Here is a 286490-nt window from a genome sequence, read left to right as displayed (position 1 = left end):
TGAAAACTCAAAAACAAAACAAAACAAACATTTTTTTTGGACAAGCATTTCTTGTAGAACAGAATGTGGTGAATGTGTGTCAAGTTTGAACAGGAGCTCTGATGTTATTTTAAACTTTTATTTTAGTTTTATAAATATCTCAAATTACAGTTGCTTATTATGTAACACAAAGGACTTTGGCATGTTCATAGATACTGGATGTTACTTAACTGTTCTGAGAATGCATGAATATACATTTTTTCTGTGAAGGAAATACAACCACAACACAAAAACACAACTCAGTAGAAAATGAATTTCAAAACTGAAATATTGCATATAAGAGGGCACAGTGCAGAGCGGCGAACGGCTAAAAGTTAACAGAAAAATTATCCGATTATTATCACATGTACATAGTTGGATCATGTTTCACAATGCATTTCCACCTTTTGCAAAATAGACCTTATTTGAATGATTTAAAGGCGCACTGTGGATGTGTGTGTGTGTGTGGGTAAATGTACCTAGTTTGCATTAAAACTGCTAAAAAGTACAAAGAACTGTAGACATTGCTGTTAAAACACAGACACTGATTCAACCAGGCCAAGTTACAATAAGAATGCATGTATTCTACTGTTGTTTTTTAATGCTATAAAACATTGCTATGCTGTGGTAACCTTACACAGCAAAATGGATTCTCGTGATATTTGTAAGTTTACAAACTCACAAGAATCCAACCTATTGGTGCGATAGGGCTGACATGTGATTTTCAAGTACCAATACTCGTTCACTTGTGAATTAAACATTAATATAAGTTCCCAGTGAGTATATACTACCTTCAGCCCAAGTAAAAGAACAGAGATTAGGCTACAGGGTGAGATCAATGAATGAGCTGTGACCTGAACAAACCCGTATGAACTCTAATACTTTCCCCCAAGGGCCAGATTCAAATCCAGGCATGTGAGGGAGGGCTGAACCACATGATCATTGATCTAATAAATGCTCATATGCAAAAAAAGAATTCAGATTCACAGTCTGTGGCTGTGGTATAAATGCATTAAACATGCTGCTGTTTTAACACACTCACCTGCTCAGAGTCCACTTTGTGCATTAAAACTGTATAAAGCCTGGAGTCCACTGCACAATTTTCCAACTTATGAGATTGCTGGGTATCACACTACATGACATGAAGATTCTGAATGGTACAACAGCTCACAGGCATATAAAATCTTTATCTTACCTTTACCTACTCCTTACCCTTACTGGTCCTTCAGATATGACTTCATGTTTCTCATTTGTGTGTCTGTCCTTTGAAAATACCAGATACTGTGCATTATTTAATGTTTTGTCCTTCAAATTACATGAACTTCAACTTATAAATCAAATGTCACCAAATTTTTGGCTATTCTACCCACTTCTGCCTTACCTTACCTTGGTAAATGGTTACATTTTTATACAGTGCTTTTCTACCTTCAAGGCACTCAAAGCACTTCACATCAAGGAACCACTCACCCATTCACATACCAGTGTACGGAGACACTAGGGCGAGATGGGTTAAGCGTTTTGCCCAAGGACACAATGACAGCATTCATCTGTGGGAGCTGGAATTGCAATAGATCTGCCACTGAGCTACTGTTGGCCCTACCTTTACCTGTGTTTTTAATTGCAGGATGGGGTGGACTGCTCTGCTCCTGCTCCTCTGGGCCCTGCCTCTCTGTGACAGTGGTAAAATCCTGGTCTACCCCATAGACGGGAGCCACTGGCTGAACATGCGCATCATAGTGGAAGCTCTACATGCTCGGGGTCATGAGATCACAGTACTGCGTTCCTCAACCAGCTGGTATGTGTCCGAGACGTCCCCCCACTACTCCTCCATCACCATCCCACAGCCAAAGCCTCAGAACCTGGAGAGCGAAGACTTCATGAGTGGCTTCCTCCAGAGGTCCATCGAGATCAGGAAGAACCGCGGCTCACTCTGGGGCCTGATCGACTTCTACAAAAACCTGTTTCAGATGATTGGAGAAAACCAGGTGGTGGTGACTGAATTTGTGGTGACTATCTTTGAGAATAAAACTCTGATAAAGGAGTTGACAGACACGGGGTATGATGTGTTCCTCACTGATCCTGCGTTTCCAGGTGGAGTGCTCTTGGCTCATTACCTGAAGCTGCCCACTGTCTTTAATGTGCGCTGGACCTTTAATGGAGACGCACACTTCATGATCGCCCCCTCCCCTCTGTCCTTCGTGCCTCAGCTCTTCTCGCAGTACACAGACAAAATGGACTTCTTCCAGCGACTGTCCAACTTGTTTTACCATGGTATCTTGGTGTACATGTTACACTATGTGTCTAACCCGCCATACCAAGCTGTGTGTGATCGATACTTTGGACCAGGGGTGGATGTGGTGTCCATGATGCAGGGAGGAGACATCTGGCTCATGAGGACAGAGTTCACCTTTGATTTCCCCAGGCCCACCATGCCAAATATGGTGTACATGGGGGGCTTCCATGTGAGGCCCTCTAAACCTCTGCCCGATGATCTGGAGGAGTTCGTGCAGAGCTCTGGAGAACATGGGGTGATCATCATGACTATGGGCACGCTGCTCGGAGACTTGGGCCCTGAAAGGTCAGAGGTCATCGCTGCAGCGTTTGCCGCTCTGCCACAGAAGGTCATCTGGAGACACGTGGGACAGCGGCCCATTGCTCTCGGCAACAACACCAGACTGGTGCAGTGGATGCCTCAGAACGATCTCCTCGGACACCCCAAAACCCGACTGTTTGTGACACACGGAGGGACCAATGGCCTATACGAAGCCATGTACCACGCCGTGCCCGTACTGGGCATCCCACTTATCTTTGACCAGTTTGACAACATGGAGCGGATGAAAGCTCACAGAGCAGGGGAGTTTGTAGAAATCACAACATTAGACACAGACACTCTAGTGAAAACTATACAGAGATTATTAGACCCAAAGGAGCCATATAAAACCAAAATGCTGAAACTATCACGGCTGCTTCAGGACAAACCCATCAAACCCTTGGAAAGTGCAGTCTTCTGGACAGAGTACGTCATGAGACACAAGGGGGCAACACACATGCGTACAGAGTCGTACAAACTGCCCTGGTACGCATACCACTCTTTGGACGTCATAGCAACAATCTTAGCAGCAGTCCTCTTAACTCTCTACATAATCTATATGTTTTGTAGACTTCTTATTCAGTCTCTGCTGAGAGTTAAAAAGTCCAAGACTGAATAGGCATAAAATAGAATTGTACAACATTTAATCTTCATGGAAACTGTATTAAAATCTCAAAGTTCACCAAAAAGTCGAAGTGATGTTGAAATATGAGTAAATAAACTGTGAATGAAATTATAATATTTTGTACAAGCCTATGCAACATGCTAATTTATAAACTGTCTTAACATTTCATCAGTGAGTCTGATATGAGCACCACAATGGCATCTAAGAGAAATACTGTTTAGTAGTAGAGCATTCATCCGTCCACTGGGAGTCACTGTTGAGCAGAGCAGAAGTCTTTGTCTTTGTATATCCAGAGATTTGTGGAGACATATAGAGACTTCTTTATTTAGCCTGAGTTCTTAGCCCAGGAAAAGTAAAGGAAAAAAGGGACTGAAAAACATTGCAGGTGAGGTAAAAAATACAGAGATATCAGTTTGCATTTGACAGGCAAACAGACCCAAAACCGTGAGGTGGAGTTGTTCTTTCAAAACCAACAAAAGATATAGGAAATACTTAAAAATTACCTGAAATCGATTTTCATGACCTTTAAATGATGCTGTTATCTCCTTAGAAACATACCTGAAGTTGAGTTGTGATTCATGCATCTCTGAGTAGGTCTGTCTACATTTCCAAAGCTCAAAATACCCAGTTCCACCTTGTGTCTTGAAGTGGTAGTTTTGAAGTTAACAGCTACCCTTGACCTCTTGTTCAGTAGAGATGGGCAAGTCCAGTGTTGAAATCCTGATTCTAGTGAAGATGTATGTTAACTTCCTTTATTACCACATGGCATCATAAGAGTGTTTTCTGTTTAAGAGAGGAACTGTGAATGTAACGTGTGAATGAAACAAAACAGTGTGTGATGAGGATACGACATCAGAAAATTGTGCAATATGGGCCCTTTAAATAAAAGAATACATGTCCAATCAATGTATTTGAAAAATTACTGAATGAATGAAGGCTGCTCTTGTATCGCTAACTATAACTGTAGAGTGTGTGGGTCGTTGTGATTTTCATTTCTTGATTAAAACGTTTTTGTTTTTTTTCTGTCTTTACTGTGAACAGGAACCAACTGAACAACATATTTTTCCGACCAGATGAATGTCAGTCTTTTTCTGTTTTCAAATAAAATTCAATGAAATCGATGAAACTACTAAGAGCCATTTACAAGACATATACAACACATGAATGAAGCACTTTATTAGTAGTAGGCTCAAATTTAGAATAGAACAAATGGAGATGATATTGCTTTGCTTAGCGTGTTACGGATTAGTAACGCAGATTAGTTAGGTAGATTTTTAAATACAAACTTATTTTTCTTGCTTTGAAAAATACCTAGAGTTGTGTGTTTTTATACCTCTTCAGTGAAATTTGGATGATTTCAGCCCTGGATTTGCTGATCTCTACTGAACTAAAAGTAAAGGGTTATTAACTTGACTGTTTCAGGTGGAACAGAGCGTTTTGAACTTTGGAGATGTAGACAGCCTAATAATAAAGGATTACTCAAACATGTGTGAATGAAATAAAACACAACTCCAGGTACGTTTTTGATGAGATGACAACATTCTTGCGTATTTTTTTTTATTTAAAATGTCTCAAAAAATAGTTTCTATTCTTTCAAATGTCAAGATTTCCAAACTGTTACACCTGCTCCATGGTGTGTTCCGGTGTAGCGTGTTCCGTGTTCTGGTGTAGTGTGTTCTGGTGTAGTGTGTTCTGGTGTAGTGTGTTCTGGTGTAGTGTGTTCTGGTGTATTGTGTTCTGGTGTAACATGTTCTGGTGTAACATGTTCTGGTGTAGTGTGTTCTGGTGTAGTGTGTTCTGGTGTAGTGTGTTCTGGTGTAACATGTTCTGGTGTATTGTGTTCTGGTGTAACATGTTCTGGTGTAGTGTGTTCTGGTGTAGCGTGTTCTGGTGTATTGTGTTCTGGTGTAACATGTTCTGGTGTAGTGTGTTCTGGTGTAACATGTTCTGGTGTAGTGTGTTCTGGTGTAACATGTTCTGGTGTATTGTGTTCTGGTGTAACATGTTCTGGTGTATTGTGTTCTGGTGTAACATGTTCTGGTGTAGTGTGCTCAGGTGTAGCATGAGTCGATAGCACGAGCGTGGATGGAGCTTGTGCCAGTGAAGCGTGAGTGGATGGAGCGGGTGTGGGTGGAGCTTGTGCCAGTGAAGCGTGTCCAATGATGGAGGACATTTTGTAGCTGTCAAGGACGCGCCGAGTCCTGCCCATGAGCACCCGGAGCCCAGAGGAGAGCTCGTCACTCACATGGAGGTACACCAGAGGGTTCAGGGCGGGGTTCAGACACACCAGGCCGCGGCCCACCTGATGAGCCACGTAGACAGGGTCGAACCAGCTGTAGCACTGCCTCCTCTTGAGCAGCACTCTGGAGCACAGGTTGAGGTTCCTGAGGACGTGATAGGGGATGTAACACACTGAGAAGAGAAGGATCAGAACCAACAGCAGCCGCAGACTCTTCCTCTTCAGTAGACGGTCTGTGACAGAGGGAGGGAATCAGGTACAGTTTACTCCTGAGGTACATTTACTTCAACACAAAACATGCACATCAGGTAAAATCCTTCAGCAATGTAATCCTGCCCAAGACTAGCTCAAGATCTGGAAAAGGACAACCTTGCACAGGAAGATAGATTCTCATGATATGAGTTCACAAACTCACTCAAGAATCCAACCTGGCATGCACCCGATGTATTGGCAGGTGGACACATCACGTCATAGCATTGAGGTTTGTGCAGAAGCCAAAGGTGAAGCACCCAAATGAACCAAAACAAAAATGTGATGCAATGCAGACAGACATACAGCCAATTTTTGTGTCAATACAGACTATTTTGTGTGTGAAAAACATGCAGAAGGCAAGAGCTTTGTGCATTTGTGGACAGGAAATAGATAATGTGTAGAACTCAGTTCAGAGAGACACGTATCAGTCTGGTGTGAGCCAGGTTAATAGACGGATCCAAGCAAAGGGCAAATTACCAGTACAGGGACAATAGACAATAAGGTAAGTGAGGAATAACTTTGGACCAATGCGAATGGTTTAAAATTAACTAATTTTGTTTTTCACATTCTAAGACAGTAAAAATCATATACTGTCAATATTTTTCAGTACTCACCTGTATCTGTGAAGCTGGAGCCACACAGCTTCACCATCACATGAGTATAACATCCCACTGTGACTAGGAATGGCAAGCAGAACCCAGTTACTGTCCAACCCACACTGTATTTCAGATATTCCTCTACATAGGCTTTGGAGGTGGTGTCGTAGCACTTTCCTACACCTTTTCGGTAAGTTTTGATAAAGAACATGTCCGGAAGGCACTGAACGCTCACCAAAATCCAAACAAGCACTGAAACTACCACTGAATGAGACGCAGTCAGCCTCCCCATTACCCGAAACGGATGGACTATGGCCAGGTATCGAGACACGCTAATGCAGGTGAGAAAGCCAATACTCCCGTACAAGTTTATGTTGAAACAAAACCGAGTAATTTTGCAAAAAGTATCTCCGAAAATCCATTTACTCTTCTTCAAGTGGTAGACCACCAAGAAAGGCAAAGTTAGAAGGTAGAGAATATCCGCCAGTCCAAGATTTAAAACAAATACATTGATGATTTTGAGTTTCGTCCAGTTTTGTAGTAAGGTTTTGAGTCCGATCACGTTTGCAGTAAGGCCGATGATAAATACCAGAATGTAGACAGGTGGAAGGAATCTACCAGCAAAGTTCAAAGCTAACATGGGGACAGGAGGTTTTGTTCATGATGTGTCCTGGTTTGAAATCTCTTTAAATGTGACACTTTGAGTTTAGGAAATGCATTTTAGCTGACAACATTATTACTAGAACCACTTCCTCTTCTAGCCAAATATGGTTTTAAAGATGTGGCCTCAAGACACTAAATACTGATAAACGAACTATGTTACAGTTGGAGTATCTCCCATGTTTTATCTTGCATTCCTCTGTTGAAACTCAGTGACCAAGCATTGTCTAAGAAAAACAAAAAACAAAAACACAATTTTCTCACAGGGGAAGAGTAGCCAAAAATGTATTGTATACTCACTCATTCAAGCAAGTTTAATGTATGCTTCACCAGAAAAGTTACATAGTGCCCTTTAAGTAAAATTGTGGGGTTGTACTAAAGAAATTCTTGGTGGACTAAAAACATGTGCTGCTGATGGATTAGTAAAATAAAAAGGGGGCTTGGCTAAAGCTCTCAAAACGATTACGTATCTCTGTGTATTTGACCCAAACTGCACTCACAAGACTGATTAATTGACGAAGCGATTAATCGATTAAAGGCCCACAGCCCGACAATCCTACAAATGACTAAGTTAAAGAATGGTGGTTTTGTGATCAATGTTGATCTTACTGGAAAAAGTGAAAATAAAATACTGCAGAAATGATGTTAGGCTATTTCCCAAAATTCAGATTTGAAAGTGAAAATGTCTCAACATGGTGTCCCGGAAAAATGAGCTCATATATCATGAATAGAAAATGGCAAACACAGCAAAATATTTTATAATTAACTTTTATATGTCATTGCAATGCAAATTATTATTATTTTTTTGATAGTGACAGTGTCATTTTTGAAACCACATTAAAAAGTGTGCAGATTAAAAGCCCAGTAACTTTTTTTTTGCAGCAAATTTTTAGCAAATTTGGTGTTTGACTGCTCTTGAGGCCGACTGGCTGGCACACTGAGCGGTTTGCAAAATAAAAAATATATATATCTTAAATGTTTTAACTTAAATTTTTTGGAACCAGCTTGTGCAGTTCAGTAGATGGAGGTTAAGGACTTTTGGATTGTGTGATTTTTCCTGTATCTATGGCGACCCTGCAAGGAGTTAGCTATGCTAGCCAGCTTTTTACACTAGAGCAACAGACCTTTACTCCAAATATGGCAGATGACGTTCAAGAGGTAGGGGCCTATCTCATCCCCATACTTTTGTCTTGAGAGCTGTTAGTCTCATCACACTACCCTGACACTGGATCTGATGACTCTACCTGTTGAGCAGCACTGAGACTTTGTTTGAGCTTTTTAAAATTATTGTATTTTACTGCTCAAAGGTCTTAAACTGCCCCTGAAGACAAATAAGGTGACTGAAAAGACTGGTCTTGTCCCAGTGCATACTGTATAAGCAGCTCTTGAGATGAAAATAAGGCTGCTATAATAACTGCATCTAATTATAAAGTGAAAAAAAAAAAAAACATTGAATGAGAAGGTGTAGCCAAAATCCAGACTTCACTCATCATATATGTAACAGTCAAAAGTTGGGACACACCCTCCCATTATTTATTTTTTTCTATACGTTTACAACTTTGAAAATTTTTCTACATACAGAATCAAACACATCATATATATGAACCAACATGTCTGGAAGTATTTAGTGAAGAAAGAAGTGAAAATACTAATTATAATTGTGTACATTTTACTTCATACATTTGTTGTCTTCATAACTGTACAGAAATTTACAATGCAATCATCTGAAATCCAATAATATTTAAAGTCTTTCACAATTATTTCAGTAATATTTAAAGTCTTTAATAATTATTTCAGTGATATTTAAAGTCTTTCATAATTATTTCAGTAATATTTAAAGTCTTTCACAATTATTTCAGTAATATTTAAAGTCTTTAATAATTATTTCAGTGATATTTAAAGTCTTTCATAATTATTTCAGTAATATTTAAAGTCTTTAATTATTATTTCAGTAATATTTAAAGTCTTTAATAATTATTTCAGTAATATTTAAAGTCTTTCATAATTATTTCAGTAATATTTAAAGTCTTTCATAATTATTTCAGTGATATTTAAAGTCTTTCATAATTATATCAACATTGTGCCAATGGGAAAACTTTCACTTCTCTGTTCGAGCCTCTTGTGAAACAGTGACACATGTTTGCCACTTTTCAACTTTTCTTTTTTTTTTTCCACTGAAATACTCATTTGTTCCAACAACTGAATAATGAAAGATACCATGAAAAAGGTTCAGTGTGTAGAGTCAAAGTACAGGTGTGACCATGTCTTTGCTTAAAGTCAGCGGCAGTGAGGAGCTACTTAATAAATCAGTCCATGTCCATCAGTCAATCTCCATATGAACCTGTAAACTTGAAAGTAACATAAAATAATTCTTCATCAACTGTAGTGAGCACAATAGAACCTCTTAAATTTCATGTTATTGGTAAAATCCACTATGTTAAACCTTTGTTACAAACAGGAGTTCAGTTATTTGCTGATATATACTGTCATTACAGTACACTACAAAGGAAAAACACAGCAACTGTGTACTTTGTTAAAGCTCAGTTAAGGCCAAAAACACCTTCATATCTCCTGTTTGATCTGGTGGCTCAACTCTGTCTCATTTCTGAGAAATCTTGATGTGAAACTGTACCATAACTTCCATTTCCTCCATGATTCAAAGGAAAAGGGCACGGCACTGGTGAATTAAAACAGATACTGCACTGTTCTGAAGTTTTACTGGAGAGTAAATCTTCTGAAATGGAACAAAATACAGACTTAAAACTGTCACAATTTCTTATTAAATACATCAGCTAGAATAGGTAGGTAGGGTTTTGGTGATAAAAGGTCTTCCCAAATATGTTTTCTCAGACCACCTCATTTTCTGTTCTTTAGCTGCACATTCAGAGGTCAAAGGTCAAATCAGTTGTGATGATTGTGATTGATAAATACTAACTCATCATCCAAAAGTCTAATTAAATGTCTCCTTAAAGGTGCACTTTTCTGGTAGGGGGTCCAGCACAAGCTTGTTTCCATGAAAATAGTATTGCTTTGCTTGAAAGGTTCCACAGTACGGCACTGAACTCATTTATGTTGGATTTATTTAATTACAGGTCTTTTACTGCTCAAACATAGAAAAACAGACATTCTGACTGTGAGCGCGGTCGCCACTCCACAGATCTGACCTGCAACCTGGTTCGGCCTCCATGAGGATAGAAAGATTTAATGTCATTCTGTGAAACATTCCAGACAAAGCAATGACATCTTCATGAAGAAAAAGCTTTTGACTCACCCTTCACCAGAAAAGTGACACAGGGCACCTTTACCTGATGTAAAACTATGATTCATTTTAACCACAGGTACTAACCCACTAAATCAAGTCATAATTAGAAAAACGTTGATATTGTTGGAGTGCAACTTCAGTCTCTTAGCGTAGCATTGGTCTCCTCCTCCCTGACAGACGATGATCCACAGAGCGAATGGTACGTGGAGGTCTGGCTTTGGTCTGACTCCAGGTGAAGATGATCCATGCTCCTTCTAGTCCTCTGCTTTGCTCTGTCCAGAAGAACCACCACGCACTCCCCAGAGAACCATCACTGAACAGCCTATGGACTTTGGACTTTTTATAGAGAGACTGTTAGGCTTTGACAACTTTATAAGATAGGACAGAAGTTTAAATTCAAGCAATGCAGGATAGGCTCATAGGTTTTCATGCAGTCCAATGAGGTTAATTTGGTCTTCCGATAATTTATGTTATTAGGTTCTTTTTTCAGACTGTGAGTTTGTTTTCATACCTGACAGTTCTTACTTCTCAAGAGCGGTCTTCCTTCGAGTGGTGATGTGATGTGACGTGTCTGATTAGCTGATTTATACAGATTTAAAGGTGCACTATGTAACTTTTCTGGCAGAAGGTTTGCAGAATGTTCGATAGTTTGGCATTACACGCAATTCTTGGTTGGAGTTACTGTTAGGGAGTGATTGTATGTCTAGGGGGTATTAACTGCTGACACATAACATTTTTCGATCATCATTTTACATTTTATTGTTTTGAAAATGCTAAATTCGCCAATATATTAGCGTTAGGGATGTAACAATAACCAAAATATCATAATATCATATTGTCAAAAGTCTCACAAATATATCGTGGGCTGTCACAGTATATCGAATCACAAGTTTCTTTGCTTAAATGCATGATTTTATAGTAGCAACAGCTTATAAACATAGAGAACCACTAGGGATGTAACAATAATCGAAATATTGTGATATCGTATCATCAATGTTCTCACAATAATATCGTGGACCATCACAATATATCGAATTACAAGTCTCTTTGCTTAAATTAAGAGTTATGGTGCAGCAATAGCTAAAAAAAAAAAAAACTGAAAGAACTACATAGACCATGATTCTTTGCTCCATTTCAATGTAGACTACAAGAAGAAATAACAGCTCTAAGCACTTGTAAGTCTTTGTTCTTTGGATTAAGTCTTGTCAAGGCATTTTAAGAGGAAAAAGTAGCATATTAACAATTTTAGCTGTTTTGCCTCCGCAAAATATCACAATAAATATCATAGCGTGAGATGTATAATAAATATTGTACCAAGAGTTTTGGATATTGTTACATTCCTAATCGTGAGAACAGCCCATAACACAGAGAAGTGCTTTGCTCATGGTTCCACTTCAGAGCACTCTTACTGTGTGTGTGGCATTAGAATTCAATGAGGCATGACACAAAATCTCTCAAAGTTACTAGGTGGCATTATAACATTTGTAACCATCCATAGTTTAAAATTGTGCAGGAGGAGAGGTGAATTTCATTTCAATTTACTGTTAATAAAAAATGCAGATGTTTTCACCATGAGATTAGTATAGCAAATCAATGAAAACTTTCCAGCTAAAATAACATGTTTTCACTTTTTGGATTTGATGCTAGGATATTTCTTTCAAAAACATCTTCAGTTGCCTTATGGAGCTCCACAGTTTTGCTCAATTTGATATCCGTTCTGGTACTGGATATAAATTTTCCATTAGTTTTTCCTATAGATTTTTCAAAACATTCTAATATTAAGAGTTCAAAGAGGCCAACCAGCTACACAAAATTGACTCTTGTGAGAGTTCAGCCTTGTTATAATGTTGTTACCTCCTCAAAAACATACTTGGAGTTGTGTTTTGTTTCATTCACACGTTTGAATAACCCTTTATTATTAGTCTGTCTTAGCTTGATACATCAGCCGGTTGCACTTCATGGAAATCGTCTGACCTCGCAGGATTATGATTCGTTGGCTCGATGGTATACGGGTACTTGTTTTAATTTAACCAATCGCTGCTATTTGGTCGTAACATATGTAATGCGCAGCTGACTGGGCTAACTGGTATATTAAGCTTTTCCCAAATCCTGTAGGAAGAAGGGCAATAACGTCTTGCCCCTTGATAAAATTCACCCAACATTCTCTTTGTTCCGGCTTTAAATCCTCGATCTCTGGAACACAACACTACAGCCAACACAGAATGTATGGCTCTTCGCTGATTGGCTGGTGCCCGGACTTGCACTTCCGGTGTTTTTGCAAACCGTCTAGTGTATTCTGATTCCTGACCTAGTTGCTGGAGAGAAATGAAATTGAGCGGTTGGTGGCGCCAGCCTGTCTACGTCTGTCTATCTTCAACCCTCAAAATGTGCTTTTCCACCTTGAGGTGTCATGAAGTGGGGTGAAGTTAACGTATGAAATAATATAAAATAGTATAAAATACACACAATATATTTTATGTGCGACTGGACTCATTTGAGAGTTTACAAATATTTATTTTATGCGCAACTACAGCCAAATATGCACGGATTTACCAAATATGCACAGATTTCTATTCTATGCGCACAAATATTTTTGAAAGCTTTCTTACTCCATATTAACAGTTCCTTTTATCTTTAATTCAATAGAGACTGGTAATTACAGGACTGAAATGATCCAGTTAAGGCTCATGGAGTTTTAAAACACAGTGGAGCACTTTCTGTATGAACCACATGACATCACAAGTTGGAACAGTTTGAGAGAACTCAGCTTGATTAGCCCTGAACATTTTTTTTTTTTTTTTTTTTTTGAAAGTCTATGGGAAAAAATTTACGGGAAATTTTCGCGGGGGTGGGCAGTCATTGTTGAGGTTTCAGATGACATCACAGTATTTTATAGGGCCATATTATTTAATACAGACGGGGGACAGCTAGTAAGTAATATCGGTATAATGCTGTTTTTTGTTGCAATACAGTGAGTTTATTTGTTCTAGTCATTGTAAGAAATGATCAGGTTTAACATTTGGGAATTTACCTTTTGGACATTACATGGCACAAGTACACTGTCATCGAGAGGAAAAACTGAATCTTACCCCCTATCTGGGAGTATAACATCAGATTCTAGGCTCTGAAAACCACTAATAGGCCGACGTTGAAATTATTTCATAAAATTCAGAGAAACACATCTTTACCATGTGGGCTTTCAGTCTCGCAACAGAATGCTATAAACTGTCATGATGCAGTGATGTCATCTCAAACCACAAACGTAGTAAGGTATACAGATGCATCAAGCGTGACAGTGTGTACAGTACAGGAAGTCTGCTCACAAAGCTCCTCATTTCAGTGCTACGCCTTATACAAAATGGATTTTAACAAAACCAAGCCTTTTTGCTTTTTATCAGACATTACTTTCGCAGATAGATTCCTTCCCCCGGTCTACATTCTCGTCTTCATCATCGGCTTGTCTGCTAATATTTGGGGACTTAAATTTTTACTGCAAAACTGGAAGAAATTCGGACACATCAACATTTTTGTCTTTAACTTGGGACTTGCTGATATTTTGTATTTGTTAACTCTTCCGTTCCTGGTCGACTATCATTTCAGAGAGAGAAAGTGGATTTTTGGAGACACTTTTTGCAAAATTACACGGTTCTGTTTTAATATAAACCTTTATGGCAGCATTGGATTCCTCACCTGTATTAGTGTGTACAGGTACTTTTCAATAGTCCATCCTCTGAAGATTATGGGCAAGCTAAGTCCCTCTCGCTCTGCAGTCATCTCAGTTATGGTTTGGCTGTTTGTGGGAGTACAAACTCTTCCAGACATGTTTTTTACTAAGACAAAGGGAAAGAAACCAGGAAAATGTTATGACACAACTTCCAGTGATTTCCTAGAGGAATACCTGAAATACAGTCTAGGTTGGACAGTGACTGGGTTCTGCTTGCCGTTTCTAGTCATGGTGGGATGTTATACTCATGTGATAGTGAAGCTGTGCGGCTCCAGCTCCACAGATACAAGTGAGTACAGACAGATAAAATCAAATGTAAAAATCTGAAAAATGACTGAGGTACAAAAAATGTACCAAGCAAGTCTGATTAACACATATTACACAAAATGGACTTTTGAGCTTTTAACCATGTTGTATTGTTGTCCTCTCATCAAAAACATACCTGGTGTTGTAAAATGCTATGATCGTATTTTGCTCAGATTGTTGCTTGATCGGTAAAAATCCAAACAAGCCTGACTCTGTGGGTCTAATCGTGCTCATAATGACCACATGGCTCCATTAGCACAACATTCACAGGAGAAATTGTACTTGCAGCTGGGCATAACTACACAGACTAGTTCTGAAAATGTCAGTGTTTATCAGTGTTTGTGTGTTTGTGTTTCACAACTAATGATAACTTCAATTTTGAAACATACATTTTTTGAAACATTATATAGAGAAGAGTGCCATAGTGAGCGTCTGCACATAGCGACAATTTGAAAGCACCAGATTTGGGACCCAACCCTATGAAGTTTTACAACTGTGTGAATAACATAGCATGCAGTGTGTTCTGTGAATGTTGCAAAAAGTTCTAGTTAAAACATTTGAACAGGCACAATTATAGTAAAAGGACATCTACATATACAAACAATCCAGTCTACTTTAAATTTTGCTATGATATTTATAGTTTTAATCATTTATGTTTATCTTTATAAACACAGAAATGTCCTCCAATTAAGTATTTACAGTGTAAACATGTGATTATCCTTCTCTCACTGTTCATTCAACACTGCAAAGGCTGTCAGGAGCAGATGTGACCACTGTGGTTGTGACACCCATCTCTATATCTAGAGCAAGGCTTGATCAGGATTATAAAGCTGGAGGATTTACCTTTGTGCATGTTTAGTGTACCTGATGCCCTCCCTCTGTCACAGATCATGTGCTGAAGAGGAGGAGCCTGCGGCTGCTGTTGGTTCTGATCCTTCTCTTCTCAGTGTGTTACATCCCCTATCACGTCCTCAGGAACCTCAACCTGTGCTCCAGAGTGCTGATCAAGAGGAAGCAGTGCTACAGCTGGTTTGACCCTGTCTACATGGCTCAACAGGTGGGCCGAGGCCTGGCGTCCCTGAACCCCGCCCTGAACCCTCTGGTGTACCTCCATGTGAGTGACGAGCTCTCCTTTGGACTCCGGGCACTCCATAGACACATGAGTGTGTTCTGGAGCAGTCAGACTGTTTCTGCATCCCAGGCACAGTCAGTCATCCAGGCCCCCTAAAAAAATAATGCCCAGAGAGGCTTTGAGGAGAGGCACAGAGGTGCAGGAGGGACAGGGATAGCACTGGTGTCCAATTCAATAGAACACCAGCTCTCTCCATGCGGAGAAACTCTTGTCTGCCCCTAGACTCACTATAACCTGCTCAAAGCACCGTCTGTCCTCTCCACTCTGTGCCTCTTATTTCATAAGTAATCTGCGCTAACAAAAACCACATTTATAACACCACAAGAGTTGTGTTCAAGCCTTTTTAAGAGCCATGACGTGCGTGGTGTGTGATGGCCTTAAGTAATTTTTTTCACTTTTTTCAAGGAAACACACAAAACTGTACTGATTCAAAACTGTATTTGTATTTACAATGAAATGATTTACAGTTTAGTCAGTCAGCTGTGTGACTCAAAGCTATAAAATGACTTGACAATGATATGGACCATTTTGTGATCATCTTGTGATTTTAGCCATTTTAAACAGGACTTAGGTCATTATTTTAGGAGGGTTTGCTATTGTAACAAATGTGGACACTTCAGTAAAATGACTTAAGTCTATGTCCCCAGTCATGGAAAACCTTTGGTTCATTCCCTACTTGCTGCACTCTTCAGTTAATACGCAGCAATAATGTGTCCTACCACAGCTATGCAGACCTCAGTCAGATCTATGTCTCACTGGCAACAGGTGAATATGGACCTGTGGATTCACTGCCACTGCATCTAACAAATAACCAGCTAAACTCAGACAAGACTGAAGTCATAGTCTTTGGCCCTCAGAAACAAAGAGACAGTGTCAGCAGTCACGCCCAGTCTCTCTCTCTCTTTAAAACCTTCAAATCAGGCTAGAAATCTAGGGGTAATAATGGACTCAGACTTGAACTTTAACAGTCACATCAAATCAGTAATATCTGCAGCTTTTTAACATCTATAGACATAGCAAAACTCAAAGGTATACTGTCTAAAGCAGATTTAGAGAAACTTATCCATGCATACGTACAGTATATGTATCCATGAGCTCAACCAGGACTAAACATGAAGAGTCAGTTTTTCAGTTATATCTTATCCTGATGTGAGACAGGCCTCTGCTTCTGTTTAGCTGCATATGACTGAAAGGTTCTCATTCTTCTCTTTTAATGTTCATTTTATGTTTATTACCTCTGCCAAGGAGGTTATGTTTTTGCCGGTGTTTGTCTGTTTGTTTGTTTGTTTGACTTTTAGCAACATAACTCAAAAAGTTATGAACCGATTTTGATGAAATTTTCAGGATTTGTTGGAAATGTGAAAAGGAAGAACTGATTTCATTTTGGAGGTGATCCGGAAGAAATCCTGGATTCTGGATCACTTTGAAATTTTAGTTAACATTGTGGTAAATGGGGCCAAAAATGTTTGTTTCTCAATATCTCGGTTAATTATTGACCAAACCCCATGAAATTTGACTCAGGGATGGACAATGGGATCCTCTTTCATATTCCAAAGGCTGATCCGGATCTGATCCAGAAGACTGATTTTATCGCAATTTATATAAAAAATGGGGGTAGTCCTTGGCGGAGGTCTGCGCTCTCTGACTGCTTTTCTAGTTATTTATGTTCTGGTCTGTTTATATTGTGATTTTAATGTTTTGAATTACTTTGTGTATGTATTGTATTATACAAATAAATTAGAATTACAATTATTTAGGCCAATCCCTAATTTGAGTCAATATTTGATATGTGTATGCCTGCTACTCCTTTATTTCTTGTCATTTTGTCTGGAGGCAGGTCTTAGAGTTCCACGTCAATCAAAGTTAACTGCTGTGTGCTGTGTTTTCCCCAAGAGTTCATATCAGCAGATGTGATTACAGCAAATATAATGAAGGTTCAGAAACATGACAGTATTTCTGTGAAATGTTAAATAAAGTTAAGTAGTAGTTAAGTAGTTTATTTAAAAAAAAAAGTTGTCTAAAAAAATTATAGTTCAGTTTTGTCAAGACCTGGTTGGCAGACCTAACCAAAAACCCTAAACTTACTTGTTCCTAACCCTAACTCTAACCTCAACCCTAACCTTAAAACTTAACCATAACCTTAAACTTACCATACCAGAGGAAAAAAAATATGTATATGTATGTGTGTATGTTTATGTGTATATATATATATATATATATATATATATATATATATATATATATATATATATATATATATATATATATATATATATATATATATATATATATATATATATATATATATATATATATATATATATATATATATATATATATATATATATCACATACACAGAGGCACTGATCCTGGCTGCTCAGGAGCAGGCCCTGGGCACTCGAGCAATAGAGGCCCAGATCTACCACACCAGACAAGACCCACGGTGTAGACTGTGCAAAGAGGCTCCTGAGACAGTCCAGCACATAACTGCAGGGTGTAAGATGCTGGCAGGGAAAGCATACATGGAGCGACATAACCAAGTGGCAGGCATAGTGTACAGAAACATCTGTGCAGAGTACGGGCTGGAAACCCCAGGATCAAGGTGGGAAACACCTCCAAAGGTTGTGGAGAATGACCGAGCCAAGATCCTGTGGGACTTCCAGATACAGACTGACAGAATGGTGATGGTGATTGGTTCACAGACATAGTGGTGGTGGATAAGAAACAGAGCAGAGCCGTGGTGGTGGACATCGCAATACCAAGCGATGGTAATATCAGGAAAAAGGAACACGAGAAGCTAGAGAAATACCAGGGGCTCAAGGAAGAGCTGGAGAGAGCCTGGAAAGTGAAGGCATCAGTGGTGCCTGTGGTGATCGGACACTCGGGGCTGTAACCCCCAAACTGGAAGAGTGGCTTCAACAGATACTGGGGAAAAACAATGGACATCTCAGTCCAGAAAAGTGCAGTACTGGGAACAGCAAAGATACTGCGCAGAACTCTCAAGCTCCCAGGCCTCTGGTAGAGGACCCAAGCTGAATGAGGGTGAAAGAGACCTACCACCGTGGAAGGTGAGAAACACATTTTTTTTTATATATATATATATATATAGTATTGCATGAACAAAATCTACTTAGGTAAAAGTATTAAAGTATCCATTTAAAAATGTACTTAAAGAGCAAAAGTAAAAACATTTGCAGCATACAGCTTAAAATCTAGTGATTTTGATGAACAATTATGTTGAATTTTGTTCAGTAGAAACAATTGATTTGATGTTTGTTTTTTGTTTTTTTCTAGCTGTTTTATTTATATATTTTTGTTTGTTCAAACCCCTCAGCAGGCATCTCACACAATAATGAAAAATATTAATATATTTATTTTTCAGTCCAGTTAATCAAATGTAGTGAAGTAAAAGTTAAAAGTATTCTCTACAAAATGTATAAAAGTAAAGTACTGATACCTCAATTGTCTACGTAAGTACAGTACTTTACAACTTTTACTTTGCCAAATTTTGCCACTAACCTTAATCTTAATCTTAACCTGATGTGAAAGCATATCTTTACAAAAATCTACACTTGCAGCGAAACACTAACAGTCTGTTGTTTGGAGTAACTTTGTTTGGGGGAAAATGGTGCCTTTGATGATGAACAGAAAGTACAAGAAAAACTGAATATGTTTTTGATGTCATTTTTGGTCTAAATTTGCATTGCATGTCAAAAGTTTTTAGGCCAGGTGAAAGGAAACAAAAAAAGTGGGTTGCCATGGTTGCATTAGACTGTTTAGGCCCTGCCCCGGAAAGAAGGCTGAACTTTTAGAGAGAGCCAGTCCTTTCATTAATTGTCATCATCTCTATCCAAAATGACTTCTGATTTTTTTTCTCACCTGCTTGTATCATTGCTCTGCTAGAAATGTTCCACAGTATGACATTAAAGAGCTCCATTTATTCAATTACAGATGGTTTTAGCACAAATATACCTAGAAAAACAGGCATTCTGACTGTGAGCGGAGTTGCCTTTCCACAGATCTGACGTGTAACTTGGTCTGGTTTGGTCTCCATAAAGATAGAAAGGTTTAATGCCATACTTTGAAACACTCCAGACAAAGCAATAACATCTCCATGGAAAAAACTACATAAAGGTGTTAGTATTTTGTTTTATTTGTCAAAAGTTTGGCCCCTTGTTAACAAAATGCTAAATTTAAAATAACACAACTAAAAAAGACTATGCAACATTTTTAGTACAATGTTAAATCTAATGATGTCTCTGAAGCTGAGTTGTGTTCAGGGTCACGTGGTGTGGAGGTTGTGGTTTGTGCACATTCAACACATCAGCCCGTGCAGTAATACTGTTGGTGCTGAAGACCACTTCCTGTCACTGACACAAAGAAACATCAAACTACAGAGGAAACAATAAAACAATACATTACAAAGCAATGAGTTAGTTACAGAAAGTGTATTTTTATTTTGGCACCAACAGTGTACAAAAATCGAAACTGCAACTTCAGCAAAAACCATAGACTGTATATATAAATGGAAATAGGTAACCCACTAGCCACCACGTTTCATACAGAAAGTGAGCTTGAGCGCCCTTCTGGCTCTAAGTCACCTTCTGTTGAGAAAACATCACCCTTCTCTCTGTCATTTTGTTCGCTCCTATAACTGCAGGCCTCTGTGAGCTTCATTTGACTGGAGTCGAACGCTATGGATGACATCACACTATTTTAGTCCACTTCTTTATACAGTCTGTGGTAAAAACACAATGGGAAAATGCAACATGTAGCACACCTTATTAAAAATTCTTCATACAAAATATTATTACAAGTCAAATTCCATCAAATGATCTCTTAATACATAAATACAATAGTTATAAATTCTCTATAAAGCTATTTACAGAGGCATTGGAAGTGCAAAGTCACATGCTACATACAAAACTTTAAAGAGGGGATATTTTACTTCGTATTAACTGCTAACACATAACCATATTACCTTTTATTGTTTTGAAAATGCTATATTCCCCAAAACAGTGTATTAAAATGTTTTATAAGTTCCTCTCTCTTTCGTCCAGACGCAAGTTACTTTGCCACAGCGCAATCAGTGTGCAACCATCTAATGAAACCACTGCACATCACATCAGGTTTGTAGTTTGTGAAGTTGTTATGTACAGTTTTGTATCATGTTTTTGTATATTTATGAAGAATTGTCGTCGGAGAGCATGGGTGATGTAGGCTTGTGGGCGGAGTCTTGGACAGAATCTTACTGCTAACAGTAAGGATGGTTTGAATAAGCTTTGGGAGAGGTCACTAAATCACTCAAACATGCATGGATGACACTTAAAACCTCTATATGCATGTTTTTAATGAGGGAACATTTAACATGGAAGAAATCGTGCTCTTTTCTCCCGTGACCAATCGGAGCGAGAAGAGCCAGAGCGGAGCCACAGCGGAGCCACAGCGGAGCCAGAGCTAACGATTATAAAGTGTTTTTTAAGACAACTGGAGGGCTTTGAGTAAAGAAAAAGTTTATGATCTAAAAATAGGTAAAAATAGCCAACAAATCTGACAGTTGTGAAAGTTGTAGGTGCCCTGTCAGCCGAACACAAGCAGTTACATTGCACTCTATGAGAAAAATCCTCTCTCAGCCCATTGGATTTTTTCCTCTGAAGTTCCAGTGAGCAGCCACTACGTTAACTGGAGGCAGCTACAAGCAGCAACACCCTGTCCAGTTATTTTAATAGATTTATGGATCTACCTTACATTTATTCAATTACAGATGGTTTTCCTGGCCAAAAATACCTAGAAAAATAGACATTCTGACTGAGTGGGGTCGCCTCTACACAGATCGGACCAGTAACTTGACCTGGCATGGTCTTCATGAAGATATAAAAGGTTTAATCCCATACTGTGAAACATTTCAGACAAAGCAAAAATATCTTCATGGAGAAAAGCATTTGACAGACTCTCCGCCAGAAAAGTTACACAATGCACCTTTACACTGTTAAAAAATATCTGTACAAAAATTTACAATATTCAACATTTTACTTATATGAATGGATGGTTTAATCTCTGGCTGTGAATGTCATGGTGCATCAGTTATAATGTGATGGAAATATAGAAGAAAGTGCAGGGTTTTCCTGGTTTGGGTCAGAGATGTGTTGTAGCGGCTAATCTACCATAGGATCTGAAACTGCACACAAATCAGGCTGTGATACTGTGTGGGGATTTTACACTGACCTAAATTATTCTAATCTTGATTTATTGCCTACTAAAAGGCTCTATGCAGTACAAATCTATTGTATGAGCAGCTCTTGCAGTGCATTACCGTGACGGCAAAACTCAGCCTTTGAAACTTGTGAAAAGTGCTCATATAAACTCATGTCAGTAAATAATTAGGATACTCAAAATGCACAAGGTTAGTGAGGAATAACTTTGGACCACTGCAAACTGTTTCAAACGAACTAGTTCTGTTTTTCATGTTTTTCAGAAAGTCGAAATCAGGTAGTGCGCCTTCAAAGTGAGGCTACTACATAAATGTATCTTTGTATTTACACACAAAATAGTGCAGAGCAGATGTCCCACCACGCCTGTACAGTTGTTTGTGGTTCTTTAGGGTCTCGTCAGGGTCTGTACCCCCACAGCGCCGGGTTGGTGTGGGGTGCGTAGGGGCAGTGGTGGTGGCACACACACGAGTGGATGAGCATCACTGCTCTGTGCTGCAGTCTGCCTCCTGGACACATGAGGGTGACATGAGCTGTGGAGGTGTGGTGAGGCGTGCAACAGCGGGCGTCCGAGCAGAGACCACAGTATCGGAGCTGGAGGGTCCTAGTGCTGAAACAGCCCTCATGGTACAGTCGTACCCGCCCTGGAGGCAGGACAGTGGGCTGGCACACTCCTGCACCCCCCCTCTGCTGCAGCTGCTGTGAGAGAATCAAATACATGAATGGATCTTTGTTTTCATCTAGACTTGTCCTGGGAAACTGTAAACTGTTTATATGGCACAGTGGCTCTCAAACAATTCACACCAAGTACCACCAAAGAAAAGATTTGTCTTTCTGAGTACCACCAGATCTAAATCAGGTCTATAGCAGAACTATTGCAGGTCTAGTCTAGGACTAAACCAGGTCTGTAACAGGACTATTTCATGTCTAATCTAAGACTGAACCAGGTCCATAACAGGACTATTACAGGTCCAATCTAGGACTAAACAGGGTCTAAAAGTGGACTGCATCAAGAAAGGAAGACAAAAGGGGATACAATGAACTCTAAATGACACAAAACCACAAACTGAAGAGCTGTCAAAGTCTTACCTAAAGGAGCTTGCAGACCACAGTTTAAAAAACATTGGTATAGTGGTTTTCTACTTCCAGTTAAAGGTTGTCACAATAAAATTTCTAACTTGATTTTTATACTAAGGAATAAACTGAAAACTCAATCTGTGTGACGCAAGATCTTTCAGATGAGACTTGGACAGCTCAGCTTCAGTTGATCTGTCTCGTTTAGAGTTAATTTTATCCACCTTTTGTCCTCCTTTGGATCATTTTATGTTTAGAACTACAGTGAAAATGAGGTAGACCACTTTTAGACCTGATTTAGCCCTGGAATAGTCTTATTATAGAGCTGGTTTAGTCCTAAATTAGACCTGGAATAGTCCTGTTATAGACCTGGTTTAGTTCTAGATTAAACCTGGAAAAGTCCTGTTATAGACCTGTTTTTGATCTGGTGGTACTCAGAAAACCAAATCTTTTCTTCAGTGATATTTGGTGTAAATTGTTTGAGAGTCACTCATATACTAATTTTCATCACCAAAGTTCTTTATGTTACCATGTTGTCTTACACAGAATTCAAGGTCATTCTTCACAAAAGCTCCAATTCTATACTGTTGTACATAAGAGATACAGAGGTCTCTGCTCACCCCAGGTCCTGGAGGTGCGAGCTTGGGCAGGTAGGGGGCGCTGCAGGGCCTCACTTTGCACAGTCTGGTCTCCATCTGCAGGCGACAGCTCGGGTTCTGATTGGACACTCGAGTGGAGACCCCCGACCCACAGCTCCGAGAACAGGCGCTCCACTGGGTACTCTGCTCCACACAGCGAGGGGGTACAGGGGGCTGGTGAGGGGGGAGACGGGGCTGGTGAGGGGGAGACGGGGCTGGGGAGGGGGAGACGGGGCTGGTGATGAGGTCTGTGAGGAGGAAGATGGGGTTGGTGAGGGGGTCTGGGCCGGGGAGGGGGGCCAAGGCGAGGAGGGGGAGCGGGGGGGCCCAGTCTGTTCCGAGGAGGGGCTCTGGGTAAAGACGGCCACAATCCTCCAGACCCCTGAGCTGTAAAACAAACAGGAGATTAAAATGTGTAGAGATTAGAGGTGTGTCACAACAACATGTTCTGAAGATGATATACAGTACAGCTGAAGAAAACATACAAAATAAATGATCATATTGAAATACCACTGACACAAAAACCCTGAAGAAGAATTATCCACCTAAAAACACAATTCTATATGTACATAAGCTGCTGTAGGTAAATGAAACAATGAGTAATAGAAGTGATTTATTCAACCCTCTACAGCTCAAATCATACAAAAAATATACAAAAAAAATACTCTTGGCGATATATATCAATAAATCAGCCCACAATATCGATACTGTATCAGCAAATTAAGCGATACGATATATCAATATTTTGAGATTTTTGCACACCCCGAGTCCCTAGTCGTTTTTGGGCAGTTTTACTGCAAACTAGGCCAAACTCAAACTAGACCTTGCAGCATTAGGATTCGTTACTGGACGGTAGGTAGGTAGGTACTTTTTTATTTAATCAATCGCTGCTGTGTGGTCGTGACATATGTAACACTCCAAATCCCGTAGGAAAAAGGGCAATAACGTCTTTCCCCTTGATAAAATTCACCAAACATTCTCTTTGTTGCGGCTTTAAAGCCTCAATCTCAAGAATCATTGCCAACACAGAATGTATGTCTTTGTCTACATCCATTTCGACCGCTTCGTTTACACAAAAGGGACCCAGACAGGCTCTTGAGTTTGATGTCATGGCTTCACAGCTCTTAGCTGATTGGCCGGTGTGTGGTCAACAACTTCCGGGATTCTTGAAAATTGTCAAGTGTATTCTGATTCCTGATCCAGTTGCTGGAGAGAAATGAAATTGAGTGTAGGCACTAGGTGGCGCCAGCCTGGCTAAGACTTTGCAGCTTTCTGATCAAAAATGCCTAAATCTAAATCTGTGCTGCTTTCACAGACAGATGTTTCTGATTCACCTGGCTCCAGGGGTGGAGTTTGAAGTGTGAATACCTATTAGACCAACCACACTTTTTCTTATACCTCTAGACCCCGCGCTACCTCCCATCCTCACTATAGCCCTGTTTAACCTAACATTATGAGCCCTTAGAGAAGACTACTCATGACTCCAGATGTTTAAAGACCTTTTTCACATTCACTTTTAGAGTGAAATGACCAAACTCCACTTGAGCTGTGTGCCTGTGAGAGCCATTGTGACTGCATGAGGCATACCTGTGGTCTAATAAACCAGGGGAGCAGGAGCTGAAAATATGTTTTGATTTTTGGGGGATATATTTGGAATCAAACTGTGCCTTTTGGTCAGACACACCCAGTTTAACACAAGGAAAGGTCCATTAAAGGTCCAGACAACCGCGAGTGACACAGCCCAGCAGCACAGAAGGATTATGGGAAAGGAGAAATTCAATTCTGTCAACTGGAAAAAAGTTTTTAGTCAACCAATAATTGTATGTTGATTATAAGGCTTTAGAAGGGACAACAGCAGAGTGAGTGAATTGAAGGCTTTATATTTTTTGGGTGGATATTTATATGTAAAAAGCATAGACTCTATAAAGAAGTGGACTAAAGGACTGCGATGTCACCTGTAGTGTTTGGCTCCAGTCAAATGAAGCTCAGTGAGGCTTGCAGTTATAGAAGCAAATTCGAAACCAGTTCCATATTAGGAATAGGAATTGATTTAAGGAGAAAACAACAAAATAAAAACACCAGTATCACATAGAGTGGGTTAATATGAACATTTTAAGACAAAAATGACGAGGCTCACAGTCTTAGTTGCAGAAAGAGGGGTGACCTTTTTTTTAATTGAATTGGAGTCGATGGAGCCAGAACCGTGCCCATGCTCACCTCCTGTTTGGAATGCGACTAGCAGGTTATCTAAGTCCATTCCTATATTCCTATATAATGGTAAAAAGGCAGATTAAACTCATGATTCACAAGTTGAATCTGTCTTTAAATAAATACATTGTTTCCTAGCAAAACGTGCCTTGCCCAGTACAGATATATTGTATAAGCAGCTCTTGAGGTCATGTTATTAGGTTCTTTGTTGAGACCAAGAGTTTGTTTTCATACCTGACAGTTTGGACTGCTCACTAGCGTTCGTCCTCAGAATGGTCATGTGATGTTGCTGTGAAGTGTCCTGTCAAATGAGTTATACAGGTTTTGGTGCTGTCTTCCTACCAGAGGAGGCAGGACAACAGCGCCATCTGCAATCCGACTTCCTCAGGACAGTATCCCAGGTATGTGAGAGTAAAAAAGCCCCCCTTGTCCCGGTTTATAATCCTGTGAGCATGTTTCTGTATTTTGATTGCCTCTTTAATCCAGAGATGATGTTTGCTTTCCTTTGTCCCAATCATATTTGCTAGTTCTCTCTTTTATAGTGATCAGAGATGGCTGATTTGAGTTGATCCTGTTCTGCTTTGTGTTTTGCTACTCGTGTGTACGCCTTCGCTGTTTCCTTCTCGCATTCTGTCCTATGTTCCTTTTTTGTTTACTGAACACCATCCCTGTTTCCCCGATGTATGCTGTATTGCAGGACATGCAGGATAATTCGTATATGACATTACATTTATGCTCCAGTTCCATTTTGTCTTTTGGGTGGATAAGTAATTGCCTGAGTTTTCTGTATGGTTTCCCTGGTGTGTTCATATTGTTTTTTCTCATTGTCTTTTTTACTCTCACGCACCTGGGATACTGACCTGAGGAAATGGGACTGGATATGATGCTGTCATCCTGTCTTAACTGGTAGGAGTATAACCCTGTACCTGTATAAACTGTATAAATTAGCTGCCCTGTATAAAAACCTGTATAAATTAGCTGACCAGACACATCACAGCAACATCACATGACCAAACTGAGGAAGAGCGTTAGTGAGCAGTCGAAACTGTCAGGTATGAAAACAAACTCTTGGTCTGAAAAAAGAACCTAATAACATAAATTATCAGACCACCAAATGAACCTCATTGGACTATTAGCTCTTAAGGTCAAAATAAGTCAGCTGTGTACTGTCTGCATCTAATTATAAAGCATTATTGCTTAGAATCAGGAAGTACCATGATGGGAAAACTCCCTTTTTGCTTCTGAAAGCTGTGAAATGCTCTTAAAAACGCAGTGTAGTGATTAATTAGGATGCTCGGAATCCGTAAGTGAGGAATAACTTTGGACCAGCGCAAAACATTTTAAGGTGCTATGTTACACAGGATGGATTTATGTTATAATGTTGTTACCTCCTCAAAAACAGACCTGGAGTTGTGTTTTGTTTCATTCACACGTTTGAGTAATCCTGCATTATTAGTTTGTCTACATCTCCGAAGCTCAAAATACTCATATAGTGTCAAATATACCTTTAGTTCAATAGAGATTGGCACTTTCTTTATTACCACATGACATAACAAGGGGGAACAGAGTGTTTTCCTATTGACAGAACACAGCGTACTAGTAAATATCCAGGATTTGTGTGTTAGACATGGAAACGGAACAAAACACAACTCCAGGTATGTTTGTGTGAGGAAACAACATTATAACATAGCTTAGAAATGTGTAATATTGGCCCTTTAAAATGAGTTCTGTTTTACAAGGTACAAAAACAAATACAGCGCCTTTAATTTCACAGGAAAATATCTAAATGAGTTTTGTTGTTTTTGTGACTCCTGGGACTAAATAAATGAGTCAGCAGTTACAAAATGCCTGCTCATGTTTGTGGAAGACGGAGCTGAAATAGGCTGTGTACAAACTGTGCAGGAGCCTGTGTTGCTATAACAATTATGAACTTATTTCAGAAGACCTAAAAATACCAGGAGGTGGTTGGGACCTGGGACATTACTTTGAATAAGAGATTCATTTAAACATTAGATAACCTTGTTTATGCACACTACAAATGTACAGATACAATTCATGTCTAACCCCTCAGAATTTTCCATAGTACAGCATTAAAAAGGCGATATTACGCTATTTTCTGATCCTGTGGTAATACAGGAAGTGCCCCACTGCATTTTTAAACTCCATACACCTTCACCTAAATCATTTGGATGGATGATTTGTATTCCAGCCTCTTCTGAACAAAAGGTAAAAGGAGGTGTTAACTTGAAAACTACTGCTTCATGACATCACAAGGTGGAACAGAGCATTTTGAGCTTTGGAGATGTAGATAGACTAATAATGTAGGATTACTCAAACATGTGTGAATGCAACAAAACACAACTCTAGGTATGTTTTTGAGAAGGTAACAACATTATAACATGACTTACAACTCATAGAAATCTGTTTTGTGTAATATGGGCCACTGTCACCACTAGGCCAAGTTACAGGTCAGATCTATGGAGTAGCACGACTTCTTGTGCATGCATCAAGATATTTTAGTCTATACCCTGTAATTGAATAAATACAAGATATAAACAAACACATGGAAAAGAAGAAGAAAGCTACGTTAATGTTGTCTGTCATGTCACATTCAGATATTGATTTGGGATACTTAAAATAATTCAGACTTCAAGCTATAAGTACATTTACTTGAGTATAATTCCAGGCTTCTCTACCAGCACCAAAATCAGATCCGGGATGGTGTAAACAATGTTAAACCAAGAACCACAGAGTCCTTTCAGGTTTAAACCAACTGGATTTCAGCACTGAATCTGGCAACCCAAATGACAGGCTCATGTGAGGCGCATTCTGCTTTCTGACTGGATAAACATCTTGAACCAAAACACCAAATCATAACACAGCTTGTCCATCATGTTTTTGTAATTTACAGTAAATCAACATTACAACTGCAATTAGCAAAACTATTTGAAAACAGATAGTGATTGACTTGCCATTGTTACCAAAAAGGTGTACAGCAGTCAAGTAGAGATCTGAGGCACTCTATAGTGTGAACACTTGAAGAGTCCTTTATTACATCACACACATCTTTTTGGTAACACTGGCAAGTCAATCTATCTTTAAACACCTTTCAGCCACATCCTACAGAGCACCTATAAAGTGTGGCTGAAAGGTGCCACATTACCAGATTACGCTGTTGACCCAATGATGGACTCATTTGTTCTCTTTTTTCAAAAGCTATATAAGCTATATTTATAACATGTATCTGAGGACACCATTTGGTCATATTTTTGGAAACTGGTAAATTGTTAATGGCCACATTTTTATACAGCACTTCACCATCTTCAAGGTGCTCAAAGTGTTTTGATTCAAAATCTAAATTTTATATAAGTTACAAGTGTCATTGTTTATACCTGTGATGGCGTCTTGTATGACAGTGTTCTCCAGGTTTTCACAGACCCATTCAGGGCAGCACCTGCCAGGCAGGCGGATGTACTGAGGGGAGGGGCAGTCAGGGGAGGGCAGAGGGGTGGAGAGGGGACAGGTGTGGACACAGGTCACACCTCCACCTGAGCAGAGACACGAGGAGTCACAGGACGGACGAAATGTCTGGCCCTCAGCATACGAGACACCGTTGAACTCACAGCCCATCTCCTCCACACCTGAGACACAAACACAAAGTATATGTTAAGAAATGGGAATGTCTATGTGTGTTCTAATAACTTGGATTCAAAATGTGTAAAGGGGACTTATGTATGAACTTCTATGATCTTTTAGTAATAATGGTGCTCCCTCATTATTAGCTTACTCACAGTTCTATTTTGATTGATTCATGTTTGACTAATCCTGTATTGTTCTGCAATTGAGGCTTAAAGATGCACTGTGCAACTTTTCTTGCTTATCTCCATGGAAATGTTATTGCTTTGTCTAGAATGTTCTATAGTATAGATTAAACCTGTCTATCACATGAGAGACAAGCAGGTTACAGTACTATGCTACATTACAGGTCAGATCTGTGGAGAGTCGACCCTATTTACAGAAAGAATTATTGCATTTTTGAGCAATAGAAATACCTGTAATAAATAAATGTTTAATGGATATGTTTAAAGTCATACCATGGAACATTCTAGACAAAGCAATAACATCTCCATGGAGACAAGTAGCACCTTTAAAATGCATATGAAATGTTAGACTACTCATTTTACTAAAACATAATCCACTTAGATTTAAGTTTTTACTAAAACTTTCACAGAGTTTTTGCTATTTATTACTTTAGTGAAGTTTATAATTTGACTTCCTGCTTGGACACGGGTAGCAGCGATGACATATTGGAGGTATTTCCGTAAGAACCACAATGTTAACAAAGGCCTCATGACGGTGTCTCCTTCCTAAATTGTTCCTGGATTTTAGATGGAATTTTCTCGTGTTGATGACAGAAGTACAAGTATTCTGTTTTTGTACTTTCTGCAGAATTTCTCCCACAAACTGCCACTGAACTGAACAAAAGTATGATAAATATTCGCTACAGGTACTAGACCACCAGACCAAGCCAGAATTAAAAGCATGAATACTCTACTGACCCACACACTCTCCTGGCTCCCCGGGCAGACTGGCGCTGTGGTCACACTGAAGGCCTTTGCCACATGGGTTCAGCTCCGTGCACGGCTCTCCTCTGCCACGTGCACACACCTGACAGCAGCCACACCCATCCAACACCAGAGGAACCCCCGCTCGGCATTGTGGGATATCCCCCGGGCACTGGCAGGGCATCCGACATAGCTGGCACAGCGCCTGAAATTTAGAGGAGCGCAGATTAGCACAACCTTCTTGATTCTATCAACAGAATCATTTCCTGCACTCAGCCTTCAGTCAGTCTCCATTCAAATCTTTTTTTCAGTTTCAGAGGGACGAAATGTTTGGGCTGTTGCCATAGCTATTAACAATTCAAAAACAAATCCATGAACAGTGTGATCACTTCTGGGCTCAGTGTTGGAAAGTAACTCAATACATGTACTGATAAAACTGATAAAAGGGCCCAGGTTCATTATTTTCTGTTTTGTGATCGTGTTATTTCCTCATCAGAAACATATAAAACATAAAACAAAATGTACCTGGAGTTATGTTTTGCTTCATTCACACGTTTCACATACAAATCCTGCACATTTAGGCTGAGTTCTTCTCTCAAACAGAAAACACTCTCCTCCACCTTGTGATGTCATGTGGTTTTGTCATGTGTTTTTAAACTCCATACACCTTCACTAGAACTATTTGGATTATTTAAGTCTTGAAATTTCCCATCTCTTCTAAACAAAAGTTAGATGGTAGCTGTTAACTTGCTCACATGACAAGGTGGAAAAGAGCATTTTGACCTTTAGAGATGTAGACACTCTAATAACAAAGGGTTACTCAAACATATGTGAATGAAACAAAAAACAACTCCAGGTCTGTTTTTAATGCAGTAACAGCATTCTAACATGCCTCAAAGTTCACAAGTGTCAGTTTTGTGTAATTGTAACATTTTGAGATTTTGAGTAAGTGCATTTATTCAGGTGAAGTTTTTATAATATGATGTAAGCCATGTAACAGCATATGCTACACATACATTTTAATGCAGGTATTCTTATGTAACTGAATTCGGTTTCAAAGTATTCTTCACAACACTGAAAACCCTGATAAAGGTATAACTGACAGGTGGGTATTTCAAATTATAAATTGCATACCAAGTCCTTTACAACCTTTGTATTTCTACTTAAGTAAAATTATTTTGCATTAACATTACTCTTACTACTTCAATAACATTTTTGTCTACACTTTACCCACCTCTGAGTATTAAACTAAAGCTTTTTTCAGACATTAGAATAAATGGCCTCTTTGTTGGAGCAGGTGTCAGTATTCTTTTATCAATAATTTGTAATAATATCCATCCATAGGAAATACCCAAATGTCTACAAATTTTGATCTCATTCTTATATTCGTTACTATCACCGCTGCAGTGGTGAGTGAATACTTGTTACTTATTATACTGACAGAGGCAAAAGGTTACTCAGGTAAAAGGATTACTTGAAAAAATAGGTGAACTTGAGTTTAGTTAGGAAGCCTACTAGATAACCAGGACTGAAAGTAGTTTTATTTTTTTGCTAGTACAATTATATTTTGATTTATATATGATGATGATGATGATGATGATGATTGATTTATTAATTTTCTTAAGATTATTGTTTAAAAGTAAACTACTCTCATTAAATGTCAAATTAAGAGAAAATCAAATTGCTTTGGACCATTAGTGGCACTGAGGGCAATTGGTTGGGGACCCATTCAGGTTTGGGGGCCCTAGGCAGCTGCCTACTTGTGCCTAATGGTAGAACCGCCTCTGGTAGTAGTAGTAGTAGTAGAAAGTACAAATACCTGCTCTCAAATGCAGTAAAGTAAAAATATTCAATGTAAATTTACTTCAGTAAAGTGCAGATAGCTAAAAAATTCTACTTAAGTACAACACTTCACTGCTTGTACTTTACTACTTGTACTTGTATCATTATCAGTAACGCTGCATTTTGCCATGACCTATCCAAAAGGTAATTTCACAAATGTCACTGAATTACAACAACAATCTGAATTTGATCTATATTAACATTTTGGTGCCCTCATCTGTATTAAGTAATACTGGCCTATAAAATATTATGTCATCTGAAACTCAGCACTTGTTTCCTTCACCCAACACATTATCATCACCTCACTGACTGTGAAGTTAAATATTGTCAGATTTCTTTTTACATTGATTTTTAGTGTTTTGTATGTTTGATGTCTTAAAAAAAATACAAAAAAACATGAAGTAAAAAGAATAAATAGTGAGTAGAGGGACTCACCTGTGCAGAGATCCAGAGCAGGAGGACAGCTCTGTGAAGCCACGTTCTGTTCATCATCATTATCCCTGTGTCTGCTCCAGTGTCCACTCTGCTCTTATATAGTCCCCTGTTGGGTCCAGCTCCCTCCTGTCCACTCGTCTTCTGCTCTTTCTCTCTTCCTCACTCTCTCTTTTCTCTCTCCTCTCCTCTCTCGCGCTCGCACTTTCGTTCCCAGATTTTGAAAGTCTTCTCTGATGATGTCATGACTCGTGTAAACAGCAGCAGCAGCATCACACATGGTCCACATTCCTGTGACTGCACTTCCAGACAGAGGCACACCCACCTCTACTCACAACACTCTGCCCACGCTTCCTCCTCTGCCCCACCTCCTCCACCACCCACTGCACCTCCTCCGCCCACTGCGCCTCCTCCTCCACCCACGGCACCTCCTGCTCCACCCCCTGTAATGTCTCTTTCACCCACTGTACCTCCTCCACAGTCTCTTCCACCTACACCTCCTCCACCACTTTCACCTCCTCTACTGCACCTCCTCCTCCACCCACGGCACCTCCTGCTCCACCCCCTGTAATGTCTCTTTCACCCACTGTACCTCCTCCACAGTCTCCACCACCTGCACCTCCTCCACCACTTTCACCTCCTCTACTGCAACTCCTCCACCTACTGCAGCTTCACCTCCTCCCCCCACCACACCTCCTGCTCCACCCCCTGCAATGCCTCTTACACACATTGCTTCTCCTCTGTCCACTGCACATCCTCCTCCACCCACTGCACCTCCTCCTCTTCCACCTCCTCCACCACACCACTTCTACCTTCACCCACCGGCACCTCCTACTCACCCCCTGCAATGACTCTTTCACCCACTGCACTTTCTTCACCGTCTCACCACCACCTGCACCTCCTCCACCCCACACTGGGCATCCTCCCCTTCCATCCACTGTGCATACACTTCTCCACCCATTTTCACCTTCTCTACTACAAATCCTCTACCCACTGCACCTCCACCTCCTTCTTAATTGCACCCACTGCATCTCCTCCTTTCCACCTCCTTCTCCACCCACCTACTTTAACCCCTGCAATGCCTCTTTCACCCACCGCACTTCTTCCACCATTTCCACCACCTGCACCTCCTCCACCACACACTGCATCTCCTCCTCCACCCACTCCACCTTCTCCTCTTCCACCTCCTCCACCCACTGCACCTCCTCTTCTTCCACCCACTACACCACCTCCACCTCCATCTACCGCACTTTCTACTCCACTCCCCGCAATGGCTCTTTCACCGACTGCCCCTCCTCCAGTGTATCCACTCAATGCACCTCCTTCACCACCCACAGCACCTCCTACTCTTCCACCTCCTCCACCCACTACTCCAACTCCTCCACCTCCTCCTCTTACTCCTCTTCCACCTCCTCCACTCACTACTCACTCACACCTCCAAATGAGTTTGCTAATCTGCTCCATCGGCCTCTCCCACCACCACCCACACTCACACACACGCCGCATTCATACGAGGCGTGATAGGTGAAGTTTGTATTATAAAGCCACTGCAGCACCTGGTGTTCCCTGCGGCCTCCTGCCTACAGCCAGGATACTTAAGGATAAATGTTCACTCTTGTATTCAAGGTTTGTTATTACTGAATATAAGTCATGTTTAAAAGTCTTATACTACACAGGGTCCTATATTACACAAAATCTTTAAGCCATGTTATAACGTTGAAACAAAAACATCTCAGGAGTTGTGTTTTGTTTCATTCACACATGTTGAGAAATCCTTTGTTATTGGTCTGTCTCTATCTCCAAAGATCAAAATGCTCTGTTTCACCATGTTATGTCATGCAAGTTAACAGCTAGCAGCTTTAGTTTAGTAGTTTAGACCTTTAGTTCAGTAGAGATGGACAGGGCTGAAATCATCCAAATGATTCTAGTGGAGATGTATGGCAGGGGTCTCCAACCTTTTTCCTCTGGTGAGCTACTTTTACAAAAAATGCCAGAGATCTACCAGTTTTAGTGGTCGCAAGAAATTTTATTGATATACAAAAGAGGGTTGTCTTAAATGGAACACAGTTAGATACCTGTAAAACATTACCATTAACTATTTATTAGACTTAGACTTAGACAACCTTTTTTGATTCACAAGGGAAATTATTTGGACACAGGAGCTCACACATCACAATATAATATAATAACAAAGAATAAAAAATATAAATGGTAATAATAAATTCTAAATAAGTAGCAAAAAGGATAGCAAGAGACATGTGAAATAAGACATAATTATATAAACGTAAATTAACAAGTCAAAATAAAATAGAATTATTAGTGCACAAAGTTGAAAATTATACATTTCCAATGGCAACAGCTGAGCTACTTGGAAGGGGCTGAAGAGCTACTGGTACTGATGTATGGAGTTTAAAACACAGTGGAGCACGTGCAATCCCACATGACATCACAAATTGCAACAAAGTGTTTTCCATTTGAGAGAAACACTCCAGCCTCAAAAACTCCAAGCCTAAATATGCAGGTTTTGTGTGTTAAACATGTGTGAATGAAACAAAACACAACTCCAGGTTTGTTTGTGATGAGGAAGCAATATTATAACACAGGTCAGAAAATAAGGTAGTACGGGCTTTTTAAATGACAGGTCTTTATAAACTCTTCAGACTTAAATGGAGGTATGCACACCAGCTTGACACCATGATGGAACCAAACTGACTTCATCCAAACACTTTAGACATGTGCTCAGAGCCCAGGAGGCAAACCCGGTGGCCCCTCTCTGCAGGTGGGCACGAGACCCAGTTCCAAACACACCGATGAAGAGGAAAGTATGTTCTGTGGGCAGGTGGGCCAAAGGTGTACACCGCTGACAGGATCTGAGTCCAGAGTTTCCCCCAGAACTGGAAATATCTCCTCCAAGAATGACCAAGAGCGGAAAGACTCAAGTTTATGAAGAAGAAATGTTTGCAATGTTGTTGGCAATTGCTGGCATGCACGGTAAAGTCTGTGGTGATGTGGAGATCTTTGTGTTGAAGTTTTGGAGCCTATCTGACCCCAAGAACCAACTAACTACTGGAGTGATACGTGGACTAAACCCGGACTAAAGTAGGATTAAACCAGGGTTAAACCAGGGACTGAACCCAGACTAAGCCAGGACTAAATCAGGTCTACACTAGGATCAAACTGCCAGGACAAACCAAACTAAATCAGAACTAAACCAAGACGCGTAAACAAAAACTCAAAATAAGGAATCGACTTAACCTGGACTGGAGAAGGACTAGAGCAAGACTAAACAAGGACTCAACTAAAACAGGAAAGACTATATTAGGACTAAACCAGGACTAGACCAGAATCAGCCAAGACTAAATGAGGGCTGAACCAGGACTAAACCAGGCCTAAACCAGTAGTAAACAAATACTAAACCTGGACTAAACAAGGACTGAACAAGAACCAAACAAACCAAAACACTAAGACAGTGCCAAATCAGGACTGGACCAGGACTAAACCAGGATATGCCCATTAACAACTATAAAACCCACATGGACAACTGAGGGTTTACACAGATATAAGATCACATGGGAACAGAAAAAAGTAATATGAGTTTTCCTATTTTTCTATTTTTTTCTATTCCTCAATATCGAAATAGAGTTTGAAATTTAATTATCCTGACAACACTAGATTACACAGCAATTTGTTTTACCTTGAACAAGAACATTTTCACTTCAAACACCAGTTGCATAAACATGCTTTGGTCTTGCTATTTCAGTCGGTCATTCCTGAGCGCTAAAAGGGAAACAGCAAAGTCATAACATTACGACCTGCTCGCCAAAATCCATCAGTGCCGAGACCTGTGCCAATTCAAACCAATGAGAGCAAAAACATGGCCAAACTCACTTCCTCCGCTCAAAAGCAAAAATACCAGCTGCGTGTGCTTTTGAAGCTTCTAAAGAAGTAATTATCCTTTTATTTTTTTAATGTCATGTTTTTTCCCCATCATAAACATACCTGGAAGTGTGAGTAACTGCCTACTTCATATTTTCTTATTTACCCTCCTCATACCTTAAGACCTTTGGAGCTTTCTGCCATGTTATAATGTTTTTCCCTCATCAAAAACATGCCTGAAGAGGTTATAAGTGTCATCCATGCATGTTTGAGTAATCTAGCGATCTCTCCTGGTCTCTATTTGAAACCTCTTTTCAGTTAGGTGTGAGATTCCAGTGCTCACCCATGCTCACACATGACAATTCTCCATAAATCTACAAAAACAACATTGAAACAGTGACTGGTCAAACAGGTATCCACACTTCAAAGCTCGCCCCAGCACAGAAGTTTGCAATCAGAGACTCCTGGCTGTGATCAGGACAGTCCTGTGTGCTGTCACATAGCACTTTAAATTGCAAAGGCCATTGATTCGTTTTTTGGAGCCTGTCTGACCCCAAGAACCAACTAACTACTGGAGTGATACGTGGACTAAACAAGGACTAAAATAGGATTAAACCAGGGCTAAACCAGGGACTGAACCAAGACTAGGCCAGGATTAAATCGGTCTACACTAGGATCAAACTGCCAGGACAAACCAAACTAAATTAAGACAAAAATAGCCCTATAATCACAATAAACAAAAATTCTAAATAGACTTAACCAGGACTGGACAAGAACTAGAGCAAGACTAAACAAGGACTCAACCAAAAGAGGCAAGACTATACTACAAGGCAGTCATGTGTGATGCCACATAGTACATGAAATTGACCATTGATTTTTCTGTTTGTTTGTTTGTTTGTTTTTGTTTTTACCAGAAAGCTGTGAATTTAACTAGTATGTACTAAAGCTGCTAAAAAAGAAAGAAAGAAACTAAAAAATAATAGCCAATGATATTAAAACCACATACACCTTTAGTACCAAAACTGTCTATTGTCAATACAGTTTCACACAACAAACCAGTGTTCTGCTAGCAATAGACCATCAACAGAGACAAGGGGGCATTTATCTCATGTCACACATGGGACTCACTCTATTATTTAAATGACTGCAGTGCACCAGCAGATCCTGTGGCCTCTTCTGACACTAGTGAGACCTTTTCTTTCAAATCAAGCCAGAATTTCAGACTTCGTTTCCATACACATTTGCTTTTTCATAAAATGCTGAAATTGTCCATATGAAATGTAACAACGTACAAATCCATAAATGTGTTAAAAGTATCACCCTGGTGGCAGTGACCTCAGCAGACTCAGACTTCACTTTTGCCAGTTTGTGGTTTGAATATTTCCTTTTTGTCTGATTTGAAGATGACTCAGAATAAAGTGGATTTAACCTCCATCAGTGGTCCAAAGTACTGTACGTCCCAGAAGATTATTACACACACACAGGGTTAAGAAGGCTCTGATCTGCAGGTCTGGGTTGGTGCCGGGTGCCCTTGAAGTCTATGAGATATTGTTTCAGTGAATTAGCCCGGACAGCACAAAGATTCTTAGAATTACTCTGAAAGAACCACAAAAACTGCAGTGATGAACGTTACTGCAGTGTACCCACACTTGAATCATGTTTCCCAGCCTGAGGGACAGCTTCCATTAAGGGGGTGCCAGCGAGTTAAAGAAATAAATGCTTGAGGGGAAACATTTCTGTCATGATACATTAAAGAGGGCTATATTTTTGAACTGAAGGGGGTTTTACTCAGTATGCCGCAGGAGAAGTGAAAAAGTGATCTTCTAAACACCACAGAACTATGCAAAACTTTTATTTTGTCATGCAGAACATGTGAACATTTGTCCATTACAAAGATGTACTGAGTTAGACTGACTCATGGTTCCAATAACAAATGCGTAGACATCATGTAATACTTGAATCCACGACCTGCTCAAAACATCTCAGCTATTTTCTGCATCATCCTGCCTCAATGAGATTCACAGACGAAGTTTTAAAAGAACATTAAAGCAACATTCTGCTGGTCATTTGAGCCAGAGCCACAGAGCGTTGTTCAGACAGAGTGAGCGGTTGAGAGTGGAACATCTGAAGTGTTTGAACAAAGCTCTCTCAGGATTCACAGGTGTTTCCTTTGGGGAAAATACTGCTGCTGTGCTGGAGGTGATGTCATCGTCCAGTCATAGAGAGAGTCTGAAGAGAGGAGACAGGCCCACTGCTCCTCAGGCTGAGAACACATGGAGAGAAATCACCTACAGAACAGCTAAGCCCCTAAGCTCAGGACCTGGAGATGGGTCCCACTCCACTGGAACAATAAAGTGTAACTTACAGGAGTCTAGTCTAACTATTGCCCGGAATGAAATTAAAGCCTCACTGCAAAATTTTTCAAATTTAAAAAATAGACAAAAATAAATATGTTCTTACTGTGAGCAGGCTTGCATCTCCACAAACCTGACTTAATTTGTCTGGAGGATGGGCCTACTCCTGCCTGTTTTTATGGAAATGTTGTTCCTTCATGTGGTAATACAGGAAGTGCTCCACTGTGTTTTTAAATTCCACACACCTTTACTAAAATAATTTTGATGATTTCGGCCCTGCAATTGTCAGTCTCTACTGAACAAAACAATACAGTGTTATTCAAAATGTGTGAATAAGACAAAACACGACTTCAGGCAAGTTTGTGATGAGAAAACAACATGGTAACACAGATAAGCGAATGGAGTAATATGAGCCCCTAATATGTAGGGAGTGTTTTCACCTCTGGAGAGAGACAGAGCAAATGTTCAGGATCACTCAAACACATGTGAATGAAACAAAATAAAAACTCAGGCATATTTTTATGATTAGATCAGATTTATTAAAGATTAGTCTGGCAGAAGACAACATTACATGTTAATCCTAAGTTCCGTCAATGACAACATCAGGAAAATACAAAACATTCCCTTAAAAGCTTGCATGCTAAATAGATCCAGAATGGGTGAAAGCTTACTTGTATGGGATATTACGTGTTAACACATAACATATTTAGATCACCATATTACCTCTTATGATTTTAAAAATGTTATTTTATCAGTGCACTACCCCTTCAGTTGTATCAAAACACTATTAACCTGAATCCTTCTCATGAAACTATTGTACATCACATCAGTGTTTGACATTTTCAGTTCACAATCATGCTCTTTGGGCTACATAGGGCTCTGACAACATTTCAGCATTTGAAGAAAAAAGTCCTGGCCGTTTGTGAAGAGTACAGTGCAGCTTACCTCGATGAAGTTGTGATGTTCAGTCTCACATGGGGTATCCATCTGAATTACCTGTCCTTGAACCTGGGGAAGAGCCTCCATTTCTTTAAGATTCCTGCCACAATTGCAGAGAAACTTACAGCTAACCATAAGTAGGGTTTGAATAAGAGTCAGGAGAGATATCTAGATTACTCAAACATGCATGGATGATATCTAAAACCTCTTCAGGCATGTTTTTGATGAGGGAACAATGTTATGACATGGTAAAAAGCTATGAAAAGCTGATTTTGAATAACACTCCTCCTTTAAACTTGTGTGAATGAAACAAAATAACTCAGTCAACTCTGTTTTGGGTTGACTGAGTTGATGAGAGCTTGACAAAAAGTTGATCTTGCAATTTAGGATGCTGGATGCTGTGGAAAGTTCCCTGACGGTTGGTGTCTGAGTGTGAATTATTTGGTCACCTTGGCTGTACATTACCACAGTGGCAGGTACTTGGAGCTCTGTAGCTGCAGACGTGTTTTGCCTGGATGACAGTGAGATTCCTGAGATTCTGTCCTAAGGTGTGAAAATCCCACACGCACACGGAGAAGGGTCAAAGGGCGGCGGATGACGTACAGGTCCGGCCAATGTGGACAAGTTTACAGACGCTAAACAAACGTGTGATGAGGAAGAAAGAGACAGGTGACGCTGACAGGTGAGACAGGTGACAGGTGAGTAAATGTGGGTAGTACCATTAGTAACATTATCTTCAAATTAAAAATCATGTTCCATTCCATATTTGTAATATTGACCCAGGAAGAGCAGCTGATTGCAATCCTTTCAGTACGGTATTAAACTTCTTTAGTTACAGGTCAACTCTGTGGAGAGGAGAGCCTGCTCACAGTAAGAATGCATGTTTTGTTTTTAATAATAGAACACAATTGAATAAATGTATGATAAGTTTAATACGGAAGCCGGGAGGGCTCATTACAAACGCAAACGCTTCAACAAATACAAACACAACAGCACAAATGCAAACGCCACAACACAACAAAAAGTCACAACACACCAAAAAAAGCCACAACACAAGTGACCGCGGGACTCTATTTCTCAATGGACCAAGCGAGGATCAGGCAGTGACATCGATCCTGGCCACAAAACAATAAATTATTTTTAGTTACGTTTCCAACTTCGTTCACTTCTCCGTTCATTTACTTTTCACATTCTTGTTCTTCTTCAACTTTTCCCATTCACTTCCCGCTTGATCCTTTAACGCTTCGCTTGGTCTGTGGGAAAATAGAGTCCTGTGGTCACTTTCGTTGTAGCTTTTTAGTATGTTGTGGCTTTTTGTTGTGTTGTGGTGTTTGCATTTGTGTTGTGGCATTTGTATTTGTTGCGGGGTTTGCATTAAATTAGAGTCCCTTGGTCACTTCCGTTGTGGCTTTTTTTTGGTTTGCTGTGGCTTTTTGTTGTGTTGTCACAATAAAATCTCCATGGAGACCAGAAGAACACAGACCCCACTAATCATAACATTACATAATGCACCTTTAATACTTGTAATGATATACTAATAACACACCATAGTTTTTATTATTCCATTATTCATTCACTCCCCATACGAAGTTACTTCTGGCGACATCTGCCGTGGAGAAAACTGACAGAACAATGGCAGCCAATAAGTGCCTATACAGTACCACCCCTCTGACCACCACCACCCTCACTGCACTCACACAACACCTTCATACTATAGGCAAGGGGGGTGAAGTGTCTTGCTATAGGACAAAATAACAGTTTGCAAGAGTATGTAAGAGATTTGATCACAGTTTGGTCTGGTCCGCGCGCCCATCTGAGACTACAGGCTGCACAAACAGACGATTACATAAGAGCTCATTTGTGTTGGTGCATTCCTCACGAGTCCTGCTTCATTACTCATCATGTGTGAAAGCAACACAACAAAAACAGCTAAGAGATAGCTCACAGACAAGGTTTAGTTACACTGGTTAATTTAAAGGTGCATTGTGCAGCTTTTTTCATAGAAGGTCCATCACCTATTTGTTTTCATGGAGAAGTTATTACCTAGCCCTTTTTACAAAGAAAATTACTGTATTTTGAGCAATTTACACCCATAATGAATAAATGGTTGATGCGTTTAATGTCACACCATAGAATGTTTCATGCAAAGCAATAACATCTCCGTGGACACAAGCAAAGAATTAGGGTTGTCAAATATACTGAAACTAGATACACATTTGAGCGGGTATTAATACTAAAAAAAGTGGCATTCATAGGACTGAAATTAAGCTTTCCTGAGTAGATTTAGAATGATCTTTGAGTTGTATCAGAACAAGTATAAAAGCACATAGACTAGTATACACCCATGGATCACTGTGGAACCTACCTGGACCACTCAGGGAGTACACAGATATAAGAACACATGTGAATAGAAAAGTACTATGCTTTAATGTTGAAAATGACATTCTACTGTCTAAATAAATGTAAATAAATCAGAATCAGTATTGAGTATTGTGTTTATTACTTTGTATTAAAATCAGGTTTGAAATTTTAGTATCACTAACAACAAACGAACAACCGAATAAATGCATTTAGAAAAGTATTACTATTCTACACATACTATGGAACATTTCAGGCAAAGCGATAAAGTCATCCTATAGACAAGAAGGTGACAATTGGTAAACTACCGTACATAAGGAATATTTTAGGTTTCTGTGCTTCACTTAAGTACATGTGACAGTACTTTTTACTTTTACTTCACTACATCTGAGAGCAAGTATTTGTGCTTTCTACTCCACTGTGTTTTATAACTGGACTGAAAAGTAAAAAGTACTTCATGTTGCGACTGTTGACCAAAAATATCTATTTATACATTTAACACTTTAACAAATTAACAACACTAAAATACTTTAATTTTTTACTCTTTAAGTAGATTTTTAAAACAAGTACTTACATATTTTTACTTAAGAAGAGTTTTTCATACTATACTTTTACTAGTAACTTTTTGCTGTTCTGTGTCTGTACGTTAACTTAAGTAACAAAATGGAGTACTTCATCCATCCCTGCCCTAGACTAGAAAAGTTAAACGGTGCACCTTTATTAAACTTTAATAATGTACTATTGATATTTTGAAGCTGATGTCATCAACATTTCCTGGGAGTGTGAAACAAGGGTAATTTGCTTTAAAATTTTAAATTAAAACAGAAGTAAGATGTTTTTTTGTTTTTTTTAGTTACGCAGAGGGTGATATAAAATAAAATGTAAGATCAGGACAGACTGGATATTGCTTTTTCCTAAAATCCAACATTCAAATAGACTTAATTTTCAGTGATTGCCAATTTACTTATTTTTTATTTATTGGTTTATTGCCTATGCTTTCTTTTCTTCTTCTTGTATATTAGATCCATGTGTAATATCTAATGAACAATGACAGAGCTTCAGAACAGGAGAAACAGTGTGAGACTCTAGCTTCCTCTAGTGGTGCTCTTGTTTTAACACAACAAATGATACAAACACAATGTCTGGTAAATTTGCTGGTACTTCCTGGTGGGAGAATAACTTTAGCGTACAAAATAAAGTTATATTATTAACTATGACATTGACATATGACATAGCAGCAGTAGCCATAGTAGTAGTGGTAGTAGTAGAAGCAGTAGCTGTAGGAGGAGAAGTAGTAGAAGTAGTAGCAGTGGTAGAAAAATAGAACATCATGAAAAAGTTCGATATTGTTTGTCACTCATTTCAGAATGTCACACCCACGTTATATATGTTATAGAATGAAGCTTTCAGGTCCTTATTTCTTGACATTTTGATTGTTATGGCTTACAAATAATGAAAACCCAAATTTCTGTGTTATATAGTTTGAAAAGTATGAAAAAGCTGAATATGAGGATGTAATGGTGTCACAACTTAACCACCTAATTTAGTTCAAAATCACTTCAAAGCTGTTGCTTAGCCTTTAAATGGTCTCCCAATTTAGGTCAGTGGCAACACAGTCATGACGAAGATAGAAGACAGTCACTGACACCCTCCACAAGACTGCATATGTATGACACGATGAGTAGTAGTATTAGTAGTTGTAGAAATACTTTTGTCAGCAAGTATGAGATTGTTTTTGTTGAGGAAGTCCTATGTCAGACGCTGAATCTTGAATATTTGGTTTCTTTTTGCTGCATCAGGACGACTCCTGAGGTTCCTCTGACCACAGCCACATTTAAACTGTCAACTCGACACTTAAGAAACACATGCTTTATTTCATCACAAGCATAACTTCTATTTTCCTTACACAGCTGTCCAAAAGAGCAGAGGAAAATATTTGAATTGGCGTAAAGAGTGCCCAGACATTTGTTTCACATTTATTTTTAAAAACACAACAAAAATGAAGGGCTTAGTTAAGTCTTGGTTGTACTCTTATAGCTCCTGATTCTTTATGATTTTGAGTGGTTTATTCCCAGTTTAGTTCTAGTTGTTTATCTTTAGTTTAGTTTTTTTCTCTTTTAATCCATGCATAGTCCTGGTTTAGACCTAATTTAATCATGGTTCAGTCCTGGTTTAGTGTTAATGTCCCAATAATTAATCAAATGCATATATTAACAATGTCATTTAGTCTGCCCATCTCCCAATTATATATAGCCACAGCTGCCCTGGCACTGATTCATATTCATACTAGGCAGGTGGGTGAAGTGTCTTGCCCAAGAACACTACAAAAGGATATCAAGAGGTAATTTCTTTTTTTTTCTTTTCACAAACAATCGTAAAACTAAAATATGATATAGTCGATCCTTAGACACAATAAATATTATGCACTGGTCAGAGTTGTTTGTCCAATCCATACATCCATTTTCTTCTGTTTATCTGGGGCTGGGTCGCAGGGGCAGCAGTCTAAGCAGGGACTCTCAGACTTCCTTCACTCCAGACACGTCCTCCAGCTCCTCTGGGGAAACCCCAAGGCGTTCCCAGCGCAGCCGAGAGACATAGTCCCTCCAGTGTGTCCCGGGTCTTCTCCAGGGTCTCCTGTCCAATCAGATGTGTTTACTTCAGTAACTCATGTGAAACAAAGGAGCTCATTGGGCACATATAATTTACAAATAAAATCACATTTCCCTCACATCAGATTAAAGCGCCCATATTATACCATTTTCTGATCTTTGTTATAATGTTGTCTCCTCATCACAAACATATCTGGAGTTGTTTTCATTCACACATGTTTAATACACAAACCCTGCTGATTTAGGGTGAGTTCTTCTCTCAAACAGAAAATACTACATGACATCATAATGTGGAACAGTGTGTAATACAGAAAGTGCTCCACTGTGCTTTTAAAGTCCATACACTTTCACTAGAATAATTTGGATACTTCCAGCCCTGGAACTGCCAGTCTCTACTAAACTAAAGACAGACTTATAAACCAAAATTACTCAAACGTGTGAAAAAAACACAACTTCAGGTATGTTTTTGAAGCTATGTATAGATCACAGGCTCCTGAAAATGTGCTGTTAAAATTTTTGTATTGTATTTTGGGTTTTCAGACAGTGTAATTGCTAATGTGTCCGTTATGTCACCATGGTAACTGCAAAGTATCAATTCTTGTGCATGAAAACCATGCACTTTGTACTACCAGCGAGTTGCATTGTGGGTAAAAAAGCATGACACCTCAGGGAATCTATAGCCCAGAGCAGTGATCAGAGCTTGCGGCCAAAAGTTCACAATGTTGGATGGCTCTGCTTCCTTTTGGTCTGAGCTAATTCACCATTGACTTCCAGTGATTTCTCTTTTGCAATATGCTCCAATACATCACACTGACGGAGGAGATTACATGAAAACATCTGGACTGGGCTACTTCTGGCATTTTGCTGTTGCTAAATAAACAAGTTACTGCATATTTTCATTCTAGTTTAATGAACGCTTTGTTACTTGGGTTTTGTTTAAAGGGCCCAAAGTACAATTTTTCCTTATCAAAAACATACCTGGAGTTGTATTTTGCTTCATTACCTGTGCTAGTCACAGTTTGTCCAAAACAAACACAATGTTCAAGCATGTGGCAGTCAGTGCCAGTACCTGGAGTGGAGAGCCCCTGCATCAAATGGAGGAGTTCAAGTATCTCAAGGTCTTCTTCATGAGTGAGGGGAGCATGGAGTCAGTTGAGGTGGCTCGGGCATCTGTTATGGATGCCTCCTGACCTGGACGCCTCCCTGGACAGGCCAGAATTTCCCTCCTGCCAGACTATATTATATTTCAGTATTCATTGATTTGTTCGGCCAAATAACATTAAATGTTTACATTACTAGTTGCAAGTCTTTTCCTGTTTATTAGGACTTTTACTTAGCTACAGAACATTCTGAAACTTAATCTCTACTAGAAACATAATGCTCTGACTGCTACTACCCCTACTGACAGGTAAAGTGCACCTGGTTTTAGTGAATAATCTAGTCTTCAAATTATCACATTTTCAGTGCCTTTACTCAACTCCAATAACAACACTGAAGTGGTATGACTTGTTCTCTAGGTACATGTCAGTTTCTGTAGTATCCTGTAGATTGAAGGATGCTGGCTGAGCCACTGCATACTTTGACTGCACGTCCCACCGGGAAGAGGCCCCAGGGAAGAGCCATGACACGCTGCAAGGATTATGTCTCTGGGCTGGCCTCGGGGGCTGGAGGAAGTCTGTGGTCAAGGGTAAATTAAAGGGCTCTCTGCTCAGACTGCTGCCCCCGTTAGTTGGTCCTATACCCCGTTACGTTAACCTGATAAAGTAGAAGCAAATGGATGGACCCTGCATATTTATGCCACGTTCTGTCAATCAGAAAACACCTTGTGATGCCATGTGTTAATACAGGAAGTGCTCCACAGTGTTTTTAAACTCCGTACACCTTCACTAGAATTTGAACTTTGGAGATGTAGACCGACTAATAATAAAAGATTACTCAAACATGTGTAAAAGAAACAGATGAGAATTTTGTATAATGTAGGACCTTTAAGTTACTTTTATTTGACTACTTTGTAAGCTACTTCTGCTTGAATAATATAATTTTGACGTAACGTTGTTTGACTATTTTTGACAACTCTATCCACCTCTAGTGTTTACAAGACTATAGACTATTATAAATATGTTATTTACGTTATTCACTTTTTATGTTAATTACGTTCATTCTTGTTGCTTTCTTTCGTTGTCTTAACAGAGCCAATTAGCGCTAAAGCTCCTCACATGGGTTGATAATCCCGCCTCACAGGCAGGCAGGCGTATCAGTGTGCGCCCTAACGCCAGCGCGCACGGTGATAAGGCTAGCGATAGACTCGGTGCCGTTAACTGAGTCCGACAGACCTGCACTCCTCTCCACCCTCTCCAGTATGGCACAGCTCTCTCCCGACGAGATCGTCTTCAACAAGCCCAAGGTAAGGTTTATTTAGTACTTTTGAATGAACAGTTGTCGCGTTTTGGTAGCTAGTTTTACACGCACTTGTCGAGATGTTGGCATGATTACTACATTAAAAACGAAACCATGTATTTGACATAGGCTCACATGTTGTTAACATGAGCTCACATGTAGTTGTTGACTATGAAAAGGTCTTAAAGCGAGTATGTCTATCTCGCTTTTGGTGGAACTGCAGTTGTTCCTTGACAGTATCAGGAAATAACATTTTGCCTATTGCAACAATTTAGCTGAATGTTTATTAAAAGCATAACTGCTGCTTTAGGACGACATTATAACATTCTATAGACCAATAAAATGTATGTATAGATGAAATGAGTATTGTTAAATGCAGATTTGCATTGTAATCACGTTCAACATTGTGCATGTCCTTTTTCTATATTCAATGGCAAAGTAGAGCGTAATTAATCAATACGAAAGCAGCTTTTTTATATATATGTATTTAGTTAGAAATTTGCACAGTACATTTTTTTATTCACTTTATTGCATGCCTTGGGTCACAGAGGTAATCATATTTATAAATGTACTAAACCAGTGCAGTCAAATTCACTGACTCACAGGTTGGCTGGTGTGATTCCAGTTCTCACAGATAAATACTGTTGTTCTCACCTTGGGTAAGACACTTAACCCACCATGCCCTTAGTGTCTGCGCACACTGCTGTAGATACCAGTATGAGGGTGGAAAAGCGCTGTATAAAAATGTGACCATTGACCATTAAACTAAGACTAGGGTTAAAGGTCCTATATTACACAAAATAGCCTCTTGTGAACTTTAAGCCATGTTAGAATGCTGTTACTTCCTCAAAAACATACCTGGAATTGTGTTTTGTTTCATTTACACATCTTTGAGTAATTTTTTATTATTTGTCTGTCCAAATGCTCAAAATGCTTTGTTACACCCTGTGATATCATGAAGCTGTAGTTTTCAAGTTACCTTTTACCTTTAGAGATTGACACTTCCAAAATCATCCAAATCATCCAAATGGTTCTAGTGAAGGTGTATGGAGTTTAAAAACACGATAGAGCTCTTCAATAGGTGCAACAGATTGTTTTCCATTTGAAAGAAAAACTGCCTAAATATGCAGGGGTTTGTGTCTTAAATCTTGCCCCTTATTAAGGGAAATGTGTTTATCTGAAGGCACATTACTTTGGCTGAGGTTGTTCGATTGCCATAAATGAAACAGACATGTTTTTACAGGTTTTTAAACATTTGAATGTTTGTGTTGCATGTCAATCTTCTCACTGATTATCCACACTCATAAAACTATCAGTTATTATTGCATATCATTCAAATTTGCTGTAGGTGGCACTAGGCATAAAATGGCATCTAAATGGTTAATTAGCTATGGTAATGTATGGAATCAATATGTCAATGGAAAAAAAACATATATACATATATATGTAGCATATCTATGGTGTATGTCAGGAACAAGGGGGGAAGCTGGATAGGTGTAAGGGCTAGGGCCAGAACAACAGGACACAGCTCTCTGGGATGTGGGAGACCAGTAAAAACAAACTGGTTATTTATGACTGGTGGCGTATGCTGACAGTGCAAAATGTGAATAAGACAAATATAAGCAATATTTACAGTATGTACATCTGCAGATTATGATGATCAAGCTTGAGAATTTGGTTAATGGTTTTAACCTCAGAATAAGTCAATACAAGTCAATTCAAGTCAAGTTAATTCAAGTTCATTCAAATGCATAAATATGTACAGTATTAATTGGATTAAATCTTGACAAGGCATTTTAAGAGGAAAAAGTAGCATATTAACAGTTTTGTTATTCTCCACAAAATGTTGCAATAAATATCGTACCGTGAGTTTTATATCGTGAAAATGTCCTACCGACAGATTTGGATATTGTTACATTGTAAGCCTCCCATCCATATCATGAGCTTTCCCACAATATCATAATAAATATTGTACTGTGAGGTTCATACCGTGATGATATCGTATTGTGACACTTGGATATCGTTACACCCCTAATTTATATACATTTATTAAATTATAGCGTTTACAGCTGTATGGTGTGTGGTACAAATGACTTCCAGAGTCTGTCTATGGAGCAGGGCAGGGACAACAGCCTGTCCCCAAAGGTACGCCCCTGTTCGGTGATGATGCTATGCAGGGGGTGCTGGGGGTTATCCAGGATGGACAGGAACTTGTTTAGGACCCTCTTCTCAGCTACAAATGTGAGTGATAATTATGGTACTTCAAAAATTGCAGCCCTTGAGATGTCAAATAGTGATTTTGATTCAACTGTGATTAATTAAATATGCAGCAATATTTCTTATTTAATTGTAGATAGCTGTCAGGAGCTATGAAGAGTTATCTTGTAAAAATAAAGGCGTACTTGGATGACAGCTTTATAATGTCATCTGCTTGTGTTCTATGTCACACAATATCTAACTCATAATAAGGAACCCTAGGTTATAAATATTACTAGATTCATTACAGTTCATTTTCATCTTGGATCCACCCTTCATAACCTTCCACAGTATGGCATTAGTATAATTTTTTTCTATGCAAACACACCAAACCAAATGCCAAAGGATGCAGTTTTTGGAGCACTTTCATAAAATCTGCTAACCCTCTTGGCTGCACAAACAAGTTCTGAAATGTGATTCTTGTATTAGTTTGCCAATTCAGATTTCAGCCAATTCTTCTAGTTTCAAGTGTGAACTATGAACAGAACCTATTATTAAAACCATCAATCACAATGCTTTTGGGGAAAATTGTCACAAGAAATTTTTTTCCCAAACTGTGCATCTCTAGCCTGAATCATTCTTAATAAATGATTTGTTCATTATGAATTAAGCATTTGATAGCAATACAGAATAATGCATGCTTTACAGTAGAGAAGGAAGTGGCCCGATACGTTGTGTTAGTCTGCGGTCTCTTTATCCGTTGTGCACACTTTGCGGCTTGATGCCAGAGCAGATAATACAGAGGAAGTACGACTATTGCATTAAACAGACTGTAAATAAGAGAAATAAACCACTACTGAACTAGGACTAAACAAGTCCTAACCAGGATTGGACCAGGACTGAACCAGGGTTGAAACCAAGACTGAATGAGTGCTGAACCAAGTGTAGACAATATTTACTGTATGTACATGGTTTGAGATGAGGAGTCCAACCAACAGCTAACAGCAGTCTTGTTTGGAACTACAGTTCAAGGTGATGTGATCAATATGAATGTGACTCATTTATGGTAAGGTGTAGGATGTGTGGGGAGCAGACCACAGCACCCCCTACCACACTGCAGAAGGTAACAGTTTAGGTGTTCAGGCTCATGGGCAGCTCGCCATCGAGGAGGATCAGTGGATAAAGCCGATGGATGAACCGATGGATGATGATGGATGGATCAGAGAAAGGAACTCTGTCTGTATATGGGACAGGACCAATAATTGGTTTGAAGGCCCATCATTATTCTCAGTATGCTAATTCACTACATGTACTTGTTCAGCAATATTAAATCCCTCATCCTTCATCTCTCAATGTTCAAAAATGTGAGTACTCATAATTCACACTAATACTGCACCATCATTGAACAGAGTGTAAAAAGTGTGTGGGAACATCTGGTTTAGAAAGGAGAATTATTTTTATTTGGCAAAGGTCAGAGCAAAACAGTGTCCAGAAACCTTCAAATCTGGACTGAATCAGGAGTAAACCAGGACTAAACCAGGAATGAACCAGGACCAAACCAGGACTGAATCAGGACTTAACTAGACTTAATCTAGGATTAAACCAGGACTAAATTAAGATTCAACTAGGACGAGACCAGGTCTAAACCAGGACTAAAAAACATATTTTATTTGGCAGGATAAAAAACAATATCCAGTTTATTTAAAATTTTCTACTCTGACAACTCTTTAGAGTGAGAGGGACAAAAAATTAAAGGTACAGTGCAAACATTTCTGGTGGAAGGTCAGCCCATGGATCTATTAAAATAACTGGATACAGTATTGCTAGCTTGTAGCTGCCTCGAGTTGACGTAGTGGCCACTCAGTGGTACTACAGTCGAAAAAATCCCATGGGCCAAGAGAAGATTTTTCTCATAGAGCGCAATGTAATCACAACCTGCTCGTGTTCGGCTGACAGGGCACCTACAACTTTCAAAAATGTTGGATTTTGTGGCAATTTTTACCTATTTTTAGATCATAAACTTTTTTCGCTCAAAATCCTTCAGTTGTCTTAAAAAACGCTTTATATTCGTTAGCTCCGGCTCCGCTCTGCTCCGCTCTCGTTCCTCTCGCTCTGATTGGTCAAAGCGATCACGTGATACACGAGCCCGCGCTCCGTGCGTGTGGTCACGTGCATTCGCGTGTGCCCATGGGAGAAAAGAGCACTACTGCGTATGCTCGGTCGGCCCACAGCCACCAGAAGTACCTAGCCGGGCTAGGCTAATCTGGGATCATGCGCCATTGAGCTCAGCCCATTTTGGAACCTGGGGGCTTGGGTCAGCCATCCCACTTGCTTGTCTCTATGGAGATTTCAGCTTTACCTGTATTGTTCCACAGTATGGCGTTACACTTACCACCAAGTTACAGGTCACATCTGTGGAGAAATAAGAATGCATGTTTTTGAATATATTTTTGAAAAGTGGCACTAGACTACTATTGCTTCCATAGGGTATTTTAAAACAATCTCTGTTGTATAATTTACTTTATCAACCAGAAAATACATACCTTTCCTCATAGCTTCTCAGGAAGGAGATATGCATTCTGATACAGCTCAAGATCATTCTAAAGCTATTCAGCAAAGGTTCATTTCTGTCTTGTGAGTAGTTTCGATATTAGTTATTAGTATCAATTAGTATCTGATTTTCAATACTTTTGACAACCTACACAATACAGTGTTTCTTCCTTCTTGCCTGGAGTCAAACTCCTGACTCACATGAGATCTACAGCTGTACTCTGTTAGTATCAGCAAGTCTTTGACAGAGGAAGAAAACATGTCAGCATCACAGAGCCACATCTGCTGTTTGGTTTTAAAGGGCCTATGTTATGCAAAATTGTCTCTTGTGAGCTTTTAGTCATATTATAATGCTGTTACTAGGGTTTGGCGGTATCCAAATTTTGATACCCGTTAAACCTTCTCAGGATTATACTGGGGTACATGGTATTACCGTATTACCAAAATATTTTGGTATAACTTTGGTAAGATACAAAGCTGCAGTGCTGTACGGTTTATGCGTATGACCTGCAGACTTACAGTCTCTGAGAAGTTTCACATGAACCATCTCCAATGCGATACACGCACATAACAGACTCACCATCAGCAGTAGATCCTCTGTCACAGAGAGAACACGCATATTCCACAGAGTCGTGTCCTTTAGTCCGACAGAAGCTGAACCGCATCAGCGCACAAAGAGAGGGCTGTTTTTATCAGCGCTTTATAGTTCATGCAATTGAGCCATGTGGTTTAAAGTTTCGTTTCTGTAAAATGTAACCAAATGTGCGCCTGAAGCCAAAATGCTGACAAATTGCAGGAGTACTAGTATTTTAATTTTTTTTTTTTTTTTGGGACCAACTCACTTGCGGCCAAACTTGCCATCTTGTCTTGGTCTCCCTTATGAGCTGTCACATGACAATGGAACAAAACTAATCAATCGTCATTTCCCCAAGAAACATTATAGACACTATTAGTTTTAAATCGTGATAGCATTACATTGAAAATACAACCACACATTCTTTTTGCTGAGCAAACAAATTTGGGTATAAAAAAATTATAACATTATATTAGGTTCTTATGTGCTTCAGATTTTTTTTAATGACGGTAATGATAGTGATACTGTTGCTACTTTTTGATACTTCGAGATAACGTAATACTGTATTACCGCCAAACCCTAGCTGTTACCTCATCAAAAACATACCTGGAGAGTTGTGTTTAGTTTCATTCACACGTTTGAGTAATCCTTTACTTTTGGTCTGTCTAGGTCTACATTTCCAAAGCTCAAAATGCTCTGTTCCACCTTGTGATGTCATGTAGCGCTGCTAGTGTTCAAGTTAACAGCTCATTTTACCTTAAACTCAGTAGAGATTGGCAATTCCAGGGCTGAAATTATCGATATGATATGTCTGTTTTCTGTTTAAGAGAAGAACTAAATATGCAGGGTTTGTGTGTTAAACATGTGTGAATGAAACAAAAAACAACTTTAGGCATGTTTCTGGTGATGAAACAACAGAAACAGAAAATAGCCTAATATAGATCCATTAAAATGGCTGCTGAGAAAAAGACAACATGTGCTTACCACTGTATAGTATTGTGCAGTACACGTCTATAGGGAGTAGAGATGCGTGGATGGGCTATTTTTTCATCCGCAACCGTGACACAAAACTCATCATCCGCCTGCTGTCCATTTTGCTCCGAAGGTTTTCAAAACCGCACCCGCCTGCCATCTGCCTATTGATTTTAGATTTTAGAACAATCATACAGCAAACAAACTAAGGAGCCTCAATAAAAATGCAAACTCTGTAGCTCATTCATTCCAAAATTCGCTCAGCGTGTATGTTCACATTCTTAATTGTCCGTAACAACCCCAGACTTACCTGGTTTTCTTGCGCAGCTAATTAATTTACAACGTTTTCCGACTAGCCTATTTTTGAACCTTCTTGCCTTCGTGTTGGATGTTGTTACATTCTGAACATTCTGCCATTGCCCGATGTTATTTCAAAGTCATAGCCTCACTCCATCGGTCTTTCTTTAAGTTTTAAATACCCCGAGTGGCAATCTACGCCATAATGTCTGTGTGTTTTAAAATATAACTAATATCGAAACAAAATAGAGAGATCATCTCATCCAGATGAACCTTTATTGAAATCAGGCAATGCCCTCTTTATATTCCAATTGGAATAGGCAAGAAAAAATATGCATAACTAAATAAATACGGCCCTATAGCCACTTATGTGTTGGCAAACAGCTGAAATAAATTAGAAATAATAAAATAAACTGCATATAATATGTGCCTTGTAAACCTTAGACTATCAATAACCCGACACAACCTTAACCTTCAGAACATAAAAACGAGGTCAAATGGACTAATTAAGGACATGACGTACACTTCATACTACAAGCATAGACAATGAGACTCTTTCCAGATGTAGGTAACAATAATAACAATAACTTTTTTTTTTTTTTTTTTAGTAGTTAAACCGCCACCCGCCCAAATTTAATTAAAATATAATTTTTCGTCACGTCATCCGCCCGACCCGCGGATTAACCACGGATACCGCGGTTGTAACCGCAATCCGCGCATCTCTAATAGGGAGTGGTAAAAGTATTTGACCCATGCTGTTCCACCTGTGGGTTAAGCATCTGTTGGTTAAACCTGTCAGGAACAGTAGACCCATCTCCATAAGTATTCCATACTTCTTGGCGGTTTTCTGAAAGCTGATCCTAACATTAACCACAGTTATCCTAGTACTTGCCTATTCTTAACCTAACCCCTAAACTTTTAAACTTTTAAACCCAAAAACTAAACCTGGATTAGAACAGTTTGCAGTGGTTCAAAGGTATTCCTCATGTACCTTATGCATTAAGAGCACTATAATTATTCACCACGATGAGTTTATAAGCACTTTTCACAACTTCCAGAGACCTAAGAAGAGTTTTGCCATCACAGAAAAGCTAAGAACAACTAGTTTGCTAACTGTAGAGTTCATGATTATTGGGCAAAAAAAAAGTTGTTGATGAATTGGTTCATTTTTTTTTTTCTTGAACCCAGCGCTGAGAAGAGTTTCGTTAAGGAAATGTTGCATGTCTTACCCACATTTTTTGGCGTCTTCTTTCAGTACTTTTCCAAAGAAAAACCTGTTAAACTGTCAGATTTGACCTGGCAGAACTGATGACCTGGTTTATGGTTCATAACTCTGTAATAACTGAGTGTATCCACATCAAACAATGTTCAACACCTTCTCTGACATTATAAACAAAGTGAAATTAGTTTTTTACAACAACAGTGAAAGTGGTGCCATTAGTCAACCCCAAAGACCAGATGCTGTTGAAAGTTTCAGATGAAAGGACCATATTTTGAGGATCTATTTGATCTATCTATTTTAAGTAGGCCTACTATAAGTTCCTCCACAAACAAAATATTCTGACTTATATTAGTTCTATTTCAGTTTTTTTTGTAATTTCTGCAATAATATCGCTAATCGCGATATGTCCACAATTCATTCATAATCGTGATTCATGACCACCGCACAAGATGATAATCGCCTTTATGGCACCAGCCTGCAACATGTCTCCTCTATGCACTCTGACTATACTGTTTACATGTTGGATGTTAGATGCTATAGTGCTGGTGTTTGCCCCATACAACTATAATAGATCCATGGTTTGACCACAATGAGGCCCTCAATCATAGCAATAAAATCTGTTAGCTGCTGAGTCAGTGGTTCTTCATCGTCATCGTCATCGTCATGGCCAGTGGACAGGCAGTGGATCAGATGATTCCAGACATTTATAGCCTCATCTCAAGAAGTTGAAGTCTGATGTGTGGAAATATTATGGCTTTGAAAAACATAATCAACAAAACCATGAGCCTGATCAGTGTGCAGAAAGAGAACCGCCCTCCAAAGACAAACACAGCAACCTGCACATGACGAAAAATGTCCATTGTAAGTAACATACCATGTGAAATAAACTACTAAATGTAGTTTATGTCAGTTTAGATTTGTATGAATGAATAATGGTACGTGTTTGTGTTGAGTTTGCTATGGCTAAGTTTGCGCTAGCTAAATAGCATTTATTCATAAACATTACTAAAACAGTACATGTTTTGAATGTCAATTTAAATGAAGGGTTATGTCAGTTGTGTTTGTGTGTGTGTGTGTGTGCGAGTGTGCGTGTGTGTGTGTGTATGTGTGTGTGTGTGTGTACATATATATAAGGATCAAATGGAGCTGCAAACAACAGTAAGACAGCTTATGCTCAATAGAGCTGAATGAAGCAGTTTGCTAAAAAAGCATTTACACAATACCATGTAATGACCAGACAGTTTTTCTCCAGAACAGAGATCCCTAGAAAGTATTCCAATGTAAAGGCTGAAGTTTGTGAAAGGTTGGCACTGGATACCTGATTTGTTGCCACCAGAGACCCATGGACAAGCAGCAAAGGCAGAGAACTATACAGGTACATAGGTTTTTCCATTCATGTAGTGCTGAGTGGGAACTACAGTCAGACTGTTTGGAAACCTTACTCTTTCCTGAAGATCACACTGCAGATAACATTCAGGAAATGATGAGAATATACCACAAGATTAGGGGATAGCACAGACAACTTCATTTGTGTAAAAACTGATTATGCCTCAAACTTGCTATGGCTTGAGTACTTTGGTAATTAGAATTTGGCAAATTTCATAAATTCTAAATGTGAAATGTATTGAAACTGCAGTGCAGGTTTGTTGTCATCTTGTTCAGAGGTTCTCAAGATGCTGGAAAAAATACTTCAGGGCTAAGGCTAAAACAAACTAGCTAAACAAACGGGCCTGTAGACTCAGTCAAGTTCACGATGTAGTCATCTGGTGGGGTTCTATATTTCAGATGATAGAAGGATTTCTCAGCTGTTAGTGCAACATTAGCAGGGGAAAGGGGCGTGGCACCTCATTCCCAAAGAAACAGACAGTTCACTGATGCACTTGCCGCAGAGACCAACGTAACACTTTCTACCCTGAAACCTTTTTTTGGAGCACATTAAAACTGAGATCTTGATCCAAAGCAATGATGACCATCCACACAAATGAACAGAACAATGAGAGAAGACCTTGACTCTAGGAATTCGGAAAAAGTACTGAAAATGATGTTTCATGTTTTACTGACCCCCACTTCAAAGGAAATCTCTTAGAAAATCCTTATGACATTGTACATGACATCACTTTGCAAAAGGCCCTACAGCTGGTTCCTGTGAATGTGAGACAAGAACAGTCAGTTGAAGAGACTAGTAGAGCCATTCCCACCTCTACACCTGATAAAGCCAGCACCCGTGGACTGACTGGGTTACTGAAGATCACACCAACAAGGTAGCAGCAAAATGAAAAACAGCACGCTAGAAGAACAAGTTTGTTTTAAAATACACACTGTTAAATACCCTTAATTACTAATGAACATATTGGTTTGTATCTTTGACTATGTGCAGATGAAGGCAGAAGTAAAGATCTTCATGTGGCTTCTTTCCATCAAAGTAGAAGAGGGCCTACTGTTATGGTGGGGTGGTCATGCAGGAGAGCTGCCTCAACTTTCAAGGGTTACCTGAAGGTTTTTACCCATACCTGCAACAAGTGTGCCCTCAGAACAAATTTTTAGTGCAAATGCTAACACATGATCACTGAGCAAAACTTAACCCTGAAAAAGTAAACATGCTGGCCTTTTTGCACTTTAATCTACAATGAAGGACCAAATGAACTGAAGTTCTAAATACAGTTGTATTTAATGTTCATAGACCTCTTCTGGGGTCTTTCTCAGGTTGGTTCATGTGTTTTGCTGGAGTGGTATTGGATGTTATTGTGTATATTGAAATTGAAAAATAGATTACATATTGTTCCCATCGTACCAGTTCAGTGGATATTACATTTTGGACTATAAATTGGTGTAATAAGAAATGGCCAATGTCTGTTCCTTGCAATATTGAATTTTTTATTTTTATTTTTTCAAAACTGTTGTGTAGTTGCTTTAAATGATAAATAAGAGATGCAAAGCACATTTGGATAATTTTCTGTCACACTTTTGTGTTTAAAGGAAATTAATGCTGTTATCGGTCTCTCCACTGGTACTGGTTTGTAATGGGTGTCAGACAAAAATGCATCGGTGTATTTGTGGATTAGTTTGTATATTTCTTTGAAAAACAGTGAATCGCCCATATAGTCATATAGGTATATAGGCCCCGTGGAGGTCATCCATTTGACATTACAACATCATCAAATTCTAAAGCGTGATGGCAGCCTTTAAATTTATGACTGTTGTTAGTGAGAGGTGATAGCTCCAACACTTCTGTGATCTCTGTGACCTCTAGCTCCTCTGGCTCCTCTGTCTCCTCTGACTCCTCTGGCTCCTCTGGCCTTCACCACACCCTCACCACAAATGTGCTGTGTGGACTCTGCAGCCAAACACACTTCTAATCTATCACATTTTACTACTGTAACAACTGCTGCTACTGCTACCACTTCTACTTCTACTACTACTGTTACCACTATAATTGCTACTACTATTATTACTACTATTATTATTACTACTACTACTATTATTGCTACTACTGCTATTACTGGTACTTCTCCTATAACTATTGCTACAACTACACAACTACTGCTACCGCTATTAATACTACTACTACTACACTACCACTACTTAGTCTTGATGCTCCTACTATTATTTCTAACAGGCCTATTTACAGTGTACTACAGTGTACTACATTGTATAATTTACTGTGCTACTCATAGTCACAGTGTGGATAATGTTTTTGAATTCTTTGGATTAGTTTGAGGCCTGTCACGAATTTTGAAGTATGATCTATTGCTATAGAGATATACTGCAGTAACAAGGAAACTATTTTATGTTATGTACGTAAATACTACCAATAAACACATAGATAGTATCATTTAAAGGCCTAAGCTGCAACAAATAAATAGCAGAATGAAGCAATAATTAGCCAGAAGATACACATTTAACCCTCGACAGCTCAGAGGCCTTTACAGTATAAAGCTCATTTACGCACAAATCCTGGCGTAGGCGCACTTTACGCCAACTGCGGGATTTATGAAACTCCTCCTAAGTGCCACATTTTGCTTATTTCTACAGCAGCTCAGATCCTGCTGTAAGCTCTACACAAAATCTGGAGACACAGGGGAAAAGTGACAATCATAGAGAGGAACAGAAGTGAAGAGAGTTTGAGGAAGTGTTTGATCAGGAAATCATCAGAAAATCCATGGATATAAAAGACTTATATTCACATTTGTGCATTTAAGCAGAGGTCAGGCGCCTGATATGTAACTGATGTGTTACATGCCAAATCTGTGTTTACCTGCTGAAGCGCTCGTCCCCTGGCTGCTAATCCATGTGTCCCTCCCTCGCTCCTTTCGCTCTCCAGGGGAGGGCATCTGAATCTCTCACACACTTATAATTTAACCATTCAGATCATCACATGCATGTATCTACTGTGCATGTATAACAGCAAGAAAACAATTCAGCTGTATTTGCAAAGATGTGCTGCCTAAATACTATGAAATATTATTAAATTAATAGATGAATCGTTGTTGTCACTTTTACTTTTGTATTTAGTTGTAAAACCTTGTTTAAGCCTTTGACGTGACTGTGTGGTGCTGCGTGGGGCGTCCCCCTTCCTCTCTGTCCCTCGTGTCTCGGTCAAACCCACTGATTATTGACTCATGTTTAGGGAAATCTCATTCACGAGTCACTTTACATGCTCCTTTTATGGTGAAGTGAAGGTGTGGAGAGGGTGTGACGTAACGTGGGTTTACCTGCGCGTATTCTAGCTGCATGTGGGAGCTATAAAGCACAGATTGCATGGTTGAGTGCATGCAGAGGGTTTTCTGAATTTGGAGTTTGCGTGGCCCGCATCTCGTGGCCACTAGGAGTACGCACTAGCTAAGGACAACTCCTACGCAGTTCTTAAATCAGGCCCCCGATCTTGGTGTATACAACAAAAATAACAAAAATCTCCCAATTTGTAAGGAAAAATTACCCACGGTAAATACTGATCCTCAAAATATATTGTTCCAAGCTTTCATATATTGAATGATAAGTTCAGTTGTGACAGTCATATCCCATTGTAAGGGAAATTAATTCTCTGCATTTGACCCATCATTCAGTGAAACCTGTCAGTAGCAGGGACCCACATAATTATAACTGAATATTAATTATCATATTTGTTTTTCATTCTCAGGTTGAACTTCACGTACACCTCGATGGAGCCTTCAGAGTCCAGACCATTCTCGATGTTGCCAAGTCAGTCTTTTTTTTTTTTTTTTTTACACATATTTAAGATTTTCTAAATCTGTGTGTTTATTATTGTGTGGGACAAAGTTACCCTTATAGTGGTGTTGTCATGATACTAAAATAACTTACATAAAAATGTAAACTTTCTAAGGAATAGAATAGGAGGCTAAGGAATAGACCCAATACTCAGTACCAATTCCAATAAAATCATAGTTCTTTCTTTTCTCTTCTCATGTTCTTATGTTCTTATATCCTGTGGTTAATCCAAGTTTCCCCATTAAAATTCCATCGTTCTAATTATATAAACACCACTTTTGTTTGAACCTTTTGCAAATATTTAACTCATGTTTCTCTCTGTGTGTATTCCAGGAGGCGGGGCATCCTTCTGCCTGCAGACACAGTGGAGGAGATGACAAACAGAATTATCGTCCACAAACCCGGAAGTCTCACGGCATTTCTGGGACGATTCGGGGAGTACATGCACGTCATCGCGTACGTTTATAGGATTTGGTTGAATACATATAATCCTTTTGGGGTATTTAGTACTGTCTGGTGTTTAGTTTATAGTTTGTTCATTCTAAACCACAATATTGATTAATACACAAAATGATTACACAAACATGCATTAATCAATCAAAATACAACTCTGAGAGAACTCATGACGAGTGAGCACAGTTATAGCACCATTAAAAGCTCATAAAAGTTGTTTTACATAATATTTTAACTTTAATAGTTTTGCTCACGTGCTGCACAGGTGTCAGAAAGGGCAGGGTTTGCCTCAGCCTCGGAAGTGCTGCTCAAGTTCAAAGTTCAAAGTTCATCTGTGTGATTTTAAAGGAGCAGTTTATAGTTTATAGATAGTCTTATCTTTGTGAATGAGAGAGCACTGATGACTGAAGGCTGTGGATCACAAGATCATTCCATTCACAAACTATATATGACATTTTAGGACTTTTCACCATTCAAAAGGTATAATATTTAGTTTTAAATTGTTAATCTCTATGACAGCAGTCTTAATTATTCATCATTCTGAAACCCATGGATAAATGGGTAAATATGTTCAAAGCATGTTCAGCTTTTATTGATAACAATTGCTGGTTTATTCTAAATTATGAAAACTTTCGACATGATGGTCAAGTTGTTTGGCAGTTTCGTTTTCAAGATAATTAAGAATCAGAAATTTGGGTTGACATTTTGAATCCTGAATCCTCACTACCTAAACCCCAGCACTTGCAAAACATGAATCAGTGCTAGTGCAGCCTCTGCAGCTCGGTGAGGGAATTCATATACTGAGAATGAGAAAAACTTAGTTGTGTCCTCTATCTTCAGGTTGAGGCAGCCCAAGTTAACTCGTGATTGCAATAACTTTTTAAGCAGTAAGAGCACAGGCTACATACACTACCTTTAATTAGAACATTTATAAGAATGTTTAACAATTGAGTACTTCCTGGATCACCACCTAATGGCATCACGAGGTGGACTTACAGTTGTGACTTCTTGAAATAAAGCCAAATAAATGATTACTCATAAACATGAGAATGAAATAAAACACTTCAGAAATTCCAGGTATGTATTTTGATATGGAAACTAGATTATAACATGAATACAACAAGCACGACAAAGCTATTTTAGACTAATATGGGAGTTTACAGGGCTACTATAGACTAGTCCAGAGTAAAGGCTCCTGCGGATCCCTCCTTGTTTTACAACATGTATGTGTCAGCTTTAAACATGTGAAATGTTTCGAAAGGCTGCTCACATGTTCAGCTCTGAATGACTCAGATAGAAAAGCCAAACAAAGTGAGTGAATGGAGCTTGTGTACCTGGGCTTTAAAGGGAAGGTACCAGAGGAGGAGAACCAATGGAGGCCGGTGTGCACTGTACTGTGGACTATTCACTGTGAGAGCTAGATGCTTTCTGTGGTGTTGTGTTCCTCTGTTATTATTGCCCATGGATGTCAGAGTGATGAAAATTTGGGACCGTTGCTATGGCAATTAAAAATTCAAAGCTAGCTTGTGACTGTAATTTTATGTGTGAGACTTCTTTAACAGCACATATCATCTCACCTGTTGTATTTCTAACTAAACCAGGTCTTTCAGCTCAGATTGTGTTTAAAGAAAACTTGGGTTGAAGTCTAAAAAGGCTCAAATAGAGCAGTGTTTACAGTTAGCATCACACCCCCAGAGAATATTGATGACATCAGCTGCAAAGTGTCAATAAACTCATTGCAGTGAATAATTACGATATGTTAGAGAAGTTAGAAATACAATGAAGCCACAGTAACAGGGCAATAAAATTTTATGACATCTGTAACTTTATAGTTTTTAGATGAACAATGTGGGAACAATAGTGTGTGTCCCATGCGGTTGTTCCTCTGTTATGAAAACAATGATTAAACCCTTTAAATATTACTCTACAATTTTGAGTTCACTGAAGGTTTTGCAGTGTTGCTTTCTTCAGACCACACCCCAGAGACTTGGCGAGCGGAGTTTCCATTCATGAGTCATAGACCACAAGAACACTCTGCTGATGTCTCATAATGTAAGGATTAAATGAGGAGCAGTAAAATGCACTGGGTGCAGGATCACTTATATATTGATACTTTGAAGCTCCTGTCAACAACATTTCCTGGGGGTGTGATGCTAACTGTTGGCTCTGCTCTATCTGACTTTAATCTGTGCTTTATTTGAACACAGTTTGACCAGAAAGAACTGTCTTCACTGGAACTAATATGTGATCTGCTGTTAAAGCAAGTTTCTCACAGATAAAATTACAGTTACAAGCGAACTAGTCACCTTTATGTTGAAAATCAAACTCCTAAACAGGACCACATCACAGGGTCCTGAAAATGTTTTGTTAAAATCCATTTTGTGTTTTTTTCTTGCATTTTCAGACCATCTTAAAAGGTTTCTGTCAGTGTTTGCTATTGGGTGCATTGTATCACTAACTCCTAAACATTAAATCATTAGAGATACATGTAGACACTTCCAGTGTGAGGTCACTGCAAAGTATCTATAGCCTCCCCAAACTGCATTAAGCAGTAATCCCTGATGAAGCTGTTTAAAGTCATATTAGCCATAACTAATGCAAGAAAGATAAGATAATGAGAGCCAAAGTGCAGATGACCTGTGTTTGTGCTTCCAGAGGCGACCGAGAGGCCATTAGGAGGGTAGCCTATGAGTTCGTGGAAGATAAAGCCAGGGAGGGCGTGGTGTACGTGGAGGTCCGGTACAGTCCGCACTTCCTGGCCAATACTCAGGTCGACCCCATCCCCTGGAACCAGACAGAGTAAGACACAGGACACACATTTAAGCATACAACACAACACAGTACAAACATGCTCTTTATGTTGTTGGAGAATGTTCTACTAGAGCTAATATTACAATGTCAATATTACAGTATGGCCTTAATAAACTGTGTATATGATGTTTAAATAGCATTTTCTATTGTTCCTAGTCATTTTGTGGCAACTAGGTACATTTTCAGATTGTGTGCTGCCTTCTATGGCCTCTGCATTTTGGTAGTTGGTGACATCACGAAAAACTGCTGATTGCAACTACAGTAGGTGTTTCAGATTGCTAACACCTGACACCTGGAGTTTAGGTGTTTAGTCCCACTTTTTAGTTTAGTCAAGTTTTCTAAATGTTTTTTGCTAGTAAATGGCAAGTATGACTACCCCTCATCTGACCTCTTCATGCTCACCTGTGCTCACTATCAGACAACAGTAATGCAGACAAAATCTAGTGGTGTTAACCCTCTCCAGGCAGGCGTTGCAGATTTGCAACAGCTAAATTCCAAGTACCTACTTACTCCACATCCATATTATATGAGCTTTTTTTTACTCAGGAGCCTTTTCTCCCATCCATGCTGATAAACGTGGGCAATGCAGACTGTGCAAGAACGGCGACATGCAAACGGCCTGCCAGAAGTGCAAAATACTTTTTTTGTTCACAAAGGATAAAAAAGTCAGAATTGTATATTACTACCCCATATTATGATTTTCCCCAAATATCAGATTTTTCCTGATACTAAAAATTTATTTGAGCCTGAGAGGGTTAAGAGAATCAGGAGCAGGCCGGCCAGTCTAGCTACACAAAGTAGCTTTATACGTTTATACCATACTGTGAATATTCCAGGTAAAGCCACGAGACAAGAAAACATAGTTTTTTTACATAGTGCATCTGTAATATTTTATACTGAATTGAATCAGTGAAAAGAGTCCATTATTTCCTTGCAAATACAGCACAAAATCTGCAAATTCACAGAAGACATTTTACCTACCCCATTTTAAATAAACAGTATATGCACAGGTCTATATCTAATCTGCGTATCTGTTTTTAGAGGCGACCTGAGCCCGGAGGAGGTGGTGCGTCTGGTGAACCAGGGCCTGCGTGAAGGGGAGAGGGAATTCAAAACCAAAGCCAGGTCCATTCTATGCTGCATGCGCCACATGCCAAGTAATAACTGCACAAAGATCTGATCAAAGATACACAAACACACAAGATAACTAAACTACTCCGTAACACAACCATATGCCAAGTAATAACTGCTCAAGTACTATATAGAATCCTGATCAAAGATACATGAACACACTAAAGAACTGACTTAAACTGTTTCACTGCCACATGCCAAGTAATAACTGCTCAAGTACCATACAGAATCCTGATCAGAGATACATAAACACACTAAAGAACTGACTTAAACTGTTTCACAGCCACATGCCAAGTAATAACTGCTCAAAGGTCTGTCCAGTGGGTGGAGTGTGCAGTATTCCATTGTTTGGCCCTTTTGTGACCCCAGCCCTTTGGGACAGTGGATGGAAATGAGCATTTGGCTATAATCCAATATATTTATGCACAGTCCCAAATAAATAAATAATAATAATAATAATAAATATGATAAAGATACACAAACAGATAGGATAATTAACTGTAACACTGTAACACAGCCACATGCTAAGTAACTGTTCAAGTCCAACTAGAGCTTAGCCAGATTCAACAGCCAGTTTCACTTCGTGGAAACCGTGTAAATTCGCAGCATTAGGATTCATTCGCTCAACGGTAGGCAGGTACTTTTTTTATTTAACTAAACTTGGTCATGATGTATGTAATGCGCTACTAAGGGGGCTAGCTGATATATTAAGCTTTTCCCAAATCCGTAGGAAGAAGGGCAATAACGCCTTTCTGATAAAATTCACCAAACATTCACTTTGTTCCGGCTTTAAATCCTCGATCTTGTGAATCGTTGCCAACACAGAATGTATGGCTTCGTCTACATCCATCTCGACCACTTTGTTTAGAGCTAGCCCTGGAATTCAAACATGGTCGCCCGTTTAAGATAATGGGTCAAGCTCAGTGGTGCATGTCCCTAGATAAGCCTTTTGGGATTTAGGTATATCAGGTGGTTGTGCGGCCCTTGATCATACACAGTAGTGTTCTACTCCCACGAAGTGTACAGAAGGAGCGCGATCTCGCCTACCATGTGACCACTCTGACCAATCAGAGCGAGAGTAGCTAGAGTGGAGCAGAGCAAGTTGGAGCTTAAGCTCATTTTGGACTGAGAAAAAAAATTCTAAGTCAAACATAGGTAATATCCCAATCAAATCTGACCTTTGTAAAAGCTGCAGGTTCCTGTCAATCAAAAACGAGCAGTTTACATTGCATTCTCTGGGCTGGAGAGGATTTTTTTTTACTGTAATACCAACAGACTGGCCACTAGTCCAACTCATGACAGGTTTAAGCCAGCAATACCCCTTCCAGATTTTATAATAGATCCATGAACAAAAGTCATGACCAAAGAGCCACACAAGCAAGATGACTACATCCAGCCATCCCCAAATCTGGAGTCTTGCAGTCTCCATTGTCAGTCCAAAATATCCTATGAGGTGTCCAGTAATAATTCAGCTTCTATATTCTATCTTCAAATAATATACTGTGTTTTTTCTCCTAGATTTACATATAAACATACATTATACCCACAATAACAAACAATTAATTGTTTCAGTGTATAATTAGCCTATAGATTATTTTAACTCCTTATTCAACTGTCGGATCAGGAATGTTAAGAGAAAAAAGCAAGGCCTACTAAAATAACTACTTAATGACTAGTCAGTGGCTGAGTTTATTATTGAATGATATTATAATGTGATTTAAAGTCCTTGTGGAGGTCATTGCTCTTTGCAGTGAGTCTTTCCCTCTCTAACAGAAACCTGAGCAGTGCTGCCTCATCAGATCCTTCATTCAGCAGCTGTTTCCTGAAACTCAAATCCACCCATAGCTCAAACTCAGTCCAACTTTCACTGATCACTCTCACTGCTCAGAGATTCATGTGAGAAGAAAAACAAGACACAAAACTAAACCCAGTGATAGGCTACATAATGTTAATAACTACAACGCTTGTCTTTCCACTACACTTCATAGAGGAACTAGGCAGGGGTGATATTCCAAAAAAATTATAGACCTATTTTTGGACATTATTTTAATAGCAATAATATACAATATACTGAAAAAACTAAACCTGCTATTTGTTGTTGCCCATATACTGCACTGTACTTAACCAGTCATATATATATATATATATATATATATATATATATATATATATATATATATATATATATATATATATATATATATATATATATATATATACATAGTTTTCAGAGCATTTTTTTAAGGTTAATATTCTTTTCTTTTTTTTCTTAATCTTTGACTACATATTACAGTTCGTGTACTGTTCTTGTACTTTGAGTTATGTTTTAAAAGTGTAATTTCTTTGGTACAATAATGGTTCTCTTACTTTAAGATGTGTGAAATCCCTCAGTCATTTAGGTAGAATTCATGGCAAAAGGAGAAATTTATTTTCTCTACAGGACAAAAGTTTATTTGGTCGAATACAGTTCACAGCTCATCCAAGCTGCTTCTTCAGTTCTGGTCGGAATACTGGTGGACACTTCCTTATATCTGCCTGAAGGGAGGAGCTAACTACAATAAAACTACTCTGAAATTAACACATTTACTTGTTTACAGTTTCTGTTAGTTAGTTAGACCCCACACTCAGTGCAAGATCAATCGGCCTAGCTAACTAACAGAAACTGTAAACAAGTAGATGTGTTTCATTGTAGTTAGCTCCTCCCTTCAGGCAGATAAGGAAGTGTCCACCAGCATTTTGACCAGAATTGAAGAAGCAGCTTGGATGAGCTGTGAAACGTATTCAACCAAATAAATTTTTGTCCAGTTGACAAATTAATTTCTCCTTTTGCCTTCTCTTATTTTAACTAAAATATCATTATCATTTGAAAGCTTACACGGCTATGTTTTATATTAGTCAGAACCTGTTTTGTGGAACATTTTAGCTTTTGAAATATCTCAGAAATGATATGATGCATATATTTCAAATAGATGTAATATAGGTTTAGAGCAGATTATTGAAGTTATTTTGTTATTTCTGTCCTGTTTGTTGAGACATTATCTTTATCTAACCTCAGGCTGGTCCATGGACGTGGTGGAGCTGTGTAAGAAGTACCGTGATGATGGAGTGGTGGCCATTGACCTGGCAGGAGACGAATCGCTCAACTGTGAGGCCTATCCCGGACACAAGAACGCCTACGAGGTCAGTGTTAGCAGTAAGAACGCACACAAGTTTAGTGTTAGCAGTAAGAACATGCACGAGGTGAGCACTGGCAAGAAGAACATGCACAGGGAACAATCTTTTTTTGTACTAGTGGGGAACTTTTTGTTATTTTTCAATTCTTCTGTTACATTTAAGCTGTAGAGGTTTGAGTAAATAAATAGAGGCAAACTAGCAACTAAAGTGTTTCATTCTCCTATTTATTTATTTATTTATTTATTTATTTATTGCAGCACATTTTTTACGATACTATTTATTATATATTATTTTTACAATATTATACCTTTAGAATTGTTTTTGGTATAATCAGTTTCAGGAATATTGCTTATCATCTATGCTTTCGTCAGCAATATATTGCACTTCAAAATGTCCTTTCATGACAGGCCTACTGTTGGCTAACACCAAGACCGCGGACGAGGTCAGTGTTAGACATTGTTTGAGTTGGTTCAGATCTTAATTTAGTCTGTGCATGGCGAGCCAGTTCCTGTTACTTTCAGTTCAAATGCAGGGAGCTCTACTGTATGACCGGACCATACTGTGTCAAAGGTTAAGGTACACTTAATTGTCTCCATAGGGACATTTGTCCCCAGCATTTGACCCATCCTTCATTGTCTCTGGGATTCAATGTCATCTTTTTTATCTTGATATGAAGCTTGGTCAGGACCTTAGAGGGAGGATTTTATCTGTGGTACATGTTTTTGAGTTTGGGTCAAACAACCGTCCTGGGTGTGCCAAGCATAGACACTAATTTGTATGCTGGTGTCTCTCAAGTGCAGTAGACTTCCTCTCTGAATATTCTCGTATCATTCAGAACAAAATCTATGACCTCTTTTAGAGGACATTTACAGAGTAGTGCTGCAGAAAGTCTGAAATTGTATGGTTTAGTCCTGGTTTAGTTCTCATGTCCAGGTCCACACTTAGCTTTGGATCAATCATGGTTTAGTCCAGGTTTAGTGCTTATTTAGTCCTAGTTTCTGCCTTGGTTAAGTCTTGTTGTAGTTTCTGGTGTAGTTTTGCTCCCAGTCACACTAAGCCACACATCCATTGTTGGCTAACTTTGTTAGTGGCGAGGGGTATTGTTTTTGCTCGGTTTCTTATGCTCTATTATTATTATTATTTTTCCTTGCAAACGATCGCGATTTTGAGGGCCTGAACATCAACGAAAAGTCCCCAAACCGGGTATCAGATCGATCGGCCCGGTGAAAAATGTCATAAAATGGGCGGGCCTGAACATCGACGAAAAGTCCCCAAACCGGGTATCAGATCGATCGGCCCGGTGAAAAATTTCATAAAATGGGCATCGCGACTATGCCCAAAGCCCCCCCACTCAACAGCGCCCCCTAGAAAATGCACATTTTAAAATGAATGGGAGTCTGAGACACATATTTTGTCGTACGGTCACGAAATTCGGAACAGTGATAGAACTCAAGGAGACAAGCGAAAAAGTCAATCATTGTGCACCCCTATGACGAACAGGAAGTCGGCCATATTGGATCAAAAATTCGGCGCTGTTTTGACTTGGGGGTCCTCAAAAAGATTCAAGTCCCCGGGATTTGGTCCAGATGAGCTCAGATTTGACATGTCACATCTACAGACATGAACTCACAAAAATCATAAAATTTTTTTTAATACTCCTTACCCTGCCCGTAGCAGGCTGGCGAAAAACGCCTTCATTTCCTGTTTTTTCGGTGACCTGTCACGGCCACAGGCATTGTCCTAGAGAACTCAAATTCAAATCACAGTTGCGTGATCCAGGCCTGAATGTGATGAAATATGAAATCTAATAAAAGTGAACTCTATAGCGCCCCCTAGCATAGACATGAAACGTCAACATTATCGGATTTGTACCAAATTCGGGAATTAAATTCTGTGCATGATTACAAGCAAAAAACTCTATTATTGACATGGTGCATTTTCAACCATTGGCCAGCAGGGGCGCAAAGACTCCACTGAAAAATAGTTAAAAAATTATTACACCCACAGACTTAGTCCAATCATGCTGAAATTTGAATCACTAATGCCTGATCACGGCCTAAACATAATACACTATAAAGTATATGAAAAGTGAACTCCATAGCGCCCCCTAGAATAGACATGACATGTCTACATTATTGGATTTGTACCAAATTCAGGGAATAAGTTCTATGCATGATTATGAGCAAAAAAATAAATAACGGACATGGTGCATTTTCCGCTGTTGGCCAGCAGGGGCGCAATGACTCCTAAAAATATTTAAAGGTGCATTATGGAACGTGTCTAATCGACGAGCTGTCGGCCTGGGCGGATGTTGGGAAGAGAGGGTGGCGTGCCGGGGCGGTCGCGAGTCCCTGGAGGTCGCATGGGGGGGCGGTGCGCGCCGGGGCTAGGGCCACCATCGCCGTGTGCGGCTTTAATTATTATTATTATTGCTTATGATTACTGCTGTCAGGTGTGTCCGTGTTTGGATTCCATGCTCTTTCACCTGAACAATATTATTCACATTGTATTAATTAGCTTGTGTTCATAGAATCATAATAACCATGGACTAAAAAAAATGCCAAAGGGAGATACTCACCTCTGTATATGTAAGCCGTGGGAGATTTAAATCTGTGTTACTAATGTAAATGCATTTCTAGACTCTGACACAGTGTCTACTGTCAAATACCTAATATCAACATTTCTTTAAACACAAATGGTGTAGGACAAAAAACAATTATGACATGTGTAACTATTATTTATCCTTAAAGTAACTGCAGAGCAACTTTGCACAAATAGTTCAAATATTAGAGATGTTCAGGTCCAACAACAGACAGTGAAAAGTCTTATTACAGCAATTTATTAGTTTATTTAATGGCCTGTTACAGATCTTCAATTTAGCATTTTTCTTTGGATCGCTAGGAGCTGTGCATCTCTAATTAAAGATAATAGGCTAAAAAAATGTTGTTTAGAATCTATACAATTCTTAATTTTTGACTCAGGAAATCTGTAACTGAAAAGTTCAAATGGAATATAGGTAATCTTATGGAATTTAACTTATCTTCTTCTAATCTATTTAACTTGCATTTATTTTAATACAGATGTTGAAAAATATGAATTCCTACTGTGAGTGGGTGTCTCCCCTCCACAGATCTGACCTGTAACTTAGTCTTGGTTTAGTTCTTGCACAGATCCATCTTAGACGAGGTTCAGATTTAGTTTCAACTCGGTCCTGGTTTGGATTCAGTATCTAGGTCAGTATCTGTGAGTGTGATCTGACAAACCCGTTTGAAGGTGTCACTTGAGTCATTAATGTGATGACGGTTGGATCTGGTAAAGCACAAACAGCGCACAACACTTTTTAATCCCAAAAATGACTTCTGTTTGAACATCTTTGTTTGTACTGTCAGAACTGAGCAAATGATTGAAATTTGTTTTTTTGTTTTTCTTTCAAGTTTAATTGTCTACTAGTATAATTTTATTAAATTTATGTCTTTGTGTAAGAAAAACAAGATGTAAAATGTTGGCGTGATAATTGTTCAAATAAACCTAAAACTACTCTGACACTTTTGTTAATTGAAGTAGTATGATAATTCCTTTTCACAGTGAAACTACTGTGCATGTTATGATGAAGATAGTAAAATTCCCTGCAGGTGATAATAAAGGGTTAATATACAACTACAGGCTGTTAAAAGGGAGTGCCCATAAGTGAAGGAGGTCAGAAAGTTCAAACATGGTTCTAATATTCAGTATGTCTGTTTTCTATTACACAAACTCCTCATCTTTACTGTGTGTTTTTGCCCGTATTTGTTAATGCAATGTCATTGTGTGTTGTTGTTCATGGCCTTGTTCAGGTTTAGTCCTGATTTATCTGATTTAGTTAAGTCAGAGTTGAAAGAAATTTTCAACCTGATGTAATCCTGATGTGCACTGTGTTTACACTTGCACACACACCACAACTAAACTGGGGCTAAATCCGGAACTAAACCTAAATTAGACCTGGACTAAAACAGGACTAGAACAGAACCTAACCAAGTCTATATCAGGACTACATCAGGGTATATAATTATACCTATACCTGATTTAGTCCTGGTTTAGTCATAGACTTGGCCTTATATCGTAGTTTAGATCTGACTAGACCTAATTAAGTCCTAATTGTTTTCATGTAGTTGTCCTTCTTTACAAACGGAGTCTTCTATAGAGAGTATGATTATGTAATGGCACATGTGTTGTATGCATTGAATTCAATGATTAACCTGCAGTGAGCAGAGTACAGCTAATAATGAGGCTTATCTCTAATATTGTGTGTGTGTGTGTGTTTATGAGAGAGAGAGAGCGAGTGAGAGAGAGAAGAGAGAGAGAGATATTGTTTGGTCCCAAGGGAAGTTCAAGTTTAGCTGCAGAAACATAATGCGCTTCTCAGTGGCCTTTGTGTCTCAGTTAAAGGTCTCAGAGCAGTTTAACAGAAGGACTGGTCAGGGAGGGTCAGCAGATCCGTGTCAGGGCAGGTTGAATAGAGAAGAGCCGCATGACCAATGTGTCCCTCCTCTGTGTCTGTAGACAGGAAAGCCTCTTCTAAGCCCCGCTACCTCCTGTGGGGGCACTCTACAGCGTGTGACCCGGCAGTCTCTGGTCTCATGTGCAAATGCCCTCTGGTAGGCAATATATTACCCCACAGCAAAAAACGCCAAATCTTTTGTTCCTTCTGCCATAAGGCTTTTAAATGGAAAGTGAATTTGCTATTGTGTCCCTGATTCACTGAGGTTTGAATGCATTGCATCTGTTTTTCTTTTTCCATCCATCCATTTTCTTCTGCTTATCCGGGGCTGGGTCGCGGGGGCAGCAGTCTAAGCAGGGACTCCCAGACTCCCTGTTTTTCTTTTCCTTTTATTATTTATAGAACTGAATTGCCCTTTGGGATTAATAAAGTTGTTGATTGATTGATTGATTGATTGATTGATTACACCACATTCACACCAAGAGCGACAAAACTGTACTCCTGTTCTCAGTTTCTTCTCGTGTCTCCTGCTACTGCTACCAATTCTATGGGGAGTGTACCATGGGCAGGGGTAATTGGGAGCGAGTTTAGCACCTTAGCTATGCCTCACATGTGTCTGCCAAAAAGGTGTTTTCTGAGTGGCTGTTTTATTTGCATAAAGCTGACTTCGGTTCAACTGTGTTACACGCAGATCTCTCCACTTCCTGTATTGTGCCCTGCTGTATCTGCAGCAGAAGTGAATGGGGGCTGCTCTTGGTATGAGTGTGCTGTTGCTCTGTGGTTTCAGTCTTTAATGAAATGTTTTATTTCCTCAGAGTATTTCCACATTTGCTGGCACATCTGATGTAAACAGCCTGTAGTATCTCAGAGGTCTCCTTACCTATTATCTTGCATGGTCTCCATGGATACATTTAATTTCACACAACCAACATGCTGCACTTTTTTGGTTAAAATCCCATGATATGATGCTAAAAACTGAGCTCAAAAAACAAAAACTTTCAAAAACTGAGCAGAGTGTGAGCCAGGCAGCCACGAGGCAAGGCAAGTTTATTTGTATAGCACAATTCGTACACAAAGTAGACTTAATTCAAACCATCAGTCACCATAAAATTAGCATTGAAAGAGAATTGTGAAGAAAAAAACCTTCATATGCACAGCTCAACAGTCAGAGCAGAGGTCTGTTTCACATGTTCAGGAGGACTGTTACAGGTTTTAGCTGCATAAAACTGAAAAAAACTGACTCTCCATGTTTAGTCCTGCGTTAGTCCTGACTAACATCAACAGGAGGGTGGTCCCAGAGCTCCACAGAATGCAAATTGTTCATATGGCACTGACATGTCAGAGGTGTACTTTGGTGCATGGCCATGGAGAGACTTGTATACTAGCAGAGCCACTTTAAAGTCTCTGAGCCACAGGGGGCAGTGGAGAGATCTGAGCACAGGACACATGTGCTCGTACTTCCTTTTTCAAGTCAGGACCTGAGCAGCAGACTTCTGGATTTACTGCTGTTGTCTCACAGTGAGCAGGCCGTTACACACAGGTCAGGGCCATCAGGGGATCAGACACACAGTTTCCATCTTTAACAAAGTACTTCCTGTCTTCTAGATAGGACCAGAATGGGTTTAGTGCAGTACCAGAGATGCCCACTCAGTCCTCTAGTCTGTGTAAGAGGATCCCATGATCGACATTGTCAAAAGCAGCACTCAGATCTAACAGGACTGAGACTGAGACTTTGCCTACATCAGTGTTCAGGAAGATGTCATGTGTCACCTTGATAAGAGCAGTCTCAGTGCTGTGGAAATTATAAGGTTCAAAAAAGTAATTGTCTCTGTGCTGTGCTGTTTCAGGAAGCGGAGCGCAGTGGCATCCATCGGACTGTTCATGCTGGAGAGGTGGGCCCCCCCTCTGTGGTCCAGGAGGTAAAGCCACAACAGCTACAACAGCTGCATGCTACATGTCTGACACACATGAAAATACTCACTGTGGAACAAAGCAATTCAAGTGCATATAACAGGCTACAGTTTTTCCCACTTTAACATCATTTATATTTTACAAAAAAATCTTGCCTAGTCTTTTTAATTCTGATGAAGTTTGTAATTTTACTTTGTGGTTTGACACTAATCCGTAAAGGTAATTCCAGTTCTGTTACCTAGCAATTACAATATTAGGGCCAAAACTTGTATTCATTACACAATGGATTTCATGAGGCTCATAAAAATAAATGACAACACCTTTATTTTTAAAATCTTTGTCAGAAACATGCCTTCCGTCTATGTAAATTCTCTCTGCATTTTGGGTAGAACTTTTGGTGTTCATAATTTAGGTCGTTTATAGTAGTTTATATCTCACTCCTACTTTCTGTATTTTTGTAGCCAGGCTGGTGCCACCTAGTGCCTCCACTCAATTTAATTTCTCTCCAGCGACTAGGTCAGGAATCAGAATACACTAAACGGTTTGCAAGAACCCCGGAAGTGCGAGTCCAGGCACCAGCCAATCAGCGAAGAGCCATACATGCTGTGTTGGCAAAGATTCCTGAAATCGAGGATTTAAAGCCAGAACAAAGAGAATATTTAGTGAATCTTATCAAGGGGAAAGACGTTATTGTCCTTCTTCCTACGGGATTTGGGAAAAGCTTAATATACCAGTTATCCCCGTTAGTGGCGCATTACATACATCATGACCAAATAGCAGATATTGGTTAAATTTAAAAAAGTACCCACCTACGGTCAAGTGAATGAATTCTAATGATGCGAGGTCAGACGGTTTCCATGAGGTGAAACCGACTGATGAATCAGGCTAGTATTTTTGGTCTTTTCTTCTCAGCAAGTTTCACCACAACTAATACTGAAACTATAATATAGTACATACTTACCACACTTTGTCCCACCAAACCAAGTCAGAATTAGAAGAGTATGAAAAACATCATATGCACTTTAGAAAAGCAACATTACCATTACTGTCAATAGTACCAGGGTAAAATTTGAAGTACTAAGTGGTAGTGGTAGAAATGACACAAGTAAAAAAGTATTTGGGGAAATTACTACTCAAGCAAAATTAACTGTTTGCACATCTGATTTATAATTAAAAATGTTTGTGATTAGAAGGATAAAACAAATCATTATAATAATTATAATAATGCACAAACACAGATGTTTCACAAATAATTTCAGATTGTCACATAAAGCTTTTGTCACGACAGACTTACTCACAGTGGGAAAGGAAGCACAACCTTTACTCAAGTAACAGTACTGTTACTTTAAACAATCAATATATTACCCCAGTATAGTGAAAAGTACAGTGAAAATTTAGATTTTATTAAACACTTACTCAAGTAAATGTAACTTAGTAAATATTAGCTACCTCTTTGTGTAAAATTGTAAAATGGAAACAATTAAAGGTGCATTGTGTAACTTTTTGGTTGAGGGTTTGTCATCTGCAGTTTCTATGCATGGCGAGGAGAAAATTAAGTTTGTCGACTGGATGTTTCGCAGCTCATCCAAGCTGCTTCTTCAGTTCTGGTCAGAATGCTGGTGGACACTTCCTTATATCTGCAGGGAGGAGCTAACTAACTGAAACTAACACACCTACTTGTTTACAGTTTCTGTTTGTTAGTTCGGCCTGTTGACCTGTGCAGGGTCTGGGGTCTAATTAGCATAACAATTTATGGCCATAATGGAACTTCCACACCTCTGGACCTGACCTGGCTACACCTATTGTTCTCTTGTTTGTTTTGATTTAGGTTTGAGGAACCTAGCCCAACTGTGAAATATTCCAGACAAAACAATAAGATTTCTGTTGAGAAAAGCATTTGATGGAGCCTCCACTAGAAAAGTTACACAATGCATCTTTAATGAAATGGAGCAGAGGTGAAGACTCTGAGGGAAAGGCCTGATTACAAAGAGGAAATAAGACAATACCGCTCCACCATTAATCAATTCTAAATCATCATCTGAATGGTCGCAATCAGGAAGTCGGAAAAGCTATATTGTTCAGGTAATATAATGTAATTTACAGTGAACTAAATGTCCCTGTGTGTCAGATGCCCTTCCCACAGTTGTGACCTGTACAAACCTGGTCTGTATTTCATGGGATTCTCGCATTAGTTTGACTGTTCAGATCTCAAACTTCATCAAATGTGAATGCTCCTGAATATGAATGTGAATCATAATGCAAACAGTGGTGTAAGGTAAAGTAGTACAAAAGTAAATATACAATTTTTAGGTATCTGTACGGATCCTTTTTACTTTTCCTTCAGTACATTTGAGAACAGGTATCTGCACGTTCTACTCACACTAATATTTTTGGACTGAAAAGTAAAAAGTACTTTTCTTCATGGTTTGAGATCTGCTGAAATGGCTGAGATTTATTTTCAGCACATTTAATTATTAGCAAACCAAATACACAAAAACAGCTAGGAAAATTAAGTAATCAATTCAATCACTTAAAATCAGCTAAATTCAAAATCATTCATCAAATCAAAACATTTGGTGCGTTAATTGTTCCAAAAATCTCTGTAAAATACTTTTACCTTTTATCCTTTGAGTACATTTAGGTCCTTCAGTAGTTTTATTTAAGGATATTTTTTCATGTGATACTTTTACTTTTGCTTGAGTAATCTTTTGCCCCTGTATCTGCACTTTTATCTAAGTAGCATAATTGAGTACTGCATCCACCACTGATAACAACATAATGCACATGCATATCTGTCTGTCTGTATCTTTCAACAGTGATAATTCAGCTCCTCAATGGTAAATAGTCACATTTCCATAGAGCATCTTCAAGGCTCTCATCAAGGAACCACTCACCCATTCACACACGCCTTCATAGACCAATGTGCCCAGAGAGTAGAGATGTGGTGTCTTGCCCAAGGACACAATGGCAGCATTCATCAGTGAGAGTTAGAATCGCACCATCAGCAGTATAGCTGACGACTCTACCAAAGAGCCTATGGATCTGTGGACAAACACTCCACCTGCCAAATGAGCTACTGTGGCCCCAGTCCTCCTGCTTACTTTGTTAAAGATGCACTGTGTAACTTTTGTGGTGTATGTTTTGCCACCTGCTTCTCTGGACATCTTTGCTTAGCTATGTTCCACAGTAAAGCATTACAATTATGTATTTCAATAACAAGTGTATTTATGTTATTAGGTTCTTTTTTCAGACCAAGAGTTTGTTTTCATACCTGACAGTTTGGACTGCTCACTAGCGTTCTTCCTCAGAGTGGTCACATGATGTTGCTGTGACGTGTCTGGTCAGTTGATTTAAACAGGTTTTGGTGCTGTCTTCCTACCGGTGGAGGCAGGATGACAGCACCTGACTTCCTCAGGACAGAATCCCAGGTGTGAGAAAGTAAAAAGCCCCCTTGTCCTGGTTTATAGTTTATGGTATAGGAAGTATATGTATTAATCATTCACTTGGTGGTTAGATACATTTGTAGCCACAGTTGCCCTGGGACAGACTGACTGAAGCAATGCTGCCAATCTCCTCTATCAGCCCCATCCAGATAATAACCAGGATGGGCCTGCTTGTCTTCTAAGCTCTGGCTTTGAAGAGAAGGAACGTGTTCATTGAGACAAGCTGATTGTTTCCTCCAGAAACAATTGATTGATTGAAACAATTGATTGATTCCTCCAGAAACGTGATATATTGTATCACTGTGACCCTCTGAATAATAAAATGAAACCTATTTCCTGCTGTATGTTGCTGTAGGCTGTGGAGGTGCTGAAGGCTGAGAGGGTGGGGCATGGATACAGGACCCTGGAGGACCAGAGTCTGTACAAAAGACTACTGCACCAGAAGATGCACTTTGAGGTGAGCAGGCTCATGTTAAGCACTCAAAATGAGACCATCAATTATAAAGCGTTTTATTGTCCGGAACCAGGAAGTCATGAAAGTCAAAAGCATTTCTAAACTCATCACAGTATTTAGGGTGGTTGGAATGCATTACAGTTTAAAATATACTGGTTCAGTATCTTTATGACCCTTTATGTTATAAGTTTCAAAGTGTGAAATAAGATGCCAACAATTTGGTAAGTGTATGCAGTTATGACGGTCAAAAGAATAGAATTTGTCTAAATAGGGTGCTCCCATTTAGCCTTGTAGACATTATGTTATGTGGATATAAGGATGGAGAGTACATTGCACGTTTCTCTGATTTTCATTTTTCCCAGCTCTAAAGATGGTGCTTAGCTTGCAAAAATTGCTATTATTCTATTACTATTTAGTATTAAGTACTTTGTGCTACATTTCAAATGTATGAAAAGTGCTATACAAATAAAGTTTGATTGATAGTATTGCATTATTACATACGTTGTAATTGTGCTTAAAGTCCCATCTGTTGGTCTGCAGTCTGAGTATAGTGTCCTGCTGCCCTCTAGTGGAGCATAGGAGCACTACAGAATGTGATTCTTTCTCTGTTTCAGATGTGTCCTATCTCCAGTAAATTCACTGGTGCCTGCAGCTCAGACTTCACAAAGCACCCCATCATCACGTGAGTCACTTTTTAATTTTCAATGATGCTTGGTTAAAGAGCACTAAGTGAAAAAAATGAGTCTAAGAACATCTAGTCTCCTCAGAGATGTTGTGGTTTTGCCTGAAATATTCCACAATATGGCAAAAAATTTCCATGGACACAAGCAGAACACAGCCAAATCAAATATTTATGGCACTAAAAAAAGTTTTTGAAAAACTGAAAGACAAGGGTCTAAGTTTTTCTAATAAGCAGTGTAATTGCAATTTGATATTATGTGTCAATAATAGGACTTTGTTTGAAACACGTCCAGAAGAATTGTCAAAAAGACAGAAATCTGAACTGACAAACTAATGCAAGAATCACATTTCAGAACTCCAGGGTTAACAGTTTTTATGTAAAATAACACAAGAGAGTTGGTTTATGTTAGAAATGATGGTACTTCAAAAAATGCTTTTGGGATTTGGTCATTGTGTCCATTCAAATTGCAATTACAGTCTGACTGTAAATCATCTTGCAGCCCTAAAAATAAATATGTTTATACATACTATGGAACATTCCAGCAAGATGAGGCAAGCAAATGACCCCCCAGAGATGCTAAAAAAAAGTATTTAACACTTTAATATAGTATGTTAAATGTTGTTATAGTAAAATCTCCTCATTCCTGGTTTATTTTAACTTCCTAGTTTTAGGGAAGATAAGGCAAACTTCTCCCTGAACACAGATGACCCCCTGATCTTTAACACCAGTCTCCATGATGACTACAGGACCGCCATGCAGTACATGGGCTTCACCGAGCAGGAATTCCAACGCCTGGTGAGAGAAATATATGAGATCATTTAGACCAGATACTGTATATAGTTCAAAAAGTGATGCCATATTCAATGCAGATACAGTATACTTTTGGGGAGAAAAAATGCATGTTTTTCACAAACTAAATATAGTTTGTATTTTCACTAAAATAGTCTGAAGTTGTTCTGTCCAACTTTGAACCTAGAATCCATTTTGTTGTGCAAGGTTAATAGACTATATTATATGACCAGCTTTGTCAAACGTGTCCACATTTACTAATTAACCCTTTATTTCTCTGCATTTAAGTAATTTTGCATTCATAAAATAATAGATTATGTTAATTATTATTTAATCTATTTAAGAGATGGTTGCATTTGTACAGTGCTTTCTACCTCCATTTGGCACTCAAAACTCTTACAGGGCCCTGGGACTGTTGCCAACTATTGAGTGGGCGAACCATCTACAATTGACTTATTCAGATATAAAATCCTTGTGTATCCTACTATCATATCTATAGTCACTAAATTGACTCCATTGCTAAAAACATGTAATTTTCTGTATTGTTTTGTTTGGCAGAACATATGTGCAGCCCAGTCTTGCTTCCTGCCTATGGAGGAGAAGAAGGAGCTGGTCCAGTCTCTGTACAAAGCCTATGGGATGATCCAGAGCACTGCCTTTTAAAACCAAACCTTTGAAACATTATAAAAGGACAGGGACTTCAACCAAAGAAATAACACATATCTATCTCCTGTTTTATTCAGACAAAGCCTATAGAATAAAATACAGAGCCCTCCACTGATACATACCTGATAAAATCCAAAAACATGGGCTAAACCGGGACTCAACAAGGACTAGACCAGAACTAAACCAGGGCAAAACCAGGTCTAGTCTAAGGACTATGGGTTCGCACAGAAAATGGATGGATGGTAATATAATATACTCTGTTCATATTTTTGGTTTTAGTTGCCCAGTTTGAGTCTAAATGTAGACTTGGTTTAGTCCTGATGTAGATTTGGTTTAGTGTTGTCTAGTCCTGGTTTAGTCTTGGTTTAGTCCTCATTTTTAGTCCAGATTTGGTTCTGTTTTTAGTCATAATTAATTTCTAGTTTTGATGAGGTGATTGTGCAAGTGTGAACGCACCCTAGTCAGACCAGTTGGCAGTTGGGGGGGGCTACAGAATCTACCTGCATGAATGAGGGATTACACAGACATATTCTTTGTACTTTTTCCTTCTGGGGTCACATTAGTCTCATCTTAAGCAGAGGGCTCTGTATTCACTCTGTACAAATCAATTCTGGTCCCCACACATCTGTCAGAAGCAAGCCTTTATTGGCTTAGAGACCTTGGAGATTTCACTATTCACTAATCCAATCATTTAACAGTTACACTCCCAATGTTCTGAGTGAGACCATGAAGCAGGACTAAAGCAGGGCTAAAGTAGGGCTAAACCAGGACTAAACCAGGACTAAACCAGGACTAAACCAGAATTAAACCTAGACAGAATTAAACCAGGACTTAATGAATCAAAACATGTAGCTATAGGACTAGTAGGACTTCATCATGGACTAAACTCAGATTAAAACTGGGCTAAATCCTGGTCTCCTGCTGCAGGTGACGGTCTCATTTTTTCCTCAAATAATGTACAGCACAAGGGAATTTTGTTGTCAGTATTTTGTACTTTTGTATTAAGTTTACATTAATTTTAAAAGGCACGGCAACAGATGAAACAAGCAAGTTCAGTGTTCATTAAGTTCATTTTCAGATCCATCTTCAAACCTTATTCTTATTAGTGTTTACACCCAGGGGTCAGGGACAGTCACATATTTGACCCCAAACTGCAACACGAACAAAAAGATACATTTTTAAATAAGGTAAGTAAGTAAGGTGTGACCTAGTAGCATGAAATGGCAAACTTTGATTAGAATGATGACAAAAAAGTCATTTTGAATACGGTACACTTCTTGACCCACTGAAACTGTCCCACCTCATGCCCCTGCCTCTGGTGTAAACTGTGCATCAAACAGAGATGTATTCAGTGTTCCTAGTCTGGTGCTTAAGTCCTGTGTAGTAATATGAGTATATATGATCTATGGTAATACAGCTTTAACCAAACCTTCATTTTGCCACTAGGTGGCACTAGAGTCACCTGTACCACCACACTAGTGACTGTGAAATGCACAATACTTCATTACACATATTTATTACATGTATTTTGAGCACATGTATTGGTATAAAGACACCTTGAACAATAAAAGGCTACACTATAAGTGCGTGTGAGAGATGCAGATGCTTCATGTAACAAAATAAAGATGTTATTTATTTGTATTAGTCTAATCATGACTACTCTATATTATTGAACTATGGACTATTATTACAGTTACAGACTTCACCAATATAAAAAACTAGGCAACATGTACAGGAAAATCTAAAAGGTGCGCTATGTAAGTTTTCTGATGGTGCATTCACCACTTGTTTGACTCCATGGAGATGTTATTGCTTTGGCATTAATCTTATCCAATTCTCCCTGGAGAGTTACTAGTTACAGGTCAGATCTGTGAAGAAACAACCCCGCTCAGAGTACGAAATAGAATGCACATTTTTCAAAGTATTTTTTAGCCCAAACCTGCTCTGCTCCACTTTATGAAATCAGGTAGTTTTCAAGTTAACAGCTAACTTTTACGTTTAGTACAGTAGAGATGGACAGTTCCAGGAAATTACCCAAATGATTCTAGTGAAGGTGTGTGGAGTTCAAAAACACAGTGGAGCACTTCCTGTATTACCACATGACATCACAAGGTGGAACAGAGTGTTTTCTGTTTGCAAGAAGAACTGAGACTAAATATGCACACACACACACACAGGTCTCTAGGCTCCTGTGTCCTCTGAGGCCCTTATAAAGAGATGGACGAGCCGTGGACAGAGCCTGGGACAGAGCCAGGTGCAGATGTAAACACACACTTCCTGATTCTTTATAATGTACACACAAGAACAATAACATTTACAGCTCTGCTGCAGCAAGCACTGATTTAAGCCTAAACCAGCTCCTACCTGCTCCAACTGAACCAGGACTGAACTAGACCAGGACTAAACCAGGGTTTAAGTTAGGAGTAAGCCAGAGATAAAACATTGGAGTAACTATTTAATCCAGACTAAACCAATGTAATGCAATCCAAGTAGGATTATATCAGGGCTAAACAAGAATTATTTATAAAACCCAGTCCAACATTATATGACATTCTAAATGAATGTTGTGTGTATGTTTCAAGTAACAGCCGCTCTGAAACCAGAGACAAGATTCATACGTCTTTTATTACACAAAGAAAAATGCTATCACAAAGTTATCACCAAACATTTAGCAATAAATATGAAGTCCGTACACAACATTAAAATGGTAACTAAGATACAGAAAATAAAGTACAGGTATTGGACAGTGGACGGGTAGCACACAGCACGCACACGGACACGAAGAATGACAAAACCAATGATTAATGACGCTATCTCCAAATCTGAGCATGTTGAGAGTTCTTTGTTTAAGTCTCGAATCACTCAAATCTACTCGCTGTGATGGAAAATATATCTGCAACCGCCCCTTTTATACCACTCAGTTCCACTCTTTGACAGTCTAGTTGGATCTGCACATGAGGCAATCTTGAGCTGGCAGTGAGCGAGGTGGTCTGCTAGTCTGAGGACATCTGGAGTGTGTCCGTGTTCAAATGCCTGGGGTGGAAAGCCTCTCCATTCAAACCCAGGGCGCTTTAAGAGGGACCCCCGCCGTCCTGGGCGTCTGAGCCGGAGGAGCCCTCAGCTGCAGGGGCTGGAGAGGCGCCCGGGTCCTCTCCTGAAACAACAACAAAAGACAAAAAACAACAGTGATACAATGAGTAGAGAAATAAGAGCAACACATAGATTTAATGATGAATCACTTGCATTCATGTGACATCAGAACACTATAGATTCCCTGTAGATTAAAGGTCTTATATTAAGCAAAATATTGACTCTTCTAACCTTTAGACTATGTTAGAATGTTGTTACCTCCTCAAAAACATACCTGGAGTCATGTTTTGTTTCATTCACATGTGTTTGAATAATCCTTCATTATTAGTCTGTCTACATCTCCAAAGCTCAAAATGTTCTGATCCACCTTGTAATGTCATGAAGCGCTAGTTTTCAAGTTAACAGCTACCTTTTACTAGCCAGGCTGGCGCCACCTAGTGCCTCTGCTCAATTTCATTTCCCTCCAGTGACTAGGTCAGGAATCGGAATACACTAGACAGTTTGCAAGAAGTTGTAGGCCGTGCATCGGCCAATAAGCAAAGAGGCGTGAAGCCATGACTGGGTCCCTTTTGTGGTACAGCACAACACTAAAAAAGCGGTTGAGATGGATGTAGATGAAGCCATACATTCTGTGTTGGTAACAATTATCGAAATCGAGAATTTAAAGCCAGAACAAAGAGAATGCTTGGTGAAATTTATCAAGGGGAAAGACATTATTGCCCTTCTTCCCAAGGAGATTTGGTGCATTACACAAGTCATGACCAAATATCAGCGATTGTTTGAATAAAAATGTACCCACCTACCATCGAGCGAACGAATCCTAATACCTTTTACCATTTGTTTTGCAGAAATTAGCAATTCCAGGGCTCAAAATTCAAATGATTCTAGTGAAGGTGTATGAAGTTTAAAAAACAGTGGGGCACTTCCTGTATTACCACAAGACATCACAAGGTGAAACAGGTTTTCTGGTGAAACGGAGGTTTTTTTGTTTGAGAGAAGATTTAAGCCTAAACATGCAGGATTTGTGTTAAACATGAGTGAAAGAAACAAAACACAACTCCAGGTATATTTGTGATGAGGAAACAAGATTATAGCGCACAGATCATAAAATAGCATCATATGGGCACAGAGCTGGAGACAGGTCAAAAAGAAGGTGGAATTTGCTGTGTAACTGTCAGCTTGCAAATTTGTTGACCTGGTTTGTGGTTCATATCTCTGCAATTACTGGGCCTATCCACATGAAACAAAAACTGGCACAAAGTTCAATGTCAGTGTAAGTAAATAAAACTTGAAATTTTTTCACAATAGTTTGAGAAAGTGGTGGTGTTTGCCCATTCCTTTGAAGAAGGTAAAATAAGGACACTTAATAGAAGCGCATTGCCTTTGCACTCCTTTGACACTCATATGCTCCCTCAGTTTGGTCTGGACCTGGGCCTGGGAGGAGTTATGTGTCCCTGCCCTCTGTCCAAAATGATCAGCCATGGTGGTCCAGCTGTTTTAAGGTATTATAAGCTCTACAGGTTGCTTCTTGTTTAAATGCTGGATAAAGGAGGCCATTGATATGAAAAAGACATCATCAGCCAGGACAGTGGACCCTTCCTCTTCAACCCCACGCACACACAGTTCCACTCATACATGCAGCCCTACTCACACACGTAGCCCCATTCACACATGCAGCATGCCTCTGACCTTTGCTCTTGAGGTCCATGCCCTCCAGGTCCTGGCTGAGCTGGCTGGTGCTGGCCACGACCGCGCCCTCCCCGCCGATGTCGGGCACTGCGTTCCTCCGGCCCGTACGATCGCACGTAATGAACTCTGAGTAGGACGCCTCAACATCCATCATCTGCACACGGCCACAGACACCATTACACCTGAAAAAGAGACAGGGAGACAGACAGGTGAATACAGGGACCACAGACACCATTACACCTGTAAGAGTTTAGATAGATTACTGTATGACTTCTCTTCTCTATCTTCTCTCTCTTTCAACTATAGCAGGCACAAGCACAACATGCGTTCTTTAAGAGGGTCAAGAATCTTCAAGCAAAACAAATAACAGAATCAAAGAGTTAAAGTTCCCACGAGGAGTGACCGTCTTGGCCTCTGAACTATCCCACATACTTCACTCTTTTGTTGTGTGCCAAAAAGGAAGTGCCCTGGGACAGACGAAAGTGAGTCACTGCAACCACCACCACTCGATTAGAAACCACGATCATACAAAAGCAAAGTGGGGGAAAAGTGTTGCCCAAGGACACAGCAATAAATGTAGTTAATACGATTAACTGAGATTCAGGAGCAGGACCACGCCTCAGCCGCCCTCTCCTCTCACCAGCGAACCACAACTCACCTTGACCACGCCTCTAATTTCCCAGAAGCCTGTATGTAGCAGCCTTTCCCATCATCCTAGTTTGTCTTGGCTAACTCGACCCCACCCTCCCATCCCCTATTTTGTCTTTCAGTCATAAGACCCCTACAAGGGGGGTCCCGTTCTGGCTGGGCCAATTGTAGATTGAGACGGAGCCCCCACCCATAGTCTCAACCCAGCCATCTTTGCCTTGCTTCGTACATTATCAATAAACTTCTTCGCACTATGTCGTCGTTGGCGTGGTCCTAGCTAGTGAATTACATTTAAGTGTAGTCATTTTGAGACAGACAGTACCTGGGCTTTAAAGCTTTGAATGAAACAAAAACACAACTAAAATAAACAAAAATCACAAGGACATCACAAAAGTAACCACAATCGCAATACTGGTCAGAAAAATCCTATTTTTGTTAAATCTTTCAATAAATGACAACTATTTTGGGGGCTCAATATTTATCATACATAAGTAGACACACGTACACACACACATCCTACAAAGGTGCATTATTCTCTCAAAAAGAAAATTGTTGTTGTTACCTCATTAAAAACAGGAGTTGTGTTTTTTTTTCATTCACACATGTTTGAGTAACCCTTTATTATTAGTCTATCTGCATCTCCAAAGCTCAAAATTCTCTGTTCCACCTTGTGATGTCATATGGTAATACAGGAAGTGCTCCTCTATGTTTTCAAGCTCCATACACCTTCACTAAAATCATTTGGATAATTTCAGTCCTGGAACTGCCAATCTGTAGTGAACTAATGCTAAAAGGAGCTGTTAACTTGAAATTGACAACTTCATGACATCACAAGGTGGAACAGAGTGTTTTGATCTTTGGAGATGTAAACAGACTACCGTATTTTCCGGGCTATTGGGCGCGCTCTTAAGCCTCCAATCCCATCAAAAACCCGCAGCGCACGCAAACACGCACGGAGCAGACAGCGACCGCGCAGCAAAAAACACCCGCAGCCACACTCATCACTCCACGCGGATGAGGAATGGAATGGAGGAACGAACTGAAAAAGCGAGTGCAATGTGCCACTTCTAGCCACAACTGAACAACTGAGTCACTGCGAACACGCCGACAATCCAGCGGTCCCAGACAGCACCCTCCCTACACGCCACAACTGAACAAAGCCCAGAGTCACCGTGAACGCGACAAACAATTCCGACTGACCCATCCAATTGTTGTGTTTCGTTTAAAGTCCGGTGCGGTTTATTTGTGAAAAAAGTTTGAAAATAGGCCATTCTATGATGCCTTATAATCCAGAGTGCCTAATTGTGCGGAAAATATGGTAATAATAAAGGGTTACTCAAAAGACACATCTCCAGGTATGTTTTTAATGAGGTAACATTATAACATGACTGAAACTCACAAGTTCTTTTAGTGTTATATAGGGCCTTTAGAATATTTTTTTGTATAATCAGTTAATTTAAATATTGTCATTTATTGCCTATATTTCACTGTCTAAAGATGTTACTATGTAACATGTAATATGTCCATCACCTGCTTGTTTCTATGGATATGTCATTGCTCTGCCTGGAATGTTCCACAGTACGACATTAGACAGCTCTACTTTTTACATTTATTGCTCAAAAATACCTAGAAAAACAGGTATTCTGTGAGCGGGGTCGCCTCTCCACAGATCTGACCTGTCACTTGGTCTGGTTTGGACTCCATAAAGATAGAAAGGTTTAATACCATACTGTGAAATATTCCTGAGAAAGCAATAACATCTCCATGGAAAAAAAACATTTGCATCTTCAAAATTTGTTATCATGACAAGGCTAACTCCAGGTATACTTGTGATTTCAGAACATTACAGCCTAAGATTTAGTCAGCCTGAGGTAGAATCACCCTCATAAACTGCACAGCTCGTCTCAGTCCAAGGCCCGTCTTAATGAATGAAAACACAAGTACCTCCAGCGTTAGGAATAATACTGTTTCTATTTCAGCAGCGCGTTTAATGGCACTGTTCTGCTAATAGTTCTGCCCTAATTACAACTGAACAAAAGACCAGCGCGCCACCCGCCCACTACTGCCATCATCTGCATATACGTATACAGCAAGGATTCACATTCAAAACAGGAGTAAAGATACACAAACTTGTTCTGTAAAACTACTATTGAAACTCGATACTCACTTGAACAGTATCAATACTAAAAAAGTCACATTCACAGGACAGAACTGAACCTTTACTGAACAGGTTTAGAATGATCTTGAGTTGTATCAGAACAAGTATAAGAGCACATTGACTAGTATACACCCATGGACCACTATGGAACCTACCTGGACCACTGAGCGATTACACAGATATAAGACCGCATCCGAACAGAAAAGAAAGTACTATGAGTGTGTTTTTAATATCGTGGTAATTGTGGAATCAGTGTTGAGTATAAAGTCTGGATAGTCTTAGTATCGAAATGAAGTTTGTAATTTTAATATCAGCAGTGGTCCAAAATTATTCCTCACTTACCTTTTGCATTCTGAGCCATTGAATTATTTGTGACTGACTTTCTAAGTGCTTTTCACAACTGTCAAGAGGCAAGATTGAAGTTTTACTGTCACAGTAACAATAGCAACAAGCATGCTAACAGTGCACTTCCTGATTCTCGGAGGAACATTTCATAATTAGATGCAGACAGCAGACAGTGGATTCATTTCTACCTGAAGAGCTGATTATACAATATATATTTAGGTGGCACAGTAGCAAAGTGGTCAGGGTTCTCGCCTCACAGCAGGAAGGTCCTAGGTTGGATTCTGGGGCGGTGCAGGGTCTTTCTGTGTGGAGTTTGCATGTTCTCAATGTGCCTGTGTGCCCTTCAGGTCCTCCAGTTTCCCCTATCACTAAAAACATGTACAATAGAGTCAGTCCCCAGTGGGACCAGGACTCCCCTAAAAATGAGACTCTTAATCTCAGCGAGACTATCCTGGTTCAATAAAGGTCAATACAATCTGTACTGGGGTAAAATTGACTTTTTAGAGGTTTTAACCATGTTATGGATGTTTTCCCTTCTCATTTGCCCATTCCTGCATGTTTGAGTCATCACTGCTCTGATCAACCCTTGTTTTCAAAAACACTGGTAGACGCCCGCTGTGACATACTTGCTTCTTTCTCCAGTTTTACTTTCTTGATCGAAGATAAATGTAGGATTCAGCAGCATTGTGAAGTCATTTTGGTACAAATAAAAAATAAAAAATAAAAAGCTGCTGCTCGCTACCATGATGTGCAGCTATCCATAGGAGGGAGCATGTGGCACTTTGTTGTGATGACGTTTATGGCGACTTCAGCTCCCACCACAGTTTTCTAACAATGAACATGATTCTTTTCTGATGTCGTTTTAGATGAATATTGTGATTTAAAATGATAACATCATAATACACAGGTGTCAGAAACAATAACTATAGAGCAGATACAAGCACTATAGGTCTTCTTTAAATAGGGTCAAGTATCTTCAAGCAAAACAAATGACTCCAAGAGTTAAAGTTTCCAAGAGGGGTAAGTGTTTTGGCCTCTGAACTATCCCACATACTTCACCCTTTTGTTGTGTGCCAAAGAGGAAGGACCCTGGGGGATGTGACTCTTAAAATATTTATAGTACCACCAAAGAAAATATGTTATGTTTTGAAGTATTGTGGTATTAATTAAAGGGAAAGTTCATCGGTTAAATCAGCAATGAAGAGTCCAGAAATAACACAAAAATCAACCAGCACAAAAGGTTAAAGAAAGACTAAAGAAGGACTAACAGGGACAGAACCAGAACTAAACCAGGTCTAAAACTGGGACTCAACCAGGACTAATCAGGACTGAACCAGGTCTAAAAGTAGGACTAAACCAGGATTAAACCAGGACTAAAGCAGGACTAAACTAGGACTAAACTAGGACTACAACAGATTAAAAGAGGTCATGAGAGCTCCCCGGGCATAAGCAGAGGCAAAGGAGTGGGAAATGTCACTGAGGAATAAACTAGGACTGAACCAGGACTGAACCACGACTGAACCAGGACTGAACCATCACTGAACCAGGACTAAAACAGGACTGAACCAGGACTAAAACAAGACTGAACAAGGACTGAATCAACACTGAACCAGGACTGAACCAGGACTGAACCAGGGATGAACCAGGGATGAACCAGGACTGAACCACGACTGAACCAGGACTAAAACAGGACTGAACCAGGACTAAACAAGACTGAACAAGGACTGAATCAACACTGAACCAGGACTGAACCAGGACTGAACCAGGACTGAACCAGGACTGAACCAGGACTGAACCAGGACTAAACCAGGGCTCAACAGGAATTAAACTGGAGCTTGACCAGGACTGAACCAGGACTAATCTAGTACTAATTCAAAACATATAATAATGACCAGTAATAAACAGGTGTAAATTAAAAATAAACCAGGACTGAACTGGAACTGACCCAGTACTATATCAGGACTGAATCGGGACTAAACCAGGACTAAATTAGGATTGAAACAGATTTTGGTCAAAGATTGAGTCTAAAACAGCAATCAAGTCCGTCATAAAGTTGTCACTGAAAAGCAGTAAAGGTCAAGTAAAAGAAAATGAAAAATAAGTACACTGTTGGTAGCGCAGTGGTGCTGGTGCATTGTGGGAGCTGTTTGCTGTTTCTGCTCCAGTGGCCCAGTAGTTTTGAGGCTGATGGAGCTGGGGATAATTGCTTTTAGTTTTAATGAGTCGCTGCCTGCACATGTAGAGCTGTTATCATTACAGCGTTACCATGGAGGAGAGGAGAGGAGAGAGAGGATGAGAAGAGAGGAGGAGGAGGAGAGCAAAGGAGGAAGAGAGGGGAGGAGGAGTAAAGACGAGGAGAGAGGAGGCAGGCTGCTCTCCTCTGCTTTGAGCTGTGGGAAACGTTATATTCATGTTGTAAGATTCAAAAGACTACAAAGCCTGTCTTTTCTCTTGAGAATGATGTGAAAGATTGAAGGGCCCATATTAGACCATTTTCTGTGATCTCTGTTATAATGTTTCCTCATCACTAACATATCTGGAGTTGTGTTTTGTTTCATTCACGCATGTTTAAACACGCAAACCCTGCAGATTTAGGCTGAGTTTTTCTCTCAAACTGAAAACACCCTGTCCCACCTTGTGATGTGATGTAATGCGGTAATACAGGAAGTGCTCTACTGTGTTTTTAAACTCCATACACCTTCACTAGAATCATTTGGATAATTTCAGCTCTGGAGTTTCCAGTCTCTCCACAACTAAAGGTAAAAGGAGCTATTAACTGGAAAACTACCGCTTCATGATATCACAAGGAGGAACAGAGAATTTTGTTTGGAGATGTAAACAGATGAATAATAAAGGATTACTCAAACATGTGTGAATGAAACAAAACACAACTCCCGGTATGTTTTCGAGAAGGTAACAGCATTATAACATGACTTAAAGCTCACAAGAGTCCATTCTGGGTAATATAGGACCTTTACTCTTACTCCTACTACACCTACTACTCTTACTACTCTTACTACTCTTACTACTCCTACTACACCTACTACACCTACTACCCCTACTACACCTACTACACCTACTACACCTACTACACCTACTACGCTTACTACACCTACTACTCCGACTACTCCTACTACACTTTACACTTACTACACCTACTACACTTACTACACCTACTACTCCTACTACTCCTCCTACTACTGGATATGTAAGCCTGCTCGTGGTACGGACGCTCACAGGATGTTTTTCCTCAGTTTTTTCAGTACAATAAACACAACAGGCTTTTGTTGTAGCTGATTTTTTGGGCTAAAAATGGTCAGACTGGTTTTAAATGATACACAAAGCGTAGCGTAAGAATAAGGATAAGATGTGTAAGGACAGACACAAAATCGAAAAAATATAATAGCTGAAGAAAAACAAATGTTTTAATTTGATATTGTCATTTCATATTGTCACATAAAGCTTCTGTCACTTTAGACTTACTCACAGTGGGAAGAGGAACAAATACTTTTACTCAAGTAACAGTACTGTTCCACTGTACAATATATTACACAAGTAAGAGAGTAAGAGTACGGAGTACACTGTATAATATAATATTCAAATAAGAGTACTATTACACTGTACAATATAATAGTCAAGTAATAGTACTGTTACACTGTACAATATATTACTCAAGTAAGAGTACTGTTACACTGTACAAATTAATACTGAAGTACAAGTTCAAAAGCATGCTGTCTGAAAACTACTCTAACAAGTACTATTGTATTTAAAAGTTACTAAAGTAAATGTAACTACTGTAACTCTGCCTGTCTCTGTATAGGACCAATTAAAACATGTCTCACCCATTGTGTGTAATGGCCATCGCATTTGTAGAAGTTGTTAAACTCCCAAACCCCGTTTAGAAAGACACCTCCGGAGCTCTGACGCACGCACAGTTTACAGTCTGGTTTGTATAATGCAAATGAACAGGTAAATGCTCAACGTCATCTACAATAATATTCAAACACATGGAACTGACTGAACCAAACTAGGACTAAAGCATGACTGAACCAGAACTAAACTAAGACTGCACCAAGACTAAACTGTACTGTACCTAAAAGCAAGAACTAAACCAGGACTAAACTAAAACTGCACAAAGACTAAACTGTACTGTACCTGAAAACAAGAACTAAACCAGGAATGAATCAGGTCTGAACAAGAACGAACCACTAATAACCCAGAAATAAGAAGTAAAGCTGGAATGTACCAGAACTAAACCAGGACTAAAACAAGGTCTGAACCAAGACTGAATCAGGAGTAAACCAGGACTGAAAAAGGACTAACTCTAGACTAAACCAAAACTGAACTCGGACTATACAGGTCCAATACTTAACCAGGACTAACCAGAACTATATGAGGACACAGTCAGGATCAAGCCAAATGTGAACAAAAACTGAACCAAGACTAAACCAGTTCTGGACCCAGAAATCAGAATTAAATGTGGATTGAACCAAGTCTGGAACCAGAACTAAATCAGGACTAAACCAGGACTAAACCAGAATTAAACCAGGATTAAACCAGGGCTAAACCAGGGCTAAATCAGGATTGAACTGAGATGAAACCAAGTCTGAATCAGGTCAGCACCAGGACTGAACAAGGACTAAAACCAGGACTAAAATGGTCACCCACTAATCCAAAAGTAGGAGGCGTCAAACTTAAAGGTGCACTCTGTAACTTTTTTGTTGGGGTCTGTCACCTGCTTGTTTCTATGGATATGTCATTGCTCTGACTGGAATGTTCCTCAGTATGACATTAAACAGCTCTCCTTCACATTTATTCAACTACAGGTTACTTTAGAGCTCAAAAATACCTAGTAAAACAGGCATTCTGATTGTGAGTGTGGTCGCCTCTCCACAGATCTAACCTCTAACTTGGTTTAGTCTCCATGAAGATAGGAAGGTTTAATGCCATAGTGAGAAACATTCCAGACAAAGCAAAAACATCTCCATGGAGAGCATTTGAAGGAACCTCCACCAGAAAAGTTACACAATGTTTTTTTACAGTGTAGACGTCATACAGCTTCTTATTATGAAGTAGTGCGCCCCATAGTCCTCATCCTTCAGCTCTCAACTTAATTTCAGAACTTTTTATTATATAATTGTATCTCTGTCAGTGCGTGTGTGTTTTTCTATGTGAATAAATGTCCACCGTGTGTCTTTTAATTGGCCCCCGGGGACAGATACGGTGATGTGAATTCAATTGTCCAGCCACACACACACACACACAAGAGCACAGATGCCACAGGTGCAGTTTGACACAGAGAAAAAAAAAAAAGTCTCTCTGAAAACAACACCTCCGCACTTGTTTACCCCCCAAACCTGTGCTCCTCTTCCTCTTCCTACTTTAAAGCCACAGTATTAGGTCATTTCCAAAAAAACATTTCCTTTCTATTCAATTAAAGAAGCGCTTTTATGCCAAATCCACTTTTTTGAGCTGTTTTTGCTTTTTTACCATGTTATAACCAGTGGTGGAAGAAGTACTCTATTTTGTTACTTAAGTAAAAGTACCCGATACTGCAGCAAAAAATAATCAAGTAAAAGTATTATAGTGCCTGTTTAAAAATGTGATTCAAGAATAAAAAGCAAAGTATTTCATGTAAACTTTGTGATCTAGTATATTTGTATATTTGTGTTTGCTCAAACTATGAATGCATTAAAATAACCCCTCAGCCTTTTCAGCAGGTCTTAAACTATAATAAAAAATACTTTTACTTTTCAGTTCAGTTCAAAAATGTAGTGGTGTAAAAAGTACAGATACCTGCTCTCAAATGTGAAGTGAAGTAAAAGTAAAAACTATCCACTGTAAAATGTACTTACTTTGTTACATTCCATCATTACTTGTTTTGTTCCCTCATCAAAAACAGGCCTGAAGATGTCATCCATGCATGTCTGAGTAATTTAGTGATCTATCCAGCCTACATCACAACAATTCTCCATAAATATATAAAAACATGATACAAAGTTGTACACAGCATCATGACAAACCTGATGCCATGTGTAGTTTCATTTGCGGGATGTGTTGACATGGCTCTCTGTGACGGGAATACTAACAACAACTAGCATGATAACGCGCACTCTGTAAAATGGTTCACAATTAGATGCAGACAGCACACAGCAGACTTATTTTGACCTCAAGAGCGGTTTATACAATACATGCACGGGGGGAAATGAGATACAGGACCTTCATCAGTCTTCCAGAGATTTAAAAGGACCCATATTACACCATTTTCTGATTTCTCATTTGGTTAATTTAAGCCCTTGTATCTCTACAGAACTAAAGGTAAAAGTAGCTCTGTTAACCTTAAAACTACTACTTCATGACATCACAAGATGGGACAGAGCATTTTCAGCTTTCGACTTGACAGACTAATAATGCAGGATTACTCAAACATGTGTGAATCAAACAAAACACAACTCCAGGTCTGTCTGTAATGAGGTAACAACATCATAACATGGATAAAAACTCACAAGAATCAATTTAGCCTAATATAGGACCTGAAAAAAAAAAGCAAGTCAATACAGTTTTTGTGTACTCTTCCTGCCGTAAACACCACAAAGCGATGAGGTCACTTCCTGTTTGACCATAGCAGTACTTCCTGTCCCGTTCTCAAACACATATTAGGAGCCAAGTGTTTTACTGTCCTGACATTTCCACTGGAGTGTACAGTGCCCACACGACGCAGATCAGGCAGAGCCATTTTGAAGGATCTCCAAGGGAACGTGAGTCAGCACACTTACAGGGCTCCATTAGAGGGGCAGCGCGCTCGGTCCCGCCGGATCTGTGTACGCCTTGTGTGTGTGTGTGTGTGTGTGTGGAGTAAAACTATGTTACACAAGAAATAAACTGCGCTATTTAAAGTTGTTTTTTACATCTGTGGAGGAGATGTGGGTTCAGATGTTTTGTGCTCCACTGACAGACACAGAAATACTTACAAGGACCATTTTTAAAGGTGCATCATGGAATTTTTTCTGCTGGATGGTCCGTCAAATTCTTTTATTCACGGAGATGTTATTGCTTTGTAAGAAATGTTTCACATTATGGCATTAAATCATTCTATCTTCATGGAGACCAAACCAAATCAACTTACAAGTCAGATCTGTGGAGAGACTACCCCGCTCACAGTCAGAATGTCTGTTTTTATTAGGTATTTTTGAGTATAAAACCACCTTTAATTAAATAAATCTAAATAAGAGTTGTTTAATGTCATACTGTGGAACGTTCCAGGCAGAGCAATGACATATCCATAGAAATAAAAAAGCAGGTGATGGACCCCCAACCAAAAAGTTACATAGTGGAACTTTAAAATAAGGTACATTTTAAACTTCCATTTTATTCTTCTAGTTAGGGTTTTCAAAAGTATCCAAAATTAGACAGTACTGGTTAATAAAACTAGAATCAAAATTAGATATTCATTTGAGCAGGTATTGATACTAAAAAGTATAAGTATAAGTATAAGTCAGTCAGAATCAGTACTGAGTATCGTGTTTCTTTCTTAGTATAGAAATGCGGATTGAAAACACTAGACCAAACATTTTGTGCTCCATTAACAGACACAAACAAACTTTACAAGGCCCATGTTCCGCTACTGTGACTATTATGAGCTTTTATATGTTGTTAACTTTTAAACTTCCATTTCATAGTCCTAGTAGAACTTTTATCACAGCATATATGCATGATCTGTACTGTGTTTATAGTTTTTTTTATGTTTATTGGAGCTGTCGCAACTGCATAAATGTCCCTTGAACATCAGTGAATAACACTGTATACTTAACAGGGCAGTCTGTAACTTTTTTGTTGGAGAGTCTGTCACCTGCTTGTGAATGAAAATATTATTGCTTTGCCTCAAATGTTTTAAAAACTTTAAAACTTTAAACTTATTCATCTCCACTGAGACAAGCAATGCCACCAGGCCAAGGTACAAGTCAGATCTAAGGGCAAGTAACTCTCTTCAACACAAGAAAGTATGTTTTTATAGATTTTTTTTTAGCAGCAAAAACATATCTAACTGAATAAGATGGATAGGTTTAATGTCATGCTGTGGAACATTCCAAGTAAAGCAATAAGAATTCCTTGGAGACAGCAGCAGTCCTGTTTGTCTTTCAGAGTAACGCCACATCTAAACCAGATCTGTAATATGACTATTTCAGGTCTAAATTAGGGCTAAACTGGGTATAAAATAAAACTACAAAATTATTACAGTAGTTAAAACCCCAGTGATTTATCGGTTGGCCAATATTGTAGGCCAATATGAGATGTACTGGCTATTAGATCAAAATCGAACCGATATGAGCCAACAGAACCTTGATATAAAGCTTAGACTCTGTATTACAGTCATTTAATCAAATTTACAGACCAAATAAAACCAATAAATTCTACATAACTGGACATAAATGTGGATAAAATGTCCTCAATACTAAATTAGAACTACATATACATCAGTCTGACAAACACTGGGTTTCGTTTAAGGGACCACGATAGCCTTTTAGCTTGTCTGTTTCAATGTTTCCACAGTTGATTCTTTCGTGACCTTAATAATAAAGACTGGGTCTGTAGCTGAGTAAAGACTGTTCTGCTGATGGATTATTTGACTAAAAAGGGAGGCATGGCAAAAGCTAAAATTTCTAAAAACTCAACTCCAGTCAAATGAAGCTCATCAAGTCTTGCAGTTGTGGGACCAAATTTAGAGCTAGTTCCATATTAGGAATTGATTTATGGAACAGCAAAATAAAAACACCAGGATGATGTAAAGTGGGTTAATCCAAACATTTTAAGACCAAAATGAAAAACCTGACAGCAGCAGTTCCAGAAAGAGGGCTACAGTATTTCAATACAATCACAAGATTAATACAAGAAAAACGGAAGTCCTCCAGCCCTAATGAAGATCTCACCTGCCCTTATATCAGTCCAACTCTAAAGCCTATAGGAGCTTTTGACGTCATCTGAAACCACAGCATTCACACAGTGTTCACAAGCTGTTTACATCCCACACCTCGTCTGCCACCGGTCTCCATGCTCAGCCTTTTCCTCATACATAAATAAACCAGTGGATCTCTCTCCTGCCTCTCTCCTGCCCCCTGTGGGACACTGGCGGCGCTGGTGTGAAGGTCTGATTTCCCCCGGGCGGAGAGGGGATCCAGCTTTGGTCATTTACACGGATTCCCAGGAGGAACACGGAGCTAAAACACAAACGCGCTGTCACTCAAAATGCTTTCAACACCATAGCCTCAAAGATAAGGAGTCATTTTAGGTCCAGTGAAAATCTCCGGGACAGAGAATGAGACGATGCCGAGCAGGTCCTGAGGAGAAAAGGGCCAAAGATGTGCGAGTGTAAAACGTAATGTAAACAGGGTTAAAATCATTATCAAATTAAGTACTCCATTTAAAAAATATCTAGAAAAACAGATATTCTGACTATGAATCTTTCTCTCCACATATCTGACTTGTAACTTGGTCTGGTTTAGTCTCCATGAAGATGGAAAGATTTACTAATACAGGAAGTGCTCCAATGTGTTTTTTAAATCAATACACCTTCACTAGAATAATTTGGATCATTTGAGCCCTGGAATTGCCGATCTCTACTGAACTAAAAGGAAAAGAACTACCACTACATGACATCACAAGGTGGAACAGAGCATTTTGAGCTTTGGAGCTGTAGACGGACTAATAATAAAGAAAAACATGTGTGAATAAAACAAAACACAACTCCAGATATGTTTTTGAGGAGGTAACAACATTATAATACAAATAAAAGCTCACAAGAGTCAATTTTGAGTAATATATAACCTTTAAAATCCCAATATTATGCATTCTTTTTAATAAAAATAATACTAATTTACTCCACTTGTAGCCACAGAAACCCAAAGACAAACTGACAGAAGTAAGGCTGCCGCTGACTACTCACACACACACCACTTTCATACTAGACAAAGGAGGTGATTTGACTTGCCTAAAGACACAACCACAGAACTTAACCAGGAACATTTCACAACTGTCTGGCATTGTCACTGGCAGATCTTTCCACATAGTTCTCAACTGTCAACATCTGGGCTTGGATTAAATTTGCCGTTTCTGGCAGTTGCTTCCTTCTGGTTCTGATCCAGCTAAGACCATTTAGAAATACATCTGAAAATCATAGTTTTTTTCCCAAGCTGTCATCAACATTCCAGGGAAGTGTGATGCTAACTGTAGGCTCTGCTCTGTCTAAAGCTCTGTTATGCAAGTTAGACTTTAATCTGAGCTTTGTTTTAACACAATCTGGCTAGAAAAACTATTAGGTTGGAATTACAATGGGTGAGCTGATTTGTGCTGTTAAACAAGTCTCTCACACATAAAATTACAGTCACAAGCTCTTTTTGATGAAAATCAAACACCTAAACCAAATCATGAAAGCTCCTATTGATCACAGGCTCCTGAAAATGTGTTTTTAATCCAATTTGTATTTTTTTCTTCTATCTTAAAACTTTTGTGTCTGTGTTTGCTAATGTGTGCATTGTGTAACTTTGATAATTAACACTCGCCCAATAGAGATACATGTAGAACACCCCCAGCAAAATATCAATAGCTGTTTTTACAATAATGTATGTAACTATAAAGACATAAAAATCAGATACAGCACCTTCGTGTTCTGAATGCAAGTTAAGGCTGCCACACACTACAGGATTTTTCGGTCTTAAACGATTTTTAAACGTCTGACAAAAAGAGCACACCACAGACACAAGGAGAATCTTATGAGATTTAAAATCTCTAATCGCAAAGACTGCTGTGGGATCTGTCTGCAGATCACAGGTTATAAAGTCGTGAGCGTGATCAGTTGTTTCCTGTCTAAAACGAGTGTAAAACCACTTGCTTTCAGACTCTAAAGCATTCAAAAGATCAGAGCGCTGCACTTCTAGATTAGATACAAAACTGGGTTATTATTCGTTACATGTGGTGCAATACTTATTACATTATACATCATTTTTAAAGCATAGACTGCCAATAAAGTCCACAGGAAGTAGAGAGTCACTGTCGCTAATCTGCAGCTTCACCTTGATCCGTGCTGTGTGGACGTAAACAGACACACGGGAGGAACTACTCTGGCCTTTTTACTTTTAAAGAACTCCTCAAACTGGATTAATAGTGCAGTTTTGTGGACTGGATGCCGTTATTTGCAGAGGACAGTTTCTATGGATAATGTGGATGAGATGCTGCACTTAAAATGTACAGCTTTACGAGAGCTGAGTAATAAAGGCTTCTCATTATTTTCACTATTTCCCGAGTTTGTACTTTGCATCTCTGTGTACATCACCCCGCCTGCCATTGACACTCTGTTTTATTGGCTGTTTCCGTAGCGTTGCTGATGTTTAATGATCTGACAGAGCAGCTCAGAGTCACACTGACACACACACGAGGAGCACAGCGGCTTCAAAATCGCACACAAAGACTCAAAGGGGAAAAGCAAATCGTAGCCAAAACTTGGGCAAATTCTCCTGTAGTGTGTGGTGTCCTTTATTTTTATTTGGCTCACATTAAGAGGCAATAGCTTTTTTGCAGTGTAAGTAATGCACGATTCTATTGTGCAATTTCTCTGGAGAACAGACAATCAAGGCATCTTCACATAATCATAAAGGAGACACAGAGCTCTCGAACGCTCCAGGCCATTACCAATCAGGCAAGAGCAGAATACTGACCGCGAGCATAGCATTAGCATAGTATTAGTGCTAGCATCAGGGCTCTGGAGTGAAGTCATGAATTAAACAAAAGGCCTGCACAGAAAAACCAAGCTCGATCAAAAATCAATGAGCTCCATGGAGTAGCTCAGCGGGAGGAGAGAGGAGATTTCCCCAGAATGGATCGATCGCAAGAGCAATGAATGGCAAGAAAAAACATTGATAATAATTATACACAAACGTTTAGAAAGATGGACTGACAAAATAAATAACTGGGGCACTCCTGGTTTGGGTGGTTGATAATAATAAAATTGTGAAACGAATGCGTAATTAAGGAAAACTGTTCTGCACTCTGTCTATTCATGTCACATTTTCTTTGTTTTGGTCATTTTTAAGCAGCTTCTCTGTATTTTACCTCAACAAATGCCAATTTATGCCTCTCTGTACTGTTGGCAGGGATCAAATTGGTCATAAATAGGGACACCAGGGACATTTCTTGTATAAAAATGGGACAAATCACTGCTTTTGGATAAATCTGCTGGGACAGGCTACACAGGGCTCAAAACTAGGACTGCCCCAGGTATATAAGGACGTTTGGTCACCGTAGTAAATAGTCAACCAAGTCTCATCTCCATAAAGATGTTATTGTGTAGAATTTTCCACAGTATGGCATTAAAGTTCTTAGTCGGTCTTGCCATAGACTGTATAAAGAAGTGGACTAAGGGAGTGTGACGTCACCCATAGCGTTCAGGCTATCAGTTATAGGGGCGAATTAGGAGCAGAGTTTCATATTAAGAATAGAAATTTGTTGGCCAATAGCGAAATAAAAACACCAGGATCATGTACAGTGGATTAATACGAACATTTTAAGACCAAAATGACAGGCCTTGCAGCAGCAGTTACAGAAAGAGGAGTTACAGTTTATCAGCGTAAAGTCAATTGGAGCTGGAGTCAATGGAGCCATAAGTACACCCATGCTTGTTTATCAACTGGAACACGGTGGGTAGCGGGTTAGGTATGTCCATTTATATCTATGGGACTTGCACTTCAGTTACAGATGTTTGAGCTAAAAATAGGGTGACCAGACATCCCTATTTATTATTTATTTGTGTATCCCCTGTCCCACCAGATTTATCCAAAACCAGTGATTTGGCCCAGTTTTATACAAGAAATGTCCCAGATGGCCCTACTTTTGACAATTTTTTTGATACCTGCAGACTGTAAAGAGCATACACTGTCATTTCTTTAGGTAAAATACAGAAAAGCTTAAAAATGACCAAAACACAAAGAAAACGTGACTATACTGACTCACATGTTAGTCATGAATGGTCTCTGCATAACAATTTTCCTTAATTATGCACTCGTTTCACAGTTTTATTATTACCAACCACTAAAAAAACAGCAATCTCCCAGTTTTTACTTTGTCAATCTGGTCGCCCTAGCTAAAAATCTACATTGAAAAACTGTAACTGGGAGAGTAAGTAACCATTGGGGGAACATTTGTTTAAATCTCACTCTAAATGTTCATATACATTTTGTTGTTGTGCATTTTTACAACAAGATCATCATCCAAGATCATTTGTATGTTGTTTGGCTGAATGATTGATTGCTGTTTGCATAGACTATGGAAAAATCCCACACTGGTTGATTTCCAAAACAAATAAATAGGGAGAGACTGGACCAATCAGAGGGCAAGACTGTGGTTTTGAGCAGAAGCCAGATTTCCCTATCTTTTTCAGTGAGAGCCATTAGACTGATAATGTGTAGAACTCAATAGAGAGTGCCACACAGATAATCTGGTCTTTTATCATGAGTGGGAGATTTGCTGTGTTCATGTGCTCTTCGGAATTCAGGTCTTTTAGATAAGAGGTCACGCTCTAGGAAAGTCTGGATTTTGTAATAACAAGTCACCAATAACAAAATCACAGAGTCTCATTAACAACATATATTTTGTTCTGAATAGAAGAATTTTCTAATGCAGATATCGTTAACATTTGAGAGACATGTGATAGGAATGAGCGTCTTGGGTTTGACAAGACAGGACAGAGGTTTGTCATGGTCTATGGTGTGATTCTAGAGCCTTCTGCACATATAAGGGACAAGAGCTCAAACAGCATGAGCAGCAGGGTTAGTCCACCTCAGTTCACCCAATAAGTTAAGCCCTACTTTGTCAAATTTTGATTAAAGTTGGTATATAGGTAAATCATAGCCAGAAAAGCCAAGATTTAAAATTTTTGTTTGTTCGGACCAACAGTTTCAGAGATATCACAATTTCATTTTGCACTTTTTTGAGTGGTTGCAAAATTTCAAATTGCATTTACTCAGCAACTACCAGTCCGATATCAAAAAGGTATCTCTGGAAAGGGGAAATCGTAAGGAATCTAAATTTTATTATTATTTTTGCATTTGAGGACTTCATGAACTGAGATGAATTACCTTTTGACCTATACTTTGACCTTGAAATTGACAGTAAAGGACACGCCCGACCTCAATGACACCAACAGAAAAAATTTAGCCCTACACATCTACTACAACATATAAAAAATCTGGAGGGGTTTTTCATTTTTATTTTCACACAAATTTGCCTAGAACTTCACTTACCCCCACCTTTGCAATTAGACAATGTGAGGGTTCAAATTGCAATTTTTTGGGGTGAACTAAGGGGGAATGACCCAGCAATAGGCTCTGTGTACAGCAGCACGCTATCTACCTCACTGTGTCTCAAAGCTGACAGTCACTTTTATTCAAATCTTAAAACATAAAAAATAAACAACAGATTAAAATCCAAAGTAACTGATTTGATTTGTGTCGTTAACATGTTGTGACATCCGCAGCTCCCTGTTCACTGCCTTATCTTTAAATATTTACTCATTTTAGCACGACTCAACAAAAACACAGAGATAGGAAACAATTGGACAGGAAGTAGTGCTGCTAACAGTCAGGTTGTTGGGCGCTATTACCCCCAGAGCTTATTGTTACTGGATCAGCTGGTTGATACTTTGCAGCTGATATCATGGACGTCCCCTTGGGATGTGATGCTAACTGTAAGCACTGCTCTATCTTAGACTTGTTAGAATTTAATATCTGCTTTATTTTAACATAATCTGAGCTTTCCATTAGAGATACATGTAGAACACCCCCAGCCCTATGTCACTGCACAGTAGCCTATCAATAGTTAGAGGATGAGATGAAGATTCCAAAGCCCTGTAGTACTGGTACCTCCTCCTCCCTGTGCCTCCTGTTGTAGCGTATTGCACCTCCTCTGAGCTCCACACACACAGTTGCTTCTCCGTATGCTTCGCAGACTCAGGCTCCCTCACGCTGGTGCGCTCCAGGCTCACTCGCGCTGACGCTCAGATCTGGGGCTGATTGTGGATATTCTGAGTGTGGACACCTGCTCCTGACTCAGCTCTGAGTCACTCCAACTGGACGGAATTCCCTCTCCTCCTCTGGAACATTTGAGTTTCATTATAAAGAGGCAAACACAGCATTCTATAGAATATAATGTTACACTTTTAGGTGAGAATATAGGGGTGGCCGAATAATAAATAGATCCTGGCCTAGAATGTTCTGCAGTACGGCATTAAAGGAACTGCATGTATTCTGGGCTCTTTAAAAAAAAAAAAAAAAAAAAGTACTACAATCACAACTGAACCTGTGTTGCCAGACCCTGCAGATAGAGTACAGATAGAGAAGCATTTTGCATTTAAACTAAATTTGAAACCAGCATTGAAACTGGCAAGCCAAATGAAAGACTTGACTGAGGCTGATTCTGTTCTACAATTCCTTTAAATGTATCTTTGAGGAGAGAAGCAGGTGGCAATATGTTGTTTACAATGATTAAATCAGGTATTAGCTTGCTTTTAAACCTGTTAATATATAAAGTGACCCTAGGTAATATCTGTTTACTTTATTTTTGGTCTCTATACTCAACATATACATATTTTCAGTATTTCCACCCGCCTGCTCAGGGACTACAGGTGTAAATTAGCTTTCATTCTACAACCTGGCACCAGCATCTCTCCTATGATGTCTTGGTTAATGAACTGATAATTTGCAGTGACATCATGCTGGGGTTGTTCTACATGTGTGTGTATGGCAGAATGTTTTTTGCACATTTTCAGCTGTCTGTGATCAATACGAGTGTTCATGTTCCTGTTAGTTACTCTCACCTTTTTACTGAAAATCAAATTCCTAACTTGTGACTGTAATTTTATCCGTGAGAGACTTGTTTAACAGCACAAACCAGCTTTCCTGTTGTAATTCCAACTAAGCAATCTCTTCCTGGTCAGATTGTGTTAAACAAAGCTCAGATTAAAGTCTAACAAAGCTTTAAACAGAGCATTGTGTAGAGTCAGCACCACATACCCCAGCGCACCAAGAATACCATACCACAGCCACATCGATAATAAAGTTTAATTGTAAAATCGACCAACGTTGACATCCTGTACTCCCCGTAGCAGAGTGGGGATTCCCTTTAGTCCTCTGGTCTCAAATGTCTGACCGCACTGTACCGCATGTGATCGATAAAGATTCAGCGTTTTGAACCACAAGACCTTTGCTGTGCACCTGACACCTCCAGAACTCTCCAAACAGCGCTATGTGAAGGAAGGCGGCCATGTTAGATCTCCGTGGCGACGCCGGGTTTTGTGTGAGCGCTGTATCGACTTGTACGATCCTACAGTGGCTCAGGGCTATCGATTGGCCTGCAGCTGTTAAGTGAGGAAAAGCCTGTATAGGTGTATTGTATTGAATTGTACAGGGCTTGTCCAAAGCCCTTAACTGCAACCTTCCTCTGATCTTTGAAAAGGTCTTGTGTTAAATTGTATATGACAGGCTAGACCACAGTTTTCAATAAAACATATTTAAAGAGGGTATGCTGTTGACTCATAACTTATTTAGATCATGTTACCTGTGATTGTTTGAAAATGCTATATTCACAACGTATTGACATGTTTAATAAGTTTCACTTTCATTTATGAAGTTCTGTGTCCCCTTGTCCTATTGCTCCCCCTTCAGAGCAATATCACAATACAATCAGCGTGCATCCTGCTATGAAATTACTGCACATCAATCAGGGTTGTGAAGTGGTGTACAGTTTTGTATCATGCTTTATATATATTGAGAATTGTTGTGTTAGAGCATGGGTGATGTAGTGGGCTTGTGGACTGACCATCGGAAAGAATCTTACTGCTAACTAGGGATGGACTGATCCGATACTGGTACTGGTAAAATTTTGCTAGATCAAATATCGGCTTCCAAATTGTGGCCATACCAGCTTGTCAAAGTCTCGTCAAAGATCTCGTCAGATCTCAGAAGCTAAGCAGGGCTGGACCTGGTTAGTACTTGGAGGGGAGACCACTGGGAAAATCAGGTGCCAAGGTGGGGCGCAAGTTGTTGTGTTCTTATGCAAGGCACTTCACACACATTGCCTTTTATGAAAGTGGTGTGTGCGTGAGTAATGGTGGTGGTCGGAGGAGCCAATGGTTCAGATTGGCAGCCTCAGTTCTGTCAGTCTTCCCCAGGGCAGCTGTGGCTATTATAGCTAGCTGCCACCAAGTGGAGTGAATGAATAATGCTCTGTAAAGCATCTCTGAGTGTCCAGGAAAGCACTATATAAAACTGATGCATCATTATTATTATTAAATATCAGTTCAGCTGATATTCTGGTTGGACTTATATATTGATGCAGCAAGACCAGTTGTTGACAGCCCAGAAAGTTTCATAATGTTTGAACTTTTATTCATACAAAGTTGCTACAGAACAGTATTTTTTTTAAGACAATAAATGCTGTTTTCAGTCTCTGCACCAGTATCGACTGATATTGAGTATCAGCAGATACTTAAAGCCAGTGGTCTCCAACCTGTAGCTCTCCATCTCCTCCAAAGTATCTCACCAAAGAATTTCTGAATTATAAGTTTTGTGCTGAATAACTAAAATTTGATGAATAGAATGACTGTTAAAATTGTAAATGTATCATTTTCATGCCTAACTTTACTTTCAGCACTAATAAATGGATAATGGTTTATGTTTTATAGGCCTCTAACTGTTCCTATCTAACACCGTGGCTCTCATAATTACAACATTTCTTGCAGCCGTTAAAATGAGTAGCTCTCTGGCACGTTTGTTTTGTAAAAGTAGCTCACTGGAGGGAAAAAAGGTTGGAGACCCCTGCTTAAAGCTATAGTATCAGAGTCAGTATTGGCACTGGAAAAATCTGGATCGGTTCAAACAGGATCTGGGAGAGGTTGTGACTGACCAGAAGAGATTCTTACTGTGAGTAGGATCACCTCTCCACAAATCTGACCGGTAACTTGGCCTGAAGGCTTCACCTACTTCCCTCCATGGAGTTAGACACATTTAATATCATACTGTGAAACATTCGGGGCCTGTAGTGACATAAAGTAGTTTTGGGTTGTTTAAATACATGTGCTGCTAATGGATTAGTTGACTAAAAAGGGGGCGTGGCTGAAGATTTCTGTGGTTTCTGACCCAAACCTCACTCAAAAGACTATACCTGCAGGGGGACTTCATGCAAAAACTACTATTTATGCAGAAAAAAAAGTACTAGGAAACAATGTATTTATATAAAAACAGATTAAATCAATCTAAATTAAATGATAAGTTGATTAATACAAATTCTAGTCGACTAAGATTTCAGACCGATTAATCGATCAAACAACTGCAGGTCTACAGCCATTCTAGACAAAGCAAAAATAAAAACATCTCAGGCTTCAGACTCTCCACCAGAAAATTTACACAATAAATCTTTAACGCAATATAGGCCCTGTAATATGATTCCCTGGCCACATGTGTCCGAGCGTCTCACTGTATAGGCCATAAAACTCCGTAAACAGGCCTGTGTCATATAAAGTGCGGTGATGTGGATTTATCTGCTAATTCTCCTCAGTGTTGTACGGTAAGAGCGCGCCATGCTAACAGCAAGCTTCTATTTGTGCGCACACATTTAACATGAGCCCACAGACAGGAAGCAGGTGCTCGCTTTGTGCCACCCATTGTTTATGGCCTATGCTTTTCCCAGGCTTGCAAACACACACCGGAGGAGGAGATGGACGGAGGGAGAGAAAGAGAGGGAACGGGAGAGAGATAGAGAGAGACGGAGAGAGAAAGAGAGACATAAAGAGAGAGAGAGAGAGAGAGAGAGATAGGGAAAGAGAGATAGAGACAGAGAGGTAGAGAGAGACAGAGAGCGAGAGAGAGAGACAACGAAATAGAGACATAAAAAGAGAGACAGAGGATGGAGGGAGAGAGACAGAGAGAGAGAGAAAGAGACATAAAGAGAGAGACAGAAATTGGGATAGAGACAGGAAGAGCGAAAGAGAGACAGAGAGAAAGCGAGACAAAGAGAGAGAGACAGAAAGCAGGATTGAAACAGAAAGAACGAAAGCAAGAGAGACAGAGAGAGAGAGACAGAAAGAGCGACAGAGAGAGACAGAGAGAGACAGAGGATGGAGGGAGAGAGACAGAGAGATATATATATAGAGAGAGAGCAAAAGAGGGAGCGAGAGAAAGGCAGGATGGAGGGAGGGGTGTAGAAAAGAGGAGAGAGAGTAGGGAGGCGGGATGGGGAAAGTGGGAGAGAGAAACAACAAGGCAGAGAGAGAGAGAGAGAAAGAGAGAGAGGGGTGAAGGGTAAAGAGACAGAATGAGGGAGAGAGGATAAGGAAGAGAGAGGTGAGAATGGAGAAATAAGAGAGAGGCAAAGAGAGAGGAGGAGAGAGAGATGATAAAGAGAGCATGGAGGGAGTGGAGGGAGAGATAGACAGACAGAGAGAGAGAGAGAGAGAGGAGGAGGGTGTCAGGGTGATAAGAAATGGAGAGAATGTGCCAGCAAAGTGACAAAAGCAGACTACACTGTAAAAATAAACAACTACAGCAACAAATAGGTACTTTTAGATACGCAGTTTAAATAGGCCTGTCTGTAATACATCCTGCTTGAAAAAAGCTAATACAAGACTTCAACAGACTTTGTCCAAAATTATGTGATTTCAAAATAATATTGGGACGAGTCAGAAGTCCTACAGTAGATGTTTACAGTGCAGACAGATGAGTGTTGCAAACAGAGACTGATCCGATGGAGCAGTGACTTTTTCATGGCATTAGCCGCATTAGCGCACGTCCCTAGAGTTTATTTGTAACAGAACAGAATTCCTCTTCCTCGTTCTGCACCTGTTACGGGGATTTCCGGCCAATCCTGAGCCAGCACTTGCCCCCGAGCCAATCAGACAACCCCAGGACCACGTGGACTCAATGCGAGACTTAATACAGAGTGAGCACAGAATTCTAAGTTGTAAACACCATTTTTAGGGATTTTTTAACATCTCAAGGAATGCTCTACAACAGTATTTTTGCATTGTATATATTGGTAGTAGGAATAAAAGACTCAATATGCAATACTGATTCTGACACCACAATGTTAATAAAAAAAACAGAATGTGAACTTTAAATCATAGTACTTTCTTTTCTATTCCCATGTGCTCTTATGCTCTTGTACCATTGGCTGCACTCACACTGTGATTCTAACTAGTCCTCTTTCTCATTCTCTTTCTTACCCTGGTCCCTCTCTCTTTCTGAGGCTAGAAATCTAGGGCTAATAATGGACTCAGACTTGAACTTTAACAGCAACATCAATGCATCAATAATACCTGCAGTGTTTTACCATTAAAACACAGCAAAAATCACAGGTCTAAAGCAGACTTGGAGAGACTTATCCATGCGTTTGTCTCCAGTAGGTTAGACTACTGTAACTGTCTGCTCACTGGCCTCTACAAACACGCTGTGAGGCAGCTGCAGTACATCCAGAATGCTGCTGCTCGGGTCCTGACTCGAACCAGGAAGTCCAAGCACATGCATCCTGTGCTCCGGTCTCTCCATTGCCTCCTGTGGCTCAGAGACTTTAAAGTGGCTCTGCTTGTGTACAAGCCTCTCCCAGGCCCAGCACCAAAGTACATCTCAGACATGAACCATCTCACACTCTTTGAGAATCTCAGGGATTGGCCTCTCCTGCTGGTGCCCAGAGTCAGGGCTAAACACGGGGAGTCAGCGTTTCAGATTCATGCAGCTAAAATCTGTAACATGTGAGACAGACCTCTACTTTGACACTGTCTAAATCCAGGCTCAAAACAGTTCTGTTTTAGCCAGGCTGGCGCCATCTAGTGCCTCCACTTAATTTCTCTCCAGCGACTAGGTCAGGAATCAGAATACACTAGATGGTTTGCAAGAACCCCAGAAGTGCGAGTTCGGGCACCAGCCAATCAGCGAAGAGCTAGACATTCTGTGTTGGCAACGATTCCCGAAATTGAGGATTTAAAGCTGGAACAAAGAGAATGTTTGGTGAATTTTATCAAGGGAAAAGCTGTTATTGCCCTTCTTCCTACGTGATTTGGGAAAAGCTTAATAGACCAGTTAGCCCCGTTAGCAGCACATTACATACGTCACGACCAAATAGCAGCGATTGGTTACATTTAAAAAAGGACCCTCCTACTGTCGAGCAAACGAATCCTAATGCTGCGAGGTCAGACAGTTTCGAAGTGAAACCGACTGATGAATCAGGCTAGTTCTGTTTAGCTGTGCATATGACTGAAAGGTTTTCATTTTTCATTCCACACTTTTCTCTCTCATTTAATGTCTCTCTTTTTAATTTCATGATGATTATTATGTTTTGATTTGTTTGTATTGTGATTTTAATGTCTTTCTTTTTCTGTAAAGCTCTTTGAATTACTTTGTGTATGAATTGTGCTATACAAATAAACTTGCCTTGCCTCTCTCTCGCTCTCTCTCATTCACGCTCCCCTCTGCCATCTCTTCCCCCCGCTCATTTTCTCCTTCACCACTCCTGTTTTCCACCCTATTCTTTCATTCTCTCCCATCCATCCCATCTCTCACCTGCCAATTCTCTATTCTTTCCTCCCTTCTCAAAACCCCTCTCCTCCTCTCTCTCCGTCCATTCTTTTTCCTCTCCTCTCTCTACCCCCCCCCCCGTTCACCCCCCCCCCCCCCCCCCCCCCCCTTTTTGATCTCACCTCTCTCTTCCTCTCTGAAACTCCTCTCTCCTCCTCTCCTCTCCTCCCTGCTCATTTCATTCTGTTCTGAAATCTGTTCTTCATCGCGGCTGCAGCCAGAGGACGTGGGCGTTTATGATGAGATTAGCTCAGGCTGGAGGAGAGGGGAACACAAACAAAGCACCAAAGATGTACGGCCAAATATCTACTACAATACAAAACCATGCAACACAATACAATACAGCACACAACCACACCATACAACACAAGTCAAAGGGGCTGAGCGATACTAATTGGACCCTTTTTATTCAGTATTGTGCCACTTTGTCGTTATTATGTGTTAAATATCTGATACAGTATTTGGAAATGCATTCTTAGGAAGGCATAAGTTGGCTCTTTTCCAAATATGGACCTCATCTCCAAATTTGCTCCATAACTGCCGGCCTCTGTGAGCTTAATTTGACTGGAGCCGGACGTTAAGGGTGACGTCACACTCCCTTAGTCCACTCCTTTGTCCCATCTATGGTTGTACAGTGATGATTAAAAGTCTGGACAGTTGATGTTCAGAAATTACGAAATTGTGATTCATCAGTACGAGGAAATGTCAGTTTTAGAACCTGCAATCTGTCTCTTAAATACTTGGAATTAAAGATCCTGCTTCAGATTTTTACTGTCATAAGGTGTGAGTTTTCATACGAAGCTGCTCGAATTGAAGAGGAAATAACAGTTGAATGACACATTTGGACCTCTTGTGTGATAAGTTAACTGTGCCAACCCTGCACTGGTGTCAATTAATATCGGGTATTGGCAGATATTTAAAGTCCAAGTATCGGTATCAGAACCAAAAAAAACTGGATCGGTGCATCCCTATTGAAAGCGATAATTCATTTTAAATGGTTTGCAGTAGTCCAAAGTTATTCCCCAGCGCATCCTAACTATTCACAGCGACAGGGTTCATAAACGCTTTTTACGATTCTCATAGACAACAACAATCAGCATGCTAACTATATACTTCCAGATTCACAATGACAATAAAACCCATTACAACTGGATACAGAGGGTACGCAGCAGATTTATTTTTATCTCAAGACCTGCTTATACCAGTGTTTCCCAAACTTTTTTCTTGGGACCCGTATTTTAAAATTCACAAATCATCACAACCCAAGTCAATGGACATTATTCATAAATCACAAAATAAATTTATCATGATTATTGAACATTAATGAGGATATTTTATTGTTGACTGGGTGAACGTGTCTCTCTGAACAATTAGTATTACTGTATTTTTCGGATTATCAGGCGCAATAACAAAAATGTTGAATTCTCTCATCTATTTTCATACATAAGGCGCACTGGATTATAAGGCCCATTAAGAGAAACAAACAGACGAACTTGAGACTTGAGACTTTTTTATTTCCTATGAGGAGAACTCAAATAGATTGAGTAATAATGTGTTTAATGCAGCTTTGCGCATATTTGTTTAGGATAGCTCCTTGTGCGCTGATGCGGTCAGCTTCTGTTGAACTAAAGAACACGACTCAGTGGAATATATGCGAAAACTGGTTTGAGGTCAGTAAGCATGACCAGAATGAATACATAAGGTAATATATAAGGCACACTGTCAATTTGTCAGAAAAGTAAGGGATTTTAAGTGTGCCTTATAGTCCAAAAAGTACGGTACTCAAGTTTTAAACAAGGAAATCTGTGCACGGAGAAGAAGTGAGCAGAGATTCTGAGGAGTGGGAGTGGGGGGTGCAGAGATTTTGTGCACGGAGAAGAAAGAAGTGTAGAGCAGGGGTTGTGCAGAGATGTACGTATGTGTATATTGCAGGTCTACAAGCAGATCGTGACAAGGCAATCCTAAAAAATTCTCTAACAACCCACCTGAGGGTCTTATACCATATATCTGTTCTGGGGCAGGACACATTTTGCTCAGATACATGGGAATTGGGGACAGGGCCTTTAAAAACAAGGAACTTTAAGGTTTAATTCTCCACAGTTACAGCCTGAAGCAGCTCAAATGAACTGGGACAAAAATCTACTTAACCTGACATAATGATCTGAATTAAACTGCCCTTATTTCAGATTTTTTAGTGTCCTCCTTCATGAAAAAAGTCTTGTATTCACTAGTCTCTTAACACGACCCATTACCACTAATCATCTCCTCCACTCTTTTCATTTGGTGTCACATTGGTTTTCTATTAAACCTCTGCGACAGGTGTGCTCCTGCCGACCCTGCTCTTTGTTCTGCTCCGGTGGGAACAGCTGTTTTTAGTTCAACAGGAAACACGAAGTCAATGTGAGCACGGTGTTTCAGAGCCAGAGGATTCAGAGCTAATCGCACGCCCTGAGTTAGATTTGGAAAACAGAGGAGACAGAGGGACAGAAGGAAAGAGGGGAGAGAGAAAGAGCGACAGAGAGAGACAAATAGGGAGAGAGAGGCTGGGAGTGATGGAGGGAGAGAGAAAGACAGAGAGAGACTGAGAGACAGATCAAAAACAAAGGCGAGGAAAATCCATCTGAAGAAATGCCAAGTCTTTCCTCTGCATTGTAAAAAATGACGAACGCTAATCATTGAAGCATGTAAGATGATTATGTTTAAATCTACAATGTGGAATTTTCCAAATAAAGCAATAGCATCTCTATGGAAACAACCAGGTGGCTCCATCAGAAAGGTTACACAGTGCCACCTTTGAGTATAATGTGGAGTTTTATTTACTTATTTACTTTTCTGACTTGTTTCAACCCATTAAAGGTGCACTATGGAACTTTTTAACCTGTTTGTTTCTATGGATATGTCATTGCTCTGCTTGGAATGTTCCACAGTATGACATTAAACAGCTCTACCTTACTTTTATTTAATTAGAGGTGGTTTTATAGCGCAAAAATACCAAGAAAAACAGGCTTTCGGAATTTAAGCGGGGTCGCCTCTCCATAGATCTGACCTGTAACTTGGTCTGGTTTGGTCTCCACATTCCAGACAAAGCATTTGACCAATCCTCCACCAGAAGTTTACACAATAAACCTTTAATAATCATTAAGTTCAACAAATTTGAGTTTTTTTATTGTTCAAACCAGGCACTGATGCATGTTTTCAGTTCCATTCTTCATCAGCCAACTGTCCTTTCTAAGAGCGTACTTATGAAAACTATTAATTCAAAAGCTTCGCCCTCATTTACAGCACAGACATTTTCATCTGATCCACTGGCGCCAGAACAGGACACAGCGTTTTCCTTCCACACCATTTCACAGACTGAGAGCCATTTACAAGATGAGAATCCTGATTTGAAAGAACTATGAACGTCCCTGGTGTCAGTGTGAAGGCTACAGAAGAGGGACAAAATTCCACAATGAAAGCACCTGACAATGACATCTGAGATAAAAGTTGTTCAGTTGTTAAAAGGTGGTCAAAAGGATGCTTGGAATGAGATGAGAAATTGAGAAATGGACCACTGCAGACTGTTAAGAATGAACTAGTACACTATTTTCTGATCTGTGCTATAATGTTGTTTCTTCATCACAAATGAAACCTTTTGTTTTATTCACACATGTTTAGCACACAAATCCTGCATATTTTCTTCTTTTCAGTTCTTCTCTCAAACAGAAAACACTCTGTTCCACCTTGTGATGTCATGTGATAATACAGGAACTAAACTCCATGGCCACGTCTCATTTCTCTTTCCTCGCCTCCTTCTCCTTGATTCCTCTCCTCGATTCGGCATGAAATGGGTGAGGAAGTCCCACCCACAGAGGTCTGCGTGGGACAGAATTTTCAGTCCTGCTCCAGCCCGCACCCACAAAGAATTGTGATTTTCATTCCCACTCCCACCTAGCCTAGTGCCTCCTCTCAATTTCATTTCACTCCAACGACTAGGTCAGGAATCAGAATACACTAGATGGTTTGCAAAAACCTCGGAAATGTGAGTCTGGGCACCAGCCAATCAGCATTGCATTCTGTGTTGGCAATGAATCCTGAGATCGAGGATTTAAAGCTGGAACAAAGAGAATGTTTGGTGAATTTTATAAAGGGAAAAGATGTTTTGGGAAAAGCTTAATATACCAGTCAGACCCGTTAACGGTGCATTACATATGTCACGATCAAACAGCAGCGACTGGTTAAATGAAAAAAGTACCCGCCTACCGTCAAGCAAACGAATTCTAACACTGCGAGGTCAGACGGCTGCATCTGCGATATTTTGTCCCGCTTCCGTCTGCAAATCCTGCAAGATGGGGACATTTGCTTTCTTAAGCTCTATCAAACACAGAGAAGCAGGAAGGAATTGTCCAAAATGTGTGCAAGATTAGACCACATCCGCAAGTTTATGTTACTTAAAATGTTTTTATTATTGCCAAATAAAATATCCTGCACAAATGATGAATGATAGGCATACATGAATCATTTGTATATTTTACTTTACACTCATATTTAGTTTGCAGGACTACAGTTTATCTTCCCACCCGCTCACTCTTGCATTGTGCAGTCCCACGTCCGCAATGAGTTTTCAAAATGTGTCCCGCAGCGCACTGTTTTGAAGGGTTTTAATATAAACTCTTCACTGAGACCAATAAGGTTTGACTGTTTTCTCTGATGTCTCCTCTTGAAGCCTCCCTCATGTTTAATCCTTCATTCCATGGTTTTCTTTGGGACACCACTTAATATGACACATCTGATTGACGACTGAAAAATGGAGGATCGAAGAGAGGAAATAAGGAGAAGGAAGCGAGGAAAGAATTGAGATGCATCCCATACACCTTCGCTAGAATAATCTGAATATTTTAAGACAATCTCTGCTGAACTAAAGGTAAAATGAGCTGTTAACTTGAAAACTACTACTTTGTGACATCGGAAGGTGGAACAGAGCTTTTTGAGCTTGGGGATGTAGAGAGACTAATAATAGAGTTAATTAAACATGTGTGAATGAAACAAATAATACTGTCTCGAGCATCCTCTTGGCTTGAAAGCGCCAGCTTGAACGTCCCATTCTCTCATCTTGAACGTCCCCCCCCTCCTTGGGGTGCTGGGTGCTCCCTTCTCTTACACCTTACTCAGGTAACTGCTGTGCCCGGGAGAGGGGGGATGTTCTCGCCGGCCTTTAGTGGGCCGCGTCACGCACTGTGATGTATTGAGTTGAAAATCAGCATTCTTTATCATAATAAAATGAAATGTGAATGTAGCGAAACCAATGTCAGGCCTTGTGTATGTCATGTTCCCGAAGCGGCACACATTTTTTCTGTAATATCAATAGAATCCTCATTTGCTCTTGAATTTTAAATATTTTTTTCTTGTTCCATGTCCTACAGCATCTGTAACTGCTGATTTGGGAAGAAATATAAATTATTTCCTTACCTGCCAAGAACATCATTTGTAAGCAGCGCAACACAAGAAACTTAGAAAGCTACAGAACTTGTTCAAAAATAATTCTGAATCACTTTTAGGAAGGTCTGACCTATGTATTTTATTGAAATATTTAAGATAAAATCCTGAAATTTGCAGTTTAGTTGCGGTACAGTTGAGCCCAAATAATTTTTGGATGTTTTTTTTGTGTGTGTGTGTGTTTTATGTATGAACAAATGTGTTGAGATATTGTAACTTCTATATGTACAATATATAATGACAAAAAAAAAATTTATATATATGTATATAGATGAACTAACTTAGTTTCATAAAGGGTACAATTCAGGGGGACTTTCCAGCTTGGGGACCTTCAAGCCAGCAGGACTGTCCAGCTGGTTCCAAAAATGAAACACAACTCCAGGTATGTTTTGGATGAACAGCACTGTAACAGGTCTAAAAATTCACAAGAGTCAATTTTGTGTAATGCAGGACCTTTAACCTGCAGACAGAGGACACATCCAAGAGTCGGATTATTCTAGAAGTTCTTGAAGCAACCCCTCCCTCTCTGGTCCTGCAGGAGTGGTCCACACATTGCCTCTTATTATTGGATCTTCATTTTTCATATCGTCCCAAATTCACTTGAACAGGGTCAGGAGGAATTTTAGAAGTTTAGTGTTTAGGGAAGTACAAATGATGACTGCAGCGTTTGCACATACTTTGGGGAACTTTGTGACACTGAGGCTAGTTTTACTTCCTCATTGGCTCCTTGTCCTGTTTTGAGACATTCTTCACTCAGAGGTTTGAAATTATGGCACACCTCAGTCTTGGTGTGTCCCGGAGCTTAAAATAATGTAAAATATACCCCTTCCCTGTCATCACCCTCACCTCCACTCACTTCACAGTAAAACTAACAACTGGCATTCTAACGCAAACTTCCTGGTGTAATAAAAGGCTTTAAAATTAGATGCAGACAGTACACAGCAGTTGTTTGACCCTCAGAGCTGCTTATACAACATACTGTATCTGTACTAGGGTAGGACACATTTTGCTCAAATCCATGGGAAAAACAGGCCACATCATTATCCACAGTGCACCATTCCTTGTAAATCCTGTATCTCTCATTCATTTCACACTTCTCTGTATCAGTGAGGCCTCTGCTCTGAAAAACACACTTGTGGTGAATTTCCTTATTTGGCGTTTTCACACCTCCACGTGTTCAGAGGAGCTTATGTAGAGCTCACAATGTGCTCAAACAAGCTGGATTCAACACAACTCACTACACACACACGTATGTTCAGACTGTTACAGGGCTCACCACACACACACACACACACACAAGCACAAACACGTATGTTGAGAGTGTTAGAGGAGAACACAGATGTGGGAGTGTGTGGGGCTCAAGGCGAGAAACACAACATAAATAATCAATATGACTGCAACAAGCACATCACACACACACATCACACACACACACACTGTGAAGACTCGTGGACTAGTCCCAGTTTAGTCCTTCATTTAGTCCTGGTTCAGACCTGGTTTAGTCCTGGTTCAGTCCTGGTACAGTCCTGGTTCAGTCCTGGTTTAGAACTGGTTCAGTCCTGGTTTTATTCTGGTTTAGTCCCTGATTTAGTCCTGGTTTAGAACTAGTTAAATCCTGGTTCAGTTCTGGTTCAGTCCCTGATTTAGTCCTGATTCAGTCCTGGTTTAGTCTTGGTTTAGTCCTGGTTCAGTCCTGGTTTAGTTCTCATTTAGTCCCTGATTTAGTACTGGTTCAGTCTTGGTTTAGTCTTGGTTTAGTCCTGGTTTAGTTCTGGTTTAGAACTGGTTAAATCCTGGTTTAGTCCTGATTTTGTTCTTGTTTAGTCCCTGATTTAGTCCTGGTTCAGTCCTGGTTTAGTCCCTCATCAAGTTCTGGTTCAGTCCAGGTTTAGTCCTGGCTTAGTCCTGGCTTAGTCCCGGTTTAGTCTCGGTTTAGTCCCGGTTTAGTCCCAGTTCAGTTATTGTTTAGTCGTGCTTTAGTCTTAATTCAGTCCTGGTTCAGTGGTGGGTCAGTCCTGGCTTAGTCCTGGTTCAGTCCTAGTTCAGTCCTCATTTAGTTCTGGTTCAGTCCTGTTGTGTTTGTGCAGCTCTTGGGGAAGTCCAGGGTCTATAAACAGCAGCTTCAGTCCTCGGAGGAAACAAAGAACGAGATCTGAGTTCAGAGCGTTTGAGTCAGACTGATGAAAATAAACACAGAGAATACTCATTTAGCACTGATTACAGAGAAGAGAGAAGAAGAGAAGAGAGAAAAGAGACACACAGAGAGAGGAGATGATAGGGGATAGAGAGAAGGAAAGGAGGAAGGAGAGGAGGGAGGATAGGAGGGAAAAGAGTGTGAGGATGGAGAGACAGGAGATGATAGGAGGAGAGAAAAGAAACGGAGAGAGACATAGAGGAGGGAGGAGAGTGAGAAGAAAAAGAGAGGAGGAGAGAAAGAGAGAGGGGGTGAGCGAGAGATGGATAGAGGGAGGGGAAGAGAGAAGAGTGAGGGAGGATAGAGAAGAAGAGAAAGAGAGAGAGGAAAAATGGAGGGAGAGCAGAGGGGAGAGGGGGAAGAAAGAGAAAGCAGAGTGGAGAGGCGGAGGAGAGAGAAAAGGGAGCTGGAGGACAGAGGGATGAGGGAAAGAAGAAGGAGAGAGAAGGGTGAGGGAGAAAAACATGAGTCTCCCCTCTTCCATGAAGAGAGAGAAGGATAGAGGGAGGAGAGAGAACTAAATCAGGCTGTGTGGTTAAAGGGTAGGTCTGCGGTGAGTGGTTTGTAATTTAAGTCTCCAAATATAACCCCAATGTTCTGTAAGGCTCTATTATATAGTCTGAAGACCTGCTTTGGGTCTAGAGTAATCCTAGTTTGAATTTGGTGTAGTCCTGGTTTAGTCCTGGTTTAGTCCTGGTTTAGTCCTGGTTTAGGCCTGGTTTAGGCCTGTTTAGGCCTTGTTTAGGCCTTGTTTAGGCCTTGTTTAGTTCTGGTTTAGTCCTGGTTTAGTCCTGGTTGTGCTAGTTGAGGTTCCATAGTATGACATTAAATATATCCATCGTTATGGAGACAAGCTGGTTATGTCAGAGAAAAAACAGTAACAAACACAACTGTAATTGAAAAAATGCAAGACAGACACTTAATGCCACACTGTGAAACATTTTGGGCAAAGCAATTAGCCAGGATGACGACACCTAGTGCCTCCACTCAATTTCATTTCTCTCCAGCGACTAGGTCAAGAATCAGAATACACTAAATGGTTGGCAAGAACCCCGGAAGTTGTAGACCGCGCACCGGCCAATCAGCAAAGAGCTGTGAAGCCATGACATCAAACTCAAGCGCCTGTCTGAGTCTCTTTTGTGGAACAGCACAACAGTAAACAAAGCAGTCGAGATGGATGTAGATGAAGCCAGACATTCTGTGTTGGCAACGATTCCAGAGATCGAGGATTTAAAGCTGGAACAAAGAGAATGTTTGGTGAATTTTACCAAGGGGGAAGACGTTATTGCCCTTCTTCCTACGGGATTTGGGAAAAGCTTAATATACCAGTTAGCCCTGTTAGCGGCGTATTACATACGTCACAACCAAATAGCAGCGAATGGTTAAATTTAAAAAAGTACCCACCTACCATCGAGTGAACGAAACCTAACGCTGCGAGGTCAGACAGTTTCCACAAAGTGAAACCGGCTGATGAATCAGGCTACAAAGCAATGACATCTCCATCATTTCCATCTCCGCAAGCAGGAAGCAAATCCTCCACCAGAAAAGTGACACAGTACACCTTTAATTTTAAACTCAGTTCTAGATGATTGTGTTCCCTCAGAGCAGCTGTCCATGTGTGTTTGTTATGGTAGTGACTGTGGACATTCTAATCTCACACACATCTCAGACCTCCTCTCAAAATAGACGTCTAAATATACTCTGGTGTGTGACTGTGAGTGTGTGTACTGGACCAGGACCGTACACATCTGAGAATACAGACTCTTATTTAATATATAAATATACTCTGTTGTGTGTGAGTGTGTGTATTGGACCAGGACAGTACACATGTGACAATACAGAGTCTTATTTAATATGTAAATATACTCTGGTGTGTGATTGGGTGTACTGGACAAGGACCGTACACATGTGGGAATATAAAGTGTGTCAAATAGATTCTAAATAACAGAATGGAGAGAGCAGGAGGCAGAAGTGAAGAGGAGCATCATGTGATTTCAATGGAGAAACCGTCAAACCTCGCAGCATTAGGATTGGTTCCCTTGATGGTAGACAGTTACTTTTTTGCTGCTATTTGGTCGAGACGTGTGTAATGTGCCGGAATGCTCAGTGGTGTTCAAGTAATTGCCAACTTCACAGCTCTTCGCTGATAGGCTGGTGCGCTGTCTACATGTTCCAGGGTTCTTGCAAACCGTTAAGGTATTCCAATTCCTGACCTAATCACTCAAGAGAAATGAAATTGAGCAGAGGCACTAGGTGGCGCCAGCGTGACTAGGGATTAGCCTCAGATTATCACGAAATATGAAAAGAATGAAGTTGAGCTCAGATACATGTGTGTGATATCAGAGCTTGGTTTAAAGTCTTTTAGTGTTCTACTTTACTAAAGATATATTGGTTGGCAGATATCTCCAACCAATATTTGCTCTTTTTATGGTACCAGCTATTAGCCTTAAATCTCCAACACAGGCCGATATTTGGCTTTGGTCGACCTGCTGCCTAAAAGTTACACATAAAGCTTTATTATGGGGGGGCAGAGAGAGGCAAAGATTGAATGCGTATATCTATGAAATGTATAGAAGTAGTGAGAAGAATAGAGTGAGGGTGCTGAGAGAGAGAGGGAAAGAGAGATGGAGGTAAAGAGAGAGAAGGTGATGGAGAGAATGGGGGGGGGTTGCACAGTAAATGTCTACCCCCCGCTATGAGCTAAACACACTGTCTCTGAGGGAGGTAGAGAGCGAGGGAGAGGAGGGAGGAAGAGGAGGAGAGGAGGGAGGAGGGGTCCGAATGTTCTCAGGGAAGTCATGTTGTTGTTGGCAGCGCTCTATAACACCGAGAGATATGAGTCCAGGAAGAGCCCAGTCGAAAGAATCACTGTGTGTGGAACAGAGCTGCTCAAGTATTTCAATGATTATTTGAGATTTTGTGCTTTAAAAATTAGAAATGTTCAGAGTGCGTATTATAAACAACTCCCAAAGTGTTCATATTTGAGAGAAGAGTGAAATCTGAACGGCTGAACTAATGCAGGAATCCCATATATTTCAGAGCATGTTTGTAGAAGTCTAAACTACAGGACATAATGTGCTTGTGTTTGCTCTATCGTTCTAATCGCCTGTGGCGCATTATGTTTTAATTTGGACATTTTAAATCACAATATTCATCTTAAACCAGTGTTTCCCAAACTTGTTTTCTGGGGACCCATATTTTAAAAGTCACAAATGTTCACGACGGAAGTCAATAGACATTATTCATAAATCACAAAATAAAGGTGTATTTGACCATTATTGAACATGTGATCAGTGATCGTATCTCTCTGAGGAAATCAGTCCTCCTGGCTGGAAGGTCCCCAAGCTGCAAAGTCCCGCTGAATTGTACCTTTTATGAAACTAAGTTAATCTATATACATAAAAAAATAATTATATATATATATTGTATGAATTACATAATTCAGTTAAGACCAACCTAAAAGTGATTTTGAAATCTGAATTCAAATTCTGTAGCTTTCTAAGTTTCTTGTGTTGCGCTGTTTACAAATTATGTTCATTGCAGCAGGTAAGAAAATAATTAAGATTTTTTTTCCCATATCAACAGTTACAGATGCTATAGGACATGGGAAAAAAAAATAGATTTCATAGTAAACTTCTACAAGCAAATGAGGATTATACTGATATTCCATACTGAAGAAATGTGTGCCGCTTCGGGATAATCAGTAAAATGACATAAACAAGGCCCGACATTTGGTCTCACTACAGTCACATTTATGATGTAGAATGCTGATTTTCGAACTCAATACATCACAGTGTGTGACGTGGCCTACTAAAGGCCAGCGAGAACGAGAGAATGGGACACTCATGCTGGGACTTCCAAGCCAGGGGGATGGTTTATCCGGTATTCCTCTCTTAACAATTAGTATTACTCCTGTTTTAAACAATGAAAAACAGTCACTGTACGAGCAATAAAACGTATCCATAAATCGCCTATTTGGGCATAAACGTAGCCCATTTCACTTTCTTTTCAACATTAAATGTAACCAGCAATAATGGAACAAAATACTCAATAAAATAATTACAGAAACATATCTTAACATTTGAACATTTCAGTCTGTTTCTGTGCTTTGTGTTGATTTTGTGAGCACAGAAAATCCCAATCCACACATACATGTAGTAGTGAAAGGAACTGTATATTGCAGACCTACATGCATATCGTGGCAAGACAACCCCCTAAAATATCTCACTTGACCCACCTTTGGGAAACAATGTCTTAAACAACTTAATAAAAGAAACAAGTCCATTGACTTCCACGTTAGAAAACTGTGGTGCCCAGTGGGAGCTGACGTTGCCATAAATATCACAACAAAGCTCCGAGTGCTGTGGGCCCCGCCTGTGGATAGCTGCACATCACACTAGAGCAGAGCTTTTTTCTCATTTGTACCAAAACAACTATACAACTGCCCAATCCTACATGTATCACTGATTAAAAGAGAATAAAATTGGAGACCAAAATACATCACAGTGGCTGTTACACAAGATTTATGATTGCTCAAACATGCACGAATCACTCCAATTACAACTTCAAGTGAGTAAATGAGAAGGAAACAGCCATAACATGGTTCAAAGTTCTGAAAAGTCAGTCTTGTAAAATAGATTCTACTGAGACACAGGGAGGGCATCTGACACGCATGGACATTTAAGGACATGAAAAGATCTAAACTACAGGTACAAGATTTTCTGTGATTTTCTATGTGATAAACAAAGTCTGCTGTTTTATCTCCTACTTTATAAAACTCAAGTTATTAAAAAGGGTGTTTGAAGACATACTGTCAACTCTCTCTCTCTTTCTCATCTCTCACCTTTGCAGCATCCTCCTCTTCCTTTCTCCCTTTCACTCCTCTTCTCTCTCATCTCATCTCTCTGGCCCCCACCTCTTTCTCTCTCATGTTATCTCTGTCTTTCATTTTCCTACTCTCCAACCATCCTCGTCTTTCTTTCATGTCCAGCTGTCTCTCCCTTTTTCTTTCATCTCCGTCTTTCTCTCTATGCTCTTCCTCTTTCTCTCATCTACATTTTGCTCTCCGCCTGAGTCTCTCCCTCCTTCCTCTTCTTCTTTCTCCTCATCCCCCCCTCACCCTTCTCTGGCTCTCCATCCCTCTCTCTATTTCTCCATTTGTCTCTCTCCACTCTCTCTCTATCTCATCTCTTCTCATCCTCATTCTTTAATTTCCATCTTTCTCTTTTCCATCTCCATCTTTTTCATCTCCTCATCTCTTTCCCTTCTCTCTCTTCTTCCCTTCCCTTCTCTCACCCCATCTCTCCCCCGTTTTCTCTGTTCTAGGTTTTGCTCTCTTCCTTCCCTCCATCACCCTCTCTAACTCATCTCTCACTCATCTCACCCTTTCTCTTGCCACCTCTCTCTCCCCTTCTTTCGCTCATGTGTCGCTCTACCCCTTTCCATCTCTCTCCACTCTCTCTCTATTTCAGCTTTCCCTTTTTTACTCTCTTTATCTCATCTCACTCCCTCTCTCTCCATCTCACCTCTTCTTCTTTCTCTCCCTGCATTTGTCTCTCTCCCTCTCTCCCTGAGTCTCTGTCTCCATCTCAAATCTTCCGCTCTCTCCCTGCATCTCTCTCCCTCCCTCTCTCCCTCCCTCTCTCCATCTCAAATCTTCTTCTCTCCCCCTGCATCTCTCCCTTTTCTATCTCACCTTTCCCTCTCTCCATCTCACCTCTCTTTCTCTCTCTCTCTGCATATCTCTCTCTCTGTGTCCCTGCAGCTCTCTCTCTCCCTCCCTCTCTCCATCTCAAATCTTCCTCTCTCCCTGCATCTGTCCCCTCTCTATCTCCCCTTTCCCTCTCTCCATCTCACCTCATCCTTCTCTCTCTCTCCCTGCATATCTCTCTCTCTCTCCCTCCCTCTCTTCATCTCAAATCTTCTCTCCATCTCAACCCCCCTCCCTCCTCCCCTCCATCTTATCTCCCTGCATCTCTCTCTCCATTTCACCTCTCTCTCCCTGCCCAGCATATCTCCCTATCACTCTCTCTCCCGCTCTCTCCTTCTCTCTCTCGCTCTCTCCTGTCTCTCCATCCCTCCTTCCCTCCATGAGCAGACATAGACCAGTCCATGTTTGGTAAACTGCACACACACTGCACATCCTGACATCAGCCAGTCTGCTGCTCCAACACTCTCACTACACTATTTACATTCTCGACATTTGATTTTGTTACTAAGGAATGGACTTGATACTCACGACCATTTTGGATACTAGGATCTTTACATACAATAGAACAGGGATCTTCAACGTTTTTCAGGTTGGGGACAACCAAACTGTGTATAAACATAGCTACTCTGTTTTTGTTCATTCAATACTGGGAGGTATTCATTCTCCAGTTTAAGCCTCAACTCGTTCCATAAAAGAAATAAGCCCGAGTCTGACCAAAGCCAATTCAAGTTCAATTCAGTGACTTTGGGAAAAATGGGCTCAAAGTGTGACTTTTTTAATGATCTAATTAAAAGAGACAAGAGCCACAGCACACACGGACAAGAGTTTGATTTGGCACACTGAACTTTTCCGGTCATTCTGATCCGAGGAGCAGGGCAGAAAGGCATGACTCCCCCTCCTCTCCTGTTCGCTCCCCCTCCTCTCCCGGTTGGTCTGTGGACAGAGAGGAGGCTGGTTGGTTAATACACCTGGGGAATGAAGTTGCCTGACCCTTCCCGATGCTCAACTTAAGTTCCACTGTGCATAAAAGTAAAGCTGTAATGGACATCTTCTCATGTTGCCTAGAAGAAACGATAAAATCCGGGCCGACGTGAATGCAGTTTGACAGGGAGTGAAAGATGAGGGAATGATAAGAGAGACAGATGTGATGAACGAGAGAACAGACAGAACCTCATCCTTCAAAAATAAAGAAAAATATAAAAAAATAAAAGTCTAATCAACCAAAGATTTCGTGACACCCCTGCAGTACCTCCCCTGTTGAAGACCTCTGCAATAGAATATTAACTTAATTAGTACTTTCTTTTATATTCCCATGTGGCATTACATCTGTGTAATCCCTCAGTTGTCCAGAAAGCTTCAAGAGATAGGTGGTGGTAAATGTCCAGTACAGGCCGATATTTTGTTTTGGGCGAGGTGCTGCCTGAAGAGTCCACACAAGGCTTTATTTGAGGAGGTCACTGCACGAAGCATGACAACATTGCTCTGTCAAAGGTTTGCAGTAAAACAAGTGTTGAGGAAGTACTAGTAAATAATAATATCATTTGGGGAAAATAATCAAACTCGACTATACATATCGGCAAAAAATATCTGAAGAACTTATTGCCAATTGATTTCTCTGGACTCCAAACAATCAGCATCGGCCATGAAAAAACTCTGTTTAGTCTAGACTTTTAGTATCGGTACATGCTCAAATGAGTATCTAATTTCAGTATTGATTAGTATTTTACTTTAGATACTTTTGACAACCCTAGTCATAGTGTGTTTGTACATGAGCACTACAAACAGAAGATAAATATATTCATTCAAACATCTGGTGTGTGCAGAATGAGCCAAGATCTGGACAAGTGTTTAGTCTTGTGCTGAGGAGAGAGTGTCCCAGAGGAGCCAGCAAACTAACATTTATACACTACATCCCAAAGGCTGCAGTGTTTCATATATTTAATGTGTCATCTGTCTTTATTTGTCTAGTTAAAACTATTAAAGTTATAGTTACAGGTTTGATCCTGTTAAACATTACACTTACTAATATGAAACGGTTATGGAATTACATCTTTGTCTGTCACATCTGCCTTCCATGTCCAACCATGAAGTAATTATAAACTTCACTAAAATTAAAAGAAAAAAGATCTAGAGAAACAGGGAAAAAAATAAGGGATAAGGTATCCCCCCTCTATCCCCTTGTGAGAATGACTGGGGCCTTTCCTGGTACTGCAGCTCCCATTAGCTCTGGCCCAGAAAAAAATTCTCCCATAGAACACAATGTATTTATGTGAATCAAACTGCCTGTGTTCTGACAGGGCATCCACAGCTTTCACAAAGGTCAGATTTAGTAGGATTCGTCTGTATTTTTACAGTATGGACTGTTTAGACTTTTAAAAATATTCAAAGCTCCTAAAAATGAGCTTTGTAAGACTTACATCTCACATCACATGGGTGTGATGTGGGAAGTTATGTAGAAGAAAATCTTCCAGATCTTATCATATTTCCATGGGAAAATAGGTAAGATTTGTGGGAATACGTGTCAGGCTGTGCAATAATCAAAAGATGGAGAGATTGTGAATGAGTCCTGTCTAATGGTTAGTGATAAGTTCAGATGTTTATAATGGAGAGGTCTACAGCCAATCCCGTGTCAGGAAAAGCACGTGGTTTGGAGCAGATGGGAGACTTTGGCGGAAGAAATGTAATTCATTTTTGTTTTATATGGCAGATTAAAAGCATGTAGTGTTTATGTCCATGAAATCAATACTAAGAGATGTTTATTTTTTAATTAATAAAACCGAACACTGAATGGTAGTCACATGTGTATCATTCAACCTCATGGCATCTGTGGTGACATCTGCTCTTACTTTGTACTCAAATCTGGCTTTAGATCCAACGACTTTGATGCCACAATGATAATTAAAAACACTCTTTATTTAGACAATAGAATGTGATTTGTCATCTCAAAAGGCTTATTGTTTGTCTTATGCCTCAGTGGTCCAGGTAGGTTCCATAGTGGTCCATGGGTGTATACTAGTCAATGTGCTCTTATACTTGTCCTGATACAGCTCAAGATCATTTTAAAGCTATTCAGAAAAGGTTCATTTCTGTCCTGTGAATGGGACTTTTTACTATTGATACTGGTCAAATGAGTATCTAGTTACAGTACTAGCTTTAATATCGATAATAGTATCAGATTTTCACTACTTTTGGCATCCCCAGGTGCTGCACTGCGGTCGCCCACTGCTCCTGACAGGTTTGACCCAGAGATACTGAGGGGTGGGTCAAACGCAGAGGACAATCTCCTTTAACCTTAAATACCACCTCGTGCTCTGTGATGGGAGATCTGATTAGAGCCAGAGCCTGAGCAGGCGAGCAGCCAGTGTTTATTTGCACTATCACCAGTGCCCAGTAACACTGGCACTGCCCCAACAGCACTCACACAGAGTGTGGGGTCTGCTCTGGTGCTCCTCTCCCCACAGCAGAGCCTCTGCTCTGGGCTGCACTGCTCCTTTCAGCTCCCCTGTCTCCACTCTTCTCCACTGTCTACAGGGCTGAAAGTATTCTTTTAGTAATCAAATATAGTGAGAGATTATTTTTTTCAATTTGTCAACTAAGACTGCACAATTAATGGTATTCAAATCAAATCAAAATTACAATTTGAGTAGAAGAAATTAGCAAATAGCAAAGGCTGTAATTCTTTGTCCTCTGCAAAAACAAAATATCCGGTCTGTTATAAAAACCTGTTTGTACTTCAGACCTGTACTGAAATGTATAAGATTTTTATATTATTCATTGTGCTCCTTTTTCCAAAATCCTGCAGCCCTAGTGTCAAGCAATCACTTTTATTGTACAAGAGATACTAGGACAATTTAAACAAACAAAGGTTGAGATATGGTTAGGCTACTGCAGACTTTATGAATAAAGTGTTGATAGAATGATGAGATAAGATTACCTATATTTGTCTGACAGTGGGGCAATTACAATGTTGCAACACAAAGATTGAGATTTGTAAACTCCTTTTTAACCAAATAAAAGCTGAAATATGGTGACTAAAGGCTTGAACTATGTTGAAAATAATGATGAAGTGTATTATTGTCAGTAGCCAAACTATATATAAAAACTGAACATATGTAGGCTTTTCAGAATATAAATTTTAAGTATCTGTATTCTGATATATCGCAATAGTAGCCTACTTTATCCTGCAATTTTGGCTTGAGACTACAGTACTAGTAAGAAAAATATAAACATACGTAACATTAAAGTTCCTATACAAAACTCCGTCTTGTGAGCGTTGTGTCATGTTAGAATGTTGTTTCCCCATCAAAAACATACCTGCAGTGGATTTGCTTCATTCATAAATGTTTGAGTAACCCTTTATTATTAGTCTGTCTACATCTTCAAAGCTCAAAATGCGCTGTTCCACCTTGTGATGTCATGAAGAGGTAGTTTTCAAGTTAACAGCTACTTTTTGTTTAGTGGTGAGTGGAAATCCCAGGGCCGAAATTATCAAAATAATTCTAGTGAAGGTGTATGGATTGAGTTTAAAAATGCAGTGGAGCACCTTTTACAACACGACATCACGAGGTGGAACAGAGTGTTTTCTGTTTGAGAAAAGAACTCATAGCCTTTTAGGGATGTAACAATAACCGAAATATTGTGATATCGTATCATCAAAGTTCTCAGAATAATATCGTGGACCATCACGATATATCGAATTACAAGTCTCTTTGCTTGAATTAAGATTTATGGTGCAGCAATAGCTAAAAAAAGACACAGGGAGCTGCATAGACCATGATCCTTTGCTCCATTTCAGTGCAGACTACATGAAGAAATACCATTTCTAAGCACTCTTAGTTCTTTGGATTAAGTCTTGTCAAGGCATTTTAAGAGGAAATAGTAGCATATTAACAATTTTGTCAGCCTCCACAAAATATTACAATAAATATCTTACTGTGAGATGTATATCATGAAAGTATCGTACCAAGAGATTTGGATATTGTTACATCCCTAATCATGAGCCTCTCCACCATATCCTGAGCTTTCCTACGATATCGCAATACATATCATACAGTGAGGTTCATACGGTGACGATATCGTATCATGAGACTTGGATATCATTATACCCCTATAGCCTATATATGCAGTGTTTGTATGTTAAACATGTGTGAATGAAACAGAACACAACTCCAGATATGTTTGTGATGAGGAAACAAGATTAGAACATACAGTAGAGCAGAAAATAATGGATGGGGCCTTTAAGTTGTTTTGCATTTTTACACTAACCTGCAATGTAACACCACTTAGTGCGAAAGTATTCCAAGTGTTCAGAATACAGTAGTCTACTTTGATTGGACCATGTCAGAAATGGTTTCTTCTTTTTGGCATTTTCATTCAATGTATTTCTGTCTGTATGGTCCAGATAACGATTACGATTATTCTGACAGTTGACTAGTCACGATTATCCCGATTAATCGCTGCAGCCCTGGTACAGTCTATCTATAGTCCAGAGCAGGGGAGCCACCGAACCGAAAGCAGAGCGGGCTCGTTATGCCTTCACTCAGCGGGCGCTTTATTGTACGGGACCTGTTGTCAACGCTGCCTCAATGAAACGTGGCTAAAATACGAAGTGCTCGCGTTACCGATAATAGAGGAGCAAAGTGAACGGCGGAAACACGCAGAGGCGATGAGAGGACGATATGAAAAGCCCTTTAGAATCCATCCAGCCTGTCATTAGATTAGCTCCACAGCGGAACCCAGCAGAGGCAGCGATGTGTGGGAAGAACATACCAGCCCGATACGCACTGGCAGCGGGCGAAGCGAGCACGCCAGCACCGCCTATGCACGGGGACAACAACACGCTAATAATAATAATACAACAGATTTGACTTGACTAGTGTTGAGATTGGATACTGCGCTATGGCAAAATGCATTGTCTGTAGCGTTGTCTGCCTTCCTACTATTCCAACGCGCAGCCAAGACAGAATCGTGACCGCGTATTCTGCAGTTGTCAACATCAAATATCAGCCGTTTGGGTATTTTTACGCATAGATATTACGCAAGGAACACCCAGTTATTTCACATCGTAAGTGCGCAAACGTGCGGTAGTGACATACATCCAGCCAAGAATGGAAAAGCAGCGCCACTAACCTTGATCGGGTTGCCTCCTCCTTTCATCCACTTGTTATAATGGGAATTTAACAGCATAGGTTTTCCCAGGATAACTTTCGAACCGCAAGGACAAAGCGATGGACTCCGGAGTGTACGTGAAAGCTCCGTAAACGCCGTTGTTCTCAGTGGGAGCAGAGCGCACGGTAGCCTCCTCGTCTCTCCCCGGGAATCATCGCCAAACAACGGGGAAAGGTTGTGTCTTTGACCAGCTGTTTTTCCAAAATGGAGTTAGCCGTCTCCGGACCAATCAGAGCGCGGCTGGACTGGCTCCGGCTCCTCGGTGGGTTGGTTCTCTGCAAAAGGAATCGCCTCTATAAAAAATATGACTCTAATTAAGATTATTGATCTGTGGACAGCTGTTTATTTTGTCCGTCTGTTGTGTTAAATCATGTCAGTGGTTTAAGAGGGATTTGTTTTATGGATGAACAATCTGCGAATTTGTAGTTAAAATAAATAAATCTGTTTTGATTGAAAAAAGAACGGCTATTTTTAATAATAAATCATATGGAGAGTTTAGAGGGTTGAGCATTTCGCCACATTTACAGTGCATATTGTAATTATGCATGTCCTTGGACACTTCTCTCACCTTGCCAAATGGAAATACTTGCATTAAACATTGAAACTATTCGGCTGGAAGTGTGTTTGTTCACTGATCCAAAGATTGGCAGTTTGACTTCTGCTCTCGACATAAACATCATTGGTCACTGAGCGGTCAGATCCACTGACCCACAGGTTTGCAGTGCTGTTCCACAGATGAACAGGCAATGAATGTATCTTTGGGCAAGACACTTAACCCTCCTCTCCGCACCGAGTGTGTGTGCACTGGTGTATGAATGTGTGTGTGTAATAACCTGAATAGCAGACTTAGCAGTATAAGAGGAACAGAGTAGAGTTGAGATGATTTGCAGTGCAGATCCTGAGTGCATTTATTTCATAACCAAGACCAAAAAAAATTTAAAACATATTTACAAAAGTACAACATTAAAAACAGACATTTCAAAACCTGCGCTTACACACAGCACCTTCTCCCAGACAACAGTGAGGCTGGCTTCTTTTATAGGCCATCTCCTCTAATTGGGTGAGCTCATGTTAAAGTGCAGGCAAGTTCAGAAAATCTTCATTCCATCTCAAAAACAGTGCTACAAATATCCAAATACATCAATGTACAAAAATATCTTTCTTTATTAAATTAGCAGTGTTTTCTTATTCATTTAAAAATACTAAATAGAAAAGTTCAAATATCTGCGCTCCCCTCCTCCTAACAAAATGCTTGCCTTTTTAAGATGTTCCGGCAGCCAGAGGACTCTTTTGGATGAAACACCTGAAGCAGGCAACACAAGAGGGTAAGTACCATTAATTTCCCACAATTACTTAAATTGGTGAGTGGTTCCTTGATGTAAAGCGCTTTGAGCCTTGAAGGCGGAAAAACGTTATATAAAAAAGTGACCATTTACCAAGTACAAAGGAGCTGTGCCCAATGACCAGAGGATTAACAGAATCCTCGGGTACAGAATAACAGCCACACCTCTGTGAGCAGCCCTGGGGCAGCCCTGATAATCACCTCTACCTATTGTTAAAGGTAAAGGAAAAATGAACAACTGCGAGCTGCACTAGTATGTTCTGTGCAATTACTCTCAATTTTCCAAAGAAAAGTCAAAACTATCACAGGTCAAGATCAGTCAAAATCAGATTTGCTCTTTAGAAGATCGTTTTTAAAGATTTGGTATTCATTGCGTTTGAGCCCACCACCCTCCTAAAGGACATGTACTATTTGTGTGTGAAACTTTTCCCTTTTCTTTTTTAAAGTGTGCCGAGAGGCTAGCACTCACTCCTCACAGCGCAAAGGTTCTGGCTTCAACTCCTGGGCCTTTTTGTGTGGAGTCTGCATGTTCTCCATGGGTCTGGGTGGGTTTCCTCTGGGCAATCTGGTTTCTCCCTCTACCCAAAACATGCAACATAAGTACAATTCTCTAGGTTGTCCTGACCAAGACTAGCTCAAGATCTGGAGATGGGTCCACTGTTTCTGACAGGTTTAACCCCGAGACACTGAAGAATGGGTCAAATGAAGAGGACACATTTTCCAACAGGTTATGGGTAAGTGTACCTTAACCATAACTATGTAAGGTTCCTGGTGGAAGGTCATGGACACATTATTCCAGTGCCAGGGATGTTGCACAATGTAGTAACAAACCTACGTGTCTAACCTACGCAAGCAGGTGATAGACTTTCCACCATAAAAAGTTAGTGGACTAAATAACTAAATTATCACATTGGGTCTTTGGTCACAAACTGCCTCCCAACTATGGACAGTGTGTATTGTCCATCGACATCTGGAAAACCCATCAACTGACGTCTGTTCACTCAAAACAAAGATGTTCGTGTTTTCACAAACAGACCTGGAATAGTGTTTTGTTTCAGTCACACATGTTTAACACACAAACCTTGTATATTTAGTCTGAGTTCTTCTCTCAAACTGAAATACGTTTTTCCATGTTGTGATGTCATGAGGTAGTACAGGAAGTGCTCCACTGCGTTTTAAAACTCCATACACCTTCACTAGAATCATTTGAATAATTTCAGCCCTGGAATTGTCTATCTCTACTGATCTAAAGGTAAAAGGAGCTGTTCACTTGACCTTACCTCTTGACTTCATATGATAACAAGGTAGAAAAGAGCATTTTGAGCTTTGGAGATGTAGAGAGACTAATAATAAAGAATTACTGAAACGTGTGTGATTGAAACAAAACATAACTTTATAGATATTTTTGAGGAGGTAACAACATTATAACAGATTTAAATCTCACAAGAGTCCATTTTGTGTAATATAGAACCTTGTAATCATTCTTTATAACTCCTGTAGCTCCTTTTTTACAGTGTGTTTCCAGCTGGAGCAGACCCACACTGGAGTTCTGTCATGACTGAAGCATGGACAGAAACCCCCTGAAGGCACATGGTCCGTGTAGATTTCCTCACACAGACACACAGGGCTGTATTTACACTGCAGCACCGTGAGCCACACTGGTATGTCCTGCTTCTTGACATATGTGCCTCTGATTAAGTGTGACTGCAGACAGGGGATTACCAGTGATGCAATCAGGGAGGGACCACTACACAATGCACTGTAAAAATGTGCTCTTAATGAGTTCAAATGTGTTTACAAGAAGATTTATCTGTTTATTAAAAGATGCATTGTGTAACTTTTCTGGTGGAGGGTCCTTCAAATGCTTTTCAACCATGGAGATGTTGTTGCTTTGTCTGGAATGTTTCACAGTATGGGATTAAACCTTTCAGTCTTCAGGGAGACTGAATCAGACCAAGTTACAGGTCAGATCTGTGGAGAGGTGACCCCACTCAGAGTCAGAATGCTTGTTTTTCTAGGTATTTTTGAGCTATGAAACCACTTGTAATTGAATAAATGTAAAGTTGACATAAGTATCCATAGTATATCCATAGAAACAAGCATGTGATGGACTCCCAACCAAAAAGTTACACAGTGTACCTTTAAAGGCTTTGTTTGTTTGTTTGTTGTTTTTCATTTGGGTCATTTTATTACACTGAAAAACATGTGTCTTTTCTGTGAGTGGGCTTGCATCTCCACAAACCTGACTCTGACTTGGCATGGAGGAGGGCCGTCCCCAGCTTGTTTCCATTTGCCATAGTATTAGTATTGCCATAGTATTCCACAATATAAACGTATCCGTCTCTATGGAGAATGTTCCGAAGTGTGGTTTTAACTTTCTATTTCCATGAATTGCAGGTGCCTTGCCACCTCCAGAAAATTACATAATGTTGCTTTAATTAGTAGGTCCCTCCATGTCATAAGAGGTTAATCACCATGGAGATGTTATTAGATGTTATTTGTCTAGAATGTTTCACAAGATTACATTAAACCAATAAATTTTTTATTAAATTGCAGGTGATTTAATTTCTGAAAGCAATAACATCTCCAGAGAGACAAACAAGTGGCAGATCATAAAAGTTACATGTAACTTTAAAGGGCTCATATTATGCTATTTTCTGATTTGTGTTTCAGTGTTGTTTCTTCATCACAAACATAACTCACACACGTCTAAAACACAAACACACCTGCATATTTAGGCTGAGTTCTTCTCTCAAATAGAAAACACTCTGTCCCACTTCGTGATGTCATGTGGAGCTTGTGATGCTCCTTTGCATTTTAAAACTCCACACACCTTCACTAGAATCATTTGGATGATTTCAGTCCTGGAATTACCAGTTTCTACTGAACTAAAGGTAAAAGGAGTTAACTTGAAAACTACCAGAAGTAAGCCATTCCTAACTCTCTCCTCCTTTATGTATTTAAATGTATTTATGTGTTGATCTTACTGAATGCATAGAAGAATTTCACTACACATTGTACTTCATGCATCTGTATATGTGACAAATATACTTAAGCAGCCTAAATAACTAACTAAACTGCATGACATCACAAGGAGGAACAGAGCATTGTAAGCTTTGGAGATGTTGACAGACTAATAATAAAGGATTACTCAAACATGTGTGAATTAATTCCTTCATTAATTTTATTTGTTTGAGAAAGGTACAACCAAATCAACGACAGCAACAACAAAAACAAGGATATGTACATGTACATATTTGGGACCTGATGCTCAAAAGGAGTAGGATGAAGTTTAAGTAACTTATAGTGTCCTAACCCAATAATAATGAAATGAATGGAATGAAATGAATGAATAAAACAAAACACAACTCCAGGTATGTTTTTGAGGAGGTAATATTATTATAACATGACTTAAACCTCGCAAGTGTTTATTTTGTGTAATATAAGACCTTTAATTCAGATAATCTAATAGCGTAGACACATGTTTGGCTCAGTGTACGGCTCTCTTCACCCAGTACAATGGTGATTCCTGTTTCATGTTGTGGGCGACCTGACCAGTGCCGCCCATTGTTCCACAGACCAAAAGAATGTAAAGCAGAGGCATTTGTTTGGACTCAAAATGAAGTTGAATGGACAAAGACAGATCACATGACCCAGCCCTGAGAAACACAGCAGATGGCTCATATGAAACAGTCATTACAAATCTGTTTTAATCCTCAAATAGGCTACTGTGGCTGTTTACTGACAACTGCACTGTACAAACTATAATTAACATGTCAACATGTCATTTAGTCACATCATTTTACCTTTAAATTCAACTTATTTCTGACAGTTTTGGTTTTATTTTGAGAATAAAATAATAAAAGTGAAATAAGAAGATTGCATTTTGCATTTAGTTTCAGAGCTTTGAACCATATTACAGTTGTTTCCCTTCTCATTTACCCTCTACACGTTGTATTTGGAGTGATTTGTGCATGTTTGAGCAATCTTTAAATCCTTATTTTCAAGACACTGTATTGCCAATCAACTCCTGTTTTCACTGCGATCAGTGATAATCTGTGATAAATGGAGGATTTGGCAGTGTTGCCTACACATTTTGGCACAAATGAAAAAAAAGCTCTGCTCTACAGCTCCGTATAGGAGGGGCCCACAGCATGACATCAGATCTCATCAGGCTTTACAGTTTTCCACCACACCCCCAATCTTAGCAGCAGCAGAAGTGTGGGCTGTGGAGCTTTTAACAAGAGGTGTGCCGTGCCTGAATGTCAGGTGGAGTGGAGGAGACTGTGGGCGTGGTGTGGCGCGTTCAGTGAATTGCCAGAGTTGCAAAAATAAATATCAAACTAGTCCACTGAAAAACAATGTGTAACATGCTCAAGGCTTCTTTTATTAGGAAATATATAAGGATGACAAATGCTGAACATTCATAACATGTTCAGCCCCTTGCCCGCTACCTGTAAGAGCTCAGCACTGCTCTATAGCTCTGTACAAAAGCAGCTCATTCACTCAAGAATGTTTACAGCGCTGTCCTAAAGTGTGTTTTCTTACCCTGGTCAGCGGTCCTAATGCTGCAATGTCAGACTTCCTCATATCCTCGTGTCCTTTCTGTCATCAGCTCCATTAAATTTTTTGACCAAATTATTCCCATTGTGCCGCTTTGGTAAGTTTCTAAAGTTAGTCGCCAGTAGGTAGGCTACTAGCCTGATTCATCAGCCGGTTTCACTTCGTGGAAACCGTCTGACCTTGCAGCATTAAAATTCATTCTCTCAACAGTAGGGTAAAATACTTTTTTTAATTTAACCTATCTCTGCTATTTCGTTGTGACATATGTAATATGCTGCTACAGGACTAACTGGTATATTAAGCTTTTCCCAAATCCCGTAGGAAGAAGGACAATAATGTCTTTCCCCTTGATAATATTCACCAAACATTCTCTTTGTTCAGGCTTTAAGTCCTAGATCTCGGGAATCGTTGCCAACACAGAATGTATGGCTCTGATTGGCTGGTGTCCGGACTCGCACTCCTGGGGTTCTTGCAAACCGCCTAGTGTATTCCAATTCCTGACCTAGTCGCTGAAGAGAAATGAAATTGAGCTGAGGCACTAGGTGGCACCAGCCTGGCAGTAGGCTACCATCAGAACCGTAGAAAACTGCAAGGAGCCAACACCAGACTCTGGGCTGTGACAGTGGAGCAGACATACATCTGGTATGTGCTGCTCTGTAGGCACCAGCAATGAGTAGAGCTTTGTACAGCAGTTCAAAACACGTATAATGCACATGAGCAGTGCTCTGTACAGACACCTGTGCATCCTGCTCTGTGCTCTCATGGCACATATCAGTCACTGCAGGGCAAATGCAGGTCATGCAGTTACCCTCCCCATGTGTTAATGGTTTAATCCATGTCTGTGCATAAAGCGGTAAAACCAGAAATATTTATATGAAAATAAATGTATTCCATAATCTGCGAGACATCCCCCTGTGTGGGACCAAATGCAGAGGGATGGGGAGCAATAGACACTGGTCTGCTGTGTAATGGGGGACAAATGAAATGATGAACGCAGAGGAAACTAAAAACGTTGACGTGTGTGCGTGCACAGGCTGACACGGGCTTACAGGGATGCATGTGCGTGAGAGGGGCGCACATGCACGTGGAGTGTTCGGAACACAAACCCAGTCAGTTCTGTCATGGCCCATCCAAAATTCTGTATTTTTGGCATCTCTACTGGTGCGTACTTGCATCTTTGGGCTCTGGAGCTGTTTTACTGGACCCATACATAATTTTTTTCCACACCTCTCTTTGCTGCCTGGTAAAGAGGCAAACATCGCAGACATTACCCAGGCTGGCAGTGCTTTTAAATGCTACAGCAGGCACAGATTGGTTCAGATTTCATCACCATATATGTACCGTCCCACTCTAGCCTCCAGCAGTGAAGTACAGTCCGACCTGAACACGCCCCCTCTTTAATGCTGGCACTAGTGCTAATACCAGAGGCAAGATCGGGCCCCTTGTCTCAATCAGGGTAGTCCTGAGTGATGTCACATTGTACAGGTAATTGCAGTGACCACACAAATTGCAAATCTATTTGCCAAATTGACAAAAAAATAAAAAATAAGAAGTGACTAAGAACAGTAGATATTGCTATTAAAACACCATATACAATTTTATACAACACGATTTTGTGTTTAGTTTAGGGTTGTCAAAAGTATCAGAAGCGAATCGATTCTAAAACTAGTATCAAAAAGATACTCATTTGAAGTACTGATACTGAAAAAAGTCACATTCACAGGACAGAAATGAAGCTTTCCTGAATATCTTTAGAATGATCTTGAGTTGTATCGGAACAAGTATAAGAGCACATAGACTAGTATACGCCCATGGACCACTATGGAACCTACCTGGACCACAGAGGAAGTACACAGATATAAGACCACATGGTAATATATGAAAGTACTATGATTTAATGTTGAAAATCACTTTCTATTGTCTAAATAAAGACATGTCATCATGATATCAGAATCAGTATTGAGTACCAAGTCTATTCCTTAGTATTGACTTTGAAATTCATCTTGACAATACTAGATTAGTTTCAATTGAAGGAACGTATAAATCAGTTAGTACAGTGTATCCTTACTGTACATCTTGGTCACATTGCATTGAATGATTGGATGAAGCCATGTGAAGGTCATCTGATCCTGTAAAGCGTACAGTCCCCTCATAAAACGTTAACAGCCCTATCAAATGTTACATAAGAGGACACAGTAGCAGGTACAAAACAGACAGACACTTCAATAGAACTTCAATCTTTACCAACATCATCTAACACAGTGAATCATATGGTAACATGCATGACTTGAACAAAACTGTAAAAATAACACAACATCCACACTATTGCACATATTCACATGGCCTTATGTACAGTTTGGCAAAACACACTTCTATTCACTGTTCTTAATGTATTATTGTGTGGAAAAGTTCAGTTCACCCCATTTCTTAATTCCTACACAATTGTGATACTAAATCATTTCTATAGTCAAACTGTTTAAAAAAAATGACAAAAGCAGCCAGCAAAGAAACAAAAAATATATGACTAAACAAATAAACTAGACTCAGTGATTGAAGCACATAAAATGACCATAATTTTGGTAAGGAACTACTGTACATGCATTTGTTTAAAAATAAAAATAAAAATAGTAAGCCGGTATTTATTGTATTTATTTTGGTAAAAAATCTTAGTTAAAATGTAACTTTGTAGCTAAAAAATTGACTAAAATAAAAGCATACTTTTTCATTTGGGTTTTGTGGTTTGGTTTTCATGCATCCTTACCGTGAGTGGGCTTGCATCTCCACAAACTTGACTCTTATTTGGCCTGAAGGAGGACGTCCCCCTGCCTGTTTCCATGGCTATGATATTCCACACAATCACATAAAACTTCTATCTCCAAGGAGAATGTTTCGAAGTATGGTTTTAACTTTTCCATGGAATCGTGCAGGTGACATGCCTCCTCCAGAAAGTTGCATACTGTACTTTTAAAACTGTATCATATGGAAAGCAACAAGAAACATTTCTAAGACTTTGGTACTGCTCAAAATCAAATAGCAATTATATGGAAAAAATATATTTATCAAAAGCATGGTAACCAAAAAAGAAAAAAAAAAGTGCTGTTAAATTGAATTAAAATGATTTTTTTTTTTTTTTTTTTTTTTTGAAAACATAACTGCAACAAAAATGCTACTAAATGTTGAAAGGTGAACTAACTTTTCCAGTAGTTGTGTAGCAGACCCCTCCTCACATCTACAGTGTTAAGATTCCCCAGGCAATCAAGTATTAAAGTTGACAATTCTAGAATAAAGAACAAAAATAAGGCGTAAATATAAAACAATACAAATTGATCTAAAGACATTCACACAACTTACTAAAGCACAAATTTGAACAAAGGCCCTTGAACACTGGATTTTAGCTTCATAATATGCTTAAAGGAGACATATTACATTTTATTCTGCCTTTTTAAAAATACCTGAACATTTTGTGACTTGAAGATGAAATGTGGAACTTTTCTGGAGAAGAGTATACCATCTGCTTTGCCTGTAATGTCCCACAATATGGCATTAAAAGTCCACATATAGCCTTTATTTCTTTTTTATTTCTAGCATTCTTTTAATCTCCATGGAAACAAGCAGGTGCTGTACAATTATACCAGAAAAGTTACACAGTGCATCTTTAAAGAATGCATGAAGGGCATCTGCAGCTTAATCCATGGCGTGAGGGTAACAGTGGCTCAGTGGTTTTTAACAGAAGAGTTGGTAGTTTGATGCCAGCTTCAAATGGTGCAAGTTGTCATGTCATGGAGCAAGACACTTCATGCACATTATCTCAATATTTAGAGAAGGGCGGCACAGTTAATTGAAGTTTAACCAACAAAGTGCACTGTGGAGGGTCTATCTCCAACTTGTCTCCATGGGGATGTTATTGTTTTGCCTGAAATTATATGCAATATGGAGTTTAACTTATCTATTCATTGTTCCGGCTTCATGTTATAGGTGACATTTTGAGGACTTCTTACCATTCAAAAGGCAGGATATTTTGTTTGAAGTCATTAATTGCTATGGCTAATGACTGCCTCGCTCACAGTAAAAGTGTGTTTTTTTCTAAGTTTTTAATTGCATTTGAATATATAAAATATAGATATGATTAATGCAATACTGTGGAACATCCAGGCAAAGCAATGATGTCGCTAAGGAGGCAGACCCCACACCAGAAAAGTTACACGGTTCACCTTTAAATTGCACTGGTTGAAAATGTGTTTTGTCTTGGAATTCAAATCCATATTGCGGTAGCAGTGCACTGATGTATAATTGTGGCGTTTGCGCCCTCTTCTGGCACCCATGAGAACTCCATCTGTGAGTTGGTAAAAAGGTCAATATTGGGAATAATATACATCTCCTTTAAAACTAGAGGACACATTTCCTCTCACAGAGCAGTGTGAGGATGTGCCGTATTGCTTTGGTACAGTATTATCAATATGGCAAACACAAAATACATTTAAGGCAATTGAGAGTTCATAATACTAAATTCAAATATACTAAGCTGGATGGATTTTTTTTTTAAGTATGGCTAATAGTTGTTTTGCCTTTCGCTACACTGTAAAATATCTAACAAGTCATAAAACTTGAACTGCTCAGAAATCTCTTCAAAAGTACTCTAGACCCAGGAAGTAGTAACCAGTACTCTTAAAGAAACTGTATGTAAGATTTTGACTTTGTATTATATAAACTTGACCTGTCTGTGTCCTCAGATACGAGGCAAACATGTTCAAATACAATATAACATTTACTACTAATAATTGTAATGCTGTTTATTGTGTATTATTATTTATTATTATATTTATTCTTAATTACGACTGGACACTGGACATGAAGGCCAAGTTGTTCAGGTTATAATTTTGTGTTTTGGTTCTCAAGACAATTATTCAATCAGACAGCAGAATGAGCCTCACCATGTCCACATACTGTAAAGCTTGGATGTGTCCTCTATTTGCAAGTTATGGCTCTGGCAACACAACCCAGGTTCAGTTGTGATTGTAGTACCTTTTTAAAACTGTAAGATTGCAGGCTACAAACTGTTTCTTTAAGTAAAATAAGGAAGTAAATACATTAAAATGAAAGTTAGTTCAAGTAAATAATGTTTACATTTTTGCAGTAGATAAACAAAGGCTACCCATGCAGAAGACTCAGCCCTGCAGCTACAGGAGCTGGGCTACGTATAAACTACATATCGGACTTTTCTATTAAAATAAATTATGTCTTATATTGGCATTTACCCTCTAAATGTACCCACCTATTTTTTATGAAACAGAATATGCATTGAAAAGTATAACCTTCATGTGTTAGAACAATGTGAACTCATTTGAGTGGTGATATTGATCATCTTTATCTTAACCTTAAAACCACTCTAGTTGATAATAGGTTGCATTCACATTTAAAAAATTGTTGATGTTATAATTTTAGATGGAGGACAGGGGCTTGTGTAACTCTATGGGAGACTCACTGTTTTTTAAACAAATCTACAATCTAACAGTTAAACAGCAAATTCCAGGACAGAACAGGCTTTACAAATGCGAGGAAAAGTTCACCACAGAACATGTCTGCTTTTACAAACTCTTTGTGTGCCAATGCTATTGCTAATTCAAAGGCTAATAAATATTTCAATAATACCACAGATGGCAATAATATATAATGGAATGTATAATGTATACAAATAATTGTCTTTACAAGAAATTTCATTCTGTTTTATGTTACATTTAATGTTTTAAAAGAAGGATTGACACACAAAGATCTACTTTGCTAAATGCAGTGTCCTCCAGTTTTCTCTTTGTAAAGTGTTTAACATATGTCAATTGTCAGTGACATCCACACACAGCTCCCTGTCACTGTCTAATCTGTCAGGATTTATTGGTATTATCACGACTCAGCGCAAACCTCAAGCGCAAATGGCTTCAGCATCCCTCCCTCTGAAAGGAAGTAGCCTGCTGTCGTGGTACTCAGGGTCAATTCTAACCTGTCCTCCAGCTTCCCTTAAACTATAGGGATTCTACAATGTTGGGATGTCATGTGAACGCAGCCTATTAAACTGTGAATTCAAATCATTCTAATACACACAGATACTCCCTCTGCGGCGTTTTCAGTAGCAGTAGTACAACTGTGAGCGCAGGGCTCTGAAGCTGTCCTCCTCGTATCCACTGGCCCCGTCTCCTTCAAACAGCATGGAGTCTGGCAGCACGACGCCCTCTAGTGGATCGGGCTGGCAGAACTCCACGATGAACTCCTCCTCACAGTCCAGGAGGAGTCTGGACCAAGCCCCGAGGTCCAGGTCTACAGCAGTGCCTCCATACTCCGGGGGCAGGACTGAGCGAGGGATGTGTCTGTGCAGTGAGCGCAGGTCTGAGCCGTGCAGGACGTACTGAAGAACAACACAGGGCGATTATTAAAGACGCACGATGAAACTTCTCAGGTGGAGGGTCTGCTACTCACCCTCTCAGCCATCTTCTCTTTCAGAAAAGGTTTGATTATGGCAAAGATTCCTTTAAAGATTCTGGGCTCATTGATGATGTTTACAGCTTTGATTCTGATTGGAAACCCATCCTGTGAAGTAAAAGAAAAAATATTACCGTATTTTTCGGACTATAAGTCGGGCTTTTTTCATGGTTTGGGTGGTCCTGCGACTTATACTCCTGTGCGACTTATATATTAAAATTTTCAGACTGACAGCCACGAGAGGCACTATAGGCTTGTGTGTCAGTATCTAGTACTACTATTACTCCTGTACTACAGTCACTTCGCACTCTACTGCGCATGCCTCCTGTAGAAAAAGCCGCTGTCTTGCCGCAAATAGTGAAATATGCAGCCGAAAATGGTATTTGAGCAGCAGTGAGAAAGTATGGAGTGAGCAAAAACTTGTGAGGGACTGGCAGAAAGTGGGGATGGAGAACACAGCTTGAAGGCAACTGGGAGAGTGCGACATGCAATTTTCCTGGAAGTTACTGGATGAATCAAAGCCTGAACTTCAAAGACAACTGAAACCATCCTGTCGGGATTCAGAAAGGCTGGAATTATTCTAACTGGAACTGATGCTGAATCTAACAACAGCTATGCAGAAGAGGAAGCGGTGCTCCGTTTACATCATGGATCTACGGTTTATCTCCGGTGGTTGCGCTGAAGTGACACCGAGGATGAAGAATTCAATGGATTTAATGATTTGGAGTGAGATCGTGAGTTTGGTAAACTTATGTTCTGTTGTTTATGCTATAATTATCTGAATAACTGTTTATATGTTACGTTAACATATTAACACCTATTCAGCCTGTTGTTCTCTATTGTGTTGTTATTATTATAACTTTCAAGATGAAATCTCAGTTCCTGGTCTTTGATATTATAAAATACATTTCCCCAAAAAGTGCAACTTATAGTCCGGTGCAACTTATATATGTTTTTTTCTTCTTCATTGCTCATTTTTTGGCTGGTGCGACTTATACTCCGGAGCAACTTATAGTTCGGAAAATACGGCAGTATGTTTTCACAGTATAAATAATGAATAATACACAGGTTGCAGCTGTTATAACATACACTATACTAACTACACTAACAATAATAGTGATGTTTGTGTTTTGTGTTCTGACCTGTAGGATGCTGACAACCTTCTTGGCGAGGAAAGGTCCAGGGTTGGAGGCCTGAGACATCCCGACTCCGCTGTAGTCAGCCAGGATCACGATCCCGTTCACCTGTGCCTCCTCCGGCTGGATCAGCTTCTCCAGAGTCAGGTACAGAGCACGAACATTGTCCACAAATGGGTAGTCGTTGGGCTTCCACTTCCCTGGAAAGAGTAGCAGGAATCAATCACGCCAACAGACAACACATGTGCTAATGCAGCTTTGGATAACATATCTGTTTACAGTACGGTCCTGGTTCAGTCCTAGTTCAGTCCTGGTTCCGTCCTGGTTCAGTCCTGGTTCAGTCCTGGTTCAGTCCTGGTTCAGTCCTGGTTCAGTCCTGGGCATAATAACCTGGTCTGAGGCAGAGTATGTAGCGTCCATGTGGGTCTGGTTTGGGCAGCACTGTGAGAAAGCCCAGCTCCAGAACGTGCTTCACTGATGAGGGTTTCAGGTCTTGGAAGACCTCGGGCCAAGCCTTCCTCCCAGCTTGGTACTTGAGGAGCAGCTGCAGAGCGCGGTCATAGTCAAACTTTCGTGCCCGAAGGAAACGCAGAAGAAATGCATCATCAAGACGTGTCCGGAGGTTAGGCTGCTCCTGCACACAACACAAAAACATGTAAACACTAAAAACTAACACAACAATTGAGCAGAACCCCTCCATTGGATATATATATAGCAACTTTCAAGACACCCACTTCATTAATTCTTTACTCACAGATCAGCCTTTGACAAGCCGGTTTAGCAGAATTGTAGTAGTAGCAGTTATTCACTTAGTATACAGCTCAAATCAGAAAAATAACAAAAAAGTACCCCTCTAGTAGAAGGAAAATAGACCCACAGTAAATATATGAATAAATATTATTATTCAAGCTATCATTAATTGAACACTAAGTTGACATGGTAAGTATCGTGACAGGATAACATGCAAGTGAAGGCCTGCAGCTACCTATTATTAACAATTATTTTAGTAGTCAGTGATCATTTCTATTTTACAGTGATACTTTTAAACACATTGTTAACCAAACAAAGGTTGAAATATCTACAATTTATTTTATAACTCTTGGAAAAGGAAAAAAAACACAGTATTTTGTTTCACTTGATACATTGATTATTTATAAACAAGTGGGCCTCCAAGTCTGTTTTCCAACTGATCATCAAATTGATCTGGTGTATGTCTACTTATACTTCGAGTCTACTTGTACTTCATAAAAATGCATATGCCAGTTTAGACTAAGGATGTCACTAATATGTTATGTTTAAGATTTTACTAAAAACTTTACTGGGTGTTTTGTAGTTTTTTAATTGGGTGACATTTAGAATTTTTCTTCCTGGTTGGACATGGTAGCTGATATGAAATACGTAGAGGTAATTCCTGTTCTGTTCCCTAGAAACCATAATATAAACAAGGGCTGGACCTTTAAAATACACAATAGTTATGATAAGTTATTATGTGCGTTGTTAAACTCTGAATCCTGCTATCACAATCAGAATAACTAAATAACAGAATTAAGATCATAATCAGATTTTTATCATCATATTACAAAGGCCCAGTGCTATTGTCATGAGGTTAATATTGAGATAATTGTGTTGTGTAATTTATGTGAATGAAATTCTAACCTTGAGGATCATATCTCTCAGAGCCTGGACGTCTCGGAGCCTCCACTCTGGTTTCTCCTGGAGCTCGTCCCTGGCTTTCGCCTCCAGTGCTGGGGTGAGAGTGCAGACATATAGAGGCGGAGGAGGACCAGGGAACCAGCCCGACTGCGCCTCAGGGCCCAGGGGAGGAGAACCCAGGTCAATGGACTCATGCTGATCTGCCATGGACTGACAAAATATATACATATTTATTTATTTTATTATTATTTTTTTTTTATAATTTTCATTATACCATCATTCTTGTACTCTGATGCTACAATCTCAAACTTGAATTTGATAATAAGGAAAATAATGGATACTCAATACCAATTTCTACACTATGATGATGATGATGATGATGATGATGAAAAAATATATCATTAATAGTAGTTACCAGGTGGTCTTATATATAAAGCTCTAGAAATTATTTTAGGAAAATGTTGTCCTATTAATATGATTTGTTTCCCAGTATTGATATTTGCACAAAACATATATGTATGTAGTTTTGATCCTGACTGTATTCATGGTAATGTCTGAGTATGGCTTTCTGTGCACATGCTTTATTCAAAGATTTGACACAGATGTTTTGGGGAACAACATCTATCTCATCATTTGATTCATTTCTGACTGAAAGATTGTTTGTTGTAAAAGACAATAATAATAATAATTATTATTATATTTAAATTGCATTACTTCAGCAACACATTTATCATTTTTATAAGAACACACCGACAAAAATATGATTGGTATAGCGACACTGTGCCAAATTTAGGAAAGAAAAGATTATGCGTCAAAATACGAAGATTTCCATAAATAATGGAGCAAAATGGCTTATTATTAAGATATTTTATTATCATAAAGCATGCACATGTATTCAAAACCATAAATACGATAATGAATCATGTAAATTAGCCCAAAAGAGAAGATGCAAAGAGAAAACCGACCTGTCTGCGAGGATCGTTTAATCACTTCCGTGTTGAGGATAAAAATCCCCGTGATTGGTCCAAACAAAACACGTGACGCATGTTATGCTCGGGAGACGCAGCTGCGCGTGTGTTAGCTCGGAGCTAAAGCTAAAAACAGAGTAAAGATGTCTAAAGGACAAACACTGAGAGGTCTGGTAAAAGCGCGGCTGATGGTGGCTGCGGAAGAGATCTTTGCGCTGTTTGAAAGAACAATAGTGGAGTATGAGGAGGAACTGCGCCGCTCTAAAGAGGAGAACCAGAGGAAAGAGGAGCTGCTGCAGGCTCTGAACCCGAGAACCGTGCTGCTGTTCAGGGCGGATATCAGGACTATCCCCGCGAGTCTGAACCAGGGACCGAACCAGGAATCTAATCAAGGATCGAACCAAGGACCGAACCACGGACCGAACCAGGGACTGACCCAGGTACTGATTCAAGGACCGAACCAAAGACCGAACCAGGGACTGAACCAGGGACTAAACCAGGGACTAAACCAGGAAATCCCCAAAACTCTAAAGATTAAAGAGGAGCCAGAGGAACAACACGTCAAACATGAGAAGGATCAGCTGCAGGTGCCTGAGTCCAGTTCTGTCAGTGTGCAGAGACACGAGTCCTCACATCTCCTCCAAACTAAGCCCAGAGATGAGATACAGGGAGAAGAGCCACGGTTACACCCAGAGACTGAGGGAGAGTCTGACACGGACAACAGTGAAGACTGGAGAGCTCCATTCAACTGTTCAGGAGCTCACATGGAGACGGAGGACACTGAAGAACCAGGGACAAGTGTCACTGCAAACAACATGACAGGAACAGCTGAACGAACTGACAAGCCCACAGAACACAATTGCTCTTTTTGTGAAAAGATATTTCGATCTAAGCATCACTTAAAAATCCACACTAGAGTTCACACAGGAGAAAAACCTTGCAGTTGCTCAGTTTGTGGAAAAAGGTTTGCGGTTGGCTCCACTCTCAAACTCCACATGAGAACGCACACAGGTGACAGACCATTCAGCTGTTCATTCTGTCAGAAAAGATTTAGTCAAAGGTCTCATCTTAATGGACATATCAGGATACACACAGGATACAGGCCTTTCAGCTGTTCAATCTGTGAGAAAACATTTGCTCAAAGATCTCACCTTAAAAGACATATGACAACACACACTGAAAAGGACCAGCTGTTATAATGGCAAAATGTCAGTGTTGCACCAACAAACAAGTAGGAGTAGATTTTAAAAAAAGGAAAAAATAAATTAATTTAAAAAATCTATATAGATAATTAAAAACATGCCTTAATCCTATTGGCTATATAATTAAATTATAATAACTACAAATAAGATACTAAGTGCAATAGAATATCCATCCATTTTCTTCTGCTTTATCCAGAAGAGTTGCCTGAGCCACCTCAGCTGCTCCTCTTGACATGGAGGAGTAGCAGCTCTATGCCAACTCCTCACTTGTGACTCAGATCCTCACCTTATCTCTAAGAGAGCGCCCAGTAACTCTGTGGAGGAAACTCATTTCGACCACTTCTTGTCCCTTCGGTCATTCCCCAAAGCTCATGACCATAGGGACCAGAGGGTAGGAATGTAGACTGACAATAAATGAGAGTTTGCTTTTGGACTCAGCTCCTTCTTCACCACTACTCTTAATTCCCTCCACTCTGACCAACAGTAAATCCCTGTCCTCCAGTTGGTTCAGAACAGAGCAGTGAAGCTTGTCATAGGTTTAAACAGATGAAAACAGCTGCTGCCTGTGAGTTTTTAGATTTTACTGATTCTACTACATTCATTAAAAGCTTAGGTCTAACAAGCATAGATTTCTGATCCAGTATCCCCTTGTAAATCACTTCTTAAAACTAATTTTTATCAAATGGCTTTTCTTTAATATTATATTTTGAAATTGTTATAATTTCTTTGCTTATTTATTTTGCTGATCTCTGTCTGTCTGCTTTCAGTTTCTCTTTTCTACATGTAGCCGTTATTATATACTATTTGTTATGCTATTTGGAGCCTATTGCACCTTGTAACCCTTTTTAATCAAAGTGTTATAAAGTGTATAAATAAAGATGATTACATTTCAAAGTTCAGAAGTCCTGCCATGTGGTTTATTTACCACACATTATACTATATACCTTGCTTTGAAAATAGTAAGAGAACATGACATAGAATATCCTGAATGCTGTCATTTGCTGAGCGTTTGTTGCTGCTGCTGTTATTTGTTCAAAGCAGAAGGTGGCGCTCTTAGTCTGTCTTTCTCGCCTATAGAGAAGGGATATTTATTTTCTTATGAAATTCTATGTGTATGAATGTACATACAAACTGCCCAAAAGAAGGAAAAAAGAAATCGTTTTAACAAGACTTTTAGTTTAATCACTTCCGTATTGTGGGAGACGTTGTGATTGGTCCAAATGAAGCACCTTACGCGTCATTGGGAGCTGTACGTGTGTTAGCTCGGAGCTAAAAGCTAAAAACAATAAACATGTCTAAAGGACAAATGCTGAAAGATCTGGTAAATGCGCGGCTGACGGCGGCTGCGGAAGAGATCTTTGCGCTGTTTGAAAGAACGATAGCGGAGTATGAGGAGGAACTGCGCCGCTCTAAAGAGGAGAACCAGAGGAAAGAGGAGCTGCTGGAGGCTCTGAACCCGAAAAGCGTGCTGCTGTTCAGGGCGGATATCAGGACTGGCCCCACGAGTATGAACCAGGGACCGAACCAGGGACTAAACCTGAAAATCCCGAAAACTCCACGGATTAAAGAGAACCCAGAAGAACAGTGCATCAAACAGGAGGAAGAGTCACTCTCAGTGTAGGCTCATTTTAAATTAACCTAATTTCTGTTTTACTGACAGTCAAACTGTTGAATAAATATAAAGGTTCACAATATAAATTCGCCTGCTTACCTCCCTGGAGATATTACTGATACAATGAGATATTATTGTTCGAAACATTATACAGTATGGCCTTATTCATATTTATTATTGCATTAACTCAAAAGCAATAACTTTTCCATGGAGACAAGCAGGTAGTGAACCTACCAGCAGAAAAGTTACATAGTGATCCTTTAAATCCTTTTCAGGTCTGTGTCAGAGTCCAGTTCTGTCAGTGTGAAGAGAGGAGAGTCCTCACAGCTCCTACAAACTAAGCCCAGAGAGGAAACACAGGGAGAGGGTCCACAGTTAAACCCAGAGACTGAGGGAGAGTCTGACACGGACAACAGTGAAGACTGGAGAGCTCCATGCAACTGTTCAGGAGCTCACATGGAGACAGAGGCAGAAGAACCAGGGACAAGTGTCACTGCAAACAACATGACAGGAACAGCTGAAAGAACTGACAAGACCACAGAACACAAGTGCTCTATTTGCAGAAGGACATTTCGGACTAAGCATCGCTTAAAAATCCACACTAGAGTTCACACAGGAGAAAAACCTTGCAGTTGTCCAGTTTGTGGAAAAAAGTTTGCGGTTGGCTTTACACTAAAACTCCACATGAGAACACACACAGGGGCCAGGCCATTCAGCTGTCCATTGTGTGAGAAAGCATTTAGCCAGAAAGGTAATTTAAATGAACACATCAGGTTACACACAGGAGACAGACCTTTCATCTGTTCAGTTTGTGAGAAAACATTTGCTCAAAAAGCTTATCTCAAAAGACATATGACAACTCACTTGGAGAGAAATCAAATTATATAAGAAGACCTTTATAAATCCCACCATGGGGAAGTGTTAGTGTTACACTGATAAACAAAAACAGCAATAATAGAAAAAAAGTTTTTAAAAAATAAACAACGAACCGTTAAACTATAATATTAAGATACACTATATCATTATACTAAGTGCAATAGAATATCTATTTATACTCCTGTCTTCTTCCATTTTATCCTGGGCTGGGTCGTGGAGGCAGTAGTGCAAGCAGAGAAGACCAGACTTCATTCATCTCGGACAACTTTCACCAGCTCTTCCAGGGGGAATCCTGAGGCATTCCCAGGATCCCCAGGGAGGCATTCAAGAGGCATCCGGAACAGAGCCACCTCAGCTGCTCCTTTTGACACAGAGGAGCAGCAGCAGCTCTACTCTGAGCTCCTCTTGTGTGACTGAGCACCTCACCATACTTCTAAGGGAGTGCCCAGCCACCCTTTAGACAAAACTCACTTTGACCACTTGTATCCCCGTTCTTGTCCTTTCCGCCATGACCCAAAGCTCATGAGTGAGAGTAGAAATGTAAATCTAAAGCTGGACTAAACCTGGACTTGTCCAGGACTTGACCTAAACCAGGACTAAACCAGGACCTAACCAGGACCTAACCAGGACCTAACCAGGACCTAACCAGGGAGCATAGGTGAGAATAGGAAAGTAGATTGACACTAAACAAGAGCTTTGCCTTTGCACTCAACTCCTTCTTCACCACAACAGTCTGATACAATGTCTGCATCACTGCAGATGCTGCACTGATCTGCCTGTCAATCTCACACTCCATCCTCCCCTGACTCTTGAAGAAGACCCTGAGATACTTGGGCTTGTTTTCTTAGTTTATTTGATTTTGTCAGCTTTCATTACTTTTTGCCTTTTACACACAAATGCTTCGCTTTAAAAATATGATAACATGTTGTTTTGAGTCATTACATACGAACATCTTTTGAGAATTTGTTGTTGCTGTTATTATTTGTTCAAAGCAGAAGGTGGCGCTCATAGCCTGTCTGTAGATGTCGCAGGCCAGAGAAGGGATTTTTTTTTTTTTTTATTCTTATGAAATGTTAACAAAAATATTTTTTAAAAATTGTCCATACGAAAAACTGTATTTGACCCAGGACTCTGTTGTTTTTTGTTTTGTTTTTTTACTTCCGTGTTATGGGAGAAAAGTCCTGTGATTGGTCCAAATGAAGCACCTTACGCGTCATTGGGAGCCGTACGTGTGTTAGCTCGGAGCTAAAGCTAAAAACAATAAACATGTCTAAAGGACAAATGCTGAAAGATCTGGTAAATGCGCGGCTGACGGCGGCTGCGGAAGAGATCTTTGCGCTGTTTGAAAGATCGATAGCGGAGTATGAGGAGGAACTGCGCCGCTCTAAAGAGGAGAACCAGAGGAAACTGGAGCTGCTGCAGGCTCTGAACCCGAGAACCGTGCTGCTGTTCAGGGCGGATATCAGAACTATCCCCGCGAGCCCTGGCCCCGGTCTGAACCAAGAATTGAACCATGGACTAAACCAGGGACTAAACCACCAACTGAACCAGGGACTGACCCAGGGACTAAACCAGGCTTTGAACCAGGAAATCCCGAACCCTCCTCCTGTCTGTCCTGTTCAGGTGAAAGAGGAGCCAGAGGAACAGTGCATCAAACAGGAGGAAGAGCCGCTCTCAGTGTAGGGTCTTTTAAGATCAATTGCCTGTGGTTTTACTGGCACTGACATTATAGAATATATAGAATTTCCCTGGAGATATTATTGCTTTGTCCAAAATGTTCCACTGCATGGCCTTATATTACATTTATTCAATTACAGATGTTTTATTGCAAGGAAAAAACAAACATTCAAAAACATGCATTCTTACTGGCTTCACCAAGCTAACAATACTGCCCTGTGATTGGTCCAGTCTCACTCATGTATGAATTTATAAATATAGCTAAAATTAATCTTGAATGAGTAAAGATACATATAAAACCATACTTGGGAACAGTCCAAGCAAAGCTATAACATCTTCATAGAGATAAACAGGTTGCTCTTCTCCAGAAATGTTACATAATGTGCCTTTACTTTTCAGGTCTGTCCCAGAGTCCAGTTCAAGTCCAGTCAATGTGAAGGGTGAAGAGTCCTCACAGTTTCAGCAAACTGAGCCTAGAGAGGACACAGAAGGAGAGGAGCCACTATTACAGCCAGAGACCGAGGGAGAGTGTGGCACGGACAACGATGAAGACTGGAGAGCTCCATTCAGCTGTTCAGGAAACATGGAGACAGAGGCTGAAGAACCAGGGACAAGTGTCACTGATAGCAACATGGCAGGAACCACCAAAAGAACTGGAAAGAAGCTCCATAAGTGCCCCATTTGTGAAAAGACATTAACCAGTAAGCAAAATTTAAAAATCCACACCAGAGTTCACACAGGAGAGAAACCTTACAGCTGTTCAGTGTGTGGGAAAGCATTTGTCATCACCTCAAAACTCAAAATCCACATGAGAACGCACACAGGAGAAAAACCCTACAGATGTTCGTTCTGTGAGAAAACTTTTAGCCAAAAGGGTCATCTGGACGAGCACATCAGGATTCACACAGGAGACAGACCATTCAGGTGTTCACTGTGTGGCAAAACCTTCACTCAAAGACCTCATCTCAAAGGACACATGATCACACACAGGAAGAGAGGTTATACAGCTGTTCTGACCTAAGCCAATACACAAGAGCACACACACAGTCCATGGGTTTTACCTTATTCAATCAAATGCGGTGAATCAAAAACTTGATTTCGTTTGTTTATGATTATAATCTATTGTTTTATTTTGAAGAAATTACATTAGGAGCCCTCTGCACTGGTGGAGGTTTGGTGTCTCTAGGCCTGTTACTTATTTTGACGTACGATATATTGCTTCAGAGATTAATTTTGATAAACGAAAATACTGAACTACTTTATGCCACTGACACGGTAACAGTAAGGCAGGATAATGCCAGGAAACATTTTTAAATAGACACTGTCCTTCAAAAGGCCTGAGTTGCAAAAAATAACAGAATGAAATAATAATCAGCCATAGATTTCACCTATTTAACCTTTCACAGCTTAAATATTATCATCTTAAAGGGCCTATATTACACATTTTTCTGATCAATTATAATGTTATTTTCTCATCACAAACAGACCTGGAGTTGTGTTTTGTTTCATTCACACATTTTTAACACACAAATTTATATTTTACACGCATATTTAAGATGAGTTTTTCTCTTAAACAGAAAACATTGTTACGCCTCTGATATTGTGGTAATACAGGAAGTGCTCCACTGTGTTTTTAAACTTCATACACCTTCAGTAGAATCATTTGGATTATTTCAGCCCTGGAATTGGCTATCTTGTGCAGAAAAAGTAAAAGGTAGCTTGGTACTTGAAAATTACCTCTACATGACATCACAAGGTGGAACAGAGTATTTTGAGCTTTAGAGATAATTATAAAGGGTTTCTCAAACATGTGTGAATGAAACAAAACACAACTCCAGGTCTGTTTTTGAGGAGACAACATTATAACATGGCTTAAAGCTTACAAGAGTTAATTTTGTTTAATATTTGACTTTAAAAACAAAACTACCCCAAATCTCTCCAGTTTTACAAAGAAACTGTACACATGATAAATACTGGGCCCTAAAATATATAGTTCCAGCTGTTATATATATCGTTATAGTATTTATGGTGACAGGCCTAGTTGTCCCAGTCTCATGTCTTCTCTGGGGTGTGTCCTGGGGGCTCTGGGTGGCTCTCAGCTCCCAGCTCCTGGTTTGAAATGTAACTATTCAGATCACAGTATAATACTAAATGCTGAAAATAAAACTTGTGACATTTCAGTTCAGTTTATAAGTGAGAGGTGTTTTTATCTCACTGTTTATGTCATTTGATCAAGATTTTAAATTTGATTTGATTAAATAACTGCCACATACTGTAACATGTGAGACAACAAATGTGAATTAAAAGGATTTCACTGTTGCTTGGCCATAGTGTACTGCTATTTGTGATGTTTCTCCTCACAACTAAAATGTGATAGTGTGACATCTCTTGTGTGTGTGTATAGACTTTGAAATAGCCAACCCTCTTTGATCCACAAGGGAAATGATTTGGACACAGTACCTCCCACATCACAATATATTATAGTAACAAAGAGAAAATATACAATACAATCCATCATGCAGTACCATCAGGGAGGCATACGTTTGGCCCCAAATTTATTCTCCAGCAGGACAACTACCCCAAACATGCAGCCAAAGTCATTAAGAACTATCTTCAGCATAAAGAAGAACAAATTCTGGAAGTGATGATGTGGCCCCCACAGAGCCCTGACCTTAACATCATCAAGTGTGTCTGAGATTACATGAAGCAATAGAAGGATGTGAGGAAGCCTATATCCACAGAAGATCTGTGGTTAGTTCTTCAGGATGTTTGGAACAACCTACCAGCCGAGTTCCTTCAAAAACTGTATGCAAGTATACCTTGAATAATTGATGCTCATTTGAAGGCAAAGGATGGTCACACGAAATATTGATTTGATTTAGATTTCTCTTTTGTTCATTTGCTGCATTTTGTTGATTGGTGAAAATAAATGATTAACGCTTCCATTTTTGAAGGCATTTCTAGTTTACAGCATTTTTTCACACCTGCCTATAACTTTTGCACAGTGCCGTTTGTGTGTGTATACATATATATATATATATAGATAGATAGATAGATAGATAGATAGATACGTAGATATAGATATAAATGGTAATAATAAATTCTAAACAATTCTAAAATTCTAAACAATTCTAAAATTCTAAACAAGTAGTGAAAATTGCAAGAGACTGGTGTCAAATAAGGCATGTAAGGCAAGTAAAATAAAGTATAGAAATGTATAGTAGTAAAAACAGTGCAAAGATGTTATGATGATTGGCAAGACATGGGGTTATCTGTTGGGTGCATAAGACTGTTTTATTATTTGCACTGTAATATATAAAAAGAGTTTTCTAAATAAAGTTTTAGTTGATTTAAATGGGTTTATATGACAGTATTTATGATTTTGAGCAATTTCGTCAACAATCCTAATTTTTCATCATTCTGAAAGCCATGGATGAGATCTCAATCAGTATTGGTACTACAATATACGGCAATAATCATAACAAATTAAATAGGCCTATTGCTATTGCTGCCTCCATCAGATAGAAATCATCTGTATTTAAAATGAAATTAACATCAGAATTAATTCATAATTTTCCTTAACTTGATTTAGTCTTGGTTTTGTAATTTTGAAGCTTTTTGACAGGTACATTTAGTGTTTAGTTTTAATGTCGTATTTGCTCAAAACTGCAGGGGGCGCGCTTAGCCTAGATCTTCATTCTGTTGAACTCTTGGGTTAGTGATAAGGCAATCTTTAACACTTTCCTTTCACTTGTACGACTTCAGAAAACTAAAGTAACATGCATTATTTGATCATTTCTATTTTAGTCTAATCTGGGGCAAGAAACTCACATGTGCCATCGCATAAAGACATGGGACCATGTGGACAGTGCCACAGGAGCTTTACTTTAAGGCCACTGAGATTGTACTGTATGAAACAGTGATTGGATGTTTCTGTTTTCATTTTGCCCTAATGTTCAAAACAAGAGTGAGTGTGGGTGGAGGTGAGAGTGGCCGATGGCATAGATGGGCAGTTTGAACTTGTGTCAGTCTGCCCCAGGGCACCTGTGGTTACAATAGTATCTTACCAGAGTGTGTACAGAATGAAGAATGAAATGTGCCACAGAGGAAAGAGTAACCAAAATCTTTACTCAAGTCAGAGTACTTTACACTGTACTGTGATTGTGAAAGTGCACCACACTGTAAGACAAAGTAGTGTTAATATACCCTAAAGAGCTGGCAACAAAATGTGCCTGTTTGCTGTAGGCTATATTTAATGAAAACATGCAATGGATGAAATACCTGCTTTTTACAGTATCTTACATTACTGTTATGATTTTTATGACCTACTACTGTTGATGATTTTACAACATACATTTCACCACAATGACTCAGTCTGATTGTAGGAACATGTCAATATGTGAAAACACGCTCAAACATGGTCACAAATGTGTTGACAGTTAATTGAATCCTCAGACCACAGGCGGCACACAGAGCGTATTGTTTCACTTTAAACTTTTTGCTGCATTACACATTTGAAACAATGCATAACACTCTGTTTTTATTTCTATGATTTAGTAACAAATTAACAAATTACTCCAAATTCAACAAAGTGTAAAAAGAAATGGACAATATTTGACCTCAGCAGAGCACCTCTGAGCCTCTGGACTGCTGAAAACACAAAGCACAAGTGTTAATCCAATTGTTCCTATTTCATAAATGAGTCAAATGTAGTTCAATTCAAGCATGTACCTTCTGCAGAAACTCCAGGCTCCTCCTCTCCTCCACATGTGCTTTAACATGAAATAGCAGCAGCAGAGGAGTTAAGTGACATGTGGTGCCTCCATATTTGTCTAGAGTATATGAGTTGTCTGTGGAGTATCTTTTGTTGGAAGCAGATTATGGCACATATCCCCTAAAATCCTTTGTAAATGGAATGCAGTCATGTTACTTATCACAAAGTCTAGCTGACCACTCACCACAACTAAAGGTAAAAGGATCTGTTAACTTGAAAACTACCACTACATGACATCACAAAGATCAATGGAGCATTTTGAACTTCGGAGATATAGAGAGAATAATAACAAAAGGATTACTCAAACATGTGTGAATGAAACAAAACACAACTCCAGGTCTGTTTTTGACGAAGTAACATTATAACATGGCTTAAAGCTCACATGAGTCAACTTTGTGTAATATAGGACCTATAAAATCAGAGCACTGGCTCAAACTATACTGCACCACTCAGACAACTCTGTGTTGACTCAAAGCCAAACACAAATGTGCTCCAAGAGGATAAATCTTATGCTGTGTGTCCTGCAGATTTTAAGGACATTATCTTGGGTGATGTACTGTAATCGCATCAGTTTTAAGGAAAATGGTTAAGTACTGTTTCATTATCTCCTTGTCTCCTTGGAGATATTAATACTTTAGCTGAAATGTTCCATAATTCATTTGTGATTCAACCGATGAACTTTCACTTTAGAGCCATATATGTAACTTTTTACCAAACTAAAGGCATTCTGAAAAAACAATTGAAAATAAATAAATAAATAAATAAAATACTTGAAAAACATGCATCTTTACTGTGAGCAGCTTCACCTCTCCACAGATCTGACATGTAACACTGACCTGCTAGCATTATCTGCTGTTGTTAATGCCATGCTCTGGTAAAAGGTCACATTTGTACAAAACGCTGTTCCACCTTTAAGGCACATCACTCATTCACACACACATTCATACACCAGTGTACATAGATAATGGGGGTGAGGTGGGCTAAGTGTCTTGCCTAAGGGCACAATGACAGCATTCATCTGTGAGAGCTAGAATCCCACCGGCAACTTGTGGGTCAGTGGTTCTGAGAACTTAACCATTGATGTTTATGTCTAGAGCAGGTTCCAAACCAGTGGACAGACATAGTCCACCTATGTCGCGCACACTGCGGAACATTCTAGGCATTTCCATTGAGACAAGCAGGTGGCGGACCCTGCATCAGTCCACTGTGCCTCCTTTTCCTTTACCTAAACATAATCATTTTACAGCAGTACGAGCCTAAATGCAGATGATCGTGGCTTCAGTAGTTTCTTCTGTTCCTGTTGCGTTATGATTTTATGACAGTTTATCAGTGCTGGAGCAGTGCAGTTTGCTATCAGTGCCACGCTGGAGTCTTATCTGATTTAAAGAGCGAGCCTCTATCTGATGAACTAGTAACTCATAAAGGAAACTATTTTAGAATATGATCTTAAACACGTCCAGAAGCATGAACATTTTAGAGAAGTCTGATATATGAACTGTAAACCTTTTCAGAACATGTTGTAGAGGTCTAAACTAAAGGGTTAGCAGCTTTTACACAGAACAAGACCCCATGACTGTGATTTGATAACAGTCAGGCAAAGTTTTGTAAATATGTCTTCTGCATTTGACTCATGATTCTGTGTTTCTGGGTTAAACTGGGAATTATGGCTTACAGATAATGAAAAAAAAATCTGTGTCTCGGAAAATTTGTAAATTGTGAAAAAGCTGAATATTGGGAAGTCCTGGGGTCCCTAGTCATTAGTAAGGAAGCTGGTTGGTCACAGAGTGCTGTATCCAAGCATATTCATAAAAACTTGAGTGGAAGAAAAAAATGTGGTAGGAAAAGGTGCACCCGTCAAAAGGATGACCCCAGCCTTGAGAGGATTCTCAAGCAAAATCCATTCAATAATTTGGGGGAGTTTCATAAGAAGTGGACTAAGGCTGGAGTCAGCACACTTTTCTGTGAAAAGAGAGAGAGAGACTATAAGACTCTTCTCTTTTCACAAAAAAGAGAAGAGTCTTACCTGGGCTGTGGAGAAAAAGAACTGGACTGTTGCTCAGTGGTCCAAAGTTGTCTTTTCAGATGAAAGTACTTTTTGCAGATCTTTTGGAAATCAAGGTCCCAGAGAATGGAGGATCAATGGAAAAGTTCAGTGATGATTTGGGCTGCCATGTCATCTGCTGGTGTTGGTCCACTGTGTTTTCTGAAGTCCACAGTCAATGCAGCCATCTACCAGGACATTTTACAACACTTCATGCTTCCTTCTGCTGACAGCCTTTATGAAGATGCTGATTTAATTTTGTAGCAGGACTTGGCACCTGAGCACACAACCAAAGGTTCCAAAAGATGGCCATGGTGTTACTCTGCAACTCTTCTGACCTGAACCCCACAGAGAATCTCTGGGGTATTGTCACGAGGGAGATGAGAGACACCAGAGCCAGCCACGCAGATGACCTGAAGACTGCGATCAAAGCAACCTGGGCTTCCATTCCACCTGGGCAGTGCCACAGGGTGATCTCCTCCATGCTACGGTGAACCGATGCAGTAATTCATGCTAAAGGAACCTCAAACAAGTATTGAGTGCCAAGAAATGAACAGACTTTTCAGAAACCTGACATTTCTGTTTAATTATTTTTTTTAAAATTGATCTTATGTAATATTACATTTTTTTGAGACACAGAATTTAGTTTTTTCATTAACGGTGAGCCACAATAATAACACTTCAAGAAATATTTCACGCTATTTGTCATGAGTCTATAAGGGTTTTATATGGGTAATATATGGGTTTGACTTTCTGAAATGAGTGAAAATATAGAACCTTTTCATAATATTCTGATTTTTAGCAATGGACTAGTGTTGTGCTTGTGTCTCCTATATACAATAGTTATAATCTATGACACATATTATAATTAATACATTTTAATATTCACCTAAAACAATACCATGAAAGTGCACGTTTTAGGTTGATTGGGGAAACTTGAACACCCACCGAGACACAAGGAGAACATGCAAAGTCCACACAATCCAAGAATCTAACCCGGGACCTCTTCGCTGTGAGACCAGAATGCTAACCACTCTGCCACCACCCTTGTTATAAAGAATGGTCCACTCAGTGTAAAAACATACCAACAGTTTATTACCTCGACTTCACATTGTCAGGCTGAAATATCGCCTCTTTGTAAGGCAGTTTCAATAAGGCACATTCAATCCACCAGGCACAAAAAGTACTAAACAAAAAATAGAATATATTTTTAAAACCAGAATAATTCTAAAATAAGTCTTTATGTCCTTACAAAGTGGCAGTTACTAGTTCTCATGTAACAATTTAATGCATTTCTGGCTTGGACAGACATACACAAATGTTCTATAGCAAAAGTACGCCTCATTTCTGCATTCAAATTGACATTGTCCACACTTTATTATGAAATTTACAACACACACACAAAAAAATCTTACACAATGTATTTAAAAAACAACATTCAAATTAATTTATGGGGTAAAAATCCTGAGCATCATCTTAAAGGTCCTATATTACACAAAATGGATTCTAGTGAGCTTTAAGACATGTTATAATGCTGTTAGCTCATCAAAAACAGATCTGGAGTTGTGTTTTGTTTCATTCATACATCTCCAAAGCCCAAAATGCTCTGTTCCACCTTGTGATGTCATGTAGTGGTAGTTTTCAAGTTAACAGCTCCTTTTACCTTGGGCAGTTCCAGGGCTGAAATCATCCAAATGATTCTTGTGAAAGTGTATGGAGTTTAAAAACACACTGGGGTATTTCCTGTATTACCACGTGACATCACAAGGTGGAACAGTGTGTTTTTAGTCTGAGAGAAAAACTCATTCTAAATATGCAGGTTTGTGTGAATGAAACAACACAACTCCAGGTCTGTTTGTGATGAGGAAACAACATTATAACATAGATCAGAAAATAGTATCATATGGGCCCTTTAAAAGCAGCATGTAACGAAAATGTACTTTTTTAGAGTCTGAGATTATATTCACTTTAATTGTTATTCTGTTATTCTTAATTGAGCCCATTTAGTCCTGATGTAGACTTGGTTTGGTCCTGTTCTAGTCTTGGTTTAGTCCTGATTTGGGCCAGTTGTAACATCCACTGAATACTGACATGAAAAAAATAATCCATGTCAGAAAGGCCCCACACTTTTTGGACGCTCAATATAAATTTATGTACAAAATAATTAATTATTAAAAAATATTTCGTTTTGAATGTATGGACAACACATAGCCAAAATACACTCAGAATTCACTATAAAAATGTCTGACTCCAGCAGAGCTATACTGAGATCAAAATAAGTGAGCTGTTCTGTCTCCAGTTAAAAGGAATCTGCAAGTGTGTGGTTAACATGTTAGTTGTCAGCTTTACAGTCACAGCAAAACTTCGCTCTCATCTTTAAAAATTGTGAAAAGTTCTTATAAACTCATCAAGGTGAATAATTAGGATACGCATTATGCATAAAGTAAGTGAGGAATAACTTTGGACCATCAGTTACAGCACCTTTAAGATGAGGAGCAGAAAAATGTCAGTTGTTAACCTGCAGATTTTGAAGCAGTTTCAACATTTGTGGATTTTATTTTTGATGGATACATTCTAACTGCTGCTGTATGTGAGAAAGGCTTGCCACCAGCTCATTCTACCATTATGAAAACCAACTTTGGCCTAACTTTTAACATTTAGGCACTTTGTTAACAGCTTTAAATTAATTATATTCTACTAATGTCTTCTTCCATCCTTCCATCCATATAAGGCAGTAGTGGAGATTGGCAGTAAAAGTAGTATTTGTCATAGTAGTATTGACAGAATATTTTTTTAGGTGACTACTTGTAGAGCTGTGTTGCTTGGGCACTTTGGCTATGACCCCAGTGTCCAGTGGTAGACATGTTTGCAGTAGTGGCAGTAGTAGTGTTAGTAGTAGTATTTTTGTACTTCAGATCGCCTCTTGCTTGGTGATGGTTGGCTGCGGGATGGACGTGGGTTGCTTGGGAACTGTTGCTATGACACCAGGAGCCATTTTGAAGTGTTCTGAGCTGGAGGCGGCTGGAGGAGAAGGGATGGGGGTCTCCGGAGTGGCTGAAAATCAAACAAAAACATGTGTTACTATATTTTAGTTCTACTTTGTCAATGGAGATTTTAGGACTTTAATACATTTGATAATTTTTATATTTTTGCAACACAGCACTGCAAGTTCACAGTGTAAAAAGAAAAAGAGCAAACTAATCTAACTAACTAAGCAAATCTTAAAGGTGCATTGTGCAACTTTTCTGATGGAGGGTCTGCCACCTGGTAGTCCCCATGGAGATGTTAATGCTTTACCTGGAATGTTGCACAGCTGTAAATGTGTATTTTATCTTGCGTTTATTGAATTTAAAGGGACCGTATTACGCTGTTCTCTGATCTGTGAAAATGTTGGTTCCTCCTCACAGACAGACCTTGAATTGTGTTTGTTTCATTCACACATGTTCGAGACACAAACCCTGCATATTTAGTCTGAGTTCTTCTCTCAAAGTGAAAACACCTGCTCCACTTTGTGATGTCAAGTGGTAATAGAGGAAATGCTCCGTTATATTTTTAAACTCCATACACCTTCACTAAAATGATTTGGATAATGTCTGATTTCTACTAACTAAAGGTAAAATGAGTTGTTAACTTGAAAACTACCATTACATGACATCTCAATGTGGAACAGAGAATTTTGAGCTTTGGAGATGTAGACAGACAAATATGTGAATGAAAGAAAACACAACTCCAGATATGTTTCTGATAAAGAAACAACATCCTAACACGTCTTAAATCTCACAAGAGTCAATTTTGCATAATATATAGGACATTTAATGTATTTCCTAGTGATATGGACATTGCATTATAATAAAAACGATAATGTAAGAATATATTGTTCAGTGTCACATTCTATAGAGTCTTATCACAGTAAACAAAAGCTAACCCGCTACAGTAAATATGCAGAATAAGCACTTTTGTGGCATATTTAAGAGACTTAAACGTGTGAGGGCAGAATAACAGCTCTCTTTGACTAAATAATCCAGATTAGAACTGAAAAACTGAGAGGATTACCCAGAGCTACCTGACTAACAAGGCTGCAAAAAATGTCAGATTTTTGTAAGTTTACAGTCACAGTTCTATTCATTATTTTACTGAAAATACTTAAAGAAGACTGTTGTGTCTGATATATAATTACAATCCATGATATCCATGGGTCGATTATTTTGGAATGTTTAATAAAAGAAACAACTCCACTGACTTCCAGGTTGGAACATTGAGGAGCCCAGTGAGAAGGCAATAATAAATGCTGTCAGGCACCTTTTATGAATGGTTGCACATCACACTAGTAAGCAGCTACTATATCTATATCTATATCTATTTCTATATCTATATCTATATCTATATCTATATCTATATCTATATCTATATCTATATATATATATATATGGAGTTAATATGATTAAGTGATATTAAGTAGCTGGACCACATCTCAACCTCCTCTCCAGCCAATCATGCCTTTAATTACCAAGAAGCCCAATTTATACGGCCTATCCTGACAACACAGAGAGAGAGAGTCAGCTCTCTCGATCCCCTCCCTCCCACGCTTCTTTCGCCCATCCTTCAGTCTGAAGACGTCATCTTCGGGGGGGGGGGGACTGTCAATAAACATCTTTATTGTATTCCATTGCTGTGGCGTGGTCCTTGCTAGTGAAATACACATATAAGGTGTATCTGTTGAACTCACAGATCTGTCCATTGTGGATGGGCGTGGGCAGAGAGCTGACAATGACGTTGGTGCTGAGGTGCTCTTGGACCAGGTGAGGGTGCAGAGAGTGAGGGGCGTGAGGGGCTTCAGAGGCAGAACCTGGGACACAAGGGAGAACAGTCACAAACCTGCAGTTAACTACAATAACATCAAAAACTGGTGTGGGTGTTTAATTTGTCTTGCCCAGGACCATAGACTGTAGAAAGAAGTGGACTATGGGAGTGTGCTATCATCCATAGTGTTCGGCTCCGGTCAAATGAAGCTCATGAGGCTAGCCATTATAGGAGCAAATTTGGAGCCAGTTCCATATTAGGAATAAAAAAATGTATTAATGGACAAAATAGCAATCATAAAAATAAAAAGTGAGTGATGCAAGCCACCCCACTCATAATTCAGCCTCCTGCCCTCCGAGAGGAGGTATAGGAGCCTTCGTTCCTGAAACCACTAACAGCTTCATCAATCAGGCTGTTAGGATGCTGAACTCTCTCCCCTCTCTAACCACCAAACTGCGTCTCCCCAAGAACAGAACTCCCCAAAGAATAGAAAAAAATTGACAATAAAGCAAATTTTGAACTTTGAACTACATGTAGAGTATTTTAAGTCCTTTTAAATGATGAGGTTCACAGTAGAAGTTAAAGAGAGAGGGGTGACAATTTTTCAATGTACGTTGTTGTAAGTCAACAATCGACAGTGCAGCTAGCGGGTTAGCTGTGTCCATACTATGCCAAGGACACAATAGCATTCATTTCTCATTATTTTGTACCCAGTTAAGAGATGGAGTGAACAGAGTGCATCCCTGGAGACACTGTCATCTGGAGTACCTCACCTCCCAGCAGCATCTCCTGCAGCAGGTTGTCGATCTTGGCCATCCCAAAGAGCTTGACAAACTGGATCTGCTCGATCATCTGCCACGTAATGCTCTGGAGCGTGGGCAGCAGCAGCAGCAGCTCTCCAAAGCGCCCCCTGCTATCGTACTGACGGTCATTGATGTAGTCCTCCAGGCTCACCTGCACCTGGTACCTCATGCGCTTGATCTTCCCCGGGTCACTGAGGCCTTTAGCGTCTGCAAAGAGGAGGAGCTGTTTAAACTGTGTACAAAGAAACCTTTGGACATGATAGGACTGTGTACAGACGGGCGGGGCAGTGGGGATGTTGGGATAGTGCAACTTCATAGTACAATGAGCATAGTACAATTATACTTCTCAAAGTAGTCTCTACTACTGTAATGTCATGAATGGGTAGTTTTCAAGTTAACAGCTACCTTTTACCTTTTGTTCAGTACAGATTGGCAGTTCCAGGTCTGAAATGATCCAAATGACTAGAGAAGGTGTATGGAGTTTGAAAACACAGTGGCGCAATTCCTGTATTACCACATTACATCACAATGTGGAACAGAGTGTTTTCTGTTTGAGAGAAGAACTCTAAATACGCAGGGTTTGTGTGTTAAACGTGTGAATGAAACAAAGCACAACTACAGGTATGTTTGTGATGAGGAAACACTATAACATAGATCAGAAAATAGTGTAATACGGGCTCTTATGTGACCAGATCCTCATCTGTGAAGTGATGTAGACAAAATATTTTTATTTGTTGAGCAACACCATCTCCAGTTTAAGGGAAACAGAAAACCATCCTGCAATTAATACGCAGCACAGATTTGTTTTAATTGACTTGACAAAGATTTACATTTGGGTTTGCAAATTGTTTATTAACAAAAAAATGCTAAGGTTGTTTTTTGAGTTTAAGCATTTTGTATCCCAATTCAGTTCAATTCATTTCACTTTAACTTTCTCCATTCAGATAGTTCTTTTACAGATATGCAGCTTGGTAACACATCCCAAGCGGGGGCCCTAGGCCTTGTTGAACCCAGTGTCCACACAAACCTTGAAACAGGTGATTTTTCAGCATGTAGGGGAGGCTCGCCGCCAGCATTCCAATGGTCCTGCTCTGAGCCCAGGTAAGTAATGACCGCGCTACTACTCTGATCACCAAGCTTGACACCTTCCATGTGATCTAATGTGCCTAATCGTACTCTAAGGCTCCTGTGCTGCTGCGCTCCTCTTGTGTCTCTGTTCACAGCCATGACAGACTGGCTCCTCCTGGCGTATGACATTAGGTGGGGCCAAACACCGTCGACCACGCCTCTTTTATAGGCAGCCTCAAGTTGCTTTAAAGCCCGCAGCGCCACGCTTACTCAAGTATGCTTACTTAAGTTTGATTTTTGGCTAATCTACCAACCTCTGATTCTAAAACATACTGTCTGCATTGATAAAACTACAGTAACCATGACACTTTATCCCCTTTTAGTAACCAGCATAAAGATTTTGGGGAAAACGTTTCATACTGTACCCAGAAGAAACCCAACCAGACACAGGCAGAACATGCAAACTCTACACAGAAAGGCCCTATATTAACAGTTTCCCTGCTGTCTAGTACCTGGGTCGAAGAAGACGATAGCTTTTAAACAGGCATATTCATTATCATCGATCTGTAGCTCCTGAAACGGCAGCACCAACTCATCCAGGATCCTCACGGCCACACGGCCCACCTCCAGCTCCGGACTGTTCCTCGGGATTATGTGGTCATTTCCTGGCACACAACAGGGAGTTTAGACTGTGTTTGCAAACAAATTAGGACTAAACCTGAAACTAAACCAGAATTAGAACAGGACCAAACCAAGTGGACCAAACCAGGACATAAGTGAACATAACTAAAATGGAGGCAGATGACATGAGTTTTGTTGTTAAGCAAATATTGTGGTGTGGCTGGACCTGGATTGTAATAGTTAAGCATTTATGGATTTGGATACTTCCTAATATAGTGCTTAAAAATACTACTACTACAATTAATACTACAACTACAACTACCCCAAATGGTAAATTTAGATGCAGACATGTTTGTGTTTTATTCTTGGTCCTAGTACTAGCTCTCCAAGGACACCCTGTTATTTTTAAAATATATCTTTAATACTTAATTAACAGCTTGTTTCAAACCAATTCCCACTTCAGAAAGTCATGGACCAAGAACAGAATAATCCTTGCCATGCAATAGTGCCAACCACTCTGCCACCAAATCAGTATCAGGACAAGAAAGGGCCACACTAAACTTCAATTTTCAACATACTAGTGGTGTCATGATGCTAAAATTTTGAATTTGATTTTGATACTAAGGAATAGCCTTTATACTGAATACTGATTCTGATACCATGATGATTATAAAAAACACTCAAAATAGAATGTGATTTTCAACATTAAATTACAGTGCTTACTTTTATATTACCATGTGACCTTGAATCTATGTAATCCATATGTGCTATACTTGTTCTGATACAGATCACTCTGAAGTTATTCAGTTATTCAATTATTTCATTTCTGTCCCGTGAATGGGACTTTTTTAGTATTGATTTTAGTGTCGTAGATACCTACTCAAATGAATATCTAGTTTCGATTAGTATCAGATTTGTGATTCTTTTGATAGTTATAGCACATACATGTCAGGTTGTATGCATTAGACATGTCTGTAATAACCCATATAAAGAAGGCCTGCATATGTATATTTACCTAATAGTAGAATGTCTTTGTACAGCATGGACCTCTTTGCAGCTCCGAGAAGCAGATGTTCTCCAGCGTGAGCTCTGAGCAGTGCCACCTGAAACACAACACATGAGTTTCATTTAAACTTCATTAGGGTCAAAACATTTTCTTATGATAAATACAGAGAAGTTACAGTTCAGTTCAGATGTTGTTGGATTAGAAGAAGGATCCTCTGACTGCAGAGTCTCTGAGTCGCTGACAGCAGCAAATCAGTGACCACAGAGAGACAGGGCTGTTAATGATTCAAAGGATATGACTTTAACTAACCATCATATTCTAACTCAGGATTAAAATACATTAACTACACTAGTGACACAGTACACTATCTGTGCATACTGTGTCACTTGTGCAGAGAAATGTGAAATTACTTTTTATTCATTAATTTTTATTTCTGAGAATGTAGTAATCAAACCTGTCTTTCTATGTCATAATCTATGAATTTTTGCAGTGCTTAAAGTCTCATCATTAGTGAGTGTAAGGGACAAGTACTTTGTAGAATTCTTAGTTGCATTAGTAATGCTCAGTGGTAATACTGATAAACATTTTGAACAGTGTATGGAACCTCTAACCTGATCATCGAGGGGCAGATCACAGAAGGCTGGGATGTACTTGGCCCACTCTACCAGCACCAGGAGCTGCTGCTTCATGGACTCACACACGTCTGAGATGGAGGCCAACTTCTTAGTCCTGATGTCTCCATTCAGGATGGGAGTCGGGGATGTGATCTGAGCACAGGATAGTAATCACATATACAACTATATCATATATTATATATGTATAAATAATGTGATTTGTTTATAAGGGCATTAAGCATAAAGTGGAGATACTTGTGCCACATTGTAGCTTTACAGCACATTTCCATCTGTAGTCTTGTACAATAAGTACAATAATATCACATAGAGCATATTGCTCTATGCTGTGTGTTCCGGCGTAGAGACTGACCTGTCTGGAGAGCACGTCAGCCTGGATAAGGGCATTGATGGAGGGGAGGCTACTGTCCTCATAACTGGACCTCCTGGTGCTGATGCGGTCTCTCTCATTCTGTACAGCTACAACAACACAGGGGTTATACAGGGAACTAAACAAGAACTAAACCAGGACTAAACCAGGATTAAATCAGGACTAAACGAAGGACTATACAAGGTCTATATCAGGACTAATCCAAAGACTATACAAGTCAGACTTAAGCAGGAGCAAACCAGGTCTGAACTAGGACTGAACCAGAACTAAAGCAGAACTGGTCTGAATCATCCCAAACACTATGAACATTTAAACTGCATTAGAAATATTTAACAGGAAATAGTAATTGTAAAAATAGCCTTCATTCACTTCTCATTAGTGTCCTTCCTAAAGACCAGCGCAGGTCATTTAGAAGAAAAATCAGTCTCTGGTTTGTCACGTTTATGACTGTTTGTATGTGTTTACTCAGCATGAGTGGTGGTTTTAGTAAGAGAACATTAACAAGGCTCCAATCTGATGCAATACAATCAGAGCAGTACACAGCTCAGAGAGAGGCACTGGGGCCTTCATGTCAGATATTATAATACTACACCTCTACCTCCTATAGGCCTCTGGTGCTTAACAGATACATGAGAGGTTACACATTCTGTGGTGTAGAGGGAATAATGGACATGATCAAAAACAAAACTGGGTTCCCTGTCTAGTGCAGGGGACCACCAATTCTGGCTGTATTTTTAAGTATTATTTATATTATATAAGCCCATTTCCTCATTATAGTGTTAAATAAACACTAGTTTAATATGATATCATACCTTCTTTTTTCATTCCAGCTCTGAAGCACTTTTTGAGCCGACAGTATCTGCACTGGTTCCTCTTGTCTTTGTCCACTATACACTGTCTGTTAAACCTGCAGATAAAGGCAGACACATCATTAGGGCTGAAATATTATTAACACTTTAATGAAATCAAGGACAAGATCACGGACACAAGTGGACAAAATGAGCTTCCTCTGCAGGGTCCCTGGGGTGAGGGGCTCAGTCACACATGAGGAGTTCAGAGTAGAGATGCTGCGTGGAGAGGAGCAGCTGATGTAGCTCTGAGTACATGTGGTTCGTGTAGTATAGTGTAATCATATATAGGAGTATAGTCTTACCTGCAGGAGTACATGTGATTCTTGCGTACACTGCGTCTGAAGAAGCCCTTACACCCGTCACAGCTGGATGCCCCGTAGTGTTTCCCTGTAGCACGGTCTCCACAGATGGCACACAGGCTGCCCGCTGCCAGGTGCCCCCCGCCCCCGCTCATGGTGGAGCTCTCCGTGGGCGACGCGTCTGGAACAGGACAGATGTGTTATAGTACATATGTAGAGTACAGATACTGATGTATCTGACTGTGTTCATTCTTGTACAGTAGTGCTGTAGTAGATTAAAGAAAAAGAAGCGGGTGTTGCAAAAACTCTCAAATCAATTACATATTTGTTATGACTCAGCTCTGCTAGGGTCAGGAAGGTAACAAAAAACAAGATGGAAAAATGGTAAACTAAAGAAGTAATCTAATTCAAAGGAATATAAAGGTAATAAATTAAACAAAAGGGATCTAAAATATTTACAGAAAAGGTCATTTACAAGATTTAAAACAAATTGTGCTATATAGGACTTGACAAACTAGTGCATCTTTTATAGAGTCAAGGACAGAGACTTGACAGAGAAACACTGTAAAACACACAATGGCTCTAGCTTTTGTGGCCAGTGTGACAACTGAGATAAACAAAACTATTAATAACTATAGTTACAAATCAACAAAAACACACATATTTATAACATACAACAATAAAATAACAAGGAAGCACAGACTGAGAAAAACAGGGGCATATTATTAAGGCCATCTGTATTGCTTTCATCTTGGATTTTAATGACATTTTAGCCCCAATTGGAGTCCATTTACTCCCAGCGTAGACTTGGTTTGGTTCTGTCTACATCAGGACTAAAGGGATTTCACCAAGACTAAACAACAACCAAAGCCAGATTAAACCAGGACTAAACCAACACTAAACCAACACTAAATCAGGACTAAACCAGGACTAAACCAGGACCAAACCAGGACAAACTTGTGAATGGAGTCATTCAATATCCTCAAATACATAGAACTGGCTTTTTAAGTAAACCTCAAATTAAACATTAGGTGAGAGATTTGATAATTTGTTGGCTATGAGAAACAGACGCCATCTCCTTGTGATATCACCAGGTGGAACAGCACGATCAAAATGTGTGAATGAAACAAAACACTAATTCAGATTTGCTTTTGGCAAGGGGACAAGGGGATAAGAAAATAAAACTGCAACATATTGTCAAAATGTTGTATATCGAGCAGACATCTGTTAACACTCACTGACGTCACACTACCAATGTCAGCAACCATCAGCAATCTAAAATAAACTTGATAAAAATATATGTAAATGTGATTACAACTGAAGAGAAAACAGTCACCACTCATTTGACAGAAAGAAGTTAAGCATACAAGGCGTGAATGGGCATTAGCAGTGATCAGAGACTATTAAAGCCTGAGTTTGTCAAACCTAAGTCAACAAGGCAGAGTAATGTGACTCTGATTAGATTTAAACAGGCTTCATGGAGACAGCTTTCTACTGTCCCAGACCAATCAATCAAACAGCTCACATGCACTGCAAAAAACTATGTTCGTATAACCCACATTGTTTAAACTTAAAATGTTTAGTTACACTGCACACAGTTACATAATGTTGACTTACTTAAAATACAAAAATATAAAAGTTTAAAAGATAAATCAAGTTAATACTCAAAAGAAGATATTCTGAACTCATTTGACATGTTTTTGCAGTGTACATATTTAGGAATTGTATATGTTCAAATTCTGCAGAAATTTTGAGTAATATGTGTAAATTTTAAATCTCCAAGTTGAGTTTTAGAAGTTGTGGGAATGCTTTCATTTCAGGATTTGAACGACGAGTCTGTGTCATGGGAGAGTGCATGGACAAATGAAGATTGAGTTACACTACGAAAAAAAAAATCACTTTAAATCGGATCATTTTTGCCTGAATTTTGTGGGAACAGACAACATGTAACTTAATATTTTACTTCAATACACTCAAGCCATTAAACCCATACAACTATAGCACTCGACATTACAAGAACTGATACCTCTATGCATTCTTCACACAAACTTTCACACCATTAACTTTGTATAACTACTCATCTATGGAAAACAAGTTACTTCAATCATCTAATGTCTTATGTTATATACACTAAACACCAGCAGAGGGTGCAATGTCACCGGCTGCAGCAGCACTTAGGAGTGAAGCAATTTCAATTAGACTAAAAATTTTCATTATATTTAGAATTGTATTAATTCTTCAGCCTAACCACAAAATACCCTCATTTTATATTGTGCTACTAAGTAAATCATTAAAGATAATAAAATAAAATCATAAAATTACTTTTATTGCATTATTTAGGTAATAAAGCTGCTAACCCTGTAGTTTAGACCTGTACAAACATGTTCAAAAATGTGTGTCAGATGCCCTCCCTGTATGTCAGATGCCCTCACTGTGTCTCCATGGGGTCTTACTGTGTGTAAAAGCTGCTAACCCTGTAGTTTAGACTTCTACAAACATGTTCTGAAATGCATTGGATTCTTAGTTTGTTTTTTTGTTTTTTTAAGTTTAATGCTGCTGGACATATTTAAAATGTTCATTGTGAATTAAATCTTGATTTTTATAATTATTCCATAAATTAAAATGCAATATTTTACATAATTTAAAAAAATAATTCTCACCAGAGCCCATAGAAAGCACTTGCATGTTTTCAAACTCCAGCGTTGTGTAGGCCGGGTCCAAGGCTTCGCTGTAGTCTGCCATGTCCATCTTTGCTAACGCTAATGTCACTACACACTACACCTCCGGCTAAAGACCTGACAGTAAGAGACAGTCAGATCTGACCAAGGAAAGCCTAATTCCCACACACCTCCACCCCGGCCCCCTCCACCTCTCCTGGGCTAAACCCCGCCCACATAGGTGCTGGCTGCAGTCCCATGGATGTGATGGGCCCAGAGTGAGTGACGGACACGACAGGAGAGGTGGGGTGTCCCTGGTTGATGGTTAACCTGGAGCTTCTATGTGAAATCACAGACCTGTTTTTGAGCACAGATAGCAGCGTTGAGGAAATCTGCTGTCAACATTTGAGTCAATACAAAGAAGCAGGGTTGCACGATTTAGGAAAATATCTCATTGCGAGATCATTGTGAGATTTGAGATTTATGTTTTAATAATAAAATTCTGTTCAAACTTCACATTCTACACACGTCCAGAAGAACCGACAATAAGTCTGAAATCTGAAGTGACAAACGAATACAAGAACCAGATTTCAGATTTTATATAGATCTAACCTACAGGTTTAGCAGTTTTATGCAAAATAAGACTGGAGATTTGGTTGTTTGTGGAAGAAATTAGGGTATTGCAGCCTTTGAGATTTGCTAATTTTGTCCATTCAAATAGCGATTTCGATTATTTGAAATTATTGGTCATTTTGAAGTCATTCTACAATATCAGGTTTTAAACGAAGGTTGTACGCACCACATCAAAACCTGGAATAAACTGTGATTACAACCAGAACTAAACTTGGATTAGACCAGGACTAAACAAAGACTAGACCAGGACTAAAGGAAGACCAGACCAGGACTAAACAAAGACTAGACCAGGACTAAAGGAAGACCAGACCAGGACTAAACGAAGACTGGACCAGGACTAAATGAAGACTAGACCAGGACCTAAACTAGGATTAAAACTGGGGGTCTAACGGTAATGCTAAAATTATATTCAGTCCAATTTAATTTGATGGAAGCTGTCCTGTATAGTTTTGGTTCATTTTTAGTAAAAAAAAAAAAATCTGAAATGAGTCACAAAATGTATTAAAGGTTGGCTAAAATGTGTTTTATTGGCACAAATCAGGTCCACTGAGGTTAAATAAATATCCTTAAACGTCCTATATTAAACAAACTCAAATTGAAAAAGTCATGACAAGATGATTTTTGTGAGCTTTAAGTCATGTTATAACACCTCCTCAAAAACATACCTGGAGCTGTGTTTTGTTTCATTCACACATGTAACAAATAAACCTTTATTATGAAGCTGTCAATCTCTTCATAGCTCTGCTTACATTTGAACAGCTAGAGGCTGGCAATTCCCAGGCTGAAATCAACCTTTTTTTTTCTAGGGAAGGTGTATGGAGTTTAAAACACAGTTTAAAGAGTGTTTTCCGTTTGAGAAAAGAACTCAGCCTAAATACGCAATTTTTAATTTTTTTTTATTTTTTGATGAGGAAACATTATAACATGGATTAGAAAATTTGTTAAAAATTAGTTAGTGAAAGTTAATATGGAGACTTTAAAAGTTACAAAAAAGGATAGTGTTTAGAAAAGGGCCATATCAAGTCTACATGAGAACAAAACTAGACTAAAAACCAGGACCAAATCAAAACAAAAGTGCAAATTCATCCTCAGACTAAACTAGGTCCAAAAGCAGTATTAGAAGAAGCGTGTGTACTAGTTAGAGAACATAAGGAGAACATTCTGTAGTCACAGTTGTGCCCACATGATGCCACACTGTGATTAGCTCAGGTGGTACAGTACACTTTGACATTACTACAGTGGGGTCAGAATGGTTCAGTACTTAAAGGAACCATTTTATAAAGCTGGCAGCCACTTCTCTGTCAACTCCAGGGCAGCTGTGGCTAGACTAGCAAACACAAAGTGCATGCTGAATCAATCATGGTTTTGTGCATGCGAAAGAGAACAGATTTAAAACTGTTTTCAAGAGAGAAACCAGAATGGCAGACAACCCAAAATATGCACAACTGATACTTTGCAGCCATAAACATGCAATGTCATAAACATTCCCTGGGGGTGTGATGCTAACTATATGCACTGCTCTGTCTGAAGCTCTGTTACTCCAGACTTCTATCTAGAGTTATTTTAACATAGTTCTGATGATAAACAACTGACTTAACTGGAACTACAACTGGTGAGCTGATCTGAGCCAAATAACACTACAGCCATAAGCTACCTAGTATTAGGCATATTAGTTTTTCATTTATATTGAAATGTGTTGTTTCAATCCCTTTTGTATTTTGCTTGAGTTTTAGACAATTGTAAAACTTCTTGGACATATTTGGTAATGTGCGCATTGTGTCACCATGGTAACTGCATTAAAAACAGACAAGAATCATTCCCAATCACAATCTCAATTCACTTCAGTCAATCATTACATTTATACAGCACTTTTCATGACACCCAAAGAGCTTTATTGAGCAGTATTCATTCACTCCACACTCGGTAGTGGTAAACTACTTAACTACTCTTGTAGCCACAGCTGCCCTGGGTAGACTGACAGAAGTGAGGCTGCCCATTTGCACCATCGGCCCCTCTGCCCACCACTATCACTACCACATTATACATTCATACAAGGCAATGTGGGTGTGGGGCAGTGTTTTGCCACTGGCGCCTCACTGTGGCCCCTGGTATTCTCAGTGGTCTCCCATCCAAGTACTAACCAGGCCCAGCCTTGCTTAGCTTCTGAGATCTGATGAGGTTGCTCGTCAGGATGTGTGGCCAATTAAAATAAAATTTCTCACGATGAGGCAAGAGGCGCAAACACACAAACTGCACCACACAATTGTTCTCCACATATCAGTAAGTGCTGGAATGACATCCAATATAAGACACACATCATTGTGTCTTATATTGGACACAATATATTGTATATACTTTAATGAATAACTTCCCAACACTGTAAAAAAAAATCCATATCCATAAAGTTTAAGTAGCATATCAGATTTGTTTTATAGGTTAACAAACTATCTAAAAGTTGTCTGGGATCCAGACTACACACTTCTCCAATACTTTACAGAGATGTGAGTGTGTTCACCGGTGAATCTCCCATAATTCAGGGGGTGATTGACAGGTGGATTAGCCAATCAGGGACACGCATGATCTGTTCTTATCAAAACAAATATAGCAGCTTATGAGGAAAAAAGAAAGGCAAATATATATACTGTAAACTGTCCATGAGCGAGATCAGCCCCAAAGTACTGCAGCTCCCGGGACCTCCAGTCCAGACAGAATTCTGAATAGAGCACAATGCATTTTTTGTGAAATCAAACTGCCCGTGTTTGGCTGACAGGGCATTGACAGCTTTCATAAAGGTCGGATTTTGTAGGGATTCTTTTGTATTTTTACAATATGAACTTTTAAAACTTTAAATCATCAAAGCACCTAAAAGTTAGTGTTGTAAGAGTTAGCCTAGCCTGGCTCTGAGCCCATGCTAGCTCTGCTCTAGCAGCTAGTGCTCTGAAAATGCATTGTGCTTCTATGGGAGAATTCTTTCTGGGCCCAAGTTCCCGGGAACTGCAGTACCAGTGGAGCGGCCACTAGTCGATCTCGCACCGATACAGAGAGGGAACACCTTATCCAGTTTTTATTATAGATCTATGGGTAACAGTTATGGAATTCCCGAGTATGATCATTGTGTCATAATTTACAAACAGGAAGTAAAATTTGAAACCTAAACAAATGCCACATTGGGAAAATGATTACATTTTTAGGTTTTTTTTGTTTGTTTGTTTCTTGTTTTTTTGTTTTGTGAAATCTTAAATAGAGTCATCTTAACTGTGTTTTAGTGAAAGGAGTAGTCCAACCTGTCACTTTAAATGTTAGCATTTACAAGAGTAGTGAAATAATGTAAAAATATCATTGGATACAAATTGTTCCCCGCCATTGATCGAATTGTTTTCATAAATAAACAGTGGCTCTTGCTCAAAGGTCCGGCCTCCTCATGAGTAAACAGTAGCCTTGTATTTGAAGAGAAAGTGGCAGTACACTGCAGGTCAATGATCCTCAGTTCAGACACAACTCTCTGCAGTAAAACTCATACTTCTGAACAATTTTAGTATGTGCTAAAAGTTATGTGCTCAAATGAAAGGCAGTCCCATAAAGACTCTACACCCACAAGCAAACACTGCAAGATTACTGCAAGGGTCTATAAAGTCACCAGTTTGGACTTTCCTAAACGCATCCAGAAAAGTATGTGTTAACTTACTTGCACTCATTTAGCAGTTAAAGCTGCACTATGTAACTTTTCGGATGAGGGCCCGTTATTTGATTGATATGCCATTGCTCTGCCTGGAATGTTCCATAGTATGATATCAAACAGCCCTATACTTTACATTTATTAAATTACAAGTGTTTTTATAGGTTACAAATAGAAAAAACAGGTATTCTGACTGGGAATACACAGATCACACCTGTAACTTAGTCTGATTTGGTTTTAATGATGATAGAAAGGTTTAATATCATACTTGAGACACTCCAGACAAAGCAATATAGTAACATCTCCATGGAGAAAAGCATTTAACAGACCCTTTACCAGAAAAGTGACACAATGCACCTTTAAAGGGTGTTATGGGATTTAAAGGGATTTAAATGTATTCTTGTCAACTTAAATGCTGTTTGGTAAAAAGCTGCTAAATAGTAAAATGAATAGAGACTGTGAAATGTGATAAATTTTCTACAGCATTTTCTAAGATAATAACTAATGCAGAAGATACTGGCAGGACCACCTTTTTTTGTCCAATCAGGTGCATTGTTACTAAGGATCATGGGATCATTCTCTGTCATGATATGTTTTCAAGAGTGATAAAAAAAAAAAGCAAAAGGCTAAGATTTTAGAACTTTCAGGAAGTTATAAGGAGACTATAAACTAAAACATGTTTCTGACTCAGGTACAATAACTTCAGTATGTAATAAACACACCAACCACCACCAATGCTCACACACCTTACTTTCATACTAGTCAATGTGGGTAAAGTGTCTTGCCAAAGGACACAACAACAGAACTTGGTCTGAGCGGGACTTGAACTTCCATCAAACTCTGACCAAGTGCAAAGGGGCACTGTGTAACTTTTCTGGTATAGGGCCCGCCGGTTAATTGTCTCTATGGAGATGTTATTACTTTACCTCTAATAGTTTATTTGTTTTTTATTTATAGTCCAGTATTCCAAAGTATGGCATTACATATGTTCAGTCTCCATAGAAACAAGAAGGAGACACCAGCAGAGCAATTTACAGTTGCAATCTGTGAAGAGGTGACCCCACGCACAACAAGAAAGCATGTTTTAAAGGTTCCGTATTTTTTATCAATAAAAACACACATAATCGAATAAATGCATCTTATATAAGTTTAATATCATACTGTGGAACATTACAGGCAAAGAAATAGCATCTCCATGGTTGTGGACCCTCAGCCTGAAAAGTTACGCAGTGCACCTTTAAGGGTTAAATAATACTGAGGTGCCTCCTGATAGCCTTCAATTCAATGAAACAGGAATTTTATACTATTTCTGTGTTCAATATTTGGTATGAAACTCATGATTTTAATCAGATAAACCTATAATTAGAGCTGATGTTTGGTGTGTTTACAGCACAAGAGCAATGTGATCATCAAAAAAACCTGGTGACATGTGTCAGTGTAACAGAACATTTTTAGAGTTGCTGTTGTATTTAGACAAAACGTAATAAATTTTAAAGCTCCCATATAACACTATTTCTAAATGCACCTTCACTAGGATCGTTTGGATAATTTCAGCCCTGGAATTACCAATCTACTGAGCTATGTGGAACAGAGCATTTTGAGCACTGGAGTTGCAGATAGAGTAATGATCCAAGATTACTCAAACATGTGTGAAAGAAGCAAAAAAATGATTATAGTATATTTTGTGGAGGTATTTTTGAGGAGGTAACGACATTATAGCCTGCTTAAAACTCACAAAAGTAAATTTTTCATAATATAGGACCTTGAAATAATATCTCTTTCATCATTTTCACTTTTGTCTTTGCCACATTAGTTTGTTTTCTGTGTATCATTTTTCAAAACCTGCACAGGTCTCAGAAAGAAGTCGGTTTACTCACATCAGATGTAAATGTTGACGTGACATGTCAATAATGTGAAATCAGATAATGATTCTCAAACTGATCAATAATCAATATGACTACAGGAATGTGGTGATGTCATCTAAAACACTAAAACCAAACTGATTAACTCTAGGTCTGATTAAAAAGCTGTTGTCACAACAAAGCACAAAAAAGAGAACTACAACACCTAACACAGAATTATCACTAACTAGTATAAGGCAAAATAGTAAAAAAAAAAAAAAAAAAAAAAACTAAACAAAGTATGATAAATAATCTTGTGTTTTAATGACTAAAATACATTGGAAAAACATGGATTTTTTCTGTGAACTCACCGGTCTCTTCACAGATCTAACCAGTAACATTTAAATGTCCTATACAACATATATTACATACAATCTTGTGCGCTGTAAGCCGTGCTGTTACTTCATCATAAACATACCTAGAGTTGTGTTTTGTTTCACGTTTGAGTAATCCTTTATTATTAGTCTGTTTACATCTCCAAAGCTCAAAATGCTCTGTTCCACTTTGAGATGTCATGAAGCAGTAGTTTTCAAGTTAACAGCTTTTTACCTTTAGTTCAGTAGAGATTGGCAATGGTGTCTAAAATTATCCAAATGATTCTTGTGAAGGTGTATGGAGTTTAAAAACACAGTGGAGCAGTTCCTGTATTACCACATGACATCATAAGGTGGAACAGTTTTTTCCACTGAAGAGAAGAACTCAGCCTAAATAAGCATCGTTTGTGTGTTAAACATGTGTGAATGAAACAAAACACAACACAGGTATGTTTGTGATGAGGAAACATTATAACAGAGATCAGAAAATCAGAAAATAGCATAATATGGGCTTTAATGCCATACTGTGGAACATGTCAGGAAGGGCAGGGCATTATAGTGATAAAAATGTTATCTCATTATGATCTCATTCCATTGACGCTGTGCTATGTTTGTCCCTGTTGTTTGGTTTAATGCAGTTCTCTGTTGACACAAACACTTTAAACCACCCACCCCTCTGATTGGTCAGCCTCTGTCATGCTCTGAGTGAGTGACAGGTGGATTTAACCAATCACAGAAGTGTGAACTTTCAGAAATGAAGACACTATAAGATACTAAGAAACATGAATCGAAATCTTAATCTGGCTATTTTATTATTATTTTTATTTTATTTATTTATTTATTTTTTAATATCACCACCTCCATTTTCCGATCACTGTTATAATGTTGTTTCCTCATCACAAACAGACCTAGAGTTGTGTTTTGTTCCATTCACACATGTTTAAGCTGAGTTCTTGTTTCAAAGAGAAAACACTCTGTTCCACTTTGTGATGTCATGTGGTAATACAGGAAGTGCTCTATTTTGTTTTCACACTCCATGCACCTTAACTAGAATCATTTGGATATTTTCAACTCTGGAATTTCTTATCTCTACTGAACTAAAGGTAAAAGGGAGCTGTTAACTTGACAACTACCACTATATGACATCACAAGGTGGAACAGAGCATTTTGAGCTTTAGAGATGTACTCCACGTACAGATGTCCTCCACAAATCTGGAGGACATCTCTACACGTAGAGATGTCCTCCAGGACCCCGGAGGAACTGGAGGACGTGTCTGGGGTGAAGGAAGTCTGGAAGTCCCTGCTTAGGCTGCTGCCCCCGCGACCCGGCCCCGGATAAGCGGACGAAAATGGATGGATGGAGATGTACAGACTGATAATAAAGTTTCACTCAAAAATGTGTGAATAAAACAAAACACAACTCCAGGTAAGTCAAATTTACGTAACATGGGGCCTTTAATATAACTGAGATAAGCATGTGGTTATCAGAAAAATGACAGTGCATCTTTAATTCAGAATCTTGTGGTAGACGTCAGCATTGTAAACACGGAAATCAGTAAAATAAAGAGCAACAAGCCCATATAATCTACACCTCTTAACTAAATAAAGCAGGCAGGATTTTGAAGTGTGCATTTGTGTACAGAGGTCACGAATTACAACATTTCTTTTTGTCTTCGATTTGTCCTTCTCTGCAGAGCTCATATTTGCACAAGATCATTATTGCAATCGCAGTAAGCAGAGGAGGGAGGGGCTGAGCGCTGGATACACTGCAAAAAACAACATCTAGATTTACCATGGAGTTTTGAATAGTAGTTATGTTTTATAGTTTTTACAAGTTTGATTTTATTATAAAGCCTGTACCTCATTTTTTCCCCATGTGAGCAGTACAGATATATTGTATAAGTAGCTTTTGGTTGTGAAATGTGCTTATAAAGTCATCATGGTGAGTAATTAGGATGTTCTGAGTGCATATGAGGAATAACTTTGAACCAGTACAAATGAACTAGTACTATTTTTTACCTAAGGCAGTAAAAACCAGGTACTTTGTTTGACCTGTATTTTTCATGCGACTGATATGCGACTGATATCAAGATCAGTTTTATCTTCAAATAAGCAGTAGCTATTAAAACAGGTCAGCAATCAATGATACAAAACATTACAGTGCATTATTCATCCGTTACTTTCCATGGTGATAGTAAGTTACTACAGTAGCTACAGCTGCCATGGGACAGACTGACAAAAGAGAGGCTACCATGTACACCAGATTCATACAAAAATGAAGTGTCTTGCTCTAACATGTACATTTCTGTCTGTTTTCTAGTGCAATCATTTTAACAATTAACAACAAAACAAATCAAATTATTAAGATCTCGTAACATAAAAAATCTTAAGTTGATATTAATTAAGAATATTATTTTGAATTCAGGACATTTTAAAGGTGTTGTACTGATTTTTGTTTTTCATTGAATAATAAAATGTGTGATATAATAGTATATTATATTATATTATAATATAATATAAATGTGAGATATACTGTCAAAGCAGTTCTTAGGTTTAAAATGAAATCGCTGTGTGCTGTCTAATTCTAATTATTATAAAACTTTTTGCTATCGTCAATGAACCAGGAAGTAATGCTGGTGTACTTTTCGCATGCTAGTTGTTATTAGCTTTACTATCATGGTAAAACTTCACTCTGGAAGTGGCAAAAAGCGCTTAGAAACGTTTCATAGTGCCTAACGAGGATGCTCTGAATGCATAAAGGAAATGAGGAATAACTTTGGACCATTGCAAACTGTTTCAAATGAATTAGCTCTGTTTTTCATGTTTTTAAGACGGTAAAAATCAGCAATCATCGATATCCTATTTTGGTCTATGCATTTACTAGACAATGTTGGCTCAAAACACATTGTAATATTTTTTGAAGTTGTTTTGTAGTTACTTTAAATGATAAATAACTTTTAAAAGTAATGCTGGTGCTCTCTTAGCATGCTATTTGTTGTTCGCTTTACCATGACCAGTGCTCTGTATGCACAAGGTAAGCAAGGTATAACTCCACACCATTGCAAACTGTTAAAAATGAACTCATACTGGGTTCATATTAATATGACAGTAAAAATCAGTGTCTTGAAGTGAAGCTGTCTTTTTGCAGTGTGTAGAGGTAGCGTTGCCTTGAAAATGACTCACTCACTTCCATCTTATCTGGGGCCTCATTAAAAGAGCTGTTATCGCTGCTCTCATTCTCCAAGTCTGTGAACTCTTGAAGAACAGCCGTATATTGGGCCATAAAGTGTAATCTGTAGGTTATGGGCGTCTTAATCATGAACTGACAAACTGTTCAGAGACAGCACTTATCATGGCTTCGAGGAGCTGCATTTACTCTGCATTCCCACACTGCAAAAATCACACTCTAACATACATTTAAAAAAGTTGTAATTGCAATATAGAGCTGAGCAATCAATGGAATTGACTTCCGCATTAAAAAACGGTGGTGCCCAATGGGAGCGGACGTCACCGTAAACGTCATCAGGAGAACGGAAATAAAACTGAACAATGAAGTACAGAGCAGTGGATGTGCGGCAGTGAAAATGTGAGTCTTGAAAATGAGTGATTAAAGATTGGTACATGCACAAATCACTATAAATACAACTTCGAGGTGGGAAATGAGAATGGGAAACAACTTTAACATACTTAATGCTCTGAAAAGTCCATGTTGCCAAATAGGTCTACTTTAAAAGAGAATTCTACATCCAGTCCTCTGTCAGTGAAAACATGTGGAGCAGATGGAAGACTTTGGAAATATTAGACCAGTGTCTCTCAAACTTCTCACACCAAGTACCCCCAAAGAAAAGACTGGACTTTCTAAGTACCACCACATCTAAATCAGGTCTAGAACAGGACTATTCTAGGTCTAATCTAGGGGTAAACAGATCTAAAAGTGGACTGCGTCATTTCCACTGTAGTTCGAAACAAGAAAAATAATATTGATAAAATGAACTGTAAATGAGCCAAACCCTCAAACTGAGCTTTTCAGTTTGCAGTTTGCAAGTACCACCACGTACTACTACAGTTTGAGAAACCCTGAATTAGACATGTTGGCATGTTTGTGAAGCAAGAATCAATTTAACATAGTATGTGCTTGTGCTGTCATATTTAGAAAGACTTGAATCCTCCATACTAGGGTTATAAAAAGTATGGTAACTCAACACTTAATCGGTATTGGCAACGCCTATGAAAAAATGTATATGGGTCAATCACTAGTGCACATAGACTAGTATACGCCCATGGACACCTACAGAACCTGCCTGGACCACTGATGGATTACACAGATATAAGACCACATGGGAATATGAAAGAAAGTATTACAATTTAATGTTGAAAATTACATTCTATTGTAAATAAATAATGTTTTTAAGGACCACTGTGGTATCAGAAAGGGTGTTGAGTATCAAGTCTTTTCCTTAGTATCAAAATTGTTTGAACTTTTAATATTGTGACAACACTACTCCATACCAATTTCAAAACAACAATTCAAAGGACCCATATTACGCAATTTTTTTATCTATGATATAATGTATTTCCTCATCACAAACAGACCTGAAGTTGTGTTTTGTTTCATTCACACATGTTTAACACAGAAACCCTGCATATTTAGATATTTATGATTTTTTTGTCCACCCCGTACGCACTCAAATTCAAATGTACTGATGAGGATCGTAATAAGATTGTAGCAGTGACAGGCCACGGCGTGGCTCCTATAATTAGTCACTACTCACTGCCCTGGGGCTAAAAGTCACGGTGGCTCAGGCCTGATGTAATACAAGTACCATGGAGTCTCCCCTTTGAAACTTCAAACTCCAGTTTACGAACAAAGTCCTGTCCAAGTTCTAAATAGGAATCTCCGACCACTGAGCAAACTCCATTCCACCTCGCGCTTTTGTACCTTCTGCTCCAACACGGGCTAGCACTCGGTGTGACACACGCACAAAGTCTCTGTGTTTTCAAACTAAACTAAATCAAGGAAGATTCTATCAGGAAAGGCCATAAATACAGTGGATTACTCAAACGAGGATTTATTTCGCTGGACTAAAGGAGCGTAAGATGTTTGAGACTGAACCAGAACCAGACCATGGGGGATAGGTCTTCAGTGTGGGTTATAGGAGGACCTGAGCACAGTGAGTGAATGCAGCAGGAGCCCAGAGGTGAGTGGAGTCATGGCACAGACCTTGTCAACAGATAACTATCTGCAAACAGCTTATGCAAGCCCCAAGCAGGCCATGGCAGACGGGCACGAGAGGAGGATTTGTGGGGGAAAGAAGCTGATGTTAAAAATATGAAAATGAAAAAAAAAAAAGACTACTGGAATATTTTGCATAAATTTGGCATTTGGTGTAGTTTCATTTAAAGGATAACTAGACATAATCATAGTATTTGACATGTCGTACTAGTCAGATTTGAATAGTTTAAACTGTGTTTAAAATTTTTATCAAAATGTATTCAAAATGTCAAAATCATATCAACTGAACTGGACTAAGACTGGACTGTTTTGTACATGAGGCCTCAGAGCCAGGAGTCACATGCTTTGGTAATGAGTTTGGCTCTTTTAGTCTTTTCAGGTTTGAAGATAATCACATTATATTTTTATTATGTTATTATATTTTTTATCTAGTGTACAAATGTTTGTTACGCTACTAACTTCAGAAAGACATTTTTTAGAGATGCTATTCTACTGTGCTGTAAAAATATATATTTACATTAATAAAATTACTTAAATTTGTAATATCAAGTTATTTTTGTTGTTTTAAGACTTATTCAAATGTTATCAGGAAAACGTTGATTCTACCCCATTTTGACTTCTTTCAAGCTAAATTACTGGTACCCTGAAATCCACCCTCGCCAAACTACTTCATATATACTACTATATCCAGATTCCTGTTTTAATGAGACACTATGTAACTTTTCTAATGGAGGGTCCATCACTTGCTTTAATATATGCTTAAATATAACACAATATGGCAATCAAATTATGTATCTTCATTCAGACAAGCAGGTGGCGCCAAATTACAGGTCAGATCTGTGGAGAGGCAACCCCGCTCATACTAAGAATGCATGTTTTTCTTTGAGTAATAAAAACACCTGTAATAGTACCCATATATTTAATGCCATAATGTGGAACATTACAGGCCGAGCAATAACATTTGCATAGACAAGCAGGTTGTAAAATCTCTGTCAAAAAGTTACAGTTATTTGTACTCATTCAAATAATATTTTTGTAGTGTACTAAAATCGTATGGCAAATAAAATAAAATAAAAAACAAAACATGTCTTTCATAGTTTTGAATTACAAATCCCAGTTCACAGTGTAAAACAGCACTGTGTTGTGTTTATGAGCCTTCTATATCTTTCCTGTTTTCCTGCTTGTATCCTGTCAGAGTGAAGTTAAAACTCAGGTAGCCCCTGTGCTCTAAATAAGTAAACAATTGGCTGAGTAAAGACATGAGGCCGAGCACGACGTGAATCAATCACAGCTGAAGATAAGACATGAGAATCATTAACGTGTTTGTGCTGAAGTTTAGAGCCATGTCTCGTCAGCAGATCTGTGCCATTATCTGTATCTGTGCTCACCATAAAACCTGCACAAACAGCTCACCTCCACAACTATGGAACAGCAAGATCTGGACACCTCCAGCATGGTTTAAAAGACTTATACCCAATGTGTTCCTAAGTATTTGACAAAAATGTGTCTTGTCCCAGTTCAGATATATTGTATAATCAGCCCCTCTGGTCAAAATATATCTGCTGTGTGCTTCCTGCATTTAATTACAAAGAATATTATTGTCTGATAATCAAGAGATATACCATTAGGATACTAGTTCTTGATAGCATTACTGTGCCAGCAAAACTCCACTTTGATCTCTGAAAGCTGGGGAAAGCATTTATAAACTCACTGTGGTGAATAATTAGGCATTATGCATTTATATGTTAAGTTTGGAATTACTTTGGACCACTGCAAACTGTTTCAAATGAACTAGTTCTGGCCCTCCTTTAGTGTGAAGAAACAACTGCCCTAAACATGACTACAGCTCTCTTGAAGGTTTATGATAAAAAGTTGCTTTTGGGTATGGAAAATAAGCAAATTCAGTCCTACATATCGGCCCAGAAATATCGCCCATCTCTGGATTCCAAACTAACTGTAAAAAGCTGTGGGAAAAGAAAACAAAAACATTTTGGTCGATCTCTAATTCACAATAATTATTTTTTTTATCTTATTAAAGGAGTGTGAAGAAGTAGACATATTGAATCCCACAGCTTGTTTCCATAAAAAAAAAAAAAAAAAAAACTTAAATACTTTACCCAACTATTCTATTCCAAATGATTACATTCTGTTCCTGTATTATAAAAGCAGCACTATTGCTCAGACCATTGCTCTGTGCTGTCTGTGTCCGCATAACATAGTATTATCATACAATTGCACACTAATTAGGGATCCACTGATCCAGTACTGGTATCGGATATCGGCACCAACACTCAAAAATTTCCTGGATCAGATACTGGCTTCCAAACATGGGTTTAGTCGATATCCTGTTTGGACAGATATATTGATGTAATAAGATTATTGTCGTATTTGGCCCAGAAAGTCTCTTAATGTTTGAACTACTATTTGCACAAAGCTGTTCTGTAGTTACATGAAAGATAAAGAACAGCTCTAGAACACATTTAGTTGGAAATAAATGCAGTTTTCAGTCAGTGTCCTAGTGTCGGTGGATATCAGGTATGGTCAGATGGATGTGACAGTAAACAATAATATGGTTTATCGTGATAGAAAGAGGAGACAACAATCATTTATGGGCCATTTTATATAATTGTGAGAATGTTCATTATATCAGTAGAATGTGCAGAAGATACTTGGATGGTGTCTTCCAGGTCACTGATGTTTTCACTTATAACAAAGTGCAATACTGTAACAGTTGTCTAAATGGAACTTATTCATTATATTAAAATTATAATTATTCATATCCATAACATTTTTAAACTGTCAGCTACTTTAATCAGTATCATGATATAATCCCATATCAGACACGTATAGCCATATTTTTCTGTATCAGAATGGCAAAAGCTGGTTCGGTGCGTCCCTAAAACTAATAAACTAATAAAGAGCTGCGTGCATCGTGATATGCCACACTGAAGTGAGAGCTGATTAGATCTCTTCTCCATCTGAAAAATCAGTTCCAAAGCTATGCCCAAAATATGAATGTGAAAACTGCTGAGAAGCCAAAGGGTTAGTGAGAGTGTGGAACTAGATGGACAGATTTCACGGTTTGAAAACCTTTAATCTGGATTTCAGTCCTGGGCTTTTCTGTGTGGAGTTTACATGTTTTGCTTGTGTTTCTAGGTTTCCTCTGGGTGCTCTGGTTTCACTAAGAGGAACAATATGAATTGGTAGTTTTCAGATTCAAGAATGTGATGAAGTCATACTCTCAAATGAGGGGTAAGGGACAGATTTTCTTATTGAATAGATTCTACTTTACCATAAAATATCCAAAAGGTAAACGCACAACTGTTGAATCTGTTAATTTCCAAGAGATTCGAGATTCGACTCAGGAACTCACTGTATTACAACAAAAATCTGCATTTAAACAATATTAATTTTACCTGCCTCTCATCTGTAGTACATATTGTTGGTCTATAGAATGATGTGATGTGTCACACTTGTACTTCTATGGTCCTGATATAGACTTGGTTGGGTCCTGTTCTAGTCCTGGTTTAGATCCAGGTTTAGATCCAGGTTTAGTCCTAATTTCGGTTGTGATGCATGTGAATGCATCCATGTTTTCCGTGGGACTTTCCTGGATAGATAAAGTTTGGATTAAAGGTGCACTGTGTAACTTTTCTGGTGGAGCCTCTCTCAAATGCTTTCTTCCATGACGATGTTAAATTAATTCTTTGTCTGAAATGTTTCACAGTATGGTATTAAACCTTTTTATCTTCATGGAGACCAAACCAAACCAAGTTACAGGGCAGATCTGTGGCAACCCCGCTCAAAGATAGAATGCTGTTTTTTCTAGGTTTTGAGCTATAAAACCATCTCTAATTGAAAAAAATATATATAACTGGTTAATGTTATATTGTGAAGCATTACAGCCAGAATAAAGACATAGCCTTAGAAACAAGCAGATGATGGAGCCCAACCACAAAGTCACATAGTGCACCTTTAAAATAAAATAAAAAACAAAGCTTCTCTGACCAATCTGAAGATAATTTATCTAAAAAATTTATCTGCAAGAAAATGTAAATAAAATAAATCCAAAAAGTAGGCCTAAATAAAGTAGTCGAACTTATTCAAATCAAGAGTTATATTCAGAATACACATCTTGTCACTCAAACAGATCATTATTAGGCCCATCATTTTTGCAGTATAGTCTGAAGGAAGACAGCTTCCAAAATGTCCGACCTGTTTTGAATATCAGGATGTAATATTGTGATTAGATTACCAATGTGTAAGATTTTGTGAGATGAGAATATATAATGCTGTTTTCTGTTTAAGATTAGATGCCATTTCAAAGTCAGAGGGCACTCCTCAACACTGTACTACAAGCCTGTCTCTCACTTTCACTGTCCAGTGCTGCCCTCGTGTGGTCTGACACAGTGGTACAACGCGCTTGTTGCACTACAAATATCCAAAGGGCCAATATTACACTATTTTCTTATCTATTCCTCATCATAAACCTGTAGTTGTGTTTTGTTTCATTCACACATGTTTAAGACACAAATGCTGTATATTTAGGCTGAGTTCTTCTCTCGGATAACATGGAAAACATTTTGTTCTACCCGGTGATGTCATGTGATAATACAGGACGCACTGTGTTTTTAAACTCCACACACCTTCTCTAGAATCATTTGAATGTTTTCAGCCCTGAAACTGCCAATCTCTACTAAACTAAAGACAAAAGCTGCAGCTGTTAACTTAAAAAATACAATTCCATGACATCACAAGGTGGACATCATATACTCACTCAAAGATATAATAATATAATCATCTAAAATATGTATACAGTTTTGCTCTCCTCTTTCTCATAGGGTTGCACAAAGCTGAGGCACACTTGTATAAATGAATGCTTTGGTGCTCTGCCTGGTTTAAGAAGTAATAGTTTTGTTCAGCCAACTGAACAAAACTAACTTATGCATATGTGTGTCAGTCTCAAAGCTTATCTCACCACATTGCACCATACACCAGAGCAGTATTTTTGCCACTGTAATTCACTATTTGTACCTGTTTCTCAGACACATACCAAGCTTATTTGATTCATTATTTAACTGAAGGTCCTGTGTTATGCAAAATTGACTCTTGTGACCTTGACACCATGTTATAATTTTGTTACTTCATCAAAAGCTTGTTGTGTTTTGCTTCATTCATGCATGTTTGAGTAACCCTGCACTATTCGTCTGTCTACATCTCCAAAGCTCAAGATGCTCTGTTCCACCTTGTGATGTCATGAAGTAGAATTTTGAAGTGAAATGATCCAAATAATTCTAGTCACGTGTATGGAGTTTAAATACACTTCCTGCATTACCACATGACACTGTTTCCTGCCTAAATATACAGGGTTTGTGTGTTAAACATGTGTGAATAAAGCAAAACACAACTCCAGGTCTGTTTGTGATGAGGAAACAACATTATAATATAGATCAGAAAATAGCATAATATGGGCCCTTTCATAATTGGATGGGGACGGGTAAACTACTAGGAGATGGGGTATATTTACTGTCAATACTGAAATATTCTTGAACTGCTTTATTGCTATGAAATCAACTTCTTCACAGTATTTGCAAACTCTAGACACTTTATACACACCAATCAATAATTAAAGGCCCTATATTATACACAAAACTGACTCGACTTGTGAGCTTTAAGCCGTGTTATAATGCTGTTACCTCCTCCAAACCATACCTGGAGTTTTGTTGTTTTGTTTGGAGTTTCATTTTGTTCACACATGTTTGAGTAATCCTGGTTTATTATTATCTATTTACATCTCTCTAAAACTATAAATGCTTCGTTCTACCTTGTGATGTCATAAAGCGGTAGTTTTCATATTAACATCTACCTTTTACCTTTAGTTTTACTTTTAGTTCAGATTGGCTATTCTTGGACTGAAATTATCCTAGTGAAGGTGTATGGAATTTAAAAACACAGTTTTAGCACTTCCTGTATTACCACATGACATCACAAGGTGGAACAGAGTGTTTTCTGTTCAAATGAAGAGCTTAACCTGTGTGAATGAAACAATGATGAGGCAACAATCAAAGCATCTCTAGGTATTTAAGGTCCATTGCAGCGCAGTTTATCAGAAATTTGTCTAAATAAATGACATACTTATAGTAAATCAAGTAATATTTTTTGTTTGAGGGTCAATATTGTAGTTTCAATAGGAGTCCTACCTGAACAGTGCAAGTGCAGTGTCCCATTGCATCCATACATCCAGCAAAGCCAGGCTCCTGCTCGGGCTCCGGCTGAGGCAGGGGCCCGGGACCACAGTACGGAACCAGGGACCGATCGGCAGTACAGAGGAGGGGGCTATGCAAACGCTCAGAGGAGGGGCCACAGGCAGCTGGGATAATCCACTAATGCCTGTCACAATGAGATTTGATTGGGTTGAAACTGCAGGATTTACTGTTGTACGAGTAAACTGTGAAATATGTCAAAAGTTCCTCTCGCTGTAAATGTCATAGAAGAAGAGAAGGGTCAATGACAGAAATATTCGTAACTACACTTTTATTAGCCTTAATAAAGCATCAACAAACAACAAAGACTTAAAGGTACACTGTACAACATTTCTGGCAGAGGGTCCATCAAATGCTTTTCTCCATGAAGATGTTATTGCTTTGTCTTGAATGTTTCACAGTATGGCATTAAACCTTTCTATCTTCATGGAGACCAAACTTTTGACGATACAATAAAATTATATTTTGGTTATTATTACTGTCTGGTGTTCTGGGTTGGGCTGCAAGATTAATAACAACCAAATCAAAATTGTAATTTAAATGGACGCAATTAGCAAATCACAAAGGCTGCCATTTTTGAAGCACAATCATTTCCTCAGCTAACAAAAAACCCTGAATCTTAGATCTGTACTTTGTGTTCTGAAATGTGATTCTTGCATTAGTTTGTCAGTTCAGATTTCAATCTTTTTGTCAAATGTTTTGGATGCTTTTAAATTGTGAACTTTGAACAGAATCCTATTATTAAAACATGAATCGCAAATCTCACCTGCTGTTCCATGGATAAAACAACTCTTCTTCGCATTCGGGTGGTTTTAGAGCTCTAAAATGCCTACAAAAATGTGCATTCTGACTGTGAGTGCACCGCTTCCCCACAGATCTGACCTGTAACTTGTTCTGGTTTGGTCTCCATGAAGATAGAAAGGTTTACTACTATACTGTGAAGTATCCCAGACAAAGCAACAACATCTCCACTGAGAAAATAATCTGACAGACCCTCTACCAGAAAAGTGACACAATGCAACTTTAAATCTCTATAATTTTAACTCCCACTGCCTATTGCTCAACGCTTGTTTGCACTTACTGTGATGCAGGATTAGCCTACTATGCATGCTTCAAGTTAATGGAGAAAACCTAGACACAGTGAGAACACGCAAACTTAACATAAGGATCAGACACAATCCAGGAATCAAACCTGTGACCTTCCTGCTATAAGTTTATCCCTGTATCACCTTTAGTTGAGTGCTTTTCTAAAATTTCTCTGTTGTTGTTTAAACTGTAACAAGATTTGAACAAGATTTGATATCAAAACCAGAGCTGCTTTTCTATCTATAGTAACATATTTTCCATGTTTATCTAAATTGCACAAAGTAAGCTTTACAACACAAAACAGGGATTTCGAAAACCTTCAAAATCAGGCTAAAACACAGCTAAACCAAGAATAGTCTACCAGTACTTAGAGCAACTGTTCCTGTAGATTACTGCCACAAATATAGCACATAGGTAGTGTTGTCACGATACTAAAACTCAATTTCAGTACTAGGGACTAGACTGGATACTAAATACCCATTCCGATACCATAATGATAATTTAAAAAAAAAACACTATTTAGACTATGGAATTAATGCCATTAAATCATAGTACTTTCTTTTAAATCACCATGTGATGTTATGTCGGTGTAATCTCTCAGTGGTCCAGGTAGGTTCTACAGTGGTCCATGGGTGTATATTGGTCTATGTGCTCTTATACTTGTTGTGATACAGCTCAAGATCATTTTAAAGCTTCAGGAAAGCTTAATTTCTGTACTGTGAATGTGACTTTTTTAGTATCGATACTTGCTCAAATGAGTATCTAGTTTTGATGCTAGTTTTAGTATCAATTAGTATGTGATTTTTGATATTGACAACCTTAGGAAGAAGTACTAGTGGGTTTTAAATGTATTTAACTACATCCTACCTGTCACAAACCCTTTGACAGATAGTATTCACATGCATGTTTTTTGGGCACGTGCACAGCTTTATAATGAAGAACTGAAGTAGAGCGGACCGCCAACGCACATCAGCTCTCTTCCCAAAGCGTCAAATAGCAAAGGTCATGGCTCTTTTGAGATTCTAATACATAAAATGGTTCATTGGCATTACTAGTCCCTCTGGCAATGCCCCCTGCACAATAAGTAAAAGCTATAAAATTCAATTAGCTTGTCCAAAATAAGCTAGTCCAAACCACTCTACAGCACATATACTCTATACTCCTTCCTGTAGACAGTTCTTTTACAGTGCTGTACAAACACAAGGCTGTTTACATTGAGACAGCCTGATGGAGTCAACAGCCTGGGCTCCGTCTGTCCAGAGAATATTACGCCTGATCCTCAAGTGTCTGTATGTGTCTACAAAGAAGCTGCACACTGTTGTCTGCGCTCAACAACAACTCTGCACTTTTCCATCAGGGGGCGCTACAGTGAAACAGTCAGATGGTGATGTGGGAGATTTTTATGCCAGATGCCTTGCTTGTTGCAATTATAAATGTCCATTAACTGAGTGTTGGGCAATGATGACACAATGGCCTAAGATGCTATATTACGCAAAATTGACTCTAGTGTCATGATGTTAGAATGTTGTTACCTCCTCAAAAACATACTTGGAGTTATGTTTTGTTTCATCCACACATGTTTGAGTAATCCTTTATTATTAGTCTGTCTACATCTGTTCTACCTTGTGATGTCATGAAGCGACAGTTTTCAAGTTAACAGCTACCTTATGAATTTAGCTCAGTAGAAATTGGCAATTCCAGGGGTGAAATTATCCAGATGGTTCTAGTGAAGGTGTATGTTTGTGTGTTAAACATGTGAATGAAACAAAACACAACTCCAGGTCTGTTTGTGATGCTTGATGCTGAAACAACACAACCCAATATTCATATCAGCATTTAGGCACAACATAACACAACATAAAAGAATAAGTTTACTCAAACCAAAATACCATCAACATTACTGCATTTGATATAATAGAACATGTTAAATCAGAGCTCAAAGGAAAGCTCCCTGTTTGTGTGTCAGAGCTGTGCGCAGAGCATGTGGGCCACAGAGAGGCTTAGAGCTGCAGAGACTCAACAATGCATGTGTGACATATTGTGCTTCCTTGGACTTTACTGTATAGCTCCTGTACATTCACTGTGTATGAGACAGACCAGAGGGGGCCTTGAAGGAGAGCTGTGGATGTTTATAAGTGCTGATTTACTAATACAACACTGCACTTCAGGTTAGATTATCTTTAACTCTGCAGTGAATTATTCTACGCCACATAAGCTGTTACAGGGACAGTATGTATCCTGCACTCGTACAGTTTAAAAAATGTACTACAATCACAAGTGAACCCAAGTTGTCAGAGCCTTAAACTGCAGATAAAGGACACATCCAAGTTTGTCTCATTCTCAGTATACAAACAAGGCATGCCTCATGTGAAAGCTCAAAACCTCCAGAATTCCCTCACTGAGCTGCAGAGTAATGACCATTCAGATCTGAGAAAGCCATTTTAGGTTTAAACCAACTGGATTTCAGCATTGAAACAGGCAACCCAAATGAGAGATGCGTAAGACTCATTCCACCAATCTACCAAATTATAACATAAATAACCTGTACATTTCTTTGTAATTCAGAATAAATCAGCATTACAATTGTTATCAGTAAAAACTCTGTACTTTGATTTGAACATGTTTACATCATACCTGAGGACATAGATAGGTCGAGTTTATGATATTTAAAATCAAATCTTACATACAGTTTTTTAACCTTTGAACCTTTAAAGGGGATTTTATCTTCTCAAGCCTTACAGTATTCTGTTTTGGCAATGCTTACATTTTATCATCTTTGCACAAGTGACAATGGAATCTTTGGGCCATTTACATGAAAAATATAAATAATAAATTCATATTTCATGTGCTTTCAGATCTCAAAGACTGCAGAATGAGAAGAGAACAGAAATGTGAAAGGTGTGAATCATGAGAGCATCTGCACTGCTCCTTCTGCTGCTCTCCAAACCCTCTGACTGTCTCAACAATCTGACACACCTATGTATCATTACACACTGCAACGATTCTGCAATGACCTACATTCACAAAATACAACTTCATATTTTGTAGTTAAACAGTCCAACTACTTTCTGTTGAGTTACTTGTTACATTGATTAATTGACTTAATTCAACTTTGTTCTTCAAGCTAACATATGTGTTTTTGAGGTAGGGTCACTGGCAAATTCTGTAGAGTTCATTCGTAATTTTTCTGGTGGAGCGTCTGTAACCTGTTGTCTCCATGTCGATGTTCTTGCTTTACCTGAAATGTTCCACACTATGGCATTAAAATGATCAGTCACCATACAAGCATATTGATGAATAAATGCAAGATAGAACAGTTTAATGCCATACAGTGGTGGAACATTCCACACTAAGTGCACCTTAAAAATCTTGAAATATGAAGGTGCACTCATTTTTCTGATTGAGGGTCTTCCACCTGCTTTTCTCCATAGAGATGTTCTACACTATGGCATTAACTGTTATCTATCTCCATGGAGACAAGAAGAAGGCACCACCAGCCCAGTTTTCAGGTCAAATCTATGGAGAGGTGACCCCGCTCACAATAAAAAAATTTAAATTAATAAAATGAAGGTTTATTGAGCAATAAAAATACCATGAATAAAATACATGCTATACAAGTAACTTTAATCCCATTTTGTGGAACATACCAAGCAAAGCAACAACATCTCCAAGGAGACAAGAAGATGGCAGACCCCTTCACTAGAAATGTTACTTAATGAACCTTTAAATAATCTCTAGGTCATACAAGCAATTCAGTCTATGTTGTTAAATCTACTCAAATTAAGAGTCATCACAAAAATAATCCACAATGTCTAATAACTTTTACATATATATAGCACCTGCTTTATTACCATCACACAAGTCAATACAACGCCATACAACTCTATACAAGCAAAAAGTCCCACTAAAACCTCTTACATAGTATTAGCCAGGACATGAGCCCAACAGCTGCTGCCCTGTCCCTGTTTCTCACCTCCTCCGCCTGTGCCTCTGGTCACAACAAAAGCCTCTTACCGTAAGTCTTCTCTAGTCGAGCACTCACTTGCGAATTCACATTAACCATTTCTTCTTGTATTTTCGTCCTAAACAGGTCCAGATTTGATGTTTTCCACCATAAATAAAGTTTTTTTTATGTCCGGGCAGTGTGAGAAGGCAGTTGCTGGAGCAGGTAGGGCCCGGTTGCTGGCTGTTATCTTATTGATTTTCCTAATCTGGGCGGGGAGGTTAAACAGTAACTAAAGGACTTGTATGGACACCCATCTATAGTGGCGGTAACCATGCCAACACGATGATAGAAACTCAAATACACATAAAGTTATGATGCGCGCTCGCCTCTTTCTCATCACGGCATTAAAGGGCCCATAGTACGCCATTTTCTGATCTATGTTATAATGTTAATCACAAACATACCTGAGTTGTGTTTTGCTTCATTCACTCATACACACAATACACACAAACACACACACAAACCCTGCATATTTAGAATGAGTTCTTTTCTCAAATGGAAAACACTCTGTTCCACCTTGTGATCTAATATACCTACATACCTATATATATATATAGTAATATAGGAAGTGCTCCATGGTGTTTTTAAACTCCATACACCTTCATTAGAATCATTTGGATAATTTCAGCCCTGACATTGCCAATCTATGCTAAACAAAAGGTAAAAAAGTAGCTGTTAACTTGAAAACACTTCATGGCATCAAAGGAGAAACAGAGCATTTTGAGTATTGGGAATACAGACAGACTCATCTGAATGAAACAAAACATAACTCCAGGTACTTGGTAGCCACACCTCCAATCATCATGAATCATTCACATAAAAATCATAATGCACTCTCTTACTCCTCATAATGGCTTACGCTTGTAGGCTACACTGTAATCATTATTCATTGACCACATACTCCGAAGTGGTAAGCTTCTATTGTAGCTACAGTTGCTGGAAGCAAAGCGAGGCTGTCGATCTGCACCACTGGTCCGTCCGAAAAACAGTCACCACTAAATTACACACTACATTCATATAAGCCAAGGTGGGGAAGTGTCTTGCCAAATGAAACAAAGACAGAACTTGGCCCAAGCAGGAAATTATCCCCCATTGTGATGCCTGCTCCTCACTAGACACATACTCTATGTGTACACACAACCACTGCCCCTGACACTGAAAAATGGGTAAAATGCAAAGGACACGTTTCCCTACAGTATCAACAACAAACTTAGTTGCATATTTTTGGTATCTATTTTGAGAACAAAGTACTTACAGAAACCTTAGTCAACAGTTTTCTTATTGAATGCTCTACCCACTTTTGCAAATAAGAGGAAAGGCCATTAATCACACAGAAATCTGTTTAAAAATGTATGTAAGTGAACAAGACAGGGAAAGTTTGCTGGAGGAGAGGCTTGTGGAGGCGGGAGTGGAGAATGTACCAAAGGTGTAGAGCAAACTGAGGCCTGACGCCTTTGTTTGGAACCTAGAGAAAAGAGAAACACCCACTGTGGAGGGTCAATATGTTTACAGACTGTGAGTGTTTTTAAACCTGAGTACATATGTCTAAAATGTCTGTTTAGCTGTGAATGAAATGCAAATGTTATGATGATAAGTTTTATCTGTTTTTATAGTGATTGTGATTATAATTTCACTTAGTTTCTGTAAAGCACATTGAATTACTTTGTGTATAAATTGTGCTATTCAATTAACCTTGTCTTGCCTAAAATGAAAAGTGGAATTACACTCTAAACATTAGCTTCCCCTGTTAAACTCTTATTTTTTTTATATTTCTTGGAAAGCTTTTTATTTGGTATAATAAAATGACAAAAGTTGTAGGCTTTCCATCTATGAGCTGAAAATGCTATGTGTAATTCTTGATTTATTACTTCTTAACTTTGATACAGATAGATTTAGTGTGGAGTTCTGTGCTCCGTGTGGATTCCCTCCAGGCACTCCTGTTTCCCCTATCAACCATCAACCTAAAAGATTCACGGTAAACTAATCCTCTAGCCAAGGTCCTGCCCAAGGTCCTGACCAAAATCTAGGCTCCAGATCTAGAGATGGATCCCAAGGTACAGCAGTTTATCTAGAACTCTCCACTGGCCATATTTCAACCTCTATTAGGTTTTAAAAATGTATTCAAAAAATCTGAGACTACAACAGAAATATAATCATTTGACTAGTTCACAGCTAATATAATGTCTGTTTCAGTCCTACAGTAAAGGTCCTATATTACAAAAAATTTAAGGGATGTTATAATGTCGTTACCTTCACAAAAACATACCTGGAGTTGTGTTTTGTTTCATTCAAACATGTTTGAGTTGAATATCTTTATTATTAGCCTGTCTGCATCTCCAAAGTTCAGAATGTTCTGTTCCACCTTGTGATGTCATTTAGGGGTAGTTTTAAGATTTACAGGTATCTTTTTAGTTTAGTTCAGTAGAGATTGTCTATTCCAGGGGTGAAATTACCCAAATGATTCTAGTGAATGTGTATGTAGTTTAAAAACACAGCACTTCCTGTATTACCACATGAGTGTTTTCCGTACGAGAAGCCTTAAAATGCAGGATTTGTGTGTTAAACACATGTGAGTGAGATAAATCACAACTCCAGGTAGGTTTGTGATGAGGAAACAACATTGTAATATAAATCAGAAAGTAATGTAATATGGGCAAGTTAAGTTCACCTTTATTTATTTTCATTTCAGTTTTAATTTATTTGACTTGTGTGGTCATGTTGGTATTCAGCTGTACTGTTGTGTGCTCTATATTTCAAATAAAGGTTATTCCATTGAATCTACTGTACTGTGTCACTATTGTCTTCATAACAGTGAAATGATCTTTCACTTTTCTTGTCCGTTGCTGTTCCTGAGCAGCTGCTGTGTGTGAACTACTCCCATGTTTGTATCTGTCGTATATTTTCAGACCATAAACACAGCATTAGCACTTTACAGTTTTATTACAGGGACAGGCTCGGTGCACAGATGTGACGAGGACAGATATAGGGGAACAAAACATTCATTTATGGTGTTACATTTAAAGGTCCATTAATCCTGAGTGAGCAATTGACTCTATTTTATTTTATACATTTGTACAAGCTTAACAAGTCATCAGAGTATTGATGCTTTGCATCTGATGTAATCAACATTCCCTTGGGTGTGAAGTGAAAGCATTACTCTGTCTGAAGCTCTGTTACTTAAGTTAGACTTTATCTGGTCTTTAATTTAACACAACCTGACCAGAAAGATTTGGTTTAGTTACACTACAACAAGTGAGATGATTTGTGCCATTAAACACGTCTCTAAGACATAAAATTAGTTACAAGATAGCAAGAAGCTAGCATTAGCCAACAGTTTTTCAGTTAGTAAGTTAAGTAAGTTTTTATTTATATAGCGCTTTTTACAGAACATTATTCATTCAGTCCATACCCGGTGGTGGTAAGCTACTATTGTAGCCACAGCTGCCCTGGGGCAGACTGACAGAAGCAAGGCTGCCAATCTGCACCATTGGCCGCTCCAACCACCACCATCACTCACACACGCCTAAGGACACAATGACAGTTTTTGCAACTGGTGTCCCACTGTGGCACCTGATTTTCCCAGTTGTCTCCCATCCAAGTACTAACCAAGCCGAGCCTTACTTGACTTCTAAGATCTGACAGGATCTCAGCCTGATCTCTTCCCAGAATCAGGCTTTGATCAGGCTTTTGTTGAAGATCAAACTCCTAAACAGGACCATGATTGTTCATATTGATCAAAGGCTCCTGAAAATTTGTTTAATTCAATTTTTTTTTTTCCATGGCTTTTCAAACTCTTTTTTTGTCTGTGTTTCCTAATGTGGTATTTTGTCACCATGGGAACAGCTAAACATTTCGCCAACAAAGATACATGTAGAACACCCTCAGCATGATCATGTCACTGCGAAGTATCAATAGGATTTGGGCTACATAATATAGTGTAGTAGTTTTCAAAGTGTGGTCTGCAAGATTCCTTTGGTGATAGTTATATATATATTTGGAGCTATGCAAAAATTTTGTTTGCATCCAGTATGGCCATGGCTGGGGTCTATTTGAATCAATATTTCAATCAATTTTTGACTGGGTTGGACCTTGTTTAGTCCTTGTTTACTTCTAGTTTTGGCCTGATTTAGACATAGTTTAGACCTGGTTAAATCCTGATTTAGATCTCATGGTTTAGACCTATTACCGGGTTCATGTAGTTCTAACTTAACGTACCTGATTTAATCCTATTATTTGGGCTTGATTAAAGATCATCCAAATGACACTTTTGAAGGTGTTGTGATTGTGCAATTTGTGGCTCACCTATCAACAAGAAGGCCCAGGGCTTTATTCTCCGAACTGAGCAGCATCTTTCTTTGTATTCCCTGTGTTTTCCCTGTGTCTCCTCATGACCGAAATCCTGCCTCCACACATTTGTTTGGGTCCCAGGCACTGCACTGCTATTGTCCACAGCTTCAACTGGAGAAATGTAGGAATGTGGGTCAAATGCAGAGAACAAACTTCACAACATGGATAATAAGGTGTAGCTATGTAGCTATAAACTAAATATTCCTAAAATAAAGAAATGCAAAAGTTTCACAATTCAAATGAGGTCAAACAGTATCAAAGCATACACAAAATAAAGTTTACAGTTTGTAAGTTTTATTATAAGTATTATATTATATGTATGTGTTGTGTGTGTGTGTGTGTGTGTGTGTGTGTGTGTGTGTGTGTGTGTGTGTGTGTGTGTGTGTGTGTGTGTGTGTGTGTGTGTGTGTGTGTGTGTGTGTGTTGTTATATTTTCTGTTTTAAGGCCTGTAACACATTTTTTCATTTACCTCGTTCGTCAGTTTTAACATTTTACCTGAACAACTGCCTCTATATTTTATTCATATACACTTCTTACTCAAAATATTGCATATTTATTGAATATTAAACATTTTCAGACATTAAATTATTATTAAATTATAATTTTTTTCCCATTTAGCTTACTTATTCAGGGTCGGTTGATAAAGGCGTGGCTGGGAACGGTCACGGGTACATCTCATTTCTGTTCATTTTACTAACTTTCTCAATTCCTCAATTTATGAAAAGTAATTTTAATCTAAGTTAAGTTTTTTTTTTTTTTTAAAACCTTAAAAATACAATTTGCTTTTTTTTCTGTTTCTTTTTTGCCGGTAGATTGATTTACTATTGAAGAAATGGGGGGGATTACTTTTAAGGAGACTAGTGACCAGAAATTTGATGCACCCATTTGCCCAAAACACGGAAGTGGCTCTGCTCCGACGCTCCTGATTGGCTGACGCGTGTTTACGTCAGAGGTTTCCCCGGTCCGTCAGTGTGGGGTGTCAACATGGCAGCGAGGGATGTCATTGTGGACAAACTGGTTTCTTTTTGGAGAATCCCGGGCTCCAAACGTAACTTTCCCTGGGTATTTTTAATCATCTCCATCGTGGGGTCGTTGCTGAAGGAGCTGCAACTGGTTCCGGAGTCGTATTTTAGTAGTAGCAAGAATATTCTAAACTTGTGAGTAGCACTGAAGTTGTTGTGGCTAACTTTGCTAGCATAGGATTGTCCTCAGTTGTTCGTCTAATCGCATTTTTGACATTCTTGAGTGATTATTATTGCTTCATATTTGATAAATGGCTGATTGTACGCAGGGCTACGCTAACGTTAACTAACCTGACAAATAACAAAATCAGATTAATTAGTCTCCCAGGCGTTTTGACTGTGGAGCTACACCCATGGTTGGAATCATACATGCTGAAGAACTTAAACTACCATTGGAAGTTGGAACGCCCAATAAATTTTATACAAGTTCAGTGAAACAGAATCTACTGAGCTAGCAAACTTAAATAATCATTCACAATATGTTTTAAATGCCATTGCCATTTTAATTGCCAATGCAAAAGAAGGTGAGCTAGTTGCAGCTTTAACATAGATATTGTACGCTCAGTGTCTATACAGCTTTAATATCTCCAATCCAATTCAGTCCAACTTTATTTCTATAGCATATTTTATAAGCAAGACAGTTTCCAAAGTGCTTCACATAGCAATGTAAAACATTTCACTTTAAAAGTCAACAGAATTATGTTCCACAGCAAAAGGAACTAATAGAATCAATAGATAAAAGAATAATAATAAAATCAATGAACAAAAATAATTAAATCAATAAATAAAGACAGTACTAAAAAAATAAAATGCATAAAAACAATAAACAAATAAAAATAAATCAATAAAAGACACAGAGGACCACACAGCTCACACAGTATTAAAAGACACAGAATAAAAGTGGATTTAAAACAAAAATTAAAACACTCCACTATGGGGGCTGTCCAGAAGATGGGGGACAAAGCGTTCCAGAGCTCGGGCCAGCCACAGAGCAGACCCTGTCCCCCCTGGTTTTAAATCTTGTCTTAGGCACCGCGAGTTGGAGCTGGCCCACGGAGCTCAGAGCATGTGTGGGGTGTAGATCTGGATGAGGACCGAGATGAATTGTGGGGCCAATCCATTCTAGTATGTCCTAGTATGTATGCATTAGTTTAGCTGTTCAGTCTTCTCTCAAATGTGAATGCTCCTGGAGCTCATTCTCTAACAAACTCCTACAGTTCTGCTCAAACTGTGAGATACAGGACACTCCCTACAACTGTACAACAACTCACCCTTATGTAAGAGATAAGCCTGTGTTTTTGTCCATCATCATATCATCAACTGCATTTATATTATGATATTTGTTTTTACATACATTTATATGATTTATCTCTTATTTAACACTAGTATCTTGCTTAGTTTTTAATTGCTACTAATTTAGAAGTTTATTACCAATTTTATATTGTTTTACTCTTTGTTATTGTAATATAATGTGATGCTTGAACTACTTTGTCCAAGTAATTTCCCTTGTGGATCAGTAAAGTTTGTCTAAGCCTAAGTCTAAGAGTTTACAATGTGCAATGTGAATTGAATATTGATTAGATCTTAATCAGGTGGGAAAAATACTGAATTGTGATTTTTCTGACAAGCATCGCAGGTTGATTTGTGATTTATTTTTTAATAATAGGATTCTATTCAAAGTTCACATTTAAACGTGTCCATAAGAATCAACAAAAAGACTGAAATATGAACTGGCAATCTAACTGAAGATTCACGTTTCAGCTCATGTTTGTAAAGATGTAAACTAGAGGGTTAGTAGTTTTTATGCAGAATAAGACGGGAGATTTTGTTGTTTTGAGGAGGAAATTGTGGTATTTCAAATTGCTTGCAGACTTAATCTTGATAAAATTTTGTGATATTTGACAATAAAATGTAATTTAGCTGTTGTTCATTCATACCACAGATATTTCTCCTAATACTATGCCATTGTTTTGTTTTGTTTGTTTGTTTGTTTTTTCAGATATTTCGTGAAGGTGTCATGGGGCTGGACTCTGCTTCTCCTCACTCCCTTCGTCCTTTTGTCCAACTCTTCTTTCAGTCGTGATGTTTCATTCCTCACCCGTCGTCTCCTCTGTCTCCCCGTCGCCACCGCCATCTGGTACATTTTCACCGAAACCTTCTTCTACATCGAGGATGCCACCGGATTGTGCTACCAGACCACCACCATGGATGGTTTAAAGGCTGAATTCATCACCAAATCTACCTGCAGACGCGCCGGATTCCACTGGTTCGGCTACGACATCTCCGGACACTCGTTCATTCTCACATACTCTGCGCTGTTTATAATGGAGGAAATAGCACCAATGGGTTACTTGAAAAACGCAAACGTGTCTAGCTTTCCGCGCATGGTTCTCAACTTCTTGTACATAGCGTTGAATTGTCTGGTTTTTCTCTGGGTGTGGATGTTTTCTTGTACTTCGGTGTATTTCCACAGCCCTTTGGATAAGTTGTTGGGAACACTGTGTGGTTTGTTGGGTTGGTATGGGACTTACAGACTTTGGTATTTAAAACGAATGTCGCCGGGACTGCCACCTCAGAGACAAACAAAGGAGCAGAAACAACGCACATGAGCTGCTAAAACAATTTCAGTCTCTTATCTATCTCAAATATATTTATAGCATTTGATGGTTAAATTGCACATGACAGGTTAGACTACGGTACGCATTTCACCATAACAACAGTGAGCATCATTATATAACTATACAACAATTATATTTAAGATTTTACTGAAAACGTAGCCAGATTTTCACTAGTTTGAACATTTTGGTTAAGTTTATAATTTTACATCCTTAATTGCCTTAATTCTGTCATTCTCTAAGTGATACCTAGCACCATAATGTTAACCATAGACTGTATAAAGAAATGGACTAAGGAGTGTGACATTAGCCGATAACACTTGGCTCCAGTCAAATGAAGCTCACTGAGGCTTGCAGTTATAGCAGCGAATTTTAAGCCAAGTTATGGACAAAATATCTAACGGGTTAATGCAAGCACTTTAAGACCAAAGTGAGGAGTGTGACAGCAGCATTTACAGAGAGAGGGGCCATGTTTTTTCACTAGAAAGTCACTTGGAGCCAGAGTTGGTGTGAGAGGTTTGCTATGTCCGTTTATATATACAGTCTATGATGTTAAGGGCCACCAAATTCTTTCAAACCAAGTAAGTCAGAAAAGCATGAAAACCTGTCATATGCACGTCTTAGATTTAGAGCAGGGATCAATATTGTTTTACGGGTCAGGCACAGTTTTAAAAGAAATCTCAAGAAGAAAATTCTGAATTACTGAACCACATTTTTGGTGCTATACTGGAATTAGTTCATCCTAGGTAGGTCACGTGTGCCAATAGAGAAGACACTGACATTACAATTTGTGCCAGTTTTTGTTTCATGTGGATAGGCCCAGTAATGACAGAGGTATGAACCAAGTCAAAATATCTGCAGTTTGTATCTTTTGTTCAGTTTCAGTTTTAAACTTTAGACTTATTAACAAATTATCACACTACAAGTTTTGGGTCCATGCTGCTGTCTAACGTTTTGTTTAAATTACGATAAACTGGTTTTGAAGTTTATTGTTTGCAATGATAATCGGCTTTGGAATTATCTGTTGGTAGCTGCTCATCAGAAATTAATGTTTTAAGAATGTGTTTTGATCAAGTCCATGAATTAATATAATGGGGAAAATAGTATGTGTACAGGTTTAATATCATCAAAACAAATAAGAAACATGAGTGTTTATTGTGAGAGGGAAAGGGGCAGGAAGAAAAGCTGTTCAGTTTTGTCCTGAATTTATTGTATACAAGTTTTACAACAATTTTAAGCTTCTCAAAAGGAATGTATAAATGTCAGATTTTAATATAGAAATTCAGTTATTTTACGATTGCCATGTTTTGACAACAGAGGAAACTAAATCTTCACATGGTGGAGATTTAAGTAATATAAAGTGACATACTTTCTTCATACATATTTATTGTTCATTTGTCATGCTTTTGGTACATATTAGTTTGGAGAATCTACCTTTTTCAATGAGAAAGTATTTAGCTCTGAAATGTGTTGCTGCCTTGTTTTTATTTATTAGTTGCGTGCATGACGAACACAGCTGGCTCAAGCACTACATGTGGTCCATATCATTCAGTTTACATGAGGTTCGTGCCAATACTGTACAATACTAAATAAACAGTGTGATTATTAACAAGGTATTCTCAGTGATTTATTTTAGTGTTTAATGGTCCTATATTACACAAAATGGACTCTTGTGAGCTTTCAGCCATGTTATAATGCTATTGCCTCATCAAAAACATACCTGCAGTTGAGTTTTGTTTCATTTACGCATGATTGTGTAATCTATTACTACTAATCTATTACGCTCAAATGATGTCTGATGTCTTGTAGTGGTTAACAGCTAACAGCTACCTTTACATTTAGTTCAGCAGAGATTGGCATTTCTAGTGTTGAAATGATCCAAATCATTCTAATGAAGGTGTATAGAGATTAAAAAACACTGAAGCACTTCCTGTATTATCACAAGGATCAAAGTGTTTTCTAGCCAAGCTGGTGCCACCTAATGCCTCCACTCAATTTAATTTCTCTCCAGAAACTAGGTCAGGAATCAGAATACACTCGATGGTTCGCAAAAACCCAGAATTGCGAGTTCGGGCACCAGCCAATCAGTGAAGAGCCATACATTCTGTGTTGTAACCCGATATCTAGGATTTGAAGCCGGAACAAAGAGAATGTTTGGTGAATTTTATCAAGGCGAAAGACGTTATTGCCCTTCTTCCTACGGGATTTGAGAAAAGCTTAATATACCAGTTAGCCCCGCGACACATTACATAGATCACGACCAAATAGGAGTGATTGTTTAAATGCAAAAAAATACTCGCCTGTTGTCAAGCAAACGAATTCTAACACTGCGAGGTCAGCCCGTTTCCACGAAGTGAAACTAGCTGATGAATCAGGCTAAGTGTTTTCTGTTTGAGAGAAAAAACAACACTCAACTCCTGGTATGTTTTTGAGGAGGTAACAACAATTCTCACATGCCTCAAAGCTCACAGAAGTTCATTTTGCATAATATAGGACCTTTAATAGTAGCAGACTGTTTATATCATAAAAGTGCCGTTGTAATTGTCTTAATCCAGGACTTTCACACAGTCAAACACATTGAGTAATCCATAATCACTTACTTAATTTACAAGAGGAGAATTAGTTTTAGCTATTTGAATGGTTTCATGAAGTTACTTACAACTTTACACTTCACAAAGAGTGTAAATTTGAGTAAAATGCATTGGACTGAATGTGTCTCCACAAATAAAATGCGCACTATGAACTGAATCCTTTTTTATTCTAATCACAATATTTGTAAGAATAATTGCAAAATTTTTAGTCCCAACAAGCACAGTTTCTACAGAGTCAAAGAATACTAAAGAGCAGTCGTGTTGTAATTCCATAATTTATTTTTAATCGATGAAAACTGGATAAATTAAGGCTTAAGAACAAACATCATAAAAAGCACCATAAATCAATGCGTTTAGAAAATATATAAAATGAAAAGTACAAAATAATAACCTCTTATACTCTTGTGAGCTATCATGGTCGCTGATCACAGGGACGCTTTGATTCAGTCTGTGTCTGTGTGTGGCAGAAGATGCAGTGAAGTTTGCATAAATTAAAATAAACGGCATTGTGTTTCAAAGACAATAACACAGGCTGATGTCGCTGTTGGAGTCCAGTTTTCCTTTAGAGAAGTTATGCACTGTACAAAAAGCAATATTTGTGAGTTAAAGATGCATTGTGTAACTTCTCTGGTGGAGGGTCTGTCAAATGCTTTTCTCCATAGAGATGTTATTGCTTTGTCTGGAATGTTTCACAGTGAGTATCCTGGTTATGATCAGGTTTTTTGAGTATCATGGTTATAATCAGTTTTTTTTTTGTATAATCAGGTTCAGCAATAACCTGATTTCAGTATCCTGGATATGCCAGTATCCCGGTTATGAGAAACCAGGATGCTCTCACAGTTTTTTTCTGAGAGAACCCTGGTGCGGTACTGAGCATGTGCGGAGCAGTTACTTTCCCAAAACAACTCAAACTCCAGGACTTTTTAAGTAATAATATTCTATACTTATGTACAAAATAAAGCAGTTTTTTGTTTGTGCTGCTCTTGAACCAAATAGACGCTGTGACACTGTTGTATTTTTTAACTGTTAAAAACTTTTACTGAAGTTGTGACAGTGTTCCACAGTCTTATGTTCTTACTTGAATGTATGTCTTCTTTTTTGTTGTTAGAACCCGGTTAAAATGCTTTAAGTTAGCAAAGTTGCTGCTGATGTTTAGCTCCTTGCCATATTTGTGCTATAGTTACCATAGCAGCCAGTCTAAATATCCAGGATACTCTGATGGTGCATGTGTACAAGGACATGAGTATCCTGGTTTCTCTGAGCGCATGTAAACACCATATCCACAATACTGTCAAAACCAGAATCAGGCTCATAACCAGGACACTTGTGCGCATGTTAACACACTCAGTATGGCATTAAAGCTTTCTGTCGTCATGGAGACCAAACCAGACCAAATTACAGGTCAGATCTGTGGAGAGGCGACGCCACTCACAGTCAAAATTTAGGTATTTCTGAGCTATGAAACCACCTGTAATTGAATAAATGTAAGAGCTGTAGAGCTGTTTAATGTCATACTGCGGAACATTCCAGGCAGAGCAGTGACATATCCATAAAAACAAGCAGGTGACAGACCCCCAACCAAAACGTTACACAGTGCACCTTTAAAATGACTTGAAAATGGTATCTTGGTTTTGAGTATTTTTGACTAGTTTCAACTGGCTTGGTCTGCTTTATTTGACTGATTTTGTTCATCCAATATATTATATATAAATTATCTGTGACAGGGATAGCTCTACCTTGTTTCAAATGCTGTTTTCTTACTTAACTTGAAAAAATATGTTTAGTCGAAATTACTCAAGTCAAGAATCAGAGTGAATTCAAGTCAATTTAACTCAGTTTTTTGTGTTAGAAAAATCCACAATTGTTGATCCATTCCCTCTATATACCACACTACAACATCTGCAGATTAACTAGACACATTTCACCTGCCCCCAATTCAGATTAAAAGGGCACTAAGTAACTTTTTAAATGGAGAGTCTGAAACCTTTATGTCTCCACGGTGATGCTGTTGTTTGGCCAGTAATGTTCCGCAATATGGCATAAAACTTAACTGGCAGTCTCCACGGAAACACACCAGTCACTGCACTAAACCAGGAGAATTTGGCAACAAAATGAATGAAAAATATACATGTTTAAAATAACAAATAACACTATTTGAATGAGACTAGTGATGTCACGATACTAAAAATTCAATCTCAATTTCGATACTAGATAATAGACTTGATACTCAATACAATTCTGATACCAATAATTATCTCAAAAGCTCTTTTATTAGTCAATGTTATTCAGGAAACTGTTCAGAAAAGCTCAACTTTTCCTGTGAATGTGACTTTTTGAGTATCGACACCTGCTCAAATAAGTATCAAGTTTCGATATTAGTTCCAATATCGATTAGTATCTGGTTTTTGATACTTTTGACAACCCTAAATGAGACAGACATGTGACAAACTCTCCACCACAAAAGCTCCAAAGTCCCCTCACAGTGTTGTTAAACCCAGTAACACTTCTGTAATAAAATATATGAGTTCTTGATTTTGCATATGTCAAAATAAAACAGCTCTTCTAATAATTACTCTATTTGATTTATACAATATTCCAGTGTCCATTTTCTCCTTTCACTGTGGGAAATACTGACAAACATTATAATCTCTGTGTTTGTGCTACTGCAGTCTTTATATACTTGCATATACATCACATGCCCTGTCACTGCCCATATGAAGTAATATTCGAAAAGGGACGCAGTTAAAATACACTAATATTAAAGGAGCATGTCTTTGGTTCTGTATTCTACGCTACTATTCCACTGAGAAAAACAAAAAACAAAACAGAAATAGGAATGTGTACTTTACATAAAATAGCTTGAATTCAGAATATTATTGATTGAATTGTTCTTAAAGAGCTTGTATTATGCTGTTTTCTGATCTATGTTATAATGTTTTTTCCTCATCACAAACATAAACCCTCAAATGGAAAACACTCTGTTCTACCCTGTGATGTCATACAGGAAGTGCTCCACTGTGTTTTAACTCTGTACAACTTCACTAGAATCATTTGGATCATTTCAGGAATTTCAAAATTTTGGGAATTGCTCATCTTTACTTATCAGAAGGTAAAAAGGTAACTGTTAACTTAAAATCTACCACTTCATGACATCACAAGGTGGCATTTTGAGCTTTGAAAATGTAGACAGACTAATAATAATGGGTTACTCAAACGTGTGAATTAAAAAAACACAACTATAGGTATGTTTTTGACTATTATAATGTGACTTAAAGTTCACAAGAATAAATTTTGTGTATAATAAGATGCTTGATAATTATTAGTGATTCACCAATAGATAATTTTGAGTACATAAAAATTGTACTGTCAAAAATATCTTGAAATTGTCAAATAAAGTAGGGCTAATATTTCATGGCAGCGTGACAGATTTTTACACTGGATATCTTCCTCATTACACAGCAACAATTTTCACCAATAGTTTATGTCCCTAACTCAAATAAGTATTAATATTCTGAATCAAGTCATTCCAGGGTCATAGTTTACAGTGTATGTGTGAGTTGGATCTTGCATTGATAGAATGCATAGGGCTGTGCGTGTCTCTGTGTGTGTGTAGCTTTAAACTCAACAGTTATGACTTTTAAACCAGATAACATCCCATATGAAAAAGGTGAACATAAAGAACTGCATCAACAACAACAAAAAAACTGTAAAAAAAATATGTACATTTGTTCAGAAAAGTAATTCGAGAAACATTTGGCAAACATTTGATTCGATGAAAATGGTACGATAAGGTGAATGATATGATGATATGAAAAGAAGTTGAAAGAATTTCTTTTGGTGTTGATTGCATTGGTTCAGTTATGAGACATATATTATTTTCACACTATATCTCTTTTGTTTTTAAGAGAATTAAGCTGGGCAATGTTGAAAGGTTCTTCCTTCAATGGTAAATCACACTGCAAAAAACAATATCTAGGTAAGTTAAAATTACTTAAATTAAGAACATTTAACTTTATCTGAGTAAATTCAACTTGACAAGTAAAATGATTTACTAGTCGAATAAGTGTGTTTCTGTTAATTCAAGCAACATTAAATTTGATTTTCAATTTAAGTGCAAAAAGTAGATGTTTTTCTTGAGTGTAGCAAGATGTGTTTTCATATTTTAACTACTAAAAGTCTTGTTCCATTTGGCAGATAACTTTACCTGTCAAGTGAAATTTACTCAAATCATGATCAAACTTTCTTAATTCAGGTCATCTTAACTCGGCTAGACTTTAGTTTCTTAGAAATGTTGTTCCTACTTAAATAATATTATTTCACCACCACCATTTACTTTTTGATTTCTTGATCCAAATAATTTAGATTTTAAGATTATCCATTTTAAATATGCGAGTTTGTTATATATTAATCAGTCTGTAATATTTAATTAGAAAAAGGTGACATCATATATTTAAATAGGATCAGCGTTTCCTTATTTTCAGTCTGCAGTTCATCTTAGTCATAGTAAGTAAAGAAATCAAGTCAATACTACTCAAGATAATGCTGTGATTTAAATTCAGTGTAAGTGGTATACAAATGTTCAAGTGCAGACAGCTGGTACGAAAAACCAAAGGGGAAAACCAGATTCTCCTTCATCACAGTCCAGAGTGAGACAGCAATTCCTCCAGGCTCTCCTCACTTCACCTTTTGCACCTCATCAAAAATTCACAACGGAAAAAAGATGACATATCATTAAAAATACCTTATACCTAAAATAATCTTGCATCTTTTTGTCATTTCTGAGGCATACAGAATAGTGTGTATTAAAATAAATATTCAATTCAGTGCAGCGGTTTGAAAATCTATTATATTTACACTGCAAAAAAAATCTAAATGAGTCAGAAGTAGTGAAATCCAGAATTGGTACTTTTTGATTAGGGATGGTACAAGATCTCGTGCCACAAGCTCTTGCGAGACAAAACTGCTACAAAATCGTGCACACGAGAAAAATGATCTTGTGAGATTTGGATTGGACAAAAAAAGGATTATATATTAGTGAGTTACAGCTCTTAAGAGTTCCAAAACAATGCTAGAATGGAAACAAAATTATGAAATTAAATTTGAAAATGCGTGGCCAAAATTAGAAACTGAATCGCAAAATGTATATATTAGGAATTAAGCTAAAAATTGTCTTTCTCGTGGACCCAACTCTCGTATCTTGTCTCATCTTGTGGAAATCGTGTCTTGTCCCATCCCTAATTATGACTATAGTTTAGATTGGACTTGTATATAATTTCAATTAATTTAACTTATTTCAGTATATTCATGACAATATTCTATGAAATTGTATATGAAATGGGCTATTGGTACGTTTTTTAATTGTTAATTATTTTGGTTCAGTTGGATAGGCTCTATTCACACTTACGTCACAAACCAGGAAGAAGTTTGGAAAGATGCGATTACAACTTCCGGCGTATTTACAGACAATGGGCTCGCCTAACATGGATCTATTAAAACCGACTGTGATAAACCCCGTTGAAGTAAATGTCATCAGAGGCAAAATAAAGACTGCATATGTATGTGCTGTTTGGAATCCTCTTGAATTCAGCGCCCTCATCTCTTCTAATCGCATGTACCCAGTGTGCTCGGAGTTGTGCGTCAGTGGGAAAATGAGATATGGTTGTAATTGTTAATTAGTTAAACATAACAGAACACTACAATGACAAGGAGATGAAGAAAACTGGACCTAGGAAGTTGTAATTGCATCTTTCCAAACATCTTCCTGGTTTGTGACGTAAGCGTAAATAGAGCCTATTGCCCAAGGACATAACTAGTTCGCAGTGATGGGTAGTGCTGGTAATCTAACCACGCACCTTTGTGTTAGAGGGCAAACACTCTACTACTGCCAACTATTGTATTAAAACCAGAAGAATTAAGAATAAAAACAATATATTTTAGTTCTAAAAGTATAAATAAAACTTGTTGAAAATACTTAAAATTTTTAAGTTGAACTCATTTGGATATTTTTTTCAGTGTGGGCATTATTTATTCTTGGTTGTGTTGGTAAATTGTACATCTAGGCAGGTCCATCTCTTATACAATACATTAGGACTCCATGCAAGTACATTCTGTATATACAATCTAAACCTAGGATTACTTTACAAAGCCCTGGATGGAGAATTTACCAACTTAAAAAAATATATAGGCCTATACACCAGAACCCAGCGCCCTAAATGTGTCTCCCCATTGGCAAATCAGCATGAAACATGTCACAGTCAACTTAAACATAAACTATGAAACTTTTCTTGTGAAGAGTCTATGTTATTGTCTTGTTTGAAGTGTTCCACAGTATGGCATTAAATCCATCTCGATTTTTCCATTTAGAAGTGATGTATTGTTAAAACAAACAAACAAAGCAAAAATCATTAGAAATCATGTATTCTTACTATGACTGGGCTTGCCTCTTCACTGATCTGACTCGTAACTTGCCCTGGTGATGTTTCCTGCTTGGAGATAGGTGTGATAAATAATGCCGTACTGTGAGACATAAAGGTAATGCAACATCCTCTCCTAAGACATCCAGGTGCCAGGTCCCATCAGAAAAGTTCCATGTTCCATCTTTAATTCAAACCAAATAGACTCTGTTCATTGTTTGTCCTCTGGCAGTTTGTGGCAGCACATATCAGAAAAAGCTTCGTAGTCAACTCATTGCATACTCTGCAAAAAATAAGATCTGCGTGAATTCAAGTGACCTGAATTCAGAATAATAATCTTGAGTTGTTGAGTTGTTTTGGTTAAGTTTACATTTATTGACTTACCATCAATAAGAAGTCATTTTTGTTACATTTTAACCTCAAATTCTCAATTATTTTGGCACAGTTACTTTCTCTCTACTGTCTTTCCAGCTAAAATCTCTTCCAGTGATGTCAGAATTGTGGTCTTATTTTATCTGGAATTTTCTCAACCCACTGACAAATAATTCTGACTGAAAATAAAAGTAACAAAAATGACACAACTCAAAAACTCCTCTCTTTTGGGGTTGGACATACAGTTGGTTTGGAACAATTCCCAGTGTTTCAAGGCAGTACCATCAAATAAAAAATGGCTTCTGGTGGGACGTCCAGATGATCACAGCTGAACTCGTCTCTTCATCAAAAATACTATTTACAGTAACATAAGTTTAGCATGTATATTTTTAATAAATACTGCTCAAAACTACTTAGATGAATTAATCTTAATTCAAATGATTTAAACCCCAGTAGATCTTACTTTTTGCAGTGTACAGTCATGTGAAACCCAAATGAAACACAAATGGACTTGACTGCATGTGCTAAACGTTGGAATGTTTCTTAATAACTCTTGAATGGCCCCGGTTATAGTCATAGTGTCCTCTATATAGATGGAGTCAGGTTTTCTCCTGCAGTCTTCATAAAACGTTACAGAGAAAAAAATCAGATTGAAACATCACAAAATGCACAGACATGTAACACGATGATTGGCTGTTCACTACATGTACTTCTTTTTTAAAAACCAGTAAGCGAAGTAGCCCATGCCCCCTAGTGACCCCATGAGGAAGGATGCCCCAAAGAAAGATGGCGGTTTCTTCTTGACCATGCGGAAGGCGTTGGGCAGCACAGCGGACAGTAGCGTGGTGTGGATGTCTCCCAGGACTTTGCGAAAGGCGTAACGTTTTTGCACCCGCAGAAAGAACATCTGCAGGTTGGGTCTGCTGCCGTCCTCCCAGTATTTCTTAGAGAGTCCCAAAAATTTGAGCCGGTGCAACAAGGCACCCAGGCAAATATCAGCTAATGTAAAATCAGGTCCACATAGCCACAGCTCACACTTCTCATCTGTAACAAACACAAGCACAAGCTGGGCTTAGAAAAGGTGCTTTAAAAGACAACATTACAAACTGTCACTACAGCATATGATGATCTGGGACTTACCTTGATATTCTATTTTCCGTTTCTCCAGCTCAGCTTCCACTTGGTCTAAAACCATGGCTAACTCACCCAGGATTTTCTTCAGGTAGTTCACGTTATCATGGTCTAAGATTTTGGCCTGAAAGTGAAGATAAGCATGGAACAATTAACATCCTTTTATGATGGATGATTTTATATTTTTTATTCGGCCATCAGCTGACTTTGAGGTTTCAAAGTTGATTCAGTTACAGTTTGCTCCACAACTGACATTAGGGTTAGACAGTGAGTGCATCCGTAAAGTCAGACACAAAAACATATTTAATGTAAAAGAAACGGGAGTCTGGTGTTGATAATGAAAACGGTTGTATGCTGATAACCTTGTACAAATGTGTCTGTGCACTGACCATGAGTTTCTTCTGCTTGGACAGGTAGGGCTCTGTGAGCTGAGGCTCCTCATGGTCCAACTTCATCAGTTCTGTCGCAGCATTGGCCAAATGTCCTGAACACACGCAGAGACACAGAGACACACACACACAGAGTGACACACACACACATAGACACACACACACACCACACAAACAGGAGGTCAGTGGTGGTTCTGTCTTGAATGACTCCCTAGGTCACCCCAGTGCTGTGAATCTCCATACAGTTTAGACTCCTCTGCGCTTCTGATTAACCTGAAAAAACACTGCATTTAATTGGTGTGTAATTTATAACTCACTAAATGATATGTTTTTATTTTCTGCTTTTGCCTCACCCTACAATGTCTTAATTAACCCCACTCAAAGAAGACACCATGTTTCATGCCCTCTAAAGCCAACTACAGTATACTAGTAGACACTAGTAGTACTTGTGTGGCTTAATTACATGGGGCTGTGTTCAGATTTCTTGTATAGTAAAATTACAGTTTAGGGCTGATCCTATTCTGCACATATACAGTGGAAAGTGGAGTGTGGACTGCTGTAAATAGGAAATATAAATAAGATGAATGTCCCTGACAGTGAATGCAGACTGTGCTGATGAGACCAGCTGCTCAAAATGTAAAGCCATAATCAAACCCAGAGACGTCACAACTAATAAACCTGATGTACAGAGAGAAAGGCTGTGGGTATTATATTCAGAATATTCCATTGCAGTATTTGATCACACAGCTATGATTTAAAGCTCTTAAAGGAACTGTTACTACAAGGACAGCTGAGCCTGTCCTCATTTTTTTTTTTCGTGGGCCAATTTGAGAGGAGAGCACCTCACCCATTCTCAATATATGGAGAGGCAAGCTCAGAACCTCCAGAATTCCTTCCATGAGCTGCAGACACTGCACTAGCACTGATTCATGATGGCTGCAGGTGCAGGGGTTTAGGTAGTGATCATTCAGATCAGAGAGAGACATTTAAGCTTTAAACATTTGGAACTGGCAACCCAAATGAGAGTCACGTGAGGCTTTTTCTGCTTTCTGATTGGATAATCGTCTTGAACCAAAACACCAAATTATAACATGAAGAGCTTGGCCATCATGCCCAGTGTTTTTGTATTTAAGAATAAATCTGCATTAGAATTGTTATCAGACATTTGAACATGTTTAAATCATATCTGGGGAACAGATAATTCAAGTTTATGAAATTTTAAATCTAAACCTCACACAGGGTTCCCTGAACAGTCATTTTTGCTTAATATGACACCTTTGACTATTTAGAGTCATTCCTCTTTTGAAGAATAGATTGTCATGCTTCGGCACAGTCTGGCTCTTCCTGGTGTTCCTGGTATTCATGGACTTACTGCGTATCTCAGCTGTGGCGTACTTGGGGATCATGGAGTCAGTGGTAAGCTCTGGGTGCAGGATACAGCCGTGAGTGTACGCGTCCATGGGCAACCCATCCAACAGAGTCCTGTACTGCTGCACCCGCTCATACAGAGGAGAGGAGGGGTCTGGAATCAACTGAGCCACGGAGTCTGGACAGAGAAGAGAGAGAAGAGAGAGTTTAAACAACAGGGAGAAAGACAGAGAGGGAGAGAGAGGAGAGAGTACTGCTACACATGCTCATACAGAAGAGAGGAGGGGTCTGGAATCAATTGAGCCCCAGAGTCTGGAAAGAGAAGAGAGAGAAGAGAGAGTTTAAACAGCAGAGACGGAGAGAGAGAAAGAGAGAGCGAGTACTGCTGCACACTCTCATATAGAGGAGACTAGAGGGGTCTGGATTCTACTCAGCCACTGAGTCTATAAAGAGAAGAGAGTAAACAATAGAGAGAAAGAGAGAGGGAGAAGGAGAGAAAGGATATAGCTCATACTGAAGTGAGGAGGGGTGTAGAATCAACTGAGTCACTGAGTCTGTGGCTCAGTTGTCAACAGTGCTACAGAGGGTCAAGTCCATGGTCATCTACAGTCACTGTTCAGTCCTTAAAACCCCAGGAGCTGTTTCATAACTAATGTTCATTACTTTTATTATAATAAATATGAGCTTAATTGCACTTATAATTATAAGGCAGACTTTGGGTCATTCAGAGTTCATTCCAGGGGAGGACACAGAGACTGAAAACAGCTGAAAACATCAAAGTGGCTGTGTGCTGTGAGACAAGGACTGACCCAGGACTGACCCAAGACTGACCCAGGACTGACCCAGGACTGGACCAGGACTGGACCAGGGCTTGACCAGGACTGGACTAGTACTAGACCAGGACTGCATGATTCAAACAGAATTAAACCAGTCCCAAACCAGGTCTAAACCAGGACTAAACAAGGTCAAGGACTCCTGTACATGTTAGGCCCACTGACCCCTGGTGCTAACAGTGTGAGGGGACACATGTCCTTCTCCAGACTCATTCTCTAGAGTAATACATGATTTCCTTCAATGTTACAGTCCTGGTGATTGGAGTACTTCCTGCTTGTGAGATGAGATGACTTATGACTCTTGTTCATGACTTTGTTTCTTGTCCCTGTTTGTCAGAAGAGCCAACATTAGAGGAGGACATCAGCTGTAAAATGATCTGGGGCCATAAAAAAGCAGTTTGGGTAAAATGATCTTTTGAAAAGTCACGCTCTAAATCTATGAGCAGATAATTTCAGCTGCTCCACCTCAGAGCACTGATCTTGTCTTGACAGCTCTGTTTAACATTTCTATTGGAACCTAAACTCCCAAAAGTACAGACAGAACAATAGGCCCATGATGTCACTATAGTCTAAATCTGCAAATGAATAATAGTAATTATACCTATCCTCCATTTCCATTTTATACTACAGGCCTATAGAATGTTATCAATAGTAGCTTACCACAATCACAACTGAACCTTTGTTGCCAGATAGAGGACACATCCAAGTTTGTCTCATTCTCAGTATATGGACAGCCTTATGGTCCACTCACTTGGCCACCATGTCCAATGATCTTGTAATCAGACATAAATCACCATTTGAATTATTATTAGTGAAAATCAATATTTAATTTTAAGCATGTCAACCTCACATCTGAGGGACTTTGATTGCACATACTGTCCTGTTACTGTAGCTTATTCTATCCTTTATCTAAAATTATGTATAAATATACCTGTAGGCACAATCTAATTGCACATTAGTTATTCACTTATTATTCATCATAACAGCTCATTGTGTCATGTAATAGCAACAGCCTTTCCTTGAAAGCTTCTAAACTTTCTATTAAATAAAAAAAGGCCCCAATCAGAGCAGAAATCTCACACAGCAGGAGCACAGACCAGAGTAAAGTAAAGATTCTGCTCCCTGTATGTGAGTGTTTAACAGCCTCAGGGGGAGAGCCTGTGTCTGTTACATAAGAGCACAATGTCTCATGTGAACAGTGTGTGCAACATACAAGCACACTATAGATCTTTATAGTGAACCAGGGTTGAGACATTTTGATTTTCATTTAGAATTTTAGTTGAAATCGAGATCAGTCATGGATAATGGTTAACGATCAGCCTGGGTCTTTTAAAAAAATACATATTGTGCTTGTGTCTGCTGTATACTGTAGTTATAATTTATGACACCCATGGATCATTATGTTATAATTTGAACATTTAAATGTTATCATTTGGACATTTAAAAAACTGCAAATAATATTAATCTAAAACAACTTAATAAAAGAAACAACTGACTTCTGTGTTAGAAAACTGGTGCTGATTGGGAGTTAACGTGACCATAAACATCTACACTATCTACTATCTACACATCTAAACATGAACACTGTGCCCGTCCTACGGATAGCTGCAGAGAGATGATATTTTATATTTCTATGGGGTATTATCTCCTAACACATAACATATTTAGATCACCATGTTGCTTTTGATTTTTTTTTTTTAAATGCTTAAATAGCCGCAAACAACATATTAAAATGTTTAGGAAGTTTCATTTCACTTTCATATTTGACACTGAGTCAAAAATCACTCCTCCTTCAGGCCGCTATCACATGATGTGTGTTACATTAATGAAACTATTGCACATGTTATAACATGGAAGAAATCTCCAAAAGGTCCATTCTGTATAACATCCCATTTTTAACCTCCTGTTCTCAGGTGAAGTGAGATGAAGCATGAGCTTCTATGAGTCCATTATGATGAAGAATAATGCCATCTTTTGCATAGTGTCACAGTCTTTAAGGGGCCCGTACTAACTCTTGTCAAGACAATAAGCTCTTTATGTCATTGATTTTATGGCAAAAACAGATAAATAAGAAATGCACTGAGACTGTAATATATTTATCTAAATCAACCCTTTTTGCTTCTAAATTGTGCACATTGTGTTTTAGTAGTATTGCCTACTGTCTCTAGTCATTTTTGGTCATTTTACTGCAAACTAGGGACATCTGTAGGCTTCTGGTGAAAAACACCTAAATATAAATCTGTATTGCCTCTAGTGGCCTCTGTGACTGAAGTAGTTGGTGACATCACACAGAACTGCTCTGATTACAGTCAGTTTTGTTTCTGTCACACTAAACCTGCATATTGAGGCTAAATTCAACACTCAAACAGAAAACTCTGCTTCACTAGAATGATTAGGATTATTTCAGACCTGCTAATTGCCAGTCTCTACTGAACAAAAGGTAAAAGGTAGCTTATAACTTAAAAACTACCACTTCATGGCATCACAAGGTGAAACAGAGCATTTTGAACTTAGAGACTAATAATGCAGGATTACTCAAATGTGAATGAAACAAAACTGAACTCCAGGTAAGTTTTTGAAGAGGTAACAACATTACAGCTTGGCATAAAGCTCACAAGAGTAAGATTTGTGTAATAAAGGACCTTTACACCATACAATCTAACGCACAGTACCTCCAGTGAAGTTGTTCTCCAGGTAGTCAATGATGTGGCTGTATTCGCTGATGATGGTGTCTCCATGCAGAAACACAGGGACCTCTTCTCCCAGGTTCAGTCTCATGAACCAGGGCTCTTTGTGCTCCTGCAGAGGGAGGCTCACATCACGCTCTTCACACACCAGGCCCTTCTCACAGATCACCAAACGCACCTGCAAACACAACCACAAGAGGGCGTAAGAGAGACATATGGAACTATGCTTATTGAAGAGGCGATATTTTACTTCTATGTGCTATTAAATGCTAACACATAACATACTGTATTTAGATCACCATGTTACATTTTATTCTTTTGAAAATGCTATACTTACAGAAAAAAACATATTAACATGGTTTACAAATTTTACTTTCACACTCTGAGCATACCCTCCATTTGCTCTCTGCGCTAAGAAACTCCTCCTTCAGAGAACTATCACAACACAATCAGTGTGTTTTTGTATATTTATTGAAAATTGTGATGTGGGAGCATGGGTGACGTAGTGGGTGGAGTATTCCACAGAATCTTAAGGAGGGTTTGAATAGGACCCGGGTGAGATCACTAGATTACTCATACATGCATGGAAGACATTTAAACTTCTTCAGGCATGTATTTAATGAGGGAACAAAAAAACAAACAAAATATTTTGCATAATACCCCCTCTTTAACCAGGCCCTTTTCACAGATCACCAACATCACCTGTAAAAACAACCACAAAAGGATGTAAGAGAGTATTTCATTCTGTGGGTGGGGCTTAGCATTAAATTTTTTCACATTTCTTTAGCAAATTATATATTTTTGTTTTAGTTCACTATCAGGTGATGGCTAGGGTTAGGAACATGTAATTTTTTAAGTTTTAAAGCTTTGGATATTGTCTCCACTATAAAGTAATTTAGTGTTTTGTACACAAACAGAACAGCTTTGTACTCATAAGTGCAAAGTCATGTTTAATACATTCACTTTGACTAATCACCACAGCCCCACACACACACATACACACACACACAGTCCAGTGTGTGGGAAGGATAGGCCAAGGTCCCGGAGCTGTTAGCCCAAATAAGATGAATGAACCCTTCGGACGGCCCATTCTGCCGCTTTAGATGAGCACAGTTTTACATCAACACAGACTCATTAAGGGCAATATATGATTTAGTGGCACTGTCTGTGAAGAAAAAATGAATGAAACCAAATGCCAAATTAAAAAGACTTTAATAATGAAGTCATTTTGTGCTCAATCAACACAAAACGTGACAAATACTGGTGAGAATAGATAGGTATTAAAAATATTTTTAAAATCTCACATATTACACTTTTTCTGATCTTTTTTTACCTTATTTTTAAAGGTCATATATTATCCAAACTTGACTCTTGTGAACTTTAAGCCATGTTAGAATGGTGTTACCTCAAAAAAAAACATATCTGGAGTTGTGTTTTGTTTCATTCACAGATGCTTAACACACAAACCCTGCATATTTAGGCCGAGTACTTCTCTCAGACAGAAAACACTGTTCCAATTTGTGTTGTCATGTGCTAATACAGGAAGTGCTCCATTGTGTTTTTAAATTCCATATACCTTCACTAGAATCATTTGGATAATTTCAGCCCTGGAATTGCCACTCTCTACTGAACTAAAGGTAAAAGGAGCAAAACACAACTCAAAGTATGTTTTTGAGGAGGTAACATTCTAAGCTCACAAGAGTCAATTTTGCATAATATACAATCTAAAAAATAAGAAAGAAATATAGGTAAGTTAAATGCCATGCTGTGTAACTTCCCAAACAATGCAATGTAATCTTCATAGCAAAGACAATGACCTGCATTTAAATACAAAGAAAACTAAAGAAATGATAATTGATTTTAGGAAAAACAAATGCATTCCCCATCACATTGGCCTCTACATCAACGGAGAAGAGGTAGAGAGGGTCTCCAACTTTAAGTTCCTGGGTGTGGAGATCAGTGAGAATCTAACCTGGAGCCTAAACACCATCAGCGTTATAAAGCGTGCCCAGCGGAGACTGTTTTTTCTAAGAACACTCCGCCAGAACGGGCTCTCCCAGAAGCTCCTAACCAACTTTTACCGGTGCACCATCGAAAGCGTTCTAACGTACTGCTGTACATCATGGTACGGAGCCTGCACAGCTGCTGAAAAGAAGGACCTGCAGCGAGTGGTGAGAACAGCTGAAAAGGTGGTGGGCTCCTCACTCCCGAACCTGGACACCATCTACTCTTCACGTCTCCACACAAGGGCCTCCAACATTTTGCAGGACCCAACACACCCCAGGAACTGCCTCTTCCACACTCTCCCCTCAGGAAGACTTCAAACTCCCCTCACACGCACAAACAGGCTGCGCAACAGCTTCTATCCACGAGCAGTGGACGTGCTCCAAGGGCACAGGCACAGATAAAAGACCTGAAGGGACTCAGTGCAATAATCTATTTATTTTATTTAATAAATGTTTTTTTTTTTTTTTTTTTTTTATTGGTATGGATGTGAGGATGTGTGTATATATTGTAAATTTTTACTACAGATCTGCTCTGCTGAAGTTTCGTTGTATTTCATACAATGACAATAAATAAATCTATCTATCTATAGAGACAAGTAGGTGGCATGCCATCCAAGAGAAAAGTTACATACTGTGCCTTTAATTAGTGACAGGTTTTACTCCAGGGCTAGGTAGTAGGGTTGTCAAAAGTATTGAAACTCAGATACTAGCCGATACTAAAACAAGAATAGAAATAAGATACTCATTTGAGCAGGTATCAGTACTAAAAAAATCAAAAATGATCCTTTCCTAAATTACAAATGGCAAATGTAGCCTCAGTGCTTAGTGATTAATGCTAAAAATACTCCTCACACCTCCACACACACACATGCATATTGTTTGCTTTGTGGTGATAAACTTTCCTGCGCCTCCGTCCTTGTGATAAAATGCCAACAAATCAACACAATGCTCTCTCAGCATTAGATGTTTAAAGGTCCTACATTACACAAAATGGATGGTGATGGACTTGTGTTTTGTTTCATTCATGTTTGAGGAATCCTTTATTATTAGTCTGTCTACACCTCCAAAGCTCAGTGTTGTTCTGCCTTGTGATGTCATGTAGTCGTATCTCTAGAGATAAATTTAAAGCAGATCTATTCAGCAAAATTGACTTTTCAGAGTTTTTAACCATGTTATACTTGTTTTCTTCTCATTGACCATCTGAAGTTACTTTTGGAGTGATGTTGGAGTGATGTTTGGAGTAATGTTTGTGCATGTTTGAGTCATCTTTATCTAACCTCATTTTCACTCACTGCTCTGTACTTACTTCATTCTACAGTTGTATTTTCTTAATCTTGATACATGTAGGATTCAGCAGTACTGTATAGTAATTTGGGTTAAAAAAAAGAAGTAAATATCAGCTGCTCACTAGTGTGCAGCTATCCATAGAAGGAGCTCACAGCAGGCAGCATTTTATTGTCATGACATTTACAGCAACATCAGCTCACACTGGGCACCACAGTTTTCTAACATGAAAGTAAGCGCACTTTTAGTTTTTGTTTTTTATTAAGTCATTTTAAATTAATATTGTGATTTAAAATGTGCAAATGATAACATAATGATCCACATGTGTCCGAGATTATAACTGTAGAACAGACACAAGCACAATATGTCTGCACTGATGCTATACTGTGGAACATTCTAGAAAAAAAACTGATATCTCCACAGAGACAAGCAGGTAAGCAGGTGGTGGATCCTTATTCAGAAAAGTTACAGAGTGCACCTTTAGCAAAGCTCTTACTGCACTGCAAAAAAAAAAAAAAAAAAGAAAAATCTAACAACTAGAACTGTGAAACAGTGTCTTGTTTGAGTACTTTTGAGTGATTTGACTGATCAGGAAGCTAATTAATGCTATGTAAATGTGTAAATGAATTCCTGAGTAGTTTCAAAATAATTTAGCCTGAAATATGAAACTGAATCTGTTAATTAGGTGTGGGCGATAATTAGATCATATTTTTGCAATCCATCAGAAATGAAATGTGCTCAAATGTTCCAGAAGTCGCAGTTGGTGCAGCTCACCAACTGCATAAAAGTGAGTAGGAAAGTGCAGTCATCATTTTAAACAATAAAACATTCTACACAAATAAAAACTCCTCATTTGAAGTCCTTGCTACCTACATATAAAGTGTTTTTTAAGTGTGTGAGTGCTGCCATTCCCTGAAGCAGAAGGATCACCTGAAAGTCTCTCTAAATGAACTATAACATAGTAAATATGATAAAGATAAAGATGTAAGAGCACATTTAGGGTGCAGGCAGGAGAGATCGATGCAGACCTGGCAACCCACAGCAGCAGGTCAGAGATATATGCCTCACTGCAGACTGTGGACTCACTGCACTGTGAGAACTACAAAACAATATTCTGGTATGGGACTGTATGGCATCAAATATGGGGTAAAATGATTTGGACTTTCTACTGTTGGCAAAAGAATATATTTTCAAGATAAGCTAAATATTGTGAGTTCAATCTTTAAAGGGCCCATATTTCACTATTGTTCACTATAATGTTGTTTCCTCATCACAAACATATGTTTTTTTTCATTCTCACATGTTTAACACACAAACCATGCAGATTTATGTTCTTCTCTCTAACAGAAAACACTCGTTCCACCTTGTGATGTCATGTAGTAATACAGGAAGTGCTCCACTGTGTTTTTTAAACTCCATACACCTTCATTAGAATAATTTTGATAATTTCATCCCTGAAATTGCCTATCTTTACTGAACAAAAGGTAAAAGGTAACTTGAAAACTACCACTACATGGCATCACAAGGTGGAACAGAGCATTTTGAGCTTTGGAGATGCAGACAGACTAATAATGAAGGATTACTCAAACGTGTGAATATGGAGGAGGTATCAACATTATAACATAGAGTCAATTTTGTGTAATATAAGACTTTAAATTCATGTATTGTTGAACAGGTTTTAAACTTCATTAGAGTACTGTGATAGTTTACACATGGAACAATCAGTAATATTGGTGTCTAGCGCTAATATAATAATTGTTTTTGTTGTAATATTGTAATCACTAACAAGGTTTTATACCATATACATATGAAAGATTGTGAAGAATAAAGTGTCTAAGATTATAAAATAAATACCATTTTATAATAGTTAATAAATCTTAAAATAGAAATGATAAGGATAAGAAATGATTCATGTCTCTAAAAATCACATTACTTGTACAGTATTATTGTCATGTTATTGTTCATCATAAGTAATTAGGACATAATCATTATGACACACAAAGACAGGTTTGTTCCATGGCTGCCTGTGTAAACTTGAGTGCTTCATTATTCTCATTAAAGAGTCATTAACGTTAGTGTTTAGATCATTGTGTTTGAATGTTTGTCATATCAGACCTGGTTCTGTTAATTAGTGCCAGTATTGACACAGTTACACTCCTTCTCCAGAGGACGTGTCTGCTGTCCTGGTTTCAGGAGACAAAGAACATGACAGAGAGGAGAATGTGCAGATGTTTCCACTCAGAGCAGCCATCACAGCCTCTTTACCCTCTGCCTTCACCCCTCTGCCCTCTTATCTTTACCCTCTGCCCTTACCCTCTTACTCTTACCCCTGTACCATTACCACTCTGTATCAGCACCCCTCTGCCCTCACCTCTCTACCCTCACTCCTCTGCCATCACCACCCTCTGACCTCACCCCTCTGCCCTCACACCTCTGCTCCCTGTCCTCACCCCTCTGACCTCAACCTTCTGCCCTCACCCCTCACCCCTCTGCCCTCACCCTTCTGCCCTCACACCTCTGCCCTCTATCCTCAACCCTCACACCTCTACCCTATGTCCTCACCCCTCACACTTCTGCCCTCACCCCTCACACCTCTACCCTATGTCCTCACCCCTCACACTTCTGCCCTCACCCCTCACACCTCTGCCCTCTGTCCTCACACTTCTGCCCTCACTCCTCTGCACTCTGTCCTCACCCCTCTGCCCTCTGTCCTCACCCCTCTGCCCTCACCCCTCTGCCCTCTGTCCTCACCCTTCTGCCCTCACCCCTCTGCCCTCTGTCCTCACCCTTCTGCCCTCACCCCTCTGCCCTCTGTCCTCACCCTTCTGCCCTCACCCCTCACACCTCTGCCCTCTGTCCTCACCCCTCTGCCCTCACCCCTCACACCTCTGCCCTCTGTCATCACCCCTCAACCCTCACCCCTCTCACTCCTCTGCCCTCCGCTCTCTCTGACCTCTGGACCGAGGCACAGGATGACTTAGTTGCAGGAGGGCCCCAGTGGTACAAAAACAGGCCCTGCTGAGTGTACTGTAATGTATAGTGTAATGTGTGTGAGCTGTTGTGCTGTGCTGTTGCTGTCTGTTTGTGTGTATGTCACATGAGCTCTGTGTGTTTGTGAAAAAACATTTCCCCTCAGGGACAATAAAGTCTACAGTCATCAGAGTCACAGCTGAGTTCATTACAACTAACTGTGATTGAGATCTGGTCATTTCTAACCATCACTGATTGACCTGGGAGTTTTTAATGGAGGTCTACAGTCACTCCTCTGTCAGTAACAGAATGTGGTTTAGAGCAGATGGAAGGAGACTTTGGAGGAAGAAATGTCACCATCTTGTGTGCTGAAAGTCTATTTTTTATATTCATGAAACTAACACTGAAAAAAATAATGTAATAAAAAATTTTGATTAGGGATGCACCAATCCAGCTTTTTCAGATCAGACACCGATAGTAATACTCTGCTGATAACTAACCTTACTACTACTAACCTTACTAATATTATTATTAACCAATACCAGTGGATTGTAAATGGCTTTTTTCCCCCTCTCAGAACACTGTTAAAGAAGACATATTGTGCTTGTGTCTGCTCTATAGTTATACTCTATGACACCTGTAGATCTTTATGTTATAATTTGGACATTTTAAATTGCAACAAAGCATCATAACAAAGGGCCTCATACTGTGGACCCCTCCTATGGATAGCTGCACATCACACTAGTGAGCAGTAGATTTTTTTTTTCATGTGTTCCAAAATGATACTGCAGAATCTTACGCATATCACAGATTAGAAAAGAAAATTAGAGAAGTATGTACATTACAGTGGGTGCATACCGGTGGCAGTGAAAATGGGGGTTCATTGTCAATATGGCGTCTTGAAAATAATAGATTAAAGATTACTCAAACATGCAAGAATCTCTCCAAATGCAATTTCAGAAGATAAATGAGCAGGAAAACAACTATAACATGGTTACAAGCTCTGAAAAGTCAATTTTGCAGAATATTACAAAATTAATCCAATAGTGTTATGTAACTGTTATTTATCCTGTAAATCACGACTCAACAGGTTTGTATAAAAAAGGTTCAAACATAATGAGACTTTCTGGGTCAATATCAGTCAGTAAATCATCTTATTACAACTAATTAAAGGTCCAACCACCAGGATATCGGCTCAATCGATATCAAAGAACCAATATCAATACCAGTATGGGTATCGTGCAGGCCTAATAATGATTGATCAACATGATGAAAAAGATTTGATTATTTTTTGCTCTTTGCCAAGCTCTAGTTAGGATTATGATCACTGTGAAGATTTTTCCTGTTGAACTATGTTGACGCACACTGATGCTACCTGCTCATATATTAGAAGCTCTCTTATCTGCGCATCTGACGTGAGAACATGCAGTGAAGCTGGTGTTTACTTTGTGCTGAGTGACAAGAGACTTTGGCAAAGAGTCAAAATCTCACTTAAAAACAGACAGAGCAGTCTCTCTCTGGTCTAATGCAACTGGTCAAGGATGTTCTGTAATGTACTTTTAAAAGATACACAGGTGGAATATAAAGTACACTTTATCAAACTAAAATAAAAATTCAACGAAGAAGACTGTAGAATTTGATGTCATAATTTCAGATGGAGGGCAGGGCCAGTATAACTCAGAAGAGTGAATGGCTATGTTTAAATGCACTCCAAAAATCTGAACAGAATCTCATTTCTTTAATATGAAGATAATTTAGATGACGTGTGCACTGCTAAATCTGATATGGTTTCAGTGTGGGTCATCTGGACTCTGTTTTTGCGATCAAGACATTTCAGCTCCATCCAGAAGTCATTTTATACTTGACGGAATTGGCTTGCAGCACTGGGAAGTCCAACCCATGTACTGAGAAATTGTCACCCCTCTTTCTGTAACTGCTGCTGTGAGCCTCGTGATTTTGATCTTAATCTTGATCTTTTGATCTTTGATCTTACTGTCCACTTTACATGATCCTGGTGTTTTTATTTGGCTATTTTGTCCTTAAATCAATTCCTATTCCTAATATAGAAATTGGTTCCAAATTTGCCCCCATAACTGCAACCTCAATGAGCTTCATTTGACTGGAGCTGAATGGTGTGGCTGATGTCACACTGGCTCAAGGGAAGAGTTTGAAGTGATTCTGCCCTTGTTTACAGCTGACATCATTATGGGGCATTATGTCCCTGCTGTGAGCTGGCTGAAGGTGAGACAGACAATAGTCCAGATGAAACATGGATGAAACTTTCTCAATAATGAATCACTCCTGGACGAATGAAGGACTATATCGTCTCACTGCAACATCTGAGCAATCAGAGAGAGATTAGACAATTTTGCAGTTTACATGACCACATAATCAGATTTTGTGTGCACATGTAACCGCGATTTTCTGATTCACACCTGTGCAGGTTTTGAGAAGGTAAAATATGCAAAAAAAGGCTAATTAAACATATTGTACTTTGTCTTCTGAATACAACAGTCAACAGTGTATAAATCTAAAAATCCTCTGATTCACATATGTCATCCCAGTTCTCTAGTGCTGTAAAAACACACCACAACCAGCTCTAATTATTGGGTTTATCTGACCATGTTATGTACTTACTGATTGTAGAGTGAATTCATATTTGCAGTATTAATTCTTGTGGTTTAAAGTGCTTCAGCTGACAACAATCGTGGCTTTGTGGTTAATAATAACATGGCTTATTGTATTGAGTTGATTTGTGTTGACAGTGAGAAGTTTAAAGTGGATAGGCCCAGTAATTACAGAGATATGAACCATAAAAAAGCTCAACAAATCTGCATCTGACAGTTACACAGCAGACTCCACCTGAGAATTCTGACCTGTGCTTCAGCTCAAGTTAAAAGTCCTATACAGTATTACTCATTTAAAGCTGACTCTTGTGAGCTTTAAATGTACACTGTGTAACTTTTTTCATAGAGAGTACGCCACCTGCTTGATTCCATGTTATTTTTTTCTCAGAATATTATACAGTATGGCATTAAATATAACCATGGAGACAAGCAGCCCATATTTCCAGGCTAAGTTGCTGGTCAGAGCAATAACATCACCATGGAGACAAGCAGATGGCAGACCCTCCATCAGAAAAGTTACACAGCGCACCTTTAAGAGATGTTATACTCAAAAATATACCAGGAGTTGTGTGTAATCCTGTAAAATGACATAACAAGGTGGAATAGTGTTTTGCGTTTGCGAGAGGAACTCAGCCGAAATCTGCAGGGTTTGTGTGTTAAACGAGGGATTGAACAAAACACAACTCCAAGTCTGTTTGTGATGTCTTTAAATTATAATAACTCTACAATGTTGTAATGTAAAGTTATAAAGCAATCTATAGGCAAATTAGAATATAAGACGTTTGTTTATAGTTTGTACAGCGTAATATTGTGAATCTGTGATGGTTGACTGAAGTGTGAACACAGATCTACCGGAGTTAGCAGAAGACGTGAAAGAAGCAGAGAGAGAGAGAGAGAGAGAGAGAGAGAGAGAGACGCAGCTGCAGTCCAGATGTGATCATTAAGAGAAGATCCAGATGTTACAGGAGAGCGAGGCTGCACGGAGACGGAGCGGAGCTTTTCTCTATGGACCAGGTGAAGTGAGGTACGGCGTTTTTCAATCAGACATACACAGAAGTCTGGAGTTTGGAAGTTTAGTATCTATTCAGAATGAGACTAGGAGTAAAAAAAAAAAGCTAAAATGGGGCTAAAGCAGGATTCAACCAGGACTAAACAGCACTTAAACCAGGCATTAAAGCAGAAGAGATTGCTATAACACCTAAAGAAGAGTTGAAATATGAACTGAAACTAATACTTGTTTGTGGAGGTCAAAACTACAGGTTCAGCAAAATTAAAGGGTATGTTGTTCTTTGCTGCGGACATTCTATTATGTAAAAAACTGTGCCCTTTGTGATTTGGTAATTGCTCTAACTCAAATTGCATTTTCGATTCATTTGTGATATACTGTGCAGTCCTCAACAGGGAATAAACCAGGCTTACATTAGAGCAAATCAGGGCTAGGTTAAACTGAAGACTAACAAAACTTAACCTGGACAATCCCAGGGTTTCGTGGACAACTCTGTAGTCTCTTACACAGGACTAAACCAGTTCAAAACCAGGATTAAACGGGGACTATACCAGAACTGAACCAGATCTAAACAAGGGCTAAATGAGTGGCTAAAGAGCTAAACACTGGACTAAATCAAGGAAGACCAGGACTCAAGGAGGGTTATAACAGGACGAAATAGGACTGAACCAGAACTGAACCAGGACTAAATCAGTACTAACCCAGGACTGAAGCAGGTCTAAACCAGGACTAAATGAGATCTAAACCATGACTAAACCAGGACTAAACCAGGTCTAAATCCAGACTAAACCAGGACTAAACCAAGTCTAAACGAGGACTGAACCAGGACTAAACCAGGAATAAATGAGATCTAAACAAGGACTAAATGAGGTCTAAAGAAGGACTAAACCAAGTCTAAACAAAGACTGAACCAGGAATAAACCAGGACTAAATGAGATCTAAACCAGGATTAAACCAGGTCTAAACCATGATTAAACCAGGACTAAACTAAGACTAAATGAGGTCTAAACCAGGACTAAACCAGGTTTGAACATGTCTAAACCAGGACTAAACTAAGACTAAACCAGTTGTAAACCAAGACTAAACCATGTTTAAACTAAAACTAAACCCAGTCTAAACCAGGTCTGAACCAAGATTAAACCAGGTCTAAATTAGGACTAAACCAGGTCTAAACCAGGACTAAACTAAGATTAAATCAGTTGTAAATCAAGACTTAGCCAGGTCTAAACGAAAACTAAACCCAGTCTAAACTAGGTCTAAACCAGGTCTGAACCAAGATTAAACCAAGTCTAAACTAGGACTAAACCAGGTCTAAACCAGGACTAGAAGAGGTAAGCCTTTTATCACGATGTTTTTTCAATTTTCCTCTAATTCTACGCACAGCACCTGTCCATATATGGTCATAGCACACAGGTATTTGCTGTGTAAACGTAGCAGTGGCAGAATTAACACAATACACACCGTTTCCTTGGCTTCTTTTAGCACAGGGGCACCTTGTTTGGATCAATAATTCAAGCTTCGTGTATCTTGGTGGTCGTAGCTTTCACTATAGGCGACAGTGGGGGAGACACGGAGGAGCAATGCAGGGGTAGCCAAACCTAAACCAACCCGGGCTATCGACCTGTTCCCCGGGTCTGTTTACGAACCAGACCCGAGACTCATGCTGCAGACGGGAGCGTGCATGGACATTTTCATCTTCCGTGCACGGACACAACACCGTAACATAACATAAACACGCGCTGGCACGTCATGTACGAGCCACAGAAGCCATTTTCCGCGGATGTTTTTACCTTCTGCGAGGCGAAAGATTGCGTCCAGTGGTAGAGAACGAGTCGGTCTTTGCTGTAGGGTTTGGGCTCCTGTACCGGCTCTTCGTTCTCCTCTCCGTCCGCAGCTTTGCCGTCCTCCTCCATGGCTGAGATGGGCCACCAGCTGCAGTTGGTGGGGGTAACATGGTTGGAAGACGCCATGACAGAGCGTTTTGTGCGTGTGGGAGAGGAGGAGAGGAGCGGACAGCGACGAGGAGGGAGGAGGGAGGAGAGAGAGAGAAAAGGGGACAGAGAGTCAGAGAGACACAGAGGACAGGGGAGAGAGATAGAGGAGGGAGGAGAGAGAAGAGAGATAGAAACAGAGAGAAGGGGAGAGAGGTGCGGCGGAGGAGTGGAGCAGGAGAGGTTCAACGCCACGAGCCCAGCATCTCCAGTTCACGCGCGGACAGCTCCGGTGCTGAAATGAAAATCACGCAGCACACGCAGACACTCCTCGTGCTCCGTATTCAGTGCGTAAACGGACGTATAGCGTGACGTTCTGAAGGCGTTGTTGTAGTAACAAGAGTCATAATTAGCCCACTAGTGTGGGACCGTGTGATGTCACGTGACACAGAGAGAACGACGAACGAGCGGCTTGAACCCGGGCTCATGCGAAGGTCACGCGCTCAGTGCTGTAACTGACAGGAATGTAAACCTGTTAAAGCGTAATAAGAAGATATTTTAATTTATTTTTTAATTGTGGGTAGATCTATTTTACATGGTCAACATACATTTTATAAATATGTTTTTAATTCTTTCAGGCTATTTCTTTTCTTTTCTTTTTTTTTTTAATGTTTCAGTCAGTATGGTCCCATTTAAATACAATATCTCGTCGTGGAGTCCTATTTATTTTTCTTAAGCAGATTACAAAAATAACCCCATGAGTGTCTAATGTTAATTTCTTATTAAAAACGAAATAAAGGATCACGATGTGTAAGCTATTGTTTTGTTTTTTTGTTTGTTTTTGTTTTTTTAGAGGGGGGGTGTTTGTTTGTTGAAAGTGAAATGTAATATCTCGTCTTATATTTACTTTTGTTAAGTTTTTTAAAAGCCCCATGAGTTTCTAATGTTCATATTGTTTGTTACTAAACTAAGATGTATGTAAAATGCATTTGTTATTATTAAAATATGTATGGGTTGTGGCTGAAAAGATTAGGCTCACAACTGTAGTGAATAATTTCATAATAATATTTCGTATTTTTGTTGAAAGCTGCAGCAACAGTGTGTCTGATAAAAAACAACAACAAAAAAATCCCCAACAATTTTATTGTTTAACGCCCATAGTATTTATTTATTTGTTTGTTTGTTTGTTCGTTCCATTCTTTACTGAAAAATTGCAGTGATACAAAGTTTGAATTTCTACAGTAGTCTATTTAAAAAGTTTCGACTGCAGCTGCCAAACGTGACCAGCAGAGGGAGCAAACGAGTTTGGAATTATCTTAAACAAAACCGACTTTGTATCCGGGCAAGACAAAATTTATCTCATTTTACCGTCAAATATTTGCTAACGTGCTACTCTTTTAACGAAGATGCATCGATCCACACTTTTTATCACTGCGTAAAGGTAAAAAACATTAAAATCGATTCTATTAACAATATGTCAAGTTTTTTTTCTGTCGATGTATAGCATAAAATCCATCGAACAATATATTTTGGCCTAATACAGCACTGTACTAACATGGCGGCGGGTGAATGGACAGCACGTACAGAACCCGGTCGATTTGAATGGCATGTGCTTTGGTCCCGAAGTGGCACAAGACTCTGGCACGGCTCCTTGCAGGCCGCAGCAGCAGCAGCGGCAGGCGCGCGGTAAGGATTGGGTCGTATTTTTGGATGGAGAGTGTGTGTTCGTGGATTGGTCGCCTTGTTAGGTCTGCTCAAATATTCTGTCAGGAGATAGCTGGGTGGCAGGGACGAGGCGAGACGAGAGGGGCGCGTTTCGCTTGGGCACCTCAAAAGCCATGTAAGACCTCTGGCTTACCAACAATTACGACAAAAAGTTAAATTTATTTACCAAGAACTTCAAATATGTATAAATTTGTAACTTCATTTTGATAGCAACCAAGAAAAGTTATTTGGAATTGACATATCACCAACCAAGAGGACGCATTTGGGAATTACGCATTTAGAAACTTGGCTGCAACTTTCCAAAAGTCAACTTCTTACGTTAAGGATACTTGTAATCAGTTTGGATGTCTGGTAAAAGCGAAGACTCACGCACGGAGCTTTCTTTGAGGTAGTTTTGCGAATCCTTTCTGTCAAAAAGTGGATTTTGTTTGGCTGACATCATGAGCGGGGGTCGTTTTGAATTTGACGACGGTGGAGCGTACTGCGGCGGCTGGGAGGGAGGCAAGGCGCACGGACATGGGATCTGCACCGGCCCCAAAGGACAGGGGGAGTACGCTGGATCGTGGAACTACGGCTTCGAGGTGGTCGGAGTCTACACCTGGCCAAGCGGGAATACCTACGAGGGGTACTGGCAGCAGGGCAAGCGGCACGGCCTGGGCATAGAAACCAAGGGGCACTGGATTTACAAAGGCGAGTGGACGCACGGGTTTAAAGGAAGATACGGCGTCAGGACGAACGTGGTGAGCGGTGCCAAGTATGAAGGAACGTGGAATAACGGGCTACAGGACGGGTATGGCACGGAGACGTACGCGGACGGAGGTGAGACGCTCCCGAGACGCTTTGGGGTAATAAAGGGAACTGTTTTGTGTGACCAGCTGGCCTCAGCATGCAGCCTACTGTGGAGCTATTAATATTTGGCACAAGTGGCAAATGCAATTTACACTAAAGCAGAAACAGGTTTAAACCAGGACTAAAGCAGGAGGACTGAACTATGTTTGAACCAGGTCTAAAGCAGGACTAAACCATGTATAAACTATGACTAAACCAGTTATGAGCAAGGACCAAACTAGGTGTAAAACAGGACTGAACAAGTCTAAACCAGGAACTAAATCAGGAGGACTAAACCATGTCTGAACTAGGTCTAAACCAGTACTAAACCAAGAAGACAAAGCCAGGCCTTAACCAGGACTGGACCAGGCCTAAACTAGGTCTAAACCAGAACTAAACCAAGAAGACAAAGCCAGGTCTAAACCAGAACTGAACCAGGACTACAATAGGATAGGTCTAAACCAGGTCTAAACCAGGTCTAAACCAGGACTAAACCAGGAAGAAAAAAACAAGTCTAAAGCAGAACTAAAGCACCAGGCCTAACTATATCTACCCCAGGTCTAAGCAGGACTAAACCAGGTCTAAACCAAGTCTCGACCAGGTCTAAACTATGACTGAACTGAACCTCTAAACTAGGACCAGAAATAGCATACCCTAAAATGCATTAGTTCATAGAGTACTTCCAGATGACGTCACTTCCACATCTTATGCTACACGTGTGTCATTGTGTTGTGGTGCGGCCTCAACAGAAATAAATAATGGCTAACCTTGTCACCATCATCTAATGCTAGTAAACAACTAACATGGACCCAGAGACAGATACATGCAGAATCACTCAAGCGTGCACTCCCAAGTTTGTTTTGCTAAGGACACAAGAAAACAACATTAGCATGATTAAAGCAAAATAAAAGTAAGATTAACATGGCATCTCTGACAGCAGTAAGTGAGTGAGTTGGAATAGTGAAGGTTGGTGGGGCCTGTTTCTCATTGAAGAAGCTGAGGTTGCAATCAGAGCCATTGAGATAATCCCTGCAGCGATGGTGAAGTTTGAGCCGAGGAGAAGGTCTGAGTCTGTCGCTGTCAGTCAAACAGCAGCCCGTACAAAGTGCACTCCACACTTTAATAGACGCCCTGTTTTAGTCATTTTAGTCTGAATTAAATATGTTCAAAAATACACTTGAAATACAGGCATTTTTATTGGTTGTCAATATTTAGATAGGCTTAAAAGGTCATATTACGCTATGTTCTGATCTATTTTATAATGTTTTTTTTTTTCATCATAAACATACCTGGAGTTGTGTTTTGTTTAAAACAAACCCTGCATATTTAGACTGAATTCTTCTCTCAAACAGAAAACACTGTACCACCTTGTGATGTCATGCAGTAATACAGGAAATGCTCCACTGGGTTTTTAAACTAGAATAGTTTCACTAGAATCATTTGGATGATTTCAGCTGTGGAATTGCCAATTTCTACTGAACAGAAGATAAAAGGTAACTGTTCTTCAACTTCAAAATCACAGCTTCACAACATGAAACAGGGAACAGAGCATTTTGAGCTTTGGATATGTAGACAGACTAATTCTAAAGCATTACCTAAACATGTGGGAATGAAACAAAATACAACTCCAGGTAAGTTTTTGATGATGTAACAACATTCTAACATGGATTAAAGCTCACAAGAGTCAATTTTGCTTAATATTAGGACCTTTTATGCCTATATGGAACAATCCTAGTAAAGCAAAAGAGTCTTCAGCAGAGCCAGCAGGTTGTGGTTGAGGCTTCAACAAACCATGTTCTGACGCTCTCTCCTGACTGCACACAGTGTGGGTTCATGTGTGTCCCTGTCTCTATATGTGTCACTGTCAAGATAAAGAAAGCAGACAAAATTACTTTCTATTTCTTTATTATGTTCATAATCAGTATTGAATATTGAGTGAATTAATTAGTATCGAAATCAAGTTTGAAATGTTAGTATTTTGTTAAGTATGTGGCCCCTTGTAAACATGAATTACCCACCTCTGCCCTGTATCAGAATCACAGTACATTTCCCCTTGTGTGTGGTCAAAGGTCCTACATTACACAAAACTGACTCATGTGAGCTTTAAGCCATGTTATAATGCTGTTACCTCTTCAAAAACAGACCTGGAGCTGTGTTTTGTTTCATTCACACATGTTTGAGTAATCCTTCATTATTAGTCTGTTTACATTTCCAAAGCTCAAAATGCTCTGTTCCATCTTGTGATGTCATGAAGCAGTAGTTTTCAGTTACCTTTTACCTTTAGTTCAGTAGAGCTGGGTAAAAAAATAACAGTGGAACATGTCTTATATTACCTCTTGATATCACAGTGTGCATAAGTGTTTTCTGTTTAATAGAAGTAAGTAAGTAAGTAAATCTTTATTTATATAGCACCTTTCACAAATCACAAAGTGCTTTACAGAGCAAAAAACACATAAAAACAACATAAACAAGAACAGAGGAATTACAGACACAGTAGAAGAACTCTAACGCCTAAATATGTAGGATTTGTGTGTTAAACATGTGTGAATGAAACAAAAACAAACACTTTAGGTATGTTTGTGATGAGGAAACAACATTATAACATAAATCAGAAAATAGCATGATACAATCTCTTTAAGCAAACTACTACATGACGCTTCTGTGGAAGTGTCAAAACATGTCAAGCACAAAAACTGCCAGAAAAAGGGCACACACACACCGGCTGAGGTGTTTTTAGTTCAAATCAATATTCTCGAGTGGAAGTAAAATGTACTAAGTACTAAGGTGTGTACCATATGAGTGTTACTTGGGCTGAAACTAAGAATTATTTTAGAAGTCAATTAGTCACAGATTATAAAAAGGTTTTTAATATTACGCTGTTTTCTTATCTATGTTATAATGTTGTTTCCTCCTCACAAACATACTTGGAGTTGTGCTTTGTTTCATTTATAACACACAAATCCTGCATATTTAGGCTGAGTTCTTTCTTCAGTGAGAAAACACTCTGTTCACTGTGTAGTAATGCAGGAAGTGCTCCACTGTGTTTTTACACTTCATACACCTTCACTAGAATAATTTGACATCATTTGACAATCATATTTTAGACCTGGAATTGTCAATCTCTACTGAACATAAAAGCTGTTAACCTATACAATGAGTTTTATCATTGTATTTGTACAGTACCTTTCATGACACCCAAAGCACTTTATAGAGCATTATTCACTCCACACTCTGTGGTGGTAAGTTACTACTGTAGTCACAGCTGCCCTGACAGAATTGACAGAAGTGAGGCTGCCAATATGCACCATCGGCCCCTCCGACCATAACATCACTCACGCACACGCCACATTCATACTAGGCAATGTGGGTTAAGTGTCTTAGCAAAGGACACAACAACAGTTTTTGACACTACTAACCAGGCCCAGCCTTGCTTAGCTTCTGAGATCTGACGAGATCAGACTTTGACAAGCTGGAATGGTCATGTAGACAAACTAATAATGCAGAATTGCTCAGACATGTGTGAATGAAACAAACAGAGCTGTCGCTCTTCACACGCACATTACACACAGCACGTAGAGCACCAAGTGCTTGCGGTGATTGCGGTTGGATTTGTGTGATTCATGTTTTAATACTAGGATTCTATTTAAAATTCACATTTTAAACTCTCCCAGATAAATTTTTACTCATTAAGTCCATTCAGTTTTGATTCGAGTATCATTACAGTAATGTTGCTGCCCCAGAATTTACATCCAGATTAGGGTAAAAATATTCTATTTGAATGCTTCTAGAAAATCTGCGACTCAGATGTATTATTGTTAAATAGCAACGTTTTTTCCAGATTACAATTAAGGTGTATTAAAATAGTCAATTATTATTTTAGTAGTCATTTACTCATGATTATTCCAATCAATCATTGCAGCCCTACTTAACAGCTGACTCATCATTCTAAGTTTGTGAAGTGGAGCAGAACTGGACAGAGGGAGAAGAGAGAGAGAGAGAGAGAGGAGGGAGGGGGAAGAGAGAGAGGGTGAGAGAGGAAGAGAGAGACACGGGGAAAGAGAGAGTGAAAAGAGGGTGGGTGGGGGAGAGAGGAGAGAAGAGGGAGAGAGAAACAAGAAGAAGGGAAAGGGTGAGAGAGAGGGGGAGGGAGGCAGAGAAACAGGAAGAAGGGAGAGAGGGTGAAGGAGAGAGAGAGGGAGAGAAAGAGAGAGAAAGAAGGAGAGAGAAAGAGAGAGGGGGTGGTTGAATATCAGCAGATGTCAGAGTATAAGAATAGCCCCAGACTGCGGGGTTAAGGGGGTGTGTCCTCTCAACAGTATCTCCATGGTGGTTTCAGATTGTGGTAGTCAGGGACCATGGGCACAAAAAGACAGCCATGTTTTTGTCAGTCTGCCTCTGGATCAGTGAATGAACAGTGCAGTTAGTGTAATATTGGAGTCATTAAAAGCTTTTAACCAGGCCAGCCTTATAGTTTACCCTTCTCATTTATTCATTTGAATTTCTACTTCATGCACATTTGAGTAATCTTTATTCTCCTGTATTTGAGGCGCCATTGCCACAAAATATGTCTGTTCCCCCATGCACACCTGTACGTGGGGTTGAACAGCACTGCGTATTCATTTGGCACAAACAAGAAAAGCAGCTATCCATAGGTGGCACCGTGAGCAGGGTCCGGCACAGTGGCACTTTGTTGTGATGATGCTTACAGTGATGTACTGGAAAAGGTTAAAATCATATATTACACAAAATTGACTCTTGTGAACTTTAAAACATGTTAAAATGTTGTTACCTCATGAAAGATACCTGGAGTTGTATGATTCTAGTGAAGGTGTATAGAGTTTTACGAACACAGTGGAGCACTTCCTTTACTAACACTTGACATCACAAGGTAGAACAAATTGTTTTTTGTTTGAGGGAAGAACTCTACCTAAATGTGCAGGGTTTTAATCATGTGGGAATAACATAAAATACAGCTCCAGGTATTTTTGTGATGAAGAGCAACATAACATAGATCAGAAAATAGTGCATTATGGGCCCTTTAAGTGGAAATGAGCAGAAATGTTACTTTTATAAAGTTATTTTAGATCAATATGACCTTGTTCTCTCTCTCTCTCTGTGTCAGGCACGTTCCAGGGCCAGTTCACAGGGGGCATGCGACATGGCTACGGCGTGCGTCAGAGCGTCCCCTATGGGATGGCGGCGGTGGTGCGCTCGCCCCTGCGCACCTCTCTCACCTCCCTGCGCTCAGAGCACAGTAATGGGGCCGTGCTGCAGCAGGATGTCCCTCTCATCACCACCACCAGTGCCTCAGGGGAGGAGACACCCGTGTCCACCCCCACACACCTGGGCCCGGCACGGGGAGGCTTCGCCCTGACATTGCAGGTGGATCCAGAGACTGCCAAGACCAAGAAGAAGGGGCTGTTTCAGAGGTACACAACAATGAATGGGTTTATTCTGTAATGGATGATATGTAGATGTGTCCTTGGGCAAGATACTTCATCCACCTTGCCTTGAATTAATATGTGTAAATGACTGGTGGTGTTTGGAGGGGCCACTGGCACAGACTGATAGCCTGATTGCTGTCAGTCAGCTCCAGGGCAGGTGTGGCTACAGCAGTGGTGGTTCACCACCATCAAGTGTAGCATAATAGAATAATGCATTGTAAGGTGCTTTGGTTGTCTAGAAAAGTGCTATGTAAATCTAATGCATTGCTATTATTATTAGCTGAAACACATTTTACACTGTGGGGAACAACAAGAAGCAACATACAGCAGAATATAGGGTGAAATTTGATGTTGTGATGTAAAATAATATCAGCAGTTAACAAATCTATTTCAGCATATCTATTGTTTAAACTTGCAGAGTTTGTGAAGAGTTCATACAGCAAGTAACTAAACTTCTTTATAGAAGAATCAGAATTAGACAATGTGACTTTAAGTGAAACATAAAGTTATATATTTTCATTTATTGTAAAATCCTGATGCTTTTCATTACACTGATGGTAATACTAATATACTGTCCCCTCTCTCTTTCTCAGGAGCTCTCTTCTGGGCAAACTGAAGAAGGCTGAGTCCAATACATCACTGTCCAGTCAAAAAAGTAAACTTAGTTTCCTCAGAACAGAGTCAGCTCTGAGCTCCAATGCCAGTGACACCAACTCTACTATAAGGTAACACTACTACAGCACTACTGTAACAGGGTCAAGACTAAACCAGTGCTAAATTGAAAACATGACTAAGGGTTGAACCAGGACTAAATCAGGACTAAACCAGGCCTGAACTAAGACTTAACCAGAACCAAACCAGTACTTTCCTGTATTATGAAATGACATCACAATGTGGAATAGTTTTTTCTTTGAGAGAAGAGCCTAAATATGCAGGGTTTGTATGTTAAGCACTTGTGACTGAAACAAAACACATCTCCAGGTATGTTTGTGATGAGGAACAACATTATAACATAGATCAGAAAATAGCCTAATATGGACTCTTTTAATAATGTGTATAACCTCTCTCCTTCAGCCTGGGAGACGAGAGCCTGGCTGGAGCAGAGGACTTCCCCCCGGTGGAGGCTGACATCGACGCCACCACCACAGAGGTGTACATGGGCGAGTGGAAAAATGACAAGCGCTCAGGCTATGGCATCAGCGAGCGCTCCAGCGGACTCAAGTATGAAGGGGAGTGGCTCAACAACCAGAGGCATGGCTACGGCTGCACCACCTTTGCAGAGGGGGGCAGAGAGGAGGGCAAGTACCTGAACAACATGCTGGTAAAGGCCGTGAAGAAAAGAGTAATCCAGCTCAAAGGAACCAAGATCAAACACAAGGTGGAGCGGGCGGTGGAGGGAGCGCAGAGAGCAGCCGCCATCGCCAAGCTCAAGGCCGAGATTGCTGCGTCCAGGTGAGGGCAGAACACGTGCTATACAGGCAGAGAAAACAGATCACATCATTATAACAGTCTGATGAAACTCAAAATATTATTGTCCTCTAAAGGTTAGTGGTTTGAATCCCGCTTTCAACATAAACATTATTGGTTAAGCAGTTTACTGACAAGTAGGCAGTGCAATTTCATCTCCCACAGATGAATGCTGTTGTTGCGTCCTTGGGCAAGACAGTAAACCCCCTTCGTCCCCATGTCTGTGTACACTGGTGTATGAGTGTGTGGTATGTGTGAATAGGTGAGTGGTTCTTTAATGTAAAACCTTTTGAGTGATATGAAAATGTGACCATTACCAGACAAAGGTCTGTGGTTAAGGTGGAGGTTCATGCTGTTGTCCTGTGTTTGAGCAAGACACTTCCCTCTGCTATCCTCGTCTGTGTATGAACTATGAATGTTTGATTTCAGTCGTCTGGGCTACAGTTAAAACACTGTTAGAGGATTGATTCCCACTCAGACCAACTGCTATTGTAGTGTCTTAAGGCAAGACACTTCACCCACCTTGCCTTTATGAATGTGAAGTGTGAATGAGTGATTAGTGGTAGTGTGATTGGTGGTCTCACGCCTGTCAGTTTGCCCAAGTGCGGCTGTCACTGCACCACTGAGAGGTTTTGTTGAGGCTGTCAAATACAGTACAAGTATGGCTATGGTCCTTAATCATTTAATCAGTGAATTGGCTGATGGAGTCTTAATCCACCAAAATGTGTCTTTTGTATTATTTGAGTAATTATTGTATTTAGATGATAAGGATTTATATTAGTCAGCAGAAAGGAATGAGTTTATTCAGCCTTGTATTTATATGTAAATACCATAGACTGTATATATAAATTAACATAACTAAAGCACTAGCTGCTGTGTTCAAATTAGGAAGTTTGCATGCGGGCTCTTCTTGCCCCTACTGACCCTGGCTCGCTTTGACTTACATTGGAATTTGTCGTCCCTCTCTCTCTAACTGCTGCTCTGAGCCTCCTCATTATGCTCTTAAACTGTTTGTATTAACCCGCTCTACATTATTGTGATGTTTTTATTTTGCTATTTTGTCTTTAAATTTTTTTTTTTTCCTAATACAGAGTCTGACTACAAATTTGTAACCATTAGCATCGTGAGCTTCATTTGAGTGAAGCCACACACTATGGGTGGCGTCCACTTCTTTGTACAGTCTATGATAAATATACCAGTTTCCTTGTACTTTCTGTATAAATTGAACTCCCCCTGCAGGTGTAGTCTTGTGAGTGCAGTTTGGGTCAGATACACAGAGATACGTATTGTAATAGTTTTGAGAGCTTTTGCCACGCCCCCTCTTTAGTCAATCAATTGGTAGCACATGTCTTTAATTCACCAATAAGTTCTTTAGTAAAATCCAGTCCTAAATACAATTGTGAGGCATTCTGGCATTTTACTTGTAGCCCTCCATGTTTGTCTTGGCCTGAGCAGATGTTTCTCTGGTTGGTGAATCACTAAGTCCAGTGTGTGGTTGCTGATGGTACAGAAGGCGTCTCCCTCTTGGGTCCTCCCATAGATATAGTGCTTGATTTGTTTTTAGTTCAGCGTTCAGTGTTCTGTTGCTAAATCTGTCACGATTATTATGGACTTATTGTTCAATGCATGACAGATGGAATAATCATTTGGGTTCAATATTTATCATGGTACTTTTTCTTTGTCCTAGTGGGGAACATTTGTTATTTTTCTGTACGATCATAAGATGTAAAGCAGACCTATCCTACAAAATTGACTTTTCAGAGCTTTCAGAGCTTTTATAGTTATAGTGGTTTCCTCTCATTTACACCCTCAAAGTTGTATTTGGAGGGCTTCAGACATGTTTCAGTCTTTAATCACTTATTGTCAAGATGCCCTATAGCCAATCCAATTTTATTTTCTTAATCTGTGATATGTGTAGGATTTGGCTGCGTCACTTAGTCATTGCCCGCTAATGTGATGTGCAGCTGTCCATAGAAGGGACCAACCGCATGCTATGTTTTGTTGTGATGATGTTTACAGCAACGTCAGCTCCCATTGGGCACTACAGTTTTCTAACACAGAAGTCAGTGTACTTGTTTTAGAGTATTGCGTATAACAATGATCCACAGGTGTCATAGAATATAACTATAGAGCAGAAACAAGCACAGTATGACTTCTTTAAACTGTAGAGAGTTGAATAAACAACTGCTGTAAAGTGTTTCATTCTGCTATATAGTTCTAGCAGCTATAACGCTATTGTAAATTTAGAATCGTTTTTTGGGGGATAGTCTTTTAGTTTCAATATTGTTGTTTATCATCCATATTTTCTTTAGCAACTTCATTGTGATTGTGGCCTTCCTCTTGCTGATGGCACAGAAGTCGTCCCCTCTTGGATCCTTCCATAGACAGTGCAGTCATTTGTCCTTAGAAGGCTGTGCTGTGTTTGGCAGACTGCTCTCACCTCCTGAGTCTGTGATGGAGCCCAGGCCTCTGTCTGTGCAGCTCAAACCTAAATAATCCTTTGTTAGAATGTGCAGTGGGAGATCTGAGTTAAGGATTCACAGCTAATGTTATCAGCTCTGTCTCACTTAAGCACAAGGCGCACTTAAGGCTTCCAAATGTAAATGAAAAAGCACTTTATAAACTATTATGATTATGATTTCTTGAAGGCAATATTCATTTGCTTCTCAGGCAAAACAACCACATCTCCATGGAGAAAAGAAAGTTTCAGACCAAAAACAGACTAAAAACAAAACGCCCCTTTGAATGGAAACAACTCTATACATATAACACGAGACCATATGTCTATGTTTGAAAAAAAAAATAAAAGTCTGTATTAAGAGATTTATAGGACCTAAGCAAGACATACTTCAAATCATTGCCAAAGGCCCTGTATTACACAAAATTAACTCTTGTGAGCTTTTAGCCATGGCATAATGTTGTTCCCTTCTGAAAAATATACCTGCAGTTGTGTTTTGTTTCATTCACACATATTTGAGTAATCTGTATCATTAATTTTTCTACATCTCCAAAACTCAGAATGCCCTGTTTCACCTTGTGATGTCATGAAGTGGTAGGTTTCAAGATAACAGCTACCTTTTACCTTTAGTTCAGTAGAGTTAGGCAATTCCTGGGCTGAAATTAGCCAAATGATTCTAAAGGTGCGTGAAGTTTAAAAACACAGTGGAGCACTTCTTGTATTACCACATGACATCACAAGGTGGAACAGAGTGTTTCCTGTTTGAGAGAAGAACTCAGCCTAAATATGCAGGATTTTTGTGTTAAACGTGTGTGTGTGTGTGTTGCGTGAATGAAACAATACACCACTCCAAGTATGTTTGTGATGAGGAAACAACATTAGAACCTAGATCAGAAAATAGAATCATATGGGCCCTTGAACACAAAAATAGTCAAATTTCTTCATCTAAAACCACATGCTTTTTCTGACAGAGGATTGGTTGTACACCTCTATTAGCTGATCATTGACCATTAGAAATCTATTCAATTTGATTCATTGTACACAGTTCGACTCTGAAGGTTGTAAAAGTCCATATTAAGCTAAGCCTTTGTTATTAATTACATCTGAGAGCTAGGCAGCGGCTGTTTATTTTTGCACTGTAACCACGTTGCAGCCGTCTGTCTCATGATTATATAAGGCCCTCAGAGGCATGACTCTTGTGTTCCTGGCACTGGTCTGATTTGGCGCTGCAGACACAGGGTTAAAAATACAATGAACCACTCACCTCCACTAGTTCAGTTAACCAACACTGCACCGGAACTCAGGCATGTCTGAGTCTGAGCAGCGCTGCAGGTAATGTAGGTCCAGACTGACTGTGTTAATATTGGTTTTCTGCGATGCATTGTGTCCTTATGCAAGACACTTCACCCTCCTTGACTTGTATGAACGTGATGTGTATGAGTGTTAGTGGTTGGAGGGGCCAATGCAGAAAGGCAGCCTTGCTTCCATCAGTCTACCCCAGGGCAGCTATGGCTACACACACTTACTACCACAGAGGTGCAAGGGACATACTATATTAACACCAGGTCAAAACAAAAGCATTTTGAATCCTTAAAAATGTAGGCCAAGCTACAGGTTAGATCTGTGGAGGACCGAGCCATATGTTGACATACAGTGTATTTTTTAGCAATAACAATAAGAATCTGTAATTGATTTTTTTTTTATTAGTCCCAAAATGACTATGCAACACTGAAGAATCCTACATGTATCACAGATTAAGAGAATACGACTGAAGAACGAAGTAAGTATGTCACAGTGAGCATGTACCAGTAGAGGTGAAAGATGCGGTTAGATCAGAGCAATGACATCTTGAATAGAGGACCATAAAGATGACTCAAACATGCACGAATCACTCCAAATACAACTTCAGAGGGTCAGTGGTGAAGGGAAACAAAGCTCTGAAAAGTAAATTTTGCAGAATAGGTCCCCTTTAATGCCATATTGGAATGGAGTATTATAAGTAAGGCAGTAATATGTTCTTGGATACTAGCAGGTGATGGAACACACTCCAGAAAAGTTACGCATTGCATCTTTTGACTCCACACCATTCTCAGTTTTCCTCTCTCCATTTGAATTTACCGGCCGTTGTGTAATGCTCTCTGACATCACTGGAGCTCATCTGTGGTCTGTGGACAGTGACGTGTGCAGAGGGGCAGCCGTCTGAAGGCTCTGAGCTGAGTGTAAATGACGCAGAGAGGGGCCCTTTGGTCACTGAGGGGCCCAGCTATATATGGACACACGCATATACATTTTCCATGTTTCTGGGGGACAGTACAATGCAAGAAGGTTCTGGGTTTGATCCCTGGGTCACCCGAACCTTTCTGTGTGGGGTTTGCATGTTCTCCCTGTGTCTAGGTGGGTTTCCTCTGAGCACTCCAGTTTCCCCTATCAACCCAAAACATGCACCAAAACCTCCAGTGCCCACTGCTCCTCACAGGTTGCACCAGCGGCATTGAAGAATCATCAGATGCACAAGGCTTACATTCATTTCCTGGAAACTGATCCTAGCCTTATCCATAGCCACTACTTGCCTAACCTTAACTTAAACCCTAAGACTAAAGGGCCTGTACCCCTTCTTTTTTTTTTAAAGGAAAAGCTCCATAGTCACTGATATTTGTGGAAAGATCTTATAAACCCATTGTTTTAAGTGAGGAATAACTTTGGACCACTGCTTCTGTTCAGTTTTACACGTTTTTAACACAGTTTCATAACCCAGATCTGAACTTGAAACCATGATGTTGATCTAATAATACAGGATTTACAACCAGATTTTAGTCCCCATAAGAGAGGCAGGTCCCCATTATGTGAGCGTGTGTAGACATTTTAGTCCTCACAGTGTAATAGTTACCCACCCACACACTCGTAAAGGGCTGTATGTATCATGGGGAGAATGCAACAGCTGACCAGCCCCCCCTCTATAACCTCACTGTTTCCTGGTCTCACACATGTTTGCTCACAGCCAAATGCTGCCCACACAGACCAGAGGTTACACTAACTATAGGAAAGGCCTGTTAGAGCTGCCTGATTTTCAAACCATGAAAGGGGGAAGTATGGATTTAAATATGGCCACAGTGGCTCAGTGGTTAGAGCAGTGGTCTCCCAACCTGCTATGACCAAGTTCTATCATTGTGTCTTTAGGCAAAACACTTCAACCACATTGCCTAGTATGAATGTGGTGTGTGGCTGATTGTTGGTGGTTGTCAGAGGGCAGGGTTATTTCCCTCAATCTACCCCAGGACAGTAGATTACATGGACACCAGATCAGGTGGCTTGTTTTTCTAATTAGACGAAGACACTGCAGTGGTCTGATTTTTTTCATGCATGTTGAAGTGATCTTGTATTGTCCTGCATTTGAGGCTTGAGTGCTCAGAACCTCCCACCTCTATATACTAACACAGATTCATTCAAAAGATTCACCCAGGTCATAAATGTAGGACTTAAAATGTTGTGTAGCTTTGTGTCATTTTCAATAATAAAAACATAAATGAAAATCCGCTACTTAGAGGCCAGATTGTAGTTTTGAACAGGAAGTCAACGGTCTCATTTCTCTTATTTAGACGTTTCAGATCAATTTTTGATGCTCTGAGTCACCCCTCCCTTTTTTCTCTGCATTCTACTCTTAGTGCGTTCACACAATCCTTGTGCGTCCTGCTTAAGAAACTACTGCACATCACATCAGGTTTGTGAAGTTTTAGTGTACAGTTTTGTGTCATGTTTTTATATTTTTTATGGAGAATTGTCTTATGGGAACATGGGTGCTGTAGGCTTGTTGGTGGAGCATTGCATAGACTCTTACTGCTAACCATAAGGAGGGTTCAAATAGGGCCCAGGAGAGATCACTAAATTACTCAAACATGCATGGATGACATCTAAAACCTCTTCAGGCATGTTTTTGATGAGGGAACCATGTTAAAGCTCCAAAAAGTCGATTTTGCACCCCCTCTTTAATAATAGAAAAAATCATAATATGTCTTCATTGAAAAAACACAATAAGATGAACCCTCTCTGATTGTGTCCCTCACTGTCCCTCTGTGTCCCTGTCTCTCAGTCCAGTCAGGTTCCTCTTCAGCTGGTTCCCCATGTGTCAGCAGAAGTGTCGGGTGCTCTGTGGTTCTAAATATGTGACAGCTCATATCCAGAGCTGCATAGAACGAGTGGAGTTGCTCCTCTGTGGAACTGGGGCTCTGCTTACACACTGTACTGCTGAGGAGGCCATTCTACTGCTACCCAACGACACATCACAACATTTTGAGATACAAAAAATGTGACAAACATTAGTGCGTTATTCAGGGGCAGTGAATTCATTGTGTTCACTTTCTATAATTTGATCATGGTATAATTTCAGGTGGAGGGCCTGTATAACTCTATGGGAGATTTACTGTGCATTATTTGTTTGAGATTGTTTCCACAAACTTTCCATTTCAATTTTATGACTGACAACAATCATGCCTTTGGGGTTTAATAATGCCACCACTTTAGTTTGTTTATACTGACAGAGAAGTCATCAAAATGTATGCCAGTTTTTCTTTCAAGTGGATAAGCCCAGTAGTTACAGAGATATGAACCAGAAACCAGGTCAATAAATCTGCAATCTGACAGTTAAATAGCAAACTCCACCTGAGAATTCTGACCTGTCTCCTGCTCAGTTTAAATCACTTCATAGACCTGATCAGGGACCAGCAGAAGACTCTGTAGTTACACTGTGGGTACTGGTGCAGCGGCTCAATGGCACATGTCTGAGTGACAGTGACAGTGATCTGTCCCACAGCCTCTGGACGACTGCAGCAGACGACAAACACACAGAGACAGAGAGCTGCAGCTTTAGCACTGCATTCAGATTAACATCATAATATCAGATAGAACAATGTTTAAATGACCAGAAACTACTTACCAGAAACACATACAAAATATTATTCAAAAGGAGATGCACAAAGCTTATATTTGCTAATCTTGCACCATCCATAGTTACAAGAAGGACATATTTAAATATGTCTAAAGTGTTCCTAGTTTTTACCTGTTATACTTGTTGGTTGGTTTTGGTATTGGTTCATAAGATAAAGCAGGGCGACATTGGCACAGTGGTTTGAGCAGTGGTTGGCGGTTCAGTCCCAGTGCAGTCGTTGTGTCCTTAGTGAAGACACTTCATCCAGCCTCTGTTATGAAAAACAGAATTTGTTTATTTATAGTGGTCCAAATGTATTCCTCAGTTTTCAAACATAATGCACTTTTACTTTAATTTATTTTTGTTGACAGAGAAGATATGAACCATAAAACAGGTCAACAAATCTGCACTCTGACAGTAACACAGCAAACTCCACTTGAGAATTCTGACCTGTCTTCAGCTCAGGTTAAACTATAGGGATTCTTGAATGTTGTGATGGAGCTAACCTATTACAGAAGCCCCATATATTACACAGACATTCTGACAGACTGTGCCTCTGTCTTTAATGAAGAGCCAGAGCCCTGTTTGTGAGCGTGCATTTGTGGCCTATGACTAATGTGTTAATTGTAGCAGTGGATTGATTGAAACCTGTTGTACAGAAGCAGCTGCTGTTTAGTCCAGATTAAAAGAGCTTGAGCACATGTCTGTTTCCTTCAACACACATTCAAGTCTGTTTGATTGCAAAAAAGAACAAGATCTACCATACTTAAAGAGGGATATTACACTTCGAGGGGGTATTAACTATTAACTCATAACATATTTAGATCACCTTGTTACCTTTTATTCTTTTGAAAATTATATAGTTTGAGTACCTCCTTCCTTTGTAAATTACCTCCCCTTCAGAGAGCTAATGAAACTACTGCACATCCCATCCAGTTTGTGAATTTGTTGTGTACAGTTTTGTGTCATACTTTTATATACATATGGAATAAATGACCGTGTGGGAGCATGGGTGACGTAGGCTTGAGGGTTGTACGGACACATACTGGGGGTTGAACGATTTTGGCAAAAATATTTATATCCATTTTCCAACAAGCATTGCTATTATGATTAGATTTGTGATTATGTATTAATAATAAGATTTCATTCAAAGTTCATATTTTAAAACTACTCAGAAGCGTTCACATTTGAAGACTGAAATCTAAGCTGAATTCCATGCAATAAAACAGTAATTGCATTAGAAAAACATGGGGGGGAAAAGGTGTCCTTACTGTGAGCAGCCTTGCATCTCCTCAAACCTGACTCCTATTTGGCCTGGTAGAGGGCCTCCTCCTGCTTCTTTCCATGGAAATGTTGCTGCTTAGGCTATAACACTATGGCATAAAATGCATCTGTGTGGAGAATGTTCCAAAGTAGGGTTCCATGGAATCATGCAGGCGATCTACCACCTCCAAAAAGTTACATACTGTACCTTTAAGGTCATAGGTCACAATTCCTGATTTTTCTGGACACTCTTGTTACGAGAAGTAGACTGTTCCCATACAGAGCCTCACAGAGATAATTCTGTCCAGAGCCTGTTCCTGTGGTCGTAGGTGCTGAGTGTGAGAGGACAGGTGGGCAGTAGGAACCTTAGTGTCTAATTGTTCCAGGGGGAAGCACCTCCCTGCGGCGCCTTCAAGAGTGCGCCTGCTATTTCCAGCCCCGGTTAGAGTTTCAGTATGCGGAGTATTTACAGCGTAATCACAATCACCAAAGTGCAAACACTCAGTGGTTCTGAACAGCACAAACGGTTCAAATACAAAATGTAACTCTAAACAAAGTCTCCCTTTGACACTCAGTTATGTAAGACGTATGTTACAGCACTGATTATGTCATTGGCCTGAGAGCGGCTGCTATCATTCATGAAATATATATGAATAGGCTGGTCACAATTACACTTTCTACAAGTGGAATATATGTCCTTTAAAAGTTTGCAAACAAATAGATTAATTGAAGAATGGAGACAACTGGAGGCAGAAGGGAAGAAACATGCCATTTCATTCATTTTTTTAGGATTCGTTTGGCTTGTAAATCCTGAATGACATGTCTGTATTTTCAGAAACCTCAGATTAGCAGAAGTTAGTGCTCCGCTCATTGATTCTGCTGAAATCTGCCATATTACAGAAAACACAGGGGCATACTATACCACTACCACTGCACTACCAACTGAAAGAGTGTTGTGGAGTTTACATGTCCTTCCTGTGTGTCAACTTGATTCTGTTTCCTCTTATGTTTTAAAGGAACTTTCATGGTTAGAAACATATTCGAAGTTATGACAAAATGTTATGACCATTACATGTTATGACCAAATTTTATGTGAAGTGCAGTTTGTACTTTCGCCTCACAGTAAGACAGTCCTGGGTTTTACTCCAGAGCAGTGCTGTTTGCATGTTCTCCCCGTGGCTCTGTAGGTTTCCTCTGCGTACTCCAGTTTTCCCCACCACTAAAACATGTACGATGGAGTTCAACAGTGACAGCCTACACCTTGGTTCCGAAAGTAAATTTGTTATAATTTTTTTCCATAGACTTTCTGAAAAAAAAATAATAATAATAATATTTAAAGCTTCAAAGCTCAGGGCTAATCAGCTCTATGGTAATGACCGCAAGACGTATATTATTATGTAAAATCTGTTAAGCTATTAAAGCATTTTGCCAAATCTTGCATTTTTGGAACCAAAACAACTGCCTTATGGATATTAATTGCCACACAGCTGATTAGCCTCTGTTGAGCTTTCAAATTCTTAATATTTTTTTTTTTTTTTTAAGTCTATGGGAAAAATGAAAATGGAAAAATTTTATGGGAAATTCACCTCTAAAACCAGGAGCTGGCAGTCTCTGTTGAGCTCCATAGGATCTCTTCTGGGGCCACTGAAAAAGAGATTCTTAATCTCAGCAGGACTATCCTGGTTGAATAAAGGTCACTAAACTATAAAAGAATTGTTTTACACACTTGTCCATCTGTACTGTACTAAGACATAACTGATGTATTCTAATGTGTGTGCATGTTTTCTGCAGAACCACTCATGCAAAGGGAAAGTCTGATGGAGCAGACCAGGCGGCTCAGGCCTCCAGCGGAGAGGCCAGTCTGGCCCGAGCTGTGGCCAAAGAACTGTCACCTTCATTCTACCAACCAGGTAACTCTCCTCATGTGCTTTGTGCTTTATCCACATATTTATATGGGCTGTATACACTTATTCATATGTGCTGTATACACTTATTTATATATGCTTTATACACATATTTATATGTGCTTTATACACATATTTATATGTGCTTTATACACTTATTTATGCTTCTGTAAACTGTGTTATGGCCTTGAGATGAGGCTGGGGCTCAGCGAAGGGAGATACACATTTGAAAGTCTAAAAATGGAGCATCTGATTGAGTTCAGGAGGTTGTATCATTTTACATCCAGAGACATGCTCTTTACACACAGAGACCCTCACACAGACCCACATAGAGTGTACTGTTCAGACCTGCTGGTTTAACTTCACTTTGCCCCTGTTTTCATATCTTTAACCATAAAGCTGTGAGAGGTGGTCTAGTACATGAATGCATCTTCATTAAAGGGCCTCTACCTGATGTGGAATTCTTCAGTTTGAGATAAATTACCTTTATATAATGCAGTGTATTGTAAATGTAGATAAATGAGAAAAAATGCTTGACTAAAAGACATAACATAAGCATTTTACAAAGCATTTTGTTGCATAAAAATGAACAAAGAAGCTTGCTCACTTTGATCCAATCAGGAGCACTTATACTAAAACTCATGGGATACCAATTGTTTGGCACTATGTCAAACACTTGATTCTCTTTAATGCTGCATTTTCAAGACCATTTTTAGAGGATATGGACAGATTATTTGTTTGTCAACACAGCGGATGTGCACGCAGCCTGAGTGCAGAAAGCACCACTGTCAGCACACTAATACAGTTTATCACCATGTGATAAGATAAGTTATGATGCTAAATTAACCTTTGTGAGTGGGATACATCTTAATGGCCCATATGTGTTAAATGCAGGTGAGTGCGTAAATGACTAGAAGACGGCTCAAACTTCAGTAGCTGGACGTCCAATCATACCTGATAGAACTAACCCCACCCCCAGGAGAACCTGAAATCTGCAGAAGTCCTACAAGACACCGACATGATACCAGACAGGATAGCGAAGCAACATAGTCTGATAATCCCACGATAAATTGCTGAAAACTAAGTGGAAACAAACAGTCCCAGACAGTAGTTTCTGTGGACTAAGTGGGTGGGGCTAGAGTTCACACTCAACCATGTCCATCACTCATGGTTAAAAATCGGGTACAGGCCCTTTAATGGTGCTTATAAAGAAGAAACTGAACCCCATGAATGGAATGAGCCTTGAGTGATGTGATTCCCCACTCTACTATTAAAGTTAATCCTAGGTTTCAGATGACATCACAACATTCTACAGGCCAGTCATATTTAATACAGGTGGGGCAGCTACAGTGAATATTGTTCAAATACAGATTTCTTCTTAGGTCTGGTCTCTAATAGAAATTATCAGGTTCAACATTTTTGAATGAACTTTTTGGATATTTCATGAAATATTGAATGAAAATATTCATGAAATATTCAAATTGCAAAGTAATCAATAGGGGAAACTATTGCCTCTTACAGTTTCCCCTATTGAATGCGTGAAGTATGTTGTATGTATAAAGAAGTCGACTAAGGGACCACGTCATAGCATTCGGCTCCACTCAAATGAAGCTCATCAAGGCTAGCAGATATACTGGCTAATATGGAGCAGAGTTCCCTATTTGGAAATGCTCACTTCCTACTTGGAACGCAGCAGCTACCAGAGGTTATCTATGTCCATTTATATGTACAGTCTATGGTAATTTTTCAGTCATCCAGGTAAGTTCTATAGTGGCCCATGGACGTATGCTAGTCTGTGTGTTCTTATACTTGTTCTGTTGCAGCTCAAGATCATTCTAATTCTAAAGAAATGGTTCATGTCTGTCCCATGAATGTGACTTTTTAGTATTGATTGATACCTGCTCAAATGAGTATCAAATGAGTATTGCCTCCCCAATAATCCAGTCCACATTGTGTCTTCCCAGGTCCAGAGTACCTGAAAAAGCGTGCCCTGCAGGAGGCAATGGAGAGCAGTGAGAACACAGACACTGTGATGCACGAGCCACTGTTAGCCGAAGAAGAGCCATTGCCCACCCCTCCTGAGAGTCCTGTTCCCAACGAGCTTGACCTCCTCATGCCTGAGTCGTCACCCGCACGGACCCCCTCTCCCAGCCCCGGCATCACCCAGCCCCCCAAAGACGACAAGCTTCTCAGCCCTAGAACCTGGAGCGAGGGAGGAGGGAGCACCAAGTCAAACAGCAAACCAAACAGTCGCCCTATTACGCCTTCTACACCTGTCACTACTGCTCCTCCACCTGCACCTGTCACTCCTGCATCCGCCCCCGAACGCAGCCCGAGCCGCCAAAGCAACAAAGTCGAACAAGACCTCGAAATTAAACCTCTCCAAAAATTCAACGACGAGAAACAATCTGAAGCTGCAATTTCCGCTCCATCCCCAGCACAAGTAGAGGAGGAAGAGGAGCCAGTACCACCTGTACCACCTCCACGCCCAACATCCAAAATGTCCGCTAAAGCTGCCACCCCAGAACCGCCGAAAGTGGTAGAGCCAAAGCCTGAGAGAGCTCCATCAGTCCAGGAGAGGGCGCCATCCGTGTCCAGGGAGACAAGTAGATCTTCGAGCAGAGCAGATTCAAGGCCGGCGTTGAAGAGGCAGGCGAGTCCCGCTCCAAGACCTAAACTGGAGGCGAAGATCCCAGCTCCCAAACCAGTGGAGCCCAAACCAGCAGAGGTTAAAGCTGTGGTACCTAAAGCAGCACCTAAACCTGAGCCTAAAGCTGAAACTAGACTGAAGTCAACAGGAGTGAGTCAGAGCAAAGAGGAGCCACTGGACTCTCTGGATATGGAGGTATGTGGCATATATTTACAGTTTTACATTTAAAGGTGCACTGTGTTTGCCTGGGACCCAGAATACACACTTCTTTAATACTTTACCATGATGTGAGTCAAGATGTGAATCTCCCTGAGTTCAGATGAGCGTAACTGACAGGTAGATTAGCCAATCAGATAGACAACATGTATGGTCTGTCCATATCAAAACAAATATGGCTGTTTATGAGGAAAAGTAAATCTAGAAAAGATATTGATGAACATCGCAGTTTTCTATAGAATCAAGGAGCAACGTAGTCAACTCTGTTAATCTGAGATGAGGGAAATGTCATTTTATTCAAAAGAATAAGCAACCAATGAGCTACTTTGTTTTACAAAGGAGTAGAATTACATCTTAAATGTGTGGAGAGGCAAACCCCTTCACTGTAAGAATGCAAGAGATTTTCCAGCAATAAAAAGACCTGCAGCTTAATAAATAAAGATAGATAAGAATAATGCCATACTGTTGGCTGCCACACTGTGCAACTAAAACATTATTTAATAAACCCAAAAGGTGCTCTATGATATAATGTTTGTGTGGGTGAGTGGGTGTGTGCGATGATTCTAAATTTCAAATTTCTTCTCAGGGCCCGAACACCATCTTGATTGTCATGGTAATTCTACTTAACATTGGGTTAGCCATTCTCTTTGTGCACATCCTGTCTTGAGGTTCTTTACTTCAGGTAAGACATGTGAAAGTATTACATTGTACATTTGCAAATATTTGTGACTGTATATACTAAGTAGTGGGGAAGCAATTGCCCATTTTGTACTGTCATTGCTATCCTTAGGCAAGACACTGAACTCACCTTACTGTGTATAAATGTGGTGTGTAATACTGGCAGACTCACTTCCATCACTCCTCCCCAGGCTTGTGTCCAAAAAAGTGCTATTGAAGGTTACTGAAGTTAATATAAGTGATTACTATCCTCACCTTCCTGGCCCCAGTTATGTTCTAATCACTTACAAAACTGGTGTCATTGTTATGAATAATATAAACCCTCAAAACCTGGAGCAAATCAACTGGAGCAAATCTAAACTATAATCAAGTCAAACATTTTTTTTGTTGAAGGTTACAGTTGGAAGATGGCGCCTCCTCAGGACCAGAAATGCTACGGCCTCCTGCAGACAGCCAGGGGGCGCTGTTTTTTGTTGAATGACTTGTGTTGAGGCTCTGGGAATCTCCGAGACTCGAGACAGAAGAGAAGAGGAAAGGCTCCAAAAACTGGGACAATTCAGGACAAAAAGTGTTGAAGTCACGATGGATGAGTATGTCTACACAGGAAGAAGTCATCAATGTTGTTTTAAATGGAAAGGAACTACGCAGAGTTCAGAAGATGTTGGTTAATTACTGACTGAAAATTCTCACCAAAATGCCTTAACCATGATTATATAGCAACAGCACACGTGTGAAGAGTGTGGGAGTGTATTTATGGTCAGTGTACTGTTTTAATGTTGTTTTAATTGTACTGTAGTAACTTTTAAATTATTCATAATTCACCCTATGCTGTGCTAGAAACTGCATTTTTAAGCTTACCATATTGAAAATGTACCTATTGTTTCATTCACATCAGTTTGAGTACTCTTGCATATTTAGTCTATCTCAAAACCTTCTGTTACACCTGCTGATGTCACAAGGTGGTAACCAGGAAGTAGGCTGCATTCATTTGTGCTGTAGTAATGTTTAAATTATTCCTAAATGCCCCATGTTGTTAGAAACTGCCTTTTTAAGCTTACCAGAGAAAACATAGCTTTCGTATAATTTATAACTGTTAGTCCATATTTAGTCTATCTCAGAACACTCAGTTTCACTTGCTGATGTCACCAAGTGGTATCCACGAAGTAGTTTATAATATTGAACTGGGCAGTTCATGATTCAAGCTATCAACATGACTTCGCTACAAAGCTGGCCACTGCTTTTACCGTGGTTTAAACTGCTTTACCTTAAACCATGCGTTCTCTGCTAGAAATAATTACATTTTGTATATGCACAGAGCTTATGGCTGAGAGCATTTGACCAGTTTTCAATTCAAATGAATTATATTAGGTTATAAAACAGATAGATTGTGGTGTGCAGACTTATTTTAAATGCTTAAAATAACAGAATGTATGAGCTTTAAATCGCATTATTTATTACAGGTTGTGAATGGTAGTATTTAGTTTAAGTTGAAACAATTCTCTGGGAAAATGTAAAATATAAAAGTGTACTGAATCTCCTCTTTGCAGTAATAGTTTATGCTTCTCATCTGCTCCAATTGCAAACACTGGTCTAACCTTAATTAGCTGGAGAGATTGATTAAAATGGTTTGGGTTCAAATTAATTAATATTTTTCTTATGTAATTTCTTAAGAAATTCTTCATAAAATCTCTTGGTATGTCATGTTTTAGAGTCTGTGTATAGTCCAGAGAGGAATATTCCATTACTAAATTAGTGAACGATTATCTTGGTAATCAATAAATTGTGATTAATTGATTCACTTGTTTCAGATCTAAAAGTGATCTATTGATATTTTTATATAAAGATGATTGGAAGAAACAAGCAAGAGTATATGCAAAACCACTAAGACAAGTCAGTATGTGTTTCTTACAGTAGCTTGCCTTACACTGCTGTGGACTTCACTGTGAAACTTCATTTTCACTTGTTTGTATTTATGATCATTCAAATGTAATGACTATATTGTGTTTGAATAGAGAAGTATTGGTGTTTGTGCTGTTTAAATGCTGGATTGTTGTACTGTATTACAGAGGTGGGCAGTGTCTGTTACTTCAAAATAGTTACTTAAGTAAATGTAATTGTGAACTACCCACCTCTGCATATTTGCCTGTCTCTCATGGCACCCAGGTGGTAAAACAGTGTTCTCTGCTCAGACCTCTCAAAATCTATGGTAATGAGGACTAGACCAGGGCTAAGACTGGACTAGACCAGCACTAGAGCAGGACTACACCAGGGGAGTAGCATGGCCCTTGAGACAAACCATGTTGGAGGGCTGACATTAGATGACTGTATGAGTCATCAGTTTAGCAAATCCTGGTTCACTCTCTGGTTTTGTCCTGGTTTGACCAGGTTTTGATCTGGTTTAGTCCTGCTTTAGTCCCTGGTTTAGATTTGGTTTAGTCCTGTTTTAGTCCCAGCTTTAGTCCAATTTTCAGTCCAATTTTCATCCCTGGTTTAGTCTTGCCTGAGCAGTCATACACACATGCTTTAGGAGGGACTGGCTGGTCAGGCAAGGTTTAGTGCCTGGTGCCGTCCTGGTTTAGTCCAGGATTAGACCTGATTTTGACCTGGTCCAGTGCCTAGTTTAGTCCTGTTTTAATCCTTGTTTATTTCTGGTTTATTCCAGTATTAATCATAGTGTTCTGATTTAGTTTAAATATACAGTACATATACATCATTATTACTTGCAAAAATACTATTATATGACACCGAATTGTCTGTGAGTGGAGAGCACTGTAAATGTGAGATGGTTTTATTGCTTTAGTATAGACTAGTATGGAGAATGGGCTAAGCTTGTGTATATTTGAATGGCTTCTTTGAATGTTGTCATGATTTTATTTAAGTATAATTTCGGTATTGGAGGCAGTCTTCTCACTTGGCGTCATTTCAGGGCTTCTAGTCACATTGTTTTTTTTGCAGGAGGGCACTTGTGTTTAATGTTTTGTAATTTATTTCTGTGCATGTCAATAGCCACAAAAAAGTAGAATTTCAGAAATTGATTTTTAAAACGTTTACTTCTTTATATGAGATGGGAAATTAGGGATGTAACAAGAACCACTTTGATTTTGTAATATTTTAAAGGTATACTATGTAACTTTTCTGGTGAAGTGTAACCCACCTTCTTGTCTCCATGGAGACATAGAGACAAGCTGGTACCTTCAACCCAGGCAAATTTACAGGTCAGATATGTGGAGAGATGACCCCACTCACAGTAAGAAGGCAGGTATCTCAATGTTTGTTTGTTTTTTGTTGTTTTTTTGAGCAGTAAAAATGCATGTAATTGAATAAATGCAACATTAGCCATTCCAAACAATGCAGTAACATTGCCATGGAGACAAGAGATGGCATACCCTACACCAGAAATATGAAATAGAGCACCTTTACATTTCAGTATGTTACTACAAGCCCCTTTGTCAAAATGAATCATTTTTGGTGGTAAAATTGCAAGAGAGAGAACTACATTGACCATGATCCTTTGCTTTTTCCATGACAGCAGCATGTATAAATTACTGTTATTAAATACTTTCTAAATCCTACAAATATCACAGCAATTTAAAGGTGCAATATGTAACTTTCTTGACATTGACTTTGCTACTTCTGTTCATCTCCATGGGGATTAGTAGGATAAGTTTTTATATCTCTATGCAAACAAACAACTGATCAGCTCAGCAGACAAGCAACTCGGTTCACAAAAATGAAGGTAGAGCAATAAAAAATATTTGTACCTGAATCTAGATAAAATGCCAAACTGTGTAACATTACAGGCAAAGAAATGTTATGGAGATTAGCAGGTGGCAGTTCCCAAACCAGAAAAGTTCCATAATGCACTTTAAAGACTAGTTTCAGGGCATTTTTATAGGACAAAAGTGGTATTTCTGTAGCATTGGACCTCTATATTAATTGTACCATAAGATGAATTAATACCTAAATTTAATTGTTACATCCCTAGAGTACAGTACAATCCTTAACTGCATGTCTTACACTGAGCACTGTCCTTTTGAGCTGTCTTTACCCAAACATTCAAACACCAGATCACATCAGTGTACATGAATGCATTTACTGTCTGTGCCTCACAGTTGGTCAATTTGTGAAAATACTGACCATGAACAAATAAAAGTATTTTGATCTAAATCTGGTGTTCTTTGTTGACCAAATAACCACACAGAATATTTAGGGATGTTACGATAATTCAGGTCACAATATATTTTTTAGATTAATTTTCATGAGAAAGCACTTTAAACTGTTGTTTCATTCACACAAATCCTGCATATTTGGACTCTTTTTGCAACCTGAAAACTTGTGATTTGGGGTAAAATAGGATGTGCTCCACTGCATTTTGATGATTTCAGCCCTAGAACTGTACAAAAAGATGTGAGAAGAATAAGGGGTTTCCGAAACATGTCTGAAAGAAACTCCAGCTATCGATGAAGAAGCATACTAAAACAACTCAATTTTAAGTCTAAATGTATCAAGGCCTTAAAAACAAAATCTGGCTCACTGCAAGCTTAAGTCTACTACTACTTACCTAAATGCCCCACCGAACCAGTTTAATATAAAAAAAAAATTTTAAAAAAAAGGACATTAACCAGCAGTGTACTAAAGCAATGCAACAAGTGAAAATAAAGAAGCAGCCTTATAGCATTGCTCTGTAGTGCCATCTTGTGTCTACACAAATTACTGCAGAGATATAAAACAGTTTCAACAAAAGTACACAGGAGACTGAAAATGAACAGATGAGCTTTATTCAAGATTTCAGGAATGAGCATGTCTAATATTCTTCCTCATCTTCATCGTCATTCACACTGTCTGCGCCCACCTCTTCATAATCCTTCTCCAGAGCAGCCATGTCCTCTCTGGCCTCGGAGAATTCCCCCTCCTCCATGCCCTCTCCCACATACCAGTGCACAAAGGCTCTCTTGGCGTACATCAGGTCAAACTTATGGTCGAGACGTGCCCAGGCCTCTGCGATAGCAGTGGTGTTACTCAGCATGCATACGGCCCTCTGCACCTTGGCCAGGTCTCCTCCAGGGACCACAGTGGGCGGCTGGTAGTTGATGCCCACCTTGAACCCAGTAGGACACCAGTCCACAAACTGGATGGAGCGCTTGGTCTTGATGGTGGCGATGGCGGCGTTCACATCTTTGGGCACGACATCTCCACGGAAAAGGAGACAACAGGCCATGTATTTACCATGACGAGGATCACATTTAACCAGTTGGTTTGCAGGTTCAAAACAAGCGTTGGTGATCTCGGCCACAGAGAGCTGCTCATGGTAGGCCTTCTCAGTGGAGATGACTGGGGCGTAGGTGGCCAGAGGGAAGTGGATACGAGGGTAGGGCACCAAGTTGGTCTGGAACTCTGTCAGATCCACGTTGAGGGCTCCGTCGAAGCGCAGAGAGGCTGTGATAGAAGAGACGATCTGGCTGATGAGCCTGTTGAGGTTGGTGTAGGAGGGGCGCTCAATGTCCAGGTTCCTGCGGCAGATGTCATAGATGGCTTCGTTGTCCACCATGAAGGCGCAGTCGGAGTGCTCCAGGGTGGTGTGGGTGGTCAGGATGGAGTTGTAGGGCTCCACCACAGCAGTGGAGACCTGGGGGGCGGGGTAGATGGAGAACTCCAGCTTGGACTTCTTGCCGTAGTCAACAGAGAGACGCTCCATGAGCAGAGAGGTGAAGCCGGAGCCGGTGCCCCCTCCAAAGCTGTGGAACACCAGGAAACCCTGGAGCCCTGTGCACTGGTCGGCCTGTGGACACACAATGTTTGAAAAGGAGCCCACAGTGACACACACACACTCAGCCTTCACACGTCTCTCACCAGTTTGCGGATCCTGTCCAGCACCAGGTCGATGACCTCCTTGCCAATGGTGTAGTGACCACGAGCGTAGTTGTTGGCAGCATCCTCCTTCCCGGTGATCAGTTGCTCTGGGTGGAACAGCTGTCGGTAAGTTCCACTGCGGACCTCATCTGTGAGGAATAGAAATCATTCCAATTATTCAAGAGCAGACGCTGAATAAGCCTTAAGTGTTACACTGAGCTTTAGGGAAAACTAAGCTCAGCTGTAATGCAGTCACAGACCAGCAATAACAGGTAAAACCTGTGCTCATGGTTTGTAATATAGACAATGCACAAGGCTGGTCACCATGGAGACAAGTGGTGCTTTGCCCTTCAGACAAGCTCCATAGTGCACCTTTAAGATCACTTACTGTGAGCAGTTCAAAATCTCACCCTTGTCTTACATATGTGTCTATTGTAAAGATATGTAGAGCAGTTCCAATACACACCAATGACAGTGGGCTCTAGGTCCACAAACACTGCTCTGGGCACATGTTTGCCAGCCCCAGTCTCGCTGAAGAAGGTGTTGAAGGAATCGTCTCCTCCTCCCAGAGTCTTGTCACTGGGCATCTGTCCATCCGGCTGGATTCCATGCTCCAGACAGTACAGCTCCCAGCAGGCATTCCCAATCTGCACTCCAGCCTGACCCACATGGACAGAGATGCACTCACGCTGAGGAGAAAAAAAAAAATGCGTAGGTCAGAGTGAAGTACACAACTTGAACGGCCATCAAAATTACCAAGAAGCTACACAACATGCAACTCTTTCCAAAAAAATAATAAAAATAAATAAATTTTACTGAAAATTATTACAATTCAGGAGCAGTGCCACATATTTTTAGTTGGAGTTGTTTTGGGGGCTTTGGGGGTGCACACTTAACATGTCAATTTAGAGCCTTTTATGGTTACAAGTGCCCAAAAAAACATTGTTTGCTTTGCCATTTAAGGTTCAAATATTGGCCCCTATAGTGATTTTGACCCCAATAGACTTCTTGTTTTATTGTAGTTTCATTTTGAACACTTTGTGGTTGCCATTTGAAGATTTGTACATGAAGATTGAAAGCCCTATGAAAATGGGGCATAAATCTTTGGGAGATATAGGGGAGGCAAATGCCTTGTTGTAAGGCCAGAACCTATGCGCAAGTAAAAACTGACAAAAAAAAAAAAATCTGTAAAAAAAGGGTGAGGCAACAGTAAAATATCATTAAGAAGTTTGTTATGATTGAAGTTCATTGGATCGTCAAAGATTTCCTTCAGTCATCTCACATGTTACAGCAAGCAATTATATGAACAGACTCTTTCTATGTAAACTTCAAATAATCTCTGAAATAAGCAGTGACGGTCAGTGACTGTTTCCTTTTTAATTAAGGGCTTAAGTTGCTGGATAGTCATTTCTGTCTAGATCTAGTAAATTTAGTTAAGAGTCTAATCCAATGCAATAGACTAGTGGCCCTTGAACATGTCACACCAGACATCACCTTGTTAAATATGGAAACATGGCTCATCTGGCTTCTCAGATACCACCTAAACTTCTTGTTAAAACTGGTCTAAAACAGAACTTGAATGTGCTCAACACTGGGCTACATTATGGGTAAACTGGCTATGAAGCTGATCTAAATCACACTAATCTGATATTAATTACCAATGCCCACATAACATTTAGATAATTAAATGTCTAAAATGGAAGAGGATCCTGATTACCAAAAGTCGTCCAAGTGCCACCGGTAAAACATACCAGTTTGACAACCACTGCAACAGGTGACATCATATCAGTAAGGAAAGAGCCAGACGTGTGGTTTACCTACTGTACGGGGGAGGAGTCAGTTGTAACGGATTCTGGCGGCAAATCTAGCCTGTGCCCTATGGTTTGTATACGGTCTATGGCCCTATGTAATTTCACAAGGCGCAGTGACCATGGCTAATTGGGTCAACACTGGTAATTATACCAGGAATCGATTCACGAGATTCACTCGCATGATTAATATTATCAGGGACAGTCCCAGTTCTGAGTCCTGTGTCCCCTGTCCCAGCAAATTTATCCAAAACTAGTTATTTGTGCCTGTTTTATACAAGAAATGTCCTAGATGTCCCCATTTTTGACCAATCTAATCCCTGCCAACAGTAAAGAGACATACATTGTCATTTGTTTAGCTAAAATACAGAAAAGCGGTTTAAAAATGACCAAAACAAAGAAAATGTTACTATACTGACACACGTTAGTCATGAATGGGCCGAGTGTAGAACGATTTTCCTTAATTATTACACACTTGTTTCACGATTTTATTATTATCAACCACCAGAAACCGGGGTTCTCCCAGTTTCGGATTTTGAAAATCTGGTCACCCTAGAGTTTTTCTGGTTCATTGTGAAGTAAAATTGTGTAAATTAAGGATTTGTAGACCAAAACTGCCCGCTGTGACCTAGATATAAAAGTAAAGAAGACTTTGAATGAATCAAAGAACCGGTCCAGACTAGTACTTAAACCACGTGCGTCAGGGACAATGTTGATTTTAACAAAGTCTTGGCAGAAAATTGGACAAACATTTAGAAATACTCACCATGGTTAGTCGATAAAGATGAAAACAAAGGTATGAACAGAAAAAAAGAGCAGCAAAAGTTAACTCTCACAGCAGAGAACCCAATGCGTCCCGAGTAAGAATTGACTGTGGATGAGCGCGAGGTAGGTCGTTTTTATATCGTTTGCGTCAGGGAAGAGAAAGCGCAGGAGCAGATTGGCTAGTGAAGTCACGTGTCCTTTGTCTCATTGGTCCAAAGTTCAAAAATCAAAATTGTGACAGGACATATTTCAGAATGAGGCAACTTGTGTCAAGAGAGTTAACGAATATCTAAGTCTGCGCACGCTATTAATTAATTAATTAATTAATTAATTAATTTGGGCAATTTGTTTAGTTTATTCTTAGTAAAGTCACCAGCTATTTGTGCACCCAACTTAATATAATCATTCAGAAAATCAAATAGTATAGCAAGCCTAAGCATAAAAAGCATATTTTGTTTATCCTCAAACATACATATATATATATATGTTTTTTTATGTTTACAGGCCCAACCGCAATCTTTACAATGTTTTGAACAAGCATACTAGCGCAGCACAAACGGTTGGCCTAACTCGTCTCAAATAAACTTGTTAATCTCTGGAAAGGAAATTGTCAAGGTTATAGGCAAAAACACTAACCCTAACCCTAAAAAAAAAAAAAAAAAAGGAGCAAATTTGAATGTGGACTAAAACTGATTCACTTCTGCACCACTAGAGTGCACTCATGTACCATTCTCATACTAGTAAGTCACAGCTGCCCCAGATAACCCACTTATGTGTCAAGGTTTATAAAATAAATTGATAGACATTTGAGAAGGAACTTAATTCAGGCTTCATATTTATTGAAAATACATTTCACAATGTGAAAATGTGTGGCTTAAAGATGGTTTATGCATAAGATGATTTCATCCGAGCCTAATACTCCTCTCCCTCCTCGTCGCCTTCTCCATCTGCAGAATCGATGCCCACCTCTTCATAATCCTTCTCCAGAGCAGCCATGTCCTCTCTGGCCTCGGAGAACTCCCCCTCCTCCATGCCCTCTCCCACATACCAGTGCACAAAGGCCCTCTTGGCGTACATCAGGTCAAACTTGTGGTCGAGACGTGCCCAGGCCTCTGCAATAGCAGTGGTGTTACTCAGCATGCACACGGCCCTCTGCACCTTGGCCAGGTCTCCTCCAGGGACCACAGTGGGCGGCTGGTAGTTGATGCCCACCTTGAACCCAGTGGGACACCAGTCCACAAACTGGATGGTGCGCTTGGTCTTGATGGTGGCGATGGCGGCATTCACGTCTTTGGGCACAACATCACCACGATACAGAAGACAGCAGGCCATGTATTTACCATGACGAGGATCACATTTCACCATCTGGTTAGAAGGCTCAAAGCAGGCATTGGTAATTTCTGCTACAGTTAGCTGCTCATGGTAGGCCTTCTCAGCAGAGATGACTGGGGCGTAGGTGGCCAGAGGGAAGTGGATACGAGGGTAGGGCACCAAGTTGGTCTGGAACTCAGTCAGATCCACATTGAGGGCTCCGTCGAAGCGCAGAGAGGCTGTGATGGAGGAGACGATCTGACTGATGAGCCTGTTGAGGTTGGTGTAGGTGGGGCGTTCGATGTCCAGGTTCCTGCGGCAGATGTCGTAGATGGCCTCATTGTCCACCATGAAGGCGCAGTCGGAGTGCTCCAGGGTGGTATGGGTGGTCAGGATGGAGTTGTAGGGCTCCACCACAGCAGTGGAGACTTGTGGGGCGGGGTAGATGGAGAATTCCAGCTTGGACTTCTTGCCATAATCAACAGAGAGACGCTCCATGAGCAGAGAGGTGAAGCCGGAGCCGGTGCCCCCTCCAAAGCTGTGGAACACCAGGAAACCCTGCAGCCCTGTGCACTGGTCAGCCTGTGGGCACACAATGTTTAAAGAGGAGCTCACAGTGACATACACTCAGCCTTCACACGCCTCTCACCAGTTTACGGATCCTGTCCAGCACCAGGTCGATGATCTCCTTGCCAATGGTGTAGTGACCGCGAGCGTAGTTGTTGGCAGCATCCTCCTTCCCAGTGATCAGCTGCTCTGGGTGGAACAGCTGCCTGTATGTGCCAGTGCGCACCTCGTCTGTGGAGCACAATCAGTTAAACATGAGTCACATTTGGGCCCTTACAGGCTCCACACTGCATTTATTGCACATTTACCAATGACAGTGGGCTCCAGGTCCACAAACACAGCTCTGGGCACATGTTTGCCAGCCCCAGTCTCGCTGAAGAAGGTGTTGAAGGAATCGTCTCCTCCTCCCAGAGTCTTGTCACTGGGCATCTGTCCATCTGGCTGAATCCCATGCTCCAGACAGTACAGCTCCCAGCAGGCATTCCCGATCTGCACTCCAGCCTGGCCCACGTGGACAGAGATGCACTCACGCTGAGGAAAAAAAAAAAAAAGTTAAAGCACTTTACTTTTTATCAGCTCCCTCAATCACACGCTCAGCATTTAACGCAGGATCCAGTGACAGTCTAAAAGTGGCGCCTGAGAAGGGGCTCTTTGTGCGTCACCGATGAGAACATCATGACTAGTCACTTGACGCATAGCTAACGGTCATTTACGCGCCGAAAAAAAACTTAAGACAAAAGATGTAATTTACACTCTTACTGCGGTCAAACAAATACATTTATTGTCCAAAATTACTTTAATAACGTATATTTGGGAACTTAAAATTTTATAAAGTTGTATTCAAAGGTTTCTAATTCAAATGGGGGGATGTTAAAAAAAAAAAAAAAAAAAAAGAGGAACTTCTCTCCAGACTGTGACTTGATCATCGAAAATAGGTCACGCTGAAACTTCGAATTAAACCACATTAAAAGCACGAATAAATAAAAAATATCAAATTAATTAACGCTAATTAGACGTTACTTTTTAAACTTTTTATCGCTGCATGGGTACCACGTGATGACACCGGACAAAAGAAAAGATAACTTTGCCGAACATATAATTTATCATGAAAACTGTGCCTAAACATTACAATATGTCAAATACTCACCATGTTTGCAAAGGATGTTGGTAAGTTTAGGATGTGATGGAGAGAAAGAGAAAGCTGAAGCAACTCTCACAGCTAGGCCTTTAAGCGGTCCCGTGCAAGTCGTCAATGGAATTTTTTCACTAGGCGGGGCAATTTATAAGCTCTCATCCCCGGCGGAAAGTACCAGCAAAATCTGATTGGCTAAACTCCGACATGTGACTATTTTCTTTCTTTCTATTGGTCTAAAGTGTAACAGTCATTCTTTGGTGATGATGGCACAGATGCCGGGCTAAAAGGACTGACGCACACCCAAGTTTTACTCAAAATATTAGTCCTGTTTTGTCTCAAACATATTACTGAGAGCGTTAGTGAAGAAAGAAATCATAAAATGACCAGACCGACGTTAAAGCTATATGTTAAAACAAGTATGAGACAATTGTGCACGATATTTAGCTCAAAACAGCTACTGAAGACCTTGCAGTGAACCGTGAACCGACTGTGACAAAACGCAATTTTAAGTGGAATATTTCTGTGTTCACGTTTATTGTAAGGAATTTGGTGAGCTCAGGATCGGCCTATAACAGCCCTTGATTTGCGTTATTTCTGGCAGCCTAAATTTATTTTTATTAAAGGTCCTTTATTGCACAAAACACTCTTGTGTGCTTTTAGCCATGTTACAATGTTGTTACCTTCTCAAAAACATATCTGGAGTCATGTTTTGTTTTATTCACACATGTTTGAGTAACCCTGCATCATTAGTCTGTCTACATCTTCAAAAACGCTTTCAAAACGCTCTGTTCCACTTTATGATGCCATGAAGCGGTAGTTTTCACGGTTACAGCTCCTTTTACCTTTACCTTTACCTTTAGTTCAGTAGAGACTGGCAATTCCAGGGATGAAATTATTCAAATGACTCCAGTGAAGGTGTATGGGGTTTAAAAACAAAGTGGAGCACTTCCTGTATTACCACATGGTATCACAAGGTGGAACCTAGTGCTTTCAGTTTGGCAAAACTTAGCCTAAATATGCAGTTTGTTGAAGCAAAACACAGTTAAGGAGTTTTTGATGAGGAAACAATTACTTTCCATCATAGATCAGAAAATGGCATAATGGAGGCCCTTTATGTTTGAATAATATGGAATTTCTGATATACCTGGCTCAGTCCTGGTTTAGACATTTTTTGGTATGGTCCAGAGTGGATCTTTTAGTCCTGGTTTAATTTTGATTGTCTATTAGTCAGTTTGATTATTTGTTTTAGGCATGGTTTGGATCTGGTTTAATCTTGGTTTACTTCTTATAGCATAATTAGATTAGAATTAATTATTTGTCCGCCTTGCCACATAAATGATCTATTTATCCTCATTAAATCAAATTCAGGTAGGCCTCTAGTGGACAAAATAACACATAACATACAAAACATATACATATACAAAACAATACAATATAAAAAGCATAGATGTACTTTACATTGCAATGTAGGCTATGGTTTATGCAATGTGTTTATACAGTGGCAGGATTATAACATTTTGGTTGCTTTTGGAAAAGTTATTGGTTAGGCTACTGTGCAATGCTATTGCAGACATATTTAAGGTACACTTTATTGAATCTATAGGACGTGTGTCCTCTGCATTTGACCATCCTTCAGTGTCTGGATTAAACACATCAGGAGCAGTGGGGCCCGTCTCCAGATCTTGAACTAGTCTTAGTCAGGACTACCTTAGCAAATATGAAGTTAATGTGCTCATGTTATTATGGTTTAATTCATTATTTATCCACCAATAGCTGTAATATATGTATTGCATAATATTAACCTGTAAATAACTATTGCTCCCATAAACTACCATCATGTATTTGATTTTGTTGTTTACAAAAGTAAAGGTCCTATCACAATGCACTTTTAGCCATGTTCGAATGCTGTTGCCTCATCAAAAACATACCTGTAGATGTGTTTTGCTTCATTCACATGTTTGAGTAATCCTGGTTCATTAGTTTGTCTACATTTCCAAAGTTCAAAATGTTCTCTGTTCTACCTTGTGATGTTGTGTATAGGTAGTTTTCAAGCTAACTACTACCTTTTACCTTTAGTTCAATAGATATGGGCATTTCCAGAGCTGAAATCATTGAAGATGGTGTATGTAGTTTAAAAACACAGAGGAGAGTTTCCAGTATTAGCACATGTCATCACAAGGTGAAACAGAGTGTTTTCTGTGTGAATTAAGCAAAACACAGCTCCAGGTATGTTTTGGATGAAGAAAACAGGGCCCAATAGGCCCTTTGAATTAAATAAAATCATTTGTATTTTTTCACTCCTTTGAAATTAGGGTTAGGATTCAGGGTCAGCTAAATTTTATAATAGGGGATAAACTGCTAACAGAGGCTACTGACTTGTGGGTTGGACACTTCCTGACACTGCTGGCCCTATAGGGCTGTAAAGAGCTCCTAATAGGCTCTGTTTTGAGGCTGTTAGAGTATGAATTATTTATGGTGAATTGTGAGCTACCCTGTGAGCTGCCCTCTGTCCTTCAAATGACTAGAATATGTTCTTTAAGGAGAGACCAAAATGACTCCAGTGATGTTATATACCTTTATTTAGAATAGTGACAAAATGACAGTTTTGCAGTGCGGTTAGTTATTACATTGGTGATAGTTAAAGCGTGGATTCCTCAAAACACCAATCTGATGTCACTGAAGTAATATTTAAGCTTGGAATGTTTAAAGAATGTCATTTTGCACTTCTTCATCCCTTTAGTACTCCTCTCCCTCCTCCTCTCCTTCTCCCTCAATGGAGTCGACCCCCACTTCTTCATAATCCTTCTCCAGAGCAGCCATGTCCTCTCTGGCCTCAGAGAACTCTCCCTCCTCCATGCCCTCTCCCACGTACCAGTGCACAAAGGCTCTCTTGGCGTACATCAGGTCAAACTTATGGTCGAGACGTGCCCAGGCTTCTGCGATAGCAGTGGTGTTACTCAGCATGCACACGGCCCTCTGCACCTTGGCCAGGTCTCCTCCAGGGACCACAGTGGGCGGCTGATAGTTGATGCCCACCTTGAATCCAGTAGGACACCAGTCCACAAACTGGATGGTGCGCTTGGTCTTGATGGTGGCGATGGCGGCGTTCACATCTTTGGGCACAACATCACCACGATACAGAAGACAGCAGGCCATGTATTTACCATGACGAGGATCACATTTCACCATCTGATTGGCTGGTTCGAAGCAGGCATTTGTGATCTCAGCCACAGAGAGCTGCTCATGGTAGGCCTTCTCAGCAGAGATGACTGGGGCATAGGTGGCCAGAGGGAAGTGGATACGAGGGTAGGGCACCAAGTTGGTCTGGAACTCTGTCAGATCCACGTTGAGGGCTCCATCGAAGCGCAGAGAGGCTGTGATGGAGGACACAATTTGGCCAATAAGCCTATTCAGATTAGTGTAAGTAGGACGTTCGATGTCCAGATTCCTGCGGCAGATGTCATAGATGGCTTCGTTGTCCACCATGAAGGCGCAGTCGGAGTGCTCCAGGGTGGTGTGGGTGGTCAGGATGGAGTTGTAGGGCTCCACCACAGCAGTGGAGACCTGAGGGGCGGGGTAGATGGAGAACTCCAGTTTGGACTTCTTGCCATAATCGACGGAGAGACGCTCCATAAGCAGAGAGGTGAAGCCAGAGCCGGTGCCCCCTCCAAAGCTGTGGAACACCAGGAAACCCTGCAGCCCTGTGCACTGGTCAGCCTGTGGGCACACAATGTTTAAAGAGGAGCTCACAGTGACATACACTCAGCCTTCACACGCCTCTCACCAGTTTACGGATCCTGTCCAGCACCAGGTCGATGATCTCCTTGCCAATGGTGTAGTGACCGCGAGCGTAGTTGTTGGCAGCATCCTCCTTCCCGGTGATCAGCTGCTCTGGGTGGAACAGCTGCCTGTATGTGCCAGTGCGCACCTCGTCTGGGGAGCACAGTCAGTTAAACGTGAGTCACATTTGGGCCTTATAGACTCTAAACTGCATTTATTGCACATTTACCAATGACAGTGGGCTCTAGGTCCACAAACACTGCTCTAGGCACATGTTTGCCAGCCCCAGTCTCGCTGAAGAAGGTGTTGAAGGAATCGTCTCCCCCTCCTATGGTTTTGTCACTGGGCATCTGTCCATCCGGCTGGATCCCATGCTCCAGACAGTACAGCTCCCAGCAGGCATTCCCGATCTGCACTCCGGCCTGGCCCACGTGGATGGAGATACACTCACGCTGAGGAGGAAAAACACACAAAAGTTAATTTATGGTGGTAAACCAGGTATCAGTGTAATGTTCTTATTATTGTCATGGGACATCATTAACACTCAGTTTGTGATTCCACATTCCCTTAGGTCACCTAATGCAGCCTGTATCTATTGTTGAGACAGTTTCTAACTTTATTGTGACGCACTGCCTTGTCTCCATGGTGACAGCTGAACAGTGCGCAGTCCTTCGTCTTCCTGCTGCCCTTAAGAGCGTCTTAGAGGTCGTCTTGTCTGAATGGGCTCAGTTACTATCATCCTGCATTTTTAATGACACGCACTGCCTGACGCAGCATCTGTGAGCGTGTAGGATTACGACTCTAGCTCGAGGCGCGCCCAAATCTCCATCATAAACCAGACAGACGTGATGCTGAGAAAGCAACACCGTCAGTGGCGTCTGAGTGAAGTCTGACCACCGCAATGGAATCTGTAGGACCACCGCCGTTGTTCAGTGTGCGCCAATCAGCTCTGCGCAAATCTGATACATTTTAACAGTTATAAGTTATACCAGATATATAGGCAGTGATGGAGACTATAAAGATCTCCACCTGATGCATCTGATGCACCAGAAGTAAATCCTATAACTTTTCTGTCAACCTGCTCCAAAATTATCCACTTAAACCCGTGCGTAAAAGGCAGGTGGATACATGGAGCAGTTCTGCCAACAAAAAGCACAAAATATATAAAGATCTCTTACCATTCTGATTCTTTAGATCGGACCAAAGTCACTGAAGCTCCTGGAAGAGATGTCTTACAATTCGACTGTTATGGGGTCGATGTAAGAGATAATGGCGCACACGAGGATGGACAGCGGTTTATAAGCGCGTAAAGCCCCGGTACCGTAGGCTGCTCTGCTCTGATTGGCCAGAGCTGCGTCACTCTCTCATTTTGAAATGGACTTTTGCTTCTGATTGGCCAGAGCTCAGTTTCTGGCACAGACCACCTTAAGGCCCGCCCCCACCCGGCATCCACCCGTCACTGCAGCAACGGCATGGCGCCATAAGAAGAGGAAAATGCTGCGTAATTATCGGCCTGGTCACGGCGTAAGTAACGGGCGCATGGGTCAACAGTGCATAAACGCGTTATACACAGATAAAATGAACACAATATAGCCTCTGCAATGAAAACACGTAGTCCATATTGTGTAAAAAATGCCAAATGCACAGCAGGTGGCCATGCTGATAACGCTTATATAAATGATGTGTAATTATTATAACTCTTTGTGCCTATTTTGGCTTATATACCTATCATCAATAAATGTTTTTTATTGGTATGGATGTGAGGATGTGTGTATATTTGTACATTTTTACTGCTACAGATCTGCTCTGCTGAAGTTTCGTTGTATTTCATACAATGACAATAAATAAATCTATCTATCTATAATAATTATTAGTCTTTTTTTTACAACATTGAATGGGGAACTAACACCTGTGGCTAAAAGGCACTAGCCATATTTACCGTTTTAGTGTATATAACTTATAATTTCTGGCTTTAGGCTAATATACTATGATTTCCTTCCATGTCTGGACTAGTTGTCAAGACGAAAAAAATTCAAAAAAAATTGGCTTGATATTAAATTAAAATTAATTATGATGAGCAATGATAATTAAAAAAAAAAAAAGTGGCTTATTAGTTCTGATAAAGATCAAGACTGTTCCAAAACTGTCCAATTTTGCCCTATTCAAGGGGTTTTATTCTAGTTTTAACACTTTTAATTGAATATGTTTTTTCCATACTACTTTTAACACCAAAAGTATTTATTTGATTTTGACCACCACCAGTCTTCACATGGATCAAGTCTGAAAAAAAAAAAAAGGTGTCAAAAGACTATGCATACAATTCAACATGTCCAAACTAGCTAAATCTCCATGCATTTGTCCTTTGTTACCCTAGGGCCCTGTCAATACCACTTATATTCTTGTTGAAGGAGGCCAGTGTGTACCCTCTCTGCCCTGGTCGCCATTTAGGCCACGGCCGCCCTGCCCCCTCTGCCAGTCCCAGCCGTTGCCATGGAGATCCTGATCCACAAACCGCCTTTTATCTGCGTCACATGACCTGCTTAAACGCAGCATTAACCACCAACTGCCCTTCGCCCCAATATCACCATAGAAACAGGTACAGTTGTTTTTAATACTTAAAAGTACATGGTGTAACTTTTCTGGTGGAGTCTCTGCCACATTCTTGTCTCCATGGAGATGCTGTTATGTTGCCTGGAATGTCCCACAGTATGGCATCAACTACACAAAGACAAGCAGGTGGTGCCAGCAGGCCTTGTTACAGGTCAGATCTGTGGAGAGACAACCACACTCATACTAACAATGCATGCTTTTTAAGGCATTTTAGCATTATAAACAACTGTAATTGCATAAATACAGATAAGTTTAAAGACATACATGTAGGCAACCCAATTATATTTCCATGGACGCAAGCAAGTAGTGGATGCCCTCCAGAAAAGTTACATATTGCCTCTTTAAAATGATCCCTCTCTCAGAACAGATCAAGAGACAGTATTCTTAGCCTATATGTGTATATGGCATTTTCAATAATATTTAATAAGATTGTTTATAGGCTACATTCACACATCCTAGTTTGCTCTCGCTTTTATTCTGGCATAGTCAAAATGTAGACTTGGTTCGGTCCTGGTCTAATCCTGGTCTAGTCCTAGTTTAGTCCAGATTTCATCAAAGATGAGGCCTTTCAAAAGTGCATCTTTAACTACAAATTATATGAAATATGTAAATAATGTAGTAATAATCTATTATAAAATAACATTACCAATGTGTATATGTCACTACCTGCTGCTTGTAAACTTTCAGTCAGTTAAAACCTTAGATCCATAATTATGACCATGCTAGCTTTAAATTATAGCAATATCTTTTGACTGTGAGATAATGCTAAAAAAGAGGAAATTGTAACATGTTCATAGTTTTCAGTCATCTGATGGACCCGGCAGTGGCATCACACTTAACAACACTATTCTGTATCTAGTCTATGTGAAAATGAACACAGCATGTATTTATCCAGCTATACAACGCAATATGCAACCTAAAAATAACAGTGATGTAATGTGAATTTTTAAAAATGAAAAACATCTGCAGCCATCTGCATTTTGTAGAGCCCCTAAAGTTCAGCTGCGAGCAATAAAAAACCCTTACCACCAACAATCCTTTGACAGACGTTGTCTTGGGAAAAGAAAGTATCCTAAAGAATGCTACGCTGTTCAAACTACCCTTTTATTTCAAATGCCATGTCAACCTGCTATAGGAACTGCACTGTTTAAGTTAAAGCAATATATTTATAGGACTAAGGTAATCGTCTTGGTTTGGTCCTAGTTTTATCCTAATGATGAAGACTTTGTTTGGAACTGATTTAGTCCTGGTCTAGTCCTGGTTTAGTTTGACTTAAACCCAATTTTGATGTAGTCTAGTCTAAGCAGGAACACAGCAGTATTAGCCTAAACTTTTGTAATAATTTCAGTCATTTTAAACTATAGGGGGTATTTCATTCCTGATAACATAGTCATAGTCAAATATGTGTACATGGGAATGTGTACTCTATACATACAGTTTTAGAATGCAAATAAAACAAAAGTAATTACTGGTCAGACTAGTGAAGTCAACTTTTGATGACTTCAGATGTCCTCCCTTCCTCCTATAGTATCCCTGTGTGTCAGATGTCCTTCTATTTTCCTATATCATTGTCTCTCAGTTGCCCTCTCATCCTCCTATATCCCTGTGTGTCAGATGCCCTTCCATCCTCCTGTATCCCTGTAATGTTAGACTGAGATGGAGGCAAGTCAAATGCCTATAGTTAATCTCCAGTTGCTGTGGTTGGATAAATCCAGAACTAAACCAGGGCTAAACCAGGATTAGAACAGGACCAAACCAAGTCTACATCAGGACTATACCAGGTCTAAACCAGGACCAAGTGTGAACACAGTCTATATAATATACTGTAGGCCTACACGGTCAGGTTCAACATTTATGAATTTAACTTCTGTATAATTCTTACAAAAATACTATTTATCAGAAGTACTGGCTCCTATGTCTGAGAGAGAGAGACCCAAGTACATTTTGAAACCCTTAAAGCCTATAGTATCCTTTTGTTTGTGTAAATAATCTGAAACACAGCCCATTACAGTGCAAAAACAGTAGCAGATGGTGAGTACGCTTTGTCACTGTGTCGGTGTAGAATTCAGTTAAGGATGCACAGGGCAGATAAAATGGAGGCAGCCACACCCGTCTCACATTCCCATTCTCCATCTTGGCTCTAGTGTCCAGCTGCTCCTGCCCCTCCTCCGTCAGCTGCAGCGTGGGATGTTTTTAAAAGGGCTCCGGGCACTAAGCCATTACTTACTTCCTGCTCCAAAATGTAAATGCATTAGAGCTGGACAGATAAGAATATTGATCGCTTTGAGACAGTCGAATGTGCTGATGTTCCTCTCTAACATGGTGGAGGAGTAAGTATCCCAGTCCTGATTATATGGTATTTTTAAAAGAGATATTCAAAAAGAAAATTTCCAAATGTTGAACCTAAGCATTTATTTAAGTGACAAAGTTGTATTATTATTTTTGTCCAACCACACCACAACATCTGCCGTTTAACTAGAGACATGTGGCCTGCCCCCATCTCAGTCTAACACTACAGGGATACAGGAGGATGGGAGGGCATCTGACACACGGGGGTGTAGGAGAACGGAAGGGCATCTGACACAAGGATGTAGGAGGATGGGAGGGCGTCTGATACACAGAGGTACTGGAGGGTGGGAGGGCATCTGACATACTCTTGAATTGTTAAAAATGACTGCCAAGTACATGGAGAGATAAAAATACAAAGCAATTTTAAGTAGCTCTCTCACCCAACATATTGTGAATTACTAGGCTTCAGATAACAAACTCTAATATCTCTGTGTGTCAGATGCCCTCCCAATCTCCTCTATATACCTGTGTGTCAGATGCCCTCCCATCCTCATCTATCCCTGTGTCAGATGCCCTCTCATCCTCCTATATCTGGATTTTCCTTCTGGAGGTTTTTTATGGATGGACATAATACAAAATATCTGAAAACACCCATATTTATTTGAATTAATTTGACAGTTTTAGCATCAAATTTTGCTCATTTAGATTCAACCTTATGTGTTATTCTAAAACTAAAACCAACGAAAATTGTCAGTTCCTCTTGTTGACAGCAGCAGCAGCAAAGCCCCATGGAGACAGGCCCAGACCATGTGATCACCCCACTGCATGACATCACTGCAGAGAAACTGGGACACGAAGAGAGAGGGAGGAGAGGATTACAGAGGGAGGAGAGAAAGACGGAAATGAGAGAGGGGAGCCTGGAGAGAGGAGGAGAGGATGCAGAGGATGGGATGGAGGGAGGACTGAAGAGAGAGGATGAGAGGAAGAGGCAAAATATGGGAAAGTGGGTGGAGAGAGAGGACGGAGGCCAGAGAAGGGGCGGGACGAAGAGAGGGGGGAGGAGAGAAGGAGAGGGGGGTAGGAGCGGAAGGAGGAGAGAGACAGGGAGGGGAGGAGGGAGAAGAGGAGAGAGAAAAGATGGTGTTTTGGGGCGTTTCCCAGCTCCCGCCATCAGCAGCAGAGAGGAGCCATCTTACATCATCTATAATGTAGCAGGTGTAAAGACTGAAGACAATGGACATGCACTGATTTAAAAAAAATTTAAACATTTTTAGACAATATAACTACATTTTAAACCCATGGGGCAAAATGAAAATGGCCTGTGATATTTAGCGTTGTCAAAAAGTATGGAAAATCAGATACTAATCAATCCTAAAACTATATCGAAACTAGACTCATTTGAGCAGGTATTGATACTAAAAAGTCACATTCACAGGACAGAAATGAACCTTTCCTGAATAGTTTTACAATGATCTTGAGCTGTATCAGAACATGTTTAAGAGCACATAGACTAGTATACGCCCATGGACCACTATGGAACCACTGAAGGTTTACACAGTTTTAAGGCCACATGGAAATAGAAAAGAAAGTACTCTCTCTGAAAATCACATTCTATTGTCTAAATTGTGTTTTTGTAGTATCAAGTCTATTCCTTAGTATTGAAATTTGAAATGTTATTATCATGTCAACACTACTATTAATATTGTAGGCTATTGCTGTGTTTCAGATGACATCCCAATTTACATAGGTTAGCAGTATTTAATACAGCTGGGAGGTAGGTCAAATGAAGATTATTAATATGCAGATTTTTGTTTTGGTTTTATTCTACAGTGAGTTCTTGTATTCGTTTACTAATAGAAAGGATCAGGTTGAACATTTGTGTATTTACCATTTGGAAAGTACAATGTAATCAATAGAGAAAAGTGTCTCTTCCCCCATTTGGGAATATGACATTTTCACATTCTACAATTTGAAAACCACCAAGATGATTTTAGCTTTTTGTAAATAGTCCATAGCTTCCCTTTAGGCTCCCTTAATTATCAGAAGGGTTATTTTCTATTGATTTAGGGTTATATTCCTGAATAATACATGCAGCTCAATTGTATCTGCATCTGCTTGCAACCCACAGCCTACGTTTACACTGGCTGAGACATGCATGCAGTCACACACCACATCTAGATTAGGACTAGACTAGGACCAGGACTAGACCAGGATTAAACCAGGACTGAAAGAGAAAAAAAAATCAAGTAAGATACCTCAGAGGTAAATCATCACCAGCACCAAAATATTACTATTGCAGATTCATTTTGTATTTATTTGCAAATTAGTAAATGATCAAAAGAGCCTAGTGGTCACAATGATTGGGCATTATATGTTGTGTTTTAATGTCCTATATTACACACAGTTGATTGTGAGCTTCAAGGCATGCTATAATGTTACCCCTTTTTTGTTTCATTCACACATTATGACACAGATCAGAAAATAATGTAATATGGGAAAGACAAAATGTTTATAGTTAATCTGCAGATTTTGTGGTGTGGTTCCCATTCATAAGATAATGTTTTATTTAAATAAATCGCAATGACAAATGACCTTATTTCTCATCATCCTGAAACACATAGACAAGCAAGATTTTGTACACAAAGGGGAGGGAGAGTCATCAGATTCAACATTTGTGGAGGAATTTTCCTATTGGCTATTTCCTAGTAAAATTCCAAATCTTAATTATTACAGGAATAGCCCCACTGTTCCCTGCCCCCATCCCAGAGGCCCATGAGCACATTTGGCCTATAATGTCTACCCAAATGACCAGATATGCAGGTTTATGGACAGACTGCTATTCCTTAATGGTTATACATTAAAAAGAGTAGCCTATCTTACAATGAAACAACGAAGCACATTCTGGTTAATATATGTATCCATAGAGTTGTATTGCCTTGTGTTCATAAAAAATAGGTGTGTCTGTGTCTTATACCAGGAGGATGTTCGTCGCGTAATGGTGGTTGGTTGTGCAGCCTCTTTGCGGTCTGCAGCAGTAGCACGCTCCACTCCCGCTGTTTCCCGCCGTATAAATGCGCAAGCGCCGCCTTCTCTTTCACCAGTTGTTGCTTCGACCCCGCCGGGTACACCACGCAACGCAAAACACGAACCTTTTCTTCGTTTTCTCCTCTCCTTAAACCTCTACCGTAACCATGGTAAGTACTTCAACGTCTTTAAAGCGGAATATTTTCAGATTTGCGCATAATTTCGGTCGGAATCTCCAATCTGGCTCGACTCTTATTTGGAGATGACCGTGATTTGGAGAAAACCGAATCTCACATTAAGAAATCGTTGCATTTCTACAATCAGTTTCGTATTTAGATGATCAAAACAAGAATATCGCCTCCTTGCGTAGACTTATTGCAGACAAATGAAACAAGCGTGCGTGCATTTGTGGGAGGATGAGAACAATGAAGGCACTAACGGCACGCAAGATGAAATAACGCATCAGGAGATCAATCTACCGTACAAAATGTTTAAAAACATGTTTTATGAATGACAATTGCTTCTGTTTTAGCATTTTTTACGATAAAATACACATGTAGGACCTATAAGTAGAATGATGCACCTTACAGATCGTCTTAGCCGGTCCGTGGATGGGGAGGGGCGAGATGGGTGGGGAGGATGATGGCACAGATTGCAGTAGCATAATCATTTATTTATTTATTTATTTATTTATAGGGTAGAACAACAACACAACTGTTTTATTTATCAATTTAAAATGCACCATGGGTGAAATATCTTATTATAACGAATTATAATTTATTTCTAATGTCTTATTTTTTAAGACATAAGTTTCCATTAGGCTATTTAAACAATGTCCACAATAGCACATTTGTGTTGTGTGCTCACTGCAATGAAACACGCGGTTGGGATTTCATTGAAGCTTACGTCCAGACGGAATGTTCTGGATTAGCTGCGTGCACGCGCATTCACATGTAAATGAATTTGCATCCGTGCGCGTGTGTGATGGAGAAAAGATGGAGGCGACAAAAAAGAAGCTAAAAGAAGCGAATAACAAAAAGCGCACAACAAAAGCCAGTGGTGCTTGCTTTGTGGAGGGGCAGGTTGCGCCGAGGGGGTTGGTTGGCAGCCGCTCCCCTGCAGAACCAAGGGAGGTGCCTCTGACGCACCACTGCCCCCCGCCGATAGAGGGAGCAGCTGTCACAACCAATTACTATGACGTCTTCAGAATGCAGTTTCGCAGGCTTTTGTTCTATATAATCTGTACCTCCATAACTTCATGTGTGTTTGCTCTTTTGTCCTCAGCGTGAGTGTATCTCCATCCACGTGGGCCAGGCCGGAGTGCAGATCGGAAATGCCTGCTGGGAGCTGTACTGTCTGGAGCATGGGATCCAGCCGGATGGACAGATGCCCAGTGACAAGACTCTGGGAGGAGGAGACGATTCCTTCAACACCTTCTTCAGCGAGACTGGGGCTGGCAAACACGTGCCCAGAGCAGTGTTTGTGGATCTGGAGCCCACTGTCATTGGTGTGTAGACAAAACAACCAAAAAATGAAACAATCAAAGGCTCTTATGAAAGACAAGGTTGAGACAACTTGAGACTGAAGTAAAACGCAGTTCAAAACACAAGCTTCAGTTATGGTTATTGAAGCTGTATTTGTAATTCCTGTATACTTCTATTAAACCATTGGAACAGCCATTTTAGCTCCAAAACCTGTATCTGACACCTCACAAGTTATACTTTTTTAATCAAATGGTTGCTCTTGAACTAATGCATAATTTTCTCTGCACAGACGAGGTGCGCACCGGCACATACAGGCAGCTGTTCCACCCAGAGCAGCTGATCACTGGAAAGGAGGATGCTGCCAACAACTACGCTCGCGGTCACTACACCATTGGCAAAGAGATCATCGACCTGGTGCTGGACAGGATCCGTAAACTGGTGAGAGGCGTGTGAAGGCTGAGTGTGTGTCACTGTGAGCTCCTCTTTTAAACATTGTGTGTCCACAGGCCGACCAGTGCACAGGGCTGCAGGGTTTCCTGGTGTTCCACAGCTTTGGAGGGGGCACCGGCTCCGGCTTCACCTCACTGCTCATGGAGCGTCTCTCCGTCGACTACGGCAAGAAGTCCAAGCTGGAATTCTCCATCTACCCCGCCCCACAGGTCTCCACTGCTGTGGTGGAGCCCTACAACTCCATCCTGACCACCCACACCACCCTGGAGCACTCCGACTGCGCCTTCATGGTGGACAACGAAGCCATCTACGACATCTGCCGCAGGAACCTGGACATCGAACGCCCCACCTACACCAACCTCAACAGGCTCATCAGCCAGATCGTGTCCTCCATCACAGCCTCTCTGCGCTTTGATGGAGCCCTCAATGTGGATCTGACAGAGTTCCAGACCAACTTGGTGCCCTACCCTCGTATCCACTTCCCTCTGGCCACCTACGCCCCAGTCATCTCCGCTGAGAAGGCCTACCATGAGCAGCTCTCTGTGGCCGAGATCACCAACGCCTGCTTCGAACCAGCCAATCAGATGGTGAAATGTGATCCTCGTCATGGTAAATACATGGCCTGCTGTCTCCTTTTCCGTGGAGATGTTGTGCCCAAAGATGTGAACGCCGCCATCGCCACCATCAAGACCAAGCGCACCATCCAGTTTGTGGACTGGTGTCCTACTGGGTTCAAGGTGGGCATCAACTACCAGCCGCCCACTGTGGTCCCTGGAGGAGACCTGGCCAAGGTGCAGAGGGCCGTGTGCATGCTGAGTAACACCACTGCTATCGCAGAGGCCTGGGCACGTCTTGACCACAAGTTTGACCTGATGTACGCCAAGAGGGCCTTTGTGCACTGGTATGTGGGAGAGGGCATGGAGGAGGGAGAGTTCTCTGAGGCCAGAGAGGACATGGCTGCTCTGGAGAAGGATTATGAAGAGGTGGGGGTCGACTCCATTGAGGGAGAAGGAGAGGAGGAGGGAGAGGAGTACTAAAGGGAAACATCTTCTCAAAGGCATTCCTGATGTTTAGGTCACATTTGGCTCCAAAATGAAATCTTAAATGTGTTTTTGGCCATTTTAAATAAACTTTCTGTGACAAATGACTCATGTTTGTGTCTTTTGCATTTAATTTTGTTGAAATTACATAAAACATTAAATCATAAGTTTACAATAATAATATCTAGGCTTATATATTCTGTCAGATGAAGAAGGTTAAAACGCCACCACCCAGAAGTGTAGGTCAATCACCTAATTTACAGATGCACAGATTTCCTCTGTATTTTGGATTAAATTTCGTATATTGACATAGGGAGTTCTGCTCAATGTTTTTTTTTTTTTACTTATAAGGCCTAGATATCACATGGATTCTGTTGCCATGGCTAATGCAGTAGCCATCTTGAGAGTGGAACAAGAAAATAATAAAAAAAAAAAATATATATATATATATATATATGTTTAAACACTTCAGTCAAGTAACTTTAAAATATATGTGTCACCTACGTGCGTTATCTCAATTTACACCATAAAATAAAGCATAAAACAAAAATATAATAATTTTAAGACCTGTTTATAGTAACAAGAGCTAACATGTCACCATTGTTCCCCCTAAACCTGACTATCTAGCACTAACCTTCCTGTAACTATCAACGTTTTGTTCAACTTTTGTTCACAAACTGCCACTTGACTGATGTCTAGCTCTTTCCCGGCTATTATCCCACCACACAAAGTCATAATTAGACAAACACAAAAAACACTTTCACTTTATTAATCAACCAGCAACACAAGATTTCCAAATGAGCATTTTCTTGCCTGATTTGAATATTCTAAGTACATACTCTTATGTTTAATGTAGAAAAGAATGTATAAAAGTACAAAAACATTGCAGATTACAAAACATGTCATCACAGTGTTTCTGGCAGCAGGGGGCGCTTGTCCACGCTGTATTTTTCATTTTCAGAAATTCTGAATGGGGTAGGACTGGACTGCCAGCAAGAGGACTTCACCACATGCCTGTTCAGAAAGAAAAGAGTGCCTGTTACACTTCTATGGGGATGAATTACTACTAAATTATAACAGATTTAAGTCAACATGTTACCTTTTATCATTCTGAAAATGTAAAATTTGCCGAAAACAATATATATTAAGGTACACTATGTAACTTTTTGCTTGGGGGTCCATCACCTGTTTATTTCTATGGCCATGTTATTCCTTTGCCTGGAATGTTCCACAGCATGATATTAAAGAGCTCTACTTTACACTTCTTAAATTACAGGTGGTTTCAAAACAGGCATTCTGACTGTGAGCGGGGTCGCCTCTCAGATCTGACCTGTAACTTGGTCTAGTTTGGTCTCCATGAAGAGAGAAATGTTTAATACCATACTGTGAAACATTCCAGACAAAGCAATAATATCTTCACGGAGAAAAGAATTTGACAGACCGTCCACCAGAAAAGTTCCACAATGCATCAGGTTTGTGAAGTTGTAGTGTATTGTTTTGTATATTGCTTATATATTTATTTTTTATTTAGTTCAAAGTTAACCAAATATGATTATATAGTCGTAGTGTTTTCAGTTGGCTTGGGTTCATGTGACATCAGATTATTTTTAAGAGTCTATAGTTTAACCTGAGCTGAAGACAGGTCAAATTTGATGTTGAACTATCAGATTGCAGACCTGGTTTGTGGTTGTGATGGAAGTGTATAATTTGATGTGATTTCTGTACAAGATCCAGACCAGGCATTAACATAGATGTTCTACAAACACAATGGTCTCCACCCTCCAGGAAGCCCTTTGTTTTACCTGTCTTCGTGTGTAAAAGATGATTAATTCAAGGCTGTGAAACAAAAGTCACTTTGCTTTGTAAAGTATGATACTTTGTAATTCTGGTATTTCTTCTGTACTTCATAACTTACTGGGCTTTCCAAATGGATTATTATTATTCACGAGATATACATCATTTTCTATAACAATGGTTAAAATCTCTGTAATTACTGGCACAAAGTTCACCGTCTTCTCTGAGTATAAATAAACAAAAGCGGAACTATTTTTTTCACAATCGCTTCAGACAGTGGGGCCATTATTCAACCCCAAAGACGTGATTGTTGTCAGTTGAAAGTACTTTAAGCCACAAGATTGATATGGCAAGTTTCTGCCAATCCCAAACAAATAATGTTAAGGTTCAACATTTGTGGATCATAAGTTTGGAGATTTCTTTTAAAATTCAGTGAATCTTTGATAGAGTTATACAGACCCCTCCCCTCCACCTGAAATTATGACATCTGTAATTCTAGAATGAGAATACAACCTATGTTTGTAATGTATGTAATGCATTATGCTTGAGCTGTTTCTTACTTCAGAGAAAGAGCCACCATCACTGCAACCAGAGACACTAAAAACGCTCCCAAGATCAGCACAAGGAGGACTGACCCAGGCAAATGAGAACCTGAAAGAAAAACATAACAACTTTAGGGAAGAGCCATATATTAGGTCCATTATTGGTACTGGTGATGTCAGAGGGGTTTCCTATATATACGTATCAGGTTTATATTGAAAATGTTTGGCACCAATTTTTAGTGCTGCACTGCCCCAGTCTATGTGTCCATGTGTCCTCAGTGCATCAGATTGATTTTTTTTAACAGAACAATGGAAACAGAAGAGATATTATACACATAAAATCTGGCTGTTGAAACAATCAAGTAACAGATCAATACATTTTGTCATTATTTATACAGAAAAGGACTGATATTATTTTAATTTTTGATTGGATTTTTATTGGAATTGCGTGCATTAGCGTGTGAGAGACTTGTTTATCTGCACAAAGTCAGCTCACCTCTTGTAGTTCCAACTAAACCAGTTCTTTTGGTCAGATTGTGTTCAAATAAAGCGCAGATTAAAGTCTAACAACAGCTGCACAGCAGTGCTTACATTAGCAACACACCCCCTGGAAATGTGGATGACATCAGCTGCAATGTATCAATAATGTTCCACTGTGTCTACGTTGCGTTAATACAATCACACCATCATGTGCTTGTCTCCATGGAGACAGATTCATTTAATGCCATACTGTGGGACATTCCATGCAAAGCAATAACATATCCAAGCAGGTAATGGACCCTCCACCAGAAAACTATAGTGCACCTTAAACATTCTGAACCAAATGTGATTTCGTATTAAAAGCAGTCTGATTCTGCGTTTTCTTACCCATGTGGATGTTGAACTTAGCAGAGGTTTGGACCAGGCTGACATCGTTGGCCATGGACACGTTGATGCAGTGAAGGCCAGAGGTGTTAAAGAAGTGTCTGAGCACTAGATGACACTGTTTGGACGGCTCCACCATGTTACACTCAGAGTGCAGAGGCCTGAAGCAGTCTGCATCCAAAATCACACTGCACACCTCCTTTGGGAAGCTTCATAAACACAATCAACAGTTACAATACAAATACTATCTGAGAGTCATATTTTAATGGGCAAAAAACAAGTCAGAAAAGAAAGATTTCATATGACAAAGATCACCCACATTGTCTTGGTGCAACATTGTGTAACTTTATATGGGAGGCACGTCTCACCTGCTTGATTCGGGATTGATTGAACATTCTCCGGGGAGACTGAACATTCTCCGGAGAGATAGATATGTTTTATGCTGTACTGTGGAAGATTACGGCCAAAGGAACAACATTTGCACGGAAAAAGCAGTCAGCTTTGTGGACAAACAAGCACGGTCACAGTAAGAACTATATACTTTTCAGTGCAATAAATCCATAATGAAAAATTTTTTAAAAATTACATGACTGAAACCATTACCCTCAAACTTCCATATGTGTCACAGCCATTGTTAAAGGTGCATGTAACTTTTCTTGTCTTGCGAAAATGCCTGGACTTTCCACAATATGATGTAAGCCTATCTATGTTTCATTTATTCAATTACATGTTTTTATTGCCGCAAAATTTGATGATGTCACCCTCTAGTGTCCAAGGAGATTGCAAAGTTTTGTAATTTTGTGACATTTCAGGCATGGAAAATATAAGTCTTCAGATCCTCCCCTTGAAATGAAATCATCCCCCTGAAATTTACTTAATGCTCCTAAATCTTACTTAATGCCCCCAATCATAATAGTTTAGATATACAGTAGTATCATTTTCACAATTTGACACTTCTTCCATTTTATTTGATTTTGAGTTGATTTTTACCTTCCCTGGCAGGTGACGGTGATGTCCAAAACGTTTTTGACCATTTCTGACGCCAGCAAAGAGTTCTCCATCTGCACGATCTCCACTTTGTCAATGCCCTCTGAATACACAAGCAAAGAGAGTTAATATTCTTTTCATATATTAAAGAAAAAAATAAAGAATGACCTTAAAGTGAGTATGACAGATTTCTCAAATTTTTACTTTGGTGGGATTATAAATATTGCAAATATAGTATAGAATAGTATAGTAGTATAGTATATTGAAAATTACAGGATGTAGAGAGTTCAAACATACTTAAGACACCACGCTAGGGAGAATTTTATCCAAAATTTCAGCACTTTTTTACATGAAAGAAACACATTTTTTCTGACACTTTTCTGAAACAAAGTAACGATGTTTTCTCATATTTGTATTTGTCAGTTAATAATATTAATAATAAGAAGAAGATAAGATAAGAATTTAAGTACATAAGTACATTAGAGGAGTTTTGCTTGGTAACAGTTTTGGAATTCCCTAGTTTGATGTCACGATTTCCAACCAGGAAATTATTTTTTTAAACTTAAAAAATGGCCAACTTGGGAAACCAAGTGTGAAGGTTTTTCCTGTGAAGATGCCATTTTTAGGACTTTTGACTACTTCAGTGAATCATATTTTTATTACTCTGAAAGCCATAAATAATTATAATAATACATCAGACTTTCATAGCGCTTTTTTGGCACTAGAACAAATTACAAGTCAGATTTGTAGAGAGGTGAGCTTGCTCACAGCAAGAATGCATGTGTTTAAAGGTATTTTTGCGCAATAAAAACACTACATAGATACAATGGAACATTCTAATAAAGTCTTCAAAGAGACATGAAAAGTTACACAGTGCACCTTTAATAAAACTATATGTTATTAAACCCCACAGACCAAAGACTTCGATGCCGGTACAGAAGGATCCATAGCGATAGATCACACAGTCGTCATTGGGAGGGTCATCTGTGAGTTTCTCTGTAGAGACAATAACAGCCGCTTTTCCAGTGAGCGTCAACCCTCCCTTTGCTCCTATAGAGACACACACAGTACATTGGAAGAGCCTAGGTTAGCCCTCCCTCTGATCCAATAGACATTAGACACAAACACAAGGCTATGTAATGGCAGCAGCTTTCAGAACTCAAATGATTTTTTTCCCATAGCCCTGAGGCAGAAAAAAAACAACTAACATCATTTACACTTGTGTCTGGCAGGCTTTGTATTGTTTAATTTGTTTAACTGTCACATTTTCCAGTCAAAAAAAAGTGAAAAAATATTAGCAGTAGCACTTGGAGCATTGCTGTAGCAGTCTGATTAATGTCATTTGTGTTCAAGCTCCAGTCACTTTGCAAAAGATCATATTCAAATATGATCTAGTACAATCTGATCTAGTACCAGTGCTCTCTTTGCTCCTACAGGCAGACACAGGGTTGTACTAGTGCACTGAATACAACAGGCAAAGCAGTATTCAAATGAGACCCACCACACAATACATCTACTCATACACATTGGTGGATGAAGTACTCAATTTTGTGCTGAAAAAAGTCTCAGTCATTTCAGTAGGTCTAAAACCACAAAGAAAATACTTTTTACTTTTTAGTGAAGATCTAAAATGTAGTGGAGTTGAAAGTACAGATACCTGGTGTAAATGTAAAAAGTATCCACTGTAAAATGTACTTACGTAAAGTACAGATACCTAAAAATTGTACCTAAGTATTGTACTTCTACTTTTGTACTTTGTTACATTCCACCTCTGCTCATACACTCATTGCATTTTAAAAGTCCACTATGTTGTTTTCATGCTTGTTTCCATTGAGATGTGACGGCTTTTTCTGAATTGTTGCACAGTACGGCATTACACTTATCTAACTCCATGGATTGGTGAAAAGCAGTAGATGCCATAAGACTAACTTACAGGTCAGATTTGTGAAGAAGCGAACCACACACATTAAGCATGCAGGTTTTTCCAAGATATTTTTTGAACAATAAGAACACATGTTTAATGATGTACTGTGGACCATTCCAGGCAAAGCAATAACATCCCCAGAGAGACAAACATACTGATGGCATCACAACATTCTATAGGCCAATCATATTTAAAAGAGATGAATGGCAGATAAAATTAATATTGTTCAAATACAGACTTGTGTTGTAATACAATGAGTTCTTTGGTCTAGTTGCTAATAGAAATGATCATGTTCTACATTTGTGAATTTACCTTTTGTATATTTAATGGCTAAATACAATGTTATAGCTCATTGTGTCTCAAAGCCAACTTTTATTAAAATCGTGAAATATAATAGAAACAACCTATTAAAATTCTAATAAATTCAGGTAAAGCCTACCCAATATTGTTAATATTTATTAGGCCTCCAAATTTGCATTAGCGTTAGCATTGAGACACAAACCTCTACTTTTCTAAAAGCTGAAATGTCCTCACCATTTGTGATTTTCAGATTCTAGAAACCACCAATGATGAACCCCCCCACCAGAAAAGTGGCACAGTTCATTACTAGCTGAAAACCCTGTCATTACTAGCTGTGTCTCCGTGCTCTTTTACCTGCAGTCCCATGAGCATTGTCCTCTTCGTTGGTAGTGTCCTGTGAGTTTGGTGGAGAGGAGGACTCATACTCAGAGCCGTCTTCCTCTGCATCAGATGGAGTAGAGTTTGGCTGAGAGGATTTGTCCACAGGCACTGCAGATATCACTACTGGAGCTTTCTCTACACAACACACAAGGTTCTACTGTTATTTGAGCTAATTACTTGCAAATCACAGTGATCAGCTTGAGCTTGGTGTTTGCCAATCATAGGTCTGTCACAATAATTACTATATCAATTTACCATTCAGTATATGAACGATGTCTATGGTCATGTCAATGAGAAGAAAGTTGCAGTTCTGGTACAGCTCAAGTTCATTCTAAAGCGATTCAGGAAAGCTTAATTTCTGTCCTGTGTATGGTACTATACTTGCTCCAATGAGAATCGAGTTTCGATTCTAGTTTTAGTATTGATTAGTGTCTTATTTTCAATACTTTTGACAACCTTAAATTGAAAATTATTATAGAAGTTTAATGTTTCTATTAAACAGGTTGCTAACAGTTTCTAGTTTGTTGTCCCAGTCTAACTTTACATAATTAAAATCTAGATTTTACAAATGCTTTTACCAGTGGGGGGGTTGGTGGGCGTGACGGCAGGCTCGCAGCTCTTATCCGGGATCACTGCCTGGATCACAACTTGAGGCTTAAATGAGCCTGAGTTTACATAAGTGTGAGTGACGGTTCGCTCTCTGGAGATCAGGGCCCCACTCTCGTCCCCAAAGTCCCAATTAAAGGTGATGTCGGCCGGGCTGAGGTATTCGCTGGGGTCATGGAGGGTTACAGTGAACGCAATTGCACGGTTCTGAACAAAGCGCAGATCTCCAGCCACAATGTCATTCACCTGGTCCAAGGAAACGGAGAATGGGATCTGATCTGA

At 39.4% G+C, this 286490-nt stretch overlaps 17 protein-coding genes and 1 pseudogene across 28 annotated transcripts in view; 8 read left to right on the top strand and 10 right to left on the bottom strand.

The window, feature by feature from the left end:
- The window catches only part of LOC110154026 (UDP-glucuronosyltransferase 2A1-like), a 3539-nt gene extending 312 nt beyond the window's left edge, over nt 1-3227 (top strand). Inside the window, exon 2 of the mRNA XM_055165944.1 lies at nt 1643-3227. Coding sequence (XP_055021919.1) covers nt 1644-3227 — 1584 coding nt within the window. The 5' untranslated portion in view covers nt 1643. The remainder of the gene's footprint in view (nt 1-1642) is intronic.
- A 1606-nt stretch (nt 3228-4833) lies between these two features.
- Nucleotides 4834-6982, bottom strand: LOC129412355 (P2Y purinoceptor 1-like; annotated as a pseudogene).
- Nucleotides 6983-13442: 6460 nt separating this feature from the next.
- Nucleotides 13443-17156, top strand: LOC110154003 (P2Y purinoceptor 1-like). Its single transcript, XM_020917936.2, has 2 exons — nt 13443-14255; nt 15160-17156. The coding sequence occupies exons 1-2, from the start codon at nt 13484-13486 to the stop codon at nt 15498-15500; spliced, it is 1113 nt and encodes a 370-aa protein (XP_020773595.2). The 5' UTR covers nt 13443-13483; the 3' UTR covers nt 15501-17156.
- A 2422-nt stretch (nt 17157-19578) lies between these two features.
- On the bottom strand, nt 19579-32645 carry ccn5 (cellular communication network factor 5). Its single transcript, XM_055166260.1, has 6 exons — nt 32377-32645; nt 30094-30304; nt 28927-29175; nt 23645-23713; nt 23309-23490; nt 19579-22313 (listed from the first exon to the last, which is right to left on the bottom strand). The coding sequence occupies exons 1-6, from the start codon at nt 32434-32436 to the stop codon at nt 22014-22016; spliced, it is 1071 nt and encodes a 356-aa protein (XP_055022235.1). The 5' UTR covers nt 32437-32645; the 3' UTR covers nt 19579-22013.
- A 14134-nt stretch (nt 32646-46779) lies between these two features.
- On the top strand, nt 46780-81517 carry ada (adenosine deaminase). Its single transcript, XM_020917941.2, has 11 exons — nt 46780-46913; nt 59855-59916; nt 60277-60399; nt 63052-63195; nt 64249-64364; nt 67394-67518; nt 73837-73908; nt 77699-77800; nt 78412-78479; nt 79145-79274; nt 79827-81517. The coding sequence occupies exons 1-11, from the start codon at nt 46869-46871 to the stop codon at nt 79929-79931; spliced, it is 1092 nt and encodes a 363-aa protein (XP_020773600.1). The 5' UTR covers nt 46780-46868; the 3' UTR covers nt 79932-81517.
- A 1021-nt stretch (nt 81518-82538) lies between these two features.
- On the bottom strand, nt 82539-129284 carry pkig (protein kinase (cAMP-dependent, catalytic) inhibitor gamma). Of its 4 annotated transcripts, XM_055166257.1 has the most exons (4): nt 128981-129284; nt 102771-103000; nt 84714-84895; nt 82539-83088 (listed from the first exon to the last, which is right to left on the bottom strand). In XM_055166257.1, exons 3-4 carry the CDS (start codon nt 84865-84867, stop codon nt 83006-83008), a joined length of 237 nt encoding a protein of 78 aa, XP_055022232.1. In that variant the 5' UTR covers nt 84868-84895; nt 102771-103000; nt 128981-129284; the 3' UTR covers nt 82539-83005. The 4 variants fall into 4 exon arrangements, with proteins under 4 accessions (XP_055022232.1, XP_020773631.1, XP_055022233.1 ...); XM_020917972.2 differs by lacking the exon at nt 102771-103000 and having other exon boundaries at nt 128981-129256; XM_055166258.1 differs by lacking the exons at nt 102771-103000; nt 128981-129284 and adding an exon at nt 118550-118663.
- Nucleotides 129285-136957: 7673 nt separating this feature from the next.
- ttpal (tocopherol (alpha) transfer protein-like) lies at nt 136958-145184 on the bottom strand. Its single transcript, XM_020917968.2, has 6 exons — nt 145147-145184; nt 144185-144391; nt 142919-143162; nt 142535-142728; nt 141390-141500; nt 136958-141318 (listed from the first exon to the last, which is right to left on the bottom strand). Exons 2-6 carry the CDS (start codon nt 144386-144388, stop codon nt 141040-141042), a joined length of 1032 nt encoding a protein of 343 aa, XP_020773627.1. The 5' UTR covers nt 144389-144391; nt 145147-145184; the 3' UTR covers nt 136958-141039.
- Nucleotides 145185-145221: 37 nt separating this feature from the next.
- LOC110154013 (gastrula zinc finger protein xFG20-1-like) lies at nt 145222-153473 on the top strand. Its single transcript, XM_055165943.1, has 5 exons — nt 145222-146341; nt 147726-147968; nt 148239-148511; nt 150042-150518; nt 150916-153473. The coding sequence occupies exons 1-5, from the start codon at nt 145293-145295 to the stop codon at nt 151535-151537; spliced, it is 2664 nt and encodes an 887-aa protein (XP_055021918.1). The 5' UTR covers nt 145222-145292; the 3' UTR covers nt 151538-153473.
- LOC110154025 (zinc finger protein 135-like) lies at nt 147439-150090 on the top strand. 2 transcript variants are annotated; one of them, XM_055166252.1, is made up of 3 exons: nt 147439-147968; nt 148239-148714; nt 149063-150090. In XM_055166252.1, the coding sequence occupies exons 1-3, from the start codon at nt 147643-147645 to the stop codon at nt 149254-149256; spliced, it is 996 nt and encodes a 331-aa protein (XP_055022227.1). In that variant the 5' UTR covers nt 147439-147642; the 3' UTR covers nt 149257-150090. The 2 variants fall into 2 exon arrangements, with proteins under 2 accessions (XP_055022227.1, XP_055022229.1); XM_055166254.1 differs by having other exon boundaries at nt 149059-150090.
- A 4792-nt stretch (nt 153474-158265) lies between the features above and the next one.
- hnf4a (hepatocyte nuclear factor 4, alpha) lies at nt 158266-170593 on the bottom strand. The gene is made up of 10 exons (XM_020917930.2): nt 170442-170593; nt 167785-167962; nt 167444-167538; nt 166614-166720; nt 166241-166396; nt 165639-165726; nt 164515-164667; nt 162905-163141; nt 162058-162177; nt 158266-160385 (listed from the first exon to the last, which is right to left on the bottom strand). The coding sequence occupies exons 1-10, from the start codon at nt 170527-170529 to the stop codon at nt 160243-160245; spliced, it is 1365 nt and encodes a 454-aa protein (XP_020773589.1). The 5' UTR covers nt 170530-170593; the 3' UTR covers nt 158266-160242.
- Nucleotides 170594-198867: 28274 nt separating this feature from the next.
- Nucleotides 198868-203149, top strand: fitm2 (fat storage inducing transmembrane protein 2). 2 transcript variants are annotated; one of them, XM_055166255.1, is made up of 3 exons: nt 199074-200055; nt 200138-200197; nt 200920-203149. In XM_055166255.1, exons 1-3 carry the CDS (start codon nt 200048-200050, stop codon nt 201527-201529), a joined length of 678 nt encoding a protein of 225 aa, XP_055022230.1. In that variant the 5' UTR covers nt 199074-200047; the 3' UTR covers nt 201530-203149. The 2 variants fall into 2 exon arrangements, with proteins under 2 accessions (XP_020773617.1, XP_055022230.1); XM_020917958.2 differs by lacking the exons at nt 199074-200055; nt 200138-200197 and adding an exon at nt 198868-199055.
- Nucleotides 203150-211479: 8330 nt separating this feature from the next.
- Nucleotides 211480-229182, bottom strand: gdap1l1 (ganglioside induced differentiation associated protein 1-like 1). Of its 4 annotated transcripts, XM_055166249.1 has the most exons (7): nt 229003-229182; nt 219733-219741; nt 217305-217497; nt 213804-213977; nt 212432-212526; nt 212052-212166; nt 211480-211955 (listed from the first exon to the last, which is right to left on the bottom strand). In XM_055166249.1, the coding sequence occupies exons 1-7, from the start codon at nt 229180-229182 to the stop codon at nt 211612-211614; spliced, it is 1110 nt and encodes a 369-aa protein (XP_055022224.1). In that variant the 3' UTR covers nt 211480-211611. The 4 variants fall into 4 exon arrangements, with proteins under 4 accessions (XP_055022224.1, XP_020773628.1, XP_055022225.1 ...); XM_020917969.2 differs by lacking the exon at nt 219733-219741; XM_055166250.1 differs by lacking the exons at nt 213804-213977; nt 219733-219741.
- Nucleotides 229183-230458: 1276 nt separating this feature from the next.
- Nucleotides 230459-256864, top strand: jph2 (junctophilin 2). 4 transcript variants are annotated; one of them, XM_055166330.1, is made up of 9 exons: nt 230459-230584; nt 230687-230829; nt 236819-237125; nt 237734-237865; nt 238215-238592; nt 249041-249159; nt 251118-251998; nt 252606-252701; nt 253091-256864. In XM_055166330.1, exons 2-8 carry the CDS (start codon nt 230751-230753, stop codon nt 252684-252686), a joined length of 1977 nt encoding a protein of 658 aa, XP_055022305.1. In that variant the 5' UTR covers nt 230459-230584; nt 230687-230750; the 3' UTR covers nt 252687-252701; nt 253091-256864. The 4 variants fall into 4 exon arrangements, with proteins under 4 accessions (XP_055022305.1, XP_055022307.1, XP_055022306.1 ...); XM_055166332.1 differs by lacking the exon at nt 230687-230829; XM_055166331.1 differs by lacking the exon at nt 230459-230584 and having other exon boundaries at nt 230641-230829.
- A 593-nt stretch (nt 256865-257457) lies between these two features.
- Nucleotides 257458-261277, bottom strand: LOC110154012 (tubulin alpha-1C chain-like). The gene is made up of 4 exons (XM_020917947.2): nt 261122-261277; nt 259014-259236; nt 258548-258696; nt 257458-258476 (listed from the first exon to the last, which is right to left on the bottom strand). Exons 1-4 carry the CDS (start codon nt 261122-261124, stop codon nt 257502-257504), a joined length of 1350 nt encoding a protein of 449 aa, XP_020773606.2. The 5' UTR covers nt 261125-261277; the 3' UTR covers nt 257458-257501.
- Nucleotides 261278-261938: 661 nt separating this feature from the next.
- On the bottom strand, nt 261939-264262 carry LOC110154010 (tubulin alpha-1B chain-like). Its single transcript, XM_020917944.2, has 4 exons — nt 264146-264262; nt 263307-263529; nt 263081-263229; nt 261939-263013 (listed from the first exon to the last, which is right to left on the bottom strand). Exons 1-4 carry the CDS (start codon nt 264146-264148, stop codon nt 262033-262035), a joined length of 1356 nt encoding a protein of 451 aa, XP_020773603.1. The 5' UTR covers nt 264149-264262; the 3' UTR covers nt 261939-262032.
- A 2432-nt stretch (nt 264263-266694) lies between these two features.
- tuba1a (tubulin, alpha 1a) lies at nt 266695-269231 on the bottom strand. The gene is made up of 4 exons (XM_020917945.2): nt 269092-269231; nt 268143-268365; nt 267918-268066; nt 266695-267850 (listed from the first exon to the last, which is right to left on the bottom strand). Exons 1-4 carry the CDS (start codon nt 269092-269094, stop codon nt 266870-266872), a joined length of 1356 nt encoding a protein of 451 aa, XP_020773604.1. The 5' UTR covers nt 269095-269231; the 3' UTR covers nt 266695-266869.
- A 6687-nt stretch (nt 269232-275918) lies between these two features.
- LOC110153998 (tubulin alpha-1B chain-like) lies at nt 275919-278917 on the top strand. Its single transcript, XM_020917929.2, has 4 exons — nt 275919-276006; nt 277121-277343; nt 277610-277758; nt 277827-278917. Exons 1-4 carry the CDS (start codon nt 276004-276006, stop codon nt 278805-278807), a joined length of 1356 nt encoding a protein of 451 aa, XP_020773588.1. The 5' UTR covers nt 275919-276003; the 3' UTR covers nt 278808-278917.
- Nucleotides 278918-279715: 798 nt separating this feature from the next.
- Nucleotides 279716-286490, bottom strand: part of pmelb (premelanosome protein b) — a 16838-nt gene continuing 10063 nt past the window's right edge. Inside the window, 7 exon segments of the mRNA XM_055165942.1 lie at nt 279716-279824; nt 281165-281255; nt 282014-282219; nt 283001-283100; nt 283913-284047; nt 285576-285737; nt 286181-286486. Coding sequence (XP_055021917.1) covers nt 279716-279824; nt 281165-281255; nt 282014-282219; nt 283001-283100; nt 283913-284047; nt 285576-285737; nt 286181-286486 — 1109 coding nt within the window.

The sequence above is a fragment of the Boleophthalmus pectinirostris genome, unplaced genomic scaffold (assembly GCF_026225935.1).
Source record: "Boleophthalmus pectinirostris isolate CB_2022bp ecotype Guang Dong unplaced genomic scaffold, ASM2622593v1 HiC_scaffold_8, whole genome shotgun sequence".
Lineage (NCBI taxonomy): Eukaryota > Metazoa > Chordata > Actinopteri > Gobiiformes > Gobiidae > Boleophthalmus > Boleophthalmus pectinirostris.
Note: the sequence above shows the minus strand (reverse complement) of the source record. Positions and strands in the feature narration are given on the sequence as shown.

Coding starts and splice junctions, on each gene's coding strand:
- LOC110154003 (XM_020917936.2), top strand. CDS start 13,484: ATGTCATCTCAAACCACAAACGTAGTAAGGTATACAGATGCATCAAGC. Junction 14,256..15,159: donor CTCCAGCTCCACAGATACAA/GTGAGTACAGAC, acceptor CCTCTGTCACAG/ATCATGTGCTGAAGAGGAGG.
- ccn5 (XM_055166260.1), bottom strand. CDS start 32,436: ATGATGATGAACAGAACGTGGCTTCACAGAGCTGTCCTCCTGCTCTGG. Junction 30,305..32,376: donor TGCTCTGGATCTCTGCACAG/GTGAGTCCCTCT, acceptor TCTAAATTTCAG/GCGCTGTGCCAGCTATGTCG. Junction 23,714..28,926: donor CATACAAGACGCCATCACAG/GTATAAACAATG, acceptor TTTGTTTTACAG/CTCAGGGGTCTGGAGGATTG.
- ada (XM_020917941.2), top strand. CDS start 46,869: ATGGCACAGCTCTCTCCCGACGAGATCGTCTTCAACAAGCCCAAG. Junction 64,365..67,393: donor CTGCATGCGCCACATGCCAA/GTAATAACTGCA, acceptor ATCTAACCTCAG/GCTGGTCCATGGACGTGGTG. Junction 73,909..77,698: donor CCCCCTCTGTGGTCCAGGAG/GTAAAGCCACAA, acceptor ATGTTGCTGTAG/GCTGTGGAGGTGCTGAAGGC.
- pkig (XM_020917971.2), bottom strand. CDS start 91,726: ATGGCCATTACACACAATGG. Junction 84,896..91,706: donor ATGGCCATTACACACAATGG/GTGAGACATGTT, acceptor TCTCTTTTTCAG/GTGTAATGGTGTCTGTGGCC. Junction 83,089..84,713: donor CATGGACCTCAAGAGCAAAG/GTCAGAGGCATG, acceptor TTGTTGTTTCAG/GAGAGGACCCGGGCGCCTCT.
- ttpal (XM_020917968.2), bottom strand. CDS start 144,388: ATGGCAGATCAGCATGAGTCCATTGACCTGGGTTCTCCTCCCCTGGGC. Junction 143,163..144,184: donor TGAGAGATATGATCCTCAAG/GTTAGAATTTCA, acceptor TGTTGTGTGCAG/GAGCAGCCTAACCTCCGGAC. Junction 142,729..142,918: donor CATACTCTGCCTCAGACCAG/GTTATTATGCCC, acceptor TACTCTTTCCAG/GGAAGTGGAAGCCCAACGAC.
- LOC110154013 (XM_055165943.1), top strand. CDS start 145,293: ATGTCTAAAGGACAAACACTGAGAGGTCTGGTAAAAGCGCGGCTGATG. Junction 146,342..147,725: donor CACACTGAAAAGGACCAGCT/GTTATAATGGCA, acceptor GCTGTTTGAAAG/AACGATAGCGGAGTATGAGG. Junction 150,519..150,915: donor GAGGAAGAGCCGCTCTCAGT/GTAGGGTCTTTT, acceptor TTTACTTTTCAG/GTCTGTCCCAGAGTCCAGTT.
- LOC110154025 (XM_055166252.1), top strand. CDS start 147,643: ATGTCTAAAGGACAAATGCTGAAAGATCTGGTAAATGCGCGGCTGACG. Junction 147,969..148,238: donor GAGGAAGAGTCACTCTCAGT/GTAGGCTCATTT, acceptor AATCCTTTTCAG/GTCTGTGTCAGAGTCCAGTT. Junction 148,715..149,062: donor GAAAGCATTTAGCCAGAAAG/GTAATTTAAATG, acceptor TCGTGGAGGCAG/TAGTGCAAGCAGAGAAGACC.
- hnf4a (XM_020917930.2), bottom strand. CDS start 170,529: ATGGACATGGCAGACTACAGCGAAGCCTTGGACCCGGCCTACACAACG. Junction 167,539..167,784: donor AATCACATGTACTCCTGCAG/GTAAGACTATAC, acceptor CTTTATCTGCAG/GTTTAACAGACAGTGTATAG. Junction 163,142..164,514: donor TATCGTCTTCTTCGACCCAG/GTACTAGACAGC, acceptor TCCTCTTTGCAG/ACGCTAAAGGCCTCAGTGAC.
- fitm2 (XM_020917958.2), top strand. CDS start 198,883: ATGGCAGCGAGGGATGTCATTGTGGACAAACTGGTTTCTTTTTGGAGA. Junction 199,056..200,919: donor AGCAAGAATATTCTAAACTT/GTGAGTAGCACT, acceptor TTGTTTTTTCAG/ATATTTCGTGAAGGTGTCAT.
- gdap1l1 (XM_055166249.1), bottom strand. CDS start 229,182: ATGGCGTCTTCCAACCATGTTACCCCCACCAACTGCAGCTGGTGGCCC. Junction 212,167..212,431: donor CCAAGCAGAAGAAACTCATG/GTCAGTGCACAG, acceptor CTTCACTTTCAG/GCCAAAATCTTAGACCATGA. Junction 211,956..212,051: donor ACGGAAAATAGAATATCAAG/GTAAGTCCCAGA, acceptor TGTTTGTTACAG/ATGAGAAGTGTGAGCTGTGG.
- jph2 (XM_020917957.2), top strand. CDS start 231,309: ATGAGCGGGGGTCGTTTTGAATTTGACGACGGTGGAGCGTACTGCGGC. Junction 237,126..237,733: donor AAGAAGGGGCTGTTTCAGAG/GTACACAACAAT, acceptor TCTCTTTCTCAG/GAGCTCTCTTCTGGGCAAAC. Junction 249,160..251,117: donor ACCTTCATTCTACCAACCAG/GTAACTCTCCTC, acceptor GTGTCTTCCCAG/GTCCAGAGTACCTGAAAAAG.
- LOC110154012 (XM_020917947.2), bottom strand. Junction 258,697..259,013: donor CCTAGAGCCCACTGTCATTG/GTGTGTATTGGA, acceptor TATTCCTCACAG/ATGAGGTCCGCAGTGGAACT. Junction 258,477..258,547: donor TGGACAGGATCCGCAAACTG/GTGAGAGACGTG, acceptor GTGTGTCCACAG/GCCGACCAGTGCACAGGGCT.
- LOC110154010 (XM_020917944.2), bottom strand. Junction 263,230..263,306: donor CCTGGAGCCCACTGTCATTG/GTAAATGTGCAA, acceptor TGTGCTCCACAG/ACGAGGTGCGCACTGGCACA. Junction 263,014..263,080: donor TGGACAGGATCCGTAAACTG/GTGAGAGGCGTG, acceptor GTGTGCCCACAG/GCTGACCAGTGCACAGGGCT.
- tuba1a (XM_020917945.2), bottom strand. Junction 268,067..268,142: donor CCTAGAGCCCACTGTCATTG/GTAAATGTGCAA, acceptor TGTGCTCCCCAG/ACGAGGTGCGCACTGGCACA. Junction 267,851..267,917: donor TGGACAGGATCCGTAAACTG/GTGAGAGGCGTG, acceptor GTGTGCCCACAG/GCTGACCAGTGCACAGGGCT.
- LOC110153998 (XM_020917929.2), top strand. Junction 277,344..277,609: donor TCTGGAGCCCACTGTCATTG/GTGTGTAGACAA, acceptor TTCTCTGCACAG/ACGAGGTGCGCACCGGCACA. Junction 277,759..277,826: donor TGGACAGGATCCGTAAACTG/GTGAGAGGCGTG, acceptor GTGTGTCCACAG/GCCGACCAGTGCACAGGGCT.